General features: G+C 43.4%; 13 protein-coding genes and 2 long non-coding RNA genes across 21 annotated transcripts in view; 6 read left to right on the plus strand and 9 right to left on the minus strand.

The window, feature by feature from the left end:
* Positions 1–14,382: 14,382 nt before the first annotated feature.
* Positions 14,383–22,305, minus strand: ckap2l (cytoskeleton associated protein 2-like). Of its 2 annotated transcripts, XM_053421828.1 has the most exons (9): positions 22,102–22,305; positions 20,079–20,145; positions 19,925–19,979; positions 18,149–19,392; positions 17,649–17,844; positions 17,306–17,464; positions 16,237–16,297; positions 15,502–15,655; positions 14,383–14,832 (listed from the first exon to the last, which is right to left on the minus strand). In XM_053421828.1, the coding sequence occupies exons 1-9, from the start codon at positions 22,139–22,141 to the stop codon at positions 14,520–14,522; spliced, it is 2,289 nt and encodes a 762-aa protein (XP_053277803.1). In that variant the 5' UTR covers positions 22,142–22,305; the 3' UTR covers positions 14,383–14,519. The 2 variants fall into 2 exon arrangements, with proteins under 2 accessions (XP_053277803.1, XP_053277804.1); XM_053421829.1 differs by lacking the exon at positions 14,383–14,832 and having other exon boundaries at positions 15,517–15,655; positions 17,224–17,462; positions 17,647–17,844.
* An 898-nt stretch (positions 22,306–23,203) lies between these two features.
* On the minus strand, positions 23,204–25,434 carry LOC128438317 (interleukin-1 beta). The gene is made up of 5 exons (XM_053420837.1): positions 25,332–25,434; positions 24,910–25,151; positions 24,192–24,356; positions 23,930–24,063; positions 23,204–23,811 (listed from the first exon to the last, which is right to left on the minus strand). The coding sequence occupies exons 1-5, from the start codon at positions 25,391–25,393 to the stop codon at positions 23,590–23,592; spliced, it is 825 nt and encodes a 274-aa protein (XP_053276812.1). The 5' UTR covers positions 25,394–25,434; the 3' UTR covers positions 23,204–23,589.
* A 10,115-nt stretch (positions 25,435–35,549) lies between these two features.
* Positions 35,550–69,520, minus strand: LOC128438224 (metal transporter CNNM4). Its single transcript, XM_053420704.1, has 7 exons — positions 68,111–69,520; positions 53,951–54,094; positions 53,510–53,644; positions 50,916–51,085; positions 43,756–43,852; positions 37,860–38,038; positions 35,550–37,743 (listed from the first exon to the last, which is right to left on the minus strand). Exons 1-7 carry the CDS (start codon positions 69,516–69,518, stop codon positions 37,483–37,485), a joined length of 2,394 nt encoding a protein of 797 aa, XP_053276679.1. The 5' UTR covers positions 69,519–69,520; the 3' UTR covers positions 35,550–37,482.
* Positions 69,521–71,287: 1,767 nt separating this feature from the next.
* LOC128438920 (phospholipid-transporting ATPase ID) lies at positions 71,288–97,857 on the plus strand. Of its 2 annotated transcripts, none has more exons than XM_053421692.1 (28): positions 71,288–71,413; positions 78,827–78,956; positions 79,650–79,708; positions 82,514–82,627; positions 83,645–83,743; positions 84,639–84,700; positions 85,501–85,573; positions 85,835–85,905; positions 86,204–86,286; positions 86,381–86,539; positions 86,658–86,746; positions 87,449–87,642; positions 87,768–87,976; positions 88,412–88,455; positions 88,828–88,993; positions 89,259–89,447; positions 89,916–90,031; positions 90,137–90,301; positions 90,401–90,512; positions 90,704–90,809; positions 90,929–91,061; positions 91,443–91,626; positions 91,754–91,977; positions 92,234–92,317; positions 92,786–93,031; positions 93,114–93,252; positions 93,923–94,053; positions 94,367–97,857. In XM_053421692.1, exons 2-28 carry the CDS (start codon positions 78,914–78,916, stop codon positions 94,694–94,696), a joined length of 3,624 nt encoding a protein of 1,207 aa, XP_053277667.1. In that variant the 5' UTR covers positions 71,288–71,413; positions 78,827–78,913; the 3' UTR covers positions 94,697–97,857. The 2 variants fall into 2 exon arrangements, with proteins under 2 accessions (XP_053277667.1, XP_053277668.1); XM_053421693.1 differs by lacking the exon at positions 71,288–71,413 and adding an exon at positions 78,589–78,703.
* A 1,513-nt stretch (positions 97,858–99,370) lies between these two features.
* dapk1 (death-associated protein kinase 1) lies at positions 99,371–159,249 on the plus strand. The gene is made up of 27 exons (XM_053421694.1): positions 99,371–99,630; positions 99,754–99,948; positions 100,049–100,309; positions 125,431–125,652; positions 129,280–129,418; positions 131,435–131,564; positions 132,734–132,782; positions 132,958–132,984; positions 136,224–136,376; positions 137,881–137,926; positions 138,046–138,135; positions 138,328–138,420; positions 140,262–140,381; positions 140,893–140,991; positions 141,418–141,516; positions 142,986–143,084; positions 143,210–143,407; positions 143,980–144,177; positions 146,841–146,939; positions 149,832–149,909; positions 151,094–151,313; positions 152,756–152,941; positions 153,027–153,224; positions 153,788–153,926; positions 154,211–154,331; positions 154,844–155,032; positions 155,325–159,249. The coding sequence occupies exons 3-27, from the start codon at positions 100,248–100,250 to the stop codon at positions 156,612–156,614; spliced, it is 4,344 nt and encodes a 1,447-aa protein (XP_053277669.1). The 5' UTR covers positions 99,371–99,630; positions 99,754–99,948; positions 100,049–100,247; the 3' UTR covers positions 156,615–159,249.
* Positions 159,250–164,685: 5,436 nt separating this feature from the next.
* Positions 164,686–169,150, plus strand: ctsla (cathepsin La). Its single transcript, XM_053421412.1, has 8 exons — positions 164,686–164,827; positions 165,577–165,711; positions 165,791–165,913; positions 166,523–166,675; positions 167,614–167,838; positions 167,988–168,156; positions 168,276–168,393; positions 168,743–169,150. Exons 2-8 carry the CDS (start codon positions 165,589–165,591, stop codon positions 168,840–168,842), a joined length of 1,011 nt encoding a protein of 336 aa, XP_053277387.1. The 5' UTR covers positions 164,686–164,827; positions 165,577–165,588; the 3' UTR covers positions 168,843–169,150.
* Positions 169,151–169,873: 723 nt separating this feature from the next.
* Positions 169,874–180,870, minus strand: fbp2 (fructose-1,6-bisphosphatase 2). Its single transcript, XM_053421382.1, has 7 exons — positions 179,844–180,870; positions 178,511–178,673; positions 177,618–177,710; positions 176,671–176,811; positions 175,687–175,824; positions 171,809–171,928; positions 169,874–170,232 (listed from the first exon to the last, which is right to left on the minus strand). The coding sequence occupies exons 1-7, from the start codon at positions 180,014–180,016 to the stop codon at positions 170,047–170,049; spliced, it is 1,014 nt and encodes a 337-aa protein (XP_053277357.1). The 5' UTR covers positions 180,017–180,870; the 3' UTR covers positions 169,874–170,046.
* Positions 180,871–181,008: 138 nt separating this feature from the next.
* fbp1a (fructose-1,6-bisphosphatase 1a) lies at positions 181,009–186,039 on the minus strand. The gene is made up of 7 exons (XM_053421380.1): positions 185,832–186,039; positions 184,645–184,807; positions 183,122–183,214; positions 182,868–183,008; positions 182,651–182,788; positions 182,412–182,531; positions 181,009–181,677 (listed from the first exon to the last, which is right to left on the minus strand). The coding sequence occupies exons 1-7, from the start codon at positions 185,999–186,001 to the stop codon at positions 181,486–181,488; spliced, it is 1,017 nt and encodes a 338-aa protein (XP_053277355.1). The 5' UTR covers positions 186,002–186,039; the 3' UTR covers positions 181,009–181,485.
* A 1,936-nt stretch (positions 186,040–187,975) lies between these two features.
* Positions 187,976–234,435, plus strand: kank1a (KN motif and ankyrin repeat domains 1a). 3 transcript variants are annotated; one of them, XM_053420584.1, is made up of 12 exons: positions 196,248–196,430; positions 214,753–214,882; positions 222,762–225,431; positions 227,718–227,882; positions 229,464–229,572; positions 229,751–229,990; positions 230,106–230,193; positions 230,809–231,028; positions 231,864–232,006; positions 232,814–233,014; positions 233,294–233,392; positions 233,541–234,435. In XM_053420584.1, exons 2-12 carry the CDS (start codon positions 214,846–214,848, stop codon positions 233,601–233,603), a joined length of 4,035 nt encoding a protein of 1,344 aa, XP_053276559.1. In that variant the 5' UTR covers positions 196,248–196,430; positions 214,753–214,845; the 3' UTR covers positions 233,604–234,435. The 3 variants fall into 3 exon arrangements, with proteins under 3 accessions (XP_053276558.1, XP_053276559.1, XP_053276557.1); XM_053420583.1 differs by lacking the exons at positions 196,248–196,430; positions 232,814–233,014; positions 233,294–233,392; positions 233,541–234,435 and adding an exon at positions 187,976–188,167 and having other exon boundaries at positions 231,864–232,800; XM_053420582.1 differs by lacking the exons at positions 196,248–196,430; positions 232,814–233,014; positions 233,294–233,392; positions 233,541–234,435 and adding an exon at positions 209,308–209,463 and having other exon boundaries at positions 231,864–232,799.
* A 226-nt stretch (positions 234,436–234,661) lies between these two features.
* On the minus strand, positions 234,662–240,478 carry cfap157 (cilia and flagella associated protein 157). The gene is made up of 12 exons (XM_053421113.1): positions 240,418–240,478; positions 239,466–239,497; positions 238,844–238,923; positions 238,227–238,393; positions 237,527–237,798; positions 236,975–237,128; positions 236,580–236,847; positions 236,237–236,358; positions 235,726–235,876; positions 235,321–235,514; positions 235,089–235,229; positions 234,662–234,710 (listed from the first exon to the last, which is right to left on the minus strand). The coding sequence occupies exons 4-12, from the start codon at positions 238,391–238,393 to the stop codon at positions 234,662–234,664; spliced, it is 1,518 nt and encodes a 505-aa protein (XP_053277088.1). The 5' UTR covers positions 238,844–238,923; positions 239,466–239,497; positions 240,418–240,478.
* A 91-nt stretch (positions 240,479–240,569) lies between these two features.
* Positions 240,570–246,166, plus strand: gle1 (GLE1 RNA export mediator). The gene is made up of 15 exons (XM_053419822.1): positions 240,570–240,796; positions 241,330–241,560; positions 241,964–242,122; positions 242,420–242,568; positions 242,681–242,741; positions 242,993–243,250; positions 243,385–243,598; positions 243,821–243,933; positions 244,172–244,384; positions 244,500–244,690; positions 244,788–244,917; positions 245,313–245,417; positions 245,543–245,625; positions 245,717–245,780; positions 245,900–246,166. The coding sequence occupies exons 1-15, from the start codon at positions 240,695–240,697 to the stop codon at positions 245,966–245,968; spliced, it is 2,142 nt and encodes a 713-aa protein (XP_053275797.1). The 5' UTR covers positions 240,570–240,694; the 3' UTR covers positions 245,969–246,166.
* Positions 246,167–246,280: 114 nt separating this feature from the next.
* Positions 246,281–250,771, minus strand: ptgesl (prostaglandin E synthase 2-like). Its single transcript, XM_053419820.1, has 7 exons — positions 250,429–250,771; positions 249,392–249,580; positions 249,210–249,265; positions 248,311–248,463; positions 247,958–248,158; positions 247,751–247,868; positions 246,281–247,187 (listed from the first exon to the last, which is right to left on the minus strand). Exons 1-7 carry the CDS (start codon positions 250,714–250,716, stop codon positions 247,059–247,061), a joined length of 1,134 nt encoding a protein of 377 aa, XP_053275795.1. The 5' UTR covers positions 250,717–250,771; the 3' UTR covers positions 246,281–247,058.
* Positions 250,772–251,612: 841 nt separating this feature from the next.
* LOC128437658 (uncharacterized) lies at positions 251,613–258,231 on the minus strand. The gene is made up of 3 exons (XR_008338250.1): positions 257,957–258,231; positions 252,198–252,392; positions 251,613–252,057 (listed from the first exon to the last, which is right to left on the minus strand). It is a non-coding gene; the product is annotated as an uncharacterized LOC128437658 (long non-coding RNA).
* Positions 251,626–286,225, plus strand: part of LOC128437657 (ral guanine nucleotide dissociation stimulator) — a 42,806-nt gene continuing 8,206 nt past the window's right edge. Inside the window, exons 1-12 of one of the 3 annotated variants that reach the window (XM_053419825.1) lie at positions 251,626–252,180; positions 280,030–280,334; positions 280,932–281,006; positions 282,147–282,340; positions 282,702–282,826; positions 283,053–283,268; positions 283,400–283,503; positions 283,604–283,688; positions 285,139–285,216; positions 285,535–285,621; positions 285,705–285,737; positions 285,856–285,977. In XM_053419825.1, coding sequence (XP_053275800.1) covers positions 252,160–252,180; positions 280,030–280,334; positions 280,932–281,006; positions 282,147–282,340; positions 282,702–282,826; positions 283,053–283,268; positions 283,400–283,503; positions 283,604–283,688; positions 285,139–285,216; positions 285,535–285,621; positions 285,705–285,737; positions 285,856–285,977 — 1,445 coding nt within the window. In that variant the 5' untranslated portion in view covers positions 251,626–252,159. Of the gene's footprint in view, positions 252,181–257,537; positions 258,554–262,519; positions 263,057–280,029; positions 280,335–280,931; positions 281,007–282,146; positions 282,341–282,701; positions 282,827–283,052; positions 283,269–283,399; positions 283,504–283,603; positions 283,689–285,138; positions 285,217–285,534; positions 285,622–285,704; positions 285,738–285,855; positions 285,978–286,225 lie in introns of those variants that run through there. The other 2 variants (XM_053419823.1, XM_053419824.1) reach the window with 2 other exon arrangements.
* On the minus strand, positions 261,980–264,722 carry LOC128437659 (uncharacterized). The gene is made up of 2 exons (XR_008338251.1): positions 264,519–264,722; positions 261,980–264,428 (listed from the first exon to the last, which is right to left on the minus strand). It is a non-coding gene; the product is annotated as an uncharacterized LOC128437659 (long non-coding RNA).

Here is a 286,225-nt window from a genome sequence, read left to right on the forward strand (position 1 = left end):
AGCCTGCAAACTGCGAACTCTACAACAGAAATGATTCCAGGGGACCCAAGTTCAAAGTTCTGGCTGTAGTTTAATGTTATGAAGTTCCATCTCCACAGACGAGTAGCGGACTTCAATAACTTCCCAAAGCATTGATCTACAACCAGGTTCATCACTTTGTGTCGTCAGATCGATTCAAGATCATTTCTTTCTTCGTTTTCTTCATACATTGCTGCGAGAACAAATTACCTTCAATTCCCCGTCTGCCACCGCTGGGCTGTAGTAAAGTTGGTCACGCTTGAAGCGGAGAGCGAACTGTATTTTCCCTTTTCTTTCACGTTGACTTTTGTCCATCGAAGCTGAGAACAGGTAAAAGGAGATAAACAACTTATTTCAAAGTCAGAAAATAATGCACAATTATTACAATGATCAAGAAGTGTCAGATGTGGATCAATGAAAACATTTGTCTTGATCCACTCTGGTTTCTTTTTGTCACAAGAATCTTGAATCTATGAATTCATTAGCAGCATCAATGTGGAACTTTGAAAGGTTGTGAGAGAAGAGCTGTACCATTCTCCTCATGATCTTGTCCATCTTTTGTGAGCATCTTCCATGAATTGCGTGACCTCTTGTAGACGATAGACTTCCCAGCTTTCGTGGACATGGTGCATTTGGTGAAGTTGTAGACCATGTTGTCTCCTCAGTGTTGTTCTGACACGAGGAAAGAGAAGGTAAACACTCAATGATTCAGAAACACACCAATTTACTCTTTGCAATGTATATAATATTGTTTTCTTAAATGTTATATTTTTCACATTTATAAAACCTTTTACCTCTGCAAGGGAGGTTATGTTTTCACCCCTGACATTCAACACTAGAATTCCACAGCACTGGTCCCAATGTGAGGACCTGAGGAAGGCACCATCCATTGCCTTTAACCGGTGATTTTACAAGGTCCACCCACCATTGTATTTGATTCTAGATCTGTTTCAGTTGTTATTATTTTACACAGATTCACCCTTATTATTTCCTTCACCTCTTTTATTCAACTCAGATTTCCCTAGTTGTCTTTTGTCTCTGTTTTGTTTTTAATGTCCCTGCTGCACTGCACCTTGAATCTACCTGTGTACGAAACGTGCCGTATAAATAAAGCTGCCTTCATGTCATCGCCCGACCAAAAAATCAGATCTATTAGCAGATGATCTGTCTTTTTTCCTCCTGATTCTACCTCAGCATCCTCTGAGTGAAAAGACACATGTGGACTAATGTGCATGTTTGAAGATGATGCAGTTGCCTCTTACCTTCAGGGAAAGTGTTGATGAACTCGAGAGCTGAAGTCCGTGCTCGCTGCAGAGGAGCCGAGGGAGACTCCTTAAGTATCCTGGAGCTGCGCAGGAGACGCATGCGCAGCAGGCAGCACTTCAAAAAGTGAATGCAAAGTGATGAGTCTGCGGTTTCTCTAGAAATCGGGCAGGCTCTGGAAATTTACAGACAAAGTTCATGGTGAGCAAGTGAGAGTTACACAATTACTCCTGTCTCCTCATCAGTGCACATACTACTACTACTACTACTACTACTACTACTACTACTACTACTAATAATAATAATAATAATAATAATAATAATAATAATAATAATAATAATATTGAATTAACTTTAACACTTGTGCTATATTAACTGTGCCATAATCATATGTCTGTGCAATATAAACAGTTAATGTGTGATCCATTCACTGTGCATATTCTCTTCTCTGGCTTAATTCCATTCATATCTTTCTATATTTCTATATACTTCACTTCTATCAAGCAATCAAATTTTGATTTGTATAGCCCATATAATATGGCTGGACTAATAAAGGACTTCTTAATCTTATTCCTATAATAATAATATCGATTATAATAACTAGCGCCTCTCAAGAGACTTAAGGAAATTAGAAATACTGTCCAGCTGGTGTTTAGTTTACCTCTCTCTAACCAGAACAGTCTTGTTCAATCATGAATGAATTCACTGAAGCAGCAGACTTCACACACGTCAAATCATGTTTTAAAAGAAAGGGAAAACCACTTCATTATCTCTTCACCACCATGTCACTGGAGATGCGGGTGACGTGAAGGTATTTTTATGTTTGGCTGAACGATCTCTTCAGGAGGTCACAGTGACCAGAATCAAACCAGTTCATCTTTGAGTCCCAGGGACCATTTTGGCCAAATCTGAAGAAATTCACTGGAAAAGGACTGATTCATTTTCATGAACGCGATGTCTAAAGAGACATTCAGTCTGAATCAATGACACATGAATCCTGTGACATGGCTCTCTCTCCACCGTCATTTAAAATACTCGCCCACACTATCGGGCACTATCTATTTCCGTAGAGAAAGTGTTCATGTTTTCTTACGTCAGTGTGGTTGCCGGTATTGCTTCAGTCCCCCCACATCCACCTGTAGGCTCCGTCATCACCCAGATATAATCTCAGCGCGACTGCATGAGTTCATGAGGAATGAAGACATCGAAATAATGATTGACAGTTTATTATTTTTTCAGGAAATGGATGATCATCGTACACTAGTCACCTCTACCGTGCAAATATATTAACCACAATCCACCACACTATTTCCTCACATTGAAATTGCATGTGTTCTTTCATCTGATCTGGGTTTGTTCCCTCATGGTTGAATGCACTTGTTGTGAAAAGCCTCGGATAAAAGCATCGGCTTAATGTCATGTAACAGTGACACCCTGTGGTGTAGTGACGCTAGATAAGGAACATTTAAGCATAGTATAGATAGGTATTAAAAAAAAGACATTTATTTGATATTACTATGTACACAATAGTTGAATTGATACAATAATACAGATGTCCTGTGTGTGAGAAACCCTCACACTTGACCTGTTCATTTCTTAAAATGCCTGGTCCTCCTGCTAACCGCTCGAGTCTTTAATCCTCCTCGGACATCAGATCCAGGGATGCAGCTGTGGCCACATTGTGATGGAAATTCATCTTGAGATTTGAAATAATGAAATTCTCAGACCGGAGTTGCTTTTGAGTCTTTATAATAATAAGCTCTGCAGAGTTTACAAGCACGGGTGCTCAAACACAACTGGCTGCAGGTTCACATAAGCCAGAACTTGTACAAAGATGCGTTACATGAGAGATGATATAATAAAAGAAAGAAGACATCAAAGCCATGAAAGACATGAGATAATCATCTATGTCTTATCTGCTGTGTCCGTCCGTCCCCGGTACCAGTTAGAAAAAAAAAAATCACCCTACCGTCCATTGTACCACTTAAAAGAAAAACATCACCAAATAAGAGTTCCATCCTGTCAGGTAGACAGTATCACAGCAGTGAGACACCTAGTAAGGGGATTTCCAAAACCTTAGACACTGGTCAGTGGAATTTTTCATTACAACATCATGGATCAGAGATCGCAATCGCAGAGGTAGTGGTCCTGAAGGGCGGCGGGGTATCGGAGCGAGGCTCTCTGGATTTACCACATCTGAAGAAATTAACTCGAGACGGACTCATTCATTCTCATGAACGCGATACAGGAGTCAATCAGTGTGAATCACAGAAATCCAGAGATGGCTCACTCTCCAGTCATCTTTAATACACACCCACACTATCAAGCAATATCAATTTAAGCAGAGAAAATTTCCCCTTTTGCTTACGTCAGTATCTATTCCAGTTTCGCAGCACTGCTTCAGGAGATTGGGGTGGAGGAGGGGTCATGCGTGTCACTGAAGGATGCCTGACTGAGGAAGAGAAGGGATTTTTAAAGTTTGACAGGTGCTGAATGATTGGCTGAAGAGAACGCGCCCGACCTGATTGGACATTTAGGAACACCCACAATCAGCTGATCACTATGCAGGTGAAGTCCTCCGTTGGGCGTTCCTGGATATTTTAGGAACGCCAACGATCAGCTGATCGTCTGCAGGTTAAGTCTTCCTCACTGAACTTACACTCAGCTTCATGTGATGTTGCCCAGAGGTGAATGGAGACTTGCCAGGGTTTTGGAGACAGTCAGTGGTGACGATGGGCTTGTGAAGAAGACGCCAAATCTCAGTGGGCGATGTGAACTTGAACAAGAAAGCTCTGGTAATCTTTCTTTGTTGGAACATCCAGTGCAGCAGTTCATTCGATACAAGACAAACCCAATATATGTTAATGTTAATATTGTTGAAGTGTTTTTCTGTCATTTTATTGTGAAATATTTACTCGCTTCAAGGTCGTGTTATGAATCTGTGACTTCTCAAAGGGAAAGTTTGATGTTTTTAGAGACACAAGCTCTGACGAAGCTTCAAATAAACCTGAAAACACCAGGAGGTGAAAGTCTCGACCAATTCTCTGGGTCTCCCCCAGTCACATTGGACATGATATATATTATATACACCCAACTGAAACCAAAGCCTGTATATAAAGATAGACGATACATCTTCTCTTCCTTCCTCTGAACACAAATTAATCTTTCCGGATACAGGTGCCACCATCTTGTGCTTCGATATCATCTGGAGCCAGAGTCTGTGCAGGAGTGATCGTGGTGCGTTGCAGCTGATAAACCACGGATCGACCAGGAGTATGTCTCAGGCGTGAATCATTCATTTTCAGTGTGTTATATATAAATCTAATATTAGGTCTAATGAAAAATATATTGTCTCTCTGGTCGATTATGTAATGTGCTGCTTGCTTAGCCTGTGGTGATGCTGGTTGCAGCTTGCTTTCTTAAACTGTAAAAGTGAGCTGCAGATATAAATAGATGCAGAAAAAAACGTTTGTTACGTCCAGACTTGATTACTGTAATTCCTTATTATCAGGCTCCAGCAGGAAGTCGTTAAAGACTCTGCAGCTTGTCCATAATGCTGCAGCACGTGTCCTGACGAGAACCAAGACAAGAGAGCACATTTCTCCTGTATCAGCCTCACTACACCGGCTTCCGGCTAAATCTAGAATAGAATTTAAATTTCTCGTCCTCACCTTCAAGGCCCTTAATAATATGGCACCAAAGAGCTGATAGTACCATATCACCCCTCTAGAGCACTGCGCTCACTAAGGTCTCTAAAAGTAGAGGAGGAGCCGGAGCTTTCAGCATCAAGCTCCTCTCCTGTGGAATCATCTCCCACGTTCAGTTCATCAAGCAGAAACCATCTGTACGTTTAAGAGGAGGCTTAAAACCTTCCTTTACGATAAAGCTTATAGTTAGAGCCGGTCCATGTTTGTGTTGGACCTCTCTTAGTTCTGCTGCTATAGGTCCAGAAAGATGGGGGAAACTTGAGACACGGAGCTTCTCCTTCCTCTTCTCAATCGTTATCACATCACAGAAATTATATCTCAGTAATACATATTACTGACTTGACTTCCCCGGAGATCTTTTGCCTTATCTTCCCCAGATCCAGAGCCGCGGCTGCGCCCACATCGTGGATTATGATGGTGGATCCCGATTCAGAGATCGTGATTGTAATTTTGGATCCTGTATCGTGTTGGCATCTGGTAGTGGTGGTGGAGCACGATCAAGGTGGCAGCTGATGGTGGATCCAGTGGACAATGACTGTGGACTATGGTGGCATACCATCATGAAGGTGGATCATGATCGTGGTGGCTGCTGACCGTGGACTATGATTACAACAAGACTGCTTGATGACAACATTTCTACTCAGATACTTACCATCACTGACAATAATCCATCTGCTCATTTACCTTCCATTATGCTACAAAGTATTTATTCCAATCAATGCTGCAAACACTCTTATCTTTCTGATGTCCTCCTCTACACTTTACATCTCTTGCACGTCTCTCCGTCCTGAGAGAGGGATCCTCACATGAGGCACTCTGAGGTTTCTACCTTATTTTTACCCTGTTAAATTGTTTTTTTAGTCATTGTTCCTTACTCTTGTTGAGGGTTGAGGGCAGAGGAGGTCACACCATGTTAAAACCATATGAGATGAATTGGGATTTGAAAGCTTGGTCACTACCAAGAATATCGCTGCATTGAAGTCAGAGAAGCGATGGTTTGGTGACGTCTGTCATTTTAGTTTTGTGGATTTCTGTCTCTTTGTGTTTTTCTGTTTCATTTTTTATTTTATAGTCTCGCTTTCCTTGTGTGTTGTTCCAGCTTCTCGGGTGTGTCACTTCCTGTCTTGGTGATTGTCTTTCCGTGTCCTCATGTGTTTCACCTGTGGCTAGTTTCCCCAGCCTTCTCTGTGTCTCTATTTAAGCCTCTGTGTTCCCCAAGCCCTTTGTCGGTTAGTTACTCATTTTTACACGTTGTCAGATTTGGTTTGTCTTGTCCTGCTGTCTCGTCCAGCTTCCCCTGCTTATCTTTCTTTGTTCTCCATGCGCCTTGTCGCCAGTGGTTACCAGTTAGTGTTCATGTTTTGTTTTTGTCTTGTTTAAAGATTCCTTTTATACTAAATACCTTTTTTATTATAACCTCTGCATCCTGGGTCCATCTCCTTCCTCAAACCGTGACAGAACGAACCGACCAAAAATATGGACCCAGCAGAGGTTAGTTTATTTTTTGAAAGAGTTTATTATTTTGATTGTCTGGTGTCTGAGCTGGAGTGGGGAGGCCCAGACACTGCGGAGTCCCTGGAGAAGAGCTTGGTGATGGAGGCCTGGCTGAAAGATCGCCCTCGGGTTAGCCACACCGTGCCATATCTTCCGGAGGTGCAGGAGAGGTTGAGGAAGATCCGCAGCACTGCAGTCCCATCCTCTAACCCGTTTGAGGGAACCCGCCTGGCCCTTGATGGACCCTGCAGCCTGCAGTGGATGTCTGCGGTTGGTGGCAGAGGTCGGAGCAGTGCCCACGCATCTCTAAGGCCAGCTGGCAGGCATCACTCTCCAGCCCCAGCCATAGTCCTGTACGCTGGAAGCTGCGGGGCGTTTTGGGGACCACGCAACCTCAAGAGGTTTCCTGTGGCGGGTTGCAGACGTTGGAGAGGGGGCTGCCACAGTGGGAGCCTTTCTTCTATACAGCGGGCTCCCAGGGACCAGCCTCAAGTCCACCCTGAGTCCCATTCTCTTCCTGTCCCGCATCGGCGGTTCCCGTCTGTCGTCTCACATCCTCCAACGTCAGAGGTCCTCATAGTGGCGTCGGCTCCAGTCCCTGCTCCGCGGCGGAGGTTCCCGTCTGACGTCTCCTCTCTTCTGACCTCAGAGGTTCTCACAGCGGCGGCTGTCCCGGTCCCTGCTCCGCGCTGGAGGTTCCAACCTGACGTCCACTGTGTTTCGCCGTTGGAGGTCCTCGCAGCACCTGCTCCAGTCCCTGTCCCTCGTCGGAGGCTCCCAGCTGATGTCTCTCATTCTCAGACGTCAGAGGTCCTGACAGCAGCATCGGCTCCAGTCCCTGTTCCGCGCCGGAGGCTCCTGGCTGACATCCCCTGTGTTCCGGCGTCGGAGGTCTTCGCGGTGCAAGCTCCAGGCCCTGCTCCAGTCCCTGCTCCAGTCCCTGTCCCGTGCCGGAGGAGTCCCGGCAGACGCCACTCTGGTTCCAGTGTCGGAGGTCTTCGCGGTGCCAGCTCCAGTCCCTGCTCCTGTCTCCGCTCCAGTCCCTGTCCCACGCCGGAGGGTCCCGGCAGACGCCACTCTGGTTCCGGCGTCAGAGATCCGTGCGGTGCCAGCTCCAGTTCCTGCCCCATGTTCGGGGCTGAGGTCGGAGCTCTTGCCCTCTGGCCCTGACTGGTCTTCGGGCCACCCGCCTGAGGAGCTCCCGTGCTTGGCTCCTGACCGCCCTCCCGAGCCTCAGAACTCTGTCCTTGATTGGCCACGGCGCCGCCCAACAGAGCCCTTAAGGCCAATGTATGCTTCTCTGTTTTGACGGACACGGACAGATAGGACCGCCTTCTCTAACGTGGAACGCCCTCTCCGGGCCTCTCCGCGGCTCCTCGGATAGCTTTTCGTGCAGCTCTCATTTTTCTAACTACACGTCGAAATGGCGGAGAGCCCACGGATAGCCCTTGGCTGTGATTGGTCCGCTAACGCCAGCATTTCGGGACCTCAAACTTCCTGTTCCATTCCCTACATCACAATAAACCAAAATCACAACTACGACTCTATGATTAATGTGACAAGTGTGTTAAGCCAGCGGCGTTGTCCGGCTGACGGTGGCTGGTTAGAGCACTTACGGCATGTGTGTACGGTCACATACGGTTATAACGAACTTTGATAACGGGGCTAGCCACCATGCTAACTGCGGTGGGAACAGCGCAAAAACCCGCTGACTTTAATCTCACGGCTCTCATGACACTGTTTCTCAAATACCGTCAGGTTAGAAGCAAACACTTGGTAGTAGTTAGTATCGGGTGTCCCTGCTGACTGTGTGTGGAAGCTGGGGGGGAGCTAGCTGCCTCCGTGTAGCTTCAAGCTTTTGCAGCTGTTGAATTAGCAACGCAGTTTGGAAACAAGACCGGGGAACCGCTGCGTTAAGACACGATAACAAAAGCATTTTGACCCGCTGGGTGTCACTTTATTCAGCAAAAACTGTCGCGTCATCAACATCCTTTTTCTGTTAAGTTGCCATCGTTCACTGTGTGTGAGGAGCCGGGAGGACGTAAATAAACCAGCGTGGACTTCTTCTATATACCTCATGAGGTAGGCTTCTCTATGCTCGACTTCAGTTGCGCCATCTACTGTTCTGGCGGTGAATTGTTTTCACAACAAAAAGGCTCGTAGAACTATAAATCAAAAAGGGTCCTTCCGCTCCGTCCATCCGTCAGTCCGCAACGGACTCGGAGAAGCATACAGAGGCCTTTATTCCTGTTTCCTGAGCGGCCACGGTGCCATCCTCCCGAGCCTCTGTGCTCAGCCCCTGAGCGGCCACGGAGCCGTCGGCTTTAGACCCTGGGCACCTCCCGGATTCCCTCCTCCGGTTCCCTCCTCCTCCCTCCCGTCTCGGCTCACATTTTGGACCGTCTAGAATCCAGTCCTTGAGGAGGGGGTACTGTGACGTTTGTCATTTTGGTTTTGTGGATTCCTGTCTCTTTGTGTTAGACCTGCTCTTAGTTCTGCTGCTATAGGTCCAGAAAGATGGGGGACACTTGAGACACGGAGCTTCTCCTTCCTCTTCTCAATCGTTATCACATCACAGAAATGATATCTCAGTAATACATATTACTGACTTGACTTCCCCGGAGATCTTTTGCCTTATCTTCCCCAGATCCAGAGACGCGGCTGCACCCACATCGTGGATTATGATGGTGGATCCCGATTCAGAGATCGTGATTGTAATTTTGGATCCTGTATCGTGTTGGCATCTGGTAGTGGTGGTGGAGCACGATCAAGGTGGCAGCTGATGGTGGATCCAGTGGACAATGACTGTGGACTATGGTGGCATACCATCATGAAGGTGGATCGTGATCGTGGTGGCTGCTGACCGTGGACTATGATTACAACAAGACTGCTTGATGACAACATTTCTACTCAGATACTTACCATCACTGACAATAATCCATCTGTTCATTTACCTTCCATTATGCTACAAAGTATTTATTCCAATCAATGCTGCAAACACTCTTATCTTTCTGATGTCCTCCTTTACACTTTACATCTCTTGCACGTCTGTCCGTCCTGAGAGAGGGATCCTCACATGAGGCACTCTGAGGTTTCTACCTTATTTTTACCCTGTTAAATTGATTTTTTAGTCATTGTTCCTTACTCTTGTTGAGGGTTAAGGGCAGAGGAGGTCACACCATGTTAAAACCATATGAGACGAATTGTGATTTGAAAGCTTGGTCACTACCAAGAATATCGCTGCATTGAAGTCAGAGAGGCGATGGTTTGGTGACGTCTGTCATTTTGGTTTTGTGGATTTCTGTCTCTTTGTGTTTTTCTGTTTCCTGTTTTATTTTATAGTCTCGCTTTCCTTGTGTGTTGTTCCAGCTTCTCGGGTGTGTCACTTCCTGTCTTGGTGATTGTCTTTCCCAGTCCTCATGTGTTGCACCTGTGGCTAGTTTCCCCAGCCTTCCCTGTGTCTCTATTTAAGCCTCTGTGTTCCCCAAGCCCTTTGTCGGTTCGTTACTCATTTTTTTTACACGTTGTCAGATAAGGTCCAGCTTCCCCTGCTTATCTTTCTTTGTTCTCCTTGTGCCTTGTCGCCAACTTATGGTCAAAATAAACAATTTGTTTGAGATAAAAGTCACGAATCTGCATAAGAGCCTGAACAATATGCATTTTATTTTTGATATGTCAGTAAAACATGTCCAATACGATATTTGTTTCAAAAAAAGGAAAAGATTCCGAGGATGAAAGTGTTTAGTTACACATGAACTTTATTATAAATAATATATAAAATATAACTTACATACAAGCAAATACATATAAGTCAAATCAAGAATATAAATAAATAAAGATTAATCAAATTTAAATACAGAATTATTTTTTAGAAAATAATTGTAAAAATTAATGGATATGTTCACAGTACATACTGAGTAAGAGTCATAAAGAAAATAAATTCCTCCCCGCCCCAGTTTAATTCAAACAAATTCAAAAGTATCTATGGATCTGTTTCACATTAAAGGGAAACCAATGTCAATGTCAATTTTATATATATAGCACGTTGAAAACAAGATGGTTGACAACAGTCCTTTACAGGTGTGATGGTACAAAAAAAGGACAGTGATACATCACAGTACAAGTATAACAAATAAAATACATTATTACAAAATAATTTAAATAAAAATATAAGTAAAATATAATAAAATATAAGACATACGATAAGAAATAAATTAGCTGCGATGAAACGTACTCAACTTGAGGAGAACGCCTGGGAGACCATGTGTGTTTGTAGTAGTGATTTAAAGTGTGTTAACGACGGGGCAGATCTGATGTGAAGCGCTTGGTTGTTCATCTGGATTGGGGCGATCACCTCTGGTCACTAGTCTTGTCTGAGGCTTGTCGAGGAGCAGTTGAGTGGCTGATCCCAGTTCCCTAACTGGAGCGTGCTTACAGAGAAGTTCGGATAAGTAAGACGTTGCCAGTCTGTTAAGAGATTTAAAAGTCCCATCCCATCTCGCATTCTCCAGTCTATTGCTCCTGACCTTCCGCCTTTTCTCAACCATCTTATCAACACTTCCCTGTCAACTGGCTGTTTCCCTAACTCTCTGAAGCATAATATATACATAGGGAGAAAGGGACAGGGCCTAGAACGGAGCCTTGAGGCCCCCCACATGTAAGTGGGCAGAGAAACTCCTATCTGTGTCGAAAGCGGCCGTCAGGTCTAGGAGCACTAGGACAGCTGTTTCGGTACTGTGATGCAGTGTAAAACCTGACTGGAACTTTTCATATACATTATGGTTGATAAGTTATGTTTGCACCTGGCTCAAGCTAAACTCAGGTCAAACAAAGCTGCTTTCAGACTTTCTCCTATTGTACAAGAATGAAGCCTTTAAAATCAGATCATTTCCACTTTGACATGTAAATTCCCACTTTCGCCGCAGGTGGAAATCTCCTTTCCAATAAGGCAGAGGTAAACCTGGGGTTTGCTCACACTTCGCAGTTCGTGATATTCACCGGCTTCGATGTTCACCTTCTCAAACCAGTAAGTCTCATCCAAGCTGGCTGGACTGGATGGGGTCATTTCCATCTGTGAACACAAACACACAATGTTCAGGAACAGCTTCATTCGTAGGAACGAGCTCAAACAACAACAGTCATTTGTCAACCACGTCTGTAGTTTGCCATAACCTAATAACCTAACTTAATCACAAGTGGATTTCAGTTGATATATTTTGAACAAGAAATGTCTGTAGTTAGTTTCGTCCTTGTAGGAATCAGCTGCCAATAGAGAGAACATAAATAAAAGAAATAGCCTGCAGACTGCGAACTCTACAACAGAAACGATTCCAGGGGACCCAAGTTCAAAGTTCTGGCTGTAGTTCAATGTTATGAAGTTCCATCTCCACAGACGAGTAGCGGACTTCAATAACTTCCCAAAGCATTGATCTACAACCAGGTTCATCACTTTGTGTCGTCAGATCGATTCAAGATCATTTCTTTCTTCGTTTTCTTCATACATTGCTGCGAGAACAAATTACCTTCAATTTCCCGTCTGCCACCGCTGGGCTGTAGTAAAGTTGGCCACGCTTGAAGCGGAGAGCGAACTGTATTTTCTCTCCACTTTCACGTTGACTTTTGTCCATCCAAGCTGAGAACAGGTAAAAGGAGATAAACAACTTATTTCAAAGTCAGAAAATAATGCACAATTATTACAATGATCAAGAAGTGTCAGATGTGGATCAATGAAAACATTTGTCTTGATCCACTCTGGTTTCTTTTTGTCACAAGAATCTTGAATCTATGAATTCATTAGCAGCATCAATGTGGAACTTTGAAAGGTCGTGAGAGAAGAGCTGTACCATTCGCCTTAGGATCTTGTCCATCTTTTTCGAGCATCTTCCATGAATTGCGGTACCTCGTGTAGACGATAGACTTCCCACCTTTCACGGACATGGTGCATTCGGTGAAGACCATGTTGTCTCCTCAGTGTTGTTCTGACACGAGGAAAGAGAAGGTAAACACTCAATGATTCAGAAACACACCAATTTACTCTTTGCAATGTATATAATATTATTTTCTTAAATTTTATATTTTTTACATTTATAAAACCTTTTACCTCTGAAAGGGAGGTTATGTTTTCACCCCTGACATTCAACATTTGAATTTAATATCTCAGGGATTAATTCCACAGCACTGGTCCCGACCTGAGGAAGGCACCATCCATTGCCTTTAACCAGGGATTTTAAAAGGTCCACCCACCATTGTATTGGATTCTAGATCTGTTTTATTATTTTACTCTACTCTATTTTATTCATATGTTGTAATTTTTCACAGATTAACCCTTTTTAATTCCTTCAACTCTTTTTATTTCAACTCAGATTTCCACTCGTTTTCAGCCTCCACCGAGTAAAAGGACACGTGGACAAACAGACGGCGTGTGCACAGCTGATGTGCATGTTTGAAGATGATGCAGTTGCCACTTACCTTCAGGGAAAGTGTTGAACTCGAGAGCTGAAGTCCGTGCTCGCTGCAGAGGAGCCGAGGGAGACTCCTTAAGTATCCCGGAGCTGCGCAGGAGACGCATGCGCAGCAGACAGCACTTCAAAAAGTGAAGGCAAAGTGATGAGTCCGCGGTTTCTCTAGAAATCGGGCAGGCTCTGGAAATTTACAGACAAAGTTCATGGTGAGCAAGTGAGAGTTACACAATAACTCCTGTCTCCTCATCAGTGCACAAGATAATAATAATAATTATTAATTATTTGATATTTATAATATTAACTATTATAATGTAATTCTTATGAGGAAAAATAATTAACTTTAACACTTATAAACTGTGCTATATTCACTGTGTCACAATCGTATGTCTGTGCAATATAAACAGTCCATGTGCGATCCATTCACTGTGCATATTCTCTTCTCTGGTTTAATTCCATTCATATCTTCCTATATCTTATATTTCTATATACTTGTCTTCTATCAATCAATCAATAACATTTTATTCGTGTAGCCCATATTCACAAATCACAATTTTTCTCATAGGGCTTTAACAAGGTGAGACATCTTCTGTCCTTAACCCTCAACAGGTTTAAGGAACAACTACTAAAAAAAAACCTTTGAACAGGGTAAACAGAAGGTAGAAACCTCAGAGAGCTTCATGTGAGGATCCCTCTCCCAGGACAGACAGTCGTGCAAGAGATGTCACGTGGAGCGGAGGACATCAGAAAGATATGAGTGTTTGCCTCTCTCTAACCAGAACAGGCGTGTCTGCACAAATTTGTGAGCAAGTTACCACCTGTGTCAATAATGAAATAATTCCCTAGAGCAGCAGAATTCAGAAAAGTCAAATCACGTCATAGAAATGGTGAACTACTTCATTATCTCCTCACCATCATGTCACTGGAGCTGTGGGTGACGTGCAGGTACTTTTTGGCTGAGCTATCCCTTTAAGAGGTGACAGTGACCCCTGACCCCAAGGCATCGGAATCTAACCAGTTCATCTTTGAGTCCCAGGGACCTTTTTGGCCAAATCTGAAGAAACTCACTCGAGATGGACTGATTCATTTTCATAAACGCAATGTCTCAGGGGACATTCAGTGTGAATCAATGACACATTAATCCTGTGACAAGACTCACTCTCCAGTCATCAATAATACTCGCCCACACTATCAGGCACTATCTATTTCCATAGAGAAAATAACCAAAAAACTTAAGTTTATTTGCACTGATGTGTTGGATCTGTAGTTGGCCTTTTTGAAGCTGAATTGATTCTTGCTGATCCGGGGTGGTTCCCTCATGGTTGAATGCACTTGTTGTGAAATGCCTCGGATAAAAGCATCATTTTAATGTCATATAACAGTGACACACTGTGGTGTAGTGACGCTAGATAAGGATCATTAAAGCAAGGTAGAGACAGGTATTGAAAAAAGACATTTATTTGACATTACTATGTACACAATAGTTGAATTGATACTATAATACAGATGTCCTGCTCATTTAAAATGCCTGGATCGGGATTTACCAGGATAACACTTTTCTTTTTTTTCTGATATTCGACTAAACATCTTGGTCACAGACGAGCTGGACGAGCACCTTGTCTGTCAGTGCTTCGTTCTGTCTGTAGATAAACATCGGTGTGTCATTAACAGATGGGCTGGCTCCCCCGTCCTCCTCCTGCTCCCCGCTCGTGTCTTTGTCCTCCTCGGAGATCAGGTCCTGGTAGGACGCCACGCAGAGGTCGTGGTCCTGAAGGGCGGCGGGATATCGGAGTGAGGCTCTCTGGATTCGCACCGAGCGTCTGACCGGAGTGAAGAATCGAACCTCCTGGCCGTTGACCCGTGTCGGTTCTCTCCTCTGGCTTGGAGGGCCACTGCAGGAAAAGAACAAATCCAAAATCTGAATTTCCACCTTATCCAGCCTCTTAAGCAATTCTTCCATTAGTATGAGAATTCGTTCTGTGAATGAAATTTGACCTGGTGAGACTTCTGAAATAAAGAGACTAGAGAATTATTGTCTTTTAAGTAGACTTTATTCCCTGCAAGGAAGGTCTGACAATCATACAGCATGAAGAGATGTCTGTGTGTGTGTGTGTGTGTGTGTGTGTGTGTGTGGGAGAGAACTATGTGTGTGAGAACTATTTGTGTGAACTGAGTGAAACTTTAAATCCCAGGAGATAAGACAGACACAGGCTGAAGGCTGCTTCGAGGTCTTGGTGGGGGGAGACCAACACAGTCTCAGACGTGTGGCTCTAATGTCAGTTTACTGGCAGTTACACAAGCAGAAACAGTTTGCATAAGCAGAGATATATTTAGTGTGGTAAACAGTTTCCATTACAGTTCCTGAGGCTGAAACGTGAAACAACAACTCAGTTTTATACTTGTTTAAATGTCCTATCCAATAACATGGGGGAGGCCAGTTTGATGACCTATACTGCATCGAGCCACCAGGAGGCCGTCCAGATGATGTGGCTTCGCTTTTGGTGAGTCTTCTTCAAGTCGGCAATAATTATAATATTAATGTAATGATGAGTAAAACCTACCCAGGAGTCGCTGTAATCTTATACTTGACTACAGAGGAGTTTCCTTTCTCCCCGGAGATGAGGACCCTCACAGGTTTGGGGGTCATCATCGGGTTGTCGCTGCTCTCAGGAGAACTCTCGGCTGACGGGAGTTGGTCCTGCTTTGTTTCAGATGCTTTGAAAAAAAATGAAAATTCATTTTTAAAAAGGTGCACAAACAAACAATATTATCATTTCATAAAGTTGATCTTGAAGTGACTAATTCCGTGTGTTTGTCTCTCCCAGTCACATTGGACATGATATATATTATATACACCCAGTTGAAACCAAAGCCTGTATATAAAGATAGACGATACATCTTTTCTTCTTTCCACTGAACACAAATTAATCTTTCCAGATACAGGTGCCACCATCTTGTGCTTTCCATATCATCTGGAGCCAGAGTCTGTGCAGGAGGGATCTCGGTGCGTTGCAGCTGATAAACCACGGATCGACCACGAGTCTGTCTCGGGCGCGAATCATTCATGGTCAGTGTGTTACATATAAATTATATCTAATATAAATATATTGGAGCTCTGGTTGTTTATGTAGTGTGTTGCTTGCTTAGCCTGTGGCGATGCTGGCTGCAGCTTGCTTTCTGAAACTGTAAAAGTGACACCACCGGTTTGGGAATACACACAATCCCAAACAGGTGAAGCAATCCTCACTCCCAGTGACCCGTCAATAAAAGCTTCAATAACCCATTAGGCCAAATACCTTGGATCTCGTCATTTTTCTTCAGAATCTCAAAGACCACAGACCGCAGCTCGTCTATGGGCTGGAATAAAAGAGCAAAGGGAGATAATCTGTCATTTTGGACAAAAGTATGCAGGGGAACTATGTATCGCACTTTGGTCAAATAACAAAAGATTTGTGAAATACTTCTAGGCTGAGCTGGCACATGATATCCCTTATCACAAAAACAGCAGAGTCATCATTTCCTATTGTTTGATTCTGTATCGTTGGGTCCAGCAGTAGCCCGCCTGTTCACGTGTGATGGCTGCCAGCAATAGACAGCAAAGGGACGCCATGATAAATTGGGTTTGTCTATCAGAGCTGAACAGCAGCTTCCACCGCCGCCCGGCCGGGCGCTGCTGATTGAGCCGTCAGTCGAGCTGCTCGTCAAGTGCAGCAGCAGCACGACATCGAATGATCGGGCTTCTTGCACATTTATGGTTACATAGCAAAAGTCAGAATATGCATAGAACTTTTATAATATATATATATATATATAATAATCATAATCATCATTAGCCCATGAGAACCCTGGCCCTAAAAGGACACAGACATTTTGAAACATTGCCACCTCTAAACCACAAGAGGACTAAGCCCATACTTTGATAAATGAGAGAATGAGTTAATATTTTTGTTGAGAAAATAAAAACAAAGAATGGATGAAATGTCACGACAAGGAAAATATGCTCCATTAATCCCGGGGGAAATTAAAGGAATTCGCAAGATACAACACGGTTGCAAAAAGTGAATATGTACTGTAGTTATAAATAATGAATAATAGATCATAAACACAACATCAAAATAGAAAATAAGTACATTTCATATTTTAAAAAGGATTTTCTGTTTGTCGTTTGGACACATACGTGTGAACATGGCGGTTCCGACAAAGACGGATGAATGATGCCTGATTTATAATACTTCAAAAATCGTATCTGTAAATGTTTTATGGATTTGTTAGAGCTGTTATACCTGAGACCAGAAGTGACCTGTAAGAACTGTTGAACACTCTCATGTGAGACACCTCTACAGTCGAGTATCGTGGGTGTCTCACCTCCAACACAACACGAACAGCCTCTTCAAACACGGGCAGGACGTCCAGGTGGCCTTCCTGCTCCATCACACGGACCTGACAGATCCAGTATTTGGCAAACTTCTGTGACACCGTGGGAAGCCGCGACAGAACCTCCTTGACGTGGTCCGGAGGGCAGCTCTGGAAGCACAAGGCAGGCTCACGTCAGAGGAAAATTACTGGAGTTCAATGTGCGTCAGAAAGCAGCTTATGTTGACACAAAAAAACAAACTTAAATCTTGGTCCAGGCATGTTCGCACCAAATCAAGTGGGCAATCAAGATAACATCAGATCATGTAGATGAGTAAGGCTCCACACCACACACCTCCCGGAGCAGTTTAATGCAGTCTGCCAGGGACCTGTCGACAGCACAGATGAGGGACTTGGCGTCATCCTCCTCCTTCATGGCGGTCCAGAAGGGCTGAGGCTCTGCCAACGTGCACCTCACCGGAGGTTTCACCGGCATCGGCGGGCGCTTGTAGGCTATGCCCTTAGCTTGCCGCCATTCCTGCAGTTTTCTCCTTGAGAAGAAATAACAGTCGTTTTTACTTAACTTGGCAGCAGAGCAGAGAGACGCACTTGAAACGAGGGGAGACGAGAACACAGTGGTTAAATAACACAATGGGCCTAAAACTTACTACATATTTTTCTACTTTATATTTAAGACCGACCAACATGCCACACTGATGCAGCTGGTGATAAATACAAACATTCCATTTCACCTCTACAGCTGGAAGAGCCAAACCTCCAGGTCAAATTCAACCCTACATCATGGTCCTACATCATGGTTTCATGTTCTACATTCACCTGCACGGTTCTACTTACATTCTTTCTTCTTGGGCAGCTGTCAGTTTCTTTACCTCGGTCTGGGGAAGGACCCTGGCTGAGAGCTTTGGCGTCTTCGTGCCCGCGGTCAGGCCTGTGCGGCGGATGGAGGTGGCGGGCTGTGACGCTCTCCGTGACATCACTGGAGCACCCGTTTGGTTTCTACCAGTTTGTGGTGGAGGGGCATTCGATGAACTGTGTCCCTTCTTGCTTTGTGTCTCTTTACTTGTCTTGGTTTTCCCTCCCAGCTCGACCTCATCCCATCGCCTTACCCCTTTGTGCGCTAGGAAACTGCTTCTGCTCACTGGCCCAGAGGATGTTTGGGTGGACACTTTGCACGTTCGTCCATTTCCCGCCACTCCCGCATCAGATTTCTGCTGCGTTAACCCGTCTGTGAGCTTTCCGGCTGATTTGTCAGTTTTTGTCGCCCCCTCTCTCCTCACTGGCTGCACAGGTGCCGCTTTGCATTTAAAGGTTGGCAATGGCTTTAGTTCACTGGACAACTGACCCCTACGAGACGACAGAGACGCTTTATCCAAAAGTGGTTTTGCATTAGACTTGTCCTGAGGTGGAATTTTACACCCAGTTATTGTTGCAGAAGAAACTGTTGATTTCTTGTAAACGTGGTTGTTAAGAGCAGCAGCAGGAAGTGTTTTCTTCAGGAAAGTCACAGACCTCTGGGAACCTGATGCGTAAGAGCCGGAGCGTACCTTGTCGACCACAGAAACAGTAGTAATGGCGCAATCATCCGGTGCGGCAGATGCGTGGTATGAATGAGATGTTCTTGGCTGTGTTGCTGCAGTAATGAGCCCAGTTCTTGTTTTGACAAGGGGGCAGAGGCTCATCCTGGCACTGGTTGTTCTCCTTGGAGCCGAAGATGCATTTGAGCCACTGTCCAATTTGCTGTGGGACGCAGAGCTTGAAGACGCTCTGCCTGAACAATGCATTCCTGGGGCTGGCTGCCTCTTGTTGTTGATGGCTGCATTCAGGCGGAGCTTGGCGGACACGCCGGTGATCGTTGGTATGAGCCCTGGGTTTTGGTCACGTCCTGAGCCACTGGTTGAAGATTGGCGTTTGTCATTCGGCCGTGCAGCCAGGATGCTGCCTTTAACATTCTCTCTGTTCGTGGCACCAAACGGCCGTCTGGCGGGATGTGTTGTGGACTGAGCAGCCACAGCTTGAACTTTTTTACCAACGTATTTACACGAGTCAACTGAAGCTTTGTTCTCTTTTCCATCAATAACCTATGAAGACAAAAAAACGAAAATAGTAACTCTGTGTTCCAGAGCTCTGCACACTAGCTTGCATATCAGCCCTTAACATACAGGTGACCTGGTTCAAACAGCGGCCGTCAGTTTACATGTGGTATTAAAATGTCTCCTGTGACCTTCTGGGATCTCATGCCACTCTCCTGCTCTACATGCAAATACAGAAAAATGTCATTTGAGACAAAAAGGTTGATTTAACCGAGTCTGAGTTTACAGATGTGTCCGATGATGATATTTGTGTGCGTGTCTGTGAGCCACATACTGTACGTCCAAGCCATCAGATCTCAGGACACATTACGAGGAGTGCTTAGCGCGGACCACTTGTGATTGGATAACCCAGGAAGAGTTTTAATACCATGTCTGAACATGAGACTCAAAGTTATTCTGATTTATAAACCAACTCAGTCCCAAATAATTCACTCTCTGGCCCGGGGTCAAATATTTCTTAGCATCATGGAAAACATGCATACAGACACAAACAAGTAGTAACTGTCTCACACACGCCTACCTTTGCTGCAGCCATGCCTGACTTCTTGACATTACAGTCATCCCATAGGTAAGGCCTGAGGGTACAGAAAGCTTTCCAGTAAGTTTACACAAGAAAGAAACAAATCTTCCAACACAGGTTTATCTGGCACGTTAAGAGGAAAAGTTCTTCTTACTTTGGGTTGGGCAGCTTCATCCTTCCTTTCGCTGCCAAATATTCCATCAACTTCTGTTTACGCATGTCTGAGATGACGATGACACAAGAGTTCAGAAGAAATCACATCATAAATTTTCCAGGATTCTAATCTCTAATTTAAATTTGTCTCAAATGCAATGATTTATAGTGTGTGGAATTCAGTGATATCTAGTGGTTGAAAGAGCATGTTGCAGCTGAATACCCCTCACATCAGTTGTCATACAAACTCAAAAAGGTGTTTTGTTTGTCCAGTCTGGCCTACTGTGAAAAAAATGGCGGCTTCCGTAGAGAGGAACCACTCTGACGTAAATATAAAGTATGAAACACACGGGTGAAAACATCAGAAGGATTATTTTACATTCAATTTCTGCCAATAAATCCTTTTCAACTGAATCTTACACGCTGAACTGTTTAATATCCAGCCACACGTTGGAGCGCTGGATGAATGTGTACGTAACATACAATAAACTCACAGACTAGTGTCACTGCAGAACTCTGTGACATTAAAAGTGTAGGTTAAATAAATCTATGAACTACGGGAACAAAACAGAGAAGATTAATCCTTGTTTTTCTTTAGTTGTTTTTAATGAAAATGTCTCAGCAGCATCTCAGTCCAACACTTTACATCCACCAGCCTGTTCAGGATAAGATCTCAGGATGATGCAAGTCACATGAGAGTTCACAGGACCTTACTGCCCTCTGGCTGACGGTCGGGGTAACATTTAGATTACTGTGGATTATATACATTTGGAATCAAGACTGTATTCTACAGATTAAACAGTTTATTGATTACTTGACCAGCAGATAATTAATTGGTTAATAATTGGCTAATCGTTTTGAAATAGTTTTCCAACCTCTGTTGTAAATATTCACTAATTTCTTTGCATAATGACTTATTTAAAACTTTTAATATAGAAAAGTAACAATTGAAACATAAATTATAAATTGGTTTCCATTTACAGTCCAAATGCAGATGACTGAGTAGCCTTTGCTTTCACTGGTAACCACTGAAACTGTCCCATTAGGAGCCTATAGCTAGTCTTTCAGTGTGTAGGAAAATTAACACTAACTTCAGCTTTTAAAACCACAACCAAGGAGCAAAAATCTAATCCTGAAACTCACGAGAGGTAATAACATGACATGTACATGTATCATAATTATCAATATGGACAGAAGTAAAAACAATTCATTTAAAAATATTAAACAATATATCAATTTATTTTGCCATATTACCCATCCCTATAATAACCTCAAAGAAAAGGCCTGCAACATAATAGATTGCTCTCTATCTATCACCATGACTGCCAGTGCTTATCTTTATTATTGACTGTCCGATGATTTTATATTTATTATACTTCTAGTTTTAAATTTCAAGTTGTATTCTTGCACAGATTTTAAAATACACCTACATCTGCTGTACCATAACTCACAGGCTGTGTCAGTCTAATGCAAAACTTTGTCTAGCTTCAGTTATTAATCTTTAAAACTGTAGATCTGCAGATTAAGTGCACTTATTCTTGTTTATTATTCTCATGCTTTTGCGTTTGACTGTTTCTGTGCTGCTGGGTGCCTAAATTTCCTTTATGATCAATACAGCATCTATCACTATTACTGCATATGCTTATCTTTATCTGATTTATTATATCTCTAGTTTTATATTTGAAGACTATAAATTGTTCTAATGCGCTTGCGTTTGTTTTGTGTGTTGCTGGATTCCTACGTCTCCCTCAGGATCAATACATCCTTCCATAGGTTGTTGTACATCCTTCACACTATCTCATATTTACATACGTCAGTGTGTGGTGAGTTGGAGTCCTGGGCTAATTCAGTGAAACGTGACGCGGTGTGATCGATGAAAAAAGAAACCAAAAACCCTCCAGTGGCTTCTAACGCGAGGAGGGAACCGTGTTTGTAGCATTTTTCCCCCGTGAGGGACCAACTGGAGTTAGCGATAGCATGCTAGCACGTAGCTAGCTGCCGGGCTACAATAGGAGCTCGCTGACCTGTTCTGGACAGCAGCGGAGCGGTTTCTCCTTCCTCCATTTCCTCAACGTCCTCTTCTCCTTCGGCCTGAGACGAGGAGCTGTCGTTCAAACTCCCTCCGCTGACGGTTTTTTAGTTTTGAAGTTAATTGTTGTTGTTCTCGTTTTCCCCGATGCGCTGAACTCACCGAGCTCGTGCATCCGGGTTTGAAATTACCGCGTCGTCAACGCCTCCTCGTCTGTGATTGGACGATTCGAAATTTCAAACTTTAAAGAAACAGTGCGCATGCGCTCAGCCCCTGTGCTGATTGGTGCATAGAATGTAAACAAAAGAGGGTTTTGTCTTCCACTTTATTATAGAAAAGTATGAAAATTACCCAATTTTATTTTTTTAATTGCTGGTAAACTTACATTTATGATGTAAAAAATTACAAAGATAAGGGTTAAAAAGTTTATGATTTAAAAATATTTATCTTCTGTTTTGGAAAAAAGATGAAATACCACATATCTATCTATCATCTATCCATCTATCCATCTATCCATCTATCTAACTCTCTATCTATCTATCTCTCTCTCTCTCTCTCTCTCTCTCTCTCTCTCTCTCTCTCTCTCTCTCTCTCTCTCTCTGTGTGTGTGTGTGTGTGTGTCTGTCTGTCTGTCTGTCTGTGTGTCTGTCTGTCTGTCTGTCTGTCTGTCTGTCTGTCTGTCTGTCTGTCTGTCTGTCTGCCTGTCTGTCTGTCTGTCTGTCTGTCTGTCTATCTGTCTGTCTATCTATTCATCCAACTATCTATCTATCTATCTATCTATCTATCTATCTATCTATCTATCTATCTATCTATCTATCTATCTATCTATCTATCTGTCTACACCACTCACCAGTCAATTACATATGAAGTAAATGTGCCTAAACCAACACCTATTTTAAGGTTTGTTGTATTTACCAATTTTTGGTACTTCTTTTTACTTGCTGGTCTATTTCTTGAAATCTGGGTCATTATGTGCATCAGTGGTAATTTGTATTATCTGTGTTTACTGGAAGGAGAAGAGTTTATTGTTCTAGTGTCTTTGTAAATGTTTGAGACGTCATGGGGCAAATCCTGAGAATAATCAACACAAAATCGAATCATCTGAAAGGGTTTATTAAATATTTGCTGCATATCATTAAAACAATTATTAGTAAGCAGATTACAAAATAAAATTAAGGTTAAATACACAGATAAATAGATAAATAAATAAAATAACTGTGTGTCATGAAAACACACAGGGTACTCATCAGAGAGCACAACATCGCCACCTCGTGGTGAAACTTGACTATGTCAATACACTAAGCATGTCACTCTCTGTACTTGGTACATACAGTAACTAGACGCTCAGTAAAAGTCGATCCAGCAGACAGCGGTAGTGCTTCTGTTGAAATTACATGTTACTTGCTGATTATGTGAATTAAATAGCTGCAGATTGAGGCTCAGAAGTGAAAATATGCTGATCCACGTTCCGCCCTGGCAGGTTTTAACTCTGACGCTGGATGTTGAAGGTCTGGTAGCGCTGGGCGCTCTCCTGACACATCATGACCGGCCTGTTGTCGTGCTCGGATGTGCTGATGTACCAGTTGGGGAAGCGGGCCGACATGAGGGTGCTGATGTTCACCCCACTGTCCTGCTTGTAGAACAGGAATCGCAGCAGCTCACTCTCCTTGGTGATGGTCCCCAGCATGGTCTTGTCCTCCACTCGCTGAGGAGCGAGAGGTCACATGTCAGAAGGGTCGAGCATCACACAGGACAGCCTCACAGGCTCACGTCAGATGCAAATGGAATCTTTAAATGTGTGGCGTCACTTTCAGATGTCTTACCTCCAGATGCAGGGTGGGCTCTCCATCCTCCTGGTGGCACGACAGGTAGAAGTCTGTGTCTTTAATGCACAGAGCGACAGGCCTGGCCTCGATGGTGGGCGAAGGGTGCACGTAGGTCGACATGTTGAGAAGAACTGAGGAGAGAGCAGAGGATGCGTGGTCATTACGACGAACATCAGACAACGACAACAACGACAACAAACAAATGTCATTTCTCGATTCTGAATGGTCCACCAGGGGCCAGAGGTTCTGTGAGCGTCACCTTTGCGGTTGTCGCTGCCGCCCTGCAGCATCACGGCGTGGAGCTCCATGCTGTTTTGGACCAGAATCAAGTTCTTCTTCTGGCTGTCGCTGATGTTGCACGGGTACACGCCCGTCCTGCTGAATTGATCTGGTGGAGTAGAGCTTCTCTCGAATACAATGTGCTCTGGGGGGAAGGGGGAGAGAGGCATGATTAGATTACCTGCCACGTTGTTGTTATGATTTAAACAAATCAACACATAATAATAAGAAATGGCAGAGATCTGAGAAACTGTTGCCAAACAGACACGTTCATCCAAGGCCCCTGAGATCACTGGGGATTTAATTTGTATTGTTTTTCTCCTTCAAAATTACTCTTAAATTTGTATACAGATTTATCCTTTTTATTTCCTTTACCTTTTTAATTCTACTGTTTTTAATCTCTTTTGATTTGCCTGTGAAAATTGTTCTTTTCAGATTTTCAAATCTTTGTCTTTGTCGTCTTGTCTCTGTGTTGTTTTTTAAAGTCCCTGAACAGAACCTTGAATCTAAGTCTGTGTATGAAACGTGCTTTAGGAATAAAACTGCCGACAGAAGATCTCAGTTTTCACTTAGTCACTTCACCAGCTGTTTAGGAACTTTTACTGCTGATCACTTCAAATAAATAATAATGATAAAAGGGGAACCAGGGTCCAGGGAGTTCTTCTTTTACAATATTAATAAAAAGTAAGAAGTATTACCTTCCACGATGCTGTCCATCATGATGTTGAGCAGGCTTTCATCTCTGAAGCTGGTGCTCAGCATCGACTCCGACCCGCCGTCCTTCAGCCGCTCCATGGCGATGATGAGGTTGACCACACGCCTCATTGTCATCGGGTGAGTGGAGATCTCCAGGCCCAGTCCCTGAGGCATCTTGGGGCCCCACGTCTGGCTCACGCTGCATTGCATCTTGGATTCCATCTTTTTCTGAATGGGCAAAGATCTACGGGCAGAGAGAAACGTTCCAGTGACACTAAATCAGAAAACCAAAGATACTTAAACATATAAATATATATATATATACATACAGAATGCATATTTCAGATGTTAGGAACCACTAAGCAAAGAAAGAACCAAGTAATAAACTGCTCAAAAGGAAGTATGAGAAGAGGATTTGCTTTACCTGTGTTGGTCGTTGGAGAGGAGGTTGTGTGAGTTTTCCTTGTTCAGCCTGTCAGTGCTCATCTGTCAGCTTGCACCAACCTGTAGACTTTTATACAACCTCAGCCACACCAGGGAATTTTCCCTTTATGACAGGAAGTGGGATGCACCAACTCACTGTGGTGACGAAATTCTGGTCACGCTGCTGCTGCTGCTGCACATGAAGGGATTGCGACAAACACCCACAAACACACAGAAATATTTTCTTTATGATTATTATTATTATTCTAATTAGAAAATAAAGAGTGTTGTGTTATGAAAAGCTGCAGGATGAAGCTCCAGATTGTTGAGCCTAATTTAACTTTAGCTGCAAAACGTAGAGCAACAATATATATATATATATTTATACAATCAAATAATTTTACATGATGAACTATTTGTTCAGTAAACAGTTATCAAAATTAATAATAGTGTTTCATTCATACATTCATCCTCTTTAACTGATATACACGTTATTTTTGTCTTGACATAAAACCATAAAAATGTATTTCTAAGACACGATGATGAAATTGTTATTATTGTTATTATTGTATTTATATTGTTCGTTTGTTTAGTCAATAAAGAAAAAGGATGAATATACAACAGGTTAAATATTGTACTTGGATCTTTAATTAACTTCTTAGCTCAGCTCAGTGAACTGCTAGCAGGTACAAACTGCTGGGGAGGAAATAACCTGAGCTCCAGAAGAAGATGTTAATTCACTCACATCTTTACAAATTCATAACAGTTAAAAAGTCTACAAGATTTTGATTATTATTATTAGTAGTAGTAGTGGTAGTGGTAGTGGTAGTAGTAGTATTCTACATTTTGATTCGTCACATTTGGCCTAGAGGCTGTTTCCTGAGATCATCATGTGAAATGTACTGATTTTTAAAATCTGTTATTTCCTAACGACTCCATGTCCGTGTACAGGCTGATTTGGGGTTTTGCAGTTTTCTTTTGAAGTGAGAGAGAAAATTCCACCATCGTCTGAGACCTGCTCCTTGTTTACTGTTGCATGACCGCGGCTGAGTCTGAGATTTCTTCACTTCCCCTGTGAGCGGTGATGCATCTGAATCTGTGTCATTCCTTCTTATCTGGATGGATTTTACAAGCTGAGACAGGCCGTGAGTAAAACACTGTTTATTCGTGTGAATCATCCCGTCGGATTTATATGTGACCGAACATAAGTACATATTAAATATAATAAAAGTTAAAATAAAATATTTTCAACGAACAATTCGTTATCTCAGTTTTCACACAGGAATTTATTCTTTTTAAATGATTAGCAGAGATCAGAATTTAGTTCATTCTTTTGAATGAGTCCATAGGTTCATAAAGGACTGAGATATGAACACTTTATTGTAACCATAACCCTAAAGATATGCAAAAACATACTAAAGAAGGAGATACGGACATTCCACGTATATAATATACTATTCAGGCAACAACTCACAATTCCATAATCATCCATTACAAGTCAATACCGGTTTCACATTTTATTCTTGTATTTAACTAAATTGACAATGTCGGAAATGTTTACATCCAAATTCTACATAGAATAGATGAAATCCTTATAAATAGTAAAACGTATATGTTATACATTTTTAATGAAAGTCGTGTGGACGATGAAATTGTCTTGTGTAGTTACTCGTGCGAATGTGGTCACGTTTAAATGAGCAGTTGTGAACGAACAATTGATTATTCTAGTATTTCAATTATGAGGAATACTCCGTTCTTTGTTGGAGTCAAATAATGTCTATCACAATATGTAATCGGAGGGTGATTGACATGTTCCTCTTCTCTCGTTACTGATGAATCGTGTTTTCTGTCCTTGAGACTTTCACATCCCTCCAAACTGTTGGTGGTTTTTTTTAATTGGAGGAAGTAAGTAAAAGTTGCAATGACTCAGTGGAGTCACTGAAAAAGGAGGAAGGTATTTTATCTGATATTCTGAACTACAAACAAGTTGTGTGCTCAATTGTTTACTTTTACTACCGTGGCAAAACATTAATGACAAAAATTACCTCAATTACCTCGACAAATATTTACACTAATCAAATGAAAAATGAAACGAAATGAAAAAATTATCATTTTACACGTGTTTGATTTTATCTTGGAATTGGAACAGTTTTGTGCTCAATGATCAAGCCACACTATAAATATATGCATAACCATTTTTAACATTACTGTATTTAAAAAAAGGTAGTTAATACAAAACCAATTTATTCTTATTTCTACTTTATTCAAACGCTCCTATTTCTATACTAATTTCTCCACTTGTCCTTTTGGGGGGGGGGGGGGGGGGGGGGGGGCAGTCATGGTTTCAGTTTATAGTCGTAAATGTTGATGTGATCACATGACGTCTGTGTGAGAGTCAGCTGAATATAAAGTCCTGATATGATTGACATCTGACTGATTCAACCAATAATCAATCGTGAGTCCTCAACTGTTACGCTACTGTAGATAGAAAGATAGAAAGATAGATAGATAGATAGAGAGATGGATAGATGATAGATGGATAGATAGATAGATGGATAGATGGATAGATAGATAGATAGATAGATAGATAGATGGATAGATGATAGATGGATAGATGGATAGATGGATAGATAGATAGATAGATAGATGGATAGATGATAGATGGATAGATGGATAGATGGATAGATAGATAGATGGATAGATGATAGATGGATAGATGGATAGATGGATATATAGATCAATGGATATATAGATAGATAGATAGATAGATGGATAGATGATAGATGGATAGATAGATAGATAGATGGATAGATGGATAGATAGACGGATAGATAGATAGATAGATGGATAGATGGATAGATGGATAGATAGATAGATGGATAGATGATAGATGGATAGATGGATAGATGGATATATAGATCAATGGATATATAGATAGATAGATAGATAGATAGATAGATAGATAGATAGATAGATGGATAGATGATAGATGGATAGATGGATAGATGGATAGATAGATAGATGGATAGATGATAGATGGATAGATGGATAGATGGATATATAGATCAATGGATATATAGATAGATAGATAGATAGATGGATAGATGATAGATGGATAGATAGATAGATAGATGGATAGATGGATAGATAGACGGATAGATAGATAGATAGATGGATAGATGGATAGATGGATAGATAGATAGATGGATAGATGATAGATGGATAGATGGATAGATGGATATATAGATCAATGGATATATAGATAGATAGATAGATAGATAGATAGATAGATAGATAGATAGATGGATAGATGATAGATGGATAGATGGATAGATGGATAGATAGACGGATAGACGGATAGATGGATATATAGATCAATGGATATATAGATAGATAGATAGATGGATAGATGGATGGATAGATAAAAATCTGTAAAGTGTTGAGTGCATATGTATTCACCCCCTTTACTGTGAAACCCCTAACAAAGATCTGGTGCGACCAATTGCATTCACAAGTCACATTTGCAAGTCACATAATTAGTAAATAGGGTCCACCTGTCTGCAATTTAATCTCAGTATAAATACACCTGTTCTGTGACGGACTCAGAGTTTGTTGGAGATCATTACTGAACAAACAGCATCATGAAGACCAAGGAGCTCACCAAACAGGTCAGGGATAAAGTTGTGGAGAAATATGAAGCAGGGTTAGGTTATAAAAAAATATCCAGAGCTTTGAACATCTCTCTGAGCACCATAAAATCCATCATAAGAAAATGGAAAGAATATGGCACAACCGCAAACCTACCAAGAGGAGGCCGTCCACCCAAACTGAAGAGTCGGACAAGGAGAAAATTAATCAGAGAAGCAACCAGGAGGCCCATGGTTACTCTGGAGGAGTTGCAGAGATCCACAGCTGAGGTGGGAGAATCTGTCCACAGGACAACTATTAGTCGTCTACTCCACAAATCTGGCCTTTATGGAAGAGTGGCAAGAAGAAAGCCATTGTTGAAAGGGATCCATAAAAAATCCCGTTTGGAGTTTGCCAGAAGCCATGTGGGAGACACAGCAAACATGTGGAAGAAGGTGCTCTGGTCAGATGAGACCAAAATTGAACTTTTTGGCCTCAATGCAAAACGCTATGTGTGGCGAAAACCCAACACTGCCCATCACCCTGAGCACACCATCCCAACAGTGAAACATGGTGGTGGTAGCATCATGCTGGGGGGATGCTTCTCTTCAGCAGGTACAGGGAAACTGGTCAGAATAGAGGGAAAGATGGATGGAGCCAAATACAGGGAAATCCTTGAAGAATATCTGATGCAGTCTGCAAAAGACTTGAGACTGGGGCGGAGGTTCATCTTCCAGCAGGACAATGACCCTAAACTTACTGCCAGAGCTACAAAGGAATGGTTTGGATTAAAGAATGTTAATGTCTTAAAATGGCCCAGTCAAAGCCCAGACCTCAATCCAATAGAGAATCTATGGCAAGACTTGAAGATTGCGGTTCACAGACGGTCTCCATCCAATCTGACTGAGCTTCATCTTTTTTGCCAAGAAGAATGGACAAACCTTTCCATCTCTAGATGTGCAAAGCTGGTAGAGACATACCCCAAAAGACTTGCAGCTGTAATTGCAGCGAAAGGGGGTTCTACCAAGTATTGACACAGGGGGGTGAATACTTATGCACCCAACAGATGTCAACTTTTTTGTTCTCATTATTGTTTGTGTCACAATAAAATTTATTTTGCACCTCCAAAGTACTATGCATGTTTTGTTGATCAAACGGGAAAAAGTTTATTTAAGTCTATTTGAATTCCAGTTAGTAACAGTACATAATGGGAAAAAGTCCAAGGGGGGTGAATACTTATGCAAGGCACTGTAGATGGATAGATGGATAGATGGATAGATGGATGGATAGATAGATGGATAGATGATAGATGGATAGATGGATAGATGGATGGATAGATAGATAGATAGATAGATAGATGGATAGATGATAGATAGATAGATAGATGGATAGATGGATATATAGATCAATGGATATATAGATAGATGGATAGATAGATAGATAGATAGATAGATAGATAGATAGATAGATTGATATATAGATAGATGGATAGATGGATAGATAGATAGATTGATGGATAGATGGATAGATAGATAGATGGATAGATGGATAGATTGATGGATAGATGGATAGATAGATAGATGGATAGATGGATAGATAGATAGATAGATAGATAGATAGATAGATAGATGGATAGATAGATAGATAGATAGATAGATAGATAGATTGATATATAGATAGATGGATAGATAGATAGATTGATGGATAGATGGATAGATAGATAGATTGATAGATAGATATATTGATATATAGATAGATGGATAGCTAGATAGATAGATAGATGGATAGATAGATAAATGGATGAATGAATGAAATGGAACAATATGAGGAAATGAAAACACTGCTGTTCTCATGTCAGGTTTCTACGTCACACTCGCCCCAGATTAACAAACAACAGTTGTGTCACATCCTGTGTAATCACTGAATTGTTGTGATGACGGTTTCTCCTCCTTCACGCTCTCCTGGAGACTCCAGCTCCTCCTGCAGAACCGGTCTGACACACATACAGAATTCCCAGTGATGTCATAAGGACGGGAGCAGCAGCAGCTTTGGGAGTTTTCTCAAACCACTTCCTCAAAGGGCTGAATTTCACTTCCTGGTCCGTGCCACGCCCTCACGTGTCCCACATACCTGCCTCCTGCCAGGAGCAGTGGGCGGATGCCTCACCTGCAGTTGCATGCAGGTCACAGCCTCATCGTGAGATCTGATCTCAGGTAAGCGGATGTTGCTTCAGAGAATGTTTCACCCCAGCGAGGGAAGAGTGAGTAGAATACAAATCAGTTCCTTGCGACATTTAGCAGGGAAAGTATCTGAAAAATATAAATATAAATATATATTTATATATGATAGATTAAGGTCATTCAAAAGGAAAAAAGAAAAGTTATGAAGGCTCGAAATCCAACAAAAGGATATAAAGGGTCATAGCACGAGTTCATACAATACTTCAATTAATAACACAATTTGTAAAAAGAATGTTAAACGCCTACCCTGCTCAGTTTATGAACTCCAATCACTTTACATTACATTGTAAAAATGTTGTTTATCATCATAACATCATTTATTAAGATAAATAATCGGTTCAGATGAATCCACTGTAGATTATGTCTCAAAGATTTGACGATATGATGCAGAGTCATTTAGTGTTTCTGCGAGAAAAAAAACGATCAAATAATGGATTGAATCTCTTTCGAGGGCAACATGGTGGTGAAGTCAGCTTTGAAGAAACTTCCATCTGAGCTGCTGCGTTCACAAGACGTGTTTTACGATGTCACGTAGAACGAGACCAATCAAATCTTAATCAGTTCTTCTTGAGATTTCCTCTTCACAAGGTAAATAGTGTGGTGTGTGTGGGGGGTCACCGAGACATCGACCTTTGACCTTATTCCACCAAAATCCAATCAGTTCATCCGTGAGTTTTCGTGAACGTTTGTGCTAAATTTGAAGAAATCCCCTTGAGCTGTTCTTGAGATTTCGTGTTCACAAGTTGATTGTCGGAGGGAAACAGATTTACTAAGTGTATTTGTTTATATCTGATTGTATATTCACGTGTGTTTTTTACGCCCCAAAGAAACCAGAACAATCACAAAGATCTATAGAGAAAAAATATCTCATGTTTATTAATAACTTTCTTCATCTTCAAAACTCATTAAGACAGAAACTATAAAACAGTATTTACACCTCGTTTCTCTGTTGTGTTTAAACTTAAAAGCATAAAAACCAGAGAGGATGAAGGACACTTTCATATTCAACCCCCCCCCCCCCTCCCCCCACCATCGGACGCTCCATTCACTCTGTTCCCAAATTAAATACATGACAATTAAAAAAAAAAAAGAGAGAAAAGATTGTTGTTTATCACAATTACTGACAGTGTTTCTGAGGTACAAAATTATAATAATAATAATAATAATACAAAATAAAAAATTACGAGACTTGATTTACAAATATTCCCACACACTCTCACACAGACATAATTAACCCAAACCCAGTATAAGTGAAAGCAGATGGGGGTGGGGGGGTGGGGGTGAACAGGCATAAACATAAACAACATAAACAACAACAGGAAGATGGGGGTGAATGAGAAAACATTGAAAGATGAAGGTGAAGGCAACAGAGGAAAGTCTTATGACATCCTGGTCACCAACCGGGTTGCGACAGAGCTGCTCGATCAGCAACTTTGGCAAATTTGTTGCCTTTTGAAAAAAAATCCTGGTGGCGTCACTAAAGTGCTCATGTGTTCAAATCAAGGGAAAGAACCCTTTCCACTGAGCTCCCAAAAACAAAGCTGGTTTAAAAGACAGGAACAGAAACGTCTTCTCAGGAGAAAGAGGAAACGGCAGCGATTGAAAAAGTAATTTACAATATTTCCAGCTTTACTCTACGACTCATTTGTGCCGTCGGCCCTCCAGACCGATTATTATAATGGATTCAATCTCGTATTGTTGTATCTTCACGAGGATCTCCTCAGGTATTTTCATGAGCTCACACATGATTCACAGGTTTCCCAAAATTGTGCAACGTTTGTTTCCCCTGAGGTGAAACCAGGATTCGTTGCCTATATTTAGCCACATCCTCCCGTTGATCCCTGTGGTTGAGAATCTGGATTGAAACGAGGGTTCGGTGCCTGGGGAACGATTTACTATTCGTACGGGACAGGAACCAACGTGTGAGATCATAAAAGTTCAAGTTAGGTTGAGATAACAGGAGGAATCAAAGGTTTGATATTCTTTATAAAGCTGCGTCGCCTGTAAATAAAGATAGACAGTACAGGTGGTAAACCCCTCCTCCTCCATGTTAGTAGATTGGACATGAACCAAACTCAAATGTCAAAGGACAAAGGACAAACTAATTTTCTCAAAGGTTTCTGTCATTTTGTTTAGTTCTTATCACGCTGATGCTTGTTCAGGTGTTTTTCGGGTGAAACGTTATGATTGACAGCTCAGGCTGCGACCAGACACTAATTAGACTTTATAAGAAAGATGGCGGCTCGTTCGTCTGCTGGATATTTTGGCTTCACTTCCTAATAGTGGAAGTAAGTGAAGATGGGTCGTCCATCTTTATTTACAATCTACCGGATGTTGTCGATGATGTGTTATTATCCAGCTAAGTCAATATCCATTTACATTACATATCATTTAGCTGATGCTTTTGTCCAAAGCGACTCAACATTATGAGGGGCCACTTAGGGGTTCAGTATCTTGCCAAGGACACTTCGGCATGCAGATGGGGAAGAGTGGGGTTTGAACCGGCAACCTTCATGCTGGAGAACGCCCGCTCTACCCCCTTGGCCACACCGCCTCATAATTTACCTTATGAATTCATGAATAATACAATATAAATAGAATATAAGCACCAGAACAATGTTGCTTTGTTTTAAAATAAAAGAGTTGCAGGGAGTTTGGCCACTAACATCTTGGATGAATCCACTTTTATTCACTCATGAAGGTTTCCCTCCAGGGCTTCACACGTCAGCTTCAGTGACTCACAGAAGTGACGGGCAGCTGAGAAACACTCGTCAAGCCTGTGAGCAAAACATTCTTTAGTATTTTGGATAAACTTGAAAATTGGTCAGAAAACAAACCATGGAAACAAAGTTTGTGAGGTCACGGTGTTGGGAACTGTTCCCCGTCTCCTCCCAGTGACGTTTAACTCGGCCGATAATTTGACAATTCAACAAATCCAGGTTGTTTCCATTTCAGTGTCTTGAATCTCCACATTGAAATGTAAATAGTGTTGTTGTGAACATTTTACTGTTTAAAGAAAGAAAAAAAGGAGACAAAGTGTTTTTAAGGCGGCGCCGAAATGCCTCCAAATGACCTTTAACCCTTTGGGTCAAAAAAAAGAATAAACTGGATGTAGAAGACAAACAGACAGAGCATCAAAGTTCAGTTCAAATAATTGATAAATTATTGTCATAAGTATGAAGAGAGGAAAACACAGCTCAGACCCATGTGACGCTGCAGTGACCCACACGACACGTTAAAGTCACGTTATTCTTCAGATTATCACCGCTTTGGTTTTGGCAGAAAACTAAATGGACACGACTTCTTTCTTCAGATGCAACTCGTGTGTTGGTTTGACGGGAAAAAAAATCTCAGAAATCAGTTTTGAAATCAACAGAAACACATTTTCTTTTTTACCAAAGAACTTTCCCAAGACTGTCAATCACAACAGGCCATGTTTCAATCATCACAAATAACAAGTTATTCCAAGTAACTGAAAAACAGAAATGGATCCGCATTTTTTTTTTTCCAAGCCTCTGCTTTCAGATTCATGATGACAGTGACTGAGCGCAGGAGGAGTTTCTGTTCTGATTAAAAGTTGAATCATATGATGGATGGATGAAGTGACTGGAAACATGTCGGCGTTGGTTTGGAATCTCGTGTTGTTGATTTCACAAAGCAGCAGCAGCAGGGAAAAGAAAAGAAAAGTCAGAAGACAAAATTCTGTTGGAGACAACTTTCCTCTCTTAGTTATTTTTCTGACATCCTACATTTCCCAGAATCCCCTTTGACAACATTGAGCGCGCAGAGTGGAGGTCGTTGGATTCACCTGTGATTTGTGTGTTTGAACCATAAGACGTTGTTTTTTTTTCAAAGATGGATGAAATGAAAACTCAAATCATCTAGATCGCCCCCTGGCTGCAGTGTGGGGGCATGAACCCCGCCTCCTCCTTGTTAGCAGATGGGACACGAACCAAACTAACAAGTCAAAGAACACAGCAGAGATGGTTTCTGTCATTTTAAGTAGCTGATATGTTCGAGTGTTTGTGTTTCTGGTGAGTTTGGTTTTAATTAGTTGTGTGATGTTTTTAAAAAACGTGGGTGGGACCTCGACACCTCAGCTTCACCCCTCAATCACTTCCTTCAAATTGCACAAGATGGTCGACCCTAGTCTGGGATATTTTGGCTTCATTTCTGTACAATGGGAAGAAGTGGAGACGCGTCGTCCATCTTTATTTACACTCGATGGTTTTCGGTGGGAAAACAACATGGCGCGGTGCTGAGGGCGGTTGCACTGCTCTCGGGTCAGTGCACAAGTCCATCTCCACCGTGTGAACGTGCAACAAATGTACTTTCATTTTTAAAAACAAAAACTCGATGTATGGTTTATTTCTCATGTTGTATATCACTGAAAACATTTAATTATAAATATATCTAATATCTGTGGCTCTGAAATCAGAGGAATCTATTACATGACACATGATGTGTGAGATTTCTTGGGGATAAAGTTCAATTTAAAATCTCAGCAGATTGTACAGTCAACTGGAGTGTGAGCAGAAGAATAAAAAATAAAAGAAATAACCCATTCTTTGTGAAATAAGACACATTATTTTCCAATTAAAGTGACAAAGTTATCAGAGTTGAGTTGTGTGCTCAGCTGCAGAAACACAAAACCACGACTCACGGTCAAGTCGCTGCTCATTAAGCGAGAGTGACCCCTTCCCCCAGAACCGATTAAAAAACCCCAAACATAACCACTGAATGCAAAAAGAACATGGAACACGTAAAATCTCACAATGAGGCAAAATAAAAATCTGATTTCTCTCCCCAGCTCGTCGACAAAAATATATATTTACACACACGTTCGACCAAATAAATAAAATCTCAGATTTCTTATAGTATTTTCTAGTCACGAGGCGATCAAGGTTCCCTCTTTTGGTTTCTGTTCCCGCCAAGTCTGCTGATGGCCATTTTGGTCTCACACACACACATACACACACACAGACACACAAACCACCGTTTCTCATAAAGTAAATCAAACATTTTTCACCTCTATAAAAACTTAATTTGTCTTGAATCTGCCATCTCCTCTTTTAGGATCTGTCATCAGGTCAGAGGTCAGGTGACCCGGGGGGGGGGGGGGGGGGGGGGGGGGCTGCCACAGTTAACGTACCCTACACATTGAACACATTCATCATGTTGATTGTCTTAATCACAATTACAGTCTATCGCTGAATCTCCCACCGACTCGGGGGATAAAGGCTCTGGGCTACTTTCTGCTTCATTACAGGAAACAAGAAGGAATTTATATATATATATAAATACACATCACATATAAATATGCGTGTATATTTCTTTTCTTGTAGAAATCCACCCACACTCCCCCGATTCCCTCCCCCACCCCCCCTCCCCTATACCCGAAGGCAAACAGAGTCAGTAGGAGTCTTGTGTGTCAGTCTCACACTTGATTTGAGGAATAAATATCTGACTATAAATGTCTATGGATCATATATTAGTTATTTGAGCTCCGCTGACATGCCGGGTCGTCTTTAGTCTTCTAGCTGTGAGGGCGTTCCACTGCTGCACTTGCATGTCCGTACTAGGGAGAGTCTCCCTGAGTCTGACTAGGGACCACACACACACCAAACACACACACACAAAGACACACACGTAAAAACACACAAACAAATTGAGGACGAATCTCACAAGAGAGGGGAGGAGCCTTCTGGTCCAAAGAAGCAGGTCCTTCAGATCTTTGTCGTCAGTTAAAACACGAGGAGAACGCGAACACACACAAACACGCACGCACGCACGCACGCACGCACGCACGCACACACACACACACACACACACACACACACACACACACACACACACACACACACACACACACACACACACACACACACACACACACACACACACACACACACACACACACACACACACACACACACACACACACACACACACACGTGCACAGATGCAGATATCCTTTTGATTTCGGTGAACTAGATGAGTTCTGTGGTTTGGCGAGTCTCTTTATGTGAAAAGTGTACAAGGAGAGTTCCCAGGATGCATTTTGGTTTGTCTGCGTGCATGTCTGTAGTGTTCAATTCTTGCATATTCAACGATATGCGTGCACATGGCTTGTTTCTCCGGGCCTGGCCCTGGCATTTGTCTGCATTCCCATTCTCACACACACACCAACACACACACCAACACACACACTCCTCCTCTCCTCCTCATCAGCATATATCCGAGCGTAGCTGTGCATGCGTGCAAACGTGGGGTTGGGGGGGGGGGTCAAATGTTGTGTTCCAGCTGGCCGTGGTGGTTGGCTGTGTGCGGTGAGTTCTGCTCGTTGAGGAGGAGGAGCGTGGTCTCGTCCGGCCCGTTCTCCGTCGCGGTGGAGTCCGAGGCCAGGTACGTGACGGCGGTGGCGTTGGCGCTGGCGGGGGGGTCGGTCTGATCCAGGGTAACCGCGTTGTGGCCGCTCTCCGGGGACTGAGGCGTGCTGTCCAGACGGGACGCCATCAGGCCGTTCTGGTACTGAGTCCGTGTGATCTGACGGGGTGAGAGAGAGAGAGAGAGAGAGAGAGGGGGGAGTTAAAGACAGAGATCACACACACACACACACACAACTGGGCTGCGTTCACTGATGTGAGGTCGTCATCACCGACCTTAACGAACTGCAGGTCGCTGAGGGCGCGCACGTAGAAGTCGGGCGTGTACTGCTGCGAGGTGAAGCTGTTGTTGAGCTGGCTGTTGCTGCCGCTGACGGAGAGCGACTCGGTCCGGTCCGCTCCGCTCAGAGACGCCGTGCGGTTCAACCCGCTGAGGTGAGACGGAGAACGGAACTCTGCCCACACACACACACACACACACACACACACACACATATAGAAAAGGTTGTTAGCATCGGAAAGATACAACTTCAGTCCCGTCAAGGCGGAGTCAGCGGTCTACAGCTACTGCTTCAAAGCCATTCGAGGGTTAATGGCTCAGTGGTCAAGATGCAGTGACGGTTAAAATGCAGCCTAATAATGAAAGAATGTGACACGCAACACACAGATAGCGCACAACATTAAATCAGAAACACAAAATTAAACTTGAAAGAGGAACAGAGGCAAAGTGTTGAGGGGGACACACACACACACACACACACACACACACACACACACACACACACACACACACACACACACACACACACACACACACACACACACACACACACACACACACACACACACACACACACACACACACACACACACACGTCAACGTTCAGATACAGCGTGTTCACACCTTTTCTTCAGCGGACGCAGCAGCGACATGTTGTGTGTCTGTCACACCCGAACACAATGACTCACAAAACATTCCAAACAAGCTGTGAGTCAATTTTTTTTGTTTTTTTAAAAGATGTCGAGCACCAACCGAACTTGTTACTTTCTCACGTGTTTATTCAGCATTTTGTATAGAATGCCGAGCAGAGCAGGATGCAGACTGAGATCAGGCGTATTAACAAGAGGTGGAAACAATATTCACTACTGTAATATTCAGCTGTACAGGCTCTTATTTTGAAAACATATATGCTTTGTCAGAAAAGAATAAACTGTCCGAACCTTTAAAACTTCTAACTTCCAGTGTTCAGCCGACAGAACATTGATAAAGAAAGTGTTTATTACTTTAATCCTCAGTAACAATGATTCCTACTTTAGGTGGAAGGTGGTTTATAGACAAATTATTGATTACAATATAGTAAAACACAGTTGTAATAATACTTGCACTAGTAATTGTTTATATATACACAATTATTAAAAGTAAAATGTGATTATTTCTCCACAAACATTTTGATATTTAACATATAGTGTCTACAAATGCCACATGGTGAAATTAAATGTAATTATTATCATGAATAACTGAATAATTGTTTTCGGTGTGGGTTGGGACACTGTTTATTTTCTAGCTTGATCCGAAATTGCAAATGTGGACGTTAAAAAAAAAAATATATAAAAGCCACAGATAGTTATTATGAAGTATTTGAAATGTTACTTAAATATAAAAATTAACACTGTGCAAGATCTGTATCAACAGAATGTTTGGTCCGAGTTTGTTAAATGACAAAGCCTCAGGGTTGTTGGCTCCATTCCCGATGACCATCTTCCTGATGTGACGCACTGAAGTCTAATTCACGTTACGCAGCTAATTGGAATGAGCAGACGTGATTCATTAATGGTGACCAATACGACCAGTGGAAGGAAACCACAACTAACTGGTTATCTGTTTTTTTCCGTCGTCCACAAGGTTTTTATCAGAGACAGATAAACACACAAAGCGCATAGGACTCAATTATAATCAAACGTCTTGAATTTCCCACGGGATTAATAAAGTATCCATCTATTTATCTATCTATCTATCTGGGTTTGGACATTTTGGATAATGCAAGTACACAAGACATTTCCATGAAGAATTATTACAGATCATATCTTTGAAGGGAGCGACAGCATCCTAGAGGAACTACTGGAGCTAACACAGTTTAAGGACATCACGCAGGTTGAGTCTTTTACTGTTGAGCTCCGGGTTTTAGCTGCAGCCTGATAATTCACTCAAAGTCTGAAAATGATTCCTTCAGCTTGTTATTTTCCACCTCTGCTCCGACAAAACAAAACCAGGATGACTAACTTCCATTGATTTCCTCAAGCGCACAGTTTAGTTCATGCTTATGTAAACCCAAGAGATGTGACGCACACACACACACACACACACACACAAACAAACACACACACTCGCAGACTCGTTACCAGCTGTTTGTTATTACCCATAGGTCTGAGTCTTCCAGCAGGGGGCCTCAGTGAGTCATAGGAAACTGTTTTACCTGGACACGTCAATCGCGTTAGATTTCAGGGAATTAATCCAGTTAAACTACTTAATCTAGTTAATCTCGTTAATCTCGTTAATCTAGTTAATCCTGGCTCGTCAACAGCGAAATGACAGTTTAGTGGTTAGATTTCACTTGGTCATGAAAAACAACAAATGGTTTTCATCTTGAGCGCAAAATCCCAGTTTTACGAAAGACTCCTGGTATTTATCAGGAGTATTTATTTAGCTTTTCCAGATACAAGAGGTTTTAAACCTTTTAACATTCATGTTTCATAAACCATGTTCTTGTTTGTTTACACAAAAAAGAAAAATAGATACATTTCCTGAGCTGCTTCGGCTTTAAAATTCATTTTTCAGTTTGCGTCTCTCTGAAAAGTGGAATAGTTGAAGTGTCAGTGCATTTTTTTTATAGATATGGATGAAAGGTATTTTTAAATTTAAACAAACAATAAATAAATGTATTCGTGTACTCATGGTAAAGTAGTTGTAATCTCATATAAGGACATTTTAAGTGTTTATTAATGCAACAATGTCTCAATTCCTACTTATATGAGGATATATTGATATTGTTATAGCTATATTTGTATGTTTCCAGCTTAATTGTTCATACATCATCATCAGTAACTGTTGTTCATAAATATATTAATAAACACTTATATCTGCTCCCAACTACATCCTGGTGTTTCACAAACTAACGAGGATCAGTTAAGTGTCACCAAAACATAAAATCTTTTTCGTTTTAGTTTTGGCTGCGATGGAGAAAGAGCTGAACCTCGTCCAAAAGTTTCCTACTGGATCTTCGTGACCTGAAAACAAACAAATCTCTACTTGTGCTCTGAGAGTTAGTGTTTTTAAAAACTAAAGTGGATGATGGGACCCAATTCCAAACAACACTGAGATCTGGGATCAGATTTGGAACTGGCTGCAGGTTAATGATTTTTTCTTGTTATCTCTAAACTACACGTTGAACTCTAAAAGACGACAATCAGAAGTTAAAGCTCTTTAGTCCGTTCAAAAACATCTGAAATATAAACAAAATATCAGAGGCTGCCTCTCAACAGCTTCACATTCTTTCTTCCAATGTCTCACATGTAAGTGTGGATGTAAAACAGAGAAAGGGACAATGTGAGGTTTTCCTGTAAAGAGGAAACAGTCCCGTCTGGGTGTCTCATGATTTTTGTCCGATCCCTCTCTTCCTTCTTTGTCCCATGTGATCATTTCCTGTCAAGTTTGGGAAATCGGTGTTGACCTTTTTGGGAGATATGCTCTTTGTTCAACTCTTAACTTTGCAACGTGGCTCAGATCTATGTAATCTCAACTATTCACATACGAGGGGCTGAAATTAAACAACTTCTGTTTTCAAATGACTTTTATTATTAATCTATAAGGATCATTTTACAGATCGTCTTTCTAATAGATGAATCGTTTAAGTGTCTCATCGCAAAGAGGTGTGTTTGCAACTTACTAATAAACTTGAGGGCTCTAAAGTGGATAAACTCTAATTTCACTAACTTGACTTCTTCCTTCTCTCATTATCTGTAGATCATCGTCACTTCTGCAGGAGTCGGATTAAACCCGGTGCTGAACAGCAACATGACCTCTGACCTCAGACCTGCACGTGTGAGGGTCTCACCTCATCTCACTGCCACGCAAACTAAACACTGACTGAACACTGAGGATCAGATGAGGTTGTCTTTATTGGACAAAGAGCTTATTTACCCAAAAAGTCATCATGGGAGTCTTTGCTTTGCTTAAAGGTTCAAGCTACGTTGATCACATGGAGAAGAAGGCAGCTAGACAGAAGCGCAACCCAGAATTCATTGCTCCAACTTATAGAAAGTTGTGTATAAGAAGCAGTTTCCTACACTCTGTGATTAGGTGGCAGTTGATAAAGAGATTTTTCTAATCATGGGCCGGAACCACCCCGGAGCCCGGCCCATCCGTGGTGTTAAAGAACCCAGACATGCCGGAGTTTACCTGGCACCCGAGAGAACAGAGAAAACCTCTTAAAGGAGAGGTGGCGAGGACGAGGTGCAGCCGCTGGGAGGAGAGAGTGAAGGAAGGAAGGAAGGAAGGAAGGAGGACGGATGGAGGGAAGGAGGGAGGGAGTCAGTGAGACAGTGGGAGACAGAGAGACAGACACACACAACACCATGGAGGAATGCTGCTTCACTCAAAGACAGCGTTAAACAGGAAGTGAGTTTTTGGGGTAAATCGAGGCTGATGCTGGGGGAAAAGAAGGAACGTTGATAAACTGATAAAACAAAACGAGCACCAAACAATTCTCTCTACATGAAACACCCGTAGAACTTCAAGATGACAAAGAGACAAAAGGAAAGAGGATGATGGTGCATCAGCAGAAGGAATTTCAGAAATCCAGGATGTGAACACACGTTAAAAAAAAAAAATCTAGTTTTGTTTTTAGACGGTAGAAAAGAAGAAATTTTTTTCTTGGACTTTTTACTTTCTCAGTTCCCTTCTCAAAATACCTCGGTATAATGAGTGGAAATATCAAGAATAACATTTTTTTTTTTTCCTTATTACTAAACCTGTTTCGAAATTAACAAGTTTACCAGTTCATCTACACAGTAGTAATGTAATGTAGTAGTTTCATATTTACTAAATAGTTCAACTTTATCTAGTTTATTCTTTTGATAAAAAATACACACTTCCTCTTCTCGTGGTTTTCTCGTGCTTCCCTTATCTTCAGAAATGTCGTAGAATACATGGAAACCTTTGAAACACGTTGTGTGTGTGTGTGTTTGTGTTTGTGTGTGTAAGATGTGTCAACAAATTAAATGAATAAATAACTGGTATCGTGTTACGTGGAGCAGTGATATCTCAACTGATTGATATTCTCTCTCTCTATCATTATGTTTAAGCTGCAATAGTAAACTGAAGTTAACGAAGCATACAATAAAAAGCACTTTTATACTTATTGTCTAAAAGCTGGACGTTTGTTACTGAAGCTGTATAAAGTAATAGATTGGTTTGTTATAATTTAAAAAGATTATATTTTCATTGATTAGAATGAACTGTAACTGACTAAAAATGTCCCTAAAGAAAAAATTAGGAGAAGCAGGAGAGTAAAAGTAGAGAATATATGTCTAAAAAATGTGAATTTATAGTTCCTTTAGTGTTTCATGGTTTACTAGAACAATTCATTTTTTATTTCTACCATCCTCCTTACATTAATGGTTGTAAAGTTATTGAACATTTTGCCACTAGGTGGCAGGAGAAGCATCTGATTGAGAGGAGAGGAGGAGAGGAGGAGACGAGTTGAGATGAGAGGAACAAGAGGAGAGGAGGAGAGGAGGAGACGAGTTGAGATGAGAGGAACAAGAGGAGAGGAGGAGAGGAGGAGACGAGTTGAGATGAGTGGAACAAGAGGAGAGGAGGAGATGAGGAGAGGATGAGAGGAACAAGAGGAGAGGAGGAGATGAGTTGAGATGAGAGGAACAAGAGGAGAGGAGGAGAGGAGGAGACGAGTTGAGATGAGTGGAACAAGAGGAGAGGAGGAGAGGAGGAGAGGATGAGAGGAACAAGAGGAGAGGAGGAGATGAGGAGAGGATGAGAGGAACAAGAGGAGAGGAGGAGAGGAGGAGATGAGTTGAGATGAGAGGAACAAGAGGAGAGGAGGAGATGAGGAGAGGATGAGGAGAGGTGGAGTAGTGATGGAGATTTTGAACTCACCTAGTGTGGGAGCACTGAGCGCCATCACGCCGTAGAAAGAGAAAGGTCCGGTCTCAAACTTCATGTTCTCGTTTCCAGCCTCCACTTCCACTCGGCCCTGAGAGCAACAACACAAACAAACATGCACCAAGTTAAAGAGGTTATACAAGTACACATTTCATGCATCTGTAATAAAGTTATTTTCCCTTCCTATTCCAAAATATGTTTACAGAGCAGTACGCTACACGTTCACATAGATTTTTATGTATTTTTAAATTAGACAATAGCAAGAGGGGGATTTGATCCATTGATCCAATTACAGCGGGCAGCTGACATTAGACCCCGCCTCCTGCAGCAGGGCTAGGGTTGCATTCAGGAATACATTCAGCAGGTACTTGTATTTTTAATACTTTGAGTATATCTATTCAAGTAGAAATGCGACAGATCCAGGTACTGAATAATCTGCCAAATAATAAATTGGTCTAACACCGATAACTTTCAGAGAAAAGTTAGTTCTTCCGTGAAACCCTGACTTGAACTTTGATATGAAATGACACTGCTTGGCCTCTAGAGGGCGGCACAATGTCAGGTGCCAGCAGATCTGTGACAGTCCTGCATCAGCACTTGGAGTTGACATGTTTACTTTGGACTTAATCCCAATCTAATATGAACCACGGTGAATCAAGGTTCACTAGTTTTAACTGAAGTAGATGAGGCTGTGAGAGTGATGTGAGGAGATGAGGTCAAATCTGAGGTCACGAGAGGACAGGGAGGACGAGGGGGTGAAGGAGGCCTCTGTGTTGGTACAGACAGTTGGCCCAAATCTGCCCGCTGGAATGTGTGAACTGCAGCAACAACACAGCACAGCTAATCCACACTGTCATCCCTTCTTCCCTCCTTCCCTTCTTCCCTCCTTCCCTCCACCCTAGGCTGATGAAAGCAGAAAGGAGAGTGGACACAACTCCCTGCGTCGTTCACTGACGAGTGAATAGGGACAGTCACAGTCCATATAAGGTTCATGAGTTATCGCCCAACAGAGTCTGAAAAACAACTAAACATGAACATTAAAAATCCCTAAATGACAAAAACGCATCAAATCAACTCAACGGTTTTCTGTTCCGTGCACGTTTCTCTTTAAGACCTCCTGCGGTGATCTGAATGAAGTGAGCCGGTCCCGTCACGAGCGCTGCGCTGAATTAGCTTCACCACGTCCCCCCCCCCCGCGGCTCAGCAGCCAGCGCTCAGCTACCACTGTCAACTGTGATCACACCGCAACTCGTCCACGCCGCCGCCGCTAATCTGCAGCTGCAGCTACCGTCAAGGCAGAGGTGGAGAGTTAGGAGCATTTATTTCAATCAGACCTGAACAAATTCCCTCCTGTTGAACTCATTCATCACGTTGGATCGAGACCCCGAATCAAAGTGTTTTTAAAAAGAGGTTTAACCTCTGTAGTCAAAGCTGCACAGGGGTTAAAAATAGCATAACCCCTTATTAAACTACATTTAAAACCGCTATATCCAGATTGCTATTGGGGTAAAAATACACTGACATAATATCAGCCTCTAAAATATGGAGTTTCACGGAAATCCATTCAGTAGTTGTGAGGAAATCCTGATAAACAAACAAACACACAAACTGGAATAGCACCCGTTTCATCTCCTTCCTCCCACATGGCCCAACAGCTCCATAAAACAAGCTGCCCTAACGTTCTCACACTCACAGATATCAGACCCCTAAATATCTTATTTCCCGTCAAGATCTATGAATTATTCCCTGGGAAAATGTTGAGGAAAAGAAAGAACTCCCTTCCCTGATTCATCCAACCCTGGGAAACAACAAACAAACAAACAAACAAACAAACAAACAAACAAACAGGACAGTGGTTGAAATGAAAACCTTGAGGTAAAGCTAAGGAACATGTGCGCTTCATGTTTCTTGTCTTGCTGCCACATGCTCATAACAAAGTGTGATCTAGTTCCACGCCTTCGGGCCTGCTTCATTAAACCAGGGTGTGGCAACTGCCCGTCATCGTCATTATCACCCAACGACAAAACTATTCAGGGCTTTAACAACACATAAAAGTTTGTTCTGTCATCACACACAACATAGAAAAAGTAAGAGTGCATGTGATGATGCAACGCAATTGTTTAATATTTAACTACCAGTTATTTATACTGTTGGTTAATCTGTGATTCATATTTATCAATCCTTGATGGTTGATACCAACTCAATCTAAATATGTTTTTAAAAAAAAGCATAAATTGTTTTCCTCAAATAACCAATAAGTAGATTTAAGTAGAGTTACCGCACCGTGGTTGTTTGGCTCCACCAAACTGTGACCTTTGACCTTTGACCACTGAGATAAAGTAATTTCCCTAAGTCACACTTGAGGAATCATGTCAAAGATTTTACATGAACACGTTCACGAGGCAAAACAAAAGTTTCATGAGGTCACAGTGACCTTGACCTTTTGATCTCCAAGTTCTTAAAGAAATTCCTTTGTGTGTTCTTGATAAATGTGGTTTAAAGGGAACATGAGGGCCACGTGACCTTGACCCTTTAACCTTCACCCACTGAAATCTAATCAGTTCATCTTTGGGTCAAATTCAAAGTTTGTCCGAATGTGACAGATCGCCAGCTTCCTGTCACTTATAATGAATCAGCATGTTAGAAAATTGCTAATCACCTCCCAGCACATGGTCAAACCCTGCATGTGTGAGCAGTGAGCCTGGGGTCAAATGCTTAGACCTGAACCACGTGCACAAACTCAGACGTGAATAGAAACAGAGGGAGAGGCTCCGGTCAAACCTGTTCTCCCAAACTGGCATGGTGCAGCCTGTCAACGCTACTGGGAAGATACTGGGGCGGCAGTGGGCTTTTATTAGAAAACAGGCTTTGAGCGTGCACGTCAACGACTGACTCATACAGATGAGGATTCTCATTTCTTAACAGTGAGAGTTTTACTTTAACTGCTAATGTGTAGTCATTATTAATATTGAAAAGACGCTACCACTGTATTTAATAAAACCGGTACAGGTTTCACTAAAGATATGAAGTTATCATAAAAAAAACTTTATATTTGTATTATTTGCTATGAAAAAGACAGCGTTACCATTCAGGATTTTTGATATAGGAAGTTAATATATTATTACAGTAGAACACGACCTTGGGGTTGTGTCCCAGCTTAACGATCAACAGGTGTGTGTGTGTGGTTGTGTGTGTGTGTTTGTGGTTGTGTGTGGTTGTGTATGAGACGTGCGCTGTAGGTGGGTTTGGCCGAAGTTCAGGTTTGTGCGTTATGACTCATCAACAGCCTGTGAGAGAACTTTGTGTCCCCGCTGACGTCCCGAGCCGACATTTGTGTGTGTGTTTTTTTTTTAACACACTTAGCTCTTTCTCGCCTTGATTGATCAATTACCCTCCAGTGCCAGAGAGGAGGTGCACGTGGAGTCAGTGACCACAGAGGAGCAGTCGAGCTTGTTTAAGGCCTGGAGGTAAGAAAAGTTGTTTTATGAAAAAAGGAGGAAGACAGTCAGACCTGATATAGGGTCCATATAAAGTTTAATTATTGTTTATTACAAATGAGGACTTGTCTTTATACTTATAGCCTTTTGATTAAGATGATGATATACTGAACACCTGTGGAAATCTGTGATCACAGGTTTTAAACAAACCTGATTAAGTATTTTAGGCAGGTTATTAAAAATACTCTTTGGTGGCGATCGTGTGTGTGTGTGTTTGTGTGTGTGTGTGTATATCTGTCGGTCACAGGCCTCTGTGTGTAGTGGTTTGTGACCATGTGTCACAAAATGAACCACTGACCTCAGTTAATGGTTGATGTCAGTTCTGGGCAAAATCACTGAATCACTTACGCAGCACGAACTATGAGTCAATGTAAAGTCAAACCATCTCTGACTCTCAAGTCTCACTGGTATGAGGTCACACACACACACACTCACACAAACACACACACACACAGCGGATATGTTTATATAGTTGCTCACAATTCTGTGATTATCCAGAAATGCAGCTGCAACAATCGTATTTATAGAATGAACCATCAGGCACAGAAACTTCACTCGGGTTGTTTGGACAAAATAAGCAAAGTGAGGAGTTCCACTAGTCACTGGCCAATTATTCAATAATGAAAATGACCACAACACCAGAAACCAGTTTCTGTTTTGTTTTAGACATAGGTCAAGAAGTCAATCATGTCTTTTTTGGGGAATGATGGGTGGACCATGGTGCACCATGGGAGGAGACATGGTCGTCTCCATCATTTCAAAGGAAACAGGCTCAGTTCCCTTAACATCAATATGACCTTAGAGGAGAAGACACTGTCTAGAATCTGTCTAGAAAACCTACAATATTTAGATTTGACTGTCTCCTAGAAAAGTAAAGTAAGTAAAGATACTTTACAGTTTCACTGACAGTAAAAGATAACGAAACCCAATTCATTTAGTAGAGGGGGGGGGGGGGGGGGGGGCATCCCGCATCTCTTTGGTCCATAATTGATCTCATTAAAACATTTCCCAAGAGCAGGTTCAAGTTTCCAGAACCATGATCTGATCCTGACACTGTGAGAATCACAGAGCATCTTTACAGAGGCATGAATCACGCTGGTCATAAACAAACAGCCTGTCGACAGACAGAGCACATCACTACCATGGAAAATCATGCACACACGCTATAAAAGGAGTGGAACAAGGACACTGAATTATCTGTCTCTCGTGTTTTTATTTCTCATGATCTCTCCTCTCTACAGGACTCAGTGTTGGAGAGTCACAGCGAACCTCCCGTGTCCTGTTCACAGCATTTCCCAGCATTCAATCTGTTACTCCAACTGCGTTCTCACAACGGGAGCAGCCAGTCTTTAAAGATGATGTCATGTCACGATGTAATCATTCCTACCATATAACCATAAATACCTTTTTCGCTGAAACATGCATTTCTGATCCACGCATGACGTCATTTCCTGACTTCTTCATCACGTCTCTGATTAAATGACATCATATAACCGGGAATAGTTTTCGAATGACTGAGATATGTTGATGTTATGATATATGTTTGTGCCCTATACAGCAGCCAGTCATCCATCTTTACATAGTGTAAGTTAGGATTATGTTTTTGTCGACCCCTTGACCTTTGACAGATCAGCTCAGCCTGTCTTTATTCATTTCGTCTAATTCTTCCTCCTCATCAAATCTGGTCTTCTAAATTACACAAAATGATAAATACTCTTTTAAAACTGCGCACCTTTATATGCACAGTCAATCTCTGTACACAACAATCCTACACAAGATCAATAAACGCTCCACGTCACGCCCCGTGTCCACATCCTGGCAGTGAGTCGTTCCTTTTCACCTGGGCACAGTGTTGCCTTTACTCCCTCCACAACCAACGCTCACAATATAGATTTTCTTTTTAAGATTCAATAAGCTGTTGTCACGCATCACAACTAACTACAGTCAAAACCTTCTTCTGCATCTTTCTTCTTGTGGCTTCTCTCTCTCTGGTCAGTTTCCTCCATTTACAAACTAACCCTCCTGGAATGTGAATTTTGTTTACAGAACTCTGACTTTTACACAAGCCGTCTCCTCAAGGGGCTCGTCCAAAACTCAAATTTACGAGGATATTAATATTTCTTCCAGCTTATAGAGTATATGAGAATATAAACCAGCACAGGATCCATAGGAAATAGTGCATCTAACGTGAATGATGATACAGCTGTTGTATCCAAGACCTGGGAATTAAACTACATCTAAAATGAGACATACTCTGACACAAGGGCACTGACAGAGATCAAAGCAGCACTTTGTGAGAACAGAGACAACCGACAATTTTTTTTTTTTATCTGACTGAAACTCAGAGGATTTTCCATAATCAACCCCTCTACACTGAACTATTTACGTCTCCCGGCTCCAGCAGGATCTCTCTTTCTCTCTCTCTCACAAAGCAGCGGTGGAAAGTTTCCCTCTCTGGTATGCTGACACTAAATGCCTCCCCATACAAAAAAAGGGTCCCAGTGGATTATTCCACATGTGGGGTCTCTCCGCGACGCCGTCCGACCCCCCACGGGGCGAAAACCCCACTAAGACGACCGGCGAGGAGAAAGCTGAAACCGATCCCGGATCATCTGACTTGGTTAATGACTGTTTGGGGACAATGACACGACTGACGTGTGGGAAGTGAACGTGTGTGATTGAGACAATGGCGTGTCATTTTTCCCAGCCTGTGGGATTCAGGCACACGTGTACATGTACACAGAGTAGATACAACAAAAAGTGCAGAAGCGGCGTCAGTGACTTTTGTGTGTTTACAGTGTGTGAACATACAGAGGGAGGTAGAGACTCTCAGGGTGTGTGTGTGTGTGTGTGTGTGGGATTAGTGTATTGACAGCTGACTGACTGTAGGCGGGTATAGTGTCCTCCCCCTCCCCCCTCTGCCAACTTCTGACATAATAGGGATCAATTAGTGAAGTCCTTCAGGGGCAGAGTCACGTCCCTCCTCCATCACACCCTCTCAGCTCAAGGTCACAGCTGTGGAAACCTCGCCCTCTCTCCGTCTCTACCGCCACCCGTCAGCCTGGCACTGCACCAGCTCTGGCTCTTTAAAACCTTAAAGTTGACGACTAATCTCCTCGCAGAGTTAATTGACTTTAAAGCCGCCGACACTTCCAAACCGTTGCTGCTGCGATAACAACAAAGACTCAAGACTTTTTAAAGCTTTTCCTCAAGCACCTGGTCTCAATATCTGTCAATAAACTAAAGGTTAAAGGAGACACATGTTGCTTTAACCGTGTTTCCTTCCTCTAGTGTGTTATATATGTGTTTTTGTTCATGTAAAAGTTGTACAAAGTTTAAAAGTCCTTGGAGAAGGGGGAGCACAGAAAGCACTGCTCCTAAAGGCCTCATCAGTCATCTGACAATGCAAGTTTGTGTAAAAGTAGATTTTTACCTTGTGTGCACACGTGTTGGTGTGTATGTGGGCGTGTGTAGGCGGCTGTTTCAAACTATTAGTGTGTGCCTGTGGGTGTGTGTGGGAAAAAACATGATACCCAAAACAACTTCAATCTGAATCCAGTATGAGCCAAAACTACTTTCTCTCTTTCCTGAGACAGCAGCCAGAGAAACTCCCAGAACCCGAGCAGATGATAAACCAGTAGCAGTATTGTTTCATACCTGCAGGATGAGAACAAAGTAGTCCACGGGTTTGCCCCTCTGGTAGACGTAGTGACTGAGCGAGCGCTTGTCGCTGTCGTTAAACTTGATCTCCTGGATCACCTCGGGGTGCCGCAGGATCCTCAGCAGCACCTTGTCGGAGATCTGCGCCGGGCTGAACAGGGTCACCTCTGCAGGGAAGAGAGAAACCTTTTCATTAGCTTGAAGCTAAAGATCATAAACTGTGTATAAAGATGAATGTCGCCACTTCCTCCCAACATGGAGCCAGAGTTAGTGTCGTAGAGATTGAGGGAAGAAGCCCGGGGAAGTGAGGATCCACCGATATATGCAATCATGACATTTCATCCTGTTTTTGTTGCATCAAATAAATAATCATAACTAAACATACAAGAACTATGAACATTTGAACACACTATACCAGGGGTGTCCAAACTTTATATCCCGAGGGCCACATATAGAAAAAAATACAAAGGTCCGGGCCACTCAAGGCGCCACGCCCCCTGCCCTGGAGCGGACTGTTAAAAGTTGGGCGGGGGGGGGGGAGACAGCTGCAATACAGTGGGCCATAGTCCATCACATTACCTTTCATTTAGCTGACGCTTTTATCCAAAGCAACTTACAATAAGTGCATTCAAGGGTACAAGCCCAGAACAACAAGAATCAAGAAAGTACAATATCTTCAAAAATAGAGCTAAACTACAAAGTGCTATAATTAAGTGCCATTTAAGTGTACTAAATTGTTTTTATTATTATTATTAATATTTATTTATTTATTTATTTTTGAGGCGGGCAAATTTAAAATGGATGGCGGGCCGCAGATGTCCCGCGGGCCGTAGTTTGGACACCCCTGCACTATACATATATACACTGTAATAATCTGTGGATACTGCAGTCAGATTTTAATACATATATTCCATCAACACCTACCGACACCTTTCAACCACTTTGCCAATAGGATTTTATGACTCATTACTTTTATTACTTTAGGTGGATTGGCTGACACCCAACAACTATTCAGACACTTTCTCATTCAGGTGATTGAATGTAGTACCAGATATAATGTGTGTGATTCATACATGATGTTGATACAACAGGCAAACCGATAATTAACAGTGAGCAGAGTTTAACGAAGCATTAAGCGTAAACACAGTGAAATAAAGGGACAGTGGGTGAATTAGTGTTAGAGCTTTCAGATGCATTTAAATGAACATCAGCTCTTTGTCAGGCTAATGGAAAAAAAAATTACGTGAGACATTAACTTTAGTCTGGACTGGTTCTGAAAAAAGTTATTCTTATTCTTCTGATAACTGAATGATTACGTTGTTTTTATACTTAAATATATAATTACTTGCTGGTTTCAACTTGGTAGCACTAGAGCACTGAACACAGCGATGATGATCAATGTGCATTGCCCTCTTTAAAAAAGGTGAAGAGGTGAAATGTGTTTGTTTTTCATACATTTCTCAACTGCTCGAGAGTCGGGCTGTTGCAACCAGAGCTCAGACATAAGTGCCTCGGTCTCCACCCCGACGCAGAACAAAGACTCCAGCTTGCAAACAAAACCCTTTGCAGCGCACAGTGAGAGGTGAGGCACATGAGTCCAGGGCTGGAATTCATAAGGGATGAACTGACTTGACGAGTGAGCTTCAGATCAGTGGAGTAAAGATCTGACGTATGCTTCCTTGTGCAGAACAGACCCGGATCATTCAAGTTAAATGTAAAGACAATACAGTGCAATGCCGGCTCACCCACGTAGATACATACACAAGGACATAGAATTGAATGGAAGACATTTCACAGCCTATAAATGGTTTTTGTTTTTCGGATTGAGAATAAAAAAAATCTACGTGTGCTATGAAGCGTTCCATTAATCTGGAACACTTCAGTCAGAGGCCAGTGATACTTCAGATGACTCATGTCAGCCGCAACAGATATCAGACCCAAACATCTAAAAACAGCTGGGAAGGGATCATTCATCTGAACAAGATAAACAAGGAAACAGTAACTTCCTGGTCTGGAATGCGTGACCGACCAAACAGAGCCTCTGAAAAAAAAAATGAAAAAGCGAATTCCTGTGTAATGAATCGAGTAAGAAAAATGAGAGCAACATCCTGAGAAAGAAAACAGAAACAACGTAAGCAGACACTGACGTAATGCCTGCAGAGGAAGACTCTGGCACGCTGCTACACCACAGTGTCTGTGAGATCCGGGAAGTGCTAGGTCACGCTAGCAGCGGCTAGTGCTAACGGCCTCTGGCAGAGCGTATATCAGCCAACGCTCGCTAGGCCGACACCGCAACACGTTGTGGAGCGTGGCGGCGGTGGCATCACATCCATGCAGCTGGCTGGAGTCCAGCGTCTTCCTGAGGCGGGAGGCGCAGGCTGGAATGTCGCATGGATCATAAATAGATCGTCCACATAAACAAACATAACCTCATCGCTGTAATGGACCAGCCTCGGTTGTCAGATGGAAGCATGAGAGAATCTGCAGCAGCATAACTTAGACATATGTTCAAATGTGTACTTGACCTACAGCCCCCCCCCCCCCCTCGGTCAGTGTTTATGCTGAGAAGGTCCTGAAGGTACAACACACACCTGTAGCCAGGAAGCGATGAGCAGCGAGCAGCAGCTGAGGAGAGATCTTCACCTTCGACTCATTCTCGTGCTTGAAGGCAGAAAAGTCTCGCTTATTCTTATTGGGCGCCACCTTTTTCCTGGTGCGGTTATCAGCTGAGAAATGAGACGCACACAAACAGACACACACAGACACACAAACAGTTATTCATTAAAAAAAGTAAACTTAGAGTTGAAAAGGTTGATGCAATGGGAAGAACCTGGATTATAGTGGCTTTACAGCAGCACAGTGAATCATCTTGGTGGTTCTGTGTTGGCATGCATCTTACAAATACAACAACAATAAGATAACGAATAACAAACTAATGAAATAACTGACATGGGGATGAAAACATCTTTATCTGCAGACTGGGCGACTGGCCCGGTGATAAGACCTGATAAACAAAGCAAAGTCGAACTCACTGTAAAGGTCCGACTCGTCCAGAATCTCTGATTTGATTATCTCCTCGATCACGTCCTCCAGGGTGACTAGGCCGCACACCTCGTAGAAGGGATCTCCCTCCCCCTCGTTGTTCACCTTCTGCACAATGGCCAGGTGGGACTTTCCTGAGGGACACAAACACAAGCGGCTTTACTTCATTTATTCATCGATTCCTTCCACTCACAAGCATCTAACTAAGTATAAATGGAGAAACCTCTATCTGTCTGCCTGTGTCCTTTACAGAAGATGTGCATCATAAAGAAAACAGAAGAAACTTCAGTAGAATTTACAACCAGAAACTGGACTGCATGATATGATTGAGTTGTGCATTGAATGGTTCTTACAGTGGAGAAAAACCAGTGACCGACTGGTGACAGTTTGACTTTCCCAATTACTGGACAGAGCTCAGAGAAGCTCGGTGGAAGGATGTGATGTAGCTCAGGTTAGATTTAACCAATAAACTGTGATACAGATCCGGATCCGGGGGCAGAACCAGGAGTTGTTTTTAAATCACTCTTTAACATTGCATGATATTCCAAGATGATAAGATAAGAAATCCTTTATTAGTCCCACAACAGGGACATTTGCAGTATTACAGCAGCAAAAGTAAAAAAGAAATAAGACTTGTATTATATTATAAAATCATGGATCTTTAAAGGGAACTGTATGTGTGTGTGTGTGTGTGTGTGTTAGGCCTTAGAGGAGACGTGCGCTCCACTGAGTGACATTCAGGTTGAGACAGATGCTTCCTGTTTGTAACTACATGTCATCTACAGCTACTGTGACACCCCCCCCCCCACACTGATTCTGACATTAACTCTTCCCTCAGATTACTACAGCAGGTTAGAAACCACCACCGTTTGCACTCTCTCCTGTGGAGGTTTCAACACACGACATCTCACACACACACACACACACAACACACAAACACACATTGCAGAACTCTTGGAGCTGCTGTGACTCAGGCCAGAACTGCGCGCTGCCAAGCCCTTTAAATCACGACAAACAATCGTATCGTGTTGGATTCCTGTGCGACAACGGTTCTGCTCTCACATTAACCCTTCTGCCCACACGCTCCACTTGTAACACAAATAACCTGTTAATGTGTACAGGTCATTAGAGCCGGGGCTGGGTCTGGACTTTGGTCGATGAAGTGTTACTATACAACACAACGACACACACACACACATTCTACACATGACAAAGCCTTCACAGTGCAGGGAGACGCTGAGTTCAACCTGCTGTTGCTCTAAATTATTAATGATGTTGCCACAGGGAAGCACTCGTAGGATATAACGGGTTCGATCCCCGACTGCAGCTCCTTCCTTCTACCCACACAAACACAGGGAGCACATGTTGAGATGCACATGCCGGCAACTGGTGTAATGACCTTCTGTGTGTGTCTCTCTCACACACAAACACACACACAGCATTAAGTGATTGGATTTGAGCAGGTGACGGTGAGTGAGTCGTCTTCTGATCGTGGAAACAGCGTCTGGTTTACTACACAGAGCTTGTTTTTCCACGTGTGCCCAAAACCGCCAAGCTACCGTGGAGCGAGGGAGGATGAAACAAAAGAGAGGAAGAGGTAGAGACAGTGAGAGAATCACAAAGGTCCGTCGAGTGTCTCTGTTTCCAGAAAGAGACGCAGATCAATGGGATTTGCAAAGAGCTCACCTGACCTCCAATTAAAAGAAGACCAAAGGATTTAAGTGTTTTTGTTCTGTGTGTGTGTGTGAGAGAGAGACTGGGTGTCCTTGAAGTCTGCCTGCATGTCCTGGCAAAGTGGGCGCCACTGGCACGACGACACACACACACACACACACACACACACACACACACACACACACACACACACACACACACACACACACACACACACACACACACACACACACACACACACACACACACACACACACACACACACACACACACACACACACACACACACACAATCTCAGCTTTGACATCGCTTGGTTCTACAACACGAAAACAGCAGAAGGAACTTCGAGGAATCCATTTCCCAGCATGCAGGCTTTACTGGGGGAGTCTGTGATGTCATGAGATCGTCTAGTGGGCGGAGGATGTGTTGTTTATTTAGTCTGGATGCTAACGTCTCCAGAGGAGGCGGCAAGGCCCAACATTCATCGCCATGACTGAACAACAAGGCACCAACATGAGGCGTCTGGTTATATTCAGGTCATTTTATCAGGTTCTTCCAGAAGATCTGAGGACCTGAATAAGTCCCTGAAGTTTATCTTTAAATAAAAATTCAACTTGAAAGTGAAAAGGAGACCGTGTTTATATTATTCATCTCATAGTGGGAACTCAATATATTTAAGGTTTCTGTTATATTGTAAGATCTCAGCACAGCAGGTAAAGAGTCTGTGCTGCCCTTCACCCGTAAGAGAAACTGAAAAGTCCCAAGAGGAGTTTCTCAATGTCCAGTTCCACCAGAGATTACAAGAAACCAAGGAGGAACATCCGTCCAGAGTGTCCCACAGACACAATGTCTCAGAGGACATTATTAACAGATTATTGTTCATTCCACACATGGAATCACTGTAGCAACACAAATAGAGCAATCGTGTAATGGAAAAGGCACCGAGTGTACACGCATGTGTGTCTGTGTGTCTGTGTGTGTGTGTGTGTGTGTGTGTCCCTGTGGTGCTGAGTCAATATTTCAGAGGAAGTACAACCCCAGGGGACATACTTACCCCCAGTTACTGGAGAGTCAATTTAGAGTCTATTGACTTCTTCAGAGCATACACACTAACCAACACACACACAGACACACTAACACACACGCAAGCAGGGATCACGGAAGTTCAGCCAAGTGCATGCTGTTGTGTGCATTCAGTGTCTGACCTATGTCAGCTGAGTCTACAATTTAATGTCACCCAGCTCCTGTGTGTGTCTGTGTGTGTGTGGTTGTGTGCTCAGATGAGATCTGCTCATCACACAACATGAGATCATGTGACTGAGTCGCTGCAGCGCGATATAAACACAGCTGTCACTAATCAAACTGAGAATCTGACGAAACAGATTATGATTTTTGTTGAAATGGTCTCAGTGGTTCCTCCTCACACTCTGAGCTGAGGTGACAGTCTGTAGTCACACATTAAGGCTCAGTTCATAGATCTACACCCGAGTTATAAATACATATTATCAACTGCCCTCCACTTCCTTCCTCCCTCCATCCAGAAATACAGCTCAAATAACTTGTATGGATGTTATTTGGAGTTCGTCCATTTTTGCCACAAGTTACAGACTTTGATTTTCTCTACAATGTGTTTTTTGATCATTAAAATACAAAATTTCAAACCTTTATTCCTCCTGTAGGGTCCTTGTGTTAATGTTACGTCGCTTTATAAACGTCTCTTGACTGAGTTTGCACAGCAGTGATATTTGTGTGTTGCGTGTGAGTCGCACAGACTGTGACAGATTGTGGTTAGAAAACGGAAGAGAAAGTAGAGAGGACCACACAGACACACAGAAAGCCACTGTTCAATTCCCAAACTGCCCGTGATGCATCTGCTTTCACAGGGAGAAAACAATGTGGTCACATGCGTCCTGTGATCAGATCCCAGATGCATCTTCAATGTGTCTCTGGGACTTTCACACCTGAGAGCTGTCCACTGGTGATCAGATCACTCAGGACTGATAACAAGGGATTTGAGTACTGCTGCGTTGAACCAGTGTCTGAACCCTGATTAGAGGAAACCAGCCGAGACAAAACCTTTCCCTCTCATTAGAGGATGATGAAGATGAAGAAAAGCAATTCCAACCTCCATTCACTGTGTGTCCTCGAAAGAAAACCTGGTTCCTTGGCAGGGGACGGAAAAATTCAGATTCTTTCACAATGGGACAAACAGTGTGAGAACAGAGAAGAGCGATGAGTGAAAACAGGAACCGAGAAACACGCCGACCTTTGTTACCAACACTCAACTCTGTCTCTGAACACACACATCACAGCATGTTCACTCCCTGATGAACAATAATTCAACACAAAAACATTCCCAGCATTTCTCCTTCCAGCTCTCTGGGTCGACTCCCCCCCGCTCGTTTATAACCGGCTCATGATTTTAATATGTGTTCAACTTAATCCACGAAATTTAATTTGTGAGCTTTTTTCTCACTTTCAGGTCTTTAGTTGAACCGAATCCATCCATCGCTGGTTTGCTTTGCTCAGGGATAATCCCAGTAGGTGGGGTGACCTTCCCAGTGGATTCTCTGGCCTGTGGCAGTCCCGCCACCAGCCCGAGCGCCGGCCTGTTTGTTGACATGTTACATCAACAACAAAAAAAAGACGAGTGGAGCGGCAGAGCGATGGGTTCTGTATGGGAAAGGAATGCCACACGCATACCGCCCACACACAAAACACAGCCCACAGATCAGCAGCACTGACCACAGCCACCGACGGCCAAACATGCACGCTGTGAGGGGATTAAACAAAGACGCACGGCTGCAAATATGCATGTGCACACTTGTGTAAAAACAGTCCACACATACACACGCACACACAAAGGGTTGTTGTGCAGGAGTGGTCAAGCTCTTCAAACCTGTTTTTCCAGCTAAGAGTGGCGGGCCATGCAGATCGAGTTACTCTTAGAGGACAGTGAGGCTGGGAAGTCACAGTTCGAATGGCTGAACTTTGCTCTGTAGATTAATTTGTAATTGTTTTAGTAACACAACTACGTCCTAGCATCTCATAACAACATCCTCACCAATGCCATGTCAAGGTTTGGGCGTGACTTGGTGAGTAGGTGCTGACAAAAGCATGAGAGTGGAGCTGAAATATAAACCATCAAGGCTATCCCACACCAAGACAATGCACACCAGTGTCTCCGTGTCACATGGTACGAGCTACAAGAGGGGTGTGTGGGTGGGTGTGTGTGTGGGTGTGTATACTTTATTTGACCAAGCATTACACTGCCAGTTATACCCAATAATTACGAGGAAGGGTAATAAACAAACAACCCTTCAGTACCAGCACCGTGGTCTTGATTTAAAAAGAACAAGAAGACGACTATAGCTGAAAAGATGATGAAATTAATAACCATTAGTCAATGGACAGATAATGTATCAACATTTTCGGGGGGAGTTAGTAAATAGTTCGTTCACGTTTCTGAACAAACGTGTGTTTAAGATATTCAGTTAATCATATTAACATGGTGAAGAGGCAGGAAACGTCACAACTTGAAAACAACACAAATGATTCAACAATTTACCATAAAGTCCTGATAAAGGGACAATCCCCCCCCCCCCCTCCACTGACTCGACTTCCCACGTCCTTCTCAAGTTCCTCTCACTTGCCTCTTGGCATCAGTTACCATGGTGAAGGCCTCCAACAGCGTGTGTGTGTGTGTGTGTGTGTGTGTGTGTGTGTGTGTGTGTGTGTGTGTGTGTCTGTGTGTGAGTGCGCTCAACATCCTTTTCAGCTCTGACATCTTGTGACATTTCAGATGGACTATGAAGTGACCTTATTAGATGCCATGAAAATTTAATGTCGCACTGACTGTCATCGCAGGAAATACTTACAGCAGACATCAATCATATTTCTCACACACACACACACACAAACACACACACACACAAACCCACACCAACACACACATAAGTGAAACGCAAACCTGCCCCGCTCATCTGATCAGCTTCACATTAATCATGTTTATAGTTAATGCCCCGAGGATTGTGTAATTCGGTGGCATATGAACATGTGATACCTTCCACATTAATAAAGTATTAATAAACAAACAGCGCCCTTGAAGTCAGAGGAATGCAGCGTAACAGGCAGTTAAGTCACTGGACTGAATTCAACATGTCTGCCCCTACGTCCTCCATTAAACTTCACCAGCGGGCGACAACTGGAGAACCCGAAGGTACAAACGGCCACAGCAGCAATAATATACCTCACGCAAGATCACTGAGCGGAATAACACAGCTTGTGTTTGGAAAAGTTGTGAAACGAGAGTGAGGTTGATTGCTTAACAGACCAGAAAAAAGAAAGAAAAACAATCCTGCCCATCATAGCCCACTTTTCCAGTTATAGAAAGAAAGCTGCAAACCAGCATCGCCACCGACCGAGGAAACAGGTTTACAACGGCTGCACACGTCCACATAAAAGAGGGTGTGGAGTAAGGAACTGTATAAAGATCACCAACATTTACCAGAATTACTTCTCTAGTTCCTCTTATAATAAAAGAAGTCATTAGAAGCACTGAGGCTTAAACTCATGCACGCTGGACATCAGGCATAATTTAGAAAACACACAAACACAAGTGAACCATGAAGTCACGAGAGGGACATCGCACTGTGTCAACACACGGTCACATGCTGCAGCCGCAGGTGCTGTGGGATACTGGTCCTGGTTTTGGCCTTTGAGACTCAAGTCTTTTTTTTACATTTTTACCAGTATGGGATCAAATGGAAAAACACCCGTTAAAATATCTCTTCCTTTGTCTCTGTTTGCACTTGTTGCACCGGTTTTCATTCATAGTGGAAACCAGGGAGAGACAGCAAACGCACAACATGGAAATAGATGAATAGATAATACGTAGAGGAAGAGATTTTAAATTTTGTGAAAGTGACCTCAAACTGAACCCAACCATAGATATTTATGAGCTGACTGTGTGGTGGTCACACCCTGAAGCTCTGTGGATCCCTGCATCGCCACTGATGGAGAAATCTGTGATGTAACCATGTTTCAATTGAAAGTTTCATTTCTGGTTTTGGATCTAAGTTGCTATGTTTTTTTTAAGGAAACTGAATTGTAACATCTTGATTATGTTTAGTAAAACAAATCGTGTGAAACTTCATTTGATTTCATGTGAGTCAGGTCTTTAAAAAACAGTTGAACACTTTCGGCCTCTCGGGAACCAGCTCTTCTTCTCCTCCATCTACATCTCCTGCTCCTTATCGGTGTTTGTTAACTTATCTGGACACCACACCCACGTCTTTAGGAGCCTGATGTATGCTCTTTGTGTTTAATGACCGTTTGTCTGTTAGGTCTCTGCCAACAGATTAGTGGAGAGTAAAACATTTACAGTACAGATGTATCAGCTGATGTGTGTGTGTAGCTTTTCTCAGCAACTACTGCGGATACTTGAACGGACATTGCGTGTTATGATTTCCGTAGTATAATTCGCTGGTAACTTTGTCATATGATCTGAGAGATTGCCGTCCATGGCTTTTGTACTCTGACACACACACACCTGCACACACCTGCTCCCTCTCCTGATGAGCCTGAGCTTGTGACACTCCCTGTACACAAACACACACACACACACACGTATGGGCACATATGTTAGCCGACCTTTCACTCTGTACATTCCTTCCTCGGCGTCTCATCTGAACTCTTAATCTAACAAGAACCTAATCTCAAGCTGTAACCTAAATCCGGGCTGTGATCCAGACTCTGAAAGAAGTCGGTCTTCTTCCACGTCTGCCTCTTTTTTTAAATTCTATAATAAATCACACACACACTTTGAGTCAAAGATTACCCAACCCCAGCCTGATAACGTTGTCGACACAGCAGACCTGAATCTCCACTCCTTCATTACAATGGGTGTGTCTCTCACTCCCTCTTTGTCTCGGCCCTATTTGTTTCTCCATGTCCCGGTTACAGTCACTCCTGGCAGCGAGGACTGTTAAAAATACTAATAGAACTCTCCTGCTGCAATTTGAGCTCACAGAGCAGAACGCATTAACAAGGAGATGCAAGAATTCACATTAGAGCTGGAAGTGAAAAAACATGGGAGGACTGGCAAAACCAGAATATTTCAGATAAGCAAACACTCTGGAGACGTTTTCAAATCCCTCCTGAAAGTTGTTCATGTATGAATTTGAAACCAGGAAATGTGACACACAGCCACACACACATGTCCTTAATTTCCAGACTTTTAATTAGGAGCCTCGCAGGAAAAGGTCTGGAGCAGCTGGCTCGGACATTTGCATTCTCTGTCCAGACCTCGGTGCAGGTCTGCGGCTACATCCAGTCTATGACAGTATCCGCCGGGTGTCCACACTACTCCAGAGTTTTAGAGACGCCAAAACAGAGAAGTTTGGAAACGATGACGTAAACACCTGATTGATTATGTTCAGTCACGACGTAGCCTTCACCGATTCGCCAGGCTCCTATCACATGACTCTCTCCCGGAAGAAACGTTGCTGACCCCCGTTGTCTTTTGCTAAACGCTGCTTTACAATGACACAACTGCTCACATGTGCAGGAGATGAGCTGTTATTCAAGGAACTCGTGTGCACACCCGCATGCCCAGTGTACGCGAGTGGTCACATGATAGTGCGTTTCCAGGCGTGTTAGTATGGACGTGGATCGTTTTTAGTGTTGAAATGCAACGTGTGTATCTGATGATCAGCCAAAAACTACTTCCTCCTTGAAGTGTGTTACTCAACTCGTTTCTACACAAAATCCTGTTTTTGTTATCACTTAAAAGCTTCAAGTCCCCCCCCCCCCCCTCCCTTTTTTCAAATCTATCGTGACCTGAAACTTTGTTAAACAAAGTCGAGTCTTACTCATCAAACCGGAATGGGTCTGCAGGCTGTTTAAAGAACATGTTTTAATTTGTCAACATTGCTTCTGGTAGGATGAGCCCAGAGGACATATCTGGTTTTGCAGAGATAAAGTAGTGTGGAAGAGGAAGTGGTGGTTTCTCGTGTTCCTCTGCTCGGTCACCTTCAGCTCTCAGTGGAGCTGCAGTCACTCAAATGAGGCATCACCACAGAGATGGTAGGTTTTGATTTTAAAAAGGGACACACTGGTGATTTTGCACATGAGAATCACATGGACGACTGCTGCTCAGACGAGTGTGTAATGTCCGGGGGGGGGGGGGAGCGTTGTAAAATTAACCCATGACTACAATCATATAACTGAAAGCCTCTGTCTCAAACCACACGGTGTTAGAGGGGACCTGTTGTACAAACATGGTTGAGTTGCATCATGGGAAATGTAGGATCATGCGTTTCTAGAGCTTGACTCAGACTATTTAGAAATTAGGATGCAGCTGTTTTCTGGACGTCTAAATCTCACTGGTCTGCATCTTTAAAAGCATTTTTTTAATGGCTTGTTAAAATAGGATTTGGCGTCTTCTTCACGTCCTTGAAGGTTCCTGCGCTTCTGGTCAAACTAGTTAGCAACTGTCATGCTAGAAGGGTTAGCATCAGCACAGCTAGCTGCAGCCTCTGACTCGTACAACACATATCACAGAAACACCCTCTGTGTCTCCCTCTCTGCAGATACCTGTGACATCACGTGTCTCTCTTTCCATTCTGAGGAGAGAAGCTCATGCTGAGTCACAGAGAGGAAACACACACACATCTACACACACACACACGTTGTTGACACACGCCAAATTTCACTCACTCACACACACTCTTGTTGGCCGACTTCCTCGTCTGCTGAGTTCATTTCATTGCATCTGTATATCTGATTGAGGGCTGGAGCCAACGTTTCATCACATACGCACTTTCTAAAAAACGTGTAAAACCTGTTTTGTCTGAAAACAAAAGTCGGTTCCACTGACGGATCATTCTTTCATTTCTTAAATCAGTCCAGTGACAGGATAGAAAATATACTCTCACACAGTCTGCTGCTATTTTTAGGCTTTTTTCCATCATGGCACAGTCTCTGTCTTTCTTCTTTATCAAATTTAGGTCTCTGAATTTGTTTTTTTTTATATTGTTGACATTTAAAGCGGCTGTAATTAATATGGTCAAATCTCGGTGTGAAAACGATGTGATGATGTGAACACTGAACATATGGAGAATCATCTGTGTCTCGGAGCCTTTCAGCGAGTTCTTTATCCGTCCAACTTCACCGTTTTGATTCACCGTCACTGCTCGTGTGTTCTTTTCAAAACACATAACAGCCACACATGTAGCTCAGCCACTTATTGAAACAATAAGCAAAACTAAATAAGGACCCTTTTTCCACTGGTCACAATACCAAATTAAACCCTCTAACATCTGGCTTTTGTGTAAAATGGGAATGGATACAATTGGCCTTCACCCCCGGGTCAAAGGACTCTGCAGTAGACACGGGTTCTTATTGGCTCTCGCTCCAATCGGCAGTGACGAAGACTTAACACATCTCCTTAAGCAAGAGACAAGGAAGAATAAAAAGGCAAACTCTCCTTCTAGCAATGGGAAAGGAGTCAATCGCCTTTTCAGCAGGTTCACCCCCAATTTAAAGATGCTGAGTACACTCGTTAACTTTGGTGACAAATGCAATCAATCCATTTCCTTAAAGCTCTTAAAGCCTTTACTGTTCATGATAATAATAATAGGAATCACTATTATACTTCACCACGGTGAACATTACCTGCCGGTCTATATGCGTCTGAGCCTCAAGACATGTGGACTTATCTAGATCCATCAAGACTCAGAGTCCAATCAGCTGAACATCAGGTGCTGTGTTATCTGCCGCCTGCTTCTTCTTCTCTCTCTTCCTATCATGTCATTCGAGCTCAAAGTGCTGACGGTGCAGCTGCAGTCCTCTCAACTTAGTGTGTGCTCAATGTGTCGGTGTGGGTGTGTGTGTGTGTGGGGGGGGGGGGGTGGGGGGGGGGGGGGGGTGGGGGGGGGTGACCACACTTTTAGACTCTGTGTCCTAACAATACCAGGAGATAGAGCACACGAAGTCCGGACTTATCTGTCTGAAGATCTGTTTCTGTGTTTGCAGACATTACTGGAAATACTTAGATTACATCCAGGCTGTTATTATCAGAAAACATAACCTCCATGGCCGCAACTAACAGTTGTTTTCATTATTAATGATTACCTTAAGTGATTCAAATAGTATATGGACTGATAAAACACTCACGCACACATTCATACAGCGCTTCTATCACATCATTCAGACACAGCCAGGTCTACACAGCCATCAGGGGCAAGTTAGTGCCCAAGGACACAGAATACTGAAGACAGGGATCGAACCACCACCTTCAGGATAGTGGCCGACCCGCTCTACCTCCTGAGCTACGGCAATACAATGTGCAGTCTCTTTAGAGGTGCATCTCAAATCAAGAGACGGGTATTTCCGTGGTTTTTGGGGAGGGGAAAACTAATTGTAAAGTCTGGGTCTTTCCCCCATGTCACATTGGAAACTTTACAAAAGTTAGATTGCATCTGAGTAAAATAAAACCCACCCACGGTGACTCGATATGAAAACCTCTTTGTTTTAACATGTTTTTAATAGTTTGCTTTCCATGATTATTTACTGGCAAGAGTTAAATATCCTCTGAGTGGAGCCCCCCCCCCACCAAACCCCAACAATAGGCACAATAAGGCCTGTGACTGCCTTAAAACCTTGTTATTTATAGCTGTTGTTCAGTAGGCTACAAGGTGCTCAGTGGTTAGGCTACATCCAGACCCGACTGTAATAACATATAATTACAAGCTGTTTACATCAGTTGCCTTTTGAGTTGCTCTTGTTCATCAGCGACAGAGCAGACCACGGCCCCATCGCCACACTTCATCAGCCTACATCTCCAGTTCTCTGTCACGCCTCGTGGTTTCCCAGTGACACTGAATATCACCAAGCTGCTGACAACATGTGACAACGACCCTGAAGTCTTCTTCTGCCACCGAGGTGTCAACATGCCTCAAATGTCAAAACCACTAAAGACCGTCTCATCTGACCTGCGCTCACTTTCGAATACAACCACACTCAAATCACAGCAATCGCATAATGCTGCTGACAAGACTTCGTCCTGTAACGTCACATCTTATTCAGGTTAAATCTGTGGTTCTCAAACACCTATAGTGTGAGTCCGGGGGGGGATGGGGGTCTCCAGTATCTGGAACCAGGACTTTGGGGGGCAAGGGGTTGAACATTCCTGGAAACATTCAGTCAAATAACAGAAAACTGCCTGTCATTTATAATTAATCTTCACTGTTAATCTAGTTAAATCATTATAGCAAAAGGTGAAATAGAGCTGCCTTGAGAAAACGTTGTTCAATTATTGTTATTTCTTGTATTTACAGTATCTGAGCCGCAGCAAGGAGAAGAACTAAAGGCTTCCTCCACTGTGACAACCCTCAAACTCAAGAGTTTACCCACAGTGTGTTCTCATATCTACTTAAGAGTAAATCTCTCTGCTGCCAAGCTTTAAGCCAAGATCGTTTTCAGCGCTGTGTGTAGATCTGTGTGCGTGTGTGTTAGTGTGTGTGTGGGCAATGCAGCTTGTTGCCAAACCTTCCCACCTCGCCTGCCACTCCTACAAGATGAGCTGCAGAGCTTTTCTGTGGCCAAATGTCACACAGCGCTGAGCAACACCACCACCATCACCACCACCACAGCAACTCTAAAGTCAATTTACAGCCGCAAGTGCAAAGTAACAGAGAAAGATGTGAATTGATAAACTGTTGTGTTGACTGAAGAGAGTTCAGTGTGGAATCGAGAGGGGAAGTAACGTTTAGTGACATCGTACTTCCTTTACTACGTCTCACAGTCGCACACTGATGCTACAACAGAGACAGAAAGACAACCACTGCCTCCTCACGGCACTGAGCCACAGACACAGCAAGTGTGCGTCTACTGTCTGTGACCTTGAGACGAGAGGCCTGAGAAAGGAAAAATACATCCCTGCGGGAGATGGCGTCAGTGTGAGTGTGTGTCCTCCTGAGAGAGGGAGTGTGTGTTTGTGTGGAAAGAGGAACGGCAGCGCAGTGAGAGAGAAGTGAAACAGGGGAAGTGTTTTCATATCACCAGTCACAAACCTGACTGTTGTTACTTCTGATTTCTGGCAAAGCCTCAACAAAGCTTCTCAGCAGAGTTGTTATTTGTCAGAAGAGCACAGCCTTGGTTTATTTTCTGTGATAAGCGATGTTTATATTTCCAACTGTGAGATATAAAAACAACTCTCTTCTCAGTAATCCTACCACGGCGGTCTACACGCCCCAATATAGTAAACTTGATTCTGTATCCGTCCTTCACTCAGATGAAGTATCTATCACCAACATGAAATCTAAAACTACCTCGCTTTGATATCGAACCCTGGAGAGCAGAGGGAGTCTGGCAGAGGAAGAGTTTCAGAGTGAAATGCTTGATGCAAATAGTAACCACAGTCGTGTCATTCATCGATGACCTTTAACCTGACAGTCTGGATAATAAACAAATCAAAGTTAAAATCAATGTGATGCTGCTTTTGGCACTGAATCACATCCAGAGCTGCAACTAACATATCATTTCATTCTGGTCAACGCACAATTTCATGATTGTTTTCTGTGAAAACTATTTATAAAGTGATAAGCACAGCTGAAGATGATGTCTTCAGATTATCATGTATTGACCAAACAGCCTAAAACTACAAAGATATTCAGTTTATAATCGTGTTTGATCACCAATGAATTGACTTTGATATTTTTGCTTCGTATTCAAATTATTACAGTGTAGTAGATTGACTTCTATTGATCAATTTATTGATCAATGATCTTATGGTTGCAGCTTTAAATGACCCTGCACCCTTTACTATCAGTGCAGAATTCAAAGTTCTTCAAAAAGAGGTCATAAGTCATATTACTAGGGAGGAAGCGGTTGCTATATTGATTAACTAGTATGGATAACTGTATTAATTTGGTCCACTGTAAACGTGATAACATTTTATACCTGTTCCCTTTCTACACATCATTAGAAACTAAATGTTTCAAAGGCAAACCTTCGCCGCCCCCGTAAAACATTCACTCTCTGTGGCAAGTCGCAGTGTGGCTTCCTGTGGAGCTAAACTTTGGAGAACTTCGACCCGTGATATTGAATTTGCAATTCCATATGTTGTCGGCATTTCCTTATCAAAGCAATCTCACAGCCTTTCATCTCTCACACACCGACACAAACACAAGTCTCTTGAGGACATTGCATTGAGACGCACTCTAACCTTAGACATAGTTACTGCTTAAAGCTAAACCATGACTTGAACTAACTTTAAGATGCAATGATTTACATTATGGGGAGTTACTGTTGTCAACACACACACACACACACACACACACACACACACACACACACACACACACACACACACAGTCAGTGATTCCTAAAGTACAGACCTCTGCACCTTCACCTGACCCCCTGGGCCTGTGTCTCTAAAACTGCACAACAATCCCACACCACTCGCACACACCTTTCTTGAACTCCTCCAGCATGGAGTCCAGCTTGGTGTCGTGGAAGACAAAGTGGACCGGGTGGTTGTAGAACTTGGTGATGGTCTTCAGGGTGGTGCAGTCGTCCGGGTCCACGAAGGCCAGGTCCTTGACGAACAGGACGTCCATGATGTTGGAGCGCTCGTCCTCGTACACGGGGATCCTCGTGTAGCCGCTCTCCATGATCTCGGACATGGTGTTGAAGTCCAACACGGTGTCGCTGTGGATCATGAAGCAGTTGCCGATCGGCGTCATGACATCCTCCACCGTCTTGGTCCGGAGCTCCAAGGCGCCCTGGATCATGTTGAGCTCCTCCTTCACCAGGTCGTTGTAGGGCTCGGTGACCTTCAGCATCCCCACCAGCTTCTCCCGGTTGTACACGGTGCCGATCTCCTGGCCGAGGACGCAGTCGAGGAGCTTGCTGATGGGCCACGACAGCGGGAAAGTCAAGAGCATGAACAACTTGGTGACCATGATGGTGTTCGCCCCGACCGCCAGGCCGTGCCGAGAGCACAGCGCCTGGGGAATGATCTCCCCGAAGACGACGATGCCGACGGTGGAGGCGATCACGGCGCCGATCCCGGAGTTGGTGAGGTCGTCCAGGAGGATGGTGAGGGTGGTGTTGACCAGGACGTTTCCGAGCAGCAGCGAGCACAGCAGGTAGTTGCCCTTCCTGCGGATGGGCTCGATCTTCCGCGCGTACTTCTTCTCCTTCTCGGTGCCGCAGCTCTGCACGATGCGGAGCTCCATCGGGTCCAGCGCCATCAGCCCCAGGTTGAGCCCGCTGAACATGCCGGACAGCACCAGCAGGAACGCGATGATGATGACCTGCAGCCAGATGGGCAGCAGGGACTTCTTCACCTCCACCACCCGCAGGCGGCCGTCCCGTTCGTCCAGCAGGTACCAGTCGTCCTCCTGCGGGTCGCGGACGCACAGGGCGAACAGCTTCACCATCTCGCTCTTGCGGAGCTGCTTGATCTGGACGCTGACCACCCCGGAGCTGCTCTGGTTGCAGAACTTCATGCCCCCCTTCACTACTATATCCTTCGTGTGTTCGGGACAAGTTCTATTGGGGGAGGGCGTGTTAGCTCCAGGGATTTCCTCCTCCGTTTCGCTGGAGCCGAGCTCCATGAACCTGATGAGCGCCGAGCTGTTGGGGAACAAGTGGAGCCCGTAGAACCTGAAGCGGATGTCGCTGCCCTCGGTCACCTGGATATCCCCATCCTTCGTGGTCCCGGCCGGCTTGTCGCTGCTCTCCAGCCTCCAGCCGAGGATCCGGGTGACCCCTCTCGGCTCCGGAGTCACCGCCGCGGCCTCGCTGCCCGAGAAAACACACGAAAAGAGGAGTAAAGTTACCGTGAGCCCTGGTCCGCACCAGTCCGTCGCCATGTTTGTTTCGCTCTCTGCCAACGGGGGAACTGACGTCACATACTCGGCTCCGAGGGCCCGCCTCTCTGATCTAATTTGCATATCCCCCGAGAACAGCCAATCAGTGACTGCAACGTCACTCAAAATAACCGACCGCGCCCCCTTGGTTATCCATTGTTAAGGTGGACTGAGAGGGTTTGCTTTTAAGGTCGTCTACGTGCAGAGTTGACGTTTCACTCTTATTTTTGTTAACTGACTCTCCAAAGAGTTGCAAATAAAAACAGCAACAAAGAATTAAACAAATTTTGTTAAACAAAGTACTTCAAAGACTTGTTCGTCTTCAAAGACAAGAGACCTCAAATTCCTGCAAAGTAAAAAACGTTGTGGAAAAACAGCTTAAAAATTAGTAAACACATGCAATTAAAAAAAAAAACGTTCAAAGTTAGAAAACACACGCAAATAGAAAAAATACGTGCAAAGTAAGAATACAACTTCATCAATTGGATAATACATGAGTTGTAAAAAGTGACAACACATACAAATACAGGAAAGCGTTGACAATAACGAAAAGGAAAAGTGATGAACGTGGCTTTAGCTCAATGCTTTGTGAAGTTTCATCACCACCGATGAGAAGCTGACTTCAATAACTTCACACAACTATCATATGCTGCACAGAATGAATACGATAAATAAGGATATATGTAAATCTATCATATTTGTTCAGAGTTCGGCGTTCTGATGGGTCAGGGAAGTTGGAAAGTATTTACAGCATTCAACTTTGAGAAGGACAGATCTCTACAAGCTGGAAGACAAACTGTGGGTTTCCGTCAACCTGCCAAACACTGAATACCCACTGGGTCCATTCTGAAGCTTAATCTGACCTCAGGTGAATGTTAGTGTCAAAGGAAAAACCTCAGAGAGAGATTCTCTCATTACAAGTATTTCTTCTCTTTAATGAACTGAGAAAAAAAGGAGAATATAAAAAAGGTGAAGAACTATCAGTCTAAAGAATAATAGGAGTCAGGGAGCTGAGATTAAGTTTTCCCTCCCAGTGTATTTCTTTACTGACAACAGAGCTCCCTCTAGTGGTCAAACTAAGGTCAATGCATATAGCAGGTCAATTTAAAACTGCACTGTAAATAGTGAAGTAGATGGAAAAACTATTATAGCGTCATTAGACTCATTTATTACTCTTAAAATAGTTGTGCCTTATCATAGTACATGATATTTTACAACTTCATAAACTGTAGTATTATTCTTCCTTATGATATTTGAATGACTTATGATATTGAGACGATTTTGAGATAAGATAAGCAAGGAAGCTGAGACGACTTGTACTTCTTTATTCATGTAGATATCTATACTGAGTACTCTGAGTATTTTATTTTTATCGAGGAACTATTATCATGTTTCTACAGGCATTGTTCACTGTATTTTTAATAAAAAAAATCAAACAATCGACTAATTTCCAGGACATTATGATTTCATTTAAATAATCTTTCAATGCAGTCTTCTTTTTACAGTGTAAACCTAAAAAAAAAACAACCATCGAAGTCAAATTTCAAATGTCTCAAATGGAAAACTTGTGTGATAAAAAAAAATCTGTGTAACTTTAAGTTGTTGGTGATTTTGAGTTGAACCATTGGCCTTAAAAGTCACGAGAAATTCTTTGAGCAAATTAGTTGTAGATAAAGTAATGGACCAAGGAGGTGGGTGGAGAGAGAGAGAGAGAGAGAGAGAGAGAGAGAGAGAGAGGGGAGGATGGGAGGAGAAAGTAGAGGAGGGGAGAGCATGAGGGAGGGAGGGGAGTAGTAGGGGGTGGTGGGAGGCCAGGAGGAAAACACCAGACCTCGTTTAGTCCTCGGAGTTTGGAGACTTTCTGCGCCAGGACGCACCGCTCCGCGCCAGGACGCACGGTAAGAAGACGCGCTTTTCACTGCCCTCGGAGGGAAGGCTGTGAGAGTGGAGGTGGGGGGGTGGTGAGGTTGACAGGGTGAGGTTGACTTTTGGGGGGAGAAAAAGGGGGATGGAGGAGAAAGGGCGAACAGGAAGCCAGTGAGCGCTTGTCTTCTCGCTTCCTCGTCGCCGCGTCCCTGCAAGGAGTCAGAGAAAGTAACGGAAAGAACAGAAAAGGAGAGAAAAGGTGGATGAGTCTGTTTCTGAGGAAGGAAAGAACTCTCATCTGCACTTTCTTTCTTTCTTTCTTTCTTTCTTTCTTTCTTTCTTTCTTTCTTTCTTTCTTTCTTTCTTCTTCCTTCTTCCTTCTCATCAGAGCCACTTCCACGATAACCGCAGCGACAGTCTTCTGTTGTGTGTTTGACAAAGTTTTTACTCTGACACATTGTTTTGATGCTTGTTGGTAAAAGTTCTTGTTCATGTCCTGTATTAGTGATAACTGCAGCAGGGCTAAACCGGCCGGTTTCCTTGTGTTGAAGCTCAGCAGCTACTTCTGAATTATTCCTCTTCATCAGGGAGTCTTCCTCAAACACATCTGCAAAACACTCTTTTCTTGTTTGTGAGCACAGATGTTCTTAATCAGTCTATGGTCCAGAGTGAAGATAGAAAACGTTGTGTTCATCCCACCTGGTTTATCTGCAGTGAAGATGTTAAGATACCGACACAATCGTCAGACTCAAGATCACAGCTTTTCAAAATTAAAACTTCATTATCTATATGTGATCTGGTTAGTTCTGGTTTCAAACTATACTTTAGAGATCAGACTGAAGAAGCTTGTCTCACACGTACATCCTGTCGTCTTCCCCTATGTGGTCTGTATGCTTGACATTCATTGGTCTGTAGACGTGTGTCTGTCGTCAGCGTGTTGTCAGTTGGTTGAGGTCTTTCTGTTTGAATGGAGAAGTTAATTAGGTAAATTTGGTTTCCACTGTAATATCGTTATGGTTTTTTACTCCCACTATCTTCAGGATCAGCATTCAACACTAGTTCAAACTCAACACTAGTTCAAACAAGTGGTTTCACAATAAAAACAACCAACAAACCGAGGTTCAGTTGGATCCAGGCCCAGACCACCTCTTCTGGTCGCACTACAGGGTATCCGTGCAGTATGTGTTTTCTGAACTTAAGAGCACGTAAACATTTTTAGGTGATAATACTCTGGAATGAGTATGAGGTAATTAGCTGAATTTGATTTCGATCAACAACTTCCACCCTGCGTACAAATCAGTTTTAAGCCGACTCGCTGTCTCAGCTTGTCGTTGATTCGCTGTTGGACTGACCCTGAGTCTGCCACAGTAGCATTCAGAGAGTCTTTATGGTACATTGGGCAGATTATTAAGCTTTGAAGGTCAATAAAACGTGAGGTTGCTATCAGGTAAGATGAGAGGAGGAGTGGCTTTGTGGCCTGAGAGGTCAGGTGAATAATTCAGAGGTTCGATTGTTCGGGCCTTTTCGGTGCGACGCTCTGGGCTCTTGCTCAAAGCGCAGCTCCTGTTTTGTTCCCTTGTGTCATAACTGCTTCTCACTTTCTTCTTGTGTCTGCAGTCAGCTGCTAGAGGTCGTAACGGGGTCGGATGCTTACGTCTGTGTAAACATCTCACACGTCATGCATCACACACACGTCCGAGTCATAAATCACTTCACTTCATAAAGTTCCGCAAAGGAATTAAACCTGCACAGGAAGTTATCATCCCAGGTGTGACGCTACTTTTTGTTTTATGATTAATCAGAGAGTTATGAGAGAGCGAACTTCCGAGAAAAACATGAATCAGTGACTCACAGAAACATTGAAAACAACCTTTGTCGGTGTGTTGATTAAGCCTGGTTGCCGGTTGGATTAACACTGAATCTGTGGAGGATTGGACATTATGTGAGTGAAAGTAACAAGGAAATCGGACAAGTGGGAAATGAGCAACAGTCATCAGGACCCCATTCAGGCTGCCACACAGCTGCCCGCTTGATAAAGCCTCTTGGATCTTCTAACCCTTAAATGTTTGGTGACTGTGTCTTATAATGTTCCGATGCTATTGACCTTAGACCAAGTATTTAAAGATTGACAACATGACAGCTCCCGAAAAGTGAAGCCAAAGCGTCTTGATGACCCGGTGGGGGTAAATAAAGTTAGATGAATATTTCTCGAAAATGGTTGCTGTCATTTTAGTTAGTTCTTATCACACTGAGGTTTATTATGACTCAATAAAAGTGGGGGGAAACGTCATGATTGACAGCTGAGACTGACATGCAATTAATACTCTGCAGTTCACATCCCAGATGTTTTGGCTTAATTTCAGAAATAGTGGGAGGAAGTGAGACACACACACACACTCACACACTTTAGTTAATTAAATAAAGGAGAAACTTTTTAAGTGGCTGCTCTGTAAAAAGTGGATGTTTATCAGTTCCATGTCATTGAGGTCGTTAGCTCAGGCTCCGAATTAGGGGAATAAACCAACAAGGTCTCTGTGGTTCAGTGTGGAACAGAACAGGCCACTGGCACGCAAACACAAAACTCAAACCAGAAGCGGTTATCTGATTATCTCCTATAAATGATCAGATATCCACAGGAAACCACAAGTTATAATTGCCAGGGAGACTAAAGATAGTCGTCATGTGAGTCGCGATGCTCGTCAACTTCATATCTAACGATCTAAATCCGGTCGTAAAGGTTGTTTAGATAAAATCAGCAACTTTTTATGTTTTAAATCTAAATTCACTGATTAATGTCACGTCAGCTGTTGTTGGGAAATTGGCCAGAACTTCCTCTAATCACTGAGTTCCCGTCACAGATCTCTGGGCTGAAACCTGAAGGTTCCTATGATGAAATCACACGGACTCACAATATTAACTCAACTTAATATTGCTTAATCAACTGCAGCAGCTTTCACTCATCAGGGAGGATTGACGTCAATGTCTTTTGTCCAAACTGAAAATCTAAATGATCTAATTAATAGTTTCCCACAAAAATTAGAAGGTGGGTTTTTATTCTGTGCTACTGTGCGATAGTTTCCTTCCTCCCTTCCTGCTTTCCTCCCTTCCTCCCTTCCTCCCTTCCTCCCTTCCTCCCTTCCTGCTTTCCTCCCTCCCTCCCTTCCTCCCTTATGGGAATTTTAACTGAATTGGCCAATGATCAGAGGTTTTCAGTATCCACACAGGATGTACTGTGTGACACACAGACAGAAGCTGACTGGTTTTATCGGTCTGACCCGATGATGAAGAATAGAAAGTTAGTCCCTCTGCTCCACTACGACTGAAACCGACCAACTATTTCATTTATTGATTAATCTGCTGGTTATTTTGAGGATTTATTAGATGATGTTTCAAACCAATAGTTAAAGTATTTTTTCTTCTTTTCATTTTCCAATAAATTAATTTTCTAAATAGTTCCAGATTATCGTTCTGCCGAGCGACTGATCGATGAACGACCTTTGTTGCTGCATGTCTTTCTGTTGGTAATGTTTACAGTGGTCAGTTGGTTCTGAAACACTGTGCATGTATGAGAGCTATTAATAGCTCTGAGGCTGATAAGACGAGTACCTGCTGATAGAGGAGCAGCAGAGAACACCAGCAGCTGGACTCTCACAGGCTGAGTTCTCCTGAAAACACAAACCAGGAGTTTGTGTTTCAGCAATTTGTTTTTCAAAAGTTCAAATGAACACCTCAGAGTTCTCATGAAATTATCTCTACAGGGGTTTTTATAAATTCATGGTGAATTTTCAGGCCAGTTTCCATAGGCACAGGCCCGGTACACCCCCCCCCATACTTGTGGTATTGGCCATTGCATGCACCAACTTTGACGTCAGCACCTGTTGTACACTTTGCTTCAGTTGTGGTGACTTGGTGCAGTCGTCTCCTAAGTGATGGGTGTCACCGCAAAAACAAAAACACCAGAAAAAGAAGAGGAAGAAGAAACACCAACACAACAGTTTTGCCACCGGCCTGTTTCCTGCAGAGACAACACTTTGGGCTTGTTTACACATCTCTACTCACTGTCTCCGTCTCATCCCTCCAGGAGCCTTCTGGGAATCTCTGTGCTCTCTTATTGAAGGCTCCTCTGTAGACAGACCTGGTCACAGACTCGGCTTCCAGCGTAATCCACGGGGCTCTAGACACAATCAGCGGCGGGTTTAAAAAAAGCTCAGCATGACGAGTCGAAATGACGCCGCACAGAAGTGTCTATTAGTTTATTTCTGGCACGTGTCATGGGAATGAGGAGCTGAAACTAGGCAATAGAGTCCTGACTGAGCACAATGACCACAAGAAAAAGACACAAAACAACAGCTAAAGGATGCAAACCCTTCACAAAGAGACACAAAATCACCACAACTGACCTGAAAAGATGCAGAAAGACCCAAGCTGTTTCAACATGAATACAAAGGGACGCAAAACAATTCAAAAGAGATGTATGATACAAGGAGACACAACATGAAGAGATGCAAAACAACAACTCTAAAGAAGGACTGTGGTCGTGGTCAGTCTGGTGTCTTCCTCTCACGCTGGAGGTTTTTTCTGCCCTGGGAACTGTTGCATCCCAATCCATTCCTCTTAATGGTTGTAACCTGAGAAGCTCCTAACGTTTACCGAAAGCTCTTTGTTTATTCTCAGAGCTCGAGATGTTTCGGAGCCATGAAGAGCTTCTCTGTTTATATCCTCAAACCCTCGCCTCTCAGACCTGCTCCTCTGGGCCTTTCTCGACATTTCTCGCCTCCTCATTGGTCAAAAGAGACACAGAGGAAACTCCAGGCTCTGGTCTGATCGGCTGATCTGTGGAAAGTGTTGTGCATTAACTCCTATCGTCCTCCAGTAGCTTCAAGAAGTTTGTGCTCTTGTTCAAGTCGAACTTTGAACTCAGTTCCACTGCTGTGAGCACAGAGCTCTTTGTTTCCTTCTCCCTCTGTTGGATTCACGTCATTGGATGAGGAGACTTTTAATAAGAGCAGTGATGTCGTCAAGACATAAAATCACATGTTCCAGTAAATCATGTGAGATTTTAAGGAAGTCGTGACCACTGATTATTTTCATCATCAGCTAATTTATTCTATTCTTAAAATGGTTATTCAATAAGTTGGTAATAATAATATCCATCAATTGATTAATCGGTTTATCTGCAGCTCATTTGTAAAGTAAGATATGTTTGGAAAACCATTCTCAAAACACAAAAATGTCTTCATCCATTTAATACACACAACTCTATCTACACACACACACACACACACACACACACACACACACACACACACACACACACACACACACACACTCTCACACACACTACCTGCACTCAGAGGCTCTTTGTTTCAGCTGCAGAGGAGCGTTCCCTTTTGAGAGTGGAGCTCTGTTCAATTGAGAAACCAGAGATCACTGATGGGACAACACACCCATTCATCTGCGTGACCTCTGACCTGTGGAGCCAGTCACAGGTGACTGTGACACTGGGATGCTGTTACACACCTTTTGTTTGTGAGTGTGTGTGTGTGTGTCTGTGTGTGTGTGTGTTTGTGTGTGTCTCCTCTTGCACAACTGCTTTTTTTTCTGATTCTTTGTCGAATCGGATTGTCTCAGTGATCAATAAAGGTTCATCTCCTCTTGAGGCTGCATGTGTCAGGGCCCAGATGTTTGTCTCCTGCTGAACGTTTCTTACTCTCTCAGGAAAGATGGACATTTTCAGACATGAACAGAAAGTGTCCAGAAAAATTGGGGATTGGACTTTTGCAATTTTGTCTGCGTCTTCCACGGCTCCTCTTCTTCATCCTGAGATCTTTGTGCTCGTCCAGTTTTGTGTCCGTGTGTCGTCATCAACTCGTCAACACTTACACGATGTGAATTCACCAGACGTTTTCCTACTGGAGAAGTTCCGAGAAAATGGCCCCCGCAACTGACTTGGACATTTTAAGTTCTCACCTACGGCCCCTCTGGTAAACCTCAGGAGAATGTCTGGACGTTTAGTGCTCGTGTGAGAACGGCTTCATTCAGTCTGAGCCCAGCCCCGTTCTGACAGTCAGAGTTAAAGTCTCGTTAAAGCTTCACGATGGTAGCAGTGAGTTTATATTTCACTTTTTCCAGACGAGGGACGTCCCTCTGTGACGGGTCACATGACTCGGTGTTTGGCTGCAGAATTAACAGGGTGGTTAATTTAGTTTTATAGTCAATGAATAGGTGGACTGTTTGCTTAGTGTTTAGACTTTGACAATGAGTGGATATGTGCTTGTGTGTGTCTGTGTGTGTGTCTGTCTGTGTGTGTGTGTCTGTGTGTGTTTTTCTAGGGCCTAGGTATTCCTGTTAAAAACACAGATTCTTCAACAAACACATGTGGTTGTTATTTAAAGCTCCAACCCTGATGTCATCTCTGCAACTAACGCTGAGGGGCAGGACTTTAAGCACCAACCTCTTCCTGTCTCTCACACACACACATACACACACACACACACACACACACACACACACACACACACACACACACACACACTCACACTCACACACACAGACGTTTCCCCTCCATTATTACCACATTTGCGCTTCATTAATCTCCATTTCCAAGATTGGGGTTTTACAGAATTTCTTTCTATCGTAGATTTTTTAGAATTAAGTACACACACACAGACACACACACACACAGACACACACACCTTTTCACACATCAAAACACTCATCAAACAACTGTCTTTCAGGACATTTTAATCTCTTCAGTTTTGGGATGAAGAGATTGAAGCAGGGGTCGGTAATCTAATTGTATCAGACCTGTTGTTGTGAAGAGTGAGTTCAGCTTTCGATTCACCAGTGGATCTCCGTCGGGTGACGGCTGAACGGGTGGAGAAGGGGATCCTCCCTCTGAGTCACGCTGCCCTTCATGGGAAGAATGTAAAGAGACTGGAGGGCTGATGGAGTAAAGCTGGACTCACACACACACACACACGCACACACACACACATGCATCAAACATAAACACACACATGAAGCTCACAGCTGGACGGTCAAACATCCCCTCGTCCTCCCTGTTTCTGTCTGTACAGCATGTTCAACATATGTTCTCCATTTTTATTATTAATATAATCACACAAACTCTTCCTATAGACGTCTCCACCATCTGGACATTGACATAAGACGTATTTTCAAAGAGCTGCTTTAACTGAAGTACAGTGAGCTGCACGTCCGTCTGGAGAGTGATGACCTCATGCAGTCGTTTTCAGATTAGCAGAAAGAAGGTTTCATCTCTCAGTCAGCGGAAAGGGGAAGTTTCAAGTGAACAGTCTGAGGTGTGTGTGTGTGTGTGTTTGTTTGTGTGTGTGTGTGTTAATACGCTCTAGTGGAGATATGAGGAGACTCAGATTCATGCTTTGCTCGGCTGCAGTGTAACGTCTTTCTCTGGTTCCTCACAGATTGGTATGGTGGATAGATAGCAGCAGCAGCAGCAGCAGCAGGAGGAGGAGCAGGAGGAGAAGGAGAAGGAGAAGGAGGAGGAGAAGATGTCTTTCTTTGGTCTGGACTGTGTCAGGAAGAAAGAGACGGGTAAGACCTCGCTGGATCCTCAGTTCTTCAAATATCATCAGATGACGTAATGTGTATGAAATATCAAAATCAGTAAATACTGCATCGTTGATAATGTTTTACTTTCAGTACTTTGTTAAAGTCTGACACAAGCTTGAGCGGAAAACAGACCACCTCAAGGTCTCATGAACAAATACTTAGAACACAACCAAATACTCACGACCAAATACTCACATCTACGAATTTGGAGGTGTTTACCCACAACACCTCCAAATTCTCACAACACTACCAAATACTCACAACACAACCAAATACTCACAAAATGACCAATTACTCACAACATGACCAAAAAGTCACAACACAACCATATACTCACAACACTATCAAATACTCACAAACAAATACCCACAACACCTCCAAATTCTCACAACACTACCAAATACTCACAACACAACCAAATACTCAACACATGACCAAATACTCACAACACAACCAAATACTCAACACATGACCAAATACTCACAAAATGACCAATTACTCACAACATGACCAAAAAGTCACAACACAACCAAATACCCACAACACAACCAAATACATGAGAGTGTAACATGTGGTAAGGCTTTGTGGTTATGTCCTATAAAACTTTCCATAGTAGAAAACTTAATATATATTGATAAATTAATAATAATAATAATATTTTTCTTTTCTCATCAGAGCTGGAGAGGAAGCTCCGAGCCAACGACAGAGAATACAACCTGTCCTTTAGATACGCAGTAAGTACTAATACTGTGTCTACTGTTCACATGTCCACGTCCTCGTCTCACACAGACACACAACCGTCAAATTAAGATCCTGTTGTGCTGCTTCCTAAAGTTTGTGTGCGTGTGTGTGGGGGGGGGGGGTTAACTGAGGGTTCAGCTCAAGAAAAGGCAACTTCTAGTCAAAACAGTTTTACTGGAGAAACTCTCTGCTGGGGCGTGGCCTGCTGAGCGGTTATCAGGAGACTGGACGTCAGCCAGAGTCTTCAGAGGCTGCTGGGTCGACCTGTTCTCAGTTCCTCTGCTGCTGCTGCTGCTGCTGCTGCTGGTCGACCTTCTGTCATACTGAGTCATTAACTCCTCAGGAAGAAGAATAACAGAAGCACGGCCGACTGGTTGTATTTGTATCTGCACGTTTTGGATGTTTGAATCCACGAGACTGAAGAGCAGCGTGAAAGAATTCAACAGAGCAGCAGGAGTTCAGCAGGCGACCAACAGGAAGGGACACTTCTGAGATATTAACAAAACAGAAGTCAATAAGTTAGGACTTTGCAACAAGACAATTCTGCAGACAAATTGATATTGTCAAATTCTCATTTAAATATTACTCGTTTGTCATTTTTAAAAAACAATAACAATACATGGAAATGCATAAACTCCAAAATAAAGATAAAGACACATACAGTATACCTCAGTATACTTTGTACACAAATATACACATTATGTACAAGGTGAAACATACATGAACACATTTCAACATGTAAATGAGTATTTCTTCCTAATTCTTAATTTTTTTTAACCTCAAGGTTGGCTCAACACAACCAAATACTCACAACCAAATACTCACAAAACAACCAAATACTCACAACATGACCAAATACTCACAAAACAACCAAATACTCACAACATGACCAAATACCCACAACACAACCAAATACTCACAACACTACCAAACACTCATAACATGACCAAATACCCACACCACAACCAAATACTCACAACACTACCAAATACTCACAACATGACCAAATACTCACAAAACAACCAAATACTCACAACATGACCAAATACCCACAACACAACCAAATACTCACAACACTACCAAACACTCATAACATGACCAAATACCCACAACACAACCAAATACTCACAACACTACCAAATACTCACAACACAACCTAATACTCACAACACTACCAAATACTCACAAAATGACCAAATACTTACAACATGACCAAATACCCACAACACAACCAAATACTCACAACACTACCAAATACTCACAACACAACTAAATACTCACAACATTACCAAATACTCACAAAACGACCAATTACTCACAACATGACCAAATACTCATAACATGTCCAAAAAGTCACAACACTACCAAATACTCACAGCACTACCAAATACTCTCACAACATGGCCAAATACTTACAAACAAATATTTTTTCCCCCTTTTAATTGATTAAAAGTTAAAATTGTGAAAGGTGAAAATGCTTCACGTTATATAATAAATAAGCAAATCCAGAATATTTCTTTATACTTTCTACGTTAATGCATAAATGTACACAAACTGTAGGTTCACATGTAAAGACACTTATTTATTTTATTTGGTTAAAATTCTTTAAATGACTCCATGGGGAGAAAACTAGTGGAAAACACCAAGAGAGGCTGTGGACCGTCCCTCTGCTGCTCGTGTAATGAAACATCTGCAGCTGTCCTCAGTTTGTTGTTAGTGAAGAGTTCCAGTGACTCAGGGGCCGGAGCCTCCGCTTGATGAGATCCACCTGGGACCGAGCGGAGGAGCCCCCCCCCCCCCCCCAACACAAGGGATTCTTCAAATAACACCATGAAATCCCCCGAGAGTCCAAACACAAAGTTTTACACATGAATCACTTAGAGATTTCAAACAGCTGGAGTTTTTTTTTTAAAGTAAGAAACATTCAATATAACCAAAACTATTAATCTCCATGAGTTCTGTGGAGTCGTGGATCATGACCCAAGGAAGAACCCCCATAATTTCCATTTGTGGATCCGGATAAATGGCCCATCAGGGAATTGTCTTTCACTGTCATTGACATGGTGAGATAGGAGGAGGTTTAATCAATCCCCTTCTGATATGATTATTATAACAGCATCACACAAAACCTAGTAAACAGATGACCATGAAACTGGAAGGATTCGATGTGGGCCAGGGCAGGAAACATAGAATTTGAGTATTTGGTGTCATTTTTGTTGATGAGAGAATTATGTGTGAAGTTGGTCTCCAGGAGTTTGTGCAATTTTGTGAGGATGCATAGAAAAATCTAGATCTAGTGGATGTAGATTTGGTTTCCTAGCTGTGTCGGCTTCACCCGGCTGCAGGATGGAAAACAAAGGGCTACGACCACCAATGAATCGCTGAGAGAAGCAATGTGTCCTGAGCTATAAGCCTTGTTTTAATCAAAGGGAACTATTGGGCCCTGGCAGAGGTGCGAGCTCTACTCAGATGATCTTGTTGCTCAAGGACACTCCAGCAGAGTGAGAGCTTTCTTACAGGATCAAACAACCTGGATCCATTTCTAGGTGAGAAAGTCTCTGAGTTACAGTGTTTGTTCTGTCTGCTGCCAACGTGTCCCCGAATCTCCAGAGAACCAATAACCACTGGCAAATATCTGTCTGAACCCATGATTGTCTCTTATAAAGAATCAAACATGATCCCAAAGGAAACAGGATTCCTCTGAAAAGCAAAGGAGCTTGGGACTTAAATATCTTGAAAGCCGTGTTGTTGTGACATCAGTCTGATATAGATTTTTTGGTCCCTTCTCTCTCTGCCAGACGAACGCCATCAAGACGTGCAAGTACAACTTCTTCACCTTCCTGCCCCTCAACCTGTTTGAGCAATTCCAGAGGATCGCAAACGCCTACTTCCTTTTTCTGCTGGCGCTCCAGGTGAGCGAAACGAACACACACACACACACAGAAGCTGTCGAGCAGATTTCATGAAAACATTGAAAAAAAGGCCTTTTTTGACAGAATTGAATTCTAGTATTTGAGACACATAAAGCTAATCTGAGCTAAATTATAAGATGGTTTTCTCATCTCATAAACTGTTTTAACTCAAAATATCTCAAATATCAATGATGTGAAACCATCTGTGAGAATCTGTGTCACACGTACATGCGGCTCAACACCACTCGCCCACAGTTCTCACAGTGAAGCGCTGGTTTGCTGAACAGGAAATGGGCGAATTAAGTGCGAACGTAGAGGAAGTGTAACGTAGCGTTCAGGAAGTTGCTTCATCGTGTGAACGGTCACGTTGCACCACAGATAGAAGGAACTGGAGCTCTGCAGCAGATTGACACCAGAGATGCTTTTTTTACTATTTAGTTATGTATCAGAGTTTACCAGGTTTACCAGTTGCTTATACAATCTCATCAGGTCTTATACTTTTAGTAAAACAACACAAGTAGCTCCCATGTTTTATGGTTTAATACAAACTTCTGTGAAATTGAGGGGAGATAAGTTGAGATATGCTTCAAACAAAGGAAAACTTTTATCTGTATCGCACTTATAGAAGGATTTAAATTAAGTTTAATTTTAAGCAGCGAATCATAACATAATAGGTCAAGACTCCAAAATATAGAGAAAACCAACAGTTCCCTAAACGAGCAGCACTTTGGGAACTGGAACTGGAACTGAGAGATGGAACCAGACCTCACAAATTGACTCTACGAATTTGATAATCTTCATATTAGTGTTCTAGAACTTATTGTGTGTGTGTGTGTCTGTTTGTGTGTGTGTGTGTCTGTGTGTGTGTGTGTGTGTGTGTGTGTGTGTGTGTGTGTGTGTGTGTGTGTGTGTGTGTGTGTGTGTGTGTGTGTGTGTGTGTGTGTGTGTGTGTGTGTGTGTGTGTGTGTGTGTGTGTGTGTGTGTGCGTGTGTGTGTGTGTGTGTGTGTGCTCCTCAGGTGATTCCTGAGATCTCCTCTCTGTCCTGGTTCACCACGGTCGTGCCTCTGGTCCTCGTGCTGTCGGTGACGGCAGCCAAAGATGCCACCGATGACATCGTAAGAACATTTGACCTTGAAGATTTCTTTTTTTTACAGCTTCAGTGGGAGTTGACATAACGAACAGAGGATTTAAACCCGAGCTGAACTGCAGTGACGATGGGTTCAACTCCCGGCTCTGCTGCACATCATTAAAACAATATCCCGGCCATGTGAATCTTATGCAAACACACGCTGTTACGTATAATCACCGGTTCCCACTGTCCCCAGCAGGGAAAACATGTGACCTCATTCCCAGTTGCCTTTGTCACGTCGTTGTGTGTTATCAGTCAAACACACTTTGTTCATTCACGACAAATCGTTTATCGCCCGGTTAACGTCAGATTAAGGTCGATCAACGTCAGCCGACTGAAAAACAAATGACTTGATTTATGTTTTTGTGGAGGAGGTACTTCTGTAGAAGTGTTGCTCAACAGATATATGGAGATGTTGCGGTATAATTCTGGTTAAATGACCAAAACTAGGGCATTGGGAGTTCTTAAAAGCCCCCCCCCCCCACGGTCGACCTTTAGTGGGAGCTTTTCTTTGAGTTAACCTCTAAAGAGGACAAACAGTTTGTCTTTCATCACTGTCTGAGGAAAACAGACAAAACAAACTGTGTCCTACCTCTGAAACAATGAGAGGAAAATGAGTTTCACTCTGGCTTCAACAAGTGTGTGTTTGTGTGTGTGTGTGTGTGGCACTCAGTGACCTGATGCCAAACCACCGGGAGGAAATAAGTGATGTAGTGAGTTAACCATTAGCTCAAGAAGGAGAACAAGAGTGTTTTTGTTTGGGCAGCGGTTGCGGTGAACGGGCGCCGGTAACCATCTGTGTCCTTGGTGAGGTCACTGGAGTCAAAATGCAAACACTGACCCTGAAGTCAACAAGTGTGTGTTTGTGTTGTTGTTTGCAGAATCGTCACCGGAGCGACAATCAAGTCAACACTCGAAAAGCTCAAGTTCTTATTGATAGAAAGTAAGTATATATGTGTATTTAAGGGCAATGAATCATGGGAAATACACCTGTCCCTGTTATCTCCTCCTTGCTACACACATTCTGAACATTGTGTTAATAAAATTCTGCAGTATTTGTGTATTTGTGGGGACGCCATCATTTCCCTCAGGGAACCTTCTCCACCTTTATTATGAAAAGTCACAGTTTAATCAATGTATAGTGTTCATACTCAGAGCATTTTTAATAATGGAATTACGTCTATATACAGCATCCGTCACATACAAATCAAGCATACCTTAAATACCTCAGATAGCAGACTTCAGGTCAACAGGATACAAAACAAGCGCTCCTCACCATCCTGCAGCTGCTTCCTGTGATGTTCCTGGAAGGAGTTTAGATTATTTAACACACAGGGAATAAACCGATTCAGGACTAAACCATTAAAATATACATAAACAAGTGAAAACTATCCACAGAGAACCAGCAGGTCCCAGTGTCTAAGTGTCAGATGAGGAGGCAGCAGGAGAAAAGTTTAGTGTTCTTTGTTCAACTTTATTTATCTTCATAAGTTTAGATCTAACAGTTGCTTCAAGGCACAGAATCGAGGTGGAGAAATAACTGATAATAATGTAACACACTCATCGAGCACTTTATTAGGAACACCTGTACACCTGCTTCACCGTGCAGTTACTCAGTCAGCCAATCACGTGGCAGCAGTGCAGCCTATACAAATCCTGCAGCAGCTTCAGTTGCTGTTCACATCAAACATAAGGAATAAAGACAATAGTGAGATTTACCTGACGTCTGTTTCCTGCTCTCAGGCTGCGGAGCGAGAAGTGGATGGACGTGCAGGTGGGCGACATCATCAAACTGGAAAACAACCAGTTCGTCACCGTGAGTCACTACAAAATAAAAGCTTCTTCATTTATTTTATATGCAATTTATCGATCTTTAAAAAAAAAAAATCATCTCAGGGCGGCTTATGTCTTAATCTGTGTATTTTTCTAGAATGTAAATTGAAATGTTATAATTGTCTAAAATCACTGTATTAATGATATTTTATGTTTAACACTGTTTTATATAGTTTCACACACTTTGCCTTTGATGCTTGTTTTGTTCATGAGACTAACAAACTGGCCTCGTGTTTGATTCCAGGCCGACCTCCTGTTGCTCTCCAGCAGTGAACCACTCAACCTGGTTTACATCGAGACAGCAGAGCTCGACGGGTCAGTCCGGCTTCTTTGTGTTGGAATTTCAATATGTGTGTAATGATAGTAACACACACTCATTGATCAAAATCCTCTAAATGTGCCTGATTTTCCTTTTTCTCATTAAGATCAATGAATTATATATGAAATCAGTAGAAATGTCCCAAAAACTTGAATCTCGCGATGTTAGAGAAAGTTAACACAAGTTTTCATTGTGTTGTTGTGTTCTTCCTTTTATCACTGTCCCCTTATGTTTTTTACATTTTGTCTTCATCCCCTCTTCCTCCTCTTCTTCGTTTCCTCCCGTCTTCCTCAGAGAAACCAACCTGAAGGTGAGGCAGGCTCTGCCCGTCACAGGAGACCTGGGGGACGACATCGAGAAACTGGCCGACTTCAATGGTATAATTTAAAAAACTTACAGTAATCACATGTGAGCTGGAATCGTGTGTTTGTCGTCCTCTCACCTGCTGCGTCTCCTCTCTCCGACCCGAAGGCGAGGTGCGATGTGAAGCCCCCAACAATCGTCTGGACCGCTTCACGGGGACGCTGTCCTACGCCGGGCAGAAGTACTCGCTGGACAACGAGAAGATCCTGCTGCGAGGCTGCACCCTGAGGAACACCGAGTGGTGCTTCGGGCTGGTGCTGTTCGGAGGTGAACCGGGGACGATTCAGGGACAAGGACTCGGTCTAATAATGAAACTGATAGAAACTGTAGATAATACGTAGAGAGACTTTACTCGACTCTTCTTCGGTTTCCGTTTCGCTCGCAGGTCCAGAGACGAAGCTGATGCAGAACTGTGGGAAGAGCACGTTCAAGAGGACGAGCATCGATCGACTGATGAACGTCCTCGTCCTCTGTGTGAGTCCGGTGGACATGATGTCATCCATTAAGCTGATTACTGTTAAATCAGGCATTATGGTTTATTTGGAATAAACAGATCAATTGGGCCGTGAACCAGGGCAGCCAGAGGAAGACACATAGAAACTATGGATTTATCAAACTAATATCAATAGAAAATATCAGGAATATGGAAAACTAAAAATTATTTAAAAAGTAAATCTGATCATTCACATTCAGGACTATTTATTTATTACTTTTACAGTTTTAAGCTGTACATTTCTATATTGTTGAGGATAATCACTGTTGCTTTTACACATATGAATTTCATAATGGATAAATAAATTAAGTAGGTTTACACATTCAAAGAATTTGCTGTGGTGTGTTTGTGTATGAGCAAATATATTAAATAGGAAACAATAAAAAAAATATGATTAATACTCAGAGAAAACAATATATTTGTACAATTTGAAGTATGTGCAGTATAATTGGTATTGGCCACAAAACGTTCAAGTATCACAGGTGAGAACAATAAAGTTATTTGAATTAAATTGAATGGAATTGATATGAATGTTTCCATCAGACATTGTAGATTTTTTTATTTAAATTAGAACATGTTCTCACTGATCCTTTACTTTTACTCTAGTCTAGTTGTAGAAATATGTGTTTGAATGATCTTCATCTCCAGTTCTCCCACTCCGTTCCCCCCCCCCCCCCCCGCAGATTTTTGGCTTCCTCGCCTTCATGTGCACCATCCTGGCGATAGGGAACTTTTTCTGGGAGATGAACGAGGGCTCCAAGTTCACGGTCTTCCTGCCGAGGCAGAACCGCACCGATGCCGGTTTCTCCGCCTTCCTCACCTTCTGGTCCTACGTCATCATCCTCAACACCGTGGTTCCCATCTCGCTCTACGTCAGGTAACAGCACCTGTGAAGTTTTCTGTTGATGCAGTTAAGGCATCAAGGTACAGAGCTTGGGTGGAGAGCCGTTCCAGAGTGATTCTCCGTCTAACCAGTTCCTGTGTCCACGTCTTGTTCGGCAGTGTGGAGATCATTCGCCTCGGGAACAGCTTCTACATCGACTGGGACAGGAAGATGTACTACGCTCGCAGCGACACCCCCGCCGAGGCTCGGACCACCACCCTGAACGAGGAGCTGGGTCAAATCAAGTACATCTTCAGTGACAAAACGGGGACGCTCACTCAGAATATCATGACTTTCAACAAGTGCTCCATCAACGGCAAATCCTACGGTAAGATTCAAGACGTTTGTTTCCTTTGGTGGTTTCCAGTCCTATGTTTCTGAGCGTATGAGAAAACTGGAGAAACAAGTAGCTAAAGACAAAATAAATGATCTTAAGTGGGGTTTTAAATATTTTATTTGAGTGCATTCATTTAATTAGGAGTTCCCCAGGGAATATTCTTGGGCCCCTTAATTAAATGTTTCTCCTCCACAGACATTTAAACTGTAGACCCACATGTCTTCTCAGGCTGAAGTTGCTTTAGTCCTATTTTAACATTTAATTTAATTTAATCAAATTTTATTTCATGTGATGCTTATCTATGTTTATTCTTCTCTTTTTATTTATATTTTGCAGCACTTAGGTTTCAAATGTGCTTTGTAAACAAACTTAGAAGAAGAAAAGAAAAAACAAAGTGTTGATTCATCACTTTCTTCTTCTCTGCAGGAGACGTGGTCGACTACACCGGACAAAGACTAGAAGTTTCTGAGGTATAAGAAGTGAATCAGGTTGTTTGTCATTTGTTCTGCCGCCCACGTGTGATTGGCTGATGTGGAGCAACCATCAGCAGAACAAAGATTCATCCACAAACGTTTTAATTCTTTATATCTATATCTGCTTCAGTTTAAGATAAGATTATTTAGTTAGTTTTCCTCTCAGATAACAACTGTATTCCTCAGATTTATAATAAAAATCATGAAATCATTGATAAGAGTTAGATTAATTTCACTGGATTACATCAAATTAGATGTTTTCTTTGGAAGAGGTTCAAGTGGATCATTATTCTCAATCTCACAGATCCCTTGTATTAGGGACAAGTAGGCAGGTGGAGACAGTGAAGACGTCTTCTGTTGTCTCTCCAGCTTACGGAGACGGTGGACTTCTCCTTCAACCCTCTGGCCGACCCCCGCTTCGTATTCCACGACCACGCGCTGGTGGAGGCGGTGAAGCTGGAGAACCCGGAGGTTCATGACTTCTTCAGGCTGCTGAGTCTCTGCCACACCGTCATGGCTGAGGAGAAGAAGGAAGGTGAGTCGGCATCCAGGACCTCCCTCTTTTATATTTCTGTTTATTATGATTATCTAGGTTTGTATGTATTTCTATTTGTGATTGGAGCAGCTGTAATAAAATCTAGTTTCCTTCAGGGATCAATAAAGTTGGCATTTAAATAACCTCGGTTGTAAAATGTCAGAAATTTTGTTTTCTAAAAAAGCTTCAGACTAAGTTCAAGAAAAGAATTGAATAAAGGAAGGCGAGTCATGACAAATGAAAACTAAGTTTTTCTCCCCTGCAGGCGAGCTGCTCTACTTGGCCCAGTCTCCAGATGAGGGAGCTCTGGTAACAGCCGCCAGAAACTTTGGATTCGTCTTCCGCTCACGAACACCGGACAGCGTTACCATCGTGGAGATGGGACGGCAGCGCAGCTACGAGCTCCTGACCATCCTGGATTTCAACAACGTCCGCAAGAGGATGTCCGTCATAGGTAGAACATCATATCAGAATCAGAATCAGAATCAGAAAGTATTTATTGCCAAGTAGGTTTACTCCTACAAGGAATTTGCTCTGGTTATTGCTGCATTCAATGGACATAGAAACATAAAAACATAAAAACACAATGAATACAACACACATAAAAAAAGCAATAAAAATAAACAATATATATTTACTCACTATTTACTTCTTATTTACTCCCCTTTTCTAATATTTATACAAAGTAGCATTTATTTAGACATAAACATATCTAAATAAAATATATATAATAGATAAAAGATATAAAAAGTGAAGTAAAAAGTGAAATGCAAGACAGTGAACTGTGTCAGATTGCAATATCCTCCTGTTACCTTGGATTTCTCATTTAACTGTTTTACCTCTGAGTCAAACTGATGTTGAGGTCACTCTCTTCACTTTGTTCTCCTGTGTGAGTCTGTGTGTTTTTCCCTTGTGTTCACAGTTCGGAGTCCGGAGGGGAAACTCTCTCTCTACTGTAAAGGTGCCGACACCATCATCTACGAGAGGCTGCACCAGTCCTGCAGCAAACTGATGGACATCACCACAGAGCAGCTGAACGTAAGCAAGTGTGTCAGTGTGTTCTCTCAAAGTCTGAGAGTAAATACACAATCTCCTTCAGAATAAAAGGTTTGGATCTGTGAAGCTTTGTTTCCTGATCTGCAGGAGTTCGCAGGGGAGGGTCTGCGGACGCTGGTGCTGGCCTACAAGGATCTGGACGAGGAGTATTTCAACGAGTGGAAACAGCGCCAACATGAGGCCAGTACCTCCATGGACGACCGGGAGGGCAAACTGGACCAGCTGTACGAGGAGATCGAGAAGGATCTGCTGGTAGAGAGCCCAACACACACATCTGGATTTCTAATAAATAAAGCTTTTGATGATGATGATGATGATGATGATGATGATGATGTGTGAATGTGTTTCCAGCTGCTCGGAGCAACTGCCATAGAAGACAAGTTACAGGACGGAGTCCCTCAGACTATTGAGCAACTCTCCAAAGCCGACATCAAAATATGGGTTTTGACCGGAGACAAGCAAGGTAACATAACTTCAAATATAAGAATTTCATTTATCGGTTTGTGATATAATACAACTTGATATAACCTTTTGGAATGGAAATAAGATGAGGAGATTCTTTTCCTGTTTCACGAACTATAGTTTTTAGTATTTCAACTTTTTTCAGAACTGTGGTTATTGTCCGTTCGCTGACGTTTTTAATTTGTGTGGCAGAAACGGCTGAAAACATCGGTTTCTCCTGCAACCTACTGCGAGAGGAGATGAACGAGATCTTCACCGTCTCAGGGAACTCCCCGGAAGAAGTCCGAGAGGAGCTGAGGTCAGTGTTCTCAAGATAACAATAATGGAACTCAGACTCACCGTGAGAATCTGAGCCACGAGCTGATTTGTGAAGCGTTTCCTCGGATCCATCCAGTTTTTTATTTTCTTGCGGTGCAGAAACGCCCGAACCTCCATGAAACCAGATGAAGTGGATTCCGTGTTGCTGCCGGGAAGGAGTCTGGTGAAAGGAGTGATGATGGACGAGGAGGTGAACGGAGAACACGGCCTGGTCATCAACGGCCACAGTCTGGTAGGGAACCTCTATTATTAACATGCATCCTGTAACTTTCCTTTGTGACTTGATTTGCTTGTAAAAAACTTAAGGGATGAAGACTTTATTTTGATGTTTGTCCATCAGACATCTTAACTGTATTCTGTGATCCCATTTTCAGCTAAAGCAAAGACATATCTCATATTTCTTTATCAGTCAAGATTATAATCATAAAGTTTTCAAAAGTTCTGTAATCCATCTTTGATCAAATCAGCATTAGCATCATTTGATCTGACAGAAATCTTCATTCTTCTTTTAGCTGTGTGGACATTTATAGCTGCAGACATTAAACAGTTGTTCAGCAGTCATGTAAACCCCTCCTCATCATCACGCTCCTCCTCTTCTCCCCTGGTCCCTCAGGCGTACGCCCTGGAGCGCGGCATGCAGCTGGAGTTCCTGCGCACGGCGTGCATGTGTAAAGCAGTGATCTGCTGCAGGGTGACTCCTCTGCAGAAGGCTCAGGTGGTGGAGTTGGTCAAAAAGTACAAGCAGGTGGTGACACTGGCCATCGGAGACGGAGCCAACGACGTGAGCATGATCAAAGGTACCAGCGGGGGCAGCAGAGAGCTTAAAGGGATGGAAATGTTTATTTATTTAGAATGGACTAAATGCACAGAATCTCCCTCCACTCAGTTTAAAGGTGGAAACATAACTTCCTGTTCTCTTCCCAGCGGCTCACATCGGTGTGGGCATCTCGGGTCAGGAGGGGATGCAGGCGGTGCTGTCCAGCGACTTCTCCTTCGCCCAGTTCCGCTTCCTGCAGCGCCTCCTGCTGGTGCACGGCCGCTGGTCCTACCTGCGCATGTGCAAGTTCCTGCGCTACTTCTTCTATAAGAACTTCACCTTCACCTTCGTCCACTTCTGGTACGCCTTCTTCTGCGGCTTCTCGGCACAGGTGAGAGGACGGAGAGACGATAATGCTATTTATTATTTTATTGTCGTATTAAATTTAAGTGTATACTTCCTTTTTTTAAACTAGCATGTTCACATAGTGTAGACACCTGTGCACAACAATGTTTTAGCAAAATTACAAAATGATTTTCCAAAGAGAAATGTAGATAAGGTCAATCTACCTTTGTTTTGTTACTAAGATTAAACCAGTTGTTAAGATATTCTCCTCTTATTTTGTTGTTGTTCTTGTTGTTCCTCAGACGGTGTACGATGAGTGGTTCATAACACTTTACAACCTGGTGTACACAGCACTACCTGTGCTGGGAATGAGTCTGTTTGATCAGGTAACAAACCGATGTGTGTGTGTGTGTGTGTGTGTGTTTATGTGTTAGTGCCTGAAAACCACAAGGATGTAAATGTTATATCTTTGTATTTTCACCTCCATGTACATTTCAGCTCAAGGTGTTTGAGGAGTAATATTTAGACAAATATAAACATGAAGCTAAAATAACAAGAATTGCGGTCCTGCAGTTTTTGTGACTCCACCAACCAGTAGAGTTTCATGCTGTACTGGTTTTCATCCAGATCTTTGACCACCAAAATCAAATCAGTTAATCTTTGAGTGCAAGTGAACATTCTCACAAAATCGGAAGAAATTCCATCAAAAAGTTCTCGAGATATCGTGTTCACAAGGCTAAAAATATGCTTTGTGAGGTCACAGCGACCTTGACCTTTGACCACCAAAGGTCCTGCGGTATTCCACAGACAGCCTACACAGAAACCTAATCTCGTTATCTCCCCCTGCTGGTCAGGATGTGAACGACGTGTGGAGTTTCCAGCACCCTCAGCTCTACGTCCCCGGTCAACTCAACCTCTACTTCAGCAAGAAGGCCTTCTTCAAGTGCGCCCTGCACAGCGGCTACAGCTCCCTGGTGCTCTTCTTCATCCCCTGGGCCGCCATGCACAACACGGTGAGGGACGATGGGAAGGACGTCGCCGACTACCAGTCCTTCGCCCTCCTCACCCAGACGTGTCTGCTGTTCGCCGTCAGCATCCAGGTTTGTTTTTTGGATCGTTTTATCTTCTGCACTTCGGTCAGGCGTTTGGATAACAGCCTCTGATTCCTCTGTGCGTCTGCAGCTGGGGCTGGAGATGTCGTTCTGGACGGCGGTGAACACCTTCTTCGTCCTGGGCAGCCTGTTCATGTACTTTGGCGTCACCTTCACCATGTACAGTAACGGCATGTTTCTCATGCTGCCACCGGCTTTTCCCTTCATAGGTGAGTGGGAGACGCTGGGTTCCATGTTCCTGTTTGAACATTAACTTTATCTGCTTCCTGAGGAAAAGCGTTGCTCATATTTTTATCAGGTTAATCCGGAGTTATGGTGATGATTCAAATGAGATGAATTTAACTGACAAATGCAGCATCTAAATTTAGTTTAGATGTTTATTGTGTTTGCCACAGGAGAGTAAACAGAGGTTTACCTAAAACAAAATGAGAACTGGCTTAAATATCATCTATACTGAAACATGGCATTAAATGTCTCATCAGCCTCTTTGTCCTTATTTCATGAATTGTTAGACTTGCTGATTTATTAATTATTAAAGTTTGGTAATTTTACAGTGTTTTATTTTGGCAGCATTTTAATACAATTATGTTGACAAAATAAACAGTGATGCCTCAGTGTGAGCCATCCGTTCTTTTCAACCTTCAATCTCAAAAATTTAACTTTTTGTCCTGTTGATGTTTGGTATTGTAATATTCATGTTTAAAGTTGGATGGGTCAGAGTGTAAACACAGAAGTGTGTGTGTGTGTGTGTGTGTGTGTGTGTGTGTGTGTGTGTGTGTGTGTGTGTGTGTGTGTGTGTGTGTGTGTGTGTGTGTGTGTGTGTGTGTGTGTGTGTGTGTGTGTGTGTGTGTGTGTGTGTGTGTGTGTGTGTGTGTCCAGGAACAGCCCGTAACTCTCTGAATCAGCCCAACGTTTGGCTGACGATCCTCCTCACCTCCACTCTGTGCGTCCTCCCCGTGATCACCTTCCGCTTCCTGGTGATTCAGCTGTGCCCCACCATCAATGACAAGGTGCCAGTCCATATACAGATTAAAGAAAGCCCCCAATTAATGGGAACTCCAGTTTAAAGGAGACATTTAAGGTTTTCATGGTCAAATATTTAGAAAACACATCACTTTGCTCTGACTGTCCACTGCTGCAGCTCCTCTCTTCAGCCTCTGTCTGAAACACTTGGGTTTAGCTCTTTGTGATTGCTGGGGTGCACAATGCAAATGTGGAAGCATCAGCCGGGCATTGAACCACCGACCTTGTGGTTAGTGGACGACCCGCTCTTCTCCCTGTGTGCATCTCTAATATTCTGTCGTTTTCTGCCCAAACTTTCAGGTGATGTACAAGGTGAGGCAGACCAAAGCGACCCCTCCCCCTCTTCCTCGCCGCACCCGCATCCGCCGCACCAGCACCCGCCGCTCGGGCTACGCCTTCTCTCACGCGCAGGGCTACGGGGACCTGGTGACATCCAGACGCTTCCTGCGGCGTCCGGCTGTGTCGGGATCTTCGGGTTTAGCAAACACGGGTCGCACCACCATGGGCTTCAGTCCGATGGGACGGTCGGCCGGATACAGCCCGACGGGACGTCCCCAGAATGTCAAGGTCCAGGATGTGGAGGTGACGTCGCTGCAGATGTACAAAACTATCAGAGACCCCGCCCTCTGACGGACAGGGGAGAACATCTGGGAGCAGGAACTGGACCATGTGAATGTCAGAAGTGTTTAAACTCACTTTTCTGCTTTGGTTACCATGAAGAACTCGCTCAGACTTTTCCAGAGAAGTTCGTGTTGACGGTTTTCCAAAGTCCATCTCATCTACACCGACACGGCTTGAGAAGCTTCTGCTCAGAACATTTAATTTTGTGTAAAGGAACTGCAGGAACATGTGTAGCCTCCTCTGATGGATCACGCGTGTTCATGTCAAACACGTCTCCTGCAGGTGAGAGACAGATGTGAAATGACACTAGACACATGTGTACAGATGTTTACAGACTCCTCAGCCTTTGCTAACCAGGAGAGTCCAGATCCACAGCCGGGCTTTGGAAACAGGGAATAACCAGCAGAGCCATGTGGAAGGGGACACGTTCATCTTTATACCTTAAGTGTCCTTTCTTAAGACTCTGGAAGCCGAATGAGCAGTCAGCACTTTGCCAGATAATAACCAAATGTCCAAAAGGTTATTAACGTTGTTTTTCTCCGTGGCAGCAGGTTTCAGCTCCAGTGTATCGGGACCATCCAGATTGTGATGGACATTTTTTCGGACTTTTATTCAAACCGTATGTTTTGTTTCACTTCTTCTCTGAGCTGGAAGAATTTTATGAAACGTTATGAATGAATTTGTGAAGACGAAACATAACTGCATGGCAGAAGAGTTTGAATAACTTCAATTAAAAAAACATGGGGTTTTTAAATTATAATTATGTAGCATCAGTGCCACTGTGTAATGATACATACTTAAGATTTTAAGCATTTATTAAAGTGATAAAAAAGAAGCCAGTATTACTGCAACAGACAAGGGAATTTAGCTTGAAATCTTCAGCTTGAAGTGGTTATGATGGAGCCTAAAAAGAGCTATATAATAATGGACTATTATGCCAGTTAGAAGGAAAAAACTGAAATCACAATTTTATGAAATTAAAATAATAATTTTAGGCTCAGTTCAATTCAAAACAACTTTATTTGTCCCAGGAGGACAATTCTAAAGTGTCATTTAACGGGAGAATATCACAAAATCCTCCTCTTCAGGGGAGGAGGAAATGTTTGGTAGCTGTCGGCCGTGAGGTTGTCGTCAGTTACACCTGCGTGATATTCAAAGAGGTTTTATAATTCTCAAGAAGCAATGGGATTGGTTGAAGATTTTGGATCCAGAGGGAGTGAAACTCCAGCGAGCACAGCTTCTTCTTGCTTTTTATTCATGTTTTCTTTATTATCTTAATATTATAGCTTTTTTAATCATAAAATTATGACTTTTTTCATCAAAATGGTCCTAATACTCCATTGTATGCCAAGTTAAATTGCTCTTAATATAAATATTTTTATAGAGATTCTCCGTCGCCAAGTGAAAAACATTTCTGCTCAATAATTCAAACCCCTGCAGACAGATGTTTTTAGAGGGTCTATTACACCCCCACAGCCTCTAAATTAGATTTCTGATCCATGTATTTATATTTAAACACTTTATAGAGCCAGTATTTATCCCATAAACTACCCGTAAAGACTGTATTTGATTAAAGTATCTTCTGCAGTGCAGTTTGTAAAAGATTCAACTCTCAAGGACCAATTACTGTCGCTCAGAACCAGCACCAGAGTGTTCCTCCAATGCACCTTGAGATTCTGTCTAAGCAGCTTTTAGCCTCTAGGTTGGATTTTGCCTGCAAATGTTGGAAACTAGAAAAGAAGAATTCACATTTGACCCCATTAAACAGCAGAGAGGTGAACTGGCTGTGTAGTCACTCATCTGCAGTGCAGATTGTAATGCAAAATAAATAAAACACAGAAGCTGCCTTCAATTTAAAAGTAAAGGGATTTATTTTCCTTACATGGAAACAATAATGACAAGAATGTCAAGAATGTATAACAGAAAATAAGTAAATGAAAAATCCTTGTATGTAACAGTCAAGGTTAAGTGATGATTGTATGTTAGGAAACATTATTGTAAGCGGTCAGTGTTTTTATATCAGCAGCTGGACATGTGAGTCTTTAATTTATTACGTGATATGTTGAGGTTTCTTTAAGAATCCAAATGGAATTGGTTCAATAATTGAAGAATATTTGATATTTGCCCACATGTTTTTTATTTCTCTGTGCCTCATTGTTTCCGTTTATATTCAACTTCTGGTTTTTTTTCACTCACAGTTCAGAGGAAATCATTGCAACAGCCTGTTTGAGCAGGTTCAGTGTTTTTATCTGAATATCTGTCAGTTCTGATCCAGAATTTAATGTCATCACCCAAACCCTGGATATTCTGTTTAATGCTTTGTGTGTCACTGTTAACTCTCAACTGTTAAAGATTCGGATGCTGGAGTTCAGTGTATGTGAAGCTGGTTCACACCAACGACAGCTCCTTTCATTTTGTACTGTAAGGTGTTCTTCATGGGAAATATTTCAGAGTTTGAATATGCATAGGAAATTCATGTTGAAGCATCTTTTGTAAAAACTGTTGCTAGTTTTGGCGACCAGCAGATAAATATGCAAATAGACAGGGCTCATGTGTTGGTCATGAGTGTGGCTTTTGTGTTGATTAGTAAAATATGTCCAAACTAGAATGTCACCCAGACGAGCTCATACCTCCGCTAAGCCCCAACAGTCAATTCAGGTTGCACCAAATTACACACACTCATCGATATCAGTCCTCTGAACATGGCTGATTGTTTTCATCATGATTTATGAATTATTCCCAGAGAAATCAGTGACAATGTCCAGAACACCTCTAACCCCGCCTGCCTCTAAATGTCATTAAGTTATTTCTTGGCTCATCCTGCCACAGAGTCATGTGGAGCCCGTTCAGGAGTTTTAAACACAATTTTAAAAACATAATGAGCAAGATGACAATGATCTCATGTGTCAGAGTTGCTGAAATAAGCCCCCCCCCCCCCCCAAGCATCACTGCGGTACTTTCCAAAATAAATTGTAATCATAAAATAACTATGATATTCAATGATATTCATCAATATATTACAATCTTTTTTGTTGTATTCTTTCTGTCCTGAAGACTGAAACTGTAACAGTTTAAGAAATGAGATTTTTGAACTGCTCTTCCTAATAATCATTTTGTATAATTTTGTACTTTAAAAGTTGTTATCGCAATAAAGAGAACAAAGATAACAACACGTGGCTGCTTGTGACATTAATTCAAATGAATGATTTTAATTTGTAAAACTTAACCTCTTACATGTAAGTAAACATATGTTTGCAGTTTCTCTTTTCACCAGCAGGTGATGCAATATACTCAGCATAACACACACCCCCCACCAGCCTGATGGTTTTAATCAGTGTGTAACACTGAAAGAATCTAACTGAGCTCAAACACAGCCACAGCAGATTGTTATTATTCTGTCGAGCAGTACATGTTGTGATCGTTATTGATGCGAGTACATGCAACGATCTTTCAAACAATAACAACCCTCAACTCTCAATAATATCAAGCTGAGTCCCTCTCCAGCATCTCAAACATGTCATATCTTTACAGTTTGACGTCTGAAGGGCCACATGGAAACTTTGCCTTGACTGAGCAAGTACAATACAATCACAATGAGTTCCAGGGGGTCAAAGGTCAGCTGGGGCCTCCTGCTCTAATTTGTGAAGTTTGTTTTTCAGTAAATCATCCAGGGTGTGACCTGTCTCTGTCCCAGGGCAAGTCCCAGCCTCGGAGGCCCTGCAGGGGATAAACAGGTTTAGAAAAGGGCCTGATGGAGAGGATGGATGGATGGTTGCTTATAGGAGTTGATCATTTGTTCCTTGAAAATAAATCCGGTTCATATTTGCTGTATTTACAAGTTATATTATAGTTTACATGAGTAAAAACATCTGTATCTTGACAAATATGACAGGACAACAAAGAAATTCTGAATATTAATGAAGTTAATCTGTATTATGAGTGACTCTTAGAATATTGTTGAAAATTACAAATAAAGAATATATTTGCCAGGAATTGGAGATTTTTTTTCTTTAGAAATATGATGGTGTTTAAGTGAACTTTTGTATCTTGACACAAAATGACTTGTGACGATAAGAGTATTGTTGTGACATTAATTCAACTGTAAAACAATAAGTGATAATATATAATAATAATAAAAGATAGTAGTTCATAATTATGATAACGTTTATCGATATACTGACTTACAGGAGCTTTATTTGATTCCATATATATAATAATAATATGTAAAATCTTTTCTGCCATCCAGCTGACAGGTACTGGTGATGCGTTTACTGCCTGTTAGAAAAAAAAAAAATATTTAGCTTTCACGTGAATAAATGTAGTTTTCTTAACATTTAACAAAAGGCAATTTAACCTCTAGTATCATTTAATTAAGTCCCACAAGAGACAAATGTCCACAAAGTTTTAAATCAGTGATGTAACGCGGTGTCAGCGGTGTTTTGACGTAACGTTAAAAAAAGGAAAACCGCGAAGTATCCGAGTTTCCCCACAGTCCCTGAAGGCGGCGGCCGCACCAGACCGCCGTACATTGTTAACGTTGATTTTCTGTTGTTCAGTCCGTCGGTTACTGTCGGTGAGCCCGGAGCCCGGGTCCCCGTCTCCCGCTGCAACACCCGCCTGAGCCCCTGGGGCTGCACCGGACCACGCCACCGGACCGCGGGACCCCGCCACCGGACCACCGTAAGAGCCTCCGCCCGGTTGTTCACCTAACGTGTCGGAGTTCTTTCACCACCGGAGGAGACGCGCGGTGGCAGCTAACGTCCCCTCGGACTGCGTGTGGTCACATAGGAAGCTAGTGGTTTACCCGGGTTAACAACAGCGGGCTGTCCCGGTTCCTCCCGGGTTGTTAGTGACAAAAAGGAGACGTTGACGTGACTTTTACCGGAGAGGGGGGGGCAGGCTGCTCCGGGAGCACCGGGAGGAGGAGGAGGAAGGAGGCGGAGGTCGGCGTGTTTCCCATGGCTACACCACGCTTCTCCCGGGGGGTTGTTAGCATCTCTTCCCCCCCCCCCCCCCGCTGACACACTCGTAGTTTTATGGCTGATTTTCTTTATGTAACCCGGCAGGTGTTTGGTGTGAAGTGACGCCTGGAGGAAGAGAAGAGGAGAGCAGGCACCTGGAGGAAGAGCAGGCACCGGGAGGAAGAGCAGAGCAGGCACCGGGAGGAAGAGCAGAGCAGGCACCGGGAGGAAGAGCAGAGCAGAGCAGGCACCGGGAGGAAGAGGAGAGCAGGCACCGGGAGTCGTGACGTCGCTCCGGAGGTGCAGGTTCATTTTCCTTTTGTTGACCCACCGTCTTCTTCTTCTTCATCTTCTTCATCATCTTCTTCATCTTCTAAAACACACATATTTTCTCCTCCAGTCATATTCGAGGTCCTTTCCGCTTGGTCTCCACATCCCCCGCAACCTCCACACATACACACGCACGCCCCACCCCGGCCATGATGAGGGGCACTGTCGGCTGTTACCCTGCCCGGACCGGGGTCTCCTGGTAGGGATGGTGCCGCTGTGAAGAGCCGGTGCGCCGTGTGGTTCTCCGCGGAGGGAAGCGCCTGGACACCATGACTGTTTTCAACCAGGAAAATGTTGAGGAATTTTACGAAATCGGAGACGAGCTGGGCAGGTGAGTTCCTGTTATTGTTCTGCTGGCTAATGCGTGTGAACTGGAGCCTTTTCCACGGGGGAGAAGGTGGATTAGATACCGGGGGAAAGATCTTCTATTCGGCCTTAACGCAGCCCTGAGTACTCATCCTACACCAGGGCGTTTAAAAAATAACGTGATTCCACATCTGTAATGCTTCCAACCCCTTTTGTGGACGTGATGTCATTAGCTGGACTCCGGATATTCTCCTGCAATTAACACGAGGGGGGCTGTATGTGATCAAAACAAAGCAAATGTCTGAGTCAGTCGCTGCGGACATTCTCCTGAGTTCCTCCTGCAAAGTAAAGACAATATCCCAATGAGCCCATGAGAGAAAACAGCAGGAGATTATCCGGGTTCAACACGAGGAAGTGGGGCGTGTTGATGACGTTTTTAACACGTGATGGATGCAAAATTTAACGCTAACATCTCAGGATGAAAAAGCGCAGCCATGCATGTAGATGTCAACTTGGAAAGATGCCGAGATCTGACTGCAGTTGCCTATCAGTGTTGATGTTGGTGACAGTATGTGGTACGTAGATTTGCGTACTCGCCATTGCCTGACCCAGCAGATTTGAAAATATCCGAGATAATTCTGATGCTGGAATCTCGAGTCCTCACTATATCTTTTTATGCAATAAAAGCATTCAATCAGTCCATACACACACACACTGTCATGCATCCTCTCACTTTAGCTCATAGAAATATCAGAAAACAGTCCCAAATCCAAAGATATTCATTTTACACCCATGTGAGAGAAAGGACAGCAGCAGCTTTTCACGTTTGAGCAGCTAGAATTGGCACAGTTTGGTGTTTTGGCTTCTAAAATGATCATTAATGATTCATTTTTAAACTAATATAATGACGGTAGGTGGGATTTGTGCAGTTGTAAGAAGGTCCATGGAAAGAAAAAGGAAATTACTGATGTCCACGTTTATTTAGGAGGGAAATGCAGGATCGCAAATTTGCATATTCTGCATCCCGACATCAGTTGTAAGTTTATTAAGACAGAAAACAGCTGGAAGTAAAGATCCTGTAAATGGTTTAATGTCCAGTTTCTGTCGTCTTCTTAAAAGATAGAGTCTGGCCATAAATAATTCCTGAAGGTCTCCAGTGAGATACCACGAAGAAGTCATCCCACTAATGGAAGGGGTGTGATAAAGAACTGTGGGGGGGGGATAGAAAAAGGTTGGAAATCACTGAAATAATCAATTAATCGTTGCAGTTCTAATTTTAACCCTTATACTATATCCAGAGTGTCTTAAATATATCCACCGCAATCCATACAGATGGCGTTGGTCCAACAAACACTAATGCATACTCTCTAATGCATAAGTCAACCAGGCATACACACACACACACACACACACACACACACACAAAACGCTTGTGAGTGGTACCCTGCTCCTGCTTCCCCCCAGCCTGACTGTATCTGATAAGCTCTGATTTAATGCAGTCTATAATGCATCATTGTCAGTGATGAAGAGGGTATAGCGTTTACTGTAGCAGCCCCCTTGCAGGTTATATGGGGGGGGGGGGGGGGGGGGGGTAGACGGTATCTTTACCAGTAGAGGATTTACTCTGCAGCTCGGCTCGACAGGAGGGATGAATGGAGATGAAACAGTTTTGACAGGACGGCTGTTTTCATTCTTTGAGGGTTTTTTGTTTAATGGAAAGTTGCTCAGATGACAAAGCAGCGCGGCCTCACAAAGGCTGAAGAGTAAGTGATATCCTTGATTTGCTGTCCTGACAATAAATATGGCCGCCTTGTCCCCAGCTCATCTTTACTGCAACAGTGCATTTGTTAGCACAAGGAGTTTATGTTTTCGCTCCCTGTCTGTGTTTGTTTGTTTGTGAATGGATTTCCCTGGAACTTGGTTGAAGGATGGAACACGAGCCAAGAAAGAACCCATTAACTTTTGGCACAGATCCGGACAAAGTGTCTAATTGTTATTGCTTTTGTTAACATTGCAAATTTGGACATTTTCCCAGTAAATAACTCGTCATGACAGCTCACCGTGATTTAAGCCACAGTGTCTCAATCACCCAGTGGGTTCTAGCAGCACCATAGGTCATAAAAACCAACCTCCTCCATGTAATTTCATGGGACAGGAGCCAATAAGAAGTAAAAGTACATGTTAGTACAAGATGGTTTCTGTCCTTTTAGGTAGTGAATATCATACTGATATGCCCAGTCCTGTAAATTTGGTTTTAATTGCTTATGGTGGAAAATGATTGACAGCTGAGACTGACATTGTTGCAAGATGACAGCGCTTGAATCAGGGATGTTTTATTTCTGGACAGTGGGAGGATGTGGACAGACGTTGTCCATCTTGATAGACAGTCTATTGAATTTAAGGGGACTGTTTGCTCTTGGCGGAGTTGTGTTGTTCGAGTTGCCACAGTTGATTGCCGATGCCTCCTCATATGACTTTCAGAAACCTGGAAATGAAACTCAAAATATCTGGTCATCAAAGGGACACATGTTGTCGAAAAGCAACCAATTCCTCTCTTCTCTCGTGGGACCTGTCTGAAAACACAGCTTGTCCTTTTCGCGCTCACCTTCCTGCACTGAAGAGGAGAGTTTAAGTTGCTGTAGCTGCTTCACTATGCTGCCTTGGTAATGGAGACGATTGGGGAGCTTTGTGTGAGGGGATTGAATTTCTGGCTGGAGGTGAAGAGACGTATACGTGTTTGAGACATTCTCATATGGTCGCCATTCCAACACCAGGATCTTTTATTCCCTCATTTAGTATGATAAAGAAATCGAGTTAGATCAGATTATCTGCCATCATAATATAGTCACCTTGAATTTTTGAATATTCAGAGTATGGTAATTATATAAACCACACATTTGCTTATCTTGTAAATATATCTCCACTCCATGCAAGCTGATATTTTAAGGATTCATGAAGAGATAGTGGAGCCATGCATGACTTGGTTAGAGCTCAAGACTACAGCTTGATATGAAAGTTAATATTCAGCCTATTTTGATAGCTTGGTTAATCTATGAAATCCCCCTGGATACAAATACCTGAGCCTTCAGTTAAAGAATAGTGGCACATAGAAGGTTATGCATTGCTTTTTAACAGGCTCCCTTGCTGTGTGTGCCAGTTCCCTATATTCACTACCTAGTGCATTTATTCATTGACTAGTCAATCATCAGAAGATTTATCTCCAAATACAACTATTTCAAAGAGAGATGAACCTTTTTTGGTTTCATATAATTGTGAACTGAATAGTTTTTGTTTTCCGGGCAGGATGTTGATGTCGCTGCTGGCTCTGGGGACCCGAGATAAGTTTTAGCGATTAATCAAAAAGACACCCGGCAGAATAATCTATAATAGAATAAAAGTGACCAATATCAAGCCCAGGAAGATGAATATTTAGTGTTTACCCGAGAACGTTTTTGTCATGAGTTCTTTTAAACCATCATTCTCTGCACTTTAAACCTATACTGATTAATTCTAATGTGGCCAAGCAGCTCCCAGGTGACTCTCTGCTGTTGTTTGGGGAAAGGGGGGGGGGGAGGGGGGATCTGGGACACTGAGCAGCCTTTATAATGAACAGTGACTTTTCAAAAGGTGCAAATAAAAGGTAGTTTTCCATGGCAGAGAGAAACCCCCATCACGTCAGTGGTAGATGTCACTGACGGGCTGATATCTGATCTTCCATACGAGGCCTGTATCAGTCTAGAGTATCAGCAGGCCTTTATATGTGTACGACCATAGAATGCAGACATTCAGGATTACCTCAGCCCCGGTTAAAAACACGAGCAGCCTCCGAGCCTGCGTGAAGAAATGGACGTTGGAGAATTACTGTTGGGTTTTCCTTCATTTTCCACGTTGTCATTCGTTTGGAGACCCACTGACTCAGCCACTTTCTGACCGTCTTGCAGAGAGAAGGATGTTATTAGCCGACTCTGGTATGCATGCAGTGCTTCTTTCATCTGGTCCACCGGGCAGATGGACTCTTATTTATTTTTGCTGCGCTCAGCCTCTGTCATTAGTCTGCATTAATGTGACCGCTGTGTCTGTGTCTATCTACCAACCGGCCCTCGTTTAAGGTGTGTGTGTGCATCCATGCGTCCCTGTGTGTGTGTGTGTGTGTGTGTGCATGCGTTTGGCAGCCATGGAGGAGGAGGAGGGACTGGTGTGTTTCAGAGTGGATTCTGCAATGCAAATGAACAAAGTCAGCATGAACGCGTGGGACTACATTCTGGTTATTCCTCAGCAAAATCACCCCAAAGACCCATTTCTATGAATATGAAACAGGATTATATGCTCTTTTTTTCCCCCTCAGGAAACTGGTCGTCTTTATGCTGACATGTAAAAAAAAAAAAAATAAGTACAGAATATTCACTACAGCAAACTGTGACATCCTTCTTTTTTTTTTTTGAGCACCAGCCAATACCGTAGATACACTGTGTGCAGACAGTGCCCCAGCTACTGACCTAGATATACCCCCTACTATGGGTTGTATTATTGGGTGGAGGGGCAGACTCTAGCAGGAGTGGCCTTGATGAGACTTGTCACTCACCCGTCCCACCCTAATCCTCCCCCCTCGACCCCGGGGAGCTGCAGCGCTGTCGCATTAATGCAGTGTTACCACTTTTCACTTCTGAGTCCAAGGGTTTAGCTTTTCATTTCACCCGTTTCAGGTTTTAATACAAAAACATCTTCAGTTTGAGAGGCAAGTTTTTGATGTTGAGCACTGGGAAAAATAGACAATGCACAGTCTGGCTGAAGTATGTGATGATGGTTCCTCTTTTGACATTCAGTTTAGTTCAGTTGGATTTTTAATGGCTGTTCAGTTGATGTCACGTAATACTGAATTAACCTGGAACCACCTGATGAAATCTTTGTCAAAACTATATATTATTGTGTTACACACTTAGGTTAAATCCTGTAGCTCAATGGAGGGGATTAACTTTACATTTTCTCTGTGACGCATTAGAAATGAAAGGTCACGGGTGGTGATAACCGACGGTCACACTCCAGTGAACTCAGACATTACTGATCAGCCAGACAGTTGATTGACACATGATCTTTCTGCCTGAGGCAATTAAGGACTCGACTAACGATTATTTTCATTATTGATTAAAAATGCAGATTATTTTTCCTTAATTGGCAGACATACTCTCTGAGCTGTCTGAGCTGTGAAGGAATTTTGCTCTCTGCAAACGGTTGCAAAGGAAAACACAAGCTTAGATACCTTTCTGAAAGGTGGTAGTAACCTAAAACAGTGAACCCTACTAATTACTAATAACTCGGGTCAGAGGTCAATCTGACAACTACCCATATGCATGGATAACACTCATGGTATGACATCCTTGCAAGGCATGCCAAATAATTTGGATAAATTTGGATAAACTCCAGTTAGTTTGTGATAAAACCTGGTGAGTCAGTGTATTCATTGACTCGATTACAGCAGCACTGACCTGCACTTTAATACCCTGCACACTTTCAGACCGAAAGCCTTTTGATCCGACTGTTCTCGAGCCCTGACTCCTGCTGGAATTGGGAATGAAGCCCATTTGGTTTGGGGAAATGGGAAATCGCCCAAGCAGTGACTTTGTCCTTTCCCTGACATGCCTGGTTTGGTGTTTATGCACGGTGGAGCCGAAGCCTGGTGAAGCCGAGCATCTAACCCTCATTAGTATGTAGCCACACTGAGCCGTGGGATCAGCATAATGAGTGAGGGGGTGTGGGAGAGGCTGATGCAGTGAATGTGTCTTGAGAGATGAACGGTTATTTATCAACCTTGTGTTGAGACTGGTCTTTATTCAATATAATCCTGTCTCTAGAGCGGTTTTCAGATATGAACTCCAGAAAATATCCAGACCCGATGTTTCTGACATTTTGCCTTTCCCTCATGAAATGTGCAGCTGGATAGTCTTCGTGTTGAAATATCAAAAGTGCTTTGACACCTCTTTTTCATCCTGAGATATTTGTATTCCTCCAGTTTCATGTTTGTTTCGTGCTTGAGACATAATCAACACGCCCACTCGCTTGCTGTTGATATTCTAAACAATTGCCGGCTCTATTCTCGAATGGGCTCCAGACATTTTACTACGGGTCTGGCAGGAGAATATCAGAATGTTAAATTTAGGCTTTGCTAGTGAGGAATACAGTAGCTTAACAGTAGCTTGGATATCTAGACACTTTTATTTTTAACAGCCCTACACAGGTGCAGAAAGAAACTTGGAGAACAGGAATTATTGGAAGTATAAAACTAACTGTCATTCAGAGAATCTCTTGTGTTATACTGAGTTAGCCGTTGAGCCACCCTAGCCAGACATCAGGTCGTTACTCGCAGAGCTGCACTGAAGAAAACTGTTCCAAACAAATAAGTGAGCGGTTAAAATTCTCCAATAATCAGTTAGGCAGGATCTCAGCTCCTGATTGAAGTCACCACTGCTGGTCTCCTTCAAAGGCTTTGGGTCAATAAGCCAAGCAGTGACCACATCTGTGCTGTCCGTTGGTGCGTCAGAAAATTGGCACACAATTCCCACTTCATGCCTGAGATCAGCGGGGGAATCACTGACCACTTTACAGCCACAGACATTTCAGACAATCGCCCTGATCGACCTTTTGTGTGGTTGCAACTATCCTGCCTGTATTCACATTTTAGTCATCACGCTTATTTACTCACTGACACTGAGTGTTGCCAACGATATGTAGTTGTAAGAAGAGGGTGAGTCAGAGAGGCGTGATAATATCCCCGTGACCTCAAGGTCATCATGTAAGAGAGAAGGGCTGGAAACATAAAAATAAGTAAAGTAAAGCTAAGAACCGTGAAGGGTTCGTTTTTCTTCAGAATTGAAGGGAATGTTATTAATTATAGAATGATGCACAGTTACTGGTGGGCAGGTTTTTCTTTCTGTTCCGTGTCCTGAAGACCAGTCCGCCCATCTCTCCCCTGATGACTTCAGGGGAGAGCTCGTCTGTCAGACTCCTCAAATTGCGGTCAGCTCACACGTCAAATTGAAATGTGACTCATTTGGAATGTCCTCGAGTCGCGTAATGAGCTATTTTCAATTAACGTCTGGAGTCAATGGAGGATAATTGGATCCCTGCCGACTGTGTTAGCGGGTGAATGGCTTGAGTGTCACGCTCGATAAATGTGTGTATGGATATATATATATGTATGTGTGTGTGTGGGGGGGAGCTACAGCCCTTTGTGGTCAATTAGCAGAGATCTTTGGGCAGTGGAGCGTTGGAACTGAGGAACTGTTGCTGTAACTTTCCTCTTTTCTTTCTTTCATCCTCCTTGAGTTTCTCTTGCACTCTCCCTAATACGCCGTCACAAGATCTGCTCCCCTGCAACTGACACTAATGAATGTGATTACTGCACATGAGTTAACTGTACGCCGACATTCCAGTGACCGTATATAACGTACGGTTGATCGAATAGAACTGGGTACAGCCGTTATTCTGTGTGAAGGGAGTGGTGCAAACCTTTTCTACTGCATTCAGAGGATGTTATGTAACACTCCTTCCCATGTGTTATCATTAGTATTTTATTTTTGTGGGCTTTGTAAAGTCTCTGTTCTCACACATGCTCGCCCACTTAACTCGAAGACAGTTCCCTGGGAGGATGTCAAACTATATACACTTTCTTATGTGAAGCATTTCCAGGAAGTAAGATAGAGATAGTACTGAAACAGGCAATGGAAATTGATTTTCTCCATTCAAACGGAGAGACTACCACCTCCCCTAATTGACACCCTGCCGATAACAAACGCACGCCTGTCTGTAAACCAATCAATGTCAAGTACCTGGCCCACACAGGTGATGACGACAAAAACAACACAACAAAGAAAAGAAGCTTGGTTGAATTAAAACACTGCCCATGGCTGTTTTCTGTTGTGTGGTAGCTTTTCATTCGCCCACTGTATTTGTCTGTAAAAATCCTCTTAAACATAGGGGTTGACACAGAATTAGAAACAACTTATTTCTCTTGAGTCAACATTCAAAGTTATGGGTATTTAATATTGGCCTTCGGTGTATTTGAGGATAAAAACAACCCTGCCATCTTGTCGAGGATCAGAGCGGTTGTAAAACGTTGGACATGTGTTGTTTGTGTGTGTGTATATACATCAGAAAGAACGTGCAGGTTTGTTGTGGGGTGTTAACGAGAAAGCGGCGGTCAGCAGTGTTCTGTCCTGTCAGTCAGGTCATGCAGGCAGTGAACACGCAGGTTTAATGCTAAAGCCTGACTCCTCTTCATGTTGTGACTGCTGTGTCTGTGCTTGATGTCTAACAGCGGTTTGAAGAAGTAGAAACACACGTTTTTACACACATGAAACTAAAAAGTGCGTTCATTTTGACGAACTGACCTTTTCTTCGTTTTCTAAAGAGTGTTTTTCTTTGTAACTCTGAGAAAACCCAGCCGATGCCTCTTCACTCTCTGATGGATGAGGTTTGTTGTTTGCGTGGGTTCATTTTTACATAAGACAATGTGAAATAAAGGTCACTGGTTTCAAAGCTCATCTATTATCAGCATCAGTCCATTAGCTGAAGCTTCTGACTGGAGCAGCACAGGCAGAATACCCAGTGGTCAGTGGGAGACCTTTGGATTGGCACCCGGACAGCGATGGGTGTTTTAGCTCTAAAGTTAATCAAATGCTGTTTCCGCCATCTGGAGTTTTTAATCCTGATCTCATTTAAACAACAGGATCTGCAATGAGCACCAGGTTTTTAGCCTCAGAAAAGCCATTTTCAAACTGGGATTAGAAATACGATTTAAGGAGCTACGTGCAACCTTGGCTCATAATAATGTTAGAGCTTGTGTCTCTGTTCCTGTCGGAGCCAAACAGAGCTTGAAGGAGCCATTAGTCTCTGTTTGACTTGTCAAAAGACATTATCAATGTTTTGAAAGCAGAAGCAGCAGCCTGGTTACTTACTAATTTACTTCTCTGCACAATGTAAAGGTCAGTGGAAGAAGTTTTCTATCCCTTTCAGCATTAATTTCTTATAGCGACTTGCATTACATGAGAGTATAGTCTGTGTTTAAGTGCCTCTTTGATCAGCTCTGTTTTGTAGGTGAGGTGTAAGGAGGGAGTGGACCAAGACCGAAGCTTTGAAGAGGCTGCAGCGCTTAAAATCATACAAATAATCATCAAATAATGACCCTGAGGGACTGGCTAAGGTTGACTATGTTTTTTTTTTTAAAGCTTATTGTTTAGCTGTCAGATCAAATATCTACTGTGGTTTATCTCTCTGAGCTGTAGTTATTGTTTTTGGCCTCAGTTGGGAATTTCTTCAAAGCTTCAACAACTGCTCAGCACAGTCGAGACTAAGTGATGGAGGCAGTGGAGCAGTTAGTAGCTTAGGAGTTGGATATTTCCTTCAGAAGGTGGTGGAGACCAAAAAGAGAGATAAAAGAGGGAAGATGTTGGAGTTGCTGACCCAGGTAGATGGAAAGAGATCTACAAGTGAACGCTCAAATTCAGTTATTGCTGTTTATATGTCAGTATTGGATTTTTAACGTTTTTATGCCATCAGACGCTGGCCAACATAATGTGCTCTCGTACAAACAACTAGGGGTAAGAAACTGAAGTCATGAAGGGGACAAGATGTAGCTAAGATTGTTTTCTAATGCATTTTTGTTTGGTTAAAGATGCGACGAAGCATCATAAATGACACTTTTGTGCAGAATCAAACCCAAACGGAAAGCTACCTCTTGTTTGTTAGATGCTACAGCGCCCTCTAGCTGAAATGCTCAGACTGCAGCTCGTGTTTGTGTCGCATAAAAACTTGTTCTGACTTTGAATAGCTCCAAATAAATGCATGAGTGATCATTTGGGGCCATGTTTGGGGCTCAAAGTTGTGTAAGTTGGCCTGGAATCTAAGAGCTTCATGCATTTGAGTTTTATCTTTCTCATGCTGTCACTTTCCTGGAGTCTCTCTTCTGCTTTCTCTTCCTCTAAATGCTGCCGTAGTGCTGCTTGAACGTCAAGAACATTCAATTATATTCTCATGACACAAATAAAAGGAGGTTATGAAACTTTCCAACAGTTTCTCTGCTCCCGTTAATCCTCTCGCAGTGTCATGCCAACCGTTTTGTGTTGCCTGTTTCTAGGTGGACCGTTGTTGTCGTTCTGAGTTGCCTTGGCTGTGTTCATGCTCAGACTGTTATTGTTTGGTTTCCTTGAAAATCCTCTCCTTGAAGCTCAGCGGCCCCTTTGTGCCGTCTCTGATGTGTTTCTGCTTTGAGATGATCAAAAGAAAGGGCAAGGGCTTCTCAAAACTCGGCTCACTTTTAATTAATGTCTGCAAGGTCAGACGGCAGGTGAGGGAAATTCAGCTCCGTTAATCTCCCAGTCATTTATTAATAGAGTGAAGACTTCATCAAACATGTGTACGTCATCACTCGCCTACTTGTCAGTTTGTCTCATAATAACACATCAGCACACAGCGTCTTTTGCCAAACCTACAAAACCAGTCTGCGCGCCTGCCGACTTTCCTTGAGTCGTGACAGTTAACTGCCTCGAAACCGGCTGAATGTCAGTATCAGCAGACGTATAGGGGCCCTGTTCAAAAGAGCAAGAAGGAAATAAGACGGGAGACGACGGATGGACCAGCTGAAGCACCAACAGCCCCCCCCCCCACCCCCCCACCCGTCTTCACCTCCTGCCACCACCTCCTTGGTTGTCAGAACAACAGTCTTGCACTTCTTTCAATTTGTATGCGCTGCCTGATGTCATGTGTTTAACAAGCAGAGCACATCGCCTTTCACAGAAGAACAGGTGAAGCAAAGTCTTTCCCTGTCCTGAGGAGCAGCTGAGAGGGGCTCAACCAATACCATGAAATGTCACATAAAGTGCAAACCTGAAATCTCCCTCGATTTCGCAGATAATATTTCATTCATGGATCTTGATCAGGCATGCTTTGGGGACTGCTTTTTATGAGTGTGTTTGATTCCTTGCAAATCCAAATGAAAATCTGGATATTGTGAAGTTAGACGTGGTTTCATAAGGGGACGGTTGGACCTTTGCGGAGGTATGCACGCTACTCGGTGCCATTCTTGTTAATGAAAAATGCTGAGGACCCATGATGTGTTTGATATGATCAGTTAAATAGATTTAGTGTAATAATAATAGGATGGGAGCTGAATATTGAACCTTACTGGTTCTGACTGGAGATTTGACTTTAGGAAACCAGACCTTTTCAGTCATATTATCTCTGTACCTCTGTACATATCAATTTATCACATAGTTACCTGCTTAATGCCATATACATAATGTTGATCTGAGCAATAATCACACTATGTTCTGTAAAATTTTCCATTACAGTTCTGTAAAATGAGAAGAGGAAAATAAAGCAACTCATGTAAACATAATTTAAATAAAGTTATATTGAGAAAAAAGGCCAAAAGTCTTAATCTTGCTGTCCACATAAACATAGTCAGTGTTGCTGCCTCATATTAGTTAAGTTGAATTGTTTAAACCGTCCTGACTACATTGATAATAACATAAGAGGAACTACCTCTGCTAACTAGCTTCCTGGGGAAATCACCAGTATGGTTATGTTCCTCTTTCTGGTTTGTTGAGTGTTACCATGAGAAGATTCTAAAACAATGCTGAGGCCGATTGGGAAAGACACTGGCCACTGACTGTCATCGAGAAGGTGAAAGCGTGACAATCCTCAATATGTCAGTGTGTGAAATCTGTGGTGATCCATGTGCCTCACTCTGTCTAAAGTGATTCTAATCAGTCCCTCAAGTTTATTGATATGGATTTTAGTTGACGTTTCGTGTCCACTGAGAGTTTGTCACCAGCCAAGAGTTTAATTCAGAAACATTACAAAAGACTCTGACTTTCAGATTCAGAGAACATGTGCATTAAGCAATAGAACAAGCTTGGATGAACTTCAATTCCAGTATTTCACATTTAATGTTATTTTATCAGGTTGTCGCACATTTCTCCACCTGATTAATTCATTCTGTTGGATGATATCTGATCTATGACATCAAATCAAATCCCTAGAATCATGGTCACATCTGTTCTTTGACAGTAGAAACCTTTGGGGAATCTCGGAGGCTGTACATCATAACAGCTCTGTGGATGGTAAGAGGAACCTTTCACCTCTCTCTACCTTTAAGCACAATGTTTCCATTGTTGCCACTGCCTTTTAAAACCTGGGGGCTGGGGGAGGTGAATGACATTCCTCTGACACATTGAATGGCTTCTCACTGGGGCTACTAGACAAGGGCAAACACTGCCTGCCTCTCATTTAGCTCCCTGTCAGTAATCTGTCTGTCAGTGCTGTCGCTCGTGTAGTTTCTTAAGCCGCGACTGTCTGAGTCTGTACGAGACTGAGTTCACGTTGAACTTTAAAACAGCCGCGAGTGGAGAAGGTCTGTACGCCTGTTCTCTGCAGCCGGGGTTAGAGCTAATGACGTCCCAGTGGCCTCTGGGTTTAAGGTGCTGAGCTTCCTGGATCAAGTCTGGCCAGTTACGTTCATCAGATATTGATCCGTCATTATCACCCCACATTATTTTACTGTACTACACCATGTTTTACTGTCAGATATCAGTTAAGTATATCTGAACAGTATTAAAAACCTGTAAATTCATGTCATTAACTCCTCCCATCCTTCGCTGCTTCTTGTGATGTCTTTTTCATGTCTTGAAATATATATCAGACAATTGTTTTTTTTTTATATAGTTTCTAAGGTCTTCCAGGAGCGTTCAAAGATCGTTTAGCCATGTCAATCAGAAAGTAATTGTGTCAATAATGATAATAATATCCATATTTGTGGTATTATTATACTCAATAGTACAGATTGACTAGGTATTGGGGTAAGAAAAAAACTCCATCAGGACTTCCTGACAAAATCTGTATCTCTACACAAACACACTCCCACACACGCTGTGTACGCCCCCCCCAGGATCCTCTATCACACTCGTCCTTCCTCTGAACAGCGCCAGTTCCTCTGCTCGCTGTCTGAGTCCTGTTGCTGTGGTTACCCTTCCGCTGTACACAATGGGAACTGTGGTTGCGTAATGTTTTTCTGCCGGTGCCGCTTGCGGGCCGCACTACAGCCGAGTGGGCAGGGACCAGTCCGAGGCGTCCTCCCACTCTCGGCTCCATGCTAATGAAAAGCTTGGCCTCACCGGGGAGTTTTCACACTGAATCATATCGGATAGCAGAACGCCACGGAGCCTCCGAGGTCAAGGGGTTCTGTCCTGCTGCAAACACACACATGCTCTTTTGGCTTCTCTGTCACTGGTGGAGCTGCACATCATATATGTGAGGCTGGCACAAAGGCAGCGTTACATCTATGAAACTCTTTCTTTCTCAATAGCGTAGAGTCACAGCAGTGATGGAGTGATGGGTCTCCACTGCCCTTTAACAGATCAATGATATCAATGAGCACGTGAAGCAGGTTTTTATATGTTTGGGTTTAAATCTGCTAAAAGGAGAAAATCAACACACCTCGATTCTCCCATTACAGGGATTCCTCTGCTGAGGAAGAGTCTGGTGCTCCACACGACACCACGACAAATTAATCGTGATTATATCTGGAATAATTGATTAATTGATTGCTGAAGAATATCTAAACAATGTGCTGATTTTCCTTGTCTGTCCAACTAGGTTTATCTGTCACAAACAAAGGAAAGAAGCAAATCCTTTTGTTGAGAGGAAATTTGATTTATTTAAAAACAACGACTAGAGCTGAATAATTGTTTTTATTTTGTCTTGACTCAGCCTGAATCAGCACTGAACGGAGGTACGCCGGTTTGCAGTTGGTCGACAGTATGCAGTTTCTCTTCTGTTTTTTTTTTTTCATCTATACTTAACATTTCCTGCAGCACAAAAACACAGAAACACATTCGTGAAAAGCAAAGTGTGGAAGTGCACATAACTCCAGCTCTGAAGGAGTAGTGGCGCGATGCGGTGGATTTGGCCAAAGGACGGCGAGCTGTGCACGGGGGCTTCATTCAACCCACATGAGCCAAAGACAATTTAATTAACTAGAGAAGCAGGACTGTAATTGCAGTGACCAGGCACATTTTAAGTGATGCCTCACACAAGAACAAAGGCTGATCCTTCTCTTCTTTTTATGTTGAGATGCGGATGGAAACCAAACCTCACCCAAATAGCTTTTTAGGGGGAAATTGGGCCTGTAGTTTGTTGGCAGCTGAAATCAGTTTCAAACCCGTTTTCGAGGGGAATCAATAGATCCAACTGTGAACAACTAGATGAATATGACTCACACTTATGTTGAGCCATTGCCAAGTTTTAAAATTGTACTTTCTTCCTCTTACACACTCACACGTTGTGTCTAGCTTTTCAACCACCGCGATTGTTATCCTAAAAAATATTAATTTCTAATTCAACAGGCAAAACTCACCATCGCACAGCACATCGTCCCCTTTTCTTTTATTAAAGCTTCCATTAAAGGTTGTCTGAGGATTTTTGACTCTTGGTAAGAAAGTAATTGCAATGTGGAAAAGCAGCACACTAACTTAACAATTCATGATCTGACTCAGTTTCTAAGTGCTGATTAATGAGAAGGACAATTAATTCAGATTGTGAATAAACATTCATTGGTGTTTTCCAGCCATCAGTCCCCCTATATGTTAAACTTATAGTGTTTATGATAAACATTGATTTAGAGCATCCTCACACAGGCTTTTCACATTGTGTGGGATGTGTGTGAAAACATTATAACACCATTTAGGCTAAATACATACTAATATGTTTTAAAACTAAAATTATCTTCGTCCAGAGAAGCAACAAGACATTGCAGGCAGTGGAAAGAGAAGTTACACTGTCCTAATTTTACATATCCCTGTTTATTTTACTCACCAGGGACTCAAAGCTTTAAATATGTGACACAGGACATTACAGGTTTTAACCACTACGGGATAAATGTTGTAAAATGCTAACCATGGGTCTGCTGTGCTATAATTTGGTTTTATAGGGACCTAGGACAGCCCTGCCACTCTTTACCTCTCTCTCTGTCTGTGTCTGGCTGACATGACGATGCCAGATCCCATCAGCAGAGTCACCGAGCTGCAGAAAAGCTGCTTTGTCACAAAGCCGACGGGCATCGAGACTCACGCCAGATTACAGGACCTCACTTTTATCAGATAGCGACTTAATCCAACCTGAAATGTGAACCTGTGTTTAATGACAGCAAATCCTTTTTTTTCTGTATATCATCTCCAGGAAGCAGAGTCCAGATTAAACCATGAGATGTGGGGCAGCAGCGTAGATTAGGTAGATTATCACAGGGATAACCACACTGCAAATGAACCATTGGTGCAGAGAGACAAATGAGCAGCAATTTATAAAATCAAGATTCTGTTTAATTATTTTGTCGATTTATGATTTAGCTCTTTTGCCTTGACTTTCTCTTTTCTTATTCTTCAGCCTGTTACCCTGTGTGTTTTCACCCCCGTGTGTGAGTTTGTGTGTATGTACACACATTATCTCAACAATGCATGAACACATTTTAACCAAACTTGCTGATCGGTCATGGGGGGGGGGGGAGGGCGACACACACACATAGTACACTCTTACACAGCAGGGCCAATGTTGAGCTGCTGCCTGCAGAGAACCTTACACTTGGTGCCTGTAGTTGCACAGTGAAAGTAGTATTTATGCTGAATTCTGCCTGCCTATGGAGAACAGTATAAACTTCATGGTGGTTTTAATGGACCGCCATCATTGGCAGGACTTCTGTCTGTGCTGGCAATGGCCAGTCTGACTGTGACAGACCAGTCGATGTGTGTATATACTAGAGAGAGAGACAGAGAGTGGGACTAACACTGAGATATTTCATAATGTGTAAAGAAATGTTTCTATCATTATGGAACTGTGGCGGTTGCACTTACGCCTACTGCTGCACAGTGGAGGTAATTAATGGGAAACACTATAGTGCTGTGTATAACATACTTGCAGGGTAAACATCACCTCTCCAATACTTTTTTATTATGATTGTAACTGGGCAGCTTTCACCAAATCAAACAAAAACACAACCAAGCAAACTTCTTCTGTTGTTCAAACCAAGAACCAAACTGTAGGTAAGATCACACCCATTGTTTCCATGTGCATCCGTATCAGATTGGACAGAGAAGCCTTGTGTGTAGTGTGTGGCGTGTGTAGTTTGTGTGTGCTGAGCTGTAGCTCTGTGACCCTGCCTGCTATTGTTCTTAACGCTTTTCAGCTTCTCAGCACCTTCTCTTATTTCACAGCCGTAGTACAGCGAGCCAATCAATAGCTGGCTCTGAGCGGTGGAACAGAGATGATCCACAGTGTAGTACTGAACCACTACAGTGACAGCGCAGTGCTGCTTTCCTTGAAAGTTGCATCAGAGAGGAAGATAGTGAAAACGCTGTAGGAGTTTCATTGTTATCTTGTGTTTTTCTTTTAAATCCATATCTTATATGTGAGCATAGAAAGACTTTCACAAAGAATACTGCGACCTGTGGTGGAAACAAATCAATCAGCTGTTTTATGTTGTTATAGGAAGTGTAAAAAACTCATTATGAATCTGTGAAGTGACAAATACAATCTGGTCGCAAACCAACCAGAGTTAATATGAAATGGTGATCGAGGAAGTGCTTATTTGGTTTGGTGTGATTATCCAGTTGATTGAGTCGTTTACTAAAATAAAATATAAAACATTTTTGTTTCCAGCTCAAGAATGTGAAATTATTGCTTTTCTCTTGTTTCATATTATAATAACAAAGAAAATGGCCGGATTGATCAGTAATGAATCATTTATAAGATAAATCTTCAGGGTTGTATTTCCCTCTTAAAACAAAACAAAAACACATGGCTAGAAAAGTAATTTACCAAGTATTGATCGCATGAATTCACATACACACATATCTGTGAGATGTCCTTGAGATCAGGTTCTTTAGCCACACTGATATTTAATCAAATATTGTTGAACACACCAGCTTTTTCTCATCAAAATGAACTCGATATTTGTCCTAATTGTGTGTACTAAGTTTTGTGAGTTTTTCCTTGTGTTGTCCAAGTTGCTGATGTGACGCAGAGGTGAAGTAAAATGTGGAACTTTTTGGCAGTTTTGCTTTTCAGCTGCAAATGACCCTGTACTACGTTTGTTGTCGGATTGTTATTCTTGAATCCAGCAATGACTCGGCTCTAATCGATTAAACGACAGCTGCGGCGATGTAGCTGCTCGCAGAGTTGTTTTACTGGTTTGAAAAAATAAATCACTGATGTGAGGGCTGAGGCTCGGCAGCTTCTGTACCAGTCGGAGAAGCTACTGAAAGGAAAAGTGTGTTTTATAGCATTATCTCAGAGAAACTGTGTATCACACACACCGTTCAACGTGTTCAGACGCGCTGCTGCATGTACGGCTTTTATCGTTATTTATTGGTGGGGGGGGGCACCTAGGTGTCTGGTGGGCGGTGGTTTTCAAAGATGCATTATTCTCCCACAAGCGCAGGCTCCACTGTATTTAAGAGGCTGAATTTTATGGATGGATTATGGTGGGATTGAGGCCAAAGATTAGAAGGGTCAGTTTCCTTTTCCAGCCCCTGAGAATTACTCACGTATTAGATTATTCTGCAGTAAATGATTTACTTCTAATACTGTCCAGACAAACATGAGCTTAGCTCGGGCCTTGCAGGAGGATTTGTTCTGGACTGTCTGGACTGGAAGGAGAATACTGCAATCACTATCAGGAATATATACACACAAAGAAATCACAGAGACTGGTCTTTGCCTCTGAGATCCTGAAGTCAGTCGGAGCACGTGTTAAAATCAGCTCTCGAGCAGAGAAAATACAGGTTTTCTAGACAGGTAGTGGTGTGTGTGTCTTTGTGTGAGACTAAAGTAGCTGTGTGTGTTTGTGTGCATGTGTCATCTTCAGCTGCTGTCAGCCCGAGCTGTGTCAGACACCCTGACGACTTCAGACAAGCTTGTTATCACCTCACTCTCACAGAGGAAACGTTCCTTTTCCCCGTCTACTTGAAATCCCCCCAAAAAGATGTGATGTCACATTTATATAAAGGTTTCACGTGGTTCACACTTCACTTGTGATCAAATGGTTTCACTTAGAAAACTGCTTAGTGTTAATAACACCTCACCAAGAAACTTTATATCACAAGTCTTGATCTGAGCGATGTATTAACTCTGTTTCACTTCTTTACCGGTTGGAGAAAGTCCGTTTGCGTTCATGCACCTCCTCTTCTTTTGGTTTCCAACTCCTGAGGGAAACATCTGGTTCTTTAGTTTCCCAATGTTCCACAATCTTCAGCAGCTAATTTCAGGGTTGTGTGATCTGAGCTAAATCTCATATTCCATTAGACGTCGATTCAGATCTGGATATGTCGCTACTTCACCTTTTAAGGCTTTTAGTTAATGTGCAGCTTGAAAATATGCCTCTTCTCCCCGTTTGCACGACAGTATTTATTAGATACCATCCTCCCATAGCCATCTGACTGTTTGGCTGCTCACCAGCATGTTTGTTTGGTTTGGCCGTCTGTAGCCAGCTCCCAGTCCCAGCAGCCCTTCAGTCAGCTGACTGAGTTACCGCAGCGAGTCGATTCCTCTTCCCCTCTCATTCCCCTCACATTATTATTCCCTCTGACAGTTAACAGCTGTAACTCTCAGCTATTTGAGTTTCTTCCTGATTTTTATATTCGGACGATCTATCTGGGCTACCGGCACAAACTGGTTAGAAAAAATAAAACCACTGATCTGTACATCACAGTTTGACACAACTCATTGTTTTCACAGTGAAACATAATTTCTTAGTGTGAAGCAGCTGCTTCTGGGTGCGGCTGTTTAACACCCGGCCGTTTATACTGTGAAACATCCTCACACATCACACAGGGGATTAATATACTAGTGGTAATGTAGAAATCATCCACAGCTCCTCGTCCTGTACAGACTGATTCATCCACTTCACTTTTATTTTGGCAGCTGGGTGTTGTGATGTATTGTGATTCGTTGTGTGCTTGTTACCATCCAGTGTATTCTCCACCCTGCCCACACACACTTGACTTATCTTTGTTTACAAGGCTCATTACAGCTGAACATTGTTCATTCCAGAGCGGCCTGATGTTGACAAGGCCGGACTCCCAGTGTGAGCGCCAGCCTCTAACTCCCATCAGACGCTGGTCCGGGCGAGTTGCGGCTGATTTGACAGCTCGCCAGTGTCCGGTGGTCAGTCGTCTTACCGAGTGGACACGAGACTCTGTTACATCACATCTCTGTTATTTACAGCTGTTCTGTTCCTTGTCTGTTGTGCTATCCCTGCTCAGAAACGTTCTGGGTCATCTTTGATTTCAGGGCAGCAACAGGACAAGAGCTTCTTACCCAAACCATCAATAGATAGGGACATTCCTATATAATCTTTGATTTAACTCTTATGTTTTAAAGAATTTAACTTGGGTGGGTTCATTTTCATGTACAATGCTTTGCAGTAATGCTTCACTAATAGATTATTATACTCCACATCACGTTAAGTTAATTAAACATCTGCCATTTGTCCAAAGGGACTTGTAGTAAGGTCGTTTGTTTAGTTATTGCAGTGTGAAGATTTATTTCAAACATTAGTTCTGTATAATGAAAGCCTGTGAACATCTAAACCTTCCACTATAGTCGACAGAAATTCTACTTCATTTAGTCCTGATGGAGACGATCATGCATTCAATTCTGCTTCCTGATTGGTTCTTATCCGTCAGGACTCGACTACCAACGGTGAGGGCAAAAAAACGTTAACGTACGATAAAGTTAACGTTGGTAACAATTCTTCTCTGGAACAATTCCACCTCAAAGTCGGTCCAAGTAAAGAAATCCCTGCTCGTACTTTTCATCAATGTTGTTTCTCTTTTGTAGTATCTTCTATAACAAAGCAACCGACCGCAGAGCGAACAATGTGCTTCCTGTTTACACCGGATCTCACACCTGCTCTTGGGATTAGACAATATGTGTTATGTGTTTTTGTCCGGACAGAGAATTACTGATAATTTTAGCATTAATTAACCCCCGCTGTATCTTTCCACACACACACAGTCTCCCGCCAGTGGTGTTAAGTAATGCGAGGCTCGGTCACACGCCCAGGCAGCTCTGACAGACACAAACAAACCTCTCCTCTCCTTTTGCAACCTGCCTCCTTTCCCACAATCCCCTCCCCTCCAGTTGAGAAACAAGTAGGCCAGAAGTGGGAAGCCTTGTCTGTGTTTCAAGCACAACAAAGGGAGCCGAGCAATTTGATCCTGCAGACTATCTGGGGTTTTGCTCTGCTCAGGCTTGAGAGGCAGCGCTGCTCTTGAAAACAGCCTCACTCCTGCTTTTTGTCAGTGATTCCCAGGAATCTTTTTTTCTTGTCTGCATGCACATTATTTCTGCCCCATCTCTGAGCTTATTAAGTTGGTGCTCTCCCTCCCTGTACATCCCTGGAGGATGAGAGGGGATTCCCATCCAGCCTCCCCTAGTAGGTAAACATAAGGGCTTCGTCAAACGTGGAGAATCCACCTCATAGAATCCTGTCTGGTTCGCTCTTAGCTAGATTTTAGAAAGAGAAACCAGGGAAGGGCTGTTTCGATTTACAAGCCTGCACTGGGTTGTTTGTTTCTCTCCACTACCTCACTTAGGGAAGACAACTCAGTTGAACCGCTTCTATTTTACCCTCTGTGTGGGTGTGTGTGTGTGTGTGTGTTTGTGTGTGTGCAGCTGGTGCAGTTAACGGAGGGCAGGCTTCCTTTTACCCATTTTTTTTTATATGCATGCAGCTTTAGAAATAACAAATGTGGAGTTTGAGTTACAAGTCAGCAGCAAATTTTCCCTCATGCACCCTCTAACTGTTATTGTTTCCATCCTGAAATATGATGATAGTGATTAGAAACATTTCCATGTTTTAAAGATATTCTTCACCACGATTTATTGATCTCTCTCTCTCTCTCTCTCTCTCTTTCTCTCTCTCTCTCTCTACTACATTTGTGGACCACTGCTTCTTTACTACTACGCAGCTTTCATGAACTAATTTTTCTGCAGCTGTAATTACATGAACTTGCTGAGCTGCACATTTGGTTGACCTTAATTTGGTGTTGGACCTATATTTCAGTATTCAACATCTCTTGCTTTAATTACCACATCATCATAGCTGTATTTGAGCCACTCATCTACTTGCTCTGAACATTAGTGCTGTTATGAAACCTCAAATCCTTGTTACTCATCTGTCTCATCTCCATCAGAAAGTCCTCTTTCAGCCCCGTCTGATTTTTTTTGTCTGTGATTCTTTTTGCTCCTCTGCCTCACACAGTTTTACATCTCAGAAATGTGCGTGGATATAAATGGGTACAGCAGACTGGGCCTTGCTGAGGGGAAACAACAACATGACTTGAATTTCTTCACCTCCATTTATTAGTTTGAAGCCTCCCCACCACGCCCCCTGGTTTTTAACTGTAACATAATTACTGTAGTTACACTCGTAAACACAGAGCTTAGCAGAGGCTGGATCTGCCCTCGGCTTGTGTGACCTAACCCACGAGGAGATCAGCTTCTCTCATGGAGCAATCCTCCAGAGTCACTGTTACTGCAGGTCTCAGACACAGATTGCTCAACTCGACACGTTAGGACGGAGATGTTCTTGCTGTTTAAACACACGATCAGCTGCATCGTAACCGCAGCTGCTCACATAGCTGCTGTGTGTTACGCACTAGAGGCCACAACCCAGAATTCAGACCCACACCCCATTCACCAGCCCACACATCTACATACCTGCTGTGGCTTCGCTTGCAATACACGTTGTGAAAAGTGTCAACTTCACAAGCAATTTGAAAAAGAAAACACTTCAAGCTGATGCTGCAACATAGATGAAGATAAATCACATATTTAATAGCAGCACGAGCAGCAGCTACAGTCGCCAAGTGGATGCTGAGAGTGAGACCCAGGGTGAGGAGGCTGCTCGGCCTCGTCATCAGGACGGCCGTGATGAGGCAGGACATTTTCTTGCTCAGTTTACATTCTGAAATCCCAGATGTGCAATTTGTGAGGAATTGCACAACTGACGCACAAAATGGATGCAGGACACATGAAGCAGCCCTGATGTGTACGAGGAGTTAAAAGCAAATATCTCCAACCTTAAATGTGCTTTATCCAAACACATCATGGTACATGCAAGTTTTGTATGACCAGAGCGGATCACCGGATAAATAAATAAATTAAACCTCTGTAAAGATTCAAGAGTGCTGCATCAACTTGACAAGTACGAGTGGCACAGGATGTCTCCAAATCTGCACAGATGGTGTTCCGTCAAGAACAGGAAATCGGTTGCGTTTTCCTGTTTTCTCTTTCTCAGAGAAGAAAAGTGTTTTCACACCAAATCCCACGGCTTCACAGAATTATTTTCCTCTGAATGAAGTTTCAGCAGCGGAGAAGTTTGACCGTGCAAGAATAAGTAAATGGACGTACTTGTTGCTGCTACTTACCCAGTTTCAGTGGTTTTAAAGTTTAGGTTTTAAACATCGAGTTTATGTTGTGTGCACTGAAATTATGTCTGTTCTTCCAAAAGGGACAAATAAGGAGAAAGCATTATTTGAACGTATAGAAGAAATCGTTAGTTATGCACATTCCTGTCACCTTGAATGTCTAAACGTGATTTTTACAGCTGCACCTTTGTGGTACAGTGATCATCATTTGAGGTTTGACAGCATCCACAGATCTGTCGTCGGCTTATTGTGGCTTCCCCCCTCGGGGCGTATGTGTAACAGGTGTTCAGTCATTTGAATACAGATTGTGTTGGCCTGAATCTGTGTGTGACTACACCGTACTGTCAATGTCTCTGGAAGAAACTGATCATATCCTGATGTTTGTCCCTTCTGTCTGCATGCCGGAGCCCTGACTGATCTGTGTGTGAGATGTGTGTTGTTACTGGGGGGGGGGTTGTAAGTGTGATTAGCATGAGAAAGCCCTGCTCTCTTTTCCTCTTCACATTGTCTGCTTTGTGTCTCGGGCTCCGCTGCAGGACAAGTCACATCCTCGAAGAGACTTCGTTCCCCTGAAGTCAGGCTGTAGTTCAGCCTGTCAGGAAACATTATTTACTTTAGGATAAACAACAGTTGGTCATTGGCAATATCAAACGGTCAGCCCACTATCCAAGCTAATCTTTCACAGTGAATGAAAACAGTGACATGAACTCCAGACAATAAGTTGGTCTTTCACATACAAAAGAACACATTATAGAGCCGCAGGAGGCTGATGTGTAAACTCTTTAATTTCTTTTCAAGTTGACTTTTTCATCAGCATCATCTTCATTTGGCTCCTATTTTCAATCCTGAGATATAAGTAGTTCTTCCAGTTTCACATATGTTGCATGTCAGAAATATATATATATATATATATATATATATAATAACACTCCCACTAATTTGCTGTGAAATTTCTGGACATGTTCCTGATGTATTCTCAAGACTCAAGGAGCAGTAATATACAAAATATAAAAAAAAACTGTACAAAATGCCCTTTTATATAAATAATAACTTAAGTAAGTTAATATTATTTCATGACTTATTGGTGAGTAAGAGTTTCTCAGCTGAAAGACAAATGAAGGAGACAACCCCACGAGCTTTACCTCCTTCAGTTTAAACCCACAGGCTCCAGTTTCACATCAAACATGTGTGACCAACGCACTCAGTCATGGAGGTGAAGGAGATTTGCACCGTGCCTTTTGTAATTTCACTTTGGTGAACTGATATAAGTGGAGCCGGTGACCCATTGCAAACCATTGCAGAGTCTGAAGTCACATTGCCTGTGTTGCATCCGTCCATTTGAAATCCTGTAACTGAGAGTCGAGCTAATTCATTTTGCTGCAAATTAAACCTGCAACAATCGACTGCACTTTCGGCACCAGCTCATTTCCTGGGCTGTTAAACATTTAGTTGCTTTTTAATGAAATGTGCCGTATAAATAAAATTGCCATCTGTCCTGTTAATGAAACAGCCCCAACTGTGCAACTATGTTTTATCTGTTTCTGTATGGGCTTTGTTAACTTCTATAATTGAAAAAAGTTAGTTTAGAGGCAGATTCTTGTTTTTTTTTGAAAACAAAGTTGAAATGTGGTTTCCCTCTGGTGAACGTTGAGATGACCTCAGACGCCACGGACCGGCCCACGTGAGACGCTGCCTTCAGGGGTCACAACAGGGTCACTGACACTTCCTGAGGGAGTTTCCCTTTAAAGCTCCACTACAGCCGGCAGCCGTATAGTCTTGATCCTACGTTTACTCATCAAACATTGGGACACACATTGTAGTGAGGATTAGCGTGGGAGACGTGACAGATGAAATACTACACTGCTTCCGGGACAACGGTGTGACTGAGGACATGACTCACTAACATGGCCTCTTTCTTTTTTGGGTCCAGAGAGCTTCCTCCTCTCTGCTGAAAACCTGCGTGAAAATCTGGCCGTGAAATGACAAAATGAGACAGAATGTGGCTCTCGCTCTTCTCTCGCTCTTCTCTCGCTCTCCCCCTACCCCCTCGTTCTCTCCGGTTGTTTGGCACACTGAGTGCTCGGTGAGTGCCACGGCCATGAGGAGCTACAACTGGCCGAGGCCTCGACAGCCCTCAGCCAAGTGGCCTCGCTTCCCCGAGTGGTTTTTTACTGGCGCTGCTTTGGAAGAGTGACAGTCGAGTCAGCGTTATCCGGTCGGATAGCAGCAACAATGCTGCACGGAAACATGACGGTGGAATTTCCACACAACGGCTCCTGTGACAATGACACAAGTTCTGTCACGCAAAAAGGCAACACAAGCTCCCGACACTTTACGGTGAATTTGATGATCATGATTCATCAGAGAGTTACTAATTAAAGCTGTTTCTGATCAGCAGTTTTTATGCTGAATAATCCCACCCACTCCTTTGGCTCAGATGTTTGTTTTTACCACATTCAAACTGATTCAGCCACAATACTTTATTTTTAATGAATCACTGAAGCTTTTCTTAAAGAGTCTTTAATGTTTAGATTGATTTAAATGATGTTTCTCGTCTTATTTGTTCATAATTATTCTTAAAAATACAGTTTTAGCTTTGAAGGGCTAAAGGAACAGTTAGATCCTTTGGTAGATATGTTAATCTTCAATCTCTGTCTTCTCCTCTCTCTAGTGGCCAGTTTGCCGTGGTCAGAAGATGTCGGCACAGGAACACGGGCGTGGAGTTCGCCGGCAAATTCATCAAGAAGCGACGCAGCAAATCCAGTCGACGGGGGGTGACGAGGGAGGACATCGAGCGGGAGGTGAACATCCTGAAGGAGATCCAGCACCCGAACATCATCACGCTGCACGAGGTCTTCGAGAACAAGGCGGAGGTCATCCTCATCCTGGAGCTGTGAGTGGCTCTCTCTTCTCCTCCTCCCTCTGTTCTCAACTCAGACGGCAAATTAAGATTTTCATTTCCGCTCCACAATTAGAAGGGCAATTATTATGATATGTTCCATGAAGGCATCAGCTTGAAACATCAGTTATATGATCTGCTCGTGTGGTGAGACATTAGGTAGGAGCGGTTAACACAGCATTTTCTAAATATTGTGCTCTTGAAAGTATGAAAGACTAAATTGAAGACTTTCCCTGAAGACTCTTATGGGAACAGTGTTTAAGTGACAATCATATTCTCTTTAAATGTGTAATTCTAAATTAAAGGGAAACTCTGAGATGAGCTCTGAAACATGATTAAAACATTTCAGGGCTGTGGCGATAAGATCAGGTAAATAAATAACACAGTAGTCAAACTTTTAAGTACAGAAAAATGTCCCAATACTGGTTTAGATCACACATTATGATTTATAATCAAGATAACACTTTTCAAACCGGGGGGAAAATTCCCCTCGGAGCCACAGGAGACATTATCCAGCTGTTCATATTCTTCTCGAAGATGAAACACTTAAAGTGAACATGTGGAGTGGCTCAATTAAAATAGGCAAATTTAAAAACGTTCCATTACTTCAGCAACTTTAGAACCCTCTTCTGGTTTTGTCATTTAAACCTCAAAGTGCGAGCAATGTCAAAACCATTCACACATTTCAAATAGTCGACATAATACAGGCCCTTAATTGTCATCATCTCAAAGACGTTCCGTGTACATCGGAGTGACCTACCAGCTCTTTACTCCACTGAGCTGCAACTAAGTGAACTCTGTTATTCACACGCTGAACCGTTGGCCCCGGACCGGTTTGGTGTTTCTCATTTCTTCCTTTCTATTCCACCGTATGTGATCATTTCTCAGGAATGTTGTCAGACAGCTGCAGCGCTCCACGTTGCGCTGCCATTACCGCCGGCTGTAAGCTGACCTTGTAATTGAGGTGTACTTCATTCTGCTTCCATGCTTGTTTGTTCTGAATAAGCGTGCCAGTGGAATACTTGTAATGTAAACACGGGTGATCTCTCAGAGGTTGTAGTGAACTGGTCTAACTGGCCTGTTTGCACAACATCTCTAACGGATCTATCCTGAACACTCCTGAACACAATTTTTAAAAACAGCAGGTTTTCAAGTCATGTTAAATTGTGTTATTCAATCTGAGGGAAATTAGGTCACAGGAGCGCGTTTAAAAAATAAATATCGATACGACATCATATACCTGAAAGATATAGACAAAGGAGAGTTGTTTTAAGTCACTAAAAATTTGATTTTTACAAACATCTTTCAAAGTGCAGATTTTCAGAAAACTATGGTTTCTTTATATTTATGTGTACGTTTGGTTATCAGCGCTAGTTCTTGGATCTCCAATGTTCTCCTCTGGTATTTGATGGATTATCAATGTTGATTTTATCGCCACATATTGGCCTGGCATGCTTTTGTGAGCGTTTGTTTTTGTTTATGTAAAAAATGTCAATTCTAAAAGATATCTACAGAAGTGTAGATGAGGCCTGGATCTGTTAGTCCTATGGGCTGAAACAGAAGTGCAGGATTTGGTCAGTACAGCTCTGAGCTCCTTAAAACAACAACTTACATGTGGCTGGTAAAGACATTTGGCTTCATGTTGTGGCCTTTTGTCCTCCACTCCCTCTCCTCCCCCCCCTGCTGCACTCTGGGTAAATACAAGCGTGACAGCGGCTGCCCTTTGACCTCAGGCACAGACCGACCTGTGAGAAAAGACGCAGACTCGACATGTTTGGGCAGAAACCTTCCTTCCAGTCTTGTGCATGTGTGTTTACGCCCTGTTAATCGTCTGGAGCAGATGATGAAATAGACGTCTCTGATATAGAGAGGGAGTGTTGTGGTAGGAGGGGGGGGGGGGGGGACTCAGCTGTGCAGCTGGTCTGGTGTTTTCCTCCCTGAAGGGCAGAGTAGTGTGTGTGTGTGTGTGTGTGTGTGTGTGTGTGTGTGTGTTTGTGCAGGAGAAGATAGAAAGTCAATAATTGGTAATTTCTTTTATAGCAGCATGAAATTTAAGTGAATTCACGTTATCTCAGCCCACACTTTGTGTGTAGTTTCAGGTTTGTAGCCTGGTTTATCATCATCCAGCAACTGGAAAAAAAGCCTTCACCCTTTCCCTTAATATTTTTATGTTCCCCGTCAATATCCTTGAATTGATCCCTGAGAAATTGCATAAAATGACGGAAAACACCCTTTCGCAATGTTCCTGGATCTTCGCCTTTGTCCACATCTGCTCCAAAATGTAATGGATTGATTTTTGGCACGTGGATCATCTTTCCAGCAAGTTTCATCCAAATCTGTTCCCGATCTGTGTGTGATTCCTACAAGCCAACAAACACAGGGGTGAAAACAGTCTCCTTGGTGGAGAAAATATGAGACAATGTGTGAATAGGCCTAAATTGTAATATACAGAATGTAATTGCTGTTATAAAAGTAATAATTAACCTGGATGTGACTCGTATTGTGAACATAATGTATATTGTAAGACAACAGTGTTTGTATTTGTGGATGTTCACTCAAGTGAACGCTCCGTCTGGATAATCATTTCTGTAATTACAGTTTTCTGTGCTCGTCCTCTGCTCTGCTCTCGCCCCCCCGCCCCCCCGCCCTCCCTTGCTGCAGGCAGTCACTCACTTTATCGCGCTGTGACCACGATAAATCATCTGCTCTCTCTCTCTCTCTCTCTCTCCTCTTATCCTCACACTGTCTCCTCCCTATCACCACAGTAATTGTTCAACAAGAGCTGGATCACACTGTCGTTGTATTGAAAGATCTCCGGCTCCGATGTGAACCCGAGCTCTTTGAAAGTTTGGAAAGATAAAGAGTCGTAATGATTAGTGACATTAAAAGACTCAAGCAAATTATATTCTGATATGACAAGATACTAATAACATCACAAGCCCTTCTCCTTTGTGATAACGTGTTGGATCAGTTTTTGATCTGAAGCGTGGAGATTAATCAATTCAATTTAATTTGCAACTCGTTTCATTATCTAATAATCGTTTATCTGATTTTCTCAACAAAAATGCTGAATATTTTCTCTTAAATGTGATAATTTTTTCTTTGCTTTCCCAGAGAAAAGTTCATGGATCTTGGTGAAAACAACACATTTCTGAGTGTGTGAAATTTAGTGCAGCTTGATTTAATTTATGGGGACTGTTGGTCCTTGGTGGAGTTATGAGCTGTGCTGAGTGTCCTTCTAGTTTTAACTTATTTACTTCTTCTTCTTCACATTTATCTTTACCTGGTTTGTCATTCTTTCCAGGTCTTAGGTCTGTTGGTACAAAAAAATCTGAAAAGAATTACATTTTTCCAATAAAACAAACTTCTCCTTTTCCCCACTGTTCCCAATAGCGGGTTTTCTTTGTTGAGACAGAGTCTAAAGTTCTCTCTTGTGAACGGCGCTGGTTAAAATGTGCTCAGGATGTGTAAATTGGTCGGGCTCTAATGCACCAGGATGATTAGATTACATCAGATCAGCTCTGTTAAGCCGGGATTTGTAGCTGGCTCTGATCTGAGAGATCTCACACTTTAATTCTCCCCCCCCCCCCCTCTCTCTCTCTCCCCCTCTCTCTCGTCCAGCGTGGCGGGCGGTGAGCTGTTTGACTTTCTCGCAGAGAAGGAGTCGCTGAGCGAGGAGGAAGCCACTCAGTTCCTCAAGCAGATCCTGGAAGGAGTCCTCTACCTGCACTCCAAGCAAATCGCCCACTTTGACCTTAAGGTACAGCAGCGAAAGCCGTCCCCACTGTCTGATGTCTGATTCCCTCGGTCGGTTCATGTGCTCAGCAGGAGAACAGGATAATGTCACTTTCTGCATTTCAAAAGACCAACGTGAACCATAAACATGAGCTGTGTCCTGGGCCTGTACCGCAAACTAATCCTCAGCAAATATAGAGCTTGAACTAGGAAAGCAAACATATGTTTTATCATTAAATAAACACATAAATGCACATCCTGTCTGCGCTGTTTAGGGCATTAAATAAAAGTTTTCATATCAGCAAATGTAAACACAGGTCTTTGTCTTGTTAAGGTTCATTTGGACTGATTTTAATACGTTGGGCATCAATTTTTTTACCTTTTCTTTAGTTCTACATCTGTTTTTTGAGCTTGTGCACTTGAGGCTGATCACTGTGACTCATTTCTGGAAAATATTTGTGTGTTTTTTAAACTCCTGAGGGAAAAAGAGTCAAGGTTATTGTGTCCTCTCTGCAGAACATTGATCACATGGTTCCAGTCCATTACACTTCATCGAGTTATCTTTGAAACCTTGTTGTGAGTTTTTTTCTTAAATCACAATCAATAGCATCGATCAGTTGTCCACTTACAGCTGTATATGTGGCGTCTTCAGTCCGGACTGACTCCTCCACTCACAGGACAGTCTTCACAAAGCGTCCATCTCAGTTCAGGACATTTAACATCAAGGTCTTTAGAAAATATGGCAGAGGTTCAGACTTTATTTTCTTAGATGATTGATTTACTGCAGTAGAACATAATTTCGAGGAGTTGGGAGTGTTTGAGTTTTTTCACCTTTATTCTTCAACATTGTTCATTGTGTTTGACACATGTGGAGGTTTGAGCTCCAGGCCTTTTCTGTGGATTTGAAGCAGCTTCGACTTCCTGTCACTGGGCGTTAAGGGTCAGAAATAACAGCAGCCCAGATGTTTTCAGACCATTTAAAAACGCCTGGAGAAGTCGTTTCTGTTTTTAAAATGGGTTTCAGAGTTTGACCAATTCTAAAGAGACTGTAATATTGCCAGTCAGTGTATTTAATGTGCTCCACAGCTCGATATGTTGGGCAGCGCAGACTAATGATGTCTGACTCCTCATCTCATATGGTCTTTGTATCCGAAGGACCAAAGTTATTTCTGGTCTGCTGGTATTTTAGTGGAAAACCATTACAAACATTAATATCTCTACTGTAGCATTGTTCCATCAATACTCAAAGTAGTTAGAGCCCAAGTAATGTGAACATTTGGGGGATGACTCCAATACCAAAAGTTTAAAATACCAATGTATTAGCTGATATACTGTATTTAGAAAATAAATGGCATGATAGGTTTTAAAACCTTTATGACAAGGAAACACACTTGAGGCTTCATGTATTTAAAAATGCAGATGATGCAGAGATCAGATGAGATCATTTAGAAAAACAGAGAATAAAACCAACAAGCTGAGCCGGAGGTTTCTCATCATGTCTCTTCCCAGACTAAATCCTCAGCTCCGGGTCCAGCTGAATGGACGAGGTTTGGAAGGGAAAGAGGTTTGGTCCTGAAAGAGGCTTTGTGTCCGTAGGAATGTCCAGCTCCTCTTGTCCTTGCTTGAAGCTCATCTCTGCCGCTCTTTCCTTTCTCCCGCTTCCTCGAGATGTTTTGCATGAGATTTCCATGACTGCAGAGCCTCCTTCCTGACAGACGGTTCCTGGTTTTGTGTCTGACTCTCGCACTCGTTTCCACTTATAGTGTTTGTCCTGCAGCGGTGGAATGTCACGAAGTACTAAAAATACTTGTAGTTTAATTTTATTTGATTCCGTGTATTTTTTACATCGCTTCAGATATTTGACGGCTGTAGTTACTGCAAATTAAGATTTTAGGTACAACAAATATGAAGAGCTTTTATAATATGATGTGTTTAGGCATCAAAACTTTATTACATTGAATTCAAAACACACATATCCACTTTAAAGCAAAGCGAGATGGTCACTTCACTTCTCCTCTGTCCTCCCTGTTTGTTTCTCCAGCCGGAGAACATCATGCTGCTGAACCGCTCGGTGCCTCACCCGCGCATCAAGGTCATCGACTTCGGTCTGGCCCACAAGATCGACCTTGGCAATGATTTTAAAAACATCTTTGGAACTCCAGAATTTGTAGGTCAGTGCACGTGTTCATGGTGTTTAAAGCTCATTTGTCTTCTCTTAGTCCGGGTAAATATACTTTCTCTTTTCCTTTCTCTCTCACAAACACAGATTCACCCACAAAAATCACCATGTAACTACATGTAAATATAGTTTTTCTCTCTCTCTCTCTCTCTCTCTCTATCACACACACACACACACACACACACACACACACACACACACAAAAATCCCTTGCAGCACCACCCTGTTTCTCTGGCTTTATCCCAGGGGTTGCATATTGTGAGAGCAGGTGCCAACTGTGCCATAGGGACTAAGTGAGAGAGACTTGATAATAGACTTTGATTATCAGAATTGCTCCTTCCTGCCAACACACATACACACCCTGTCCCATCTCTCACCCCCTTTGCCTGGGGTGCCCGCCAACATTCCCAGTCTCCCTAGGCCTGTTTCCACCACCAGCACCATTCAGGCCAAAACCTGAACCTGTTCCCAGTTCAGCAGAGTGGCTCCGGTCAAATGGTCTAAATAAAGTCACCAGTGCTGGGCCTGCTCATGCTGGAAAACAGGCCTTTCAGCTCATGAATTAATTATGTACAAAAACAGATTGCGTTGTTATTCCATTGCAAATATAAGTTGTGAGTCTCTTGCGTTTGTCTTTTGAAGATTTGGTTTTTCAAACTGTGAGGTTTGACTAAGTTAAATGAATTTTATGAAATGTATCATTTCCTCCTCACTATTTTGTAAATGATTATCCCCTAGATACAAGTAAGACAATAACTAATTATATTAATAATGAAGATGGTAAAAATAATATCGGCAACAAAAGGGAAAATCAACTATAAGTCTTTCTCACAGAATTTCAGTTTCCTGTCGAACTTGTTAAAGTGGATTAGAAAGGACTGAATCATTCTGTTCATCTTTTAATTTAATTACTCACACATCAGAAGAGCTGTGAGTAGAGAAAAGAGGAGGAGAAATAATCACAAGTTCTTGTAGGTGTTGTTAATATTTTATTAAACAACATCTCTAAATCCGTGAATTCTCTCTAATAAATCTCCTCAGCATGGATGAGGGAGAAAACTAATTATTCAGGAGGAAATTACTCACGGACAACAAATGGAGGTAAAGTCAGGGAGGAGTGTTGTTGACCTGAATGTTAATTATCTTTGTTTTGTCTTGCAGCACCAGAGGTAGTCAACTATGAACCCCTGGGCCTGGAGGCAGACATGTGGTGAGTAACTAATAACTCGCTCTGCTCCACTAAGACCATCAGGCACATGTGCTGTTTGAAATGATTCCCATTTGTGAGCAGCCTCAGCTGTTTTGCTGTGAACACACGTGACTGTTTACTGATGAACTGCCTGATGCTAAAAGTCTCTCCTCTCTCTCTCTCCTTCTCTCCTCAGGAGCGTTGGCGTGATAACCTACATCCTGTGAGTATCTGAGACGCCACCCGGGACGATGTTTGATTTTGTAAAAACGTAAAATGTGCATAAATAAGACATAAGACAGAGTTTTTTAAAACCGCCACCGTCATGTTCACGGTTTCTCACAAACCCCGGGTCGTCGCTCGCTGAACATGACGACATGGGAATGTGTAGTCTGATGTGAAGAGGTTAATTACGTCTCTTTGACCTCCAGCACAAACAATAGTGAAGCACACGTGGTTGTGAATAATGAATAAGACTGCAGCAAGATCCATTGTGCAAATTAAACCAGTTTTTTTTATGTGATATTCAGTATAAAAATAAGAAATAAAATGTGAATCACCAGCCGTGCCTCATGCTTACATATAAGCACAGATAATCATTAAGCTCTAAATGGCATATTTGTAATCCTGATTACAGCAGGATTATTATCGTCTTTATGTTTTTAAAATCTGACTTTAGCCTGTTTTTTTAATTTTCAAAGTAAACAAAATGCTGAAATAAAAATAAATAAATGCAGTGTTTAGGCTGCAAGAGGCTGATAAACTGAATCTAGATCAGGTGACAAGTTGACATTCAGTGAGGCCAAAACCAGTTCCCTAAATCCAACTGCCCCACTTAAACACACATAGATTTGAGTTTATTGATTTTATTCATCAAGATCCATTTATTATTCCCTGGGAAAAACAGTGAAGACGTCTCAAAATGGATGTCAAAGGAAAACAACAGATTCCAGGATCTGCCCCCAATCCCAACATGTAATGGGTTCTTCCCTGATCCACATCACATCCCTCCAAGTTTTGTAGAAATCTATTCTGGTGTATTCATGTCATCTTCTTGGTGGAGGTCATTTCACAGCTCGTCTCAAGGTTAACGCGAAAACAAGGGATTTTAAATAGTTCGGCTGATTTGCTCCGAATTCAATTTGTTCAATCGATCATTAAAACAACTCCACGAAGGGCTTTCATTGATCTGAATGTTCAGAACAGTTTAATTCAACAGTGAAAAGTTGGTGCACTCACCGACCCACCGATCAACCACTGTTCTCTCCTCCTTCGTACCAGGTTACAAGGTTTCCGTGCTCCCACACACATTTATCCTTCAGAGAGACGCCTACACAAAGCCACACACGTGCACTGAACTGTGCATCAGGTGCATTTGCCCACACACAGTTCTGACTTGGATAAAACAGAGTAAATAAAAGGGAAAGGTCAAATGCCAAACATGTACGTGATGTCATAATTATATAAAAAGATATCACAGTTGATTTTAGGAGAGAAATGTGTAGGTGCATCATTTAACCGTCACACATCTCAGTCGTACAGCTGCACAACATCCGTGCTCACATACGTGCTGAACAAACACACTGGATCTTTGTTCCTGCTGTCCACCCACTCAGATGTCACAGCTCTGCCTGGCGAGGCAGGAAATAGATTGTTCACTGCCTGTTATCACAGCCGAGCAACAGCGAGGTGATGCCACTCCTCATCTCCTGTTGATTACAAAAAGGACACCAAAACAATTTAATTAACGTATCTCCAAACTCGAGAATATTCTGCTTGACTCAGTCGCCACAAAGTGATTTAAAAACTCCAGTTGGCAGGACGTACAACTGTGGATGCAGCTTCCTGCTCTGCTCGAGCCCTAATTGGGGTTTTAGGTTGTTAAGATGAGTGTATTCCAGCTTTAAGAACGTGCACTCTGCCTCTTCAAGTCTCCTATCGAATGCATTTTGGGAGAACGGTTGATAAAACGTTTCCTCAGAGCCGACAGAACAAATCCCTGCTGCTCGGTCCTCTGAAGAATGGCTTTAATTACTTTGTTATGAGCGGCTGCAACTTATACAGTGAATTCATGCATTTCCCTCTCAGCTTGAGCTCGACTTGCACCACCTCCGTGTTTGTCCGAGCTGGTGTGGTAATTAGTGGCTGGTGCTGCTGGAGAGGGGAAGTCCCAGGGTTTGGCACGGACCCGTTTTTGGTTTAACTGCCGGAGCTCCAGGAAGCTGGGTCCTCATCACCATGCATGAGCGATCAGCCCTGTGTGTCTGTCTGTGTGTGTGTTCATGATTTTTAATTTATTATCAGGTTTAAAAGATTGGTTTTTAAGGTCCTGTCTCTTTAAAACGTTGACCTCCGCTCAGGCTGTACCTGGTGTTGTTATGGAAGATGCCACAGTAACCACTAGACGTGCCCTTAAACAAATGTGGGAAGGATCAGTACACTGAGCTCCCTCTTCTGTGGACCGCAGATATTTACATACACAAAACACCTTTATAACACACTAGAGGACAGAAACAACTTATTGTCCCCTCGCTGCATCTTCAGATTTTTGATGTTCTCTCGCTTACTTCCTGCACTCGCACCAAACTCCTCACATATTCACCGGAGCTGAGAGTCGGCCAGCTGGCTTTCCTGTGAGTGTTTGACTAACAAACACCAAATACTTCAGCCTGATAGCGAGGCTGGACTAATGAGTCACCATTAGTTGCTACGCAGCTCTGAAATCACATTATCCAGAAGCAGTGAGGTTCCAGTTTTGGTTTTTGAGGTACAAAGCTAATCAGCGGTGGGAGAGTCAGTGTTTGAATGGAAATCAAATATATTCCCTTTTCCCGTTTGTGTAAGAGAGCCAGGTTAGAGGACTTACTGTTTAAGTAGAAACCATCAGAGTCTCTGAAGCTGTTAAAATGATTGAAGCATAAATAAAGAGCTGAACATGTCTGCTCCTACTTGAGATGTGTTATATTCACAAAGCAAATTATTGTGTTATCTTTATTGTCTTGTTTGCTAAACATCTAGTTTACACCTCCGAGGCTGAACAACCCAACACAAGATGATCTAGTTCTTACAGAAGAATCTGCCACAAAATAGGTCTCATGTTTTTCAGGTCTAAAACTATCAGCGTTACCTTGAAGCCATTTTATTTCCTGCCTGAATTGACATTATAGTGAAAGAGTAAATGAAAATAAAATTCCAGGATCCGCACAAAACGTTGGTAGGTTATTTTCAGGCCCTGAAATCGGTTGAGAAGTTTTTGTGAAACTCTATTTTACTGATGAATCATTTACTTTATAAAATGTCCACAGCCTCAGGGGACTTACTCAGATATTCAGATAGGTTGTTATTGGTAAAACAACCTAAATGATTAATCAATTATCACAACAGGTTTGATTGGGTAATAATTATTAGTGACTTCTCACCCTTTTTAACCTTGTTGTTCTTATTATTGTTCGTTACCTGCAGTTTGAGCGGAGCGTCTCCTTTCCTGGGCGACAACAAGCAGGAGACGCTGGCCAACGTGTCGGCCGTGGACTACGCCTTCGAGGAGGAGTTCTTCAGCAACACCAGCGCCCTGGCCAAAGACTTCATAGCAAAGCTCCTCGTCAAAGATCCCAAGTAAGTGTAATAACATGATGTTTGCTTCAGATGGTTCACCAAGGATGGAAATAATAGTTATTCTCCTATTTTAGTTCATATTTTCATTCGTCAGTCGGGCACAAACACAGCAGCCAGTTTTCAAAAGTTAGAATTCAAAAGCGATGCTACATCTGAAATACGAAGTCGAGTCTCATCCCCTTTTCTGTACTTATTCTATAATAATGTAATTTAAAAAACCCAATTACCAGATAATTGAAAACCGTCTCTACCGTTTTTCCAAAGAAAACTCTTGTCCACGTTAAAGAATGAACATAACAAATAGAATAAATCAAAAAAATAAAACCCAACGAATGTTATTTACAATTGAATGGCCTCTCATTACCGAGTCGCTCCCGCAGCATCTGAATGGGCTGCAGCTCCACTTAAAGTCAGTTACTCACAGGTAATTGCTCCAGTTTCTTCCGGACAATGGAGCGAGCGTGAGGGAGCCAACACAGGTGAATAATGGGGGGTGCGGAGATAATTTCAGGCTATAGGAAGAATAATAAAAGGCGCGGACAAGTTGCTTTAAAGAGACTTTGAGCAAGAGGATAGGCCGACTTTACGTACTTTTAAAAAACATATGGTGCTTTCAGAACTCCTCGACCGAGTCCTATGAAAGGGAACCAGACTTTGAGATCTTTAATGTTAAAAACACGTCCACGTATTGTGAAATTTCCGCTCCTGAAATGCAGACACACATCAGGTTTTTATTTACGCGTGTGTGTGGCTGCAGATTATTCTCAGTCAGACACGGGTGTGTGGTCATAGAGAGGCACAGCCGGGAGGAAGTGGCGTCTCTCACTGAACCACACCAGTTTCTGTAATGGTCAGTTTATGTCGAACATCCTGAAAGTTCTCCAGAACAATGAGTTGAGGTTTTCATTGTTCACTGCTCAGTAGGTTATGGATCTCAGAAAGTAAAACACTAATTGCAACAGAGGTTTTTCCCCGTTTACTCTGAGGTTTGTCTCACTACCGTATTTACTGTGTTGTTAAAGAGAAGAACAAAAACTTTAAAAAGGAAGTAACATGTTCTAGTTTAACAAACGTCAATGCAGCAGAACATAACTAAACATAATCACCTTTTTCAGGACAAAAGTAATACATTTGCAAAATATTTAATAATAACATGTTTTCCAATAGAACTTTCGTTTGTAGGAATCTTTAAAAAAATTGGAATTACAATGAAACACAATCCAGGTACCTGTTTCATTAATAAACCATTTTACACAGAGACAAATTACATTTTTATGCACAAAACCTTCCCACATGCATTTAATATTTCTGGAGCTGCAAAACTGTTTTACACAAAAGGTGATTTACAACTACAACAATAAAACGTTGACCCTGATTTGATCCCATTAAGTCGTTGATGATTTAAATGGTGTGTCGTATCTTTTCATAGCTATAAATGAGTTGTTTAACTATCAACTGCTAAGATACTTGACGATTATAAAATGTTTGACGTCTCTGTTTGCAGAAGGAGAATGAGCATTCAGGACAGTTTCCTGCACCCCTGGATCAAGGTAGTTCCCTTAATAGCTGACTTAAACATTTTCTCAATAAATTGATTCTCTACCAGATTTATCTTAACCATTAAAGCTCTATTATTGATTTATGAATTGTTGTGTTTGTGTGAAATCAGCCAAAAGATACTCTGCAAGCACTGAGCAGGAAGGAGTCGGCCGTCAACATGGAAAAGTTCAAGAAGTTCGCGGCTCGAAGAAAATGGAAAGTAAGTTTTCTGCGATACTGTTTCTAAAGGTTTAAGAACCTATGGTCCACGTTACATCATCACATCCCTAAGACACAAGTGAATTAAAATGGACGAGGACATTTCTTCATGTTTACATACGTTTTAATGTTAGATTAACTTTTTCTGGCTCTTGATATTCATTCATGTATCGTCATGTCATCTCTTTTCCAGCAATCCGTCCGACTCATCTCCTTGTGCAACCGTCTGTCCCGCTCCTTCCTGTCCAGGAGCAACATGAGTGTGGCGCGCAGTGAGGACACGCTGGTGAGACTTCACTTAACAAACAATACAAACACCCAATCTTGCATTGTCCAAGAAAGTAAAAATAAATTATCTGGGTTATTTCTTGGTCCGTGTCCAAACTTTCCACCAAGTTTCATGGAAATCCGTTGGGTCAGATAATCAGACAGGGGTGAGGACATGAGGACGGTTACTCTTATCTCCACAGTCCTGTGTGGTCTTTAATATAAGTCCCTGTAAAAGTCATTGACAAGAGCCAGGCAGCGTAATGACTTTCATTTAGCTTTTATTGAGGTGCATTAACTTATAGGACCTGAAGCTCTCAGTTTACAGCTCTGGTATTTTCAGCTCCACAATCTCTCGGAGAATCTCGGGCTTCTACGTGTAATTGATCTGTTCCTCATTTCCTCCCAAGTGCCAAAGGTCAGATGTTTGCAGAATTGTTGGACTTTCACTGTGTGTGTGTTAAAACCAGGCTGAGCTGGCAGGAATGTGCCTCCCAGGGAAGGAAAAGTCTTCATCTGTGTCCTCAGTGTCTAAAAGTTGATAGTGGCGATGTAAACAGTGCAGCGTCTGTCAGAGGCTTAATCATTAACGCAGCGTTGCCAGCAGGCCAAGGCCGGGCCTGGTTCCTCAGAGGATTACTCATCTACGTCCCTGTGTCGCAGGTGAACTGGCAGGTGCACGTAGATGTGTAGGAGGTGCTGCGCCCCCTGCAGTACGCAAGCAGAGCTGCAGCTGTGAGGGACGTTGACAAGTTCAAGCTTCTCAATAGATCAGGGTTTTATTGGCTGAGCAGGTTCAGGGTTTAGTGCTTTAAGTAACGACCCCACTCAGATGTGGGTGTTTACTGCAGCTCCCCCTCAGTAAATCAACCAGGACATTGTTTGTGTTCAGACTCGGAGGTTGAGAGTCTGTGATCAGGCTGTGTTCAAATATCAGGGCTTTATTTTGTTTTCATTACTTTAGGTCAACGTTATTGCAACTAATTTTGTGTTTGTGGCTCATGAGTAACAAGATTGTGGTTTTTTATTAATCTGTCAGGTCTGCAAAAAACTGGACATGATCAGTGTTTGGTTGTTTTATGCAAAACTGGACTGATTTGGATGGGACTTGGTGGAAGGATGAGTTTTAATCAGGGAAAATATCAGAAGCAGGAATTCTTTTCCTTTTCTTTAATACTGTGAGATGCATTTTCATTGATTTCCCAGAAAATAATTCATGGAACTTCTTCAAAATATAATTTGGGGGGCTGATATCTACAATATTCTGTTTGCACCAAAGAGAAGATTCGTCTCAGTCCCGTATCGTGAATTATCATTTTCAGAAGGTAGCGATCCCAAACCGCTGTGTTAACAGTGAGTCCCCAGCAATCAGATTCCTGCTGATACATATTTGTGTTGTGCTCGCTGCTCTCGGCGGTGGTTTATTCATGGATTCCCCCCCCAGCAGGGAGGTTATGTCGAGGAATGTAGCTGGAGTATCACGCTTGGCCGAGCAAATGCCACATCGGCCTCACCTCCTCTCCCCCGCACCTCCCTGCGTTTCCTCCCCTCGTCTCTTTGTGCAGCGGAGCATCACAGCCAATTTCTGCGGCGTCCAGCTGACTCTGGCTGAAGGTTATTGGGTCACGTGTCAGAGGCAGGAAGAAGAAACAGCCGTGATCTGTTTTTAAAACTGAAACGCTGATGTGAAAGAAAGTTCTGCTGTTTCTCTGTTTTACTTTCTGTGAATTAAAGCCTGAGGAAAAGATGAAAGAGCGACTTAGGAGCCTTGTGACAGAAAGAATTCACAGGATTAACGCTCACAGGATCTGATCATCCCGTGAACTGCAGACGAGTAATTTGTCCTTCCCACCTGTTCAGGATGAGGAAGACTCCTTCGTGATGAAGGCCATCATCCACGCCATAAACGACGACAATGTGCCGGGTCTGCAGCATCTGCTCGGCTCGCTGAACAGTTATGACATCAACCAGCCCAACAAGGTGAATTAACACAGACATCACACACCTCACACCTCATAGACCTTTTCACAGCAGCCTTTTTGACACAAAATCATAGGTAAGCACATGTTTAGACTTAGTGCCTAAACAGACCTTTAATCACTATCTATATTTATTTGCTATTTCCTGCCGAAATTGCTGGTGTTCTAAAGTTTGCAGCTGTTTTATTCTTTCAACCTATTTTCTTTCATTGTAGTCTTTTGATTTGAAAGTGTGAAATGCTCCCTGTCCACAATATCTTCCTGTCCAGGAAAATATTGATTTAAAAAAATTAAAGAAAAGAGTGAATGCAGGAAATTGGCACATTTATTTTTCTCCCTTTGGTCCAGAATACTTTATCTGGCCTTTTCCTGTTTTACACATCAGCCAGTACTTCCACGCAGACGCACAATTTACAAGTTGTAAAGAGGCTTAGCTCATCATAAAATAACTTATCAGCATATTCACTGAGAACTGACATTACAACGTGTGTGTGTTTGTGTGTGTGTTGCAGCACGGGACCCCTCCCCTCCTGATCGCCGCTGGCTGTGGCAACATTCAGATCATCGAGGTGCTGATGAGAAAAGGTGCAGAGATCCAGGCCCATGACAAGGTACTGATGAGTCATCAGTGCGACTCTGACAAGCAGCTGCTGACTCTATAACACACACACACACACACACACACACACACACACACACACACACACACACACACACACACACACACACACACAGGCGTTGAAGACGTCACATTTCTTTCCAAATAGACTGAACCCTGAATAAATTCAGTTTAATAAAAATGTGTGACTGCAGAGCTGGAATTTATTTAACGGATGCACTCGTCTGCTACTTGCATACATTCAGTCAGACGCTTTGATAATACGACTGAATGAGCTCCAAACATTGAGATTTACAGATTTTAAATACGGGGGGAAAAGAGCCACAGAAAGTGACGTGCACTCGGTTGTAGCAGATACCTTGAGTCTGGTTACTGGAATTAACATTTCAAGGGATTAACTTCTCTGTGAATCCTTCAGAGCGGAGCCAACGCCATCTACTACGCAGCGAGACACGGCCACGTCGAGACCCTGAGATTCCTTCATGAAAAGAAATGCCCTCTGGACGTCCAAGATAAGGTGAATCCTCCTCTCTCTCTCTCTCTCTCTCTTTCTCTCTCTCTCTCTCTCTCTCTCTCTCTCTCTCTCTGCCTCTCTTTCTCTCTCTCTCTCTCTCTCTCTCTCTCTCTCTGCCTCTCTCTCTCTCTCTCTGCCTCTCTCTCTGCCTCTCTCTCTCACTCTCTCTCTCTCTCCTCTCTCTCTCTTCTCTCTATCTATCTATATCTCTCTCTCTGCCTCTCTCTCTGCCTCTCTCTCTCTATCTCTCTCTCTCTTCTCTCTATCTATCTATATCGCTATCTCTCTCTCCCTCTCTCTGCCTCTCTCTCTCTATCTCTCTCTCTCTTCTCTCTCTCTGCCTCTCTCTCTCTCTCTCTCTCTCTCTGCCTGTCTCACACACACACACACACACACATTCTTACTATGACTCCACACGCTGCTATCTATCGGTGATCTCTCTCACACTCCCACACCATTAAAACCCCTTGAGGGGCATTACTTGGAATCTCCAAAAGGCCCAGAAAGACACACACACACACACACACACACACACACACGAACACTCTCAAAAGCACATTCACACGCTGACACTCGCCACACTCTGCCCCCTGTGGTGGAAACCAGTTACTCTGGCATTTTATCATCTTACTCGCTGTTGCCATAGAGACGAGCCTGGCTGAGAAAGAATGGGCTGCGTGGGAGTTTGCTTTAGATGCTGGTTTGATACTGGTTTGATACTGGTTTGTTGTCGGCCTGGATCACAGAGCCGGCTCGGGCAGACACAATCCCAAAAGCATTTTCCAATTTTTTTCCAATCTCTTTAATCACCGTGCTAGCTGGTGGTGTCCTCTTCTGTCGGAGGTGGGGCAGAGACCTAATCTGCACACCGGGCACTTTCCTGATTATTATCTACTTCCTGTCCAGGGATAATTTAAGTTTCATCTTACTTTATTACTCTCTAACCCCTGAATCCCAAGCGGAGGCGTCTGTATGTAACTAAGTGATCGCCTTACGAGAAAAAGGCAAAGCTGTAAAACCTTTCAACGCCTTTTATTTAAGCAAGATGAATCTTTTCCCTCTAATTAAATAAATCTATGAAAGCTTTTTTATATCCCGAACATAAATCCATGAGACGTGATGCTAAGCGGTTCAATTTCCTTCCTACACGCGAACACCTTGGGCGCAGTTTCCCGTACGCGGCTCCTCAGCCAATGAACCTCTGCGCTGACTGGCAGCCATCACGTGAGGCTGATGGATCGATGTGCAGAGAGTGGGATGTCTGGGAATGTCTTGTTTAAGTGGAAGTGTTTGGAAAGTTGCTGACTCTGACGAATGAAGGCAAATGCTTCCTGTTACCATTTACTCTAAGTAGAAAAACCCTTTCCTTGATATTTATTATTTCATGTGCAAAAAGCTGTTTGAATAAAAGTGCATCTGAGAGGCTGAGCAGCTAAAATCATGATCTTCTGTTTCCCTTCCTGTTCCTGCAGTCTGGAGAGACGGCTCTTCATGTGGCGGCTCGGTACGGCAACGTGGACGTGGTGAACTACCTGTGCAGCATCCGGGCCAACCCGGACCTGTCTGACAGGGTGAGCACCTGCACACATTTACATGCACCTGCAAAAGAAATGACCTGGTTCTCTATCAGAGAGACTTTTCTCCCAACCAAAGGACGCAGGTTTTATTCCTGTGCATCCTTCGTTTCCGTCTCCAGGAGCAGGAGACCCCGCTGCACTGCGCTGCCTGGCACGGGTACTCCACAGTCGCCCGGGCGCTCTGCCAGTCGGGCTGCCATGTGGACGCAAAGAACCGGGAGGGCGAGAGTCCGCTGCTCACGGCGTCCGCTCGGGGCTTCGCGGACATCGTGGAGTGCCTGGTGGAGCACGGGGCCGATCTACAAGCCACTGACAAGGTGATAATCTCAGATGAAAGATTTAGTTCTGCATCATATACACACACGTCTTAATTTTCTAACATACACTTGCTCCCTGCTTTGCCGTTGATGCTGTGTGAGAGAAATTCAACTTGTTATTTGGGTCAGGAGTATTTCTGCAGGGCTTTCCAGATCCTTCTGGGGATTCTCAGCACTCGAGGGTCTGCCTCAGGGTTTCCTGCCATTTGTTTGTTCCCAGTATCTTTGAAGATGAAAAGAGGTTAAACTAGTTTGAATAACTCGTGTGCACTGAGAGAAGAGAGCAAGGAAAGACAGTAAATATGATAATAACACTGATATTAAGCTGTCAGGGAACCAAATAAGAAATCTGATTCAACAAACACAACTTATGCACATTTGACAGGACCAATAGAGAAGACAAAACCATTTAAAAAGAAGCTTAAGGACATTATTCACCTCCAAGGATCAGTCTGATAAAACCCCTGCATCTTTGAATCTACTCCACAGTTCATTGTTTAGATCAACAACAACAACTAAGAGATTGATGATTTACATTGTATGTGTGTGTCTGTGTGTGTGTGTGTGTCCAGGACGGCCACACCGCCCTCCACCTGGCCGTCCGGAGGTGTCAGGTGGAGGTGGTCCGCCGCCTCCTCCGGCACCACTGCCCCCTGGACCAGCAGGATCGCCATGGCAACACGCCGCTGCACATCGCCTGCAAGGACGGAAACCTGCCCGTCGTCATGGCGATCTGCAGCGCCAAGGCGAACCTCGACCTCGCCAACAAGGTGAGGTCAGAGGTCAAGGTCACACTGACTTCTAGAACATTGATTGATTGTTTATTTAAGCCTCGGAAAACACAGTGAGGAATAAGACCCTCATTTAAAATGGTGCCGAGGGTACAATGAAAAGTTAATACATTGAAAGAAAAGAAAAGAAAGAAATAAGAATATATATATATTTATTTCATTCTTATTTATTTATATATATATATATATATATATATATATATATACAGTAATACAAGGGAAAAAGTCATAAACAATCTTTTTTGACGATTCAATAAAACACTATGGTTAAGTCAACTAACAGTTACAATCACTGCAGGAGAAGTCAGTTGTACAGAGTGTTGCAAAGGGACGAAAACAAATTCCGTCAATTTTCGGAAACTTTCCATGGGAATATTCAGCTCGGGAATTTTGAAAAAAAAAATATATACGCAAATTAAACGCTGAGCAATAAAAACATCATTCAAAACTCTCTTTTAAAGTAGAGTGCAGGACTAGTCAAGTAAGTTCCGATGATATTACTGGGGGAATATATTAACATGCTGATTGAGGATACATTTGCAAATACTGTGCAAAGACGTATGTTAAGAATGACACAAAGAGGCAGAAGCATATAGTCAAGTGCCCAAAGTTTCCTCGGGGCTCAAATCAGCCTATGACAAAACAAATGTTTATATTTATGTCTGTATATGACATGGTAAATACAGTTAGTATAAATTACCCACGTTAATTCCCGTTAATTCCTGTATATTCCCGTTAATTCCCCTGGAAACTTTCCAACTTTGAATATTCCCGGAATTTTGCAACCCTAGTTGTAAATGCGATAAGATTCGAGAATTCCCTTAATGAAATAAATGAGCTCAACCTTAAAGATTTTTGGACCTCATTCCAAATGTAGGGTGCCTTATAACAGAGAGCTGTCTTCACCAAGTTAGAGTTAACACGAGGCAGATGTAACGATAACATGATATCTCCCAGTCTGCCCTACCAGTTTACACCTGGACTCAACGAGGAGCTAATGGGATATCAGTGGTCACAGTGACCTCTGGAAAAGACTGAACTGGTTTTACGGAAGGCATCAAACTGCAGGATGGACATTCTGCTCCAGATCTGTTATAACAACTCTAACATTTGATTTGTCCTTGAATTGAAATGCTCCTGTTTGCACAATGAGCCGTTTTGACTCATCTCACATAAACCAAACACAGCCGGCAGCTTCACACTGATGCATTTACCTTGATGAGTCAATTCTAAGTTTCTGTTCACCTTTCTGAAGGTATTTAAAAAGAGTGGAGGCTGTTGGAAAATCATTTTTCATAACTCGCAGCTCAACTGTCCAGATTCTTTCAGACGTGTAGCTGAACGAGGTTTAATCACAGAGGGACAAATAAACAGAGAAATCAAACCTATCACCAGGAAGTAAATTCATTTCTGATCTGTGATCCGATCTCGACTCCTAAATCAGTAAAAATATTTACTATAGACGTATTGTGATAGTAGCTGAGTGTTTTTTATTCTGATAACAGCTGGAGGCTTTTGTCTTATTTTGATAAACTCTTCCTTCACGGCAGCTCTCTCGTACCTGGTTTATATTTCTGACTCTGCCGAGCACGACTTCCCACACGTTCCTGCCTTTGGTGTTTTCACATGCTATTTTGACACCAACCATTTTAATGTATTCTAGCGGTGGGATGCTTCTCTCAGATACTGACGCTGCAGCCCTCTCCTTTTCTTTTTATTTTATTATTTTTGCATACAGATTCATTTCCTTCCCAGAGTAGCTGATGTGCATCAGAAACAGACAACCCGACCAGGGATGTTATTTATTCACTATTTCCCGTCTCAGCCTGTGTTTTTTTTAAGCCTTATCTCAAGCAGCATATCACACGTTGCTGAGTCTGAGCCTGGATCTGTCAGCTGGAGACACTGGGGAGGGAAATAAGAGGCGTGGAATTGAAAATGTCTCGTGTTTTGTTTAGATTCAAACAGGATGAATGATGCCTTGTGTTTTCAAGTTGTGACCGACTGGAGTTGATTCTGCTTTCAGGGATGGGAATCCACACTTTCCAAATCTTTACTTTTATCCTCTAAAAGGGGGGGAAATAAATGTTGTGATGATTCAATACGTTTAAGAGGAAAATAAATAATAGCTGTGATTTGCAGGTGTCAGTATTTCAGGTCTACTATTACATTATTGGTGATAAATAGTGATGCTATCACTATTGCTGTGATCAGCTGAAGCACGAGGATGTGGGTGCTGAGTCGAGAAATTATGCATTTCATGGGACTGAGAGAAAAACCCGCTCCTTCAAATCATTGCTGTGGTGTTTTGTTATCCAGTCAGCTGCTCAGTGTGGGTTTAATGTAACGCTACACAAAACATTGACCGCTCAGACTTTTATCCTTGTTAAATTAGGTATTTATTTAGCACAGATTGAAAAGATAGAAAATTATAAATATTGATTTACAGAAAACCCATCAGCCCATTTTTACTGCCCCTACCTAAACTGTTAAATCTTAAATCATATTTATTTAATTTTATTGAGGACAAGTCTGACCACATTCAGCTCTTTGTAGTCGATTTCCTTTTGACATTTATCACTTGTCCATCAACTGAAAAGTCATTCTTCTTCTCTTCTTCTTCTTCTTCTCTTCTCGTCCAGTACGGCCGGACGCCGCTCCACCTGGCGGCGAACAACGGGGGCCTGGAGGTCGTCCGTCACCTCTGCCTGTCCGGAGCCAACATCGACGCCGTCACCAACGTGAGTCACTGCCCACTTCTCCGTTCACCTTCACTTTAACAGAGGAGCAACCTCAACACGCAGGATCGTATGATTTATTGTGACTGTAACTTATCTCAGGTTGTGTTTTTCCACCATTGCAGTAAATGCCTCGCTGCGTTCAGATTAATTAAACTGTCACTTAGGAGCTGGAGCCGTTCACAGTGGAGCTGAATGCATTAGAGCGTGTCGGGGATTTGTCACCATGACAGATTGCAGCGTATGGATCTTGTATCTTCTGAGGGATGTTGCTGTGGTTCAATGAAATGGATGAATAACATACATGACATTACTTATATAACGAACGTCCTGGAAACGTCTCTGTGTCTCTCTTGACTTATTTCTAAGGCGACTTGTTCACTTTCTGCTTTAGCTGCAGAGGAAGTTGATGCTCGACTCACTTCGCTGTCACACACACTTCATAAGCTGGATTTTTTTGTATAATTTATATAAAATGATTGAAAGTAGATTCACTACAAAAAAAAAACATGTTTCTAGTTGGCACTAAATTCTCTTTGTTCAGGTGTCTTCAAGGAAACATTTTCTGACTGTTGAGTTGTTTTCCTTAGAGGAAAAGCAGCAGGTAAGAAGTCGAGGGTTCCAGCCGCCGCAGGCTAAGAGCTTTTTATCAAACTGCTCAGAATCGGTGTCAGGTCGGAGTCAGGGACCAGATTCAGTCGTTTCATCTGGATGCGAGTGTTTCTGACCTCAGATCTGTGGGAGTCCACGAACAGTGATCTGTAAATGCTGCACACAAAAGCTGTTTTGTTGCCAGCTCATGTTTCTCCAGGATGAGTTGTAGTGATGTCATGTACAAAAGAATATATGTGAAAACACAAATGTCCGAGTCAGTTCCTCTTCCTCTACCAGCGTCCCAGTGAAATCTCTAAAATATCCAAGTGGGCATGTTGAAGACATTTCTGCTGCACACCTAGAGTGACCTCAGAAGTCAGCATGAAACACTGGGGGGGGGCGCTCACAGTCCCCTGACATGAGGTCTGTGGGTGGATCTGGAACCTGCCGTGTGCGCAGAACAAAAACATGTCAGAATTTGAATTTGTCAAAGAAATCTGCCGGAGGAGTCGGTTGAAAATGTCCCGACATCCAGGAGCGAAAAGGAGCTGACGACAAAATATGTTTGCAAGCCGTGATGTCTGCCAGATGTGTCACTTTACATCCTCGACATAACAGCAGGAACTGATCCGTCATTCCTTTCTTCATTTTCTCCGTCGTAATGCTTCCTGGATCGTTTCTCATCCGTTTTAAATCTCCTGAAGTTAAATTCATCGGAGCGGCTGCAGCTTCTCCGTCTCAGTTCTGCTTCAAGTTGTTTTAAAATCCTTTACATCACAGTCGCTTCGCTTCAGTGACCACGTTCTGTATTTAGATTTTTCTGTGCAGCACCGAGGTCTTTCTCTTGTTTGGCCTTTACTTTGATCATTTATTAAATATATGGTCATGACATTTGATCTCCCTCTCATCTGGGTTAGTAAATATGTATTTCATTGTCTTTATGTATCTGTAGATATTTTGAGGTATGTGACTCGCACTAAGAAATAAAACCATTTTAATGGATCCTGCCCGATGTCCCAATCTGAGGTTTCTCTTTCTCTCCCTCCTGCTGCATTCTGGAGATGTTAATATTGTATGACAGCTGATGTGCTACATGATGCATGATTAATCTGGAAATCACACAGTGAAATGTATAATTCATCGTGCAGTGACCTGCAGTTGGTGGCTTTTAGAGCCGACTAGAGGAAACGAGAAAGCTCACAGTTTAGATTTCTACGATTTGCTCAGTTTTGGACGTTTAGTTGGAAAGTGGAAGGAGAAATCGTTTTGCTTGGTGGCGTCTGCTACACGTCACAAATTCACAGCATTTGGGATCATTCTTCTCCCTTCTACGTATAATTCATAAACCGTAAATAAAGATGAAATATCCTGTAAGTGGTGCCTTTTAAAGTTATTTGGAACCGGAGCCAATCATGATGTTTCACCCTGTTTTGGGGTTTATGACCTTTACTGTATTGAAGATTGTTTTCTGTATCTTTATTTGACTTCTAATCAATTAACAAACGATCAAATGTTCATCTGGGGTTTTTTACTTTAGACTTTACACCAGCCGGTCCTCAGTCACTGCCGAGCACCAGTAGTAATAATCGTGACACTCCATCTGTACGAGCACAGTCCCTTGAATATGTACGCATATTCAAATCCCTCTTAAGTGGTCAGTTGGAGCTGCTCTTCATTTACTTGACATTCATCTCATCCACACAACTCAAAGGTCGTTGTTCTTGTGTTGTGTTCCTATAATAAGATGCAACCTTATCAGAGGAGCACTTGAGAGAGAAGGACACACTGAAACCAAGCGGGAAATTAAAGCTGTTCAGCGAAGGTCTCGCATGAAACGAGTGATTTCAAAGTGTTTTTAATGATTTTATGTTTTCTGGATCAAACACAGAACGAGTGGCGTCTCCTCTGCCTCAGTGGGCTGTACAAGGGGGGAAGTGGTTTGTGGGCGTTTCAGGCTGTCGATGCCGGACAGTGACAGATGGCCGAGTCGGTGAAAGAGACGTGAAAGTTGTCGGGTCTGTGTCGTTTCTGTGTCGGTGGTTGTTGAGGAGGAAATGGAGAGAGTAACAAATGAGTGCGGCTGTGGAGCAGAGAGAAGAATGATGGTGCACGGACTGAACTGCAGTCAGCTGTGATGCTTTAACGGGCGACAGCGTCAGAGGCAGTGTCGTGAATTAGAAACACGGGAGTGCACATTCAAACAGCTACGGGAAATGTGGAGGATTATCTGTTTGCTGACGAGTTCTCATGCATATATTTATCCTTCTCTTCCTTCTCTTCCTTCTCTTCCTTCTCCCTCAGGATGGAAAGACAGCGGAGGACTTGGCTTCTACCGATCAACATGAACACATCATTTCTTTGTTGGGGAAGCTGAAAAAGGTTTAAAAAAGGACACACACACAACAACAACCTTATGTTTATTAATGATGTTTGGGCATTTCTTCATAACTTTACTATTTAAATGGAGTCAAGGGGAAAAGGCTGCGATGTGCAAACCCAGGTTTCACAAACACTCATCTCACTTTAGTCTATTTCAGTGCAGTGGGATGTGCAGAGACGTTTCCCAACAGGGATGTGTTAGAGCATTTTTAGACTGTGGCAGCAGTTCCCTCACTCACACAGGTAGAAGCAGATGATTAAACACTTCAGCTCAATTGAAGGTTCTGAAGCACGGAGCTTGAGGAACGAGAGAAGTGTCGCTGTCCACACACTTAATCCACGATGACTTGAAGAGTCACTGTCTGTGCTCAAGGACTCAAACCACCGGGATCAAAGCTGAGACCCTCCTGTTACGTGACATCCAGCTTTCTTTACACTCCTCCCTCCAGAGGTGTACGAGCTGGAGCTGCGTCCAGTGTTCCCAGTCCAAGACCATTTTCTTTTCCACCTAAAGTTAAATATGAGCGACTTCTCCTCTGATCGTTTTTTTGTCCAGAAAACCCGCTGGGATTCGGTGCAGAGCGTGAAAACACCAAAGCAGCAACTTGCGAAAACAGTCATCCTCTGCATATGCTCGGCTAATTTAAGACACTTCTCACACCGATGCCAGATTCAAACGAAACACGCAGACTTCCCAAAGACCCCAGAGAGAAAAAGACGGATAAACAGAAGTCGACAAAATGTATTTCCAAAGGGAAAAGTGTTGTTTTCTGCTCAGATGTGAATCACGTGGATTGAATTTAGAAACTTTCTTTATTAACACAACCCAGGTGGGAGCGTGGAGGGTTTTCACATCCCACACAACCGCACCAGCATCGGAGGTCACTCCTGATTCATGACTCATCTAGTGGATCAGTTTTAAGTGTTTTACATGTTAACAAATGTTATATGATGAACTGGTAGAATTACAGGAGACAGAGGAGTGTTTGGAAACGACTCGTGCTTGTGTGTTTGTATCATAGAAAAACTTTAAGATGAGTTTAAATCCATTTGAAGTAACATGAAGAGATTCAGCTATCTAGCATCACTGTGGATTCTAATGGGAGTAGATGCCATGACGGTGATAAATGTGTATTTCTTGTCATCGTGTGTGTGTGTTTTTAATTTTTTATTTGGGGCTTCAGGACAACCACAAGCTGAGCTACATCCAGCAGCTGCGGCCCACGCAGACCGTGCAGCCCAGGATCAAGCTGAAGCTGTTCGGACACTCCGGAGCCGGGAAGAGCTCCCTGCTGGAGTCTCTGAAGTGTGGCATCCTGCGCAGCTTCTTCAGGAGGAGGAGGACGACACGCATGACCAACACAACCCGGCACCCCAACTCCCCCGTCAACTCCAAACCTGCCGGTAGGTTAACGGGCAGATCTGGGGGGGGCTGTGATAATCCCACACAGGTTTAATCCTCCAGATCACCAACTACCTGCTCAGAATAATGTATAAATCACATTCATGCACATTAACAGTGTTGATTTAATGTTTGCTCACCTTCATTCGCGACTCATCAAGTTCGTGCAACAGTTTTCATGTTTGTCAGATGTTTTGAAGATGGAAAAAGTGAATTTTAGTTTAAGAAAATCACATTTTAGCAGTTTTGGTTACACGCAGGTAAGAAGCCTCAATATATTTGACTTGGCCCTAATTCCTCGTCAGATGAAAGCTGAAGGAATATCAGGGTTTAAGTTATTCTCTAAAGTAGAAACAAACGTTTTCTCCTCCTGGTCTAAGAAAAGCCTTTTTTTTCCTGTGTCAGATTTGTAAAGACTCAATGATCTGTTCAGTGAAGTGTAAGAAAAACACAATCTCTCAAAAATCTTTCTCTGTATTTGCTCTCATCTACCCTCTCTCACACACACACACACACACACACACCGCTCAGAGCCATTACCTCTCAGACAGACCTGATGCTCAGTCATGTGTATAGAGTTACCGATCCCATCTTCTTTACTGGGTGCAAACCAGTGGCCTGAGTCCGAGCTGCTTCGTTTCTGCCTGAATTCATTAACTGTCTCTGTTGACTCGGTCACACCTGAGGTGATGTTGACACAGGGAAACACAAAGAAACCGAGAGGGAATGAAAACCATTGTGATTCCATACTGGCATCAATCTTCAGCTTTTATGAGCCTGTTGAATGTGGCGCGTCGAAAACATGTTTATGAAGCTTTGAGGCACATAACTGAAAGTATTCTGCTCTGTGAGAGGTTTCCTGGCAGAGATGAATTTCCCTTTATCCTTTTACTTAACTAATCTGTCAAATAACAGAAGGCGTCACCGTCTTTCTATGTAGTGATGGATTAGAAAATAAATCATCTCAAACTCTATCCTCCCGATTAAGTCACAATAAGGAAGGATGGACATAAACAAAGCTGCTGCAGACCTGTGGTTCGACACCACAGAAAACCAACTGGTGGGTGTGGTCCCTCAGTGTTAAGAACATCGGGATGTGGAGTCGCTGAGGGGATTTATCTGCTTTAGAACAGCGCCACCTTGTGGCAGCAAGTGGGAAAAATAATCTGTTTACATGATTGATTATTTAAAAGACTTTTTTTATACGGAACCAGAATATTTCAAAAGATATTTCAAGAAACGATAAAACTACAGATACAATAATGTTATAATCATAATAAAATGTAAAATTTGTACAGGACATTAATCAAACCAATATAAAACAAGAACAAATCCATAAAATCAAGTGAAATAATAACAGTAACCTTAAAATCAACTAATTTACAAATACTTAAATACTGTAATGACTTTAACAAGTTCCATCTACTCTATTTTTCTTCTTCAGTGTCGCTGAGTATTTCCAACTTGTACCCGGGCTGTGAGAACGTGAGCGTGCGGAGCCGCAGCATGATGTTTGAGCCCAGTCTCACCAAAGGCGTCCTGGAGGTCTTCTCCCCCGTCACCAGCGCCCTGTCCACCGCTGACGACCAGGCCACGAAGGCCATCGACATCCAGCACGCCAACATCCACGGTGAGAGCCGGAGGCAGCTACGTTTAACCAGAACTGGAACGAGACACAGGAAATACTCAGACGACACTTCGTTCCCTCTCTGCAGGTGTGGGGGATTTCAGCGTGTGGGAGTTCTCGGGGAACCCGGTGTATTACTGCTCCTACGACTACTTTGCCGCCAACGACGTCACGGCGATCCACTTGGTCCTGTTCAGCCTGGAGGAGCCGTACGAGACTCAGCTGAGCCACATCACCTACTGGCTGAACCTGCTGAAGGCGCTCACGCTGCCCCAGGACAACATCGGTGAGCACCGCCTCTTCAGCCACAGCTGTGTTAACACGGCAGGACCTGAACAACCTGAAGCTCTGGATTCAGTTTCCACAATTAGGCTTAAAAAGTTTTCTATTTAATTTATTAAAGTGTTCAACATGTTTGCTTTTAAAAAAAACAAATTTATTTCAGCATTATACATCTGTTAACATAAAAATAAGAACTGTGACAATGGATACTTGTTATATACACCCAGGATGTAATTTATTCAATAAGTAATGAATTGCAGCCTTATTGTCTATGCGAGTGAAATTATGGTGAAATGGTATTAAACTAACAAAATAAATGTTCTGTCCTGAATCAGTTAAACTGCTGCAGAATCACGATTCATAGTAAATCCGCTCAGATATTATAAGTTATTAACCAGATTTCAGCACATGAGAAGTGACTGTGTCTTAATTGTATTAGTGCAATTACCTCCTTGATCCTTAATGAGGAAGATGCATGACTGTGAAAGATGATTTCACCAGACAACATGTACAAAGTCATTGTACAGTGACGTGCATTATAAATCCCCTGTTCTCTGTTCTCTTCAGCCTTCGGGGGTCGGATCCCACAGCCGCTCACGGTCGTCCTGGTGGCCACGCACGCCGACCTCGCCGACGTCCCCAGAGCGTTTTCTGGAGACTTCACCTACGACAAGGAGCGAGCGCTGCTGAAGGAAGTCCGGAACAGGTCGGGAGTCGAACCTCAGCACCGCGTTGTTTGTTGTTGTTGGATCATTTTATTTACCGGATTAAACCTCCCTCAATGCTGTAATAAGTTATAGCTCCAAGTAGTTTGTAAAGACTACAGTACCCATGAGCCTCAGCAACTTTTCCAACCTTTAACATGGCACTAGAATATAATAATAAGAGTCACGTGTAGCTCCAGTGTTTCTGTTACGTCTCTTCATATAATCTCATTTATCCTGTTAGCAGGTGTCACTTTTTAATAATGTCAGTCTTGTTTTATTTCAGATTTGGGAACGACATGCAGTTCAGTGACAAGTTGTTTGTGATGGATTCTGGAGCCTCAAACTCCAGAGACATAAAGCTGCTGAGGAGTCACTTACAGGAGCTGCGCACCAACATCATATCGGTGAGCACTGCCACTTCCTCTGCTTCCTTTACTTCCTCTCCTTCCTCCTCTGTTTCCTGTTTCCTCTCCATCCTTGTCTGCCACCTCTGTTTCCTCTGCTTTCTCTGTTTCTTCTCCTTCCTCATCTGCCTCCTCTTCCGCCTCTGTTTCCTCTCCTTCCTCTCATTCCTTGTCTTCCTCCTCTGTTACCTCTGCTTCCGTTACTTCCTCTCCTTCCTCCTCTGTTACCTGTTTCCTCTCATTCCTTGTCTTCCTCCTCTTCCGCCTCTGTTTCCTCAGTTTCCTCTGTTTCCTCTCCTTCGTCTGTTTCCTCTACTTCCTCGTCTGCCTCCTCTTCCTCCTCTGTGTCACCTGCTTCCTCCGCCTCCTCTGCTCCTCCCTGTGTTTTTTTCACATTTATCTAATCCCCCTGAAAGAACACAAGCAGATAATAGAAGTAATTGATCAAAATCTGGGTGAAAATTCCATCAGATGACAGACAGATCTAACTTGGTTGTGACTTGTGGCTGCAGACGTGCAGCCCCATGACGCTGCTGTCGGAGCGCCTGCTGACCACGCTGCCGGCCTGGAGGAAGCTGAGTGGACCCAACCAGCTGACGTCGTGGCAGCAGTTTGTCAGCGACGTCCAGGAGCACATCAACCCTCTGGTCAGCCAGGACCACCTGCGCACACTGGCCCTGCAGCTTCACAGCATGGGAGAGGTGTGTGTGTGTTTTTATCAGCAGCTGGCTGTCACTTCACCAGACTAACACCAGGGGGCACTGTGCTTTCATAAATGATTGAAACCAAGTGTGTTTTTCATCTATAAAGAAAAAAACTCCACAGCAGGAATATGTTTATTCACCAGAATGACTCAGCTCAGGAGGAAACATTTGGAAAGTGACTCTGAAAAGTGTTTTTTTATTAATTTCCTGTTTGTTTGATCTCACTCTTTTTCTTTTCCTCTTCCTCTCTCACCATCTCTCCTCTTTGGTTTGCTCCCTCCTTCCACAGATCAACATCATGCAGAGTGAGACGGTGCAGGACGTGGTTCTGCTGGAGCCTCGCTGGCTCTGCAGCAATGTCCTCGGCAAGCTGCTCTCCGTGGAGACGCCCAAGGCCATCCACCACTACAGGGGGCGCTACAGGCTGGAGGAGGTGCAGGCTCTGGCCCCTGAAAGTGACGTGGACGAGCTGCTGCAGATTCTGGACGCCATGGATGTCTGCGCCCGTGACGCCACCAACCCCTCCATGGTGGACGTCCCAGCCCTCATCAAGACAAACGGCCTCCACCGCTCCTGGACCGAAGAGGAGGAGGAGGAGTCTCTGCTCTACGGCGGCGTGCGCCTCGTCCCCGCCGAGCACCTCACGCCCTTCCCCTGTGGCCTGTTCCACAAACTGCAGGTCAACCTGTGTCGCTGGAGCCACCAGCAGAAGCCAGAGGAGGACGGCATGGAGGACATCGCCGGAGACATTCATCTGTGGACCAACGGGGCCAAGGTCAGTCAGGGGTCGGTGGAGGCCATGATTCTGCTGGTCAACCACGGGCAGGGGCTGGAGATCCAGGTGCGTGGACACGACTCCGAGCGGGCCAAGTGCTACACCCTGCTGGACACCATCTGCAGCATCACGGAGAACCTGCTGGCCTCCACGCTGCCGGGCCTGCTCACCGCCAAATACTACCTGAGTCCTCAGCAGCTGCGGGAGCACCACGCCCCCATCATGGTCTACCAACCCAAAGACTTCTTCCGGGCTCAGGTCCAGCGGGAAAACTCTCTCACCAACACGATGGGCGGCTACCGGGAGAGCTTCAGCAGCATCCTGGTGTTCGGCTGTGCTGAGGTTTACCAGCAGGGGATTCTGGGAACTGACATCCACATATCAGACGTCCCCCTGCTGGCTCGCAGGAAGCTCTGCCGCATGCTGGACCCTCCGGACGCGCTGGGCAAAGACTGGTGCCTGCTCGCCATGAACCTGGGCCTCACCGACCTGGTGGCCAAACACAGCAGCGGGACTCCCAACGGCACCCCCGAGCTGGAGCCCGACTCCCAGCAGGCCGAGCTGCAGCCCAGCCCGACGGCGGCGCTGCTGCAGGAGTGGAGCGGGCGGGCGGACAGCACGGTGGGCGTCCTGATGTCCAAGCTGAGGGAGTTGGGCCGTCGGGACGCCGCCGACTTCCTGCTCAAAGCTTCTCCCGTCTTCAGGGTCAACATGGAGGCAGTGGGTGGAGCCCTCAACGGCTACCCCCCCACCTGCAACGGAGGCATGTCGTACAACTCCATCAGCTCCGTCGTGTCCCGCTGAACTGATCAGGGTTCGACTCTCTGTCCTCGCCAGACGAGACGGTTTGTCCCCTGAGACTTTTCCCCTGAACAGACTCCTGTGTGTATGTGTGTGTGTGCGTTTGTGTGCGTTTGTGTGTGTGTGTGTGCGTGAAAATAAACAAGTGCAATCGTTACCCGAGTGGAGCAGCTCGCTCTTCAATCACTCCCATCACGTCGGGGCCAGATGTTGTGTGTGTGCTCTCCACATCTGTACAGCCCAACTCTCCTTCCACTATGAATGTTGTGAAAAGCTGAACGTCCTGAGCTCCAAAGAGGAATCTGTGCTTTTATTCTGTTCTTATTCTCGTCGTGCTGCTTTTTAAAATCCCTCCTCCTCCTCCTCCTCTTCCTCTTCCTCTCTCTCCTCACAGCGAAGGTTCAAATCTCATAACATCCCCGTAACAGGAAAAGATGGCGGCCTCATGTTCGGACCTTTCTCTCATGTTCAGGACTTTATGAAATCAGTGTAGACTCGGAGGCTGTGGTCCTTCCTCCCTCGAGCCTTCACCTCACTCCTGTTTAATACGTGAACATCATTCTGCCTCTGTGGCCTTCTACCTCCCTAAAGAGCACAAAGTCCTCCCAGCAGTGGTTCTGTCCAAACATTGGAACAGCTGTGCCTTGTTGACACTGATCGAAACTCTAAAGGAGAAAAGCTTGTCTCATTTTACGAAGTTCTGAAATTTGAATTTCCCAAACGCGACTGAAATCTGATCCTCGTTTCTGCTGAGTTCTGTTCGATGACTTTAAAGTTGTCGAGTCGTCGGGAGAAGTTTGATCTCAGATTGAATTCAGTTGTTGATGTGACGCTGTGAGTCAAAGGGAAACTGGTGTGTTGTTGGGTTTTTACAGCCCTGCGTATTTCTCTAAGTATTATCCATCCATCCATCCAACAGCTATGTTCTGGATTCATTTGAAAACGTTTAATCTCACATGTTTGGTTGAAGGATTCCTGGAAAGAAAATTACAGGAACAGAAAGTGTCTAAAACTGTTTTAGTCTGAGCAGTTTATTACTGAATTTCCTTGAAGGTAATTTGCTCCCGTGAAACAAACTTCTGTGAAACCAAAGCTCTGCACCGAGGAATAGAAGAAAGTTGTGTTACAGTCACAACTTTCTTATCTCTCAGACTCGACTGGAGTTTTCAGTCGAGAGGTTTTAATTTCCAGAGATTCAATTTGAGCTCAAACACTTTAAAACTCTGTGTAGTGATTGAACACGTCCACATTATCCAGGAATCTTTATCATAACTACTCAGCTGCGACTCTTAAGAAACTATGGGACTTGTAAAAGTGTTTCTCTGCTGTTCAGCCTCACACAAAGGGAACTGGAGCCATGAAGACTGGATCTGTTCAGCTTCAGGCTCCAACTCAAAACTGAAGTAAACAACCCGAAGAGGGGACGTTTTGTAATTTGGTCGATTTCTAAACTTTTGTACCGAGCAAAAAGCAACAAGTTTTCTACACGTGTGACCGGTGCACGGACACCATCAGTCCCAGAGTCCGAGTCACAGACGCAGCTTCTGTCCGAGCGTCAGTGACTCGGTCGGTTTCACGTTTTCTTTCACTTCTCGTGACACAAAGCTGCAGCTCAGCGAAATCATGGAATATAAACAAAGCTGAATTTAAAAAAATGCCAAAGGCTGCAGATGATAGAAAAAATATGTTCTCCCTGTGGAAGCTGGTGTTTTATAATGTTTGTGTGAACGAACCCGGACCAGAAGAAATGCTCTAAAAAGACAGTTTCATTCTCATAACGTTGGTGTAAAGAACCTTTTTCTAGACGCTGTGTCCCAGTCTGGTAGAAAACCAGTGGCTCTGTGCAGTATTTCCTGTTTCTGTGTCTTTTCTTCCTCCAGCGTCTCCATCTGCTCAGAGATGAGACTCTACAGACGATTTCCAATCCTCTCTCACTCTGTCCGTCTCAGCTTGAACTTGCCAATCGACGCAGCTAAACCTCGAGCTGTGGTGTAAATACTCGAGTGTCCTTCTCTTCATCCTCTCGTTTGTTATTTCACCTCCTTCAGCTTCTCCCCAATACGTCGATTACAACGAGGCTAAATGAATGTAAGACACATTTCTCCTAGAAACGATAGAACTCCTGCTTGTGTATAAAAAAAAAAACATGACGAAGTGAAATGTCCCAAACTGCTCGTGAACATTGTTTTATTTTGTTTCTAGTTTTACTGAAGTTGCCAACGTGGTGTGCCTGAACAACACACTTCTTCATTCCTCTGTTGCTGCCTTGTAAACGCCGAGAGGTGATGTTTGAGAAAGGGAAGTGAACGTGAAGTTTCTCCTCCCAGGACAAAAAGAGAGAGACTCTCTGTGGTGAGAGCTGAGAATCACCTCGATGTTGTCACGTTTGTTTTTTTGTCCACATGGTTCCGGCTGCGAGTGCAACTGGAACAAAGAGGTTCTCTGAAAACACGCGGTTCTGCGAGTTCCTGTCGAACGAGGAAACTGGACTGAATGACGCTCGGTCCAATCGCCACATTGCACAAGTCGTACTGTCGCTATTTATGTTACGTTCTTTAAGCATGTCTTGGAATGCCATGTTCTTAGTACTTCTGACACTTTATAGTGTAATACATTTTATAATAAATTCTTTACCTAATATCAATGTCTCTGTCCTTCCTGAGGAGAAACACCTGTGTGCAGTTCATGTTTAACTTTAGATATTACAACAGCTCAGGTGATGCAAATAGGAGCATCGGTATAAACCTATGGAAAATAGGAATAATATCCATGGTGGATATAAATTTAAGGTAGTACTTTAAATGGAAAAAGTATATAGAGTGTAAGTAGCATTGCACATAATAAAATCTTGAAATTACAGGGACACAAACAAATGAATGAAACTGCACCCGAGTGAATTATTGGTGCAATAATAAGAAATTGGCTCAGAAGAAAGTTTCCGGACTAATTTCTTATGAATTATTGAATGAGCAAGAGGTTTAAGACAAAGGAAAGAGAAATGACTCAGGTTGAACTGGTTTAACTGGTTTAACTTACAACTGCTCATTAGCAAGTAGAGGTTTATTTTTCTTTAAAGAGTAAGAAACAACTGATGCACATAAGACTGACGAAGATTTACAAGTTATTACTTAATTTACTAATTATAGAAGAACTCTTACAGCACTTATAGAAAAAAATCACTTTACATCACCTTCTGCTTCAGGTCATGTCTCTTTATTGATTTAAAATATATATTTGAAGGTTCCTTATTAGTGTGAATATAAAGTGACTTGGAAACCTTCCTCCTTAATTTACTTTAATTAACTGAAGAAAAGAGTAAAGAGTATTTTTGCACCAGACTGAAGGACGACTTCACTTGTTGCAGAGACTCACTGAGTTTCTGACTCTCTGGTTCACTGGCTCCTCTGCTGAATTCCAGGCTGTGTTATTTACACTTCTCTGGCTTCTTTGTGGAGCCCGAGCTGCAGCAACACAAACACACTCCACACACACACACACTCCACCCACACACTCACACTCACATGACTGCTGCTGAAGGACTCGGGGGTTTGTCTCAACTCGTCCCAGCTGCTGACGCTGTCGACTGTCAAGCCGTGAATCTGAATTTGTCTCGTTTGTTTTTTGACAGAAAAGCAAAAGCAGAGAAATGACACTTACATTAAATGTTTATTATCTATAATCAGTGTATTTGTTTAATATCAAACACGATAACGAGTTTCTATATATTTAACTTTAAAACCGTCATTCAATCCAACACCTTCATTCACTTTAATATGTTCGACATAGTCTATTTTAGTTTAACGTGTTTTAACTAAGTTCTGTTTGTTTTTCCGATAAATTATCTACAGGAAATCAATATTATTAATATGTGATTATATTAACTTTCCTTTAATATGAATTATCACGTCATTACAAAATAGTAAAGCCGCTCAGGTTGACGTCTCACTTCTGATTCAGAGTTTGTAATTTCAGGAACAAGCATCAAATAAAAACTAAATGAAAGAAACCAAAGAAACTGCTTCAGGCTGTTTGATGCTCTTCCTGTTTTGAACGGTTCATTCAGCTGTTCTGCAGCTTTCGGTCTCATCACGTGATCTTCATGAGCTTTGTTCACTTGTCTTTAGTACTTTGTGTTTTTCACCTGAGTTTCATCTTGGTCCTGGAATCAGCAGCTGAGAAAAAAACCCAACGAGCCTCATTCACCAACGTCTTCCTCAGTTTTTGTTCTAGAATTTGGTCTCGTGCAGAATTGTGTGCAAACCCATTGTCTCTGTTGAAAGGTCAAAGCCCCGACACACACTCAGAAGTCACAGGAACTGAAAAGAGGATTTAAGAAGTAAAATGACTCGACAGAAAAGATGGTGACTCACTGGACTCTAACTGTAAACGAAAAGAAAAGAAAAACAAAGCTGATCTGTCGTAATGTGTCTAAACAGTGAATAACCACTTACCAATAAAATAATATGTTGATTTAAATCTCATCCTGCTTTACACAAGCTTCTCAGTCGTCACTCACTCGTCACTGTTTGTTGATTCTCTTCTTACATAACAACAAATCCAAGATAAGAAAACACTGCTGAGCGTCAGAGTCCGAGGTTTTAAGAAGACGTTTCTGGGATTGAGCCTCATTCTCACTAAATTCATCTGGTTGCTGTTGTGGAGCTTCTGTGAACTCCATCGTGGAACGTGTCCTAAAATGTTGTTGTTGTTGTTGTTTGACGGCAGCAAAAGATCAATGATTCAGAGAAACAGTGTGAGGACGGGAGAAGACGTCGGTACGGACCCTGATGAAGACGTGTCCATCAGCTCTGTTCTGTCCCCTGGGACAGACGGTGGGAGGATCAGATCAGACGTTGTGTCTGTGCAGCGTCTTCTTCTTCTGAGGAATGTTGACTCCACATGGTTCTGAACACACGACACACGAGCGTCACAAGTGACAGAAAAACAAAACTTTCACAATAACGTTCAATAGAAGTAAACTGCAGCAGGATGTTGTTGTATGTTGACGATACCACGAAATATATCTCTGTTTATTTCTGGAAAATAACAAATATGTACAACATTGATTAGAAGAAACAGTTTGTTACTTAATGGAAAAGTGGGTAAAAGTTTTTGTCAGATAGAAAATATCTGATAAAGATGCATATGTGCACATTAAAGTTAATCACGGAGTTCCTCAGGGTTCTGTGCTCGGCCCGATTTCATTCACCTTCCACGTGATCCCATTAGGAAACATTATTGGGACACACTGGCATGCGGAGGACACCCAGTTGAATTAGTCAGCGCTTCTTTCCACCACAGCCGACAGTATAACCACTCGATAAGCAGAAACCAGTGGAGTCGGGGGGGTAACGGCAGGAGTCACTCTGCTTTTCTGCTCATGTGGGGAAATTATGTATTTTTACTCTGAGGCCGTGATGACCTGACGACAGTTGCACCAGAGACATGTGACCACTTCAGACATCGCTCATCACATGGACCAGATGTAAACGAGTCATCATATCTCTGGGTGGTATTTAATATATACATTGAGTACTTTAAAACTTAAGATAATCAATAAACAATAGGTTTTATTTCTATATTTTGGGAAACACACTGATTCGCATTCGATTGAGGTTCAAAGCTCGATACGACTTTTACATTGTTCAGTTGATATGAGGCCAGTTCCAGTCTCATGTGATAGAGAAATTAAGTAAACTTTAAATGTAAATAAACTAATTTCCATCTCATTTTTACAGTGTTATAATATTCTCTATATATTAATGTATCACGCTAAAATAACTGAAATCATGATTTCAATATTTGTTATATGTATATGAGTTCTGTCGGCCGACTGAATAATTATTAAATTAAAGTTAAATATTAAGTTAAATAAATTATCTCACATTGAGAACAGGAGTAAATATAGTTACTTCAGACGTCCTTATCACAGTAAAAGAGCATCACACCTTTCAAAACAAAAGGTTTGGTAATGCAGCCGTGAACAAAGTGTTTGATCAGCTTCTCAGTCACATGACTATCGACCCTGATGAGCGCAGATGTTGTTTCAGGAAGTGCTGCCGCGATGTGGAGATGAGCACATTGACCATCGCTGATAATGTGAAGGATCTTATCTGTTCTGTGAGGGTTCCACTGTGTCGTCGTCAGGCATCTAAGAGCTCACACACCACTAAGTTGTGTCATACACGTCCTGAAAGTTGTCGACCTGCGTTCTGCTTTGTTGTGTAACTTTGACTTTATAGTCAGTTAATCAGTACGTTGTGTACTTGCCCTCGAGGAACCTGTGGGAGGAAACAGGGTCTGAATTTCAGAAATGATCTACACTGACATATTTAGACTCATGGACATAATGTAGACAGATGGACAGGAGACACTATTGTCCAAACCCTTAAATAGATTCAATGGAAGCACTTTCCTCCTCCGTGGTCTTCATCGTGCACATTTAGAAAAGTAAAGTGCTTCTTGTGGATCCCATGACAGAATAAATCTACTTCTGCTTTTTCTAAACATCTGCACCTGTCGGACAATCTGTGTGTTTCTTTTATTTTTTTTAAACCTGTTGTTCACGAGATCAAATTACTGCAGAAAGTCAAAGGCCTCACGTGTCCAACTGGGACAGAAACAATAAGAGACCAGCGCAGGAGTTTGACTCTTTATAGGTACGTGTTCAAACTTAGTGAACTTTTCAACAGTTGAACAGACACTGGAGGTGAAAGGCTTCCACGCGTGTAGAGCTGCAGATATAAGATAACGAGTCATCTCTTATTTCCCTGCAGCTGCATAAACTTTTATTATAACGACTCTAGAAACTGATCTGGTAACAACTTCTCCAATGTTTATGTTAATTTGCTCATCTCCTCAGTTTTCTGTGAATTTTAAATCAATATCCCAAAAAATCTATCAGATATGTGAACTTGTGCTTAAGGGAACAATAATGGGAATTTTTAACGTTTTATTCACTGTATTATAAATGTAATACTTCGATGTAATGAAAAAACTGTGCATTGTAGCCTCACGGTCCCATGAGCCAGTAAAAGTACACAGACAGAAAAAGAGCCGAGTCATTCCTCCATCCTTGGTGAAGCGTTACTTAAAAAACATGTGTTACATGTATTTGAATGTGGCTTACCTAAGTGTTGTTTGTTTACTTTCTTAAGGGTCGAGGGTCAAATTCTGCACAGGCCCTGGAGCGGCCCTGTCCCAGTGTTGTAATGGGTTTAGCTCCGCCTCCATATCTCCAGTGGGACCTGCTGCAGATAATGAGCACACACAGACACACACACAGACACACACACACAGAGACACACACACACAGAGACACACACACACAGACACACACACAGAGAGACACACACACACAGAGACACACTGCAAATTAAGAAAACAGTGAACCTGCTGCAGTTAAATGCTTTGTGGAGTTATGGAAGGATCATCACTGTTTTGTGTCCCCTGGAAACATTTTGTGTGTCGTTTTTACTTGTGTTGTGACTTTTACGAGCATGTGTGTCGTCAAAGAGATGAAGTTGTTTTTCTTATTTTGCTCTTTGTTGAGCTCTAGGCATCAGAAATTAAAATTCAGAAATTAAAATTCAAAAACAGTCTTATTTGTCTCCAGCGGACGATTCAAGGCCCATAGAGTAAAAGTTAAAAATATGAAATAAAACAACATGGACATTGGTTCAAGTGTAAATGAATGTTAAAGGACGATGAACAGGACAGCAGCTGTGAAAACTGATTTTATGAACGTAGATAAATACTGAATGATTAAAGTGTATTGAGGTGTATTTAGGAAGTAATAGAGTATGTACAGTTAAATTCAATAAGAATATGAACACGACCAGGTAGCAGCAGATGAATAAATACTGCAGCGTATGAAAATATGCAATTATATAAGCAGCAGATGAATACATATACAGATAATAAACAGTTGAGGTGAGAACTGATATGAATGAATGAAAACAAGTTAAAACAAGTTACAATAATTGAATGAATCGAGTTTTAAACGCAGAGAAAAACAACTTTTTATCGCTCTAGAGCAGTCACGTGCTTCCGCGGTGGCGTCACTCACCGTGGGCGGGGCCTGGTGCTGATAAAAACAAAGAGCGGACCAATCAGCGAGCTCGATGGGCGGTGCCTAAGCGGCTTTATATACGTTGTGTTCGAGTCTCTCCTTGATATTTTTCTGCTTCTTCTTCTTCGACAACAACAGATTCACAGTAAGACTCAAACCCTCCGCTCTTATTTAACTTTGACTCTAGAACTTGTGAATGAGACGATTTGACCTGGACCGTGAGTTCCCTCTGGGTTTGATTTTCCCTCTTTCTGGACTCGACGCGTTAAAAACAACCCAGGGCTCCATTTTGAAAAGGTCCATTTAAGCCAGTTTCTCGCCCTGACTTGTTGTCCGGGTGGGGAATGTGGAGATCTGATGTAGTCGTCCTCCAGCCCGAGCCATTTTGTTTCATTCGGCTCTTTGTCCCAACACCCCCCCCCCCCCCCTCTCTCTCTCTCTCTCTCTCTCCCTGAAGCAGCCGCCGTCCCTCGTCTCATTCCCACGGTTGTTGTTTTTTTTAAAAAGGGTGAAACGTCCCTCAACCTGGGGATCGAACCTTGAAAACAACAGCCTGTTAAAATGAGGTTTCTAGGGGGGGTGTATGGGTTGAGTCTCCTCCCAGCGTCCAGGCCTCGTCCTCGGCTCGATCCCGTGACTGGGCTTAAAGTCTGGGATGTGGCCAAGACTCCAGAGAACAAACTGTTTCCTGCGGTCTCATCCAGACACTGAGCTGATCCACATCCATTATCTGCTCCTGTGTCAGTGGAAGACCATGTCAACATGTGATGGGGGGGGGGGAGTCAAACCATGACTTATCAGTTGTTGTGCACAGAGAATCCAGACTGGTGTGTTGTTATGCAGCTCCAGGCCTCCACCAGTTGATTCACCCTTTGTTTACTGGTTGTTTTGCAGCAGGACGCCACGATGCTGCCCCTCCTGGTGTTGACCGCCTGTCTGAGCTCGGTGCTCTCCGCCCCGGCTCTGGACAAACAGCTGGACGACCACTGGGATCTGTGGAAGAGCTGGCACAGTAAGAAATACCACGAGGTGAGATTCCTGGTTCCCTTTCCCCTCTCCGGTGTCCGGCCGCTGCAGGCAAAGCTCCTAACACTGTGGTTCTCTGCAGAAGGAGGAAGGCTGGAGGAGGATGGTCTGGGAGAAGAACCTGCAGAAGATCGAGATGCACAACCTGGAGCACTCCATGGGCACACACTCCTTCCGCCTGGGCATGAACCACTTTGGAGACATGGTAAAGTCCCACCCTCAAAAACACAGACCCCCGTCTCACTGGTACACACAGAACTTAGGTCTTAACAACAAAGACACAAAGAAAATAGATTTTTATAAGAGTTTCATAAGTTGATAGCTGGTGAGTCTAATCTACCATGACAAGGAGTTCCAGAGCCTCAGGGCCCTGATAGCAAACACCCACTTACTCCCAGTTAGCAAACCTAACACCAGCAAGTTGTGGTGGGGGGGGTGTAGATTATCAGATTTACACAACCGGGGAAATGTCAACAAAAGAAAAGTGGATTTGAATGTCATGTGAGGAACAAGTTGAACTCAGGAAGTAGCGATGATATGAGATAATATAGAAGAGAAATGTAGATTGAACAGTTTGTATGTATTATATTGGAAGTGTGATAAGATTAACTAATTAAAGGTATTTAATCAGAGTTGTACTAATATCACTGAGTTGTGAAAACCAGGTTTACATCACAGCTGCAGCTAGAGTCCCAGGATCCCCTCTAGAGAACCCCCCCCCCCGAGCCCCAGCTGCTTGTGTCTCTGCTGCTCGCGAAACCTTTTGTCTCTGTCTCACGTCCTCATGTCCTCATGTCCCCGTGTCGTCCCACAGACTCACGAGGAGTTCAGGCAGATCATGAACGGCTACAAGCTCAAGACACAGAGGAAGTCCTCCGGCTCCCTGTTCATGGAGCCCAACTTCATGACGGCCCCGTCGGCCGTGGACTGGAGGGAGAAGGGCTACGTCACCCCTGTCAAGGACCAGGTACACATGTGGTTTCCTCTGACGGTCACATGACCCATCTAGGTGTGGTTCACGTGACGAGTCACACGTTTGACTGTGAACATGTTTAGAACTGTGGCAGCGACACCAGCTATTCAGGAAGTCGGAAGTGCACAAACCAGTTGAAATGTGTTTTTAATAATTGTCAATACATCCTGAAGCACTGGTATGACAGACATGTTAGTGAGGCTTGATATTTTGCAGTTTAAACACAAATACAACCAAGTCTATAGAAGTTGAGAAAAATGTCGGTGACTTTTGTTAAACACTTGTTGTTGTTACAATAATAGAAAGTCAGATGATGTAAACACTCTCTTAGTTCAACCTCTTATTTGAAACAACAGACATGAAGCCGCTGAGGAGATTCAACCTTTAAGTTTCTACGTCTTGGTTTGTCACAGATTAACCAACCAATCACTGTAGTAAATGTTTTTAGCCTGAACAGACAGATGAGGTGACAGGTCGAGGGTTGTTCTTATCGGGCTGCTTCACTGACTGTACACTGTGTCCTGCCCCCCCCCCCCCCCCCCCCCGTGTGTACATTAACAGCCTGTAAGATGAAACCTGTTCCACAGGCTCACTGCAGTGCGGCAACACAACAGGTCTAAGTGCTGAAGAGCAGCTCACTGGGAAGTTTCACTTCCCCGACTCCAGAAAGTACAAGAGATACAGACGTATATAAATGACTGAAAAACAGCAAAAACAAAGTTTAATAAAATGAAAGAGTAACAATGACAAGTATTCACACGACAAGGCAACTTTATGCTGTTGTTGAAATCAGTACGAGTCACTGTAGGAGCTGTTTGTTCACAGTGCGTCAGGATAACTTCATTAGGTCGAATCGTCCTGATCCCGGCTTCATGCTTCCTCCCGTCCTCTCTCTCTCTCTCTCTCTCTCTCTCTCTCTCTCTCTCTCTCAGGGTCAGTGCGGCTCCTGCTGGGCGTTCAGCACCACCGGCGCTCTGGAGGGTCAACAGTTCAGGAAGACCGGCAAGCTGGTGTCGCTGAGCGAGCAGAACCTGGTGGACTGCTCCAGGCCCGAGGGCAACGAGGGCTGCGGCGGCGGCCTGATGGACCAGGCCTTCCAGTACGTCACTGACAACCAGGGCCTGGACTCTGAGGACTCCTACCCGTACACCGGGACGGTACGTAGCCCGCGGGAAGGAGGACAAAGTCCAGGAGACTAAAGACCCGTCATTGATCTGCTCAGTTCCACGTGAAGCCATGACCGTGACATTCTGGATCTGTTGTTCTGTGTCGTTACTAAAACCTCGTGTTCCCCTTGTTCCTGCAGGATGACCAGCCCTGTCACTACGACCCCATGTACAACTCGGCCAACGACACCGGCTTCGTGGACGTGCCCAGCGGCAAGGAGCACGCTCTGATGAAGGCCATCGCGTCTGTGGGCCCAGTGTCTGTGGCCATCGACGCCGGACACGAATCCTTCCAGTTCTACCAATCAGGTCAGTCCTTTGTCTTTGATGTAGGAGGCTGTGAATAAACGTCCGTGTTCAACAACTTCTGGTTCTGTAGATGAATTATTGGATTAACTTGTGACCGTCTGGATTGTTGCACGTTGTAGGAATCTACTACGACAAGGAGTGCAGCAGCGAGGAGCTGGACCACGGCGTGCTGGCGGTGGGTTACGGCTTCGAGGGAGAAGATAAGATGGGCAAGAAATACTGGATTGTCAAGAACAGGTCAGTAAAAAACAAATAACCTAAACTCTGTTGTTTCAAACTCAAATTCTGCTAGAAACATTTTGATTATTCATTATTACAGCTAATTAGCATTAGCTTAGAACCTCTTCACTCAGCTGTTATGCCACAGTGACTTGTTTGTTTCATGTAGGTTCTGGTTTTGTTGAGCTTTAGTTTTACGTGATGAAAAAATGCCGACTTTCAAAATACAACAGGATTTTCATTCAACTTTTAGAACCTCAACAACTTCTAGTCTCAAACTCACATTTATATATTTTGTGATATCGAAAAATGACAAATCAAACCCATTAAAGTTCATTTCCCTGACATGTTGTCTCTCCTCCTGCAGCTGGGGTGAGAAGTGGGGAGACAAGGGCTACATCTACATGGCCAAGGACCGGAAGAACCACTGTGGGATTGCGACGGCCGCCAGTTACCCACTGGTCTAACGTCAGCTCCGCCTCTTAGTGTTTTTATTGCAATAGTTCCGACCGGAGCCGAGCGACTCGGGTCCGAGCGACACGTCGACGTTTCATGAGAAGAAACTCCGTTTTATTTGTTTTAGGGAAATGCCGCCATTTTGTTTTGGCTGATCTAATGCAACTTTGATTTGAAAAAAGATTTTAGTTCAGTGTTTTATTCTTTGTAAATATGTGTGTATGCTGCCAGCTGAGTGATACATCCAACACCTGCTTCTGTCATTGTAAATGATTTTTTTTCTACTTTTACTGTGATCAATTAAAGTTGTGAAACACTAGTTTGCTGTTTTGGACTTTGTGTTTGAATATTTGATGATTTTTATAGATGAGGATGAAAAACGCTCTGGTTTCGATTCAGGAAACTGAGACGATGATTCTGTGGATTTACTCACTCTGACACCAGAACTGATAGGAAGTGTTTGTTTGGGCAAAAATCAACTTACTTTATTAATTTCTTTAGAGTTTCAAATTAAACTCCAACATTTAAACTCCACTGTGTTATCCCCCCATGTCGGAGTCACATGCTCTCAGCTGTTCCCCCTCATGTCAGGTACTATGAGCATCTTATAAGATTAACAACCATGCAACAATGCTGCCGATTCATGACCACAAATCTGTAAAACCATATATATATATATATGATAAGCTTGTTCTCAAAGTAAAGTCCTAAAGGTATTGGGTTAAATGATTACTTTCAGTTTTTATTGAATATAACAATTGTTTGATTAAACTAACATTTAGTCTCTAAAATAAAATTATGCGAATTGTTTGCCGATGGTTCACAAATATTTTTTTTCCCTTTTGTCTGATAATTGATCAATATCTCAAATATATTCAAATACAATGATATAAAACTGAACACGGGAAAAATATCCAGGGGAAATATGGATTCTTCATATATTCCAGATTACACGTCTTGGTTCTTCAAACATTTTAGAATTTTTTAATCCTGGGTCAATAAATAGACAGGATAAGAAACAAGTGAAGAAAGAAGTCCTCTGTTCTTGTGGAAAATAGTGTACGTTTAATGTTTATATACAATATGATGAGTCATATAATGAATTCTTCAACAATTTGCAGTTTGAAACTTTTTTCAGACTCTGGGTTTATGATTAATATTTTAATAATTCAAAAGTAGTACTTTGTCTGCTGATAGTAAAGTGTGTTAAAGCCTTCATGGGAACTTCTTGACGAAGGACAGGTACTCGTTGACGTCGTCACAGGAGCCGACCACGAAGGGCACCCGCTGGTGGAGCGCCCCAGGCTGCACGTCCAGGACCCGCTGGGTGCCGGTGGTGGCGAGCCCCCCCGCCTGCTCCACCAGGAAGGCGATGGGGTTGCACTCGTACAGCAGCCGCAGCTTTCAGGGGAAACATCACAATGAAAGAACATTCTGTTTAGTTTCCTGCACAGATATGAAGCAAACATTCATTTTAGATCAGAATTTGTTGACTGAAATCAAAAGGTTTTTGAGCCATAATGTAAATGAGATTGATTTTGCATCACCATCATTGAAATATGAACATAACAAGAAGTAAAAGGTGAAGATCTGATACTAATTGTTCGCTGGTTGCTCTGAATATTCTTTCATGGTGGCTGAGTTTACACAGGTTCACTTTCCAGTCAGAGCTCAACTCAACCAATAACCATTTATTTAAAAACAAGTTAAATTTGGATCAAGTGTGAAAGTAATTTGGAATGGGGGAGGGGGGGGTTCCCAGTTTGCATGCAGGTTAGAAACTGTTGTTTCTTTATGAATTATTATCTGTCAGTGTGCAGCAGGACAAACAATAGGTTTTATATTAGAATGAGAATTAAAATGTACACTTGTTCACTTAAACTTCACCATTTATCTTCAATTGATCATCGACTACTTTAGCTCTCGGTCGATTGGTCGATTGGTTTATTGATCGATTGGTTTATTGGTTTGTTGTTTGGTCGGTCGAACTGGGATCCACTTCTGTAAACAACGTGCTCTACACGCTCATATCACTGATTATTGATAAAATACCTTTAGCTGTAAATCATTTCAGTGTGTTCATGATAACTAGACTCCAGACGGAAACTGTGTGAGAGCTTTTATCTGCTCGAGCTGCTGCGACTGTCTCTGAGCTTTATTTATCACCGGGCGAGAAAAACAACTCTCAGCTCAGGTTGCAGTGCAGCGAGGATCCCAATGACTCATCACATGTCAGGGAGTCAGTTACCAGCATGAATTCCTCAGGTGCTGCACAGTTACTCAACCAGCAGAGTGAAGTTCCTACTGGGTACAGGTTAGAGTCAACAGCTGATCACCACTGGTCTGATCCTGAGACCACCACAGGGCCGGAGCTGAGCCTGGAGCTGTGTCCCCCGGACGTCCTGAACCCGACCTGGGACTGGGCCCCGTTCAGTCATTCTCCAGTCTGGGTCACTGGTCTCCTCGGGTTAGGTGTGGATTCCAGTTTGTCAGCAGGATCGCACAAAAACTACACAACTGGTTTTCCTGAATCTTGGTGGAAGGACGTTACACGAGCCTAGAGGATGAACCCAGAACTTCTGGTATAATAATAATAAATAATCCGGCATATTTAGGGAACTGTTTATGCTGATTTCACTTTAAGGGAACAGTTGGACTCATGTAGCTTGAGGCGATCTGACATGTTAAGACATATGTTAAGATGTTGGTGCTGGTAAGAGGCAGCTCTTGTAGATCTTCAGTGTACATGTCGGTGACAGGTCATTATGAGACGAGCCTGAACACTGCAGGTCTCCCTCTCCTGCTGCTGCACGTCCAGGACACTGTGTACCCGGAGGAACACACGGAGCCCTGAGGTCACATGGGGTCGGCCTGTGCCTTACTAAGAGGTTTAATAAGTGTTAATACGTGTCACGGTACCGGGTGTAAAAGGTTTCAGTGTTACTCTGCTCTGTTTTCCTGGAGGTCTTTTGATTACCTTTCCCTTCGGGCTCTTCTCATTGGCCGGGTACATGAAGATCCCTCCGTAGGCGATGGTGCGGTGAACGTCTGAGACCATGGAGCCCACATACCGAGCCCCGTAGGGAGAGCTGCCGTCCTGGAGGAGGACAGGAGGACAGGAGCACAGGAGGTCAGGAGGACAGGAGGTCAGGAGGACAGGAGGACAGAAGGACAGAAGGACAGGAGCACAGGAGGTCAGGAGGACAGGAGGACACGTTCAAATGTTAGTGTCTTCATTAAACCAACGTGTTTCTACCAGAGAGTCAAGGTCAAGGGTTCACATCCATCAAAGTTCTGCTGATTCACTTTGATTCTCCACGTTATCAAGTCTGTGTGATAACGGATCATTTAACGACCTATTACCTGAAGAGACTTTTATAATCCACAGATAGAAAAAAGGCCTCAAGTCATCAGGGTCATTCATTTTCTCTGGCTCTCAGCAGATACACACACATACACACACACACACACACACACACACACACACACTGACACACACACACACTACACACACTACACGTTACATGCTACATTCATCCTCTTGTGTTTTGAATCCTTAAATGACTCTTTTCATTTGCCTTTTTCATTTCAATGGATCCATCTATCTATCTATCTCTCTCTAATCTATCTATCTATCTATCTATCTATCTATCTATCTATCTATCTATCTATCTATCTATCTATCTATCTATCTATCTATCTATCTATCTATCTATCTATCTATCCATCCATCCATCCATCCATCCATCCATCCATCCATCCATCCATCCATCCATCCATCCATCCATCCATCCATCCATCCATCCATCCATCCATCCATCCATCCATCCATCCATCCATCCATCCATCCATCCATCCATCCATCCATCCATCTATCTATCTATCTATCTATCTATCTATCTATCAATCTATCCATCTTGGCACCAAAGAAAACTCCCTACACACAGATTTAGTTGTGATTGATGCAGCAGGTTTTAAACACTTATCTTCTTTCCCTGTATGATTTATAGTTTATAGAAACATTATTAATCAGGGTAATTAATCATATGCATGTGATATAAAGGCCGAGCTGGGAGGCGGCCTCGAGTCAGAGTCGCAACCACAGCAGATTGGCTTCCTTCAGAGATCACGACCTGCAGAGGAGAACTGAACAGCAGACCACAAACAGGTCAAAGTCCAACAGCCAGACACACACACACACACACACACACACACACACACACACGCAACCTGCTGAAGACAGGGAAGCAGTGCTTTCACACAAACCTAGAGAAACCGGCTGAAGAGCAGAAGCTCAGCGACTGGTTCAACGAGCCATCCTTCAAAGTGTGAACAGGTTTATTTATTTCAGTCCCCGAGAGTCTGAGATCTGTACTGAGCAGAATCTGAGGAGCTTCCCTGAACTGAGCTTCATGTTCAGACTGGAACAGCGTGATAAAGAGTCATGTGTTTGCTGAGTCACACCTCAGTCATCATGAGGGAGGGGGGTGTGTGTGTGTGTGTTTCCTGAAACCATATGTAACCACAACACACACATACACACTAACACATCCAGATGTTCACGGTGGAGGCAGCGAGAAACTTCCTAAAGTAAATAAAGTGAATAAAACCAGAAGAAGTGCAGAGACAAATTTTTAACGGAAAAACAAATGATCTTCAAACAAAAGAGTCTGAATCTGTTGGAGCTGAAGGAGAAGAACGGTTCAGGTGGATCAGCAACAGACGAACACCAGAATCAAGATATGAGGAATAAAGAGAATATATGTAGAAAAATATTTGTGAACCATATAAAAGGTGGATTGCAGAGGAGGTAAAGGATTTAAATTAGCGTTTAGTTTAACAAGCAGGTAAAACATAACAAGGTCCCGACGGCAACAAGTAGAACTCAGGAATAAGAAAATCTTTAAAGACAATTTACTCGGTGCTTTCCAGAGGGTTTTTTGGTTAAAGAATAACTTAGATGTCTTTGATTCTATAGAAGTAACTGAATATTTCATTCATATCCTTTTTCAGGTTCACCACATTGCATTTGGATCATTCTACATTATTATTGTGACTCTGACAGGTTTAATAAACACAATCAGTGGTTGTGCAGCTTGTTTGAGAAAAAGGAAAAATAGGGATTTGTTTCCAGAAGAATAGAAACTATGAAAGTATAATATTATATTCTGAGGATTTCTCCAAACTCGTGCTGTTGGTGACTTTTCATGTGGAACCTGAGGTGAAGACGTTTTCTTTCATCATGTGATGAAGCAGAAACTGAGCAGCAGGTGTTGAAATGAACAGAAATGAACGAAGCTGAGGGAAACTCAGATTAAAACCTGCATGTTACCGGAAATCTAAACTTCCCTCTGGGTTTTCTCACTTTACTTCTACACTCACACGTTTGACAGGCCGGTGTCATTTCTCAACCTCATGCAAAGCGTATCTGAGGTGACTGGGCCGCTGCTCTGTGCTCCGTCACGATGCTGAGAAGAGGAACACGACGATGAGTCTTCAGCGGACACGGCTTTTTGAGAGTGTGGCAACATTTCTAATAATATTTTCCATTTTCAATGCACGAATCTGAGTTTGCGAATTCGAGCGTCACAGCTTCAGTCAAACCGATGAATCGGGGGAGGATGTCCAAACCCAGAGTTGCTGAGTGTGCATGTGTGTCCAGATGAGAGGCTGCAGCAGTTTCCTGAGGAACAGGATGTTTTCTGTGGCGTGTCACCGTCCTGCAGATCAGCTGACCACGCTGACATGCTCCGTCCTGTCTGAGCCGGCACTCATCACATGGTTAACCTCTGCTCACCTCTTCCTGTTGCACCTGCACGATGCTCCAGAGATTTACACCTTCAATGATCCTTTAATTCACAATATGATGTGTGTGATCCACCAGGGAAGCTGTGTGACCTTTAAACTGTGGTTCACTGTGGTATTAAATTCAAAGGTTTAAGTGCAAATACTTCTAATCTGTTCAGTTTACTAATATTTGATCACTTGATTGTCACTTTTGCACATAAAAATAGAAACTAAATATTAAAACAAAGTGATGACAGTTTATTTGTATTTAACCTGCCTCTATTTTAAGAATAAGGCTGTAACTGTAAATTACTTTGAGAAAAGCAGAGTGAAAACATAATTTCTGTTTAACTTAATTTTTATACCGTTTGAACATCCAGTCTCAGACCCAATGTTCTGGTTCAAACTCAGTGTGAGAGTTCAGTTTGATATCCAGCGTCTGGTCTGAGATCAGCACACGACTCATTTCCACCAAACGGTTTCACTTTGCGGCGTCGGACTCACAAAGCAAAGAAATGAAAGAAGAACTGATCCGAGTCACAACTTTGGCTCAAATTAACCTGGAAACACTCGAACCTGCAGGTGTGCATCACCTGATTTAAACAGTTTCTCTAGAACACGAGGAGGTTTGTTGTAATCGCGTCTGTTTGTCTGTCAGCAGCATAACACAATACCCACACAACTGAATTCCACTAAACTTGGTGGATTTGTGGTCTTGACTACGACAAATATTTATTTAATTGATTTGTCCCCCTCTGTTCTTGATAAAACCTCCATCCAAACTAAAAATGTGAACCATGTGGGTGAGAGGGAACATTTAATTTAGCAGGGACCAAATTCTTTGGGGCTGATCCAGGATGTTTTATTTTAAAATGATGTTTTCTGACCTTTTCTTTTGATTTACCAGAAAATAAATCCTGGATCCCGATTAGAGAAATCCGGCTCGTTTGGAGGACGGACATTTATGAGTGTGTGTAACTTGCTGCAGTTTGAATCTAAGGGGTCGGTTGGGCTGAGGTACAGCTTGTTTATTACTTGGTGCCTCTCTAGTTTAAGATGCTCTCTCACCTCTGGATACTTCTTGTGCTTCAGGTACTCGTTGATGGACGGGTGGAAGTATTTGGCGTAGCCCTCGTTCAGGCTGTAGATCTTTCCCTTCGGCTTGATCTTCACGTTCCTCTCGCTGAGGATGAACTCACCAATGGCCTGAAACAAGGAAACAGGATGAAGAGTCGATAGAAACAATGTTTTCACTGGATGAGCAGAGATTTGAAGTTTGAGTTTTGTTCTGAGGGAAGAAGTAGAATAACACAACAATGTGATATATCATGATATTAATTTAGAACTGCAGGTACAACATGAACCTGAGCAGATTTCTCATGGCTGGTGAACAACATGTGTAAAAACAGCACAACAATCTGGATTCTCAGTGCACAACAACAACAATAAGATTACTCACAAACTCACAAACTGAACTTTTTCATTCATTCCCTTAATAACTAAAGCTGATTTACTAAAGTCAAAACAACAATAATCAGTTGTTTTCCTTGTTTTTGTGGGTAAATCTGAATCTGGAACTAGACGCAGAACATGATACAGATAAGTCCTTGTGTGAGGGTGAAGGAGGAGAAGAGGGCTGTAATCATAAAGTGATTTTAGTGTTGTGGACGACTGTGTGCACGGTTTGTGGGCCTGTATTGGCCCAAAGAATGAATGAAGACTTTAGGAGCTGGGAATCAAACCACCGACCTTCTGGAGGCAGGTTGCCCTCAGGTTGAATCAGGATTTCAAGCAAACAGGCTGAAATACACGATTCACTTCACCTTAGTAATCTGTAAAATACTTTAAACCTATTTTGAATTGAGGACAGATGATGTCGCTCAAACCTTCTGCCACCGGGATAAATGATTGACGGGTTAATGTTTGTTTTCTCAAATTAAAGCAGTTACTGGACAATTAAACCATAAACACTGATAGTGTGAGACACGACGCTAGAGGCAGTAGAGCAGAATATTAAAGAGAGGATCAGTGACCTCTGGGAGAATCACTCACAGGGTCCAGCATGAAGAAGTTGAGGCCGGCGCCGGTGCTGAGGGCCACCAGGGTGGCGCTGCCGTACAGGGCGTAGCCGGCACACACGATGCTGCTGCCCGGCTGCAGGGCGTCTTTCTCTGTGGGCTCCCCCTCTGAGATCTGTGGTGCAGAGGAAAGAGGACGTGTTGCATAGAAGCAGAAGCTCAATATTCAGATTGTACAAACCCTGAAATATCAAAGTGATATAAAGGGTTTGCTAGTAATGGGAACTTTGGGGTTTCTCTGTGTAAAAGGCTTTGAGATAATGAACGTTATGATTTCGCACTATACAGATAAAACGTAATTTCATATAAGTAAACAGGAAAAAGCACTATGTGAGAAAACACATGAATTTTGTCAAACAGAATGAAACAGAATGAAAATACCAAATAAAACTTCTTCTCTGCAGCTGCACTTTAATAAACTGAAACCTGGATTAGCTGGACACCATCGCCCCCCTGTGTCTGCTCGGTGTAACTGCATTTTACTGGACTAACAGTTCATACAGTGACGTCTTCACTGTGTAAAAGTCTAAATCTAAAATATCAGAGACCTGCATGTTTTATAAAATATGATCTAATTTTGTTACGTCAAAATTATTTCTGAGCATGTAACTAATTAGCTGTAAAATCTAAAACAGCTGAGATGTAATTAATCATTTTTATTGAAATAAATATATATCAGCCGACAACATTACAAACAGTTACACAATCTACAAATAGTCAGAATAGTTATTTAGTTTGTTTATCATGGGAGTTTATTGACCTTTAAGTTAAGTTAAAAACGGGAGTAAAACAAACAAATAAAACACTATTTTCAATATTTGCTACAACCCTGTTCCACATTTTCATATTTTTGACCAACATTTGATCATACAATATTCAGTGACGGCCTGGTTTGTGAATCTTTGCTGAGGTCAGACTCACCCGTTTGTAAATGGCAAATATGGTGCCGATGGAGGCCAAGCAGTCGATGTTACTGGAGCCGTCCAGGGGGTCGAAACACACCACGTACTTTCCCTGTGACACAACCAAGTCAACAACAACACGTTAGAGCGGCTGCTGCACCGACCAGACGGCTGGAGGAGTCACTGTGTGTGAATGGGACGTGTGAGGTGTGAGCGTCGGTTAACGACCAGAACAACTCTACACAGGCAGTTCACTTATGTTCACAGATATTTTCTAAAATATAAAACTTGATGTGCATTCGTTATTCTCAGTAAAATAGTGTGTGAGCAATTTGTTCAATCTCCAGGGGAGGATTTTCTTACATGTGTGTAATATGTGTGCATTGTGTGCAGTGTCACTTTGGCGGATGTAAAAATGAGTTAAAAACTTTTTTCTCAGATGAGTTAAAGGTTCAGTGTGTAGGATTTAGTGACATCTAGTGGTCATGTGTCATGTTGCAGCTGAACACCCCTCACCTCACCCTCCCCTTCCAAACATGACAGAGAACCTGTGGAAGCTTCAGTTATATAAACTCAAAAGTTTAGTTTGTCCAGTCTGGGCTACTGTAGAAAAAACATGGCGGCCTCCGTAAAGAGGACCAACTCCTGATGTAAATATAAAGTATTTATATATAAAGTATTTAAATATAAAGTATTTAAATATAAAGGGTTCATTCTAAGGTAAAGAAAACAACGATTGGTACAATTAAGATGAAACACACGAGTGAAAACATCACAAGGATAATTTTATATTTAATTCCTGCCAATAGATCCTTTCACCTGAATCTCACATACTGAACCTTTAAAATGTCAAACGTTCACTTTAACTGATTCTATAACTTTTGATCCAGAGGACGGGTGTTTCTCACTCACCCTCTTGTCTTTGGGCGTGATGACCAGCTCCTCGTTCTCCTCAGACACCAGGCAGCAGGTCCCGTAGGAGGCCTGCAGCATGTTGATGACCAGGTCGTTGGACAGCACGTCCAGCTTCTTCTGATCGTCCCCCGTCACGTTCACGGAGCCGGCCATGCCCTGCCTGCGTGGACCAATCACAAGCTTTAGTCTCACACATTGAAAACAGGATTAAGCAGCAACTTGCCTGTTTGCAAACATGAGCGGGTTTAAAACCCTTAACCCTGAATTTTCATTTAAATAAAAATGGACAAAGCTCATCAGGTTTTGAGCTCTGATTCTCTCCAGCGTCAAACAATATGGATCTGAGATTGTTACATCATTTCAACGAGAGGTAAAGTTCACTATATTTTTCACTATAAATTAACAAATATCAGCGATTTTTATTTTATTTTGCTCTTTAAATCAATACTTTACATCTGTTCCACCTTAAACCAGCAGCTTTATTAAAACTAGTGTGATGTTTGAGTGAGTGTGAACATGGAGAAAGTTTCCTCCTTCCCTCCCTGAACGTCTGTTCTATGTTCCATCTCCTGTGAGAAGAACTGAGTGAGAGTCGCAGCGTCAACTCTCACAATCAGCTCCAGTTGAAGAGAGAAGCTGAACTGATATCAGCTAAGAAAGACTCAGAAGTTATTAAAAACCTGAGATTATCTCTAATAATCAAAAGGAAACTTTTAAAATATGAGGAATTCTAAAATGCTCTTCTGGTTCAGGAAGCAGAGGATCATGGGTAATATCCAGCCTTCAAATCGTGTTCCAGTTCAGTGAGTGGAAAGACGCAGTCAGAGCTCCACATGATTCTGTCTACATGAAAAACACTTCATCAACACCATCACGTGGCTGCAGGGGGCGCTGTTGCTCAGTTAACGTTTTGTTTCAGGCCCGAAGAAAACTAAATCAAAAGTCTTTGGCTGCCTCTAAATTCACGGTGTTGAAATCACACATCATTCTCCATCCTGGTTCCACCGGAGCAGCTTGTCCTCTACCAGCTCCACACACCAGTTCACATCAGCCATTGTTCCTCGAAGATGTTGAAACCAGAACTGGAACAACGAGTTCTAATCTGATCACAAACACATCATCACTCCATGATCCTAAATCTAGAGGAGGAGGGAACATCCTGAGACTCTGACCTGAACCAGCTGTCGGCAGCGGACCTTGACCTCTGACCTCTTTGAGCTATCATCACATTATTCATTGTAAAAGAACAACTTAGGCTAATAGACTTTGATAGTAGGTTTCTATCCCCCTTCTATGAGTCAGTTATATAACTCAACACATCAGTACTTACAGGTGGGCCAGGCCTGCCTTGCGCACAGCGGAGGAAATGGCTTTGATGGCCGTCAGGATGGCGGTGATGAGTTGGGTCAGCTCACCCGTCGCTCCCTTGGCCTGGCGCCCGGTCTCCAGGATGAACCGGGTCAGGGTCCATACGTCCGTGTCGAAGGCCGACTGGTCCGACATGTCTGCTGCTGCTGCTTCTGTCCCGTCTGGTCGGGGGGGCAGGCTGCGTGTTCACCAGGCGGAGGAGGGACAGTGAATGAGCGTCCTCATTACCAGCCAAGTGCTTTTCATACCCAGGCCACAGGATCTATTTGTGTGTGGGTGAGTGTGTGTGTGTGTGTGTGTGTGTGTGTGTGTGTGCAGCCACGTGGACGAGTGTGTGTACTTGGGGGTCGGTGGGTGGGTGTCGGGTATCAGCTGTAGAGACCAACACACTGAGACAAGAACTCCTCAGGTCTTTTATCCATTCAGTCAGGAAGGTTTGCAGCATGTTGGTCAACAGGGACCCGGCAGCACTGTGGTGACATCACAGCTCTTCTGTAATATAAGCTTTAACCACATTGTGAAGAAGAACTTTCTGACATGAAATAACCCTCTGGTTTGCCTCTGGACGTCCTGCAGGTCTTTAATTATTATTTTGTTTATAAGGAGTTTTTGATTTTGTGTTTCTCTGAGCTAAACGACACGTTGGTTACAAACAGAGGGATGTGGGTTTTATACTGAGAGACTATAAGCAGCTGTTTTCGCAGCTCAAGTTTGCTTTAAATGTCATTTGGGATCTGTGAGCTTCCAACGACCTTTAGCTTAAAGGTCAACTCCACTGGGTGACCTGTCCTCCGACTCCTATCTACAGTCCGGCTTCAAACCTTCTCGTTCTTTAAATTAAACTTTTCTATCCGTCTGTGCACTTTAAAATACACATTATGTACAAAACACACTTAAATACTCCTACATGAAGTCAATAAAAACTCAAAGTATATATCAGCAACTAGAATTACCGGTCTGTGGAAATGACCTGAAGCCCGACTTGAAATATCATGTGCATGAGGCTGTGACCTTTGACCTTCCAAATCTTGGATTCTTGAAAGGTCCTGTTCATTAGAATTGGACGTTAAAGACAAACTGAACATATGCTGCCTCAGAGGAGGAATAAAAAAAAAGAATCACTCTACTTTTCCTTCATAGACCCGTTTGAATTTATTGATCATTTCAAACAGCATTTGTTTACACACTGGAAAGGCATCAGGGTTTTTGTTTTGCATATAAGTTGTTGTTTTTTGGTCCTTCACACGTCTAGAATGTTTATTTTATTAAAAGGCACAGCTGGAGGTAAACAGGAGGAATTCTTTGTTTGTTTTTTTCTTCACATTTTTGGTCTTTGCTGGTTTGTGTTGTATTACACAGTTTTCATGTTTTTCCCAGAACCATCTTCTTCCAGCAGTTTTCTATAAGCAGAACAGCAACATGGCGGCTGAGGCATGAAAACCTTGTAACTGTAAACTTCAGGCCTGGAGAAACTTTCTCAAACGCCATAACACACGATTCAAAATACATTTACATTAAGATTTTTTTAAAAGCACAACTTTCTCAGACCGACGGGAGATACAAGGTTTCTTCTTAAGGCCGGACAGTGAAGAGTCGGTGTGGTCTCACTTCTTGGCGTGCTTCTGGCAGATGGCGATGTACTCCAGCACGTCCTCCGGGGAGCCCATGGCCACGGGAGCCCGCTGGTGGATGCTCTCCGGCTGGATGTCCAGGATGTTCTCTAATCCGGTGGAGGCCATGCCCCCCGCCTGCTCGATGATGAAGGCCATGGGGTTGCATTCGTACAGCAGCCGCAGCTTTCAAGGAAGAGGGGGGGGGAGATTTTAGTCAAACTCGGAAAGGAGATTTATTAAGTATACACATTTATACTTATTTGATAGTAAAGGAGAAGCAGAAACATTGAGACGCTGTAGATTCGACCGACTAATCAAGTCACACACTCTTTGTAAGCTCCCAGCGCAAGTTCTGAAAACGTAAACATTCAGCTATTGAGAGCGTTTGATTGTTATCGTTCTTCATTCCTTTACAATTTGAACTCTTCTTGGACATTTCTCGAAACCTTATTTCAAGACGTTATTTCTCACTTTCGGCTCAGTCTTGCAAACACTGGAAGGATGTGGACGGTGAAGAAAGGACATTGTGACACCGTCTTCTGGTAAGTTCTCCTCTTACAAACAAAGAGGCTGAACAAAGAACTTTTCTTTTCATGGAACTTCCTCCTTGAGAACGGCTGAAAGTCTCAATGTCACCGCGAGTGAAACGTGAACTAAACTGCTTCTTAAAAAGTTCCAAAAAGTATATGAATGTTTATATTAAATACTTGTGGTCCCTTGACCCGTTCAGGATTTTTATAAATCACTTTCTTTATCATTGTGATAACAAGAGGGAGCATTTAAAAATAATCCAGACATATTTAGAAGACTGATATGAGTGTTTAGTTTTATTGAATTTAAGGAAACAGTTGTACGGTGCCATCCTGACTTTAAGATTCAAACTGTATTCCGAGGAGGAAGCAGTTACTGGACCTTACCTTTCCCTTGGGGCTCTTCACATTGCCCGGGTATAAAAAGATGCCTCCATACATCAGTGTTCGGTGAACGTCTGCCACCATGGAACCAATGTAGCGGGCACCATAGGGCTCAGTGCCGTCCTGGAAGGGTTTTAAAAACACCTCAGTAGTTAGTTCACTTCTGCAGTGACATCCACCACCAGGATCTACTGAGCTCGAATCATCCCCCCCCCCCCCCCGCGTGGTGATGTCAGCGTTACCTCGGGGAACTTCTTCTTCTGCAGGTACTCCGTGACGGCGGGGTCGAAGTACTTTGCGTAGCCTTCGTTCAAGCTGTAGATCTTCCCTCGCTTCTTGATCTTCACGTCCCGATCCACCAGGATAAATTCTCCGATTGCCTGGTGAGCGGAAAGCAGCGATGGTTACCCTCTACGTCATGTGCACAGAAAACCCTGAAAGAAGACAGAGAGCACTTACTGGGTCGAGCATGAAGCAGTTGACTCCTTGGCCGGTGGAGAGCACGACCATGGTGGCGCTGCCGTAGAGGGCGTAGCCGGCTGCCACGAGGCTTCTGCCGGGATGCAGCGCGTCCTTCTCACCGGGCTCGTCATCTGTGATCTGAGGGGAATAACAATTTGCTTTCAATGAAGAGTGATAGTTTTAACATTTCTCGTTCCTGGAGTTGTGAAGTGAGCTGGGGGAAGTTACAAAAGAAAAACTTTGGTCATTACCTTTCTGTAGATGGCAAAGATGGTGCCGATGGAGACGAGACAGTCGATGTTGGACGAGCCGTCCAAAGGATCGAAGCACACAACGTACTTTCCCTGGAAGACGATAGTGCAAAGGAGTTACTCATGTATTCAGGGTTCATACACATTTTGACCAATGGATTTCCATGACTTTAAACCAAATTTCCATGACCCAACATTTTGTGAAATCTCGATGTATACACAAACAAGTGACAAAATGTAGTATTAAACTAAAAATTAGAATTCCAAGGCATACAGTATACCTTAAATGACACAAACCTAAGTATGCCTGCTTATATTTTTGAGCATATTTCTTTAAAAGCATATAAATTATATAAAACACAGCGTAAATGAACGACATGAATATATAGGATTATAACAAGTTTCCATGACTTTTCCAAAACTTTTGGGAGATTATTTTTTTCCATGACTTTTCCAGGCCTGGAAAAACACATTTTAAAAATTCCATGACTTTTCCAGGTTTTCCATGACCGTACGAGCCCTGTGTATTCTGCAGAGACAAAGTCACGAGCTGGACATTAACTGAGGAGAGCAGCAGGAGGCAGGACAGGACAAAGCTGCAGGACCACTTCTTTTTGTTTATAGCACGTCGACACTGGGTTCGGCTCTTATCACTAAAAGCTGTAGTTGTCTTTGGAAGTTGATATCTCAGTGTATTGCTTCTCTTTAACGTCCTGAGCTAATTGTTTTTGGTCCACTTTAATCTCTGTAGCGTGTGAGAAACTTTGTCATCATGTCCACTCGCTGTATTTTCACTTTGGCTCATTCAGGCTTTTTTCCAGACATGTTAGTCGAGGGATGGAGGGAGGAACAGCTCTAGAAAATGTCAGGAATGTATCCGGACACGGAGGGTCGACACAGATTAAGATTAAGATTAAGATGCATTTATTAGTCCCAAACACATGCACAGGCACACTCATGCAGGTAGGGAAATTTAACCTCTGCTTTTGACCCATCTGGTGCAGGACACACAGAGCAGTGAGCGACCATCTACAGCGCCCGGGGAGCAGATGTTGGGGGAGTAAGGTGCCTTGCTCAGGGGCACTAGACAGGGTAGGGAGAATCCTCTTGGATTTTTGGACAGATCAATCCAGGTTCGTCTTTTTGTTGTTTCTCCGTGGAGTCGAACCAGAGACGAACCAGAGACCTTCTCTGCCCATAGTCCAAGTTTCTGCCACTAGCCCAACACCTCTCCCAGTCACACCAGAGTAGTGACACAGGAGAGAGAGGTGTAAGGTCGTGTCACACCACATGAGCCAGCTGAGCCTGATCCTGAGAGGATCCTCTCATTTGAATAACAGACGTTTTAGATTCAGCAGGAGAAATGTGGACGATCCAGTTCCAGAAACGGGATCCTCAATAAATAAAAGCCGGTTTTCTGAGCTCAGCGGCGTCTTAAGAGAACGTAAAGGCAGAGATCCCTGATTGGGTTTTAACATGTGAGGTTGATGCCTTCACACACACACACACAAACACACACTTACCCTCGTGTCCGGCTCTACGATGATGGCTTTGTCGTTCTCTTCAGACACCAGAACGCAGGAGGTGAAGGACGACTTGATCATGTTGATGATCAGATCATTGGACATGATGTCCAGCTTCTTCACCTGGTCTCCCGTCACATTCGTGCTGCCAGCGATACCGTAACTGATAAAGTGCAGAAAAGAGAAAAGGTGACTTTCATATTAATTCAATAAGAACAACCAAAGTCACTTCTCTCTACACACAGGATCAGATTACATGCGTATGATGGAAGTTAACAAATACCTAGTTTTCTGTTACATCCTCTAGAGTTTGGTGCTGAGATAAGGTTTGAAAAAAAAGCAACAGATGCATGACTCAGCATTTCCTGACAGCGGAGGCTGGGTCGTGATTCAAGGAGGAATTAGATCAACAGCAGGAGAACAAGCTGAATCAGTATCAGTCTCTCAGGCAAGATCTGGGCTCATGTAGGTCACACGAACACAGTACTCGGATATTTCAAGTAAAAGAACAAATAAATAGACAAAATGCCAGTACAAGTATCACATTACAATACTTCTTTAGTGAAGTAAGTACTCAGAGTGTGGCCTCCTTCCTCCTGAACTCTGCCTACTGTACATTTAGTTTACGACAAAAAAAGACACTCCCTCATTTTAATAAAGGATGCTGCAGATGATGCTACTGAAAACACGTTGTCGTATCAACTTAAAGTACAGTTACATACAATAATTAGGTAGAACACAGTAAGAAAGTAAATGTACTGTGTTGAATGAAGTCACATGGCTGTAAATATTTAGGAAATACCTCAATTTTGAAATTGGAACTTTAATGTGAGTCTTTAACAAGGAGAGATGGATGGAATCAGTAAAGAAGGACAGAAACGAGAGGATTTCTCTTTCATATGCTCATCTCCTGGTTCCTAACAACGAGTGTGCACATGACTGACTGCTCAAGTAAGAAATATGATTGTTAGAATAAAGAGCTTATGCCATTAAAAGTGGGCGTGGGCGCGTCAGGTATGCGTTTCCCGATTGGCTCAGACACCTCCTGCCTCAGCCCGTGCCAACGTGGATGCAGGAGCCGAAACTCCACTGAGCAACTCGTGTTTATCCCGGTTTGTGCACGAGAGCTGCGGCATCGAACCCCTGAACCACTGACCCCCTGCCAGGTGAGTGTTGTGCGTACTCACAGGTGAGCGATCCCAGCTTTACGCACGGCGCTGGAGATGGCCTTCACCGCCGTGCCCACAGCGTTGAGCAGCGTGGTCAGCTCCCCGGTGCCCTTCGCCCTCCGGCCCTCCTCCATGACGAACCGGGTCATGGTGACCACGTTGGTGTCGAAGGTTCCTCGGTCGGACATGGCGGCAGCGGCTGGTCTCCTCCTGCAGCCTGGTGGGAAGCGGACGAGCTGCGGAACTTAAATGCCCCGAAAGGCGGAACTCGATGGAGGAAGTGGGGACGCGAGGGCCAATCCACAGCCGCAGCAGAGGCGTGGTCCCCGGCGGAGGAACCGAACAAGAGCCGCTCTGTACAAACTGTGCCGGTGATGAAATGATAAAGAGTCCCCGCAGAATGATAGACGCTCCGCATACCTGCGTACACAGAGTGGTTACACAACACAGGTTGTGTACCTGTCCACAAGAGAGAGGAGGAACAGATTCTCATTCTCCATGCTCTTACTTTTCAACTTCAATATCTATCTATCTATCTATCTATCTATCTATCTATCAATCATTCTAGTTATATCTATCTATCTATCTATCTATCTATAAATCAATCAATCTATCCATCATTCTATATATCTATCGATCATTCTATCTATCTATATATCAATATATTTATATATCCATCAATCTATCTATCTTTCCACCATTCTATCTATCTATCTATCTATCTAACGATCCATCATTCTATCTATCTATCTATCTATCTATCTCACTCTCTCTCTATCTGTATTTGTTATCTATATTGTATGTAATTAACTCTGAGCTGCTTCTTGTCTGGAAGCTGCTAAACAAATAAAGTTTATTAATAAAGTTTTTTGATGCTGTTTGAACAAACCACCACAAGATGGAGACCTCCCCTTGGTGTTGGGTCCTAATCTTCTCTCTGAGTGAATCTAGATTCCAGAATCATCATTAATCTTGTAAAATATGAATGTATTACTTTATATTTTTGTGATCCTATGATTTCACTTTTATAAACTGTTCAAGTGAACAGAAACACAGCTCTTATTGTGACAGGGAGCCACAGAGAAATGTTGATCTAGTTCAGTAAACGAATAAGAAAACTAAAAACATGTCTCTTTCCTTCAGCCTTTAACGAGATATTACACTTTCCTGCTATGTAATTAACTCTGAGCTGCATTTCTTGTATGAAAGATGTGAAACAAATAAAGTTTATTATTAAAGTGTAGTGATGGTGTAAGAACCCAAAACCACCACAAGATGGAGACCTCCCCCTGTTTTGGGGCCCTAATCTTCTCTCTGGGTGAATGCAGGTGTCTTTTCATCCCAGGATTATCATTAATCTTATTAATTATAACTGTATTATTCTTCGTTTCTGTAACCCTGTGGTTTTCCCTTTACCGTACATTTGAAAGACATTTTTTATCAACTTTAACGTTAACGTTTAAAATGAACAAAACACAGCTCTTATTGTGACAAGGAACCACAGAGAAATGTTGATATCTATTTCAGTAAACGTCTTAAAAAGAAAACTTAAAACATTTATCTTTACTTCAGCTTTTAACTACATCTTAGACTTGCCTGTGCTTTACTATTTTTAATCACTTTTATAACGTTTGCTCTTTTCTGTTTTTATTTTTTTTTTTAATTTAATTAATTGTTTTACTTCTTTATCTCCTATTCTTAAAATGTAATTTTAACATGTTCTTATGTAACTTAAACTCTGTTATGTGAATGACGTTTTAACATGTTTTCATTTCGTATTAACACTATTTTTTATTAAATTGTATGTAAAGCACTCTGAGCTGAATTTCTTTGTATGAAAGGTGCTAAAGAAATAAACGTTATTATTTATATACTAATTATAAATGATATATGCACATTACATGTATCACCATTATTATCAGCATTATTATAATTATTTTTATAATTATTATAACTATTATAACCCATCGCCATGTTTTCCCCTGGAGGACTTTACCTCCACACGAGGAGGTCTCTCTGACTCCCTACCCCCGGAGAAGTGGGTCCCCCCGGCGGCAGGTACCTGTCCCACCTGCGGCCTCCATCCAGCCGGAGCTGCTCCGGGCCCCGGCCGCACTGCGCATGTGCGCCCGGGGAACAACTCGCCGCAGAGGCGCACCAGTACAAAGAGGCTCCGGCTGCTGGTGGTGGAGGAGCTGCCGGGACGTGTGGAGCTGTGTGGTGTCCGCCACCGGGCTCATGTTGACTGGTTTCACGTAAAGTTCACCCTCCTTTGAAGTTTCCCCTTTGAGAACCACCAGACCCGAGGAGGAGACGCTGCTTTCCAAGTCCGAGAAGAGACGCTCGGAAGTCGGGTGAGTGAATCTCTGTCTCCTCGCTGCGGATCACACAACTCGCTGCAGGGTCTTTAAACTTTGTGATGAAGTATCTTTAAAAGCATGCATGAACTTTTCTCTTCTCAATCTGTTCGAGTCCCGTGTGGCCTGTACGTGCGTGTTCTGGGTCAGGTGGTCCTGCTGGGACCAGACCAGACAATCCCATGAAGCGCTGCTGGTTAAGTAGGATTATGGTTAAAGTCATATGGTGTTTGTCGAATCTGCTCCTTGTGCTAATCTGCTGTGTGGGGGGGGAGACTCAGATTTGCTATCGTTTCCCGCGAACAAACAAGCAGGTTCGCGCCAAGCAGGTGTCGTGGAAATGTTTGAAGTAGCCCACATGCTGCAGTTATGGGTTGAACTTTGACCCCTGAGGGAAGGAGGTCAATGGAATGAGGAAGCAGCGTTCACCAGTGTCTGTGTGCGTCAAGATGAAAGATTCAATACTTTACTAAACTTCTCCTCAGTCTGACTTTATCTTGTGTATTGATATACACAAGTATTTATATTTTGTATTATACTTGTCTATATCAATCACTTAACTCATTGCTCTTTGCATCCGACTCGTGTTCACTAAATATAGTATTGAAAGCTTTATTTTATTCTAATATCTTAAAGATAATAATAATAATAAAGATAATTTTATTTCACATTTGTTCATGTTCCTTATGTTAATCTTTCCCACAGGCGGAATTAGATTTTAACCTTTTTTTTGCCTTATAAACAGTTGTTAGCCCAAACATGAGCTGTCCCCCCCCCCCCCCCCCCCCCCCCCCACACACACACAATAAGACTGCCTCCTTTAGGTAGCCCCCCCCCAGCAACAGAGTGAATGTTTGGTGCAGTTACCTCTTTGAAAATAGGTTAGTCACTGAAGCGTTGGGACGGGCAGGATCCAGTTGTGGGAGTCTTTGTTTCTCCGGGGGGGGATGAAAGGACGATGAAAGGACACATTTGTCGGAGCCTTCACAAGGTTCCAGCTGCAGCCTCTGAAGGACGCAGCCCCGGACATGAGACAGAACGAGGGACACCAGCACCCGTAGAGCAGGAATCACTAGTGGCCTGCAGGTGGACAGCTGTTCTGGAATCTGGTGGTTCTTGTCTTCACACTTTACAGTCTCTTTTTTTATGAGAAGGAGGCAGTTGGCTCGGTTGGGGGGGGGTCCTTTAAAATCTGTAGGCCATTATTCTTTCCTTTTGGCTTCGCACATTTCCTCGAGTGTCAGCAGTTTGAAACCACATCGTTCAACCGTCTCCTAATAACCCTTTTGAGGCTTGTGTTGGTGGCATCTCCTGGACGGATCCTGCTCCTGTGCTGGTGACCCGTCCCTCCCATGTGACCTGGTAATCCCTCGTCATCACACGATTCCACACTGACTCATCTTTGCCTGGGATTTAACAGCTTAAAACCAGGATCACAAACATCCTTGTGCCTAAAAAAAAAACAAGGTTATTCTCTCTTTCTTTCTTTCACCACGTTCATTCCTCCTCTTGAAACACAGAACATCCCATGACTCCCATCAGAAGCTTCTTTCTAGGCTCCTGAAAGAGGCGGTCGTCCACTTTGAGATATATGGTGTATTATGGTCCATATCTGGTGTCCAGTGTCCAAACCTTCTGCTCAGAATTGGTGGCGGGGGAGCAGCGGCATGTTGTTGGGCTGTAGACCTTGATGGTGGTCCCTATTGTGCTGGTGAAGAGCTGAGGGGGGGGTCAAACAGAGGGCTCTTCATCTTCTCAGGCTTTCCCACTTTTTTTTTTTTTTTAAAGTAAAGAAAGATAAAGCAGTGAATTGATACTTCAGGGCTGAAGAATATGAGCATTGTGACGGTGGTCTAATGAAATTCTTTGGCGGCCGGTTTGGCACTTTTGGCTCGTTCGCTGAATCCATTTTTCTACACTTGCGTATAATAAAACTTGATTTCATCCAACAAAGCATTCCTTCGGATACAGAAAGTCCCAACCTGTGGTGTCTTCGGTGAACCTTTGAATACTCCCTGTTGGAAAAAGTAGTTATGGCTGCTTTTTGCTGATATAACATTGATCCTCACACTTCATTTATGTCGTTAACTCGATACCAAAGTCCTGAACTGGCATTTTTTTTCAGTATTTGCGTTATTTCTGAAGCTGGTATCGGATAATCTCTAGTCTTCATTCATAAAAACGTGAGAATTTCCCTCTGATCATGTTTTTGTTTATGAAATAAACTTTAATCTCTCTAAGATGCTTGTTTTTTTCCCCCTTGGCAGAGACAGAGCTTGTTATGGACACTGCAACCAGCAGACATGTCTTGTTTTGCCCAAATACAAAGTTTACAGACCCTGTCTTCAGTGTGTTTTCAATCTGTTCATCTGTCTGCACATTCTACTCAAGAGTAAAAACCAGTATTTACCATTTAAATGTCCTTAATTTTTGACATTGATGCCTTAAAACATATCAGAACTACTGCGATTCGTTGTGTTTTTGTATGAAAAAGTTATGGGAAGGTGTTTTGGTAATAAGATGTGTAAATGTTAAACTACAGATGATTTGTATTGTCTGTTTTTATTTATTTTAAATAAACAGTTTCTGAACAAGTTTCTATCTTAAACTGATAATGACTCAGCATATGTACATAGATCCTCAGCTCACGTGCCTCCTGTTTATTCCACTGATTTCTCTGAGCTCAGATTTGCCCTTTTTGTACAAAAGCTTAAGAGTTAAATCTGTACATTGTTCAAGTCCCCGGCGACACACGGAACATTCCTCATTTCCCATTAACACATAAGCAGATCTGGGGGCAGCACGGGCTGGCGTTGGTTGGTACGTGAGGCTCAGCGGCCCTCGGGGTCCACATCATCAGACCAGGTCACTCGGCCTTTTGTGGACACATGGCAGAGGTCTCTCAATTAACACCTCGGTGAGACGAGCCTTCTGTCCACATGATCAAAGCCGGGCCTCCACCGCTCAGATGTGTGCCCCCCCCCCCCCCCCCCAGCAGCCGCCACCTCCCTGTGATTACGACTCCCCGTCCCTCCACTGTTTGTTTGGAGAAAATGACTTCCACTCCGCTGAGCCGTCTGATCGCTTTGCTCGTCAACTCCGGCCCGGGCTTCTTCTTCCGGCTGTGAACTTTTTGTGCCGTGCGGTGTTTTGCTCTGTAATTTTGAGGTAGAGGAGGTGCTGGGTTGTAATTTTAAGTTCTGGTCGAACATCTGTGCGTCTGTGGTCGCGTCCCATTTGTGCCTCTCTTGCATGTTTCAGTGCTAAAAATACCGGGGGAGTTTTCGAGGTGTTTTAACTTGGAGAGATGGATTTTTCTGTACTCGAGTACTTTTTTGTATCTTCTGAGAGAGTTCCCCTGCTGGGTAACCGCTCTGGCTGTGGAGGTGAAGGGAGTTGTTGCAGCTGCTCAGGTTTCTAAGTGTGGGATGAGAACCTACATGAGCCTCAGGGACTGCCCTGTTATTACCAGATCAAATCTACTTTATATAGTAAATCTCCCAAAACTCACTTTCCAGAAAACAAACCTTACGGAGAACTGCCCCGAAGAATATTTAATGAAAACTTAACTGTGAAGTGAGATGTCGGATTAGGTTAAATAAATATCACACCATTTTCCAACAAGCATTTACCTGGAAGATATAAAATAAGGTGCAGCAGAGCAGACTGTAAATTCGGTATTTGAACATGATAAAAACATAAAGGTGAAGTCGAGCTCCGGGGAATCCTCCTAAAAGATTTGCCGCGGCCCGGGGCAGCTGCCAGGCCGGCACCACATTGTTTTCGGTCATTATTCGGCTGATCAAAGCACTGGCAGAACTTTGCAATAATCTTTTCAAATCAGCACTTCCTGGATTTAGAAGCTTAACAGAGCCGGGGTGGAGACCTGTGATGGGTTTGTGTGAGTTGGGGTTCGGCTTTTTAATGTGCAGATGTTACCAGGAGTGTAAAACACAGAATACAAACATTAAAGTTGTTTACTTTGTAATGCGCACACAAATGATTTTCAAAGGGCTGCAGGCTGCACAAAGTTATAAATCCAGCCTCCTCCATGTTAGGGACTGGGACCAGACTAAATCAGAGGACAATGGTCAAGTGTTAGTTTTTCTAGTATGGTTACTGGTTCTCTACTGGGGAGGCTGTGGTAACTTATCTTCATTTCTGAATAGTGCAAGTAGGTGGAGATGTAGCTGCAGTGATGCTAAGCTAATTTAGCTGGCTACTGGCCTTTGCATCATATTTTGCCTACAGATTTAAGGATCCTGAGAGAAATCAAAGTACTCAACATGATGTCAAACTTTTTGCCCCCTCGTGGTAGAGATGTTAATGAACTAAAAGAAATGTCCATTTATCATCCACTTTGCTCGTTGAGAAATATCCATCCACTGAACGTTCACGCGGCCCAGCTTTCTCTCCGTCTCGTTAATTAGCTCCAATGCTCTTTTGAACCCCATAATCGCTGAATGAGCAGAAGCCATTGTCTCCCTGATGGTCGACTTGATAACCTCTCTTTGCCTCTAAGGCCTGTGGAGCTTAAGAACCCATCAGTGGTCGACTCGGAGGCTTGGGTTTCTCCTGGTGCGTCACTTATTGGCTCAAAGAGAAACTCCACGCCCACAAACTGTCATGTTTACCTGTCAAGAATATGTCCACAAAAAAAACTGAACTGAAACGTTCCCTCCTCTGGACCCGGATGGGATTTCATCTCTTTTGATAATCTAGTTGTTTCAGCCTGTGTTGTTCTGGAGAGGTGTTGGCCGGTTCCCTCGTGCAGGCTTCAACCTGCTCCAGGTTTCAGTTTGTGAGGAGCATCGTGGCGGTGAACATGAATGAGTGAAGGTATTTCTCTGTGCGGCTCGGATTAACCCCCGGCCAAAACCTTGAAGTGTGTTTCACAAAGATGTTTTGTTTCCCGGTATGTTAATCCCCCTGCTCCTGCCTTCAGGCCTCCGCTCGGTCACTATGGGCTCGTTCATATCACACATGTTCAGGAGGAAGCATTGATATTTGCTATTTGAAAATTAATTTGGTGTAAATGAGACCACGAATGTTTTTCTCTTCTCCTCACAGAAGATTTTTGTTTAGAAAGTTTCCCTATAATAGTTTTCTGAGTAGTAGCTAGATACCTAACTGAATAACTTTGATCCCATGTTAACACAAAAGGCAATTGCTACTTATTGCTGTGATATTTGACCAAGATCTCACATCTTGATAAAGGGCGTGTGAATTGGGGCCTTATCTTTACAGATGGAAGTTGTTAGAGCAGCGGTTGTCTTCATGTTTCTTTGCCATGTGTTGTGCCGCTGGCAAAGACTTCTCGCCGAGTCTGAGTCTGGAGTTTGTTTTGAACACTCAACTGTACTGTTAGGACCTTTTGATTCATGTGATGGTGATTAAAGAGATTAATGGTGTTCTAATCTGCTTTTGGGAACGTTCAGTGTCATATTTATCAAAATTATGAAAACATTGTTTGTGTACATGTGACAGAAGTGGCCCCTGTTTATTTTATTATAGTGCCAGGTCTGGAACCAAACCTGCAGCCGCTCCTGGTTTTGTGGGGATGAGTCCTTCTCTGGTTCAGAATCCCCACATTGAGTCACGTTCACTCTCCTCCATGTTTGTTTGTATAGATCATATAGATCAGCCCTGATGGTCGATGAAAGCGTTTTTTTTTTTTTTAGATGTACAGATAAACCGGCTCAACGTCAACCTTCGTGCTTTGGGTTTTTCTTGTCTCTGCTGCAGTGGATGTGTTGATCCTGTAAATTAAATTAATTGCACATCAGAAACTAACCCTGGAGTAGCGGCACAGTTCCTGACTTGGCTTGCTGAAAAGGATTGTTTTGATTTTTAACCACGATGGGAAGAATGCCAGATAAAACGGAATGTGGGGAGGCAGCGAACTCCAATTATCCCTCAGTGCCTAACCCACGCTTTGAGGGAAAAGCTGATTTTATTTACGATCACATTCCGAAAAGAAGAAGAAGAAGCAGCTTCTGCTGTTTTTGTGGATTTTGCTCCCAGGCAGAGCTGCAGTGAAGGGAAAGTGTTCAAATTCAAATGCCCACAGCTCCTTCGTGCACTTAGCTGTTGACTGCAGTGTTTCCCACAGAATTCATTCAATCCACAGCCATCTTCAGACGTGACCTACTGGTAAGAGACGGTGAATTGACTCCCTGGTTTACCCCCAGTCTGCCTTTCACACATGCACAATGCAGAAGGAGGAACTGCATCGCGTGCACATGCACATCTGCAGCTGAGGCTATGAGGTCTGTCTGCATGGATACAACTTTATGGATGATAGAGTGCACATCTCAAATTGGGCTGCACACAGCTATACTACAATATTACAATTATGAAACTGTGACAGGAGGAATTAGAACATGGCAGAGAGCCAGAGTCTAGATAATTTATGGGAACCACTAACTGTCCATATGGAATTTGTGCCGTGACCATTAACTCCACTTTTCCAGTCAGGATTCTTTTAAGTGGTTTTTCCCTCTCTGATTGAACTCGGCAGAAACCGCAAATGCCTCCATAATGCAGATTGTGAACCAGCTGCCTCAGGTGCTGGTGGGACTTCCTGCCTTGCCCCATGGTGTCCAGTATCATCCGAGGCATTTGCCAGGGATTAAACCAGTCGTGCCTTTGTTGTGACTGGGTCATGTTAGACTCCTGCAAGTCCTGGCGCTTGTGTCTCTCCGTCTTCAAGCCGCAGAAACGATAGAGATCGACAAAACATCGAGAACTTTCACATTCCAAACCTCCAGGGCCGCGTGCGTCAGGAGGAAGTGTCCGTTTGTAGAAGCCCCCTCAGCTCCTCATTATCCCACTCATCTCCACTGGTGAGAGGCGGGTCGTCTGAACCGGGGGGGGAGGAGAGGAGAGAAGAACCCCGCCTGCTTCTTGTACACTAATCAAGACAATGCAGGTGCAAAGTGAAGTCGGGGGTTAAAGGGATCCTGTGATAATCCCTCAGCTATGTAGGCGTGCACAGACTTTGCTTGTCAGGTTAGTGTTTCACAAGAAGGCGGTTTGAGTCGATTCAAACAGAACTGAACCCGTATCAGGAGCGCTAGCTGCCCACGAGCGGGTGGCACACGAGCCCTGTTACCACAAATACCCCATTCTGCTAATGTACAGTCGTATTTTAGTGAGAACATTTGCATTTGTCAGTTTTATTAATATTTACAACACAGAATATGTCTTAAATATATCTAGAAATAAGGAACCCAATTGTTAGCCCCGCCTCCTCCTTGTTAGTGGATGGCACATGGACCAAACAACAAATTCAAAGTGCATGTTGCATAAAATGTTGATAAAGGTAGTTTTCTCCTTTTTGGTCCGTTCTTATCACACTTGTATGTTCAGGGGCTTTTTTTTTCTTCTCCTAAATTTGGTTTTAATTAATAATTTGATGCTCTGTAAACAAAGTGACATGTCATGATTGACAGCTGAGCCTGACCCGAGATGTGGGTACACACAGACTCTGGGTGGTTTGGCTTTGTTTCTGGATAGTGGGAGGATTTCTTTATGTATAGTCTCTTTGCTTTACATTATTCTTCTAAAGAGCTTTTGTGCGTGTGATTGACAGCTGAGTCTGACTTGCAGTGGGTGGAGCTTGTGTATCGCACCGTGGCTCCTCATCGTAAACCACTCTGCACAGACGAGAGCAAGATGACACCAGTTTACTTTTTATAGAGCAAATGATTGATTAAGAAGACGAGCACATTTATTGATAATTGGGTTTAATGCTCCTCTTTTCTTTTCTCACTATAAATCAACTCACGTTTAACAGGGTTTAACCAGAACCCCCCCCGAGGGAGATGGTGGGTTTAAATCTGAAATAATAGATGTTGGGCGTAGTCTCGCTTTAACGAGAGGAAAGGTGCACCGTGTTAGAAACCTTGCCTAGAGCAGCGTTGGCCCCAAACTCTCCAGAGCGGCTGAGTTCATCTCCTGGATGCTTGTGTTGACTGCTGGGAGAAGCCCACACCCTCGGCCCACTGGTCACCAGCCTGCTCATGTTGCAGGCTCCCTCGCTGGCTGGTATTGTCAGGTTACACAGTGTGTGTGGTGTCTGAGCGGCTGTGTTGCGATTGGCTGGTGCTCGGCTGTGTGAGACACCGCCGGGTGACGTCTCCATGCTAATCCCACTTCTCTCTCTGGGATGTTTTCTCTCTGGTGGCACTGGGAGCTCTCTGTCAGTCGCAGCTGAAGGGAAATGCAGTCGCGAAGTAACTTTTGCAGAACGAGGAAGGTGAGTGAAAATTATGTTTTTGAGTTGGTTAGATCCATAACCGTGTAACCTGCTGATGCCAACACTTTTTGTTTGTTATTCATTGAGCCGATAAAGGCTGCGTTTAACTAGTATCTCTATTTTAAAGATAACGGCAAATACCAAGAGGACACAATCTTTGAAACTGTCTAATTCACACAGGCTGCCTGGTGAATCAATTCATAATTTGAATCCTCTGCACCAAAATAGGACTTGTTGGTCATGTTGAATAAAAACATTAATATTTTAACAGTTGAGGGTTTCTTTGTACAAATTACAGAATTCGTTCTCTCAGAATCCTATTATGTAAATATCTCAGGACCTTGTTTATCAGGTTTGAATCCCTCGGGGGAGTTGATGTCGGTTCCGACCTCCACCAGGAGACCGTGACACGTTATCACTGTGTTCAGGTTCCTAAACCTTCTGTGAGGTACTGAACATGCTGATCATAAGAAACATGGATACTGTACTAATTATGTAAACTGGGATATGAAAACTTCTTTTATTATAATGTCTCATGTTCCACGTATATACGCCTCATTCTGAATATGATCCCAAACACAGACCCAAAGCCAGTTTATTAAGATGCATGTTGCATTTCTTGCTATATTATACTGTTGGTTATAATATGTGGAAATGATGATACTATAATGTTTCTGCTACTGTGTCATCTGACAAATACTGAAGCTTCACCAAACTGCTGTTGTTGATGTGATTGTTGTTTTTCGTGGGGAAAGAAACAGTCAGAGCAGCAGATTTGAGATCTGTGAGAGGGTCGATGGTGTGAACTAGGACGAGGGTCTGGTTTAAGGTTTTGTCTGTGGGGTGTGGTGGGGGGGGGGGGGGGGTCTGTTGTGTCTACAGCTGCTGCCTGACACATTCCTAGTGAAGAGCCAGTCACTCTGACCTCACGGCCGACTGAGCCTCCACCTTCTGACTGTGCACATGGCAGCTGGCAGTTTGGTTTGGATTCAGCTGATATCAGTGTAAATGTTGCCCGTTTTGAGGAATATAGAACTTTATACATTTTTTTTTTTTGCTGCTTACAACCGTGTGTAACTTTCCACTTTCCAAACAAGTTGTGTGTTACTGAAACGCACAAACTGCTGCACAAGTTGAGACGGATGATGGTGATTAGAGTCAGAACGATTTATGGGTTGTCTTCATGATATTGGCAGATATGAGTCCTTAACAGACAGACTGGCATCAGTGGTTGTTTGCCAGTATGCACCAGTATGACAACTTTCTATTATACAGAACAAACGGTTTGCCCGGCTGTGGCTCAGGAGGTAAAGAGGGTTGTCCACTAAACAGAGGGTCTGTGATTTGCTGATACCTTATATAAAACATAAAGTTCATGGTTAAACTGTTAAATATCAAACCTCACTTACATGTCTTTGTCACAAGGGTTTGATTAATCATTGAAATTGATTTAAACTGGTAATTGTGTCGTCTCTGAGACAGTTGGGGACAAACAGTGCCTGATTCTCAGCTCCACATTTTTGAACTGTTCCAAAATTATCATAACTTTCTTCCTGTTTGAAGTGGAGGCCTCGTGCCACACTTCACCTGTTTGAAGAACTTCCCCCCTAATTTAATTTGCCACCGGTGTGTGACAAACCAGTACAGAACTCAAACAGGTAAATGAAACTCAGGTCTGGTGCTAAGATCGGAAGCAAAGTCTCAGTTAAAACCATCTGCAGCCTCGTGCCTCTGAGTGAGTGTATGTACATCTTCCCGAAGGAGGTCAGGCGTTTCTCGGTAAACTGTTAAACTGCAGCAGTAAATTATTTCCTCTGGCGCTCGGCGGGGCTTTGTTTACAGTGGAGATTGACTCCCTGGTGGCAGCACTGGTCTTATCTGCCGGGGGCCGAAGCCTCAGTGCACACGGGGCCCTGCTGTCAGCGCACTGTTTTTAATATGAGGCTGCATATACAGGAGAGAACGCAATTCAACATGCCACGTTAATTACAGACAAACACAAACTGTGTGGGCCGTGGGCTCACAGACAATTCACTGGACGTGTGGTGTTTGCAGCTTCGTGGTGATAAAGGCTTCGGTTTGCTGTTGAGCGTCCGTGTTTGACCGTGTGACTCGAATCTTTGCCTGTAGCACTGTGGTGAAGACAGTGGGACAATGGCCGTGGCTCAAGTTACAGTTTCCACAGAGTGAGGGGCAGGTCTCCATGGCAGCGCTGGGCCACTGGTTCCCTGATCTATCCTGACCGACTGGGGGCTGGGACTGGGAGATGGAGGCTGCTGGTGACCTGCTGTCCTCCCATTTGTCCTGTCACAGTTTCATAATCAGACAGAACTCCTCATAAAACCAGTTGTGACCTCACACAAATATCATTTAGAATTTGTCCAATCCCAGTCCGACTAGCTTGCTCCCAATAGGCTTGCGTCAGTTGTCCACACTAAAAGTGTAAATGGTTTGTGTTGCCTTTTACTGGAGGGCATCTAAAGATGTTTGTGTAGCACTGAGATACGTTATCACCACACCAGGTCCACAGGAAGCTGTGAGTCCCTCTTCTGTTTATTCAAATCAGAGATTGTGCTTTTTCAGTCGTATGGAAACACAACGACAGCGTCTCATGTTAATTACACAAACGACAAAGTGAGATTCTATTGTCTCATAACTGTGACCTCTGCAAACTGGAGATTACTTCATTATATTACATGCTCATGTTTACTCTGCAGAAACAAAACACTTTTGTCGGTGTGTCTCTGGTCAAAACATGAAAAACCTGCTTAATGAGTTTATATATATATATATATATATATATATATATATATATATATATATATATATATATATATATATATATATATATATATATATATATATATATATATATATATATATATATATATATATATATATATATATATATATATATATAAAGTGTAAATGGTTTATATATATATATATATATATATATAAACATTTAGCTAAAAGAACCAAACAGACATGGTGATGTCTTCTCCCCCCCCCCCCCCCCCCCCCCTCCCCTCATCCGCTTCCATCCTGTTCACATGCATATTCAGGGACATCTGCCACCAAAACCTCCCCGACAGCAACTGATGATTGTTCCTTACCTTGTGCTGAACTGAAATAATAATAATATTAATAATAGTGGAGCAGGGGTAACCAACCAGTCAGGTCAATATTTGTTCCCGGACGGCGGCTGTCTTCTGTCTCAGAGACGCTTGGTGATGTGTGGATGTTCTTCAGAAACTCAAACTGCAGGATAGTGGACAAGAGATGAAACATTAGATTAAAGCCACTGATTCCTGAGAAAAGGCTAAAAACACTGAACCACATTTTAAACTCAAACATGGAGGTTGTGAGTGTTTGTGTTTTAAACCTCCACCAGTTTAAACTATAACATTTCTCACTATATACATTTCATTTAGCTAATGAGGAGATCAGGAGTGCGTCTCAAAGGATTGTGGCAAATTGCTGATTTTAAAGGATGCATGAACGCAGATGTCTAAATCCAACAAATAAAATGATGAATTTAGGAGTACACTGCTATGTATACAAGTACCACTTCATAGTGTTTAAGTCTTTGTATCAGTAGCCCCAAGATAAAGCTTTTACTCCCACTACTTGACCTGCAGTATTCTCAGAAAACCTTTAATTTGATGGTTCTTCCCTCACCCACACGGCTTCCTTTCATTGTAATCGTGCTAACAAAAAACCTGCTGTAATGATTAAAAACATAACTTCTCCAGCGAAGGTAATTTGAAATACTGTAAGTTCTGTCAGCGTGTGTCACGTTTCTCACCGATCTGTGGGAACCTGGCAAACTAGGAATATGTTTTTCTGCTTTCAGAGCTGAGAAAAAAAACCATGTCTGTCCAACAAAGCACGACACATTATGAATAATTTTTCACGAGTTGTTGTTTTTCTGTATTCCCCCCCCCCCCCCTCCAAAAAGTGACGTGGAAAATTCCCAGAATACCGCGGTAGTTAATCCCTTTGTTTTGGTGGAAGTGGGGATCCTCCCGGCACACGGAGGGCAGCCATAGTGCCACAGTGTTTCCAGTGGAATGTAACTGCCATTGTTGACCAGGATGACTCCCACTGGGAAGACAGCCCCTCCCCCAAACCCTTCCTCGCCCCCTCACCCCTGCACTGCCAACATAATACAATGTGTTGCATTATACCTATGAGGCATGCTACTGTTTTCATAGCCTATGACCCCGTGACCGCGAGCCGAGGCCAAGATAATGAAAAGGATGACGAGGAAGTCATTGGTTAGTCCCACAGTTATTACAGCTTCCTTTGCACGACCACGGCTGGGAATTCAAACCTTTTATCTTCTCAGACACGGAACAGACGGATTTCTTTCTTTGTGTAGTTTGTCTAATTCTATCTCATTCATATCAGTATAACAGAAGAAACAAAACCAAATAAAGTTTTGTTATTGTTTAATTTGTCAATATATTTGAATTTATTGAGCATTTAGTCTATTAAGTTTCCCTAAAAACCAAATACTTGTCGATATTTCTCAGAACCTGATGTGACGTCCTGCCATAAGGAGTCAATACTTAAATAAGTAATTTTATAAAGTACTTAAACTTTTGAGAAGTGGAACCAGAATATATTTGGCATTTGTTTGTTATGGTTTTAAAAGAGTTAGGCTGACGTTAATACAAATATTCTGATTTCTTTTACATATGATGAATTTTTTAGAATTTTCTTTCAAATTACACATTGTGATGACATAACAATTTGTAATGAGGGAATAAGAAACCTGAGAAAACATCATTAACCCTTTGAGATGATGGAGCTGATCATTTATTTACCTTATCTGTTAAATCAAGCCCTTCCCCTGTCTCTTCTCTCTCTTGGAAAAACACCCCCATTTGCTGTTTTTACTGCTTCCTGAAGCCGTTGGGGGGGGGGGGGGGGGGTTCACTGTACGAAGACAGGGAGTCTCCATGTTGTTGTTCTTGGAGGATGGACACAGCTCAAGTGTCAGTAGCCTGTCAGTGATGAAGAACACACCTCTCACAGACCGTTTGAGTCTGTGGTTCCGTTTTTTTTCCACGTGTCACTTGATATCAGGCCTTTCTGTGTAGACTGGACATGTATGAACCGAATGAGATCGAATAGAAATAGATATTAATAGTTGCAGTTTCCTTTTGGCTTGTTTATAAAAACGTTTATTTAAAACCGTGGCTCTCTGATGCGGTCACGGTTTTGCCCCGATTCCACTTGCACGATCTCTTTTGTTCCCGTTTCCTTGTCGCTTCCCCCTTGGGAACAAATCAGATTTTTGGGAGTAAAGTGGCGTGTGGAGGCCCGTCAGTGAGGACGCCCGGGGCTGCTGACACAGGGAGAGGAGGAGAAAGGGTTTCCCTTGAGGAGGAGGTTTGTGCCTCAAGGCTACTGTCCTCCCTCCTCTCCCCCCTTCCTTCCTTCCTTCCCCATACGCACCTTTTTATCTACCCTTCTCCCAGTGGAACAAATCATTTAGCTGCCACCCTAATGGGATTAGTCCTCTCCCTCTCTCCCTCCCTCCCTCCCTCTCTCTCTTGTCTCTGTTCCTTTCTTTCAAAAAGCTGGAGTCCATCCTTAAGTTCTTCTCTTTTCAGGCTCGGCTTTTAGGAAAAAAAAAAAGACTCCTCTGGTCCATCTCAATGAAAAGAGATAAAAATGTGAATTAATGAGGAATAAATGGAGCGTTTTCAGAGCCTCCTCCTCCTCCTCATTGGGCCTCGTGGAGTTTACTCAGTTTGCTGGTGAAGTCTCCTCGGCTGTGGTCTGCGTGGATGAAGGTGACATTCAGCCAGCGTCTGTTTGCTCTTAAATAAACCTGATAGCTGCTGTTTTGGTGCGTTATCATCACGAGGCGTCCCGGCGCCGGAGCGAGGGTTAACCGAGAGGTCCCTCAGATTAGCACGCTTGATATCCCCTGATGAGAAACCACGCTGGAGCCTGTTAATCACAGTTACCCACTGATGTCACCACATGATAAACAATGAGTCCAGCTGAAGGGACAGAGGGATCACAAAAGACGGGCCGGGCGTCGGGGGACCAGCTGGGGACGAGCTGCTCAACAGATGGACATGTGCATCACTGTCCTTTTTGTTTTTTAGGTCTTTATCACAGAAACCACCACATGACAAATGCAGTAGCAGGAAGTAATTGCATAATAATTAAAGTATAAAAGCCCGTTCGCATCAGAGAGCAACACCAGGAAGTTCACCTGCTGGTCTTTGTGTGAGAGGCTCAGTTATGAACGCGGCAGGAATTTGATTTCTGATTAAAATGTGAAGCCTGAGACTGAGGAACACAAGCTGCTCGGCCACCTGTTGGTCCCACAGTCAGTCGCTGCCCTCTGTTTGCACACTGATCTACAGAATCTGAGCAATCTGACTTCAAACTGATTTTAAATAGTTCAGGTTTGGTTTGAAAGCATCTCATCTACCAGAGCCTGTTCTCATCTTGTGGTGGAGCGGCCCCTGAAGCCGGCAGGCGTCTCTCCAGCTCTCCGGTGATGCTCGGCCGACCTTTTAGTTCCCAGGACCTGAACCATGGCACAGCTGGGACTGAAGCCCCCTAGAGAGGAAAACCTGGCTCTGGAGGGAGTGCTGATTGATTTTGAAACTGTCCTGGTTCTGCTTTGAAAATGAAATGTGGAGGGAAAAGGCCACTGCTCACGATTTGAAACAATAGGTCAGTTTGAGAAGAGTGTTTAAACAGTTAAATGGAAAAAAAAAAAAGATAAATGAAAGTAAAGAAATGAGTGTGTGTGAAGGTGAAGGTTGGTTTTATTAGACCTTGAAAACCATCACGTCTTTATCTCTCGACCTTTTTTTTTTTTAAACTCCTTCTGCAAACATCAGTTGCCTTAAACTGAGTGATCTTTTAAAAGTTCCTACAGTGAAACGAAAACAGAATCGAGACACACACACACACACACACACACACACAGGGACACACACACACACACCAACACACACACTAGGGATGGCCTAAACATTTTTTGGGCCTCAATCCTAATCTGTGTCCTTGACCTCTGGTCGGGGGGAGCGGCGGTTGTCCACCGATTTAGAAGATCTGCAGTTCAAATCCCACGCTCCTCCAGTCTGTGTGCTGAAGTGTCCTTGGGCAAGACACTGAACCCTGAAGTGCCCCCCCGATGTCTGCACCATTAGTATGTGGAGGATGTGTGCTTGAAGAAGAAGATGTTTCTCTTTATGATACTGTAAGGTTGCACTATGAAACTACTTGATAAGAATGTAGTACAAATGGATGCAGACTCATGAGTCTTTGTAGCCTAGTCCCCCCAGTTAACCCAGTGTCCTCTCCCCTCACGTGATCATTATGGGACCCATACATCAGTGGAACCCCTCCGTCACCTCCTGGCTGTAATCCAGTGTAGCGTGACTCATTAGCACCATCGCTGGTCCAACAGCTCGAGTGTTTGTGTTGCTCTGAAGATAAACGTCTAATCAAGAGCCTCCAGGTTTGATCCTGGAGAAGTGATCTGCTCCACCAGCAGGAGGTTTCTGTTTCTGACACCTACCTGTCAATCAGGAAACTTTTCCTCACAAGTCTGTAGTTTCTTTTCAAAGCTGCTTCTCTTAACAGGCTCAGCTCAGTTCAGTGGAAGAGCTGCTCCTCCCTCCTCCGGCCTGTGATGAGTTTAATTAGCTTGTTCTTCTTTGTCCGGCCGCTGTCAGAGGGAGAAGGGCAGCAGAGGATCTCATTGGTCCGTCTCGCAGAGGTCAGCAGCGTGGGCTCACTCGCCACAAAAGCAAACATGGGAGCACTTAAGACGGGGAATTTCTCCCACAATGCCTCTTTGAGCGAGCTGACAGCGGGAGTGAAAGCTCGGGGAGTGTCTCCGGAGCTACAGTGTGCAGACACAGGCCGTTTGAGGCTAAGCTGGGTTTTGAGAATGTGATGAAGGAAATAAACCGAAGAACAAGTCTCTCCTGTTTTATTTACTCTTATCACTCCATCAAAATTAGATTAGGGCTGCAACAAAAACTAATTTCAAAAGTTTATTAAGTTTGCCAAGTTTTCCTTTTTCCAATTATTCGTAATAATACAATGAACTTTATCAATTTCGCAGTATGTGCTTGACAGAAAGCATCAGTAAAATTGCTGCTAAGTTTATTATCTATTCTACTAATTGATTAATTGGTGGACTGCTGCAGCCGTGGCACTAAAATGAAAATGTATAAAAGCGACTTAAGTTAAATATGGTGTTACCGGTGCAGCCAATCATAAAAGCTGGACTGTTATGAGGTCCTAGATACAGATACTGGACTTGATTCGTCTTATATAATAATATCAGCATAACAATAATCAGCAACAAGTTTGATAAGTAACTTTTCCACGGGTAAAAAATATATTTCTGCTTTTTTCTGTTTTATATATTTGTAAAAACCAAATCTCCTTGGGTGTGGACATGTTGAAAATGCTGCCAGTATTTAGGAGGATTAAATATTGGAGTTTTGTTTGACTTGACAAACTTTCGACTTGCTCTCTGTGGAGTTCGTGCGGTGCCTCATCCAGGGTTCCCTTCGCCGGGCTCTGTGTGGTATTCGCCAGCCCGAGGCTCCTCTCCACTCTCATGACTCCACTCAAGAGCTAAACAAATACGTGGCTCCAGCCTGTCCTTGGTCAAGTGCAGGCTGAATAGAGCAGGGCGTGTGTGGGGGGGGGGAGGGAGAGAGGGATGTGTGAAGGGAGGATGACCGAGGCTGATTCGGGGAGAGAGGGAGGACAAAGAGAGAGGGGTGACAGAACGAGGATGGTGGAGCGAGGCCGAGGGACGAGTGTGTTTCTGTGCATCTCCGACTCGGCTGCTGTTTGGGAACCGGCTCAAACTTCAACTCTCTGTCGGATAGAGACGCTGCAGGAAACACAGGGTGAGATTTAAACTTCTTTGAAGGTGCAGAAAGATGGACGTGGAAATGCAGGAGTAAAATGTAGCTTATTTAAGCAGTTTTTTCCTCTGAATTAAACCTTAATAAATGAAAATAATCTATAAAATCTGCAGTGCCCTTCTGGATTTGGCCGTAAAGATGAAGTAAGTGTTCTTTGGGTGATTTCACAGTGAATTGAGTTCAGTCTGAGGTTTGTTGTCCTCTAATGCTCTGTGGGTCTGAATCATGTGTGTCCTCTAGGGGGCAGTGTTGTCAGCAGGGTTAAGTTTGAGTGTCCTGGACTAAACCACTGCTCAGGACAACAGTTTGCAGCAGCGAGCAGATTAACGATGTCTGTGCACAGTAAAGCTTTTAAATGCAGGTTGTTTTTAAAGGAAAGGTTAAAACAGGAAACATAATCTGATTTGAACCAGTAACAAACTGGTGGCAACTTGACAGAGACACGAGTTGTAGCATGTTTCTGTATCTAGAATGTCGTAATTTTAAAAGTGGAGCACAGAGGTGGATTGCATCTGACAGATATTAATCCAACAGAATAAATCATGTCGGGGTAATCATTCCCAATATACACTCTGGAATTTAGCAGCCTGAGATCTGATGTTTGATTTGTTTTCAATATCCCTTTCTCCTTTTATTAATATTAGAGAATTCTTCCTTTCAATTCGTCCAAACCGAGCTGAGGATAGACTGGAGGTGGATCCTGGAACACAGACACACGCAGTTACACACAGAGGTTTATTTGTATTTTGACAGTCTTCTTAAGAGGTGACACTGAACCTCTGAAGAGCAGCTGTCAAGATAAATGGTCGAACCTGATAACGCACATTCTTAAAATGGAGACAATGGAAGACACCTCTCTGAAATGTGGCTTCCTGGCTCTAGGGGCAGAAGCGTAAGTCAAGAACATTTATTCCCGTCTTGAAGTTCCTTTAAAAACAAACTCTCAGACTGTGGAGTTCACATTCTTTCAATCCTGCCTCCACCACGTTTGCAAAGCATTTCAACTCCTGTGGAATTTCTAAAGAGCCTCATATGCTTTAGGTTTGTCTCTGCATGTGTCTCGCAGATGCTTCAATTCTGATTCTCTGTCATTTTTCAAATCCGTGCTCCACAAAGCAGAAGTTTTATGATCACAAACTCTGATTCTGACATTTTCAACCTTGAAATAACAAGCGTCTGAGTTTTCCTGAGAGAGAGATACATTCAGGTGGAAGTGGTCAGAAAGAGAAATGAAGGATAAAGGTACTGTTGTTGTTGTTTTGAGTGTTTTGCATGGAGGCTTTTCACGTGTTGTGTTCATCGTTTGTCAGTTACTGTGCCGACAAGTCACTGTTTGATAGAAGTGCAGCAAAAACACCTGCAACACTAGAGACATTGTATTGTCCGAGGGACGAATTGGCAGTTGTTGTCATAAAATAAGATGGTTAATATAATATCTGCTTAAACAACAACATTGTCATTGTGTTGGCTGAGTGTGTAACCGTCTCCTAGAGCTGTTAGCATGGCTGTTTCCTCTTTTCACGCATTCCCTTCAACTTTAATCTTCATTGTCTACGCAGGAACTATTGTCTTGCTTCAGAAAAAGTTTTTATTTGAATCCTCTGGGATGTAGTTGGAAGCTTTTTTCCTTTCCTCCTGTGAGCCTGTGACTTTAGCAGAGAGCATGCCACCCTCCCGACTGTAAACTCATAAAGCAGAAGACAAAATCCTTTCATTCCTCCTGAGTCTCTCCGTCCTCGCTGGGATAATTGAAAGGCTCGGAGGCGAGCTCTCCCTGAGTTGAACCCAGCGGGCCCATGCAGAGCTTCAAAGGGGAAACGAACCCAGCGGACAGCGTGAGCCTGGGTCAGAACCCGCGGCCGGCACGCTGCCAAGCGGCCGTGCACGTCGGCTGCTCCGCGTCTTCTCCACAGCCGACACAGAAGCTGCTCCTCCGAAGCTTCAAAGAGTTTCTTTAACAAGGTCCAGATGCTGAGCTGAGACGACAAGTAGCTACTGCTTGTTCTGCTGCTACACACACACACACAGTGACTACTGAGCCTGTTCTGAAGGAGACATTACTCCCATCAGGATGTTGAGATTCTTATTGAATATTCCATTAATATTATATTTTAAAACCTGAACTGTTCTTGTTTGTTTTGTTATAAATTTTGCAAAAGCTTCTCCTCCTCGTCATATTTCCATCTAGTTTCTGCTCTGACCCGGGGCTCAGGTCCTCAGGCAGCTGGTGACTGTCGCATGTGCATGTTGCAAAATGCTGAAAAGAATGTGAAGCTAAAATGTGATTAAAACCTTTTAACTAAGGTCTGAATACTCCACAGGTTTTAATTTGATAAGTTTTTATTCTGAATGTGACCTTATTCCGGTTGAGACGATCCAAAAACGCTGTGTATTCAGACTATTCTCTAAATAATATGGTTAATATCGCAGAAAGACTCCTGTCCACACTCGTATCTATTATCCACAGAGAGATAAAAATGCTGCTGCACAACTCATTCCTGTATAAACGTCCCTGGGCCCTTACTGGTGCTCTGAATCAAAATTATCCCAGTTTGTCTCCAGGCCTTTTCCCTCCATTAAAGCTGAAAACCTCTTCTTTTTTTATTAGGGGAAAAACAAGCCTGATGAATATTCAGTGCAGCGGGTTGGCTTCCTTTACAGCCTCCTTAACTTTTCAAACTGTTTCCTGTTGACAAAAGTTGCAGTGGAAAGCGTGAACTGTCGCACAACACACCAGCAGGACTTCAATAGTGTTGTTTCTAAAGTCGGTCAGTTTATAACACACAAACAAACGGGTCTAGACACTCTGGAGGTGTCGGTCTGTGTCAGTGCAGGTTGGACACAATAGTTTAACAAGCTCCAGTTTCACTTCTCTGACCTTTAAGCTCCTCTTCACTCAGGTGAAGCTTTTCACGTGGCCCCTGAATCTGAATATTTATCTGGACTAAACTGAAGTTCGACTTAGAAGAAGCATATTACTCAATTCAGTTTCACCTCTTTTGTCTTTGGTACATGATTTTGGAAACCTGGTATATGAAAATGACGTTTTCCACTTGAATTATCAACATTTCTAACTTTTGTTTTGGTGAAATGACGCCTCTGTGCACTTTGACACGTTAGGACAGATCACACTGGACCATTAAATCACTTGATTTAACAATTTTACAGCTAAGAAGATTAAAATGATGCAATTTTTAGAAACTAGAGCTGCAACAATCGAATATTAATGAATAAGTTGAGCAACAGAAATGTCAGATACTTCTTTGTTACACGTGGGATTAAGTTATAAAGGACTTTTGCTATTTTCTGACATTTTACTGGCAATACAGTGAATTAATTGATAGAAGAATTATTGGCAGAATGAACCAATTATCTGTCAGATCGGTCAAACACTCTCACAAATTAGTTCACCTAGTGTTTTTACCTCCATAATTTGAGTTATTATTAACCATAAATGAAAGATGATGCTGTTAATGTTGTTTTCCACAATCCAGAGATATTTGCTTCACTAAACTATTTGACATTTATGCTCTGAAACAGATTTCAAGTGATTTGTAGGTTAAAAAACTTATTGTCAAATAATTTTCTCTCTGTTTAATAATTGATCGATTAGCCAATTATTTCCGCTCGGCCTTGTATTTGTATTTATTGACGATCTATGAATTTTTCCAGAATCCAGAAGGTGTTTTTATTTCCTATTCATTCATGAGAATCTATTATTTGATTTGAAAGTTTAAATTCTAACCACTTGTTCTAGCCGTCCCCTGTAATTTGTGCAGTTCTTAAAAAGCGTCCGATAGTTTGCTTCTGCTTTTGTTCCTCTTGCACGTGAAGTGTCTCATATCACAATAATCCCATAGGCAGGTTTCTTCTAACCACAGCCACACGCCTCCATCTGTCACCGGAGTCCATACGTGCGTGTTTCATATTTGTGTAGCAGCTGAGGAGGAAACCAAACAAGTTGTTCTGGTTTGTGTGTCGGCTGATGTCGTGGCGCTTTTGTGTTTTCTCTTTTTCTTTTTACTTCTCTACCCGAGAGCTCGCGAGCCCCACTCGAGTTTATAAATCTGTTTGCTCGGCTCCGCGTGGAGGACGTCCAGGTGAGTCATGTTCTCTTTAGCTTGTGTGGGTTCAGATTCAATGGAAAGATCAATTTTATAAAAGCTTCAGATCACTCTTAAAGGTCGTGAGGATACACTGACTGTAGACCAGCGACCTTCTGAGCTGAGTGAATCCTTCGATACTAGAAAGCAGAAATACAAACTGCAGTGGTGCTTCAGTCAATAAGCAATGAGTAGAAGGATGTCACACTTGGAAGGTTTGGGCTTTTGGAAGTTGTTTCTTTTAGCCAGTTCCAAATCCAAATTGTTTTATTCTAGCACATATATAATAACAATCAACAGTTGCTTTTCTTTGTCCTGAATATTTTGCCATTTGTGACAAAAACTCAATTACAACCGTCCTCTTTACATTCGCTTCCCAGAAAAGCTCAGGACTCGTGTCAATGTTTACATCTCTGCTCCGAACTCGGGTCACTCAGGTCAAAACACAAGGTGACTGTGTATTTGAAGTCGTGGCTCAAACACTGGAACACACTTCCAATAGAGATCGCTGGTAAAAAGCAGCTGAAAACCTAGTTACTCAAACTGGTCTGCCGTATCTACTGTCGTGTTTTCTGAATGTTTTATTATGTGGTTCTTTTATAGTCTCTGCCCAGGAGGTTATGTTTTCACCCCTGTTTGGTTTGGTTGTTTGTTTGTAAGCAAGATTATGCAAAAAGCTGTCGGACAGATTACCAAGAACCTTTGGTAGAAGGAAGCGATTGATTCCGGGTCAGGGAAGAACCCATAAATCAGATTCAGACCAAGTGGCACATCCAGGGTTTGAGTGTTTCATATTTCGAGGCCTGATGCGAGTGTGGAACTTGTTGCAGCTTGAATTTAAGTGACAGTTGAGCCTTGTGCTCTCCTGAGTGACATTTGAGTTGTTCAATTTTTAACACAATTGTCCTTTTGTGAGGGCAACACAAAATACATTATTCAACAGATGAATCCATAATGAAGGTAATTGTTAGTTGAGGTGGAAAGTTTCAGTTGTTTGACGTTAGCTCTCTTTGATGCCTCCTAACTATGAGTTTTAATATTGTTTTGAACATTACAGGTTGAATAGAAAGTGGGCTCCGTGCTGGACGACCTCAGCACGGATAAGACTTTGTGATTTTGTCTTTTTGTTGACTCTCTGTCTTCACCTCCACTTGCTGAGGACTGAAGAGAAACGCTGGTTAATCAGTAACCGAGTGCTGACGGATTTTCCATGCTGGTCGAGCTCATTAGCTGCGTTTCAGCCGCGACTTGAAGGTCAGCGGGGCAGAAGAGTGACCGGAGGTTGTCAACCACATTAGCGCACCATGCGTTTCACCTGGAGGCCCCGTGCAGGGGTCGGTTCTGCCCAAACAGCCGGAAAGTCCTGCTTCCTCTTATAGGACACGGATCGGTTGGCTGTCATCTGAGGAAGTCGTCTAATCTTAGCCGTGAAACTTATCCCCCCCCCGACTCGGAGGCTCGCTTGGTATAGGCGCGTTGTCGGGCGGCTTGTGGACTCGGTTGTGTGTTTGCTACCTGCGTGCAGTGGGAGGAAGTTAGAATGAAAATTACAGGTAAGCTGCGTGATTTGATTGTGAGAACAAAAGACCTCTCGACTGTGGTTTTTTGATGAAGGTTAATGTGCAACAACCAAACATGTCTGTAGCCTGGTAGCTGTTAGTGTGTCTGTGCTGTCGGTGCATGCATCAGATCCTGCAGGCTCCGACCTGCAGCGTCCCCCCCCCCCCCCACACACACACACACGCCACAACAACATGTTTTCAGTGTAGACCGAGATGTGTTGGAATCAATTCCCTCAAACACGTGTGGGATTAAAAAGTGTAGAAATTGAAAGTGATAAGTTGAAAACAGGAGCTCTTGCATGTGACGTTTAAATCTTTTCCAAACGTTTTCTTTCAAGTGAGTCCAGGCAGTTTAACAGAGCCGTTATGCAACAGGCTGAGATAGAAATGTTGATAGAAATGTTGAAACATCAGCGTGTCTCAGACCTGTGTTGTTTATTGGTTCTTATGTTGATATGAAGCAGAAAAGGTTCAGTAAAGTATTTTTAAAACCTTGAGCAGGAGAGTGAGGTCGTTTCTTCACTCCTGAAAATCTGTTCAAACCACTTTGAGCTTCAGTGCGAGTTGATCACACTTTAAACTTTTTCTGGAGGTTCCCACGGTTTTAGTTAATGCTTTAATCCCTCATGTGATTCTATATATCGCCACAGATACTGTACGAATCATAACCATAATAATTTTAACCCTATGGAGTCGCCAGCGGCATCATATCCTGTGTTTCTGGTTCCAACATGTTGTGTACAATGTCAAAATCAAGACTTTTCTGGTCATATAGGCAAAGATGTGCAGAAAAGTTCACTGGATGAATGAAGATGTCCATAAATATAAAATATGAATTCCCCATTCCAGCCGAACAATACTTGGATGGACCAGCTTTATTTTAATATTTCCCTCTTTGTGAGCTTGTGATAAATAAAAGGTGGAGACACTTAAATGGGCAAAAACTGAAGTTACAGTCATATCTTGGTTTTGCACACTTCATCTGTTCGTCTCTTAGCAAACTTAATGATTTATTGGATGCTGGTTATGAGGAGGAAGAACAGAATCCATATTGTGTTTGTGTTTTCTTTGCTCCTGCTGAGTGAATCTGAATTATCTGATCATCCTAAGTCTGAGGCTCTCCGGCTCCCTCCTTCAGGTTTGTTCTCTGACAGCCGATGGAACAGGAAACTTGGGACATGTTGGGTCAGTCTGATGTGTTTTTTTATTCATTTATTTTTTTTGCTGCATGGAGTTGGTCATTTGTAGATTGAAGATATTTAGGAAAGTTGCTTTTGGATGATTTTTTAAAAGCCGGCTTCTCTCTGTGCTTCTTCTTTTATCTTCTCTCCACAAAATCTGTGCAGCGAATCAGCAACTTTAACTTTTAACTCCAGCTTCAACCGTTGTCACAAATGTTCGTTCTATTAGTCGTTAAATAACAAACATCAGAGATAATCAGTAAGTTACCCTTATGTACTTATTCGTTCAACTTTAACCCCTTGTGGACGAATGTCACGAATTTGCCTCAAACCCCATTCCGGTCTTAATGCTGCTGAGGTGACGATTGTGCCTGATGGTGCAAATACTACACATACCAAGGAAGGTATTGGAAGCATCTAGTGGTCGGAGTGGAAAATATATACTAGCCCCTTGGGACTGTGCAGCAAAGTTATTTTGAGGTATTAAGCTGTATTTTAAATACTGTGATGATGGAACAGCAATTATTGTAAAGAAACATATGTTGTTATTCAATTTCAAGCAAAAGCAGAATCAATATAATAATCTACATACCAAAATTTGTTAAATTAAGGTTATGCCGCATTATGCCTAATGTCACTAATTGCTATATTGAAATTAACAATCTCCAATTAATTTAACATCTGTATGACAGCCAAAAACACAAATAATATTTTTTTAAATATAATTCTAAATTAATTCAGGCATTAAGGGGTTAATAAGCTCCGATGCTCATAATCTTCCGCTTGAGAAGCCGCATCTTTTCATTTCTGTGTTCCCTGAATCGTCTGTGAATACAATTCACATCGAAACGACGGTTGCACTAATTTACCGAGTTTCTTTTCCATAGTGTTTGATTTTAAATATGAGGGAGAACATCTCATGATGTCACCGTCCCCTTGAAACGTGGCTGCAGTTTATTTGGGTGTTGGAGGAGCTCGGTGTCTGCCGGCTGCCTCGTGTCTCTCCTCTCTGTGTCACGTCTATAACAGTTCCTCTGGATGACGGACGGTCAGGATTTAGACTCGTCAGCTTAATGACTTCGCTGGGCCTCTTTATTTGGGTGCGTTCTGTAAACAAGGCTTCACGTGTGCAGCAGGAGAGAGAGAGAGAGAGAGATTGACCTTTCAGATGTTGCCTCTGTGACTCGTCAGGTCCCTGGATTGGATCTGACGACTGTTATCGATCTGCAGTCGGCTCTGCTTCTCTTAAAAGGTCAAAACCTTGACCCCGTTAAAAGTCCAAGGTCAAAAGGAGTTGTGTCAACATGCAAACCTCTCAAGAACCAGTCTGACACTTACTGGGCTGTCGAAACTCAAAGAACTGGTTTGAGGTTCTGCACTGGCTTCCAAGCAGCTCTTGAACTGCCTCGGAGGAAAAGGGCTATAAGGGGGCCTCGATTTCATTCGCCTCAGATCAGAGATCAGTTATCATGTTTTTAAAAAGGGGGGGGGGGGCAGGTAAATGTGGCCCTGACATCTTCTGGCTGTAAATATTCTTTGTGAAACTATTAGAGCCTTGTGTCGGCCTCTTCTCCCTCCCAGATGCTTCTCACAGATCTGTGGCCTCTCCGTCCACGTTCTCCCCTCGCGTCGGACAGAGCAGCTCTTTTGTTCCCGCTCATAATGTTTCCATTGATCCCGAGCAGACCCGAGCACACAGGACCTCTCTATGTTCATAAATGTCAGATGCAAACACACCTGTGGAAAAAGAAGCAGAGGTCAGCGCCTTCGCTCACATTAAGTGGGCTTCAGCTTTCACAAAGGGAGGCTGTTGTCTGACGGAACTCTAAAGACGCGTCGGATGGAGACTCGTCTTGTTCTGTCAAATTCAGGGAAATGTGACTTTTTAAAACAACACGATTTAGATTTCTATACCTTTTTAAAATAACAACTTTAAAATCGTCTTGGGAATGAACACAGAGTGCTGCTGGGACATTTATAGTGAAGCTCAGACCTGCTTTTGCCTAAAAGCTGGTGAGATGGGGACCGGGTTAATTATCTGAAGGACATTTCCAGATTAATTATGATTTGGTAAAGACGTAGATGCATTTCACCTGTAGGGGGAGCAATTCTCAAATCGCCTTAAGTCTGTGTTCCGTTAGCAGGTTGAGTTTTTATTTCAGGTTGTCATTATGGTTGGAGAGGGAAATTAATTGTATTCGTTGACCATTTGTTCAAATAATAATGTTTGTAATTTATATTTGGTTTTAAAATTGCCTGTTTTTTAAAGTTCAAACCCTGAATGCTCACTTAAAGCATATTTTTTAGAGTGTTTGGGAATTGCTGCCTTTTCCCCCATATGATCCTTAACAGAAACTAAGATGTCACCGGAGTTCTTTGACATTTCATAGATTAAATAATTTATCATTTGAGGAAGCATGAAAATAATCACGACCTGCAGCCCTTTTGACATAAATAGATTCTTGCTTGCATGTTTTACCTCTGACTCTCACCACTGACGTGTCTCGTGTGAGTAAATGTGTCCTCTGTGTGTTTTGTCTCAGTTTGCAGGTTGCATGGTAATCTGGACTTGATGCATGGCAGTTGCATGACCGCAGTAGGTCTTGTTGTGGGACTGAGAGCGCGCAGCTGCAGCCATGGCTCAAACCATGCACGTGAATGGCAATGGCCCAGGTAACAAACCCCTTTATGTTGCTTTATTTCATTATGCCCGTTTTTTACTGTGGGTGTGTGTATTTGCTGTATCATGTGTTTTAGGTAAGGAAGTCCTGTTCTCTTTCAATATCAGTTTGTATTTCACAGTTTCCTTGTTCCCCTGTCAATCAACATGACTGTGTTCTAACCAGTGGGACTGATGTGTTGGGGAAAGTTGGACCAACGTGGTGACAGTTTGGTTTCCCTCTGGTTCACTGTCGGTAAATGCATCCCCACGTGTCAAGTGATCCCTGGCTGCCTCAGGAGTGAGATGTGCTCATCCAGGCTAAATAAACCGGAGCAGGCCGGGGGATACAATGGGACTAAATGTGGAGTGTGAGGTGTCCACTTACAGGTGCATGTCAGACATTTATATTTAGATGCTCGGCCGCTGCATAATATCAGTTTCTGTCTGGACAACACAGAGAAGTGAAAGCTCTTCATTCTTGCATCAAATTTGAGAAAAAGGAAGATTCCCATGGTCCCATGAATCTCTGTTTTCAAACGTGAACTCAAAATTGCATCTGGACGTTTTTCCGGCGTTTGTCTTTCACATATGAAGAACGCAGCAGGGTTATTGTCTGGGTCAGACCAATCACAACAGTCAGGCGAGGGTGGAGCCTGGGTAGAGAAGGCAGGAAGCAGGACGTGGCGTATCATTTATGCTTTATTACAGCCAATCAAGATCGGTGTCGGCCTTTATCGTCAAAAGCTGTCTGATCTTGTTGTCTTTCTGTTTGTCGACTAGTGTCTTCTAAGAGTTTGGTATCTGCTGAGATGTTGGATTCTTAAAGAACACTCGATATGATGCACAATATCTGTAAACATATATATATATATATATTATTTTCTATTTTACATTTTGATATTCTATTTTATTCTGTTTTATAGTATTTCTATAGTATTTTTTGGGGTTGTTATTACTTGAGCATTGCTAGAAGAGAGCCTGTGACTCAAGCATTTCATTGCCAGCGACTGCTTAATGTTATTATTGTGGATTTGACAATAAGAATCTTGAATCAATGTCAGATAAAGTCAGTCGTTAATATTGTAGTCAAATTTTATGTAGTAGAAATTACTTAAAATACTAAAATGATGTATTTTAACAGTCCAATTCGTTTATTTTGTACTGCATTCATATTCTCCTCGTGACTCTCACACACACGTGCAGGAATGTTAAACATTAGCTTCTGGTGGACAGAAACAACCTCTGCGTGTGCGTTCACACGCAGAGAAGCCGTCCTCGCCGCGGTGTGAAACCAGCGCTGTCGGCCGAGGAGGCGCAGCGCCGAGCACACACCTGCAGCCGGCTCACATTCCTGGGCTGACTAACAGGAGAGAGTGATGCTCCTTCGCTTCCAAATCCCTCCAGGAATGCACAGCACGCAGGACCCGCAGGACGCCCGCACACCGACCTCAGCGTCTGTCTGCACGCCGGCATCCGACTCTGACACCACACCTTCTAAGTGTCCGGGGGGGGGGGGGAGAGGGAGGAATGTGCAGATTCCCTTCAAAGAAACAAAGCAGAGAGTTTTTTTATTATCAGATTTTTAACTGAACGTGAAGAGAAACACAAATCATAGGAATGCTGTGCTACCCCCCCCCCCCCCCCCCCCCCTTTTTCAAACTATAAAAATAGCTTCCCTCCAGTGTTCACCTGCTGCACAGGAAGAATTTCACCAATATGAAGAAACTGTTCAGTTGTTGTTCAGGTCGTTGAGATGATGCCGTCGTCCATTTATCTGAATCTGTGATGTTGGTATTTGAAGCCAGAACACTCCCAGTTGTAAGGAGTAGTATCTAATGCATGTAGTTTTCTGTTCAGCCTGTGAAATACCAGTTTGATTTTAGAGGATATGACTCGGGTGCGGTTTGTCACGTCTGAGGGAAATAACACGTGAAGATGGAATCAGTGTTGTTTGAGCTTTGAAACTCTTTAACTCCTCAAGCCGGTGACTGGTGGCAGAATGTTTTCAGGTTCCGTCCCAGTCTTGTGAACACGAAACCATCAAGAACACCCTGAGGTGGATTTATTCAAGTGTGGTGCAGACGTTCACTTGTACTCACAGATGAACTGGATAGATGTTGGAGGTCGAAGGTCACGGTGACTGACAAGGTGGTCACTGGAACTTCACTGTAACATCTGTAATATGAAGTGTTGAATAACGTGGTTGAGTTGCATTATGGGAAGTGTAGGATCCAGTGTTGTTGTAGCCTGACAAACTACCTGCACTCAAACGTCACTGGGAGCAGACCAGTCTCACAGGTCGACTCCCAGCAGCTCGTTCAAACCCACTGGAGCCGTTTGGTTTCTGCAGCGGAGACGAACCCGGCTGAAGTTTGAAATCCCCTGTGGTTCTGTTCAGTCACAATCCTGTGGTGTCGGTGGAAACCGTGCTGTACTCACACACACACACTGGGTGTGTTCCAGTGGAGGCGTGAACTCAACGGGGTGATTGTTGGTTTTACTCACGGCTCTGGACTCGTTCTGTCCTCACACAACAGAGGTTGATGAATTGAAGTGGTTCTGGTTTGTTTGAGCGTGACTGAGCCTCGTTGTTCAGGGACCGGTTCGTTGTCTGGAGCTGAGCTGTGTGCGTCTGCAGCCGGGGGGGGGGGACACACAACACATTGCTGGGCACATCTGCACAAACTGACACCGCGAAGGATGAGTTCAAGGCCCATTTACATCCACCGTCACTTAGAGTGTGCTTTTGTTGGTTCATAGCCCCTTTTTCTAGAGCTATCATCTATCACTACAGTGTATTTCATATTGTTATAACTATAACCCTAACAATTATATTGTTGAAGTGCCCTTGTTTTCTCTAATGAAAAAGTAAACATTTTTCATTGAACCTCATGTTTGTAGAAAACTTTCCAATGGGTCACTTATAAGTTTTTTTTTCAGCTGTGACAGATCGGGGTGTTTGAAACAACCACATTTTTTGTAAAACCCAAATAGTTTGTTTACTACCTTTTCCTTCTGATCAAATCTTTTCTAGTTTATTAAATGAAACACATTCTGGTTTACTAGCCTTTGACCCCCGAGTGTTTTTCAACACCCTCCATGAGAAAAGGACCAAACTGGGCAGAGTTGGTCAAACTGCGTCTCTGTTTGCAGAAGAAGCCCAAACACCCCCCCCCCCCCCCCCTCCCCAGTCTGCATCGTCATGTGCAAAGTTAAGTTGTTGAATTTGGCAGCGGCGACTGGCACGGTCATGTGACTTTCTAGGAGAAGCCCACAGATCCCAGTGAGCTGCTCTGCTCCCCCGGTCCAGCCCCTGTTTGCCTGGCTGGGGCAGGAATGTGCAGCTAAAACGTTCCTTATTGTGTTGTGTTTGGTTTCCTGTTATTTTTTTATACGAGCGGATGTGTCTCGCTGTTTCTCGGGGTTGAGCGGCCGCACTTTGAGGCGTTGAACCAAACTCTGGCTCAACTTCTCCTGTGAGGTAATTAGGTGCCTACAGCTCGGAGGCCGGGGCCAGGAAATACCAAGAGGGCCGAGCGAGAGGAGGGTCTTTGTGTGTTTCAGGTATTCACCGTCCCCTCCACCCACTTGCATCATGCTTCACTGTCACTCAGTGTAAAGCACTTAAAACAATTTAAAACAATTTTTAAAGTGAAGTTTTACACTGGATGACAATAGTACTCTGTAAACTACATGTGTTGTGGTTTAGAGAAGCCGATAATGTGGATACATTTTGTGGTGAATGGTTCAGGATTGGAGTTTTACCTCGGGTGAGACGTGTTTATAGTTTAGTGATTTTCTGAAAAACTAAAATAAATGGATCAGTGAGTTAAACCAGGAGATTTTTCTGTCCTCTGGTCTGAAGTCAAACTGGTGGACGACTTTCCAGCAGGAGCCTCGTCTCTTCTGAGTCTCAGGGTGCTCTGGATGTTAAAAGACTTTTGTCAGCTCTAAATTTAAACTTTTACAGAGCCACAGCAAAACAAGCCAAGTCCCTCTTGTGTATTTCTGCTCACAGGTTTAACACCAAGACCCAAATAATATTTTATAAGCAGACATGACCTTTTAAACACCTTTTTTTCCCCTTAGAGTTTATTCAGAATTTGCTATTGGACTTAATTCATAGTTTAATGTTTGTTAATTAGACTGAAATATTTTAATATCTCATTTGGGAGAATGAGAGCAGAGCTTAGGGAAGATGTGTGTCGAGCTCTCAGGGCGACTTTTAAGATGTTGACTTGGCTCTTACATCTTGTTTATAACCGTAATTAAAACTCCCCTGGTTAAGCTCCTTTCCTTTTGCTCCTGATGATCCAAAAAGTAGTTTTTTTTAATATATCTTTGTTTTGTCCTACGTCGGTTGTTAAAGGGGTTGGCTGATATAGGAAAAAATAACTTGTGTATATATATTTACACTTCTAAAGATTAAAGTTTTCAGTGGGATGGAATCAAAACATTTCTAATAGAAAGAATTAATCCCTGTCGACAGTAAATACATTTCTGATAAAACTAAGCTGAAGACTAATTTCAGTTTTGTGAATAAGAATCAGCTGATCACAAACTTTACTCGTGGGGTTTTAGTTTCTGGAGCAGAATATTTTTTGTTTAAGATTCAAAGTGTTTCAGCATTTTCAGGCAGAAGTTGAAAACCTGACTTTTCATGATGTTCATGGATGACAACTTCTTCTCAACACTTCTCTTTATACAAAATGTAGAATAAGAACAAATAAAAGAAGAAGCGGGTGAAGATCCAACAAGTAAAAACAGCTCAGGGTGTTGATGTTAAAGTCATGAACTGAGCTTATCGAGTCTGTCATTGCATTTTGCCTCAGGATGTGCAGATTGTAAAAAATAATTGTACTGTCAATTAAATATAACTTCACTTGGAAGAATAATCCTGCAGCTGCATCTTTTACTTTATACAATAAATTAAATTCTGCCCCTTTCCTTTTTCTCCTGGGGCGAGTACAGACTGAAGTTTAATCAGAGTTCAGGTCTGTTTTTTGTTTTTGTTTTTTACATTTCTTAAATACCAGCAGGGTTCAAACTGCTGGAATTTAATTTCACTTGCTTGGGAAAGTTTCAGGACATTGCTTCATCTTCGGTTGTGTCTTCAGTCCAACTTGAGGCCGGACGTGTTCCCGGAGGAAGAAGACATCTTCAAAAACTTCCCACTGGAAACGCATCCACTCGTTAAAAGCGTTCTCCTGTAAAAAAGAAAGGGAGACCAGCCTGTGTGGATACTGGTCGTGTCAGGGTTGTGTAACAGCTGTAGATAACGGCAGCAGCAGTGTCACTGTCCCCCCCCCCGTGATCATGAGGTCATCCCTCAGCTGTCGAGGGTCCCCATGGTACCAGAGGTCCGCCTGTCACTCGTCTGTGAGAGAGACACGGCCGGTCAGCGACTGTAGCTCGTGCCGGGGGGGTTGGGGGGGGGGGTCCTTCATACCAGACGGCACAACACGGTGACTGTGCCGTCTCACAGAGATTTATTTATACCAGGGAAAAACAGGACGTGCAGAGAAAGCACAGTCACAGCTTTGTCTTGAAGGTTCACTCACTTCTGACCAAAAAAAAAAGAACAGGAGCTTAATTTACACAAAGTATTATGAAAACACTGTAGAAAATACAAATAACCATTATGTTCTACTGATTTTTTAATATTTTTTCTTCATTAAATCGTCAATAAATAATGAAAATGCCATTTATGATTCCCCCCCGAGCCCAAGATATGTTTTAGATGACTTCATGTCTGATGAAACAAAACAGCAAATCCTCACATTTGAGAATGTTTGACACAGGACTTCAGTAATATCATATTCTAGAAATAAAGGTTGTTTATTAAACTGTTTTTAGCTTTTCTCATCAAACAAGATAGAAAACTTAACAAAATACAGTTTTTTAGACTCTTGGTTGGTTTGACATCTACATACCATAAATGGCCTTTTCACTATTTTCTATCAATTCAGCTCTGATACAGTGAAACTGCACACTGCTTATTAAACTGAGGGTTTTAATAACTAACTTGGAAACAATAAGTTGAACAAAAAGAGGATTTATTTGCAGACAAATGTCAAAGATTTTTAGGTTTCAGCATCTTAATATGTGATTTCCTATTTTACAGTAAATTTACTATATATTGAATTTCGGGATTTTGAACTAGAGATGTTTGGATACAGCAACAGAAATACTTTTGATACTGCTGAAAGTTCCAGTATAATCCGATACAAAGTCTTTTAAAGTTCATTAGTTTATATATAAAACTACAATTTTCCTTTCCTGGAAATCTCTTCTCCTTTGGTCGCGGTGATCTCCGGTCACAGACAGAGCTCGCTGACATGTCAATATTTTTGAGGTGAGAAGGGTCACGAGTAAAATGGCAACGTGCACTTTGTTTTATTTAAAGAGGAACTATTTTTGTATTCCTTGATTTATTTGTGTTCTGAACCAGGAGGGGAAATTGTCTATCTTTAACCACTTGTTGGAGCAATGTGACAGAAGTGTGGAAGTAGTTTAAAGGCCTTAATATCTACAGTAGCAGTGAAAGGCAGCATTGACTCTAACATTATTCAACTTGGTCTGTACTGCAGGTACAAACCAGAGTATAAAAGTTTGACGTGCACAGAAGCAGAAGTATTTGTGTTAAGGAACAGGCTGTTATTGTAATGAGTTCATGTCCCCTCCCCTGAATAACAGGACTTGTATTTGGGTTGGGAAGCGCCCAGGCTCACAGCCTCACAGGATTGGAGGACGCAGCTGTCCAATAGGGCGCCAGGGCAGTGCTGTGCTTAGTTTACACCAATAGTGGGATTTTTTTTCTCCCCCTCTAACGGAGACAGGATTGAGAAAGAGAGCACAGAGTGAGGAGAAACAGCTCCAACGACCTGATCTCAGAGCAGCTTACCCCCGTCCAGCAGCCTGCAGAGAGCAGGGAGGAAGAGGAGGAGGAGGGGAAGTAAAAATGGAGCGAGCGCTGTCGGCCTGAGGTGAGTGCAGCTCTCCCAACGAGGTGCTGAGGTTCCAGCAGCAGGAGTTACTCCTCTAATCTCCTCCTCCTGGTTGATCTGCTGGGAGAGGAGAAGTGGTCGGACTGGAGAGGAAGAGCGCGGCTGTTTTATTTCCAGCCTGTGTTTGCGTTAGTCGGTGAGAGTTCCAGGCATACCAGGAACAAGACGCTGGATTTAGCCAACACGGGGGACAACTGTAGTGGCGTGTCCTGGTCTCGGCTCTCTGACGGGGCATTTTCAACTGGTTGTGTGGAGTTTGGACTGTGGTTTAACTGGTTTTTAATGATCTGTACCAGTGTAGAACCTTTTAAACTCACTTTAGTTTCCTTTTTTATCTCTGGCTCCAGACTGTTGTGACCAAATCCGGTGGTTTCTGGTTCATGTTTGTCTGTGAATTGTCAAATGCCGACATGAGGAATGGATTTTGGACTTGAAAATATTGACTTTATCTGATTTCACTTCAGCCCTTTGGCTCATCTCAGCTCACCAGCATTTGTCAACAGTTGATTCTTTATCTGTAACAAACACATTCTGCTTTCCACAACCCTCACCAGGCTTAAATACCACATTTGTTTTTCATTTGGAAGATGCTTCTTTTTCTAGCTTTGTTTGCGTCACACAGTTGGATCTCACATAGTTTTGGGCTGACCTAAACTATCCCTTCCCAAAATGATGACCACTCAGACTTTTCCAGCCGAGATGTCAGAAATATCAGACATGTTTGAACTTGCATTGTCAAATTACAGTGATTGTCAGCGGCTGAGGAAACACTATGTGACACTCTGGCTAGGGACAAATACAATTCAAGTGTTTCTTCACCAGTAACATTTTTTGGTCTTTTTTGGAACTCTCCACTAAAATGTTCTTGTGGTTTTGATTTCAGAACGGGGACAAAGATGCCAAAGCACAGAAGACGAGAAGGACTCCGTGGCGCCCTACTATGTTGAGACGCCGTACGGTTTCCAGTTAGACCTGGACTTCCTCAAGTATGTCGATGACATTGAGAGGGGCAACACCATCAAGAAGCTGAGTATCCAGCGGAAGCCCAAAGTGGCCAAACCCTCGGCAGTGCCTCGGGGCAGCACTGGCAGGGGCAGCACTCATGCTGAATGGACCTCCACAGACTCCTTGTCCTCCTCCAACAGCGACGACAAGCAGTCCCCAGTGTTTTTCACCTCCAGGCCCCAGGTCGCTGCACCGCTGACCCCCACCCAACCCAGGGCAACATTTGAAGTCCCCGTGCAACAATCCCTCTCGGTCTTCGCTGAGCAGAAACAGCTCTTGCCCCCTCCCTCGCCCAGGTTCGTCCCGCGTCACAACCCCCAAGTGGAGAAGACCCTCATGGAGACGCGTCGCCGGCTCGAGCAGGAGCGTCTCCTCATGCAGCCGCTCAACGATCCCCCGATGCCCCGTCGCCGGCTTGCCAGCTTCGGTGGCATGGGCTCCAGCAGCTCGCTGTCCTCTTACTCGGGCTCTGTGGCGGCAAGCCAGATCTCTCCCAGCACCCTCCAGCCTCTCACCATCAACGGCCACTTCCCCAATGGAGAGTTTAACCCCTACTACCCACCATCCATGGGCAGCTCCATCCGCCACAGCCCAATGAGCTCCGGCATGGCCACTCCTGTAACTAACGTCAGCCCATTACACCTTCACCAAATCCGGGAGCAGATGGTGGTGGCCCTCAAGAGGTTGAAAGAGTTGGAGGAGCAGGTGAAAACCATTCCTATCTTACAGGTAAAGATCGCTGTTCTTCAGGAGGAAAAAAGACAATCGGCTGCTCAATCAAAAAATCCCGTTCCTGGAGGTTTTCGTAAGCGTTCCTACAGTGTAGGCTGTGTTGACCAAATGGAGAACCCGGGCCCCATTCAGAAAGAACCCGAGCTGCACATTATGGAGACTGAGGCCCAGGAACAGAACACTCAGCGGCTGGAGGAGTTCAGACGTCTGGCTGCAGAGGTTCAAGCTCTGGAGAAGACGACCCAGGACGGCAACGTCAATGAGCTTCGGCCTCAAAGACTCACGTTAAACCAAGTCCACCAGAAGTCTGTGGGCATAGTTACTGATGAAAACATGAACAACCTTCCTGTCTGTCAGAGGAAGACGACAAGTGAACACTGTGTCCGGGATGCAGGAGTCGTGACGGAGCGGCTGGAGGTGCGTAGCACTGCAGTAGGCGTGACTGAAGCCATGCTGGGCATGACCAGTGAAGCTGAGAAAGAGATTGAGCTCCAGCAGCAGACGATCGAAGCCTTGAAGGAGAAGGTCTACCGCCTGGAGGTGACGCTGAAAGAAACCACGCACCAGATGGAAATGGGGAAACTCAAACTGGAGCTTCAAGCTGCCGGTGGCTCGAACAAGAAAAAGGCCGACAAAGGTATGATGGCCAAGCCGGAGATGTACAACGCCTGCGTCGAGGCCAAAGTCCAGACACGCAGCCAGGGGGTCGGTGACCATGTGGAGTTCAGCCATGTTAGCACAGCTCAAACTACACAAACTCACACTGTGGGAGTCTCATGTGAACCCAGTGTCACCAGTATCGCCACAGGCCCAGAGATCCCTATGGACCGGTGGGTGGTGCATGAGCGGGTGGAGGTGTCTGACCGGTGTGTAGGGAGGCGGGTGGAGACATGCCACCAGCAGGTCGGCACTGAGCTGAATGTGTGTGAGGTGGGAGTTAACACAGAGGAGTCGGTGGACAGCCTGGCCCTCTGCAAACCCATGACGGAGCTGAGCAAGGAGTGCAGGTCGGTCGGCTGTGGGGATTGTTCAGTGGACGTGATCGTTGGTCCCATCAAGACGCTGGTGACGCAAGGAACTGACCCAGAGGTTGTGAGTAGAGTGGACTGTGGAGTCACGGCTGCTCCCGAGTCATCGACTCAACAGACCAACACTGAGACACAGGGGGCAAACAAAGCCACCAACACAAAAACAGCCGTCCTCACAGACTCCTTCACGGACATGGGGTTGGTCAGTTGTGATAGACACACCAACACGACTGTGACAGAAACGAGGACGGTGGCCGCCGGAGAAGGACTCGTCAAAGACGTCCACGCGACAGCAAAGACACGTTCGATTGCTGTTGGAACCACCACCGACGTGGAGTCGCTTGTTGGCAAATCAAGCTCACCTCAAACCAAAGAGTGTGGGGTGGGACCAGTGAACATCCAGGAGAACTTCCTGGTTGGCTTGAAAACCAGAACCATCGCGTGCGGCCCCTCCCAGTTAGCTGAATGTGTCCCCACCACCACCACTAGCAGTAAGGAGACAATGGAGGTTAAAACAGAGGCTGCACCACAGCAAGCTGAGGCCCAGGGGGGTGTCGGGCTGGACCATTACATAGAGAGGGTGCAGAAGCTGCTGCAGGAGCAACAGATGCTGCTGGCGGAGAACTACACTGAGCTGGCCGACGCCTTCGGTCAGCCCCAGTCCCAGTTCGGATCCATCAACAGTCAGCTGGTCAGCACGCTGTCGTCCATCAACTCTGTGATGAAGTACGGAAGTGCCGAGGACATCCTGAAGCTGCAGGCCGACGCCGTGGAGTCAGAAGACACAGGTGAGATGTTCATCACGTCCAGCAGGGGGAACGCTGCTGGTTCCACGTGCAGAGGTGCTTTCAGAGATCAAAGGGTTGGTGTGGTTATTGGCTCGAAGTCGTTTAAAGAGATCAAAGCAGATAAGCTACACACACACACACAACCACATGCAAAAACAATGTTAGTTATGGCCATCATACAACTACCTAATATTTAATGGGCATTGAAGAGATGGTGCAGTTTGATATGTTTTTATAAATCAGATTGAAATAGTTAATTTCATCACATTTCTAGTTTTATTAGATCTTTTCAGGTAAACACTGAACTTAGATTCTGAGTCACAAGAAGAATTCTTCTGTTTTACTAATAACAAATGTGTTTTGGTGTCTTTTGGACCAGAGGGATTTTTCTCCTGGGAAAAATTCCTCAGTCACTCTCTCACCAGTAATCACCACTTTATAGAGAAACAGCTGTTAAACAGGAAAATCCCAGAAGTGAGAGGAATAGAAAAAGACGAATCAGAACCAGTGTCGACAGAGACGGACCGAGAAGCCACGCAAATAATATTCATGACATTTAAAAAGTGGTAATAATAACCCCAAGGATCAGGCATTAAACACACTGAGATGTTACGATGGGTGAAAAGAGAGAGAATTCTACTGGTTTAAAGAAATTCATCAGCTTTCTTTCTTATTATCTCCATGAACGAGGTTATGTTGTTGTTTAGTTGCAGGGTTACACAACAACTACTGGAACCTCTGTGGAAGGACGTGGTGTGAGTCAGGGAGGAATCCTTCAAATGTGTTTTCACTTTCTTTAACCGTCTGAGAGGCAGTTTTTGTTTTCAGTCTTTCCTGGATTTCCCAGATAATAATCTTGATTTTTATTTAAATCTGGCATATTCAAGGTACTGATATGGATGTGAAATTTGGGGCAGATCCAAATAAGAATCTTGATTTTGTGTATTATAATCAGTTTTCATTAGGGGGGGGGGGCCTTTCTGGAGGTCTGTGCTCTTATTTATTTTATGTATAAAGTATTTTTTATGTAATGCTTTGTTTTGAGAGATACTGGGACACTGTACTGTTCCAAGATTCCTCTGAAGCACTTTTTTTAATGAAATAACAGCTTTTCGGAACAAGTATAAACTATTTATTATCCTAAAAAATACTTCAAAACATATTTAATGCTCATGCAATGTAAAATAAATCCTTTGCATGTTCTTGGAGCCGTTCAGATGCAGCTGAAGACTGAACAGGTTTCGGGGGCTGGAGCTTTCCGGGGCTGTTGTGGTTCGGGTGTTCACACTCAGTCCAAACAGAACCCTGATTGGATCGGACAGGCCACAGTTATCTCTGACTCAAAAATGCGACGGGGGGCTTTGGACCTGAACCAACAATGAGCTCATTTCTTTTCAGGAGCCAATAACGTCGCACAAATCGGCCACTTGTTGGTTTTGCGGACCGCCCTGCCTCCACTAACACCTCCGTGCCCACGCTGATTCATGGCTCCTGGGTTACATAACATGCATTCATGCCGGCTGGCACTCGGAGGCAGGCCGATTGTCCACGTTGTGTGCGAGTCTGTTTTTTGCGGTCAGCTGCCGGCCTCTTTTGGCTTCTGGGACCATTAACCAGACCCAGTTCATTCTCAAGTAACCAGCAATCACAGCACTGGGCTTGTTTAACAGAGTGGGAGCGACTTTAGAGAAGTGTGTGTTAAGATGCTGATGGTGGTAGTGGATACCAGTTCAAACAGTGGAATCAAATTTATATTTAGTTATTTATCTATAGTGAGAAGAAAACTAAAGCACTCGTGAGGAAAATCAATGTCTAATATAACTGGAGAGGTCGATCAAATTGCTTATTAAATTATTAAATCATTTGTGCAAAAGAAAATGTCGGTGTAAGAGTTGTTTCTATAAGATTAAAATGTCCTAAAAGCAGTGATGAAATTATATAAAGATCAAATGTTCATATGAGTCGATATCGATAAATCTCAAGATTAATGTCACATTATTATTTCCTTTGGGTTTAAAGACGAGTGAAGGTTGTGGTTTTAAATCTGAAGTCAATGAATTATTTTATTTTCTTATAAATCTGAGTGTTTTGTGTGACGACCCTGAACACATCAGTTGTGTTGCTTTCATTAGACTGCAACTTTATGTTTTTGTCCCATTAACATGCATAGAAGAGAAGTTATCACTCATTTTCATATCTACGCACCATCAGACCTCACAAACTCTGGTGCTGCCTTCTCCCTGTGCATCCAGACACTGACCCCTCGTCTCTGTCTCCTCCTTCCAGAGACCAGTCAGCAGCTGAGCTCCCAGTCGCTCTCCGCTCAGACGGAGTGGTCACAGGTGGACAACACGTCCGCGGGTTCGAGTCCGGCAGACAAACCGGCGCAGCAGCTCAGTGCCGCCGAGCAGAAGAGCAGGATGGACCTGCAGATGTCCACAGCGCTGCACGGTACGATTCTGTCCTCACGGCACAGCGGTGATGATTTGGATGAAATTGAAATGTGGTAGTCCACGTATAGGAATGATGGCTGAGGGATTGTGCCACGTTTTATGAGAGAAAAATGCGTGAATATAAACAGCGTGGGATCAGGGCAGTCGTCTTCTTTGCCCCTTTTCTTGTCCCATAATCTGTTCGGGTTGCTTGGACCAAACGACAGTGAATAATCCTGATGGATTGTCAGCGATCGATAGGAAAAAAGTCTGTTGGGTTTCAAAAATACAAAGTTATTTTTTTTAATTTTAAATCCAGTGAGCTGGTGCACGGAGCCAGAAAATATAAAAAGCTCTGACTGAGCTGGAGGCTGCGTTGCTGTGTGAATCTGCACCGACCTGCACCGAGTTCTCCAGCCAGATGTGCAGGCTGTGGTTTGGTAGCTGAGAAAACCTCCACTGCACTGATCTCTTCTCTCAATGGTGAAGTGATCATTTTACAGTTGGTTTTGAAGAACGCAGCAGATGCTTGAAGCTATTCTTGCGTCGGGAGGAGATGGACCACAATCCTACTGCCAGAGGGAGCCTGAGTGAATGTGTGTGGATTTCACACATACTTCATATAAACCAGGTGACCGCCAAAACATGGCCACAGTCAAACCACCATCATCATCATCTTCATCGTGGGCCTGGATTCCTCCCGCTCCTGCTCCCACCTGTCAAAACATGGGAAACGTGCTGAATGACTCTGCTGAGCTGACACTCTCCAATGTACACACATGCAACTGCATACATGTTGCTACAGGAACACACACACACACACACACACACACACACACACACTCTCACACTCTGAGTTGTTTCCCCGGAGCAGTTAAAGAGGCCCCTCCGTCGGGGCAGGTCTTGGCAGATGTGCTGAGTGCTCTGGCGCTCCTCGCTGGTATTTTGGTTTTCGAGGCCCTGTAGTTAAAATGACTGAGATACTTGAGGGTTTTTGGGAAAACGTCCAATCCCTCTGTGACAGATCGCCGTGCAAACAACAGGAGATGGACGCTCGATGGTCGCTCTACTCTCTGCCAGAGCTCTGGATCATGTCCGAGCCGCTCTGGAGGACCTTTATCAGCCGGGTGTAATGAGCTGAGGCGGCTCATTGGTTGATTGTGCTGCTAAAGGGAGTTAGTTATCTGCTGTCGGTGAAGAGGAGTCGATGTTTCCCACCTTTTAACACAGAGGCTTAACAAAGGATGAGGAACAGTAGTGAGATAAGAAATCAGAATGTCACAACAGGCAAAGTGAAAATAAGTTAACTTGCAATACAAACAAAAGTCTTGATGAGGTTGTTGGACTCTGATCGGACTTTGTTGTTTTGTCTCGGATGTATTGGAGTCTTGTCAGTAAACCAGCACGTTTCTATAAGGACTCTTATTATAAAGAATAAATGAAAATTACAGCAAAACAGAAGAAAAACAAACCAAGATGGGAAATAACAGATGCACCTTTTTAAAAGTATCATTCATAAGGATGTGAAAAGCAGCTGTTAAACTCCAGATTAACTCTGTGGTCTTTCTGTCTGAGTGATTGTGCTGCTTGTCCCCCTCAGGGCAGCCCGGAGGTCCGAACACACTGAAGTCCATCATGAAGAAGAAAGATGGCCGACCCGACTCCAACGGCACCAAGAAGAACCTGCAGTTTGTCGGGGTGAACGGAGGGTGAGTCCCAGAATGTTGCTTAAATTAAACTATTATACTTTTCATTTCTAGGCACCTGTTAATGTGTTTAGCACGGTGGCTTTTGTCATGTTTTTAAGTATCCGTACTTTTAAAGAGTTGGTAAAATGGGTTCTCAGGTTTCATGTTTCTCTGCCTTTGTCGCCCCCTTGTGGCCCAGGTACGAAACTACGTCGAGTGACGACTCCAGCTCAGAGGACAGCAGCTCCTCCGGGTCGGAGGAGGAAGACGAGGAGGACGAGGAGGAGGAGGTGGATGAGGAGAAGGAGTTGGGAGGAAAGGAGGAATACAAGAACGTGGAGCAAAATGTCAACAGGGAGGAGTTCAAACCTGAGGGAAGCGAGGACGTGGACAAGGAGGACGAAGAGGAAAGTTCAGAGAAGCAGGAGACGAGAGACAGGTGGGTTCATGGAGAAAGTGATTCAGCACAGGGAGTGAACCTGATATTTTAAATAGTTAAATTAAAGTAATTTGAGTTTCAAAATAAGCTCAGTTTGTATGTTCTTGTTTTGAAGGTATGAGCTGAGTGAGAAGATGTTGGCGGCGTGCAGTGTTCTCAAAACTCACCTGAGTGACTCGAAGTCAGTGAGCACCAAAGACCTGGTGAGGACACTGGTTCACGTCTCGTCCTGTTTGTGTTTACTGCCTGAAATCTGTGTGTTCTGTCAAAAACACAGTGAAAGGTTCACAGCCCAAGATCCCACTGTTCTAAACACATCTGTCACAAGCCTCCATCACCACATACTGTATCTGTAATAATCTTATTAAGCTGAATGTTCAAGTCTCAAAACATCCACGGCTCAATTCCTCATTTATGGAATTTATTACTAGACCCCAATGCCAATATTAGGGAATAAAAAGAACTCCAGTGCCAATAAATCACAGATCTATCTTTTAAATACAATTTGCAATGATTCCTGCGATGTTGTTATCAGACTCTCGTAACAAAGAACATTCCGCATGGTTTATTGTGTAAAATAAATTTTAATATCTGCAGACATTAAACACGAATGATGAAATATCGGTGAAAAGCTCACAGATATTTTCATTAACCGCAAAACAACACGTCTGAGCTTAAAGATCAAAAATGTAATTTTTTAATATCAGCCTGAATCCTCATCTTTCATTCCAACTGTTCTATATTCTGTCTATAAAGATAACGTGCATTAGAAGCTTTCTTTTCATAACGAGTATTAATCCGTCCCGACTGTTTTTCAGAGAGCGTGTCTGAACACGGTGCAGCACGAGTGGTTCCGTGTGTCCAGCCAGAAGGCGGCGATGGGGGCCATGGTGGAGGACTACCTGGGGGCCTTCGGCTCCGTGTCTCCGGCCGTGCTGCGCCACATCGTCAACATGGCCGACGGCAACGGCAACACGGCGCTGCACTACAGCGTGTCGCACTCCAACTTCCCGGTGGTGAAGAAGCTGCTGGACGCAGGTGAGGCGAGATGTTCTCTCTCTGCAGGAAGTTTAGTTTTTTAGTTTTCAATCACACGATTTAGTCTTTCTACATTCCTATGTAAGCAAGACAATCTCATCCCATAGATAACGTGGTGTCTCCAGGGTTGTTCTCTACTCGGCTTCTTCCCCCTTATCTTTAATTATTAGTAAATCTCAGTAATTCTGGTCTCTTGATGTTCCTTCATCTGCCACAAATGATCTTAAACTTCATTATAACGATCGTAAAAGCCTTTAATTTAACTTGTTAAATCCCTGAGGGGTAAAAGAGGATAATGCTCGTGGGCTGAACAACCCAGAGGCCAGAGAGGAAGATCAGAAACCTTCTCTCTCCTGCTCTTGAACACGTTTCCTCCTCACACACATGCAGGTCCTCCTCCAAACCCTCTCTGAAGGCTCAATAGACTGTGATGAGGTCCCGGCCACTCGCTGCTTTAAAAGCCTTTTGTCTCCGCGGCCTTTTGTGTCCTTGTGTCGTGTGACAACACATCCACTCCCCCTGTTCCCATTGTCGCCTTTGTCCTCTCACCGGCCCCCGGTTCTTCAGGCCCCCTGCAGCCCCCCCAGTGCCACCCTCACACCCGCCCCTGTCCCGCCAGGCTCTGATGTCTCACCGCGGAGCTTCTCCTCCTGCAGGGAGTGAGAAGGATGAGTTCAGACCAGGCGCCTGGTCCCAGGTCTCTGTGCAGAAGAGACGTGATTGACTGACTCCTCACGGGCTCGACACATTGTGCATTGTCGTGTTGTCTGAAAAAAACAATCTCAGAGCGCTAAAACATCATGTCTATCTGTGTGTGTCTGTTGTGTGTGTGCAGACGTGTGTAACGTGAACCAGCAGAACAAGGCGGGATACACACCCATCATGCTCGCAGCGCTGGCAGCCGTGGAGGCGCCAAAGGAAATGCGGATTGTGGAGGAGCTCTTCAGCAAGGGTGACGTCAACGCCCGGGCCAGCCAGGTCAGTGACACAGGGGTCAGGGGTCAGAGGTCAAAAGGCAGCGGCAGGGCATCAACCACCACCACACCACGTGTTTCAGTTCCTAACGAGCCGCGAACCGAGGGTCGAAAAGCAAACGGAGGCAGATTGTTTGAGAAGTTTATAACTGATTAATTTTTAAACCACAAACAAACCAAATTCCAAAAGATGAACTTTTACTCTTTGGTGGGAAAAATGGAACATTGGTGACACCCAGTGGTGAAAAGGTGTAAATCGTTTTGCAAAGGTTGAGCTGTCGACAGTTTTTAATGTTTTTTATCATCTGAATGCAGATGTGACTGCACGTGTCGGGGGGGGGGGGGGTAAGATGCAGGAATTATGGCTGTAGCTGGTTAATGATTAATGATGATTAGTTATTAATGAACCAGTGGAAAACACCTTCCTAGATCTCAGTGTGACGCCCTAAAAGATTTTTGTTTTGCCCAACAACTGTAAAAACCTTCAGTGGTCCTGAAGTGCCAATCACAAAACACAGCAAACACAGTGTGGTTACTATGAATACACAACAACACATTAACACATTAACACACAACCTTCAGCTTCATTTCTGAAGCGTGGGTCAGGTGTGAGTCGTTTATCAGGACGATTTGATGCTTCTCTTTGTCATGTGACATTAAACTGAACATCTTGTTTTTTTACTGTTTGTCAGAAAAGAACAAATGGAACAAAATATCATCCCAGTCTGTGGGACCTTCTGAAATCAGTAGTGTTTTTATGATGAGGACAAAACGAGCCCTGCAGTGTGCGCTGACCGAGCTCTTGTTTCAGGCGGGTCAGACGGGGCTGATGCTGGCGGTCAGTCACGGCCGCATGGACATGGTCCGGGCGCTGCTCGCTCACGGGGCCGACGTCAACATCCAGGACGACGAGGGCTCCACGGCGCTGATGTGCGCCAGCGAGCACGGCCACGTGGAGATCGTCAAGCTGCTGCTGGGCCAGCCCGGCTGCGACGCCAGGCTCAGCGACAGCGTGAGTAACTCGTGAGGGGGTCACATGGTGCAGGGAAACCGACAGGGTCGCTGATCAGAGACCAGCACAGTGGGGATGCACATATTTTTGCTGTTTTCTACTGATGTTCTATAGACGCAACTCTTTTAATCCATCATTTTCAGTCAATTTTAACTTGTTCAACCCAAATTTATAATATTAATTCAGATGAAATATGGTGACTTTGTTCTAATCTGTTTTATTCCTTCCTCTCCTCTTTGTCTCGTTATCTTTGTTGACTTCCTGTTTCCGTCCGTCCAGGATGAGAGTAACGCTCTGTCCATCGCTCTGGAAGCCGGACACAAGGACATCGCCGTGCTGCTCTATGCACACGTCAACTTCTCCAAAGCCCAGTCACCGGTAAACATCAACTCTATCTTTATGTCCCTAGAGCACAGATTACTATGACCGTGTATTAGGGTTTATTAATGACATTGATCAGATAAAGAAAATCCTCCAGTCTCTCGTCCGTGTGATTTAAACGTGTCCATGTTCCACCGACTCGTAGGGAACCCCTCGACTCGGCAGGAAGACGTCGCCCAGTCCCACCAGGAGAGGCCTGTTCGATTAGAAGCCCCGCCTCTGCCCAGGATCCCCACGCTGCTATTGGTTCACGCCGAGCGACGCCTTACCCACGGCTGGGCGAGGGAGTTCATCCCAAACAACAACAACAACCAACCAATGAGATTTCTGGAAGTATTTTTTATTTATGTGCACACCTCTGTCGTCCAGGACGAACCCAAAGTGCCCTTTGAATGTAACCAGCTGGTGCCTCGAGTCCTGAAACCATCAGCAAACCACTGGAGTTCTCACCAACACGGACTAATGCAATTTTGGTCCTTTTTCTTTTATTTACTTTTTTCTCCAATTTGACCATGTTTTGATTTCTAAAGCTCAATGTTGATCATTCAAGAGCATCGGAACTTCTTTGTGATTTGTATTTTTTTTCCAGAGCGTCAGAGTAGACGGAGAATAATCCACCCAGCGCGTTAGAGGAACCATTTCCTGTATATATTGCTCGCCTCAACAACCCGGTGTCACTTCTGTGTCCCGATGATCACCGATGAATAGCCGCGACGTAGAAAACTGTACTTTTATATAAATCCTTTGTGTCTATTTAAAAAAGAAGAATCACAGTATTTTGAATATTTGCTATTCCTACTTAACGATCCATGAAGTTATATATTTATCAAAGTATAGTTTTTAATGCAGATATATGTATTTCATTGTACAGACGGTGGTCAATAGTTTAGTTATTCTCCTTTTTGTCTCACGCGTAATGTATAAACTGTCCTTCCTCCTCTCGTCTTCATCACGGTCCTGACTTTCCTCGTCAGATGAGAATTGAAGTGCCTGAGACTTTGCCATATAACAATAAACATCGATTAAAGAATTTAAATCTGTGACTTGGGTGTGTTTAGTTTTGTGAAGTTCATTTATCAAATGATAAAAACTAGACATCATAAAGGTTTGAAAAAGATCCAATCTGCTGATACTTGAGATGGAAGATGAGTCACATGATACAGGATGTGTGTGTGTTTTTTTTTTTTAATGCTCATATCTTCACAGTAAAACGTATAAATGTCACAATATCACATTTATGGCACAAAATAAACTTTTGAAAATTCATCATTTGTGTTTGTTGACGGAGCCGGACGTCTTCTGACCGGACGCTTTCCTGAGGGAAGAGGAAAAACAAAACGAGAAAAATTCAGAATGTGTTTCCAGAAAACCTTTCAAAATATCAACAACTACAATTAAAGTGAAACCTAATTCCGATTCTAAATTTTACAGTCGTCCAAACTGGAAGGTTACCACAGGTTCTCTTTCATGTTTGAAAGGGGAGGTGGTGTTCAGCTGCAACATGACACTTCACCACTAGATGTCACTAAATTCTACACACTGCAACTTTAAATGTCCAAATCAAAGCCTCTATTTATTTAAAATAAGAAGGATGAGTTAGTTCTATTAAAATTGTTCTCCTCGAGAAATATTAGTCTTTTTAGTGAGTGAACGACACTGGACAGGATTTTTCAGAGTCTCACTCCTGACGAACCCGGGCAGAGACGAGAAGGAGACGGGTCCGGTCCTGGAGAGGAGGAGCTTCTGAGCCGGAGGCGGGATGAGGCCGAGGTCTCCGGGTCGGTAGCGAGCGAGCTGGAACTGGAAACTGGAAACTGGATCCAGAGGCGCTGCACTGCAGAGACACAGGAAACAGGAAGATGGAGTCGGTCAGGTTTGAACTGAGTTTAGTCGCTGCAGTAAGTTTCTGATCCTGGTTAAAATACCAGGGCATCAAAAAGCTGCTGTAGTTGTACACGATGAAACGGATGAAGGGATTTAATGACCTGGTGGCTGCAGGGTCAGAGGTCAGGTCCTCCGCAGAGGAGCTGGTGCCGGTGTCCAACACGACCAGCAGCTTCTGCATCAGCTGGTTCCACCTGTCGAGGCCGAGCTCAGGGTTCTGCTCCATCAGCGCCTCCTGCAGGAAACAGAGCACACGTCAGGGAAACCCTCCTCCATGTTGTCTGGGTTTTATCAAGAATATGATGTTTGATTGTCAGTAGCACCAGAACCACAGACAATGCAATGAAATCTGGTGTGAAGATGAAACGAGAGCCGAGACAGAGCTCAATGAAATCTGGTGCAGATCCGGTCCAGATGTTCCTGATGTGGGGCGTTGGGTGTTTTACCGGCAGAGTTTGTCGGAGCGTGTCGACTGCTTCCTGCATGGCGCTCTTCATCCGGCGGCTCCTCCTCTTCGCCTCCTGCAGCGCTGCCTTCAGCCCGGTCACCTCGGCGCTGTCTTCCCTGGGGGGTTCTGGCACCGAGGCCTTGAACTGCCTGAAATAGAACACAAGTGTCATCGTGGGGGGGGGGGGTTCGGTGGTGAGTGCAGGTCACAAGGTCCTTGGTTCAATTCCAGGAACCCTAACCCTAACTACTATAAGTCATCATCCAACAAATACGCCTCATTTACAAGGACTTAACTCGTCTTCATTGTCAATGTGTGTCTGCTCTCAGTCAAGTATCTGCTACTTCTGCAACTACTAATAGAAATAATATGAATATGATAACTGTGTGTGGTAGAGTAGTGCCTCCTAGAGGAAGAACTTCTCTTTTACACCTCTTGCCTCTGAACACTGAACAGAATGTGAGGGACGAGTCAGGGATGTGGACGATGGCCACTGGGTGACCTCTGACCTGAGCACCGCCATCGCGTCCACGAGCCGTCGGAGCTCGGCCTGAAGCTCCGCCCGCTCCTGCTTGCAGGTGCTCAGCTCCGCCTGCAGCTGCTCACTCTGAGCTGACACCTGCTTCACCACCTGACGGGGGGGGTCACTTTTTAATATCAAACGTAAAATAAAGAAATAAACTTTGATGTTTTTGTTGATCCAGCACAAATCAAACGATTTCTTTGATTTCTAAACTTGGATTTCTTGAACTACATTAATTCTATAACTGTACAATCCTGGTCCTCACATACACTGCTGCTGTATTAATGAGTGGTTAGATAGATGAAGCCTCCAGGGACTCGTCCTCTCACCTTCTTGGCGATGCAGACCTTGCGGGACAGATCTTTGTTCATTTTCTCCAGGATGTTCGAGTCTGCGTTGTGTTTACTCTTGTGTTCCTGCAGCGCAGCGTTCTCCTTTATCAGGGCCTCAGCTCGCTCTGACAGATGCCTGCAGCGAGTCAGCAACGCCCTGTTCTCCTCGAAGGCCTGTTTGGTCTCCACAGGAAGCTGCTGGTCCACCAGGCGCTGCACGTTTACACCCATGTTGCCCTCGCGGTTCTCCATCTCCTTCTCTAACCTGTCGTCCGGGAGCAGGAGAGCAGAGAGAGATGGACACAGTCATGAAAGTTTGTTTTGGAGCCATGTGAAGATTTGTGACGATTGTTGGACATTTAACCCTTTGGTGTTTGGTGCAAAACACCAACCTGTTCTTCTCCAGCAGTACTGACATCTTCAGGTTGTGCAGGTCGGCTGTGTGCTTCTCCTCCTGACTGGCCAGCTGCCTCTCCAGAGACTCCATGTTGGATGTCAGCTGCTCCCTTTGCCTCTTGAACTCCTCCAGACTGGCCAAGCTGGACCCTGGATGGAGGTGGACACAAGAGGTCATGGTTAGAGTCCATTTGTGTGTTTTTGAGACATTCTCCACGAATCTCGGTGAAACAAGAGGACAAGGATGGCTTTGTCGCTGCAACGATTCCTCTCGCTCCCTGTGGATTTCTCCGGCCCTCCCAGCATGCACCTGCAGGCTCCACCCGGGGCCTTTAAGATATCTGCTCATCACCCCACATGACATTACTGTGATCTTATCTGAGGAAGCGATGAAGTTGGCGTTTAGATGTCAAACTCTGTGTTCTACTGCTGCACTAAACATTTCAAGTGTGTTGTCGAACTGAAATGCATCAAACTTCCGAGAGGGTGGAAAATGGGTTGACTTCATACTGGTCAATCTGAACCTCTGGTTTAGTGCTCAGTCTCACCCAGTCTCTTGTTCTCCCCGCTGAGTTCCTCTATCCGCTCCTGAAGCTCTTGTTTCATCTGATCGTCCTCCAGCCGCAGAGCTTCTTTGTCTTTGGCTGCAGTCTGTCGCTGAGTCTCCAGCTTCTCATACAGTTCGTCCGCCTCGTCCTCCTTCTCCAGCAACGAGCGTTTCAGATAGTCCATGATGTCGTTCTTGTCTTTGTCCAGTGAACTGTACTGAGACGTAAAGTCCTTACTCTGCTGCTCGAGGCCGTCACACTTCAGCTGGTTCCTGTCAGAGGAGGAGGGACAGAGTCTATAAGGATTCAAGTCGTACTGATGATAAAACATCTGGAACAGGAGCGAGAGGATTTTTCAATGCGTGAAGATGTTTTGGATTATTGTTAAAAGTCGTATCCAAAAAGAAAATTACATCAAAATATCTGACTGCAGCTTCTGTATTGTGAGTTTTTGGTCTTTCTATCTTTTCCTCTCCAGAAAAAGGTTTTAGGAGAATTTTGAACACATAGACTGAATATAGTGACTAATAAAATAGGTTACAAGGCCTCAGCTTCAAAACACTCACACAAAGACACAAAAAGACACAAAAATACCACAAAGAAACACAATACAACCATAAAGAAAGACAAAACTAGGACAAAAAGAGCACAATGAAACCTAACACGAAGATTATGAATATTCTTATGGTTATAAGGTTACCTCTCCAGCTGATCGGTCAGATATTGGATCTGATTCAGGAATAATTCTCTATCTCTGTATCTCTGCTCTTCTGGACTCATCTCTTCTGGTTTCTTCTCTACTGATTTCGTCTCCACTGGTTTCTTCTCTTCTTGTTTCTCACTCGCTTTTCCCTTTTTTTTCGGCATCTGTCGAGAAAGTTTGTTCAAGTTTTTAACCCTCTGATTCACAACAGGGATCAAAAATGGGACGTAATCGATTCCTGTTACTTCATCTATGAGTATTTTTTTGCTTTAGGTTTGAAATACATGTATTTTATCGTTTAATATTCTAAGTGTTCATTAAATATCATCATTATTTGCCTTATTCCTTTATTACTTCATAAACAAACGTAAATTGTGTATTTCGACATCACTTTTACACACATGGTTTAGAAATGACTCACACAGTTTGTATTACAATCCATTACTCGTGAGAAAGAGAAATATGTTATACTAACTAGCTGTTATAGCCAGATGAACAAAATAAAACTCGAAATATATCAGGAATAGACTGATTGATATGCATTTTAAAATATTATTTAGATTTTCTCTATCCAAAGTGTTAGTTATGGCTGGTCACAATCATTTCAGACTTACGGTTGAATTGTTGTAAAGATGCTGAATGAAGAACAGAATGAGAAAGATGAGGAGGCGATTCTTTGTCCGGATTCTGAGTCCTACGATTAAATAGAAGATTCTCTCATTAAAGAAGTCTTCATCATCCAAGACACACAGGACAAGGCTCCTTTGATGACATTGAAGACGAGTCTTGAAGACGAGTCTTCAATGTCAATGTCTCCTGAGCGAAGAAGGAAGAATAAACTATAAAATATTTTGGCAAAGAAAACTCAGCCATGCATGAAATAACCCAGGAAACGAATAAAGGTCATCTCTGACCCATGTTGTGTATTAGAATGAGCTGGCATGGTTTGTGTATCAAATGGTCAAAGGGATAGTTCACCCAGAAATGAAAACTCACTCATCTAGATTAGATTAGATTGGATTCACTTTATTATCATTACACAGTACAGGCACAATGCAACAAAATATAACAGTATATACAGAAGTGCAATGGGTAGGTTAGATATGGGAAGGTTCAATATGAGAGCAGTTATGAAGGAATGGGTTGGATAAGGGAACAGTTTAATATGGAAAGGTAATGGGTATGGTGTATATGTGAAGTAATACCAAATACACAAAGAGGTAAATACCTACTCACCCTTATGCCAATTGAAGAAATTGGGGAAAAATCTTCAGACGTGAAAATAAAACAACACAAACTTGTTGCTAAGTGATGCTGCGTTCAGGGACACTTCGAAAAGTCACCACTTCACACCACGGGTACTTAGGAATTATTGTCAGATTTATAATATCAGTAATAATTAATCAGTATGAATTATGATTTAACCTTGGAGAACATGTTGTATCTATACTTATTTATTGATTTTATGCATGTTTTTTTTAATTATTGGCAGTTTTCAGTTACTTTGTATTTACTCTGTTATGTGTTTGTATTCTGCCAGAACAGCTGTCCGAAAGTTATTAAAAGGTACTGAAGCTGTTCTAAATATGTAAATCGTATAAATCATATATGCTATATAAAATAAAATAAAATTCAATAATATATTTTTGTTCCAGGCACTCGCTGGCCTTCTTTATTATTCCTCTGGACAGCTTCTTGCAACTGATTTTACACTACATAAAAACATACATCAAACTCATGCAGAGTTGATGTGACATGCTGTGAGTTGTGTACATCCAAAAGGTTTATTCCTGGGGGATTTCTAATTTTCAATAATCATAATTACATCACGACAACCTACTATTTTTTTATTTACAGTATGCTTTGTACATCGTATATGTATAAATAAGCTATTGTCATTAGTGGATACAAGGCTTTTCAGGATACATGTTTATTATTCTGTTACATTACTTAATGACCAAATCTATTTTATTTTTGATAACACAGTGAAAACACATACAAGTGGACGTGGGGACTGGGATATCTGTGTGTAATATAATGTAATATAAAGGCTTGATGCATAGCGAGATATAACTGGTGTGATGACTTGTTGTTGAGTAGTTATAGATATCTATAATGGTGATTGCAAGGCTCATGAATAAAACATTGAATACATTGAAGCTACATTCACACAATTTGTAACATTTACGTTTGTTGAAGGAAAAACTTTGAAAAACAACAACTGTCCGGTCGCTTCTTCCCTTCCTTCTCTGTTGACACCGGAAGTGCCTCCGCCGAGCTTCCGGTGCCACGATTTTATATTTTTACCTGCGGTCACGTGACAACCGCGGCCGGCCCGGATACTAAACCAGCGTCTGTGCCGTGTCCCGTCGGTGTGTGTTCTGTGTAACACCGTCCGGTTCGAGTGGCGCAGAGTCGTTAGGAGCTTCCAGGTCGGAGGACGAAGTTTGAAACACTGATCTGTCATGATGCCTTCGGAAAGTTTACGCTGGAAAACTCTGGAGGCTTTACGGAACTCCAAGAAGGGAAAGATCTCGTTCGGCCCGCACAGCTGGGAGAGGAGCGAGGTGAGTTAGCATCCGGCTAATTCAGATATTAGCTCACAGTGATGTTCACGTTAGCCAGGCTGAGCTAACAGGCTACCCCTGTTTATTTAGCTGTATTTAACTAACTTCTTTTGTCATATTAAATAAACTGTTTAACATTTCAACTCAATCAGTAGCTTCCCCATTCACAACAGAGCAGAACAATTAACTCAATGTACCGACAGTGAAGCAGCTTTGTGGAAAACATTCAAGTGTATTCACCACTGAATACAGTGTGAATTTAAAATGGATAATAGCAATTAAAAGAGAAATGTCAGTAGAATTGGATGTTAAACAGCCTTTTAATATTAACAGATAAAAAACGAATATAATTTGAAACACAGATACACTAAAATAATGTCGATAAACCCAAACCCAGTTTGGAGAGCTTGCAGATATTCCATCAGGCCAGTGTGAGATGTTTGATCTAGTGAAACCATGTGAGATGAGTGGATGTGGTCATGCTCTCCCAATAGAAATAAGTCATTTGAGACATTAAGACTTTGTTCTTGCAGGATATTCTGGGCGGCTACAAAGAGACCATCAGCTTGTCTCCACAAGCCGGCCTCATATTGGACCGTCTGGGCTCCTCACCCCTGCAGACGTCCTGCTTCCTGGACTCCAGCTCTGGACACTCCAGCCCCGGCCTGTCTGAGCAGACAACAGACTCCATTGTGTCCAGAGAATCAGTCTCTGACATCCACGCTCGGGCGCTACAGGTCGAGCGTGAGAAGGCAAGTCTGTCGGTCTGTTATGAAGATGTATTTTCTGCATGTGTTCGATTCTCACATGAATATTAGAGATGTATATATCGTATAACAAAAATGTTTTTTAAACTTATGTTCTGTTAATTTAGTCGTATGTGGCAGTTTTTTTTAGATGACAGCTGTGAAGTTATTCAAGTCTGTTTATTAAAAGTAAAGTTTTGGATTCAAATATAAACTACACAGGTTTTAAATTACAATTGTTCACTCTCTGTCATGCAAATTCATCTGGCTTTTATTTCAGTTACCGACATTTTACAACTTTGTCTCATAACCTGCAGGAGAGCTGCACTTTGTTTTATTCAATGTGTCTCCGCTGAACTCTTCTTCATCTGTTTGTCTATAATTTCTAACTCTGTCATTTTATTGTGTTAATGTGCTGCAGAATCTCAGCGATGAGGCAAAGGATGAAGATCCAGAGACAGATGACAGTGAGGTGTCCAGTCCTCTGCCTCCACCGGCCATTTCCCTGCTGTCGCCCAAAGCCATGGAGATCACCGGTCGCATTTTCAAGATTGAGAAGGAATATAGAGAAAAGGCCCAGGTCAGGCACAGGGATTTTGTCTTGATTCACCTGCTGTATATCCTGTTTTAGACTCAAACACGTTAGCAGTCTTTTTAGCCCAGTAAGTCATGATGTTGAGCTGCTGTTAGGAGTATGTAGCTTTGTCTTGCATTCACACACGCTGCCAGCACCGCTGAATTTGGGGGTTAATGGAAGGTTGGTTGCAATCCTCCCTCTCCTTAGTCCTACTTTCACTCCTTTTATATGGTTACTGTGTGTAGGAAAGATGTAATAACCCTGATATGCAAGTGATTGTTATCTCAATCTGTCTCTCAGGTGGCGCTCAGACAGCGACAGGAGATGCAGGAGAAGTTTGTGGCGGAGTTGGTGAGTTCAGGGTCGGAGCAGCTGAAACGCTTCGAAGAGTTCATGGAGCTGAAGCGAAGACAGGAGTTCCAGAGCATAAGAGACATGATGGACAGAGAGTAAGAGCCAACAGCAAGGATGTGACAAGTCTCATTGTGTTTCACATTTTTTCATTTCTGAAACGTTAACTGTGATCAAAACAGTCTGGTTGTTATTCTCTCTGCTCCGCAGAACCAAAGAGAGCATCGGGCGACAAGAGAAGCTGAAGGAAGAGCAAAGACACAGAATGAAGGTTTGATCACCAAAGGAAACGCAAATAAGATGTTTGCCTTTTAAAGATCCAGTGTCCAAATCCTGTATTTATCAAGCACCTTGTGGTAGGAAACCGTTTGTTCTTGTAAAACTGGCTCCATTTCAAGATTGTTTTAAAAAGTTTAACGTCATCAAGTTTTCCCTAAATCTCTCCCTGCTGAACTAAAGATAAGTTTCCAGTTATTTTATAATTGATGAAATGCTTGAAGTTGTCGTCCTTGTCGTCGTCAGATCCTGAACCTGCGACTGAGGGAGGCGGAGCAGCAGCGTGTGCGCGAGGCCGAGCTGGAGCGGCAGCGGCAGGTGGAGGGGATGGAGAGGTTGAGAAACCTCAACACCATCCAGGAGGAGATCCTGCAGCTCAACCAGCTGCTGGAGCCGTCCTCCCAGACCAAAGGTGACCTCCCATCGGCCAGCCTCAGCTCCTACAGCACCCGCGGGAACCAGCTGTGCTCGCAGGTGTCTGAAGTCGTGAGGAAGACGGTAGAGGTCAGTTGAAGTTCAAATAATTGTTCCTTCTTACACCGGGTTCACACCGGACGCTAATTGGATAAACTGCTGGAAAGGCTCAATTATATAATCTTTAAATCAGTGTTTCCTTTTCAATCCGCATCTCTCTCCAGGGGTCGTTTCCCAGCATGGAGGACATGACTGCGGCTGAACGTGCCCTCCACGAGATGAGGGCGCTGATTCGACTGCTGCAGGAGGAGGTGGCCAGGGTACAGGAACATAAAAAGGGGGAGGAGGAGGCGCTAAAGAAGCAGGCGGAGCTGCAGGTGCAGCAGGAGGCGCAGAAGAAGGCGGCGCAGTTGGCCAAAGAGAAAGCTCGGAGGAAAGGTGAGAGGGAGCAGGAAGAATTACAACAGTGTTCGGTTCATAATATTTATTTAAGAAATGAAAGCTGCATCATGAGGTGATGTTAGTCCCTCAGCCTCAGGGATCAACCCTGAACACCCCCCCCCCCCTTCTTTGAACTAAAATGAACAGACAGTGAGAACATCCTGTTGATTTATTATTGATGTGATGATATAACAGTTCAATATGAACCTGCTCCTACAGGTCTGCAGAACAGCGCTGAAGACACGACTTTGAGATGGTACAAGGATCTTCAGGATTCAGCTGCTCAGTGCGCTCAGTCCTTCGAACAGCTCAACTCCCCTAAAGACATCCAGGTGGGTTCATCCTCTCTGATCAGTGTTTGGAATGTCAATTTCCCAGCAGCCTTTAGGACACTTGCCAGGAGAAAGTGATTCTAGATGAATAACAACAACAACAACAGTCTTATCATAAGAGACATGAGCAGATGACAAACAGCAGGAGGATACAGACTGTACCAGTGAGCGGAGACTGACACGCACTGGGTCCAGTGACATCACGTTCATACCTGCTTTTCTTCCTTCTCTCTCACAGACAAAGAAGCTGAAGCTGGAGCTCCAGAAAGCCGCCAACATCCCCATCAGTCAAATCGCCAGCAACTCTGGTTCACAGCTCCGAGAAATCTTCGACAAGATCGATAAGCTTCTGGCGGGGCGCTCGGTGGGGTCGGGGGGGAAGTCTGTCTCCACCTCCCAGCATCCACAGGGCCTGGACTTCGTCAGCTATAAACTGGCCGAGAAGTTTGTGGTGAGTCCGTCCAGTCGTCACGGAGCCTATGAAGTTCAAGATATGAGTTTCCGGCCACTCTTACGACCTGTTTTCACTGCACAAACCAAAGAATAACTTTAAATCCTCTGGACAGAAACAAGGAGAGGAGGAGGTGGCGTCTCACCACGAAGCAGCCTTCCCCATCGCCGTGGTGGCCTCTGGCATCTGGGAGCTGCACCCGCGGGTGGGCGACCTCATCCTCGCTCACCTGCACAAGAAGTGTCCGTACGCAGTCCCACATTACCCTCCAATGAAGGACGGTACATCTGTGGAGGAATATCAGAAGTGAGTGACTCAGAATCCTCCCTCCACTCCTCCACATTGTGTCACGTTTTCCCCGCACAGATTTTGACGTCCGGTGTTTTGCTCGTCTCTTCCTAAGGATTCTTGGTTACCGTGTGGACGACTCGGGGATTGAAGGTCAGGACAGTTTCCTGAAGAGGATGTCCGGGATGATCCGTCTGTACGCTGCCGTGATTCAGCTGCGGTGGCCCTACGGCTCCAAGCACGGGGTAAACACATTCCTGACATCTGTTGAGGTTCTCGTGCGTCAAGAATCAAAAGTGTCAAGAGCTGAACTCAAGTTACACAAGTCAGGGTTGATCACCAAGAGCATGAGGATCGAACAACGAGCTCAGATGTAGAAAATATTTCAACTTAAATGTGCAAACAGCTACAATTTACATGTGGTCGTCCTTTAAATCACTTCTTAAGTCTTATTAACAAATCTTATTGTAGAAACTTCTCATTTATACATTTATTTTTAGGTTAGTTCAACAATCATCATTTCAAACCTGTTTTTATAATCTCATGTGTTTTAACCTCTTTTTGGTGATAAATCACAAAGTTAGTTGCTGAATGTCTTTGCACATTTGAATGGATTTGAACTGGTTATTTGTTGTTTCAGTCGGCTCCTCACGGTCTGAACCACGGCTGGCGGTGGTTGGCTCAGATGCTCAACATGGAGCCTCTGGCAGACATCACGGCAACACTGCTGTTTGACTTCCTGGAGGTGAGTCTCCTGGTTCATTCTTTCAAGGTTTTTTTTTTTTAAACTTTTACCTATACATCGATTTTTCTTTGTATTTTGCTGTATTTTTTTTATTTACATTTAGCGTTTTTCTGTGTCTCCCTCAGGTTTGTGGGAATGCTTTAATGAAGCAATACCAGAGCCAGTTCTGGAAACTCATCCTGATGCTCAAAGAGGAATACTTCCCCAGGTACACAACACGCTCCCTCAGGATTTAAAACACATTAACAGCAGCTGTCAACAAAGCTTTGAAACCTTTTTTCTCTGAAATGTGTCTCCAGGATCGAGGCAGCGACCAGCAGTGGACAGATGGGCTCAGTCATCAGACTCAAGCAGTTTCTAGAGGTAAGATTCTCACCGCTCATGTTAGACAAAAGAACGATGGGTCTGGATGCTTCTTCTGAAAAGAGAGGTTCGTTAGAGGTGTAAGTCGAATTGTGTAAAGCTTTGAATCCCTCACACAGACGTCGCTGCAGAGAGGAGAGATCAAACCTCCCAACGGTCAACTAAGCTCCGGTTTCTGGAGGTCGTGAGGACGAGGACATTCTGTCAAAGCTTCTGTGTCTCCGAGACATTCGTCCACCAGACGTCTGAAGGATCAGTTCACTGGATATATTTTTCTTTACCCTCTAGCATTTGTTTTTTGTTTTTAGGGTGAAAATCAATTGTCACAAATGTTTTTTCTGTTGCCACATTGACTGTAAATAAATTTTGCCTCATTTTAAAACATTTTCTTATTTATAGAATACGACTCAAACACTGGTACTAATCATGTGTTGCTGCTAAACCTTTAGTTCCATCATAAATATGGTAGTTATCTGGTATGTAAATTAAACACACAGCCCCAGCTTTCTTTTTTATTATTGTACCTTTTTACAGCTATGCACACGAGTTTGTCTTAATATTAAAATCAGACTAGAAGACATTCAAACTGGCAGCTCACCACCAGACTGATCCTGTATCTGTTACAGACTAAAGAAATAGTGAAAATGGGTTTGTGTGGCAGAGAGATTCTGTTCTGTTCCATAAATGACATGAATCTCAAACTTTTACTGGTTTGAAAACAAGGGCCATCAGGACCAAATAGATCAGAAGCCAGTGAAGGCCTGGAAACATGAAAAACGAATTTCCCAGATGTGCACAGACGTCAGATTTTCTCTTCTCCTTAAACATTTTGCAGGAAATTCAAAGAGTTGCTTCATCAGAAATGTTTATTTACTTTTAATGTGACTTCATTGTGTCGGTCAAGTGAATTAAAATTGCAGCAAAGGATCAGTGAGTTTTCTTAATGTTGTTGCAGTTCCAACCGTTCACCACTAGAGCTCAGTAAAAGCAACAGATGTCCTTAAATCAACGATGGTTCTGCCAAACAGCAGCTCGGTCACTTAAGGTTAAATTAAATATGTGATGACACAATTTTCTCAGGTGTGATATCTTTATCTACTCGTTCTAACAAATCATCAGGTTTAAATTTGCGTGAGTCGAGCAGGAAATGGCGGCAGCGACCGCCCTCACACCGTGGAAGCAGGAAGTACTGCTTCCCGGACGCGGGTCACTTCCTCTTCCCGGAGGATTAATGTTCGTTTTCATCTTTTGAAAGAGGCTGGAAGCCGCCTCAGTGTCTCAGTTTCGACCTTCGTGGTCGATCGTCGCTCTCTCCATGCGTTTGTACCAGGGTTTGACTTTGGTGTTCTCCATCATGTCGTCAAACGCCTGCAGGCCCTCCATCACCCGGAGGACGCCAAACACCGCCTGCACACAGTAACGAGGGAATATGTTAGAAGACACGATAACCCCGTCGACCATCAAGCGTAACGCCTCCCACTGGTTTGTGAGCCACCGTTTTAAAGCCTCCAGTTTGGCATATTGCCCGGCACCATCTTGTTTTTTTAAAATTCAGAAGTAGCCATATTTAGAGAAGCGGGGGGGGTGGAGCCTGGCCGAGAGCTTGGGGAGGGACACGGTGCGCCTTACTACACCTGCACCGATTGGATGGTACTAGCTGTCAATCACAGGGAATCCCCGCCCCTAGACGCACAGTACTTTATCTGTCTGACTCTATATGGATCATAGCTTACTAAATCAACTTCAGTGTTGAAGATTTGAAAATAGAGCGACAATAAACTCCTCAAGTTTATAAATCAAGTGAGAACTTCTACAGAAACTCTCCCCCTGCTGGTCATTCCTGAGAATTTCGGTTTCAGGAACATTGGCTTCACTTCATTGGACGGTTTAGAAACAGTCAGACTTCACTGGTCCTGGAGTTTTACACATCCGTGGTGTAGAACTACTCTCGAGCTGTTGTGCTCCCTCACCAGGTCGGCCAAGTTAGGCTGATCTCCCCCCATGAACCTCTTCTTCTTGCCGATGGCCGCCACCCAGTCGTTGACGGCCTTGTACAGATCCTGCCTGACGTCGTCCTGCAGGTTGTATCTGTTGGGTCGAGAGGTTTTTAACAACTTGAATGAATTCAGCTGAGAGAACGTGTTCCGACCGGAGGTGTCTCTTCGGGTTTCACTCACCGACTCTTCAGCCTTTTGGAGATCAGGAACATGGCCGCAGCTCCGACGTATTTGGCGAAGAAACCTTCAAAACTCCCAAACTTGCCCTCGCGCACGATGTAGTCGAAGGCGGACAGGGCCTCCCCGCTGGTTCGGTACACATTCGGAGATATGAGGTGCACGAGCCAATCATCAGCCCACTGGCGCCACTTCATCTCCTCTCTGGAAACAGGAAGAGAAGATGTTCAACCTTTTACAGACACGCTGGTCCCGGCAGTGATGAGTTTACACCTTTACATTTATCACCCGACCAGTCAGTTTGAAGTTTCATTACTCACGTTGGGAAAAGATGGGAGTAGCACGAGTGGACTTACTTCTGCATCCCCTTCTCGGGGTAAATGTCGGTGGAATCGGCTTCGCTCAGCATCAGCCAGTACTTGTTGAGGAACTCCGTCACCTCCTTCCCGCTGTCGTTCACCGACTTCATCTCCGGGTAACAGGCGAGGATGTCGGTCATACTTTTCTCCCTGGACGACAAAACAAGGTCACATTCAACCCCTTGTTGACAGATGTCGCGAATTTGCCTCAAACCCCATTCCGGTCTTAATGCCGCCGAGGTGACGATTGTGCCTGATGGTGCAAATACTACACATACCAAGGAAGGTATTGGAAGCACTATTTTGAGGTATTAAGCTGTATTTTAAATACTGTGATGATGGAACAGCAATGATTGTACAGAAAAATATGTTGTTATTCAATTTCAATGAAAAGCAGCATTAATCTACATATGCCCCATAATGCCTAATGTCGCTAATTTGCCTCATACCTAATTTTATATCTACTGTAAATGCTGTGTTGAAAGTAGCAATCTCCACTTAATTTAGCATCTGTATGGCAGCCAAAAACACAAATAGTATTTTTATTCTATAATTGGAAATTAATTCAGGCAGTAAGGGGTTAAAACAATCGTGTGTTTGACTCTGAAACAGTTTATTCAGGCAGATAGTTTTATTTACCTGAGAAAGTAAAGAAATTTGAGTTTTTTATTGAAAATTCATTGATTCGGTTAGAAAATGGTAGAAAATGCCTGAATCACAGAAAATATTTAGAATTTTCTGCTTTAAAAGATGACAAGAACTTTTTTCGATTATCAAAAAATAACTTTCCTCGAGCAGTGGTTCATTTACTTCAAGGTGGTTTTAAAAAGTAAAATATCTACATTCTCCTCATTTAATCCGTCTTAGGAGAGAACCGATATTTGACATGAACTTACTGGTTGATTAAATACGTCCTGATGGCGCTGATGATGACGGTGGAGTCGTTCACTTGCTGCAACGAGAAGAAAAAACACGTTTGAGGGTTTCATAGAAAAAATCCATACGTTTGAAAAAGAGGGTTTTACTCCAGTTTACAGCTGCAAACCAACAGTTCCACTGAGGAGGACACTTGTCTCACCACGTCCCCCTGCACCATCAGGATGGGCACCTTCCGGTAGGTGGACCACTTGAGCTCCTTCCTCATCACCGGGTTCACCTCCACGATCTGGTACGGCAGCCCGTAGAAGTCCAGGAACGCCCGCACCTTGCTGCAGAACGGACACGTCTTGTACTGGTACAGGGTCAAGTCCAGACGTCCCCCCGGAGCCTGGAGCGGGAAGCACAGGTACCACGTTATTCTCCTATGTTCATGTGGACATGTATGTAACATGTTCATGTGGACATGTATGTAAAAAGTTGGTGTGTATGAGGAGATTTGTTTTAGGTGATCGGAATGAAAAGATTAGAAAATCAATACGAGCATTAAAGTAGAAAAACAAGGTGAGACGGCTGAAACTGATTATTATACAAATATATACGACGTCTTTATATCACATATTCTCTGTACAAATATACAAATACTTTTCTGTCTGACGGTCCTATGAACAAACATGTAACATGTTACACCTGTCCCCCCACCTACCCCCTCTCTCTCCCCTGTCTACCATCTCTCTCCCCTTTCCCACCTGTCTCCCCTCTCTCCCCTATGTCCCCCTCTCTCCCATGTCCCCACCTCTCTCTCCCACCTCTCTCCCCCATGTCCCCCTCTCTCTCCCCTGTCTACCATCTCTCTCTCCTTTCCCAGTTGTCTACCCTCTCTCTCTCCCATGTCCCCTCTCTCTCTCCCCTTTCCCGATTATCTTTCAACTCTCTCCCATGTCCCCCTCTCTCACACCTCTCTTCCCCATGTCCCCCTCTCTTTCCCCCATGTCCCCTCTCTCTCCCCTGTCCCCCTCTCCCCCCCCCCCCCCAACTGTCTCCCGTCTCTCCCCTTCTCAATCCCCTGTGCCACCTCTCTCCCCCCTGTCCCAGCTCTCTCATCTCTTTCCCAGATGTCTCCCCTATGTCCCACCTGTCTCCCGTGTCTCCACCATTTCCCCTCTCTCCCCCACCTGTCCCACCTCTCTCTAACCTTTCTCCCCCATGTCCCCCTCTCTCTCCCCACAGCTGACTCACCTTGGTGTCCTCCTGGGCCAGGTGCTGCTGGACAGACATCTTCACAGACTGATACAGACCCAGACCTCCACCGAGCAGGAAGGCGCAGCCCAGCGCTCTGCCTCCTGCTCCCCGCAGGGAGAGCAGCTTGGACCGGACCCCCGGGCCGCCGGAACCGAACGACCTCCGGGACCCATGTGAGCTCAGGTTCCCCACCAGAGAGGAGACGGTGCCGGGCCTGCGGAACCCCGGAGACTCCAGAAGGGACCAGCCGACCTTACCCAGAGTTCTGGCACACAGGGCTGCCATGTTGGGTTTACATAAAGTCCCACAATGCACCGGGAGGAGTTATAAGCAGGTCGCGTGTTCCCTGAGTTGAGTCTGTCAGGCTGAGTGCTGCCGCCAGGCGAATACATGAAAATGTTATTTACTGATGATAACATATGATAAGATAAAATAAAGGGAATAGTGAAAAGAGGAATATAGGTAAGAGTACAAAAAAAGATAATATAAACACAAGGAAATACTAAAGAAATAGAAACAATATATACCCTGTAAACTGAAAATATATAATGTGGCCAGGATTTCTATTTATTTGATTCCTGATACATTTGTTTTTTTTTAGATATAATAGTGTTTATATTTATACATTTTTGTTAAATAAAATTAAATGTGATTTATACCCTTAGACGTGTTTTCCCCCCAAACATGAAAGTTAATTATTTCTGTACATTAATTTATTCATTTACAAATCAAGAATGATATGTGTTTACTCAATTGTACATATCTATATATAAATATATATCTTTAAAATTGTCTCTAAAGATAAAATAAGGTGTCATTTTGAATCCTTTTACTATTAATTGACATTTATATTTTCATATTTGTCTCATTACAAATATAAGAGAGTTGTTTTGATTCATTTTATTGACTTATGTACAAACACAGACTATGGTGCGTTCAGGATCTCTGTGTCGTGCTCATAGACTGTCATGCTAAGTGTGGTGCGTTCAGGAGCATCGTTGTTCTGAGACGCTCGTTGTTCTACCACCGCAGCAGCGGCGAGGAGGGCGGCGTCAGAGGCGGCAGCGGAGAGAGCGGAGAAGCGGCGCCTCCTCTCAGCATCATCCTCATCGTCCAAGCTCCAGTGTGACGGTGGTCCAGCCGACCTCATCAACCCCCCCCCCCGCAACCACCCCCGGACTCAGCGCTGTTCACTGTGATGTCGTCGTGTACCTGCGGGGAGGATTTGCTCCGGGGAGCCGGAGCCAGAGGACGCGTCTCCGGAGCGGAGCGGCGATGGATGCAGGCAGGAGCTGACAAATAAACCGTGATCATCGCTGGGTGTAGCTGTCTGTGCTAATAGCTCTGCGAGGCTAACGGGAGCTAGCCCTCCTCTCTCCTCCTCCTCCTCCTCCTCCTCCGCCTGCTGCCTCCTCCTCTCTGAACCGACGTGTCTCAGTCTTTTCCTCCGTGATGAATTCAGAGTAAACACTTTATTATATTCTTCCGGGGACATGCTGGAGCCAGCGGGGACATTTCTCTCAAGGATAACGCACCGGGGCCGTGTGTGCTAGCATCCCGGAGCTAAAACCCGTGAGCGTCGGTCCCCGTCATTCGGTTTGTCCTCCCTCCCGTTTGTCCTCCTCCCTGCTCCGTGAAGAAGAAGAAGAAGAAGAAGATGGTGTCAGAGGAGGAGTGTGTGTGACAGCGCGCGGATACACACTCCATGAAGGTCATGATACTGAGAGAATGATCATGCTGGAAAAACAGGTAGGAGCCACACACACCTGGGAACATCTGCATGTGTGGATACAGAAGCGTTTCGGGTCGATTCCCGCGGTGATCGAGCAGCTGATCGGTGTTTTTCTGCTGATGACCCTGATGCACTCGTGTCTGTCTCTGTGTCTGTCTCTGTCTCTGGCCTGTTTCCACTCAACCTCTCCAAACCATCAACACCAGCTGCTGTGTAATCCACAGGGAAGCTGCAGGAATCACAGAGCGTCGTTAATCCGTCACAATTAGTGATTTTATGATTTGACTTATTCATCCAGTCAATAAACATGGGGATACGCCTCTAATTGAATCCACAATAAAGTGTTATATCGTGTTGAGACAATACTAGATTTCATTATAGATTCATCTGACCAGGTGTTTAATTTAATATCAAACTTAAAGTCATCTTAAAAAGGGCAAATTTTTAATTGTGATGTTTCCATTTGCTTATTTTCTTCCACAAAGATTAAAAATCCAAAGATGCTCAGTTTACGATACAAAACGTAATAATATTCTCTCGATAATTAATCTCAAATGTGAGGATTATGGTTTTTATCTCTGTTTGTTATTGCTGTTGTTAGAACCTGCGATGAAATTGTATAATTGTAAAACTAAAAGATCTGTAAAAATATTGAAATCAAAATGTATTTCACAACAACGTGTGTTATCACACAGTGTACTATAGTGTATGGATCAGTAATATGAAATATCTGTGATATAATAAACTATGAGGAACTAGGTCAAGACTTACAGTTATAAATTATGTCAAAGATGTTTTTATTTAATTTGGACATCTACAAAAAAAATATCTGCAAATGTTTTGATCAATGAGAATTTCAGAAGAACAAATGATAACTAATCCCCGGATCCATCTTAATAACCGTTTCATATGTGATGGAACACGAGACATTTAAAGGCCACAGGTTTGGGTTTAATCATCAGTTGAAGCTGCTCATGAAATAGTGCTGAAGTTATTAATCTTTGATTGAAAGAAAATTAATAATCAGCTTCTACAGTCTGAAGATTTACAGTTTTTTCTCTATCCTGTGTTTGTGTTATTACACATTTATTAACACAAAATAAGCAAATGGGCATCGACACTTTGGCGTCTGGGAACTTGCAACCTTACAGTATTTTAAAGACTAATTAATGATTAAGGAACATAATCGATAAAAATATGGTATTGTTTCATTTGCCAGATATAAACTCACTGGTGTTGATGTACACACTCAGTTTCTATTCTGCAGAACAAAAGCCCTTCAGGAAATATACTTCAGTCATATCCTCCTCTGTCCAAGAACTGTGTGTGTGTGTGTGTGTGTGTGTGTGTGTGTGTGTGTGTGTGTAGGATATCACTTCCTCTTGTTTACTCCCCCAGCAGCATCAATGACACAGTGTTGTGTTTGTGCATTTTGAGATGCAAGTGGATGATTCTTGGTTGGTTGTGTTGTTTCCTTGGAAACGACTAAGTCAGCTCATCCATCAGTCGCACAACAGGAAATTGACTGTTTCTGTGTGTGTTCATGAGTTGTTGTCATTCAATTCTTTTGTGTATCCATCAATTTTCGGCTGCATATCCACATTCAGGGTCATCATCAATGCTCATTTAATGATATTAGGTATTCTATACATCTCGGGAGCAAATGTGATGTAAGTTAATATAGATTCAGATTCTCTCTGAGTCATTCTGGGCCTTATCAACCCTCCTGTTGTTGTGATGATGACATCTTTAAAGTTCACTCTGTGAAGTTCAATGTGGTGAACGTTACAGAAATCAGGTAAACACCACGAATCGGTGTCAAAGGTCGGCGCCTAGATTTGTCTGTGAGCAGGATGAGAGCTGCTGCTTCAGGATGTGGAGACTCCCCACTGCCTGGGTTTAACACACACACACACACACACACACAGACACAAACACACACAAACAAACACACACACACCGTTTCGCAGTTATCCTTAACAGCCTCATTAGGACCTGGCTTCGGTCCCTACGAGGTCTACTGGTCCTGATAAAATCTGTGTTTATACTGGACTAGGTCCTGAGGAGGTGGCAAAAACATGCACACACACCGACACACACCGACACACACACACACACACACACACACACACACACACACACAGCCTGGATTTCACTGTAAACAACCCTTTCTCTTCTTTTCTCCTCCACCTAATTCCTGTTTCCTCTCGCTGGTGTTATTGATGTTCTTCCTCTTCAGAGACGTGTATTTTCCGTTTTTAACCATTGTCGGAGTTTGAGATAAAGCTGTAAGCTTTTCTGCACGGCGCTCCTCAAACCCCTCTGTTCCTGAAGCTTGACTTCACTCCAAGCACATCTGACCTCTTTGTCTGATGGAATGTGACAAGAATAAGACATTTTTTTCCTCTAGTTTTTGGTCCAGAGGTTTTTTTGTTGAACGCTTTCTCTTTTATCTACGCAGCGTTTGTTGTGTGTGTGGATGAAGAGCCCGTCCTTGACTTATTGTGTACTGTGTATGAGCAGTGATGCAAAGTGCAGGGGCGCTGATAAGACTTGTGACAGCAGTGTTTTCCTGTCAGACTGTTTTTCTCCTCAGCTGTTTGTTCAGCCTGAAAACATACATTTGTTTTTCTGCTCTTTAAAGCCGACTGTCCACATTGGTAGTTTCAAAGTGACTGGATCAGGTTTGTGTGTGCGTGTGTGTGTGTGTGTGTGTAGACACTAATCATTTGCAGACGTGTGTGTTCATGCCGACACGAGGAAAGTTCCCTGCAGGACAGAAACATGAAGTCTGGCTGCAGCTCATTTCTGATTATTTTCCAGATTTTGAGATGTTTTTCCTTCTCTGTGACATCTGCTCTGAAACACAACACATGACTCCTGATCAGAGGTGAATCTCCTGCAGATTAATCACATTTCATGTTGGAGATTAGTTTAAAATCTCACCTCATTGGATCACACGCTTTAAAATACATGATTGTAACAGCAATGTGTCTGTGGGAGGCAAATATCCACTCTCTCTCCCCTCTGTGTCTGGTCTTCACCTCCTCTTGAGGAAGTTATCTTTGCTCTTTAGCAGTAAGATGTGACGCCATGTTCACCAGCTGCTCTTTAACTGTGTCTTTGCCGCAGACAGGGTTGTGAACTATGAGCTGAAACTCTCCATAAAGCCCAGTAAAACCAGTTTCAGCTCCTAATTCTCTGCAGGTTGAGGAAAACAACTGACCCCATTATTACTTAGAGCAGCTTTAACAACATGATCATATCTTCAGTCCATTAAGCAACACAGCAGAAGTAAACAACACTGAGGATGTATCTCACATTGGGTTTTAAAACTTTTGACCTTTTAAACTCTGAGGGGGGTTTCTCCACCGAACGCTGCGTTCCAATGGAACAAAAGCAAGATAAAAGATTAAATCTGAGGTTTGGCAAACACAGAATTGCACGGTCGAACAAATTCTGAAAACTATTGTGTGCCTCAGATTGTGTTTCTCTGAGTGAATGCACTGAATCTGGAGCCTCGTGTTGATCATACCAGATACAACACGTCTGCAGCTTCCTGTGGCTGATTGTCAGATTGGACTCTTTCCCCTGTTGAGCTGTGAGTTGTGAGCTGTGAGTTGTTTTGGACGAGCAGTCACATCATCAGTGTCTTGAATGAGCTCATAAGCAGAGGAGATGATGAGGGAGATCTGCAATGACATGTTTACAGTTTGCAGTCACGTGTCTCAGACGTCTTGTGTACCTGCAACCCCCCCCCCCCCCCCCCCCCCCCGTCCTGCTATTGTCTGAGTCCACAGGAAGCCAACCTGCGGGTTACAGTCTGGCTTCCTGTCCTGGCTTGGCATCTGTAGAGGAGGGAGGAGGAGGAGAGGAGGAGGAGAAGAAGGGGGGGGGGGGGGGGGCGGTCTTATTTAGCCCGGCTTTTCCTCCCTGTTTCCATGGCGACCGCTCTCCCACAGTATTCAGCCGTGGGACGGCCTCTGCATCTGAAAGCAGTTCCCAGTGGTGTTCCAGACCCGCTCGCTCTCTCTCCTTCAGCCTCGCTCGTCTTCCCCCACTGTCTCTGCCTTTCACAGGCAGCAGCACTTCATCCTCGCTCGCCCGCTGCACTTTAACAAACGTCGAACATCATTTGCATGTGAATCAGGGCTGAGTTATGCCTTTTGTTTCCTGTTTGAATTCCTCGGGACTACAGGCTCGGACTTGAGATGTTTAGACTGTAAATATATAAACATTAGACGAGTGAGAGAAAGCTTTTCAAACGAGGAGTGACTGAGCGCTGTGCTCTTTGTGTATTTAGCCGGATCCTTTGTGTTATTTTGGAGAGTATTTCCCCCCAAAAGACACAGTTAATGATTACACAGTGTGGATGTTTACTCTGAAATGGGTTTAGTTTTTCTACATTTGCAAGATGATGAAACACAAAAGCGCAAATGTCAAACAGAAAAGGCCGACTCTATAGATTGGTGAGATAAAGCAAAACCCCACAGAGGCTTTTAAGGGCAAACTACAGACACGTCTGTCAGCCCAGAGGAGACCTTATTATTCAGGTCAAAACAAACTTACTTCCTTTCTATCACCGTCTCTGTCATTTGGGGTAAAAAGCATGTGACCTACATAATGTACAACAACAGGAGCCTTCGACTTCTGGCTGCAAGGAGATGAAAGAAAATAGCAAAATGCCGGTGGACTCCAGATCAGTTGTACTGGAGATCCCTCCCCTACACACAGATGTTTGTTCAAGTGTTCACGTGTGTTAATTTGTCATTTGATGATATAAAAACACAGTGAAAGGTCATGATTGACAGCTGAGACTGACTTGTGATTGGTTGAGCGTGAGAGTCGAGACAATGGCGATTATATTCAGGGGGATGTGATCCCTACAGCTCCGGAGTCTGACACCAAACGTTTGTATCCAACATATCTCAGCCTTGGCCTCTGGATAGTGGGAGGAAGAGCCGTGTTCCCCCATCTCCAGTTACAGTCTCTGGTTTACACTGTCACACAAGTGGCTGCAAAATCATCAGTGTCAGACGTCTGATCACAACTCGACACTTCACATCTGTCTCTCGTGACCACATGTTATCGGATCTCAGCGCGCCGCCTGAGAGCTCTGTGCAAAAAGAACAAATGATGTTGTTTTTGAGAGAGAGAGAGAGAGAGAGAGAGAGAGAGAGAAAGAGAGAGAGAATCAATGCGGCTCGACAATAATATAAGTTTTGACTCATTTGAAATAGTAAAGAAAATGGAGGGATGTGTAAATCAATGTTGATAATGCAGCTACTGATAAATCAATGCATGTGAATGAGTAAAGTGGGTCGTGCATTAAAAGCAAATGTGGGTCATTGTGATGTCAGATGTCCAGACTGCTGATGAGGTGTTTTCAGGCTTTTCTGTTCTATTCCGCTTTTCAAATTAGCAGAACTTTTACATTGACAAAAACCCTTCATAACGCACTAGAGGAAAGAAACTCAAGAGATGGAGAACGAGTGGTTCCTTCCAAAATCCTGAATGTGATTGACAGGTGGTCTCTGAGTGTGACGGCTCCGTCGACCAGAGAGAGAAAGAACACAGAACAATATTCAGATGAGGGCTGGTAACCTGCCAGAAGTGTCCTCACATTTATCAGCAGCAGTGAGGAGAGGGGAGAGATTCATACGTGAGACCCGGTCGCCCTGTTTCATCTTTAATGGGCTCCCACAGACAGTCTCTCCCTCTCCCTTGATTAAATCGCTGCAGCATAATGAAGCAGAAGAGAGTCAGACGGAAACTCAGAACCCCTCTGTGTACCTGCTTCATTGCATTCGGACAGATTTCCCTTTCCTTCCCTCCTTCTGGCGGACGCATGCGGCTCCGTGTCGAGTCTGAGCGTCGCAGAGCCGAGAGAAAAGCAAACCCACTGCGGTCGTGGCAAAACAGCTGAGTGCTCCTGAGCCGTGGGGGCGATCCCTCCAGAAGACAGAGAGACAAGAGAGCAGCTGCCTACAGCTAGGACGGTCCCCGGTGAGCGAGGAGGAAAGACGAGGAGAGGAAGAAGGAGGGAGGGGAACAAGGGGAGTGCGGGGTTGTTGGGAAGAGGAAGGAGGAAGGAGGAGGGAGGAGGAGGAAGGAGGTGGAAGGGTTTCTCTTTCTGTCTCCGTCTTCAGAGAGAGGGAATAACGAGCGAGCGAGCAGCAGGACTGCTGAGTTCCATCTTGAGTTTTTTTTAATTTATTTTTCATTTTGTGTTATTTCTTGGTTGTGTTAAATGAGCGGTGGATTAGCGGCTGCGTGCTGCCGTCGGTGTGCAGCATGGAATCCAAGTCTCTGTTCAGCCTGCACAGAGCCCTCGCTCAGCCCGTCAAGATGTGCATGTTCGATTTCCCCGTCACAATCCTGGACGACCTGGTGAGCTCCGACACCATCGTGTGTGTGTGTGTGTGTGTGTGTGTGTGTGTTTACATGTTCAAACATGTTGTGTATGCATGGCTGCAGGTGCTTTATTATATGTTTCTGTGTGTGCATATGGTGTTTGTGTGTAGCTGAATGTGCACTTCTGTCTGCATACATATATTTAAATGTAATTGCATGTATGTGTGGGTGCAAGTGTGTTTCATTGTGTGTGTGTGTGTGTTTCAGTGTGCCTATTTCTATCTCTGAATGTGAATATGTCTAGTCGTGTTTTTGTGCTCTCATGTGTGACGTACTGTTTACAGCAGAGTACATTAGAACATAGTGTGTGTGTGCGTGTGTGTGTTGCGTGTGTGTGTGTATGGAAACAATGATCCCAGCTGATTGCTCTTCACATTAACCCTGCGAGACAAATTGTGATTTGTGAAAATGAATATGGGCCATACAAGCAAAATGTGATTGAATATTCTCTGTTCTGAAGTTGGAGCTGTTTGTTTACTTTCGCACCTCTGGCCAATTAGGTTTGAGTAAACGACAGTCACATGACTCAGTTCGGATCCGCAGGTCACATGTTTAAAACCCTTGTTGTTGTCATTTCCTGCGGTTCATCAACTCACAATGACTGTTTGTCCTCAGGTGGTTATTGTTCTGTCATATGCAGCTCTAGTGTGAACGCGACCTTCATCCAGTTGTGTATCTTTGTGCCAAACTGCCACTACTACCAATCCCCCCCCCCCCCCCCAGGCAACCGTCTCCCTGCAGAGGTGCCTGTGTCCTCTGATATTTTGACATGTTTGGACGTGTCTGGATTAATCCTGTGTCGGTCTGTTGCAGAGACGAAGACACGTCCTCTGCTGTGGTGGGCGAACACTTGATTAACGACGATAAGGGAGTTTAGAGGCTTGTTTTGTTTCCTGGTCACATCTTGATATCAAACCCTCAGAGTCTCCTCATCCGGGACTGACGTGTTTTCTTTCTTTTAAACTATTCTTTTTTTTGTTGATAGTTTTTGGAACTTTTAATTCATGACTTCTGCTGTTTTTCTGGCGTCCTCGCTGAGCGGCTCTGCTTTTATCAACATCTTTCAAAACAAATCATAATTTTACACAACTGTGTTTCTGCCTCAACTCATTCTGTTTAATCACTAGATAAATTATGCTTGTGCTCAGAGGCAGCTCCATGAAGAAATGGTTTCTCCCGCCTGATTGTCGTGTTTCCAGCCGGTCGTTCATTTTGTTCTGAGCAGGTTATATTGTCATGTGTCATGTGCTCCAACTATAATATTTGATTCTATTTGATGCTCCGCTGTGTGAGAGGTGGATGAAGTATCGCACTCATCCTGTCTCTATGTGTGTGACGGCTGTGACAGCTGATTGTGTTTAGCTGAAGGGCAACACACTCACACACAACTGGAAAACCACTTACTGTTTACTCGTATAAATATTGCAGGGAAGTTTCGATAATGATAAAAACAAAATGCGACATGTTGCAATGTGAACAAATGAATAAATGTAATATACCATGTGACTTCTATAAAGACAACTACATAGTGAGCTCATTGGGAAAAGAAAGAAACAGGATTATGACGTTGGGTTTGAAAAACTCCACAGTAAATTGTAAATGTTTATTTTACACTTCGTATTAATACTTTAATGTAAAAACAGAATGATCATCTTTAAATGTAGAAATCAACTTGTGTCCCGGAAGTTGTGCCGTGATGCTCGGCTCGTATTTACTTTTGTACTTTTCTCTCGTATCTCCGCCGCGAGCGCAATGCATGATGGTAGATATCGCTCGGTAAGTGACCATCGGTTGCACACGATTTTTCATGATGCATTATGGGAAACCCTGAGTGCACTATAAAGAGTTTAAAGACACCACTTCAAAATGGCAAACTCACTATATAGTGATTAGTGACACAGCCCATCCTCCTGTTGTGTCCTCTTCTTCTGCAGCAGTTCGATCGCACCTGACTTGAGAATTGGTGCCACCAGCTGTTTATTATGAACCTACCCCCGAAATAAACAGAGTGGAGGATGGACATGTGCATGAATTTGAGTTTTCCTGAGCTCATTTCCTGCAAATATGAGCAAAACAAGTGCTACAGTTAATTGGAAACATGACAATTTTTAGAATATGCATGAGACTCACTGCCTTCGTATACAGCCCCCAGACCAACTCGGTACTTTCTGATAGTGAGTCATTCAAGCCTTTTCCTGTATGTCAGCTCTGGTCCTTGAACTGGTTCCATTGAGGTTTGTGGGAACCTCAGTGCCACCCAGTGATCCGGCCCCCCCCCTTTCAGTGAATCGTCGTAACCAAGGATGCGTCATGACCAGAGCGCGCCACACGATTCATAACAAAAGTAAACAATAGAAACAAGATGGTGGATCATCACAGTGAAAGTGTTTGTACTCTTTTCTTTTTTTTTTTCAGAAATTGTGTTTCCAACGTGTAGAATATGACACAATCACTGATTTTGTCATAGTTTGCTTCTAAAAAGCTGAACCAAGTTATCTTTGGATGAAATGTTTCAAATGGTTTCAGAATGAGGTGACTGGTTCTGAGGAGATCCCCTTTCATGTTGGTGCGGGGGGGGGCTGTAGCAACCACTCAGAGGGTGTATTATTGTAACCTCCTGTGTTGTAAACACAATGATGACTGAAGTGTTTGGCAAGTGACAGCACAACTACCTGCTCCCGGCAAGAAGAGGAAAAGTTAAACAGAAGTCAGAGTGACTGTCGGCCGTCTCTAAAGGAAATGGATGGATGTCTGCAGACTGGTTGATAAAGTTCACTGTGACCTTCATGACTCGTGTCAACCACTTTGTTTAAGAGAAATAAAATAGTGAGACAGTTTTTAATAAATAATAAGTTGTGTCAGTGGAATTAAAAGAAATGAGATCTGGCGAAAGGAACAGTCATATTTCAGTTTTTTTAATCTAATGCACAGTTAGACTCATTCCCTCTGCTTGAATAAAGATTTTATTTTCCAGGCAGGAAATGCACAGGTCCCTCACTCGGTCGATATGAAGCCGTCAGAACCAACCAGGTCCAAAGGGACATGAGCAGACAGGCCAGAGTCCAGAAAGGTCAGACGAGGGTCAAACAAACAAGCCAGACAGAATAAACAGCCAGGAGGGAGGACAGGGACATCAGTGGACAAACTGGCAGAGGGACGATGACTCAGGTTTGTATGCGGGGTGGGGGGGGTGGGGGGGACTGAGGACAGGCTGGCGGAAGTGGAGGAGCACGTTCGATCTCAAAAACATTCTCCACCGTGTTGAGAGACATGTTTGGTCCAAACTGTGCAACAGGCTTTGAAATATGATTTTCTCTGGTTTTGTGGGTGTGTCGAAGGTTGTTGTCCAATCAGCAGCGATGTGCACATAAACAATGCTGCGTTAGAAAGGCACTGACGTCATTGTGAAGTATTAAACACATATTTTAATCCAATGTCATCATCTACAAGATTTCTTCCACAGAATGACTTTCTCAGCTGCCATCCTTTTACTTTTGATAATATTAAAATCAGATGCAGGCCCACACTGAGCTGCGCAGTTTAGAAAAGAGGAGGAAAAACATTATTTAATACAGTTTTAACAAATCTGCCTCAACCGCACATTGTGAACTGCAAGAGGAAATCCTCAGAAAAGAGGAAGAGGGAAGAAAGAAGCCAACGCAACTAAAGGAAACACATAATAAACAGAAATGAGAAATAATCAGAGAACTAACAAGAAAAGAAATCTACACATTAACAACACAAAAAAAACACAATTCCTTTTCTGCCTCACAGGAAACCAGAGTTTGTGATTTCTGAATTGTTTGGTGTGTTTCCTTTAGTCACTGATAATTTTAAATATCCACAAAGTAATTCAGGCAGCATGAATTAAAGCTGAAATGAATTAATCTTTTTAATAACTGTTATAGCCAGGCTGCAAGAAGTGTATGTTTTTTATTAATGGATAAATCAAGTGCAGAATTACATCCAGATGAGAAACATTTTACTTTTTTATTTGGCTGTTAATGAATTTGTTTCACTTCCATGTCCATCCACTGATGAGCCTGAGAAGGTAATTCCCATCTGCTGGCAACCGGGGAAGTTTTTTGAATTCCCCGGCGTCTTTAACTTTCATTTTCAGTTCCAGCTTCGCCAGGTTTCTTCTTGTTGTCATTACTGAGACGATTCACTTCACCTCTGACAAACATGAAGATACCTACTTTCTTTGTTCTCCTTCGTAAGTTAACTTTTTACCAGTGTTGGTCCTGGGGTTGTTGACACAGCTGGTAGAGTAAACACGTTGGAGCAGAGCACTGGCGGAGGTTCGGCCAATCTGTGACGAGGGGGGTGGGAGCGAGCGCGCGAGGACGGTTTGGATCCCGAGCTTTCTGGTGTCTCAGTGAAACAAGCATGTGGGCCTGTGGACTGCTGGTCCGGACAAGTGCCTGCTGGGACGGCGAGGATTGTTACCAGTCAGCGAGGAGAGAAGAAGACAGACAGGTTGGATCCACTCATGTTTTCTTATTTTGTCCCACACGAGTCTGACTGTTGAGAGACTGAGCTGCTTGTGGTTTATAGACGCGTTGGACTTTGGATCTGTGTCACAAGAGTTTCTGTGAAAGGTGGTCCGGCTCGTCAGGTCACAGACTCTGGTAGTGATACCACTTATCCCCTGTTTTGATAATAATGCTGATAATTATGATTAACTCTCTTGATACAGCACCTTTCCAAACACACGTATAAGTTAAAAAGTGAATAGATGACTCATTTTTCTTCAGACTTGACTTTGACCTGCCCAGTGTTGTTTCTTATAACTTGTTCCAACACAAACCTGACTCAGAGATCTGTTAAAAACAGGATTCAGGTGAGTTCTTGACTGAACAACCTGGCAGGTCTACCTGCTACTGCCAATCTGACCTTTGCAGCTCATCCAGAATGCAGCAGCTCGACTGGTTTTTAACCAACCGAAATTCACTCACACCACTCCGCTCCTCCGCTCCCTTCACTGGTTACCAGTGGCCGCTCGCATCCGGTTCAAAACACTAGTACTTGCGTACCATGCTGTGAACGGATCTGGTCCAGTCTACATCCAGGACCTGGTCAAACGTTACACCCCAACTCGTTCACTCCGCTCTGCCTCGGCTAATCGGCTCGTTGCTCCCTCACTTTGAGCTAAACACTTATCAAAATCACAACTGTTTGCTGTCCTGGCTCCTAAATGGTGGAATGAGCTCCCCATCGACATCCGGACATCTGAAAGTATACACATCTTCCGCCGAAAACTAAAAACACACCTCTTCCGACTTTACCTTGAATAAAAAAAACACTAACAACTCTTTGAAACTAACACTTTAGTAGCACTTAAATGGCACTTACTTATAGCACTCTGTAGTTTTGTTTTATTTTGAAGAAATTGTACTTTCTTGATTCTTGTTGTTCTGGGTCTGTACCCTCGGGGTTGATGCACTTATTGTAAGTCGCTTTGGATAAAAGCATCAGCTAAATGAAATGTAATGTAATGTAATAATGAAAATGCACAAACTCCTGCGTCGCACTGTGTCTTGTCTACAGTGGATATGGATCCCTGCATTTGAAATGAAAGAGTCGATACCTCACCGACTATAATCTGATCCCATTAACTGTGACTTCAGTGAGGTCTGACCTGGACAGCCTGCTCCTGTTAGGAGCTGTCAAACTGAGACGCCAGCCTCTCCTCTGTCCACTTCCTACCTGCTCTGACCACGAGATTTAAAACTCAGCAGCCGTGAGAAACAATACCCAACTGAGTGGTTTTTGAAATATAAAACAAGCCCCTGATGATGCTGTCCAATCAAATCTTCTGACAGGAGGGGATGTAGCCGGGTGAAGGTCTCTGTTCGGAAAGAAATGATCATCTTCTTCAGGATGTCTGGGTTCAGAGAGTAGTTTCTTCCTGAGGATTTATGAAATGTGTTATTCTTACCCCCTTCCTCCCACTCAGCCGGTCAGGTTATGTCACCCCAGCACCCGTCAATCATCTTGATGAGCTGTCGCCTGGCCGAGGTAATCAGCCGACATGCAGCCTCCACTGGTGTCAAAAGGGACGAACAGAAAATGTTCTCTAAACGTTGAGCTGCTCCTCCGTTCGACCGTTTGCCTCTGTGCTGCTTCTGCTGCTCTCTGGCTGTTTGCAGGTAGCGAAAACAAAGAGAGCAAACAAAGATGGACGACATGTTGGCTCCCAAAGTGAAGCCAAAAGCTGTGTCTCAATTCAGTGACCTCACTCTGCGGAGGACGCGGTCTCCTGGACTTTTTTAAAACATGTGTACCGCTAGCTTATCGGCTAAAAATGTATTCTCTTGACGTCTTCTCCTCGCATTTTGCCGCCATTTCCTGTTGGAAAACTGTCACTGAACCGCGATGAATCATGGGATATGTCTGTTCTGGGAAGAATCCACCAGGTGGCTGCCTACTTTGTTCGGGGGTGGAAGGACGCGTCGCAAGATGGCAGCGTTTAGTGGCATCGTTTCTGGAGAGTAGGAGGAAGTGGAGGCGTCCATCATTTACTGGTTATTGTTTATGTGAGCTGAGTATGTAGGTTAAACCAAAACAACGGGCTGAAAGAGGCTAAAAGGTTCTGTAGATCTTTTAACATTTGATTTCGTCATTTTAACCAGTGCAGCTTTAAACTGTAAAACTCAGATCTTATTGTTTACATTCCAATGCATCCAAATTGTTTGGCAACTCTTGGACGTAGGTATTACTTGTACTTATGTCAGTGAATTTTTATTTGACTGATTTAATTGATTTAAAAAATTTGATTGATTTTCCTGGACTGACTTTCGTTCTTACGTCGGCTTTATAATCAGTTTATTCTCATTTTATTTGCCTGATTCTTTTTTCTGTTATGTAACTCGGTACTCTGCCCATGCCTGGAGTTCTGCTCGGCCTTTGTTTGTTACAGATTTATTGTCTGGGGAACATCGAGCGTCTGGCACAGGCTCAGCTCAGCAACAAGCCTCCACTGCTGGCCCCTGTTAGCCTCCACTGGGGGGGTGTGCCTTGCTAAATGGCATCCTGACAGGAGTTTTTGCAGAAGTTAAACTTTCTGCCTGGCTCGGTGTCGTCTGGAGTCAAATATCTTGCAGATGTTGGGCCACTCGATTGTTGCCGTCGAACAAGGCTCCCTCCTTCTCCTCCTCCTCCTCCTCCTCCTCCTCCTCCTCCTCCTCCTCCACGTCTTCCAGACTCTTTGTGGGTGTGGTCGACTTCTTAATTCGTGCGGCTGCGTAATACTTTGTGCGTGAATCTGCGTAGGAGCCCGTGTTTCTTTGTGTTGTGTTTGAGAGAGAGTCGGGGCGGCCTCTCGGCATCACCCTCCTCGGGGAATAGTAAAACATGCCGGCGCGTCAGTCTGAGCCAGAGCCACGGCAGCAGCAGCACATCAACATCCTCTGGTATTGATTTCCAGCAGACTAAAAGTTGGACGTTCGCTCCGAGCTCTCAGAGAATTCTGGGACTCAGGAAGAAGGATATTAACAATGGAGCTGCTGCTCGGGACTGATCAGCTTTACTGGACTGTTTCTCTAATGTTTCAAAGGATGTTAGACATGAACAGTAGTTAAAGGTCTATCAGAATCTGTATCAGGCTTGAAAACCCCGTATTGATCCTCCTCCTCCTCCTCCCTACTCCTCCTCCTCCTCCTCCTCCTCCTCTTTGTGTCTCACCCGCAGTTTGTGGTTCTCGTCCTGCAGCTGCAGAGTTATGTGAGTTGCAACTTGCAGCAGCTCAGTGGCGAGAGGAGGCCGCTGAGGTCGGACATGTTTGCTGTTGGAGTCGGACTCAGCTGGTGCAGCAGATGTTTTTCTTTAACTTTTCTTAATCACGTTCTCACCTGTTCTGGCTCTCGGTGCAGTTCAAACCTCCGACAACAACGTCTCTCAAATAAATATCATTAATTAAAGTTCAGCATCAATTATCTGTGAAACATGAGGCTGCAGGTTTGTTGTGTTTGTCTCTTTTGTTGACGTAACTGCTGAACATCCAGAACGAGCTGAATTAATCTGAGTTAGTTCTCATTCAAGTACTGGGCAATTTATCAAGATGACTGATGGTGTCTTGGATCTGACGTCTGTTCCTGACATTTGCCAATAGGGGGCAGTGTTGGATGTCAGATCCACAGAGGCTCCGGTTGTGATCTGACAGTGAAGGCATCAAAAAAAAAAATCCAAATAAAGAAGATCAGTGAAACTGGGCCTTACTGATGAGTAGTTCAGGTGCTGGGCTTTAAATATGTATTTCTCAGAATCTTGATTTAAACGAACGGTTTGTTTTTGTGGTGTTGAAAATCTTAAAGCTGCAGTTAAATGTTGAAAAGCAATTTCCACCCATTTGCTTGAGTGATTTAAGGTTTTTGCTGGAGCTGCCTGTGTTTCAGGTGCAGGGAGAGTTATGCAAGTTGGAGTTAAATTATTATTTTCACCATTGATTAATGCGATGATTATTTTATCATTATTTATTTAGCAGCAGTTTTGATTATCAGTTAACCGTGTCACACATTTTCCAGGTCTAATTCCAGCTTTTAAAATATGAAGATTTTCTTCCCTTCCTAGTTTTTATATATTAGTAAATAATTAATTTCAGGGTTTTTCCACTGTGCGTTAAACATATTAAGACTTTTAAAGTAAACAATTGATCGATGGAATATTCTCCATCTTGTCCTACGTTCTAAAATCTGTAGATTAATTGATAGATAACATAATGATTACTTGTGGTCCTATTTGGATATTATAAGTAATTCCTTAATGTCAAAATACCTTTTTTAAAGTGCAGAGGTAAGAGCAATACTATTGAGTGTTGAACTGTATTATAAAATATATGTTGCATTATAATTATCATTATCAAGACTATTTTAAGGAATCTAGCAGATTGCAGCATTATGATATTATATATATGTGTGTGTGTGTGTGTGTGTGTGTGTGTGTGTGTGTGTGTGTGTGTGTGTGTGTGTGTGTGTGTGTGTGTGTCTGTGCGCTGCCATAGTGAGAACACAAAAACACACTCCCATCGTCATTTCCCAGAGGCATTACGTCAGGCTGGAGGAGGTTAACGCTGCCTTCAGGGACATCTCGTACATTTGTCAATGATGACCTATCACACAGCACAGTCCTTGTTGGAGAACATAAGAAAGTCTTTGTGATAAACAGTGTGATATAGATATAGATCTTATGATGTTTATAGTCGAATGTGAATAGTTCGGGGCTTGCAGACATTTGGATGAAACCACAGGAGCAGCATTGAGGCATTGTATGTGTTTTCTGTTGTTTTCCGTTCGTTTGAAGAAGTGCTCGCCATTGCGTTCAGTTGTATTGCCTTCGGCTGCAACGCTGCTTTATAGTGGTGAAAAGATAATGAGGGAATCTTCAGTTTTGGTTGAACCATGCCTTCAGTCCTGCGGCGTTCCCTCGGGTGCTGAAATGTCCCAGGGGCATGAAGGCAGCAGCGCGCTGGGGGCGGGGTTTAGCTGCACCGGAGATGACAGTGGAGGAGCTCCGAGCAGCGCCTCCTCCTCCTCCTCCTCCACCGGGGATCAGTGCTCACCCTGCCCGGGACAAACACCCACACACACCGGGGACATGTCCCCACCGCCGCCGTGACCGACGCCCGGGGCTCCGCAGGGCATCCATGGTCTCTTTCCCGGGGATGCAAACCGAGGCGCGCAGCCTGAAGCCGGGTCCTCTGCCGGAGATGTTTGACTCGTCCTGGAAGGTCCGGAGCATTTGGGACGGGGTGAGGCTGGAGGTGGTGGAGGACCGCAGCCCGGTGGTCCTGCACAGCTTCACCCACCTGGACCCGGACCTGCCGCTGCTGGAGGTGAGGAGGAGGAGGAGGAGGCCCGGGGGAGGTTGCAGGGCCCGGGGCCGGAGGCTGGTGGAGGAGAGGCGGGGAGGAGAGTTGTCCCTGGTCCGTTAGCTGGTGCGGTTTGTTGTGATGGTTCCAGGACTGGGTGGCGGATCCAGGACTGCGTGGAGGATCCAGGGGAATTGGTTCTGAGTTGATCCGCAGCTTATGAGAAAATATTCATTCAAGAATTTAGATTAAATTTAGTTTAATTGAATTGTTTGAGAATTAACTTAAATAAGAAAATCCACATTGTGAGATGCTTTTACAAAGACTGGACACTTTAATACACATTTCACCATCTTATAATCATCTCTGTGTGTGTGTGTGTGTGTGTGTGTGTGTGTGTGTGTGTGTGTGTGTGTGTGTGTGTGTGTGTGTCCAAAGTACACATGAAATGACTTCACGTGTATTTATAATCGAATCAGACACAAAGACAGACTCTAATCCTGTCTTCATAAACCGTCTTATTATAATCGTGCTGATTAAACAGCTTATCACTGTACAGTTGCTGAGTGGCTGGAAAGTACGGAGCATTTATCTGTGTCATGATGAGCTCAAAGAGTTCACATACGTTCTCAGTGACACTCCCCACACCGTGCTACATGGTGCTGGTCCAGAATGACTTGCTTTTTTTCTCAGGTTGTGTTCATCTCGTTGAATTCAGAAACTGAAACCGTCCCAGTTCAGTTTTCACTCAGACAAGTCAAATGTACAATAACGTTCATTATATTGATCTTTAAGAATAATCTGTAGCTTTGTCAGAGCACTACATGTTATTAAAAAGATTTTTCTCTTTGAGACTTAGATCTAATGCTTGTTTTTCGTATATCAATAGATTACAACAAATTCATTGTTCGGTACAAACATATTTAATCATAAAAAGCTTAAAAATGCTACACAACCTCAGGCTTGAATACAAAAAGTTCACAGTACATTTTCTGCTGATTCCACACGTTTCAGCTCGACGGATTCATTGTGTGAGTGCTTGTACGTATACTTATTGTACATATACAATATTTTGTATATATACATACTTGTGTGGTGAAGGGAATCCACTTCAGTCTACATAAATCCACACGTTATGTAAATTCCTTCATGAGGGCAATCAGCATTAACGTTTATCAGACGGGGCCTCAATTGACGACTACTTTAATTATTCAAGTTAGTTCTCTATTTATTGATTATCTATTCGGTCAAAAGCAGGTAGATTGTCACATATTCAACTTCCCTCAATGATCAGTCAGTTGATTCAAGTCTACTTCAGATTCAGCTCTGAGGTCTGTACTGTCTGTGCTTGTAGTTGTTTTTGGGACGTCTCTGTGGTGCAGAAAATCCCATTCGGATGATATAAGTCATGAAGTTATGTAACTGTTAAGCCCTAATGACAACAAGGTATATAGATGAATGTGTTTATCTATGGTTGTGTGGCAGTTAAGTGTGTTTCACTCTCGTCCTGACCCAAACACCCGTAACCCGAAGCAGCAGTTTCACAGTTGTCCGTATAAAAGGCCCATTTGTGTGGATTAAGCGTAACGTTCTCCAGCGCTACATGGTTTACATCCTGTACATCGATCCGATAAGGAGGGAGGAGGGTGTTTACTGCTCTTATGTAAGGCCCCGGATTGGACGAGGACACCGTCTTAGCTGGTACCACATTGAGACGACCTGGTGTCCTCTGTCCTCGATAGACGGCAGACAGTCTAGTATGTTCTCTTTCTGACTCTCTGCTCTGTTTGTCATCAGTCGGAGCTGGACCCACATCACAGGCCTCTTATTAAAACCCTCGCGTTCTCCTGAGCGTGTGGGGGGGGGGGGGTCAGCGGCGCTCTCTCTCGTCTCCAGCTAACCTGCTCTGCTTCGTCTCTTCACTCTGATCTAATCCTCCCCTCTAACACAATTACCTAATGCCTAATCCCCCTCCTGCAGAGGCTGAGAGCTTTCCTCCACAATCGCCGCCTTTCTTCTCCTCGGTACACAGGCGTGATTTGATGCCGAGGTTTGGTTACAGGACGTATGCGTCACAGAGGAGGACTGGTTCAGGTTCAGGTCATACGTTGATCTCTCTGGCTCCATGTTGACCTCTGACCTCTGCAGTGGAAATGCTCCTCCAGTGTCCACATTGGTTTTTGTACTTCCTGTCCTGTCGTTTACCGGAGAATCTTTAAACGCTTCATATCTCTAGGCTCTTTACAACCTTAGCCAGAAGTTTCATTGTGTTTTAAATTTAAAAACTACATAAATACCAAATAAACTTTGGACTATTTGAACTATGAGCAGTTTTTAGTTTTTGAGATATGAACATTGTTGTCCTCCACTCTTTCATCCCTCTCTGGCGTCACTGCACATTATCAACACATGTGTACCGCCCAAGCTAAAACAAGACTACGTCATCGCAAGAGACAAACAGGATGAGGTGGGGACTGAGACGAAGTATGTTCTAACTATTATAGTTCTTATTTTCGATCTGTACTTACTGTATCACATCCTGCAGCTGAGAGGATCAAATGTCTTTTGAAACAGAGGTCAAGTTACTGGTGTGTTCGACTTCTGACAGAAACAAAACATCGTCAGCTGCTCCAGTTAATTCTTAGTTCACTCTCCACACTTGTTTCTGTTAGTTTAAGTTCTAGCTATAGAGTGAACATGATCTAAACCTGTTGGATCGAAGCTTAAACTTTTCAGATCCAAACTAGAGGAAGCAGTTGGCTCAGAATTGATTGATTGATTGATTGATTGATTGATTGCAGTTGGGTTTGATGGTGAAGAAGAGTGGGTGGTGTGCAACTGAGCTGTTTGAAAAACATGTGATTAAGCCTCTTTTTTTTCCCACACTGCATGTTTTGTTTGATTTTATGTAACTAAGCACTCCCACAGTAATCACACTAATGGGAGCCAAGTTCACAGCACTGACATATAGATGTAGAAAAAACGCAGTCAGGGAATATACTGTTTACAGACCAGCAGATTCAGGCTAAGAACAGGAGCGGAGCTGTGGGAGCTCTCTATATGTGGCACAGTCCAGTCCCAACCAGTGGGATTAGGGGCCAGACCTGCAGAAAACACTGCTGTTCAATGAGACCGTCTCAGGAGGCTTCAAACAAAAAGTCAGTGCAACACAGAAAATTGCTCATTCAGTCACAAATCAGTTTGAATCGTCCCTGTGGGTTCTGCTCCCCTTCAGGCTTCACTGGGACTTACAGCGCTCTGTGAAAGTTTGAGGCACTTCAGATATTTAGATTCTTATCCAGCGTATGATCCCATCAGGGAGGCGAGTATCCCAAAACACACAGCCAGGGTCGTAAAGAACCGTCTCCAGAAGAACAAGGAGTCCTTCAACAAATGATCTGACCCTGATCTCAACACCACACAGGATGAAGACCACACTGAGACTGACTGTCAGAACTTTTCTTGAACTTTTCCTGTTCCCTTATGTTAAAGCTGCTTCCAGACATGCACCTTAGTTCAGGCATTTTCCTTAAAATCTCCAGGTGTGTATGTGTGTCAGTTGCTTAGGACGGTATATAGAACTTTTCCCACGTGAGTCCATGTGAGAATACATCAGGAAGATGTCTGGAAACTTACAGCGAGCGAGTCGACGTGTTGACGACAGACTTGAAACTGGAAATTGTGTTTTGAGGACAAATTTGTTTCTGTGAATTCTAGTGTCAGGTCAGGTTTGTTCCCATTGGCTGGGCTGTCATCTAGATTTCTATACACTGTAAAACATTGGCCTCAGACGAGTTCAGACAAAAAACCCTGTGGCCCCCGAGCTGCACTCTATTGTGAAGGAGTCTTACTCCAACAATCTCCTGCTGCGTTCTTCATCCTGTCTGTGAAAGACAAACTCCTTCTGCTCTGGTTTGAGAAGATATCTGTGCCCAGAGCGGTAATGAAGTGAACAGACTGTAACTGGAGCTCTCTCTCTCTCTCTATCATGGTCTGCTTGTCCTCGGTGCTGCTCACTGGGACCCAGCCAAGCTCACAAGCCGTCCCAGATGAATGACATAATAACACGGTGCCACTGTAGCTTCACCACATGGAAGAAATAATCTCATGTGCAGTTAACAAAACATACTTTAAGGACAGAGCCCGACAGCAGAGGAATATGTTGTGTTGTGTGCAGGTTCCACCGAGTGTCTCCGAATCTATTTTTATCTGTATAAATCTGTGCTGTGGAGAAATGTGACTTCAATGATGTTGTGGACACTAATGAGGAATCATCAGGTCTGAGAGACATGTGGGGGGGAGAGGGGGAGTCACGCCGGGACACGCAGTGTGAGTGGAGGTGATCTGGGATCTGTCCTCGTTTAGCATTAGTATTGATTCAAGTACGGCGGGGGGGGACTCGGCACAGACGAGCTTTTGTCTCCGCAGCTCATCTCGAAAAGAATCGAGAAGCCGAGTGCCGCAGCAGGAATGTGAAGTCCCCGACGCCTGGAAAGATACTCAATTCTCCAAGTCCTCTCAAAGCGGCTGTGTGTTTGCTGTGGTGTAATTACCAGGATGCTCCGACTCACAGAAGCTTTCAGGACATGTGAACGGAAGCTTCTAATCAAAGGTGCAGCTACAAGTGTCTGAATCCGACTCGTTCTCCCTGTGACTCGAATCTGAAGGGTTCTAATCTTCCTGAATCACAACAACAAGCTGCTGTTGTCTCTTCTTCATCCACACGGAATAAGATATGTGAGATGGAATCAGATTCTGGGTGAGCCTCGAATCTGAATCTGTTAGGGGGCTAGAAATCTCAGCGTTTTGGAAACGTGCTTATTCGCTGGATTTTGGAAAATAAGATGAGAAGATTGATAAGAGTCATAGGTTTGAGTTGAATAAAGACAGTTTACTTGTTTACAGAGTCATCTCAGGTTTCACTTTTGGAAATGTTACTCTGCTTGGGGGGACAAAACATAAAATCCAAAATATGCAAATATGAGCCTTTTATTTACATAAAAATATGTTGATTACAGTCGTTTGGCTGCATCGAGGATTTATAAAAAATCTTCCAGTAACAAAAAGCAAGTTAATACGAAGAGCAGCGAAATAATTTAAAAGCCACAACCGACTAATTATTTGATTTGGCCTCTGAGGTTCATTCTTGACTTTGTGATCAGCAGTTTGGCGTCAAAACCTCACATATAATTCATTTGTCGTTTCCGGAGCTTTCGACCACATCCCTTCCTCTGAGACCGGTCTGGTGCAATCAAGGAACCACACATTGAAAGCTTCGGAATCAACCTCCCAGTTTGATCGTTTCATTATTTGTTTATTAGATTTATTATTCAAATTGTATTTCCTGCTGTGTTCTCACATGGACTCACTGGGACATTTCACCAGTCGGTAGGAAAAGTTCCAGACCTTATTACACATCTGAAAACAGCTCAAGTATTAGTGAACATAAAGCCAAGAGTTTTTATCAAGATTTAAAATGTATTCTTTATGCTTCTCTGCTGTGCCGAGGATTGAAAGTGAAAAATATGAACAAACTGTGTTCGACTTGAAGAAGGAAAATGACTTGAAGGCGCTTGAGCAAAAACAAACTTTCTCTAACACTGAATCCCTCCTGTCACGTTGAATTTACTTGATATTGAACTCGCCTGGAAGATTTGAAGTAACAGCTGAATAAAAAACACAGTCATGTGATTGCAGGAAATGTAGATTGAGGTCATCTTCATCATCTAATCAGTCGTTCTTTGGCCTGAGGCCGTTCCCCAAGCTCGGTCGCACACAGGAAAAACCGATCATGTCAAGTTTTTTTCGCTGGAAGAGGCAACGCAGATAAAAATGGAGCTTCTGTCACGATGGTGATTTCGAAAGAGAAACGGTTCCCGAGCCTTTTGGATGCAGATGCAGGGAGAGGACTGTCGTTGTGGTAGAAGACGAGGAGCCTTTGATCACGATGACTTTTAAAGTTAGACTCCTCGTCACATCACTGCCTCATTGTCATTAAGAAATCTTGGATTCAGAATGATATAGTTAACTTTGAGCTAGTCTTTGTGACACTTTAGACTGACACATGTAAATTAACCTTGGATGAAAGTTAACACAGACATTCAAGGTGCCCAGAGGTTGCACCCTCTTGACTTTGAGGATCCTTTGATCTCTCCTACAGCGCTGGACTGTCTCAGCAGTTACTCGGCAGATCGGCTCACAGTTGTTCACATCACTATGAGATTCACATTCGTTTCTTTGTTGATTCTCTGACTTGATTATCTGTGTTTGATTTCAATATTAATTATTTGTGTTTTCATGCAAAAGAATAAATAAATAGATCATTGTCTCAATCAGAGGGTTTGAAAGAGGAGGGAGGATAACCTTTAGATTTTTGACCGTCTCTTGTCCAGCTCCAGTGACAGTGGGAGATAAAACGAGGATCTGGCCTCATGAGTTACGCTCCTGCTCTCCTCCTCTGTCCTCACTGGCTTTTTCAGCGCCCATTGTCGGCGAGGGGAACTCGCTGGTTTGTGCCACAGGCTTGTAATGGATGCGCGCTATTGTTGGCTTTGTTCAGCCGTTGACTGTTTAGCCGGCAGGTTTCTCTTTCCACTGGGAGTTTCCCTGCTGATCTACATTTAGAGCTGAGCTCTCGGGGGATTTCAGTGGGCTCATTTAGGACGGCCGCTTTTCAAAGCAGGTGTGTTTCTGTTGTTGAGCGTCATGATTTGGCCGATGCCTCCGAACCTGCTCCCACAGCGCGGCTCGGCCTTGAGGGGATTTGGCAGCTAGTCAGGCTTTACTTTAGTCGTGGTGCGTGTTTGTTTTAGTGTGTCCCTGTGCCAGGTGGCTGTGTTTGCAGAGACTCTAAAACATCAGATATGAAGACGGGAGGTTTCTATTGTGAGAGATAAACATTTTATAACTACACACAAATTGTGTTTTTGAGCAGTGGAGCCACCTCACTGAGGAGGGAGAGTCCTGAGCTCTCAGACTCACTCCTCCAGGCTAAATGTAGAATTGGGTCAAGTAAACAATTTTCCAAACTACATTGTGAAGATGTTAAGATTAAGATATTGTGAAGATTCAGTGATTTTTTTTTTTAAAGTTCACTGTGTGACAAGAGAAAATAGCACCATGTCAGCTCTATGGTTTATTATTAACAGTCATTAAAATGACTATTAATAAATGAACAGTAAATCCATTCATCCAGTCGTAGAACAAACCACTATTGCTCATGTGATTTCATTTTCCCTTTCCCTCGCCCTGTCAACCTATTTCCTGTTGTCTGCCTCATCTCTCGCTGCTGACGCTCGTGGTCGCCTCACATTCCTTTGTCCCACATGAGCGTCCGTGGTCATTCACAGTCAGGACGGCGTAGGTGAGCTCAGATCTGATCAGTGTTGGAACCAGTGCGGAGGCGGCTGATTGTGGATGCCAGACATTTCTGTGGACCCTGCTTTCCGATTTTATTCAAGAACTCCCACAGCGAGCAGAGAAACCCTGAACAGATTAATAACTGCAGAGTTAAATTTGTTGAGATCTGCACGGACACAATAAAGTTCATGCAGTGTGTTTTTTATCTGATGATGCAGGATTCAGGAGGAGGGGCCACTGGGTGATATCATAGACTGTAAATAAAGATGGACGACGTGTCTCTGCTTCATTACACTGTCCAGAAATTAAGCCAAAAATATCCAAAACACAAATGCTGCCATCTTAACCTATTAAACATGTACTTAGATTTTTTAGAATTCGGCCCAATGTCCCATTCACTAACGTGGAGGAGGCAGAGTTTAAGACCATTACTGCAGTCAGCCACCAGGAGGTGTTCTAAAGGATTGGGATTCTCTTATGGGGGAGCTGTCATGTCGTCCATCTTTTATAAACAGTCTATGGGTGCAGTTAAATCATCTTTAAATTGAAAAGTGATTTTTGCAGCCGGTGAATAAAAGCAAGCCGCCGGTGTGAAAGGCTCTGATGCTGTTCAACGGTCACATGGGTCTTTGAACAGCATCGGCCTCGTGGTTAAGTTAATGTGAGCACAGAGAGAGTAACAGTGGAGTTTTAGGCTTGGGGGTCAAACGCCTTAAAGCTACAAGTCCATGTTATACATCCACTGTTGGGATGTGGATGTTTTCAGTGCAGTTTGTCTATTTGTCAGCAGGACGACATTTTTCCTGCTGTATTTTTCTGGGAAGCTGGAAGAAAAACTTCTGGAAAATCCCCAGAGCAACTGTAGAATTAACTCTAACCCCAAACCTCTGGAAAATCCAGTGTTCAGTGCTCGATTGAAAGCAGCCTCATGTGAATTTCTCAAATAATAATGCAGAGATATTTATGAAGAAAATACTGAGATTTAGGAGCTTGTAAAATTTGGTGCAGCTTGATTCGAGTTTAAGCGACTGTTGGGTCTTGAGCTCTACTGAGTCTAGTATATTTCAAGTGTTGGGACATATTCTGAGCTGCTGAATTACTGTGGAGCCACTTCCTGTCTGTTTGAAACCAGTGTGGTGCAGATCTGGTCGCTGAGTCAGGATGAAGGAATGTGATCCTAACCTAAATTAAAAAGGAGACAGTGGGGGTGAGGTTCCTGTGAAGATTACAGTGGAATTTCCATAAAATTCCTCATTGATTTTATTTGTCTGCTGAAGCTTATTTGAGTCCGGGAGGCTGTCGACTGCAGCTTCTGCCCTTTTTCTAATCATCTGAGTAGTTTGAACGAAACGTCCCGAGAGGGGCATCATCCCCCCCCCCCCCCCCCCCCCCAGAGTCTTTATGTAAATCAGGTGGTTGCCCAAACTGACATTGAGGAAAAAGTCCCTCTCTTACAGCAGCTGTCACATTAAGGTTAAACCTGTCATCTTTCCTCTCACTGAAGTGGTCCCATGTCAGATTCCTGGTTAGAAAAACACACCCAGCTACTTCCTGCCTGGTTAAAAAGCAAACGTTTGGTCTTTACCTCGTGTCCTCACATGTTCCTCCTCATGGCCACTTTTGATATTTGAGTGTTTTAGCATTAGAGGCTTTTTTCTGCTTGTCATGTCGTCATGAGGTGACACCGGTGACACCGAACCCTTCATTCACTGTTTTGTTGAAGTAGTACGAGGAGCGTGGTTATCATGGCTCATCCTCACTGGAGCAGGGATGAATGGAGGCTTTATGGTGAGACTTGACTCTGCGGATGGAGGGAGGCGCTGCCCTTGAGCTTTTTTTTTTTGTGTGTGTGTTTTTTGTTGAAGTGATAGCAGTGTCAAGGCCTCTGTGGTTTGGCTGATAAGCAGCGCTCCTGCTGTCAAGGCAGCTGCAGCTGGGCCTCAGACATTTTACTGTGCATGATATACAACAGTCCAGGGGTTTGTCTCTCTCTCTCTCTCTCTCTCTCTCTCTCTCTCTCTCTCTCTCTCTCTCTCTCTCTCTCTCTCTCTCTTCCCATTTATCTGCCACACTCTCCCTCTCTCTGTAACACACACTCTGTCAGGAGGGCGGCTCAGGTTCTATACGAGCCGAGTGGTCATTGATCTGATCCCTGTGGAGAAGTCAGTTTTTCTTTAATTGGCGAAACAGAGTCTCAGCCTTTGTTTTCAGGCTCTTCTTGTTGGTTGTGTAATATATCACTTCAGCAGCATCATTATTGAGATGTGAGCATGCCCAATATTCACAATTCAAAAGTCACAAATTAACTTTTTTGCTGCTTGATACAAAAAGAAAACAGTTCTTATTATTATCTCGGTCTGAATCTGCCCGACATCATCTCCTGTGACTGAAAATGCAGGAAGCAGAAATGTGAAGTAAATACATTTATCCTGTTTTATTGGAGAAGTAATGTTTGGATTATACATCAAGGAACCATCAGTGTTTGGGGAGAGAAGCACGTTATGATGGAGAAACATTTAAACACAGGACTCATCTGTGGTTTGTGCAAAACATTACAGAAAATTAGCAAAAAATTAATTTGAGTTTCCCTCCACCACCTTTTAGTGAGTATTAGTTTGTAAGTTTGTTCATCAATACAAACAGTTGTTGTCATTAAACCACTGCAGCAGAAGGTATTTGAAACTTTAACAATGTAAAAAGTAGGTTTGTGCGATTCGATATGACTTTATTATTAGATTTTGTTCTGTTCAATATTTGTGTCCCAGCTCTTTTGAAACATGATCGCGAACCTTGTGGCCTCTTTTTCTTTATTCTCCTGAATGAGCCTCTCTCAGGTTTCACTTCATGTCTTTTCCCTTTCTGATCATAAAACTCAAACACAACAACACGAGCAGCTGCTGCAGATACTGTTTCTTCTCATCACGCTGGTTTTCCCACATCCACTGCCTCGTCGGACACACAACATGGAAGACCCAATGTAAGCCATCAGATCCCGACTCACACTGAGCCTTTGAAAACTGACTCTGATGACTAACGCTCCCAGGACACACAACAAGGGGCCTTGACAGATGACTGTGGCACGACCAGATTACATGCCATTCCTCCGCCAAGGCCGGCACTCGCCCCATGATTCACGCCGCTGTAGCTCGGCTATTTACGGCCGATACACTGGGCGGCTTCAGCGCTCAGCGTCGCGGTCTATTTCCCTGCAGTGACACAAACTGCTGATTGGAAGCACATGCAGTGGTGGGATGAACTTTTCTCTTCCTGTGTCACAGAGCAAGTTATTCACGACCTAAAAGTGACGCTGCTGAGTTGCATGAGACGAAGTGAGAGCAGGCAGGTTATTATTACAACTTTAATATTAACAGAGAGAGAGGCTCTTTATTTAGGAATTATTAGAAATACAAGGAGAACATTTTTATTTTTTTCAAATAATGAAAACATCAGAAATTAATTTGAATCTGTTTCTCCCTGTCTGCACTGTCATGCTGTGCCCAGTTTTATTCTAGTGCTTACACACACAAATTGATTTTCCTATTTCAAGAAATAATATTTGTTATGTTTGGTTACAAAACACAGTATCCCAGTGTTTTGAAGACAATATTCCTCCTTCTTTCTTCTCTAGAACGGATCATTGTGTGTTTCTGTTTATGCTGCAACCAGACTGAAGGCACCTAAGTCACACTCTGCGTTGCTGGTGTCTCACGTCCTCAAAATGAAATGCAAACACAATGAATGTGAACGTGCATCATCACTGTGACTTTTATTCTGCTCCGTCATCATCACTTTTGTGCTTCGTGGTTTTCTGCATCTTTGTGTAACGTAAAAAAAAAAAACGACAACAGAATTCAGTGATGGTGACACCCGGCAGCCGACAGCTCCCACTCAGGCAACGAGCTGCTTGTGTTGATTCCACGCTTGGGTACAAACAGGCTGCAGCCTGCATTGTAGTGGCAGTTCATCCAGTAAGCTCTGTTTAGCAACAAGCTATTATTGCTATGTGCATGTTTCAAAAAAAGTATGAGTCAGTCAGAGTGAAGAGAAGAGAGCAAGGTCTTGATTAGAGGGTTTTGCCCCAAAGGGAGATGTTTAACTTTACGTTCTGTACAGTAACCTAACATCTCCTCTCAGTCTTCAACTCCCTGTAATCTGCTCCACACAGATATTTAAAGAGACATTTCCACCAGGAGAAAATCGAATCCTTTGTTTTCAACCGTTTGCACTTATTCATGTAGTGTATAGAAGAGAATGTCTCACTGTCTGTCCCCTCTGTGTCTCTTAGAGCTCGACGCAGGAGATCGGCGAGGAGGCCGAGGACGACGCCATCTTCACCATCACGCTGAGGAAGGTGCAGCTTCACCAGTCGGCCAGCAAGGGGCAGCGATGGCTGGGCGTGGACACAGACTCGGCCCTGAGCCTCTACGAGACCTGCAAGGTGCGCACCATCAAGGCCGGCACGCTGGAGAGGCTGGTGGAGTACATGGTGTCGGCGTTCAGGGGCAAAGACTCCACCTACGTCACCATCTTCCTCTGCACCTACCGCTCCTTCGCCTCCACCAAGCAGGTGCTGGATCTCCTGCTCAACAGGTAAAGTGATGGCTGACCTCTCACCGGGCTGAATACATGTTATATGAGATACGCTGTTTCTCCAGAAGGAAAGAGCGAGCACAGGAATGAAAAGAATATATATACACTAGGGGAAACGTCACATAAATCCTAATTGAATCTAAATTAAATGAAACTAGCAGGAAGCTGTGAGAGTGCATACCTCCGCCAAGGCTAATGCTTGATATCACCATGTTACAGACAGTGAATCACACTTCCTGGATCTGCCCGTGTATTCCATCAGCTCCGAAATGTAATGGGTTCTTCCTCGAGTCACACGCTTCCACAGCCTTTCATGGAAGTTGAGCAGTAAGATAGGCAGGCAGGCAGACAGGCAGAAATACAGACAGACAGACAGACAGACAGACAGACAGATAAAAACATGACTTCCTAGTCGGAGGTAATAAACAACACATGACTCCTAAATGAGATCTTTCATGATGAGGGTAGCAGGAAATGCAAATCACAAAACCCTCACGTTAAAGTGGGTTTGTCTGTATCTATATGCATGTGTGAGTGAGTCTGAACACAGGTTCTTTATTTTTATTTCTTTTATTTCATTATTTCTTTTTCCTGCAGGTATGCCAAGCTCCAGAACGTGCCTGCAGCCACAGCACACAGAGTCTCCCAGGACGACTGCACAGAGCGGAGAAAGTAAGTGTGCCGCGACCTTCGGTGTCGAGCTGCCGACATTAATCAGCAGGAACCTTCACAGGGCCGAGCCTCGTCCCCCCCTCCTCTCCCTCGCCCCCCCTCCTCTCCCTCGCCCCCCCCTCCACAGGTTGAAGGGATATCAGCACAGTTTAAGGTTATTTTTCTTTCCGAGAGACACCTGTCAAGCCCTCGTCGGCTTGAGTTTGATAAACGCAGTTCGTGAACTGATAAAAATGTCATGAATCCCAGGGAGGCAAGCAGTTTGAGTTTTACTGAAACAGGACAGAAGCTTTGTTGGCATCGGTTCAGGATGTTCTTTTAATAATATTCTTTCATTTCTTAAATAGTTTAGTACAGTTCGGCTGTATTCGTGTGTGAAGACAGAGGAGTAATATATTTAATTACCTTGAACTTCTCTAGTGATTACCATAAATAAATTGTGTTATTCTGTTAATGTAGTTTGATTTACTGACAAAAATGAGTGGTTAGACTCACTGGCAAGTTTATCCTCCCATTACACCGTGCATGTGGGGAGAAGCCATTTTTTACAAGATGAACCTTGACACAAATGTCTAAACACAACTCAAAAGAAACATCAACAAGTTAAGAGCAGAGACATAAACACAGGATAAGTAGGATAAGTTTTTAACCAAATGCTGCTCCTCCATGTTTAGTGTGGGAGCAGCTCGTCCCCCTGGACACTGGAGAAGGTTCAGTTCAGAGTTTAAAAGACTTCCAGCAGAACTTTAAACTCTTTTCTCTGTTGCATCAGGAGCCAGTGAGGAGATCTGAGAGCTGCTGCTGTGTGTTGTTCATTGAATTCAGTTTCTTCTTCAATTAACATTTCTCCTATTTGTCGTAGATTTAATTGTCTTGGATACAATCGTGGGCCATGTTGTACTTTTATACTCAAGATTTGAATCGATGTGATTTTTAAAAAGCCTCGATTTGAACCCTGTGTTATTAAGGATTCTAGCATTCTAGCATTTCCACTCTCAAAGAATTTATTTAGCAGTGACAACAACACTTAAAATCAACCTAGAATGTTGCCATAGATTTATATTCCATGTTTATCTAACACGTTTCCATAATTACACCTCTAAGCTCATGTGGTTCTAACTTTGCGTCTGTGTGTTGCAGCACTGTCTCCTCCATCCTGGGCGCGTGGCTGGACCAGTACTCCGAGGACTTCTGGACTCCTCCCACCTACGACTGCCTGCACCAGCTGCTGTCCTACCTGCACCACCACTTCGCCGGCTCGGACCTGGAGCGCCGCGCCCGCAACCTGGTGGCCCACTTCCACCGCCGACAGCAGTGTGAGCCTGATCCTGATGGTACGAGGGCAGGAGAGGACAGGGACTCCAGGGCAGGGAAACACAAGCTGCATTTGATTTATCATGTTGAGAGAAAAGTGCAAAATCAAGGACAGATACTGCAGATGTAGTGTAGCTGTAGACACAGCGTCAGTTCACATGCTCCAACACGTATTAAATAGCAGCTGGGTTGTACCAGTGATAAGAACCTGTTGACAGTTCCCATCGGCTCACATGAGACGGAGCGCCGAGAGGAAAAACAAACGCCGAGGTCACAGAAAGGATGAGGTGGTGAAAGAGGAGAAGAGCAGGAGCCGAGTTGAGGTTCAGCTCAGGTTGAGACGGCGTCATGAAGATTGTTTTGTTTTTGTCGTCTCTCCAGGGGATCACATCGGCTGCCCGTTCGCCACGCAGGAGGAGAGCGGCTTCGAGGACGAGATTCCTGCTTTCAGTTTCCTGTCCTTCGACCCCATCATGGTCGCAGAGCAGTTCACGCTAATGGACGCGGTGAGACTTCCATTTGAATTAGTCTCCTTCTGCTCCTGTTTACTCCCTCTCCTCAAAATATTAAACAATTTTGACTAATTGACGAATCAACCAGTTGTTATTAACCTGGAGAAGCTCTGTCACTGTCGACCCTTTTCCCAAACTTTCCTCCTTCCTGTGGAACTTGTCTTTAAAATGAACAAAATACTGATTATTCTCATTGTGTTTCATGAATATTTCCCATCAGGACCTGTTTAAGAAGGTGGTGTCCTACCACTGTCTGGGCGGCATCTGGTCTCAGCGGGATAAGAAGGGGAAGGAGCACCTGGCTCCCACCATCAGAGCCACCGTGGCCCAGTTCAACTCCGTCACTAACTGCGTCATCACCACCTGCCTGAGCAACCCGACGCTGAAGCCCAACCAGAGAGCGCGGCTGCTGGAGCGGTGGATAGACGTGGCTCGGGTGAGCAGCCGCCCACTGCCTACTTTAAAAAATGATTTAACGAGATGGAAATTAATTGTCAGACAAAAGCAGTCGCGAGGCACAGACATGAAATATAAACCCAGTTTGTTTTGATGGTTCCTGATGTTCAGGAGTGTCGGATCCTGAAGAACTTCTCGTCGCTGCGTGCCATCCTCTCCGCCCTGCAGTGCAACGCCATCCACCGCCTGAAGAGGACCTGGGAGGAGGTGTCACGGTGGGTTGTTCTGTCTCTCCCATAGAAAAGTCCTGTTGCTTCAAAGAAACACAAAAATCTTTTCTATCTCTGTGCAAACTTTGATGTTCTTGGTCCACAGAGAAAGCTTCCGCACCTTCCGCGAGCTGTCGGAGATCTTCTCAGACGACAACAACTACTCCCTCAGCCGAGAGCTGCTGGTGAAGGTGAGTCTCAGCCTCTCGACCCAGAAGTGCTGACACATCTCGGGGGGGTCGAGAAAGAGACGTGCAGTCGCAGGAGGCCCCTCACAGCCGGGCTCATGTGGAAAGAATAACATTATTCTTAAGCAACCTCCAATAAGAAAGTGTAAAGATCAGTTTTTGAGACATAAACGTTAACCTGAATAAGGATTAAATAGTAAGATACAGTAGATGAGTGTCACAAAACGGAAAAATGGCCAGAGAGACCGAACCCAACCGGATGCTCTATAATAAAACCAATAAATCAATCTGTACGAGTTATATAACTCCTGAACAGATGGCAGCGGCTCTTCCTTGTGTCAGTCTCACAACAGCTGCAGAGGAACATCCAGAGCAACATCCTGCAGGGCAGAACGCCGTGTGCCGCGTCGCTCTGGATCCCAGCGTCCACTTATCGGGATTTATGCGTGAGCTCAATGCAAAGAGGTGTTGACGCCTCCCGAGTGTTTCTCTAGCTCCAGTTGACTCAGTGGGTGAAAGAACAGCAGGAGCCGACACACAGGAAACCAGATGCAGAATCTACAAGCTCCATAAAAAACTGCAAACTTCTTCTCTGGAGTTCTGATTATTCCCCAAAAGAAAGGAAAAGTCTAATCCCAACCGAAAGGGAGTGAAGCCACTGGTTCCTTATGAAGATATAGAAAAATATATTAAATGGCTCAATAATTTCCTATTAGGAGCTGCTCACTGAAGTTTAAACGACTGGAAACAGTTGTCGTCCTTCTCCCCTGAATATTGGCCAGGTGACGACAGAAGATGGTGAATGTGTAATCACTTATTCATTAAGCCAAGACGTTGGCTGATGTAACAGCCGGGGGGGGGGGGGGGGGGGGGGGGGGGGTTGTTCCTCTGAGGGAATCCCTGCTGACGTCACAGGGAGGGAACCTTCCGGGTGCAGGTGTAGATAACAGCAGTGATCTGTGAAACCTCCTCTGTCTCCGGCTCTATCTGTTCGGGCCAGGCGCTGGTGACTGGACTCAGTCAGCTCGAGCTGCCCGGGGGGGGGGGGGGGGGGGCTCTCTGACGTCGCTCTGAGGAATGTGCCTGGAAAAGCTCAGAGGGGGATTTTCTCCTCTCTCTTCTCTGAGGTTACACAGACGTTTTTCTCCTCCTGAACTTAAGCAACAAAGCAAAAGTGTTCTGAAGACGAGTCGGCGACACACAGACGCGTTTGTTTTTTGAAATAACACAAAATACTTCACACAGCTGAAAATGAAACAGAAGTTTGATTTAAAAGTTTTTTCTGCACCTCTAGTGCCATTAAGAATAATTTAGGAAGTGTAACAATAGGACTGATAACGTTGTGGCCTGTGTTGGAAGGTTATGAAGCCTTGCAGGTGAATTACAGGAAACTTTTATACAGGATTCTGTGACAATTGAAATCTTGATGTCTGTTACTGTTTATTTTTTTTAGGAGGGCACTTCTAAGTTTGCGACGTTGGAGATCAACCCCAAACGAGCTCAGAGGAGACACCAGCAGCAGAGAGACCTGGTGAGTCCACTGGAGACAAACAGGTTCCAGTTAACACAAATAAAAAACTCTGTCCATCAATCACCTGAAGGACTAGAGCTTTAAACATCGTTCAATTTGTACCAACCGTCGCCACCTGGTGGCAAACAAAGTCCCTGCACTTTGTTTAAATCCTGCAAAAACATGACATTTCACTGTTTGAACTTATTTCATCAGGTGTTGATTTATCAGTTTCTGTTATTTATCATGTGTTGTTTTGTTGTCTGACTTGTTTCTATCCTTTCATCACGTTTAAGTATTTTTAGTGTTCCCCTCCTCTGACTGTGTCTCTGTGAACAGGGGGTGATGCAGGGGACGATTCCCTACCTGGGGACCTTTCTGACGGACCTGGTGATGATGGACACTGCCATGAAGGACTACACTGAGGTCAGACTCCTGCCCTGCACCGAGCTGACGCCGTCATCATAACTTGTTTCTATCACTTGCTCACGTCTTTGTCTCTTTTCCAGGGTGGTCTCATCAACTTTGAGAAGAGAAGAAAGGTAAAGTAAACCTCCTCATTTTGGTTCAATGACCCAACAAACCCAGTAGAGCTCTTGACACTGTGAGGAAGGATGTTCCTAATTCCTCATCCCTGCTCTTCCTGCTCTGTGTCTACAGGAGTTTGAGGTGATCGCTCAGATCAAGCTGCTTCAGTTGGCCTCCAACAACTACAGCTTCACTCAGGACAGCCACTTCAGAGAGTGGTTCGCATGCGTGGAGAAGCTCAGCGAGGCCGAGAGGTCAGTCAGTCCGCTCACACTGTGCGTGAAGCAGGCAGCTGCTGTCACTTCTGTCTACGGGGGGGGCAGTGAGGGGTCAGCCCCTCCTTGGGCCCCGAACTGAATTCTCAACACTGATTTGTGTCGAAGGTGAAAGACGTTACTTCAAAAGGGCGATGGTGACGTCAAACTGAAGCAAATTCATTCAGGGGTCAAAATAAAAAGTAAAATAATTCAAAATGGGGACATTTGCAGCAAAGGAGATAATA

The sequence above is a fragment of the Pleuronectes platessa genome, chromosome 4 (assembly GCF_947347685.1).
Source record: "Pleuronectes platessa chromosome 4, fPlePla1.1, whole genome shotgun sequence".
Lineage (NCBI taxonomy): Eukaryota > Metazoa > Chordata > Actinopteri > Pleuronectiformes > Pleuronectidae > Pleuronectes > Pleuronectes platessa.

Bases quoted from the DNA above. Each gene is read 5' to 3' on its own strand.
- ckap2l (XM_053421828.1), bottom strand. From the start codon at position 22,141: ATGGAGGAAGGAGAAACCGCTCCGCTGCTGTCCAGAACAG. The intron at 17,465-17,648 runs GTGTGTGGTGTG...TTGTGCTTCCAG, and splicing joins GCATTAAACTGCTCCGGGAG to AGCTGCCCTCCGGACCACGT. The intron at 16,298-17,305 runs GTGAGACACCCA...CTTTTATTCCAG, and splicing joins CTGTTCGTGTTGTGTTGGAG to CCCATAGACGAGCTGCGGTC.
- LOC128438317 (XM_053420837.1), bottom strand. From the start codon at position 25,393: ATGAGCACTGACAGGCTGAACAAGGAAAACTCACACAACCTCCTCTCC. The intron at 25,152-25,331 runs GTAAAGCAAATC...CTCTGCCCGTAG, and splicing joins CTCTCCAACGACCAACACAG to ATCTTTGCCCATTCAGAAAA. The intron at 24,357-24,909 runs GTAATACTTCTT...CCTTCCCCCCAG, and splicing joins GATGGACAGCATCGTGGAAG to AGCACATTGTATTCGAGAGA.
- LOC128438224 (XM_053420704.1), bottom strand. From the start codon at position 69,518: ATGGCGACGGACTGGTGCGGACCAGGGCTCACGGTAACTTTACTCCTC. The intron at 53,645-53,950 runs GTGAGTTCGACT...CTCATTTCTCAG, and splicing joins GGACGAGTCGGACCTTTACA to CTGATAACCGCACCAGGAAA. The intron at 51,086-53,509 runs GTGTGTGTTGTA...TCTTCCCTGCAG, and splicing joins TCATCGCTTCCTGGCTACAG to AGGTGACCCTGTTCAGCCCG.
- LOC128438920 (XM_053421692.1), top strand. From the start codon at position 78,914: ATGTCTTTCTTTGGTCTGGACTGTGTCAGGAAGAAAGAGACGG. The intron at 83,744-84,638 runs GTAAGAACATTT...TGTTGTTTGCAG, and splicing joins AAGATGCCACCGATGACATC to AATCGTCACCGGAGCGACAA. The intron at 90,810-90,928 runs GTCAGTGTTCTC...CTTGCGGTGCAG, and splicing joins GAAGTCCGAGAGGAGCTGAG to AAACGCCCGAACCTCCATGA.
- dapk1 (XM_053421694.1), top strand. From the start codon at position 100,248: ATGACTGTTTTCAACCAGGAAAATGTTGAGGAATTTTACGAAATCGGA. The intron at 143,408-143,979 runs GTGATAATCTCA...GTGTGTGTCCAG, and splicing joins ATCTACAAGCCACTGACAAG to GACGGCCACACCGCCCTCCA. The intron at 149,910-151,093 runs GTTTAAAAAAGG...TTGGGGCTTCAG, and splicing joins TGTTGGGGAAGCTGAAAAAG to GACAACCACAAGCTGAGCTA.
- ctsla (XM_053421412.1), top strand. From the start codon at position 165,589: ATGCTGCCCCTCCTGGTGTTGACCGCCTGTCTGAGCTCGGTGCTCTCC. The intron at 165,712-165,790 runs GTGAGATTCCTG...GGTTCTCTGCAG, and splicing joins ACAGTAAGAAATACCACGAG to AAGGAGGAAGGCTGGAGGAG. The intron at 167,839-167,987 runs GTACGTAGCCCG...TTGTTCCTGCAG, and splicing joins CCTACCCGTACACCGGGACG to GATGACCAGCCCTGTCACTA.
- fbp2 (XM_053421382.1), bottom strand. From the start codon at position 180,016: ATGTCGGACCAGTCGGCCTTCGACACGGACGTATGGACCCTGACCCGG. The intron at 175,825-176,670 runs GTGAGTGATTCT...TCCTTGTTTCAG, and splicing joins ACTTCTTCATGCTGGACCCT to GCCATTGGTGAGTTCATCCT. The intron at 170,233-171,808 runs GTAATCAAAAGA...TTCCCCTGAAAG, and splicing joins AGAAGAGCCCGAAGGGAAAG to CTGCGGCTGCTGTACGAGTG.
- fbp1a (XM_053421380.1), bottom strand. From the start codon at position 186,001: ATGTCCGACCGAGGAACCTTCGACACCAACGTGGTCACCATGACCCGG. The intron at 184,808-185,831 runs GTGAGTACGCAC...GCACTTTATCAG, and splicing joins AAAGCTGGGATCGCTCACCT to TTACGGTATCGCTGGCAGCA. The intron at 183,215-184,644 runs GTAAGTGTGTGT...ATCGTCTTCCAG, and splicing joins TCGTAGAGCCGGACACGAGG to GGAAAGTACGTTGTGTGCTT.
- kank1a (XM_053420584.1), top strand. From the start codon at position 214,846: ATGGCTCAAACCATGCACGTGAATGGCAATGGCCCAG. The intron at 229,991-230,105 runs GTGGGTTCATGG...CTTGTTTTGAAG, and splicing joins AAGCAGGAGACGAGAGACAG to GTATGAGCTGAGTGAGAAGA. The intron at 233,393-233,540 runs GTAAACATCAAC...ACCGACTCGTAG, and splicing joins TCTCCAAAGCCCAGTCACCG to GGAACCCCTCGACTCGGCAG.
- cfap157 (XM_053421113.1), bottom strand. From the start codon at position 238,393: ATGCCGAAAAAAAAGGGAAAAGCGAGTGAGAAACAAGAAGAGAAGAAA. The intron at 237,799-238,226 runs GTAACCTTATAA...CTCCTCTGACAG, and splicing joins CTGACCGATCAGCTGGAGAG to GAACCAGCTGAAGTGTGACG. The intron at 234,711-235,088 runs GTTCGTCAGGAG...CTCTTCCCTCAG, and splicing joins TCCTTCTCGTCTCTGCCCGG to GAAAGCGTCCGGTCAGAAGA.
- gle1 (XM_053419822.1), top strand. From the start codon at position 240,695: ATGATGCCTTCGGAAAGTTTACGCTGGAAAACTCTGGAGGCTTTACGG. The intron at 240,797-241,329 runs GTGAGTTAGCAT...TTGTTCTTGCAG, and splicing joins ACAGCTGGGAGAGGAGCGAG to GATATTCTGGGCGGCTACAA. The intron at 242,742-242,992 runs GTTTGATCACCA...TGTCGTCGTCAG, and splicing joins AGCAAAGACACAGAATGAAG to ATCCTGAACCTGCGACTGAG.
- ptgesl (XM_053419820.1), bottom strand. From the start codon at position 250,716: ATGGCAGCCCTGTGTGCCAGAACTCTGGGTAAGGTCGGCTGGTCCCTT. The intron at 249,581-250,428 runs GTGAGTCAGCTG...TTCCCGCTCCAG, and splicing joins TGGCCCAGGAGGACACCAAG to GCTCCGGGGGGACGTCTGGA. The intron at 248,159-248,310 runs GTAAGTCCACTC...TCCTGTTTCCAG, and splicing joins CCCGAGAAGGGGATGCAGAA to AGAGGAGATGAAGTGGCGCC.